We start from the raw sequence: 244050 nt of genomic DNA, 5'->3' as shown, positions 1-244050 counted from the left end.
ACTGAGCGCGTGTACTCCAAGCACAGTTCTTTCCCTTCACACCGCTTTGCCCGTGGATCCCCCCGTCCCCCTGTCCTCTGCCTACCGACCTCTTATATACTGCTCTCTTTAGAAAAAAAAACACCAATTTCCCAAATTCCCGAAGCGGGCCGCGTTCGCTCGCAGACCTAAGATGGCCGACGGCTTCCATTTTGATCGCAGATTACGAACCAAAGCCTGACCGAGGTCGCGTCCAGCCGACAACGAACGCTTCATAAACGTATCGCACACGTTTTTAGGCTAATTTTTCGCGTTCAATGCGACGGTGATATCATTTGGACGTTATAGGTTACAAGATGGCCGTTGTAACGCCGTCGGTTAGTCTTCGGATCCGGTTGTTGTATTGATTGAACCCCTCTCCGGGGTTGAAAGAAAGTCCGAGTCTAAATAGCGCGTGTTAAAATGTTGCGAGCGTTAAAGTCGATGGTTTTGTCTCTTTCGTGGCACCTACCTGTACAGTTCGCCGCTTAAGTAATGTTTATAGTTCGGTTCGTACACTCGAATCTTTTGTGCGAAATCTCTGTGAACGGGAAACAATAATGTTGAGATAAGAATTGCCAATTCAAACATTGTTGCGTTTCATGTTAATTGTTTTTTGTTTTTGTGGTAAAATTTTAAGATTTCGATTGTGAAGACCTAGTTCGTTACACTATTGCCATCCGAATAATTAAATCTTTGCTGATTCAGCCCAAACGAAATGCTATGTAATTGAAATTCTAAAAATTACCTAACTACTTAGTGTTAGTAAATCAGATACAAACAAAAAGAATGAAGTATTTACCCAGAAATTCTGGTTTTTTACATTTTTAAACGTTGGTCCGACACGGTCAATGGCCAAAGCACAAAGATAGAGTACCTTTACTTGACTGGTAGAGAATACCTTATGCATTATATTCGGCCTTTTTTTATTGCCCTTGTAGGCAGACGAGCATAGAGCCCACCTGATGGTGAGTGGTTACCGTCGCCCATGGACGACTGACTACCGAGCCAAGCCGCTGCCCACCGAGGACTTTAATGTTTTAATTAATCTCCTTTTCGTTATTATCTTCTTATTTCCAAATTCTTCCTGCTCCAGCTTAATTACTATCTCATTCTACTATGTGTTTTTAGTTAGTTTTTTTTATTTATTTTTTATTGCCCTGGTAGGCAGACGAGCCTACGGCCCACCTGATGCTGAATGGTTGCCGTCGCCCATAGACTTCAGCAATACCAGAGGCAGAGCCAAGCCGCTGCCTACCGCTTTATACTCTCCACTAGCCTCGTTTGACATAGCGCTCAGGAAACACCGTGGAGGGGAGCTCATTCCATAGCCGGATGGTACGTGGCAAAAAAGACCTCTGGAAACGCACTGTCGATGACCGCAGTGGCTCCAGATAGTATGGATGAACTCTACTCCGGTGGCGGGCGGTGCGATGGTAAAAACGAGATGACGGTATCATCTCGAACAATTCCTCAGAGCACTCCCCATGGAACATACGGGACATATATTTATATTTACTTACCTATGCTGATAGCCTTTGGTGGCTATATCAGCGTTACTTTAGCGTGTAGGTGAGCTCTCGGCGCTCAAACCGGAGGTGTTGCTAGCACTGGCCCTAGCAAGAGTAGTGCTTCGCAGAATCTAACACCGGATCGGAAACGCGACCCACTGAGAAGATCCGGCGAGAAACTCAGTGGGCTGACAGGCTTCGGTAGCAATTTAACACCCACCATATGGGCCGTAAGCTCGTTCACTTGTCGTGACAATAAATAAATAAATGTTACAGCTAACTGTTGTACATAGATACTGACTGATTTCATATATATAACAGATATTGATGTTGTTTAAACGGGTCTATACATTTTTGAAATGGTAATTAAAACAAAAACATAGTATTTTCTTCAGTTAGCCATATACGGAGGGAGAGAGTATAATTTATTGCACACGAAAACACTATTAACATTGAAAAACAAACACAGTATTTTTTTTTTTTATTGCCATTACCGTCGCCCATGGACTTCAGCAATGCCAGGGGCAGAGCCAAGCCGCTGCCTACCGCTTAATACCCTCCACAAGCCTCGTTTGAAGAAGGACATGTCATAGCGCTCGGGAAACACCGTGGAGGGGAGCTCATTCCATAGCCGGATGGTACGTGGCAAAAAAGATCTCTGGAAACACAATTTAACAATAATCAAGCTTCTCTGAAGAATCGAATGCAGAATGAGGTGATCCGACAAAGGAAGAAAGGAGATTAAGCCGTAAAATTTGCTTACATTTCTCACATTAATTTTCAAATGGCAGCCAGTTTGTCGATACTGGCCTACTTCAAATACAAACAGTATATATTTAGTCGAAAATGAAAGTCAGTGCGTGGTGATACATCAAATGACACACGTCAAGTGTTCTAACCCACAGACACAGCCCACTGAGTTTCTCGCCGGATCTTTTCAGTGGGTCGCGTTTCCGATCCGGTGGTAGATTCTGCGAAGCACTGCTCTTGCTAGGGCCATTGTTAGCAACACTCCCAGTTTGAGCGCCGTGAGCTCACCTACACGTCAAGGAGAAGCAGAAATAGCCTCTCAAGGCTATCAGCATAGATGGAAAAAAAAGTCAAGCGAACGATCAAAAAAACAATTGCAGACTTTCTACAATTAACGAGTCTTTTTTTTATTTTATTGCTTAGATGTGTGGACGAGCTTACAGCCCACCTGGTGTTAAGTGGTTACTGGAGCCCATAGACATCTACAACGTAAATGCGCCACACACCTTGAGATATAGTTCTAAGGTCTCAGTATAGTCACAACGGCTGCCCCACCCTTCAAACCGAAACGCATTACTGCTTCACGGCAGAAATAGGCGGGGCGGTGGTACCTACCCGTGCGGACTCACAAGAGGTCCTACCACCGATAATTACGCAAATTATAATTTTGCGGGTTTGATTTTGCGAGTCTTATTAAATACTAGCGGCCCGCTCCGGCCACACTCGGGTCAACAAAAATTTCATGGATATTTGTCGTTGTTTTATTTTTTTAAATCTAATATTATAAAGAGGAAAGATTTGTTTGTTTGTTTGTTTCGAATAGGCTCCGAAACTACTGGACCGATTTGAAAAATTCTTTTTCCATTAGAAGCCGACATTGTCCCTGATGAACATAGGCTACTTTTTTTTAATTTCTTTTTATTTTATTTTTTTGGTTTCATGTGTGTTTTAATGTTTCCGAAGCGAAGCGAGGGCGGGTTGCTAGTTTTAAATAAAAGAACACTTATTGCGGAATAACTATAATATGTAGTTAGAAATATGCTGTCGAGACACTTTTCGTAAATAATAATGTGTTCTACAAAGTCGTAGTAGGCACATTATTTTATTCTATCATCAATAGTTTTCGCAGGGCACGCGATGTAAAGAATATTTTAGGTATTTTTTTTACACCTCGGGTTACATTATTGGAGTTTTAGTAAGGATCTCTAATTTTTTTCAAAAAAGATTTTAGCCTATGTCACTCGGGAATAGTGTAGCTTCCAAACAGAGAATATATTTTTCAAATCGGTTCAGTAGTTTCGGAGCCTATTCGATACAAACAAACGAAACAAATCTTTCCTCTTTATAATCTAATATATAAAATTCTCGTGTCACAATGTTCGTTCCCATACTCCTCCGAAACCGCTTGACCGATTCTCATGAAATTTTTTATGCATATTTAGTAAGTCTGAGAATCGGCTATTATCTATTTTTTATACCCCTAAGTGATTAGGGTTGTCCACCCCTAGCATATTTTTTTTATTTGGACTTTTTTTTTGTTATAATGAGGTATTATGTGGTTGAATGAGGTTTTGTTATTTTTATTATATATTCCCTCATCGTTCACAGCACTACATACCTCTTTCACTCATTTACCACATCCATAAACAATTACAATAAGTTAGTTTTTTTTTCTACACTAGAAATTCCCTAGAAATCTTATATATGGCAAAACAATGTTTGCCGCGTCAGCTAGTATTAGTATAGAAGTTTTTTTTCTTTATGTTGTTGAGACCTGGACATTGAGAGAGAGTGAGAAAAAGGGGATAGATGCTCTCGAAATGTGGTGCTGGAGAAGAATGCTGCAAATATCGTGGACGGAGTTCCGAACGAATCAATTCTACAGGAACTCGGCATCAGCCGATAATTGATAAAGATAATCGCTGCTTGATAGCAGCGATTATCTTTCCTCCATCGTTCAGGTCGCATTCTCACTTTCTTCGGGCATGTGTCGCGGCGGGGTGACGACTCAGTTGAGCGCCTTGTGGTGCAGGGCATGATTGAGGGTACAAGACCGCGCGGCAGATCACCGTTACGATGGACCGACCAAATAAAGGCAACTCCAAACGGTCCCGTTAACGAGTGCACAAGAAGGGCCGCGGTACGCGAGGAATGGCGACGTCTGGTGCAACGCACCACCACCCGAAGTGATGACCACGACCACTCTGCCAAGTGTGTATACGACTGAGAAGAAGGAAGAATAGAAGTATAGATTAGTATAGACAACAATTGGCAGAACAAGCGTCTAGGCTGGTTCGGCAAGTATGTATAGTATGATGCGCGTCGGAAGGCACTCTTGAACTCTCAAACTGCCGGAAACTCAGATCGTTCACGCCTATACTATACAGCGCGTTGCAGAGAGATATGCTATATAATTACGACGGACATGTTATACGCGCTGGAGTTAAACGCACTATTTATAAGATAGGCAATTCTAATTTCTACATTGCGATTTTTCTAAAGGTTTATTTTGTACATAATAATATATTTCTCACAGTTCGGGTATTTATCAAGCTTACTGAGTTTCTCGTCGGATCTATTCAGTGGGGCGCGTTTCTGATCCGATGGTAGATTCTACGAAGCACTAACTAGCCGAGATTACCAGCATCGGTAGCCAAAAAAAAAAGGTATTTCAAACCTTACGTCATTATGAGTTTGGTTGAAGATTACGACAGCTTCAAGGCTGTCTAGTGTAGCATCTAATTGAAGCACTCATCTGTGTCGCGCTATATAAGGGCTTGACTAGAGAATGGGCATTCTTTGACTATTAAACCAGCATACTGCGATCCACAAGAGGCATTTACGAGCGTGTATTGTGAACCCGTGCTGGTGGGCTCAACCGTCTAGCCTATTTCTGCGGCGATTGAAATATACCAATACAGATAAGATTTTAATCGGTCTCAAGGAAGGCGCTTAAAATTACGCTGTGTCCTTCGCGACCTCAGGCCTTCAGTAACAATGTAAAACTTAATGTCTATAATTATGACTATTCTGCCCACTTAGTTCAAAAAAAGAGAGAATAAGAAGCACAAAAGAGTGAGCACTGGATATAATAATAAAAGCTGTAACTATACTGAGACCTTAGAACTTATATCTCAAGGTGGGTGGCGCATTTACGTTGTAGATGTCTATGGGCTCCAGTAACCACTTAACACCAGTTGGGCAGTGAGCTCGTCCACCCGTCTAAGCAATAAAAAAAATGCATGTGTTTTAAGGACGTATATCCTTAGAAAAAAACCTGGCGAGTTTTTAAGGAGGCTATGCTCCCATCGTGTGGTGCGATTCTCGTACACCGCGTAACCCATCTATTCGATTATATTATTATTATTTTTTGTGTGTTTTTTTTTGCTTAGTAGGGTGGACGAGCTCACAGCCCACCTGGTGTTAAGTGGTTCCTGGAGCCCATAGAAATCTACAACGTAAATGCGCCACCCAATTGAGATATAAGTTCTAAGGTCTCAAGTATAGTTACAACGGCTGCCCCACCCTTCAAACCGAAACGCATTACTGCTTCACGGCGGAAATAGGTAGGGTGGTGGTATCTACCTGCGCGGACTCACAAGTGGTCCTACCACCAGTAATACCAGTTAATCGAACGATTAATAATCGAATGTTATTAAAAAATATTTTTGATCATTACTACCGAAGGCAAAGGCAATCAAAATCGAGTAATCGTTTTGAGAGCCACAAAACAAGAATCGATATTATAATAAGCGTATAAGAGACAGTGTCCATTTTACCCGGTACAGAGGTGAAACACGACGTCCTCCATAAATATTGATTTTACGAGCCCCGCAGCGACCGCTCACAGGGCTGCCCTAAAACTATTTAAACAATTATGTATGAATAAATTACGCGTGCGCGTCTGTGTGCTTGTACAGTAATTATTGTTTAATTGGATTATTATGAATTACCATAAATATATAGGGTATTTTATAATAAATTTCAAAATATATTTACATGATTAATATTTAAAATTTATAGTAATTCGATTTTATATATATATATATATTTTTTTTTTTTAATTTACACTACTATCTGAGTCGACTATTATCAAAGCCGGCAATGTGACTTTTGGACAATAATTATTGGTAAATCAGAAAAACGAATTATTGACTTTGTATTCCATTGGCAGTCACAAAACTCTTCTGAACGAGATCTTAGATAAATAAAAGGTTAAGTATTAACCTTTATTTAATGCAGGTTTTGAACCGTATTCTTTGAAGGAGACGATTATATTCAAATCAATCTGTATTGACATATCAATAACATTTTTTTGTCCAAATGCACAGATTGCCACCTTTGATAATAGACGATTCATCTATCATAATCAGTTTAAATAGGTGTCCACTGCTGGAGATAATTACCGGAGCTGCCCGCGTCCGTCGAATTCGAATTCGTGGTTTAATGAAACCGAACTGATATAAATTCAGTACAGTGTGCTTAGTGCGGTTTTTTAACGTTCACGATAGCGTAAAAGTTATCCTAATTTCGTATGCAGTTGGAACAGCGCCCCTAACGACAAACGTACGCAAACGATCCCATTCCGTCTGGTGTAGTGGTAAGTGACATGGTCACTACACAAGGGGGTCGCGGGTTCGACATCCCGCCAAGGGAAGATATTTGTATGATAAATATAAATGTATTTTCCAGGGTTATGGATGTATCTTAAATATATGTATGTGTATAATAAAAATCATACATTTATTTCCGCTATTTGGTACCTGTAACACAGTTTCTTTACGAACTTACCACGGGACCAGTTAACGTGGCGTGATTGTTGCTAAACATTTATTTATTTATTATTTATTATTCCATAGAAGTATGATATAACTTTTACGCTATCGAGAGAACGTTAAAAAACTCGCACTAAGCACACTGATTGTGTCTGCGTATGTATGTTTTTTTTTTATTTATTGCCCTTGTAGGCAGACGAGCATACGGCCCACCTGATGGTAAGGGTTACCGTCGCTCATGGACTTCAGCAATGCCAGGGGCAGAGCCAAGCCGCTGCCTACCGCTTAATACTCTCCATAAGCCTCGTTTGAAGAAGGACATGTCATAGCGCTCGGGAAACACCGTGGAGGGGAGCTCATTCCATAGCCGGATGTATAAAAGCTAGCTTAGCCATCAGTTTTTTTCTATCATCAAACAAAGATTTAGAGTAAGTATTTTATGTTGTACATAGCCGAAAGAGAACATCAAAATTTAATAAATATGATATATTTATTGCAGTATAAACAAAAGTATAATTTACGAAAAATATAACTTTAAAAGAAAATAAAATAAAAATGAGCATCGCAACCCTAAACCGCAGAGTTAAGCCCACAGGGATGTCACACGTCTGAGGGGCAACGATATATGAGAAAGGGACGCCATCACTTTCACCGTAGTTGAGAAAGAGACGACCACAACTGTCTGACATCTGCTTAACATTTCATTTTTATTTACCGTTCGCTTTTCGTGTTTTATGATGAATGCCCATAGTTTTTTTAATTGCCCACTTGTAAACTGAAGTTAGTCATTACATTATAATATTTCGAACGGAAACTCTAAGCTATGGTTTAGCTAAAAATTATTGAATGTCTAAAAATATATTGTAGCTATCGTACTTTGAAACGAATTAAAAGTCTAATTGCCTCAGCAAGCAGACGCACTATGCCAAATTATTGTTTATTTGTAACGCGGGACGCCAGCAATGGCTGCTACGGCGCGGCGGTTGTCTCAAGTTTGGCTGTAAAAACGACGCTGTGATAGTTCAAACCTCAATATTACCTAAAACACCAACAAATGAAGTAATGATCCGGCCATTTTATCAGTCGCTACAAAAAGTATTGACACAATCTTAGGCCTACATAATAGTTATCACATTTAAAAGTCTCGTGATTATAAATGAAATTTTGGTACCAGCGAAATATAAGTCCGGGTCTGTTACAATGGTAGTCATTTATTTTGTTTAAAACTATCACGATATTTCAGATATCTTCATCATCCAGGTCATTTTAAATTTCACACATCAAATTAATTAATAAAAATTACCGCGAAAATCAGACAATACAATGTCACGAGAATGACAGGTTTCAAATTTAAAAGATTTTTTATTTATTTCTTAAAACTGTTTGGCCAGTTTGTGTTTTCATATTAATATTAGTGCACTCAGTTTCAGTTTGGAAGAGAAATACATTTTATTTATTTGCGATGAGAAGTTCAAGCAGTCAAGCAATTCCTTTGCAACTAACACTTTTTATGTGCAGACATAAATCATAATGCCTAGACAAGCGAAAATCAAAAACACAAGCTCTTTTCAGAAATAATAGGCATAAACCGTACAAACCTTGACATTACCTGATTAGTGTATTTAAATCGTTCGTATGTCTAACATAACTCAAACATTTGATCATGTTTTCTTCGGTTTTCGCGAGGTGGAGGCATCATACTAAAATTACTACATTTACGATTTAAACTCACATTTATGTATTTTATTTCACGATTTCCAACGTTTTCTATATAATTAACGCGGTCCTGGATGAGCAAAGTGATATTCTACAACGCGTGAAAGCTGTATTAACCGTCTAATTAATTAATTATCTATGAAAACAGTGAAAATAATTTTTTTTTTCTATTTTACAGTTATTTAATTTAATAACACGAAATCACATTTGAAGGAAACAGCCGCCATCTGTTGGTGATTTTAAATAAAACAAAAAAGTTTTAAACTTCCCTTAATAGAGGGCGCAATAGTTTAATACTTTGTCTTCTACGTGGATAGATGGCGCTTAACGTATTTTTTAAATGAGTTTCGAAAAAAGTTCTTTTAATTTGGACACGTACTAACAGATGTCACTAGTTTGCAAAAAATTCCCACAAAAATCAAACCAAAAAAGGTATCTATCGTGTCTTAAAAATTTTCATCATAACAAACACAACGTATGGGATTTTGAGCACCAATGAGTCTACGAATCGACTGGTAGTTGTTTGTGGACCCGAGAGTGACACAAGCAATTAAATTTATTTAATTATTACAATTTACCCCAAAAAAATGCACTGTGTTCCATTCTTTCCGAGATGAAAATTGTTACGAAACAATTCTAGTCAGAGTGGTCCAGTATAACGATGGCGTTCTGACAGCAAAGCACCCTAACAAGGACGATGAAATTAATTTTCTCTGGCTATGACATTTGCTGCATAGGTAGAAACGAGAACAAGGAGTTGGTCGATAGCAATTTCACATTCCCTGCGCCTTCCAAGAGTTTCATACGTTCTTGTATCCAAGCCTCGAGTCGTTTGATAAGCAAGCCGGACTCCAAACTCATATGTCAAGATTCTCCTAAACGGCATTGTCAATCTGATTAATCAATATGTTGCTTTACAACGTTGTAACGTCGCAATAGATTTAAACAAAAAAGTCATCATCTCTCTTTTTTTCTTTTTTTGTTATGAACATTTACTGGTGGCCCGGCGGCCTTTCCAGTTTCACCAGGACAGGTGGGCGAGCAAAGACTCAGCCAGAAGGAAGGAGGAATCTCTCCATGTTATGACTAACTTTTTTGCGTGGTGCTTCACCTCATAACTGCTTTCTAGCTAGAAAAAGTAGTGCTTCTAATGTTCAATAAGTTTATCAGGATTCAACCATTAGTTTTTGAGTTATCCTTAACCAATATTTATATAATTTAATTCGACTGCATCAATGATGTTCTCATTTTAATCTGTTGAAGTCGATTTCCATTTATCGAACAGAATCTCATCTTATAATCCAGAAAAAACCTTTTTTACTGTAGCAACATTTTACTTGGAAACCATTTAACACTGTACACACACGACGCATACTGTCTTTATAGGTACCGCATTCGTACGATTTGGCGGGAGACGTTGACAGAGTCACGTACTTACATTAGCCAATTCCGATCATCGTTCTCGTCGAACCCGTCGCTTGCGACGAAGGGCTCGACGAGTAAATCAACCCACAGTGGGTCGCGTTTCCGAGCCGGTGGTAGATTCTGCGAAGCACGGCTCTTGCTAGGGTTTGTGTTAGCAACGTCGTCCGGTTTGAGCCCCGTGAGCTCACCTACTAGTTAAGGTTACGCTGAAATAGCCTCTCAAGGCTATCAGTTTGGGTAGGATTAAAAAAAAGCCAGCATTAAATGAATTGAAACATAAAAAAAATCACGAAAATATCTGACGCTTATTTCTTGAAGTTATCCTCTTCGGAGTCACGGCTCGGTCTTAGTGTTACTTGGCACAGGTAGATACAGTATTTTAGTAGAGTATACACAATTAAAGCTACTTTTACGGTTTATTATAACGTTTTTTATTGCCATTTTATTGTTATCGAAGTCTCGAGTACCTGAATTACAGTTTCCGTGGCATGGACGGGTAAGGTGTGACTTCGGGCTTATGCTTAAGCTTGAAGACGAAGATAGCAAAAAAAAACGAATTGAGGATTCTAATTTAGATATATTTCATCGTAAGCGACCGGCAGGGATATCCGTGTTTAATAATGAATTTTTGGAGTGACTTTTACGTTGTTAGAATGGCCGCTCCAAGATTGCGACCTTACATATTGTATTTGTCATGGAATAGAATACACTTAAAATTTATGAGAATTTGTAGAAATCTTAATACGTGAAGGAAAAACCTTGTATCCCTTTTTACGAAAATTGCGCGAACGGAGTATGAAATTTCCCACACTTATAGAGAAGGAGTGCAGAATGTTAATATTTTTTTAAATTATGCCTAATAATACATTAAATCAATAAAAAAAAACATTACACACACTACCATATTTTTGACGCACACACGCATGCATACTATGTTTATTGTCAAACTTTTGTTCTTGACGTCTGTGGTCAAATTGAGAATAGATTAAATATTGTTTGTCTTTATTAATACTTTTCTATAGTGTAGTCTTGGCTTTAAAAATACAATCATAATAGTGTACAAACTTACAATTTCAATTAATTATAGTCGAATTTCGATTACTGCAGAACCTCTAGTGAACTTAAATGAAGCAAACCGCGACCACTGCCATCTGTCGTCAAGTAGCGTAAGTGCGATGACGTCACAGCGTTTAACATCCAACCGGCTCGGACAAGACTTGCAGTACCGTTGGGTTCAACGGCCGAACTCGCGTTTGTTTACGCGGGAACACGGACCTCAGATGATTTCGTAAATACCTGTGAGATTTTCGAAAAATTCACACACGTACATACCTCGTAAAAATGCAGTTTTTAAACGCAAATTTAAAGCTACGCCTTTCCGTATGAACAGTAGGTATAACTGTAGGTTTTTTTTTTAAATAACTTATTCTTATGTGTCTTTGAAGTTTTGAAGTTTATTCTAAAGGTCATGTAGTATTTTGATCATTTTAAGATATTGAAAGTTTTGATGTGACAGCGAGCTATAAAAACGTTAATGGCTTTTTTGACTTGACCACTGCGTTTATTGGTTTATAATTCAATCCTCTTGTGTTTTGGGGCGCGGTTTTTATTTTTAGGAACAAAAAACGCGACTGTAAAGTTATACTAACCCGGGAACACAGGGTTCTTTTTTATTGCTTAAATGGGTGGACGAGCTCACTACCTACCTGGTGTTAAGTGGTTACTGGAGCCCATACACTTCTACAACGTAAATGCGCCACCCTCCTTCCTCCTCCTCGCGTCGTTTCCTCACTGCTGAGGGTCGTGACCATTATGTTTCGACATGATTTTACTCCTTGTGATGTCCCGCCAGCGCCTTCGATCATTGGCCGCGCCACCCACCTTGAGATATAAGTTCTAAGGGTCTCAGTATAGTCTCTCAAATATATTAAGTGTTTAATCTATGGTATAGTCACAACGGCTGCCCCACCCTTCAAACCGAAACGCATTACTGCTTCACGGCAGAAATAGGCAGGGTGGTGGTACCTATCCGCGCGGACGCACAAGAGGTCCTGCCACCAGTAATTACGCAAATTATAATTTTGCAGGTTTTTCATTTTTATTACACGATGTTATTCCTTCACCGTGGAAGTTTTTTTTTATTGCCCTTGTAGGCAGACGAGCGTACGGCCCACCTGATGGTGAGTGGTTACCGTCGCCCATGGACTTCAGCAATGCTAGGGGCAGAGCCAAGCCGCTGCCTACCGCTGTCAATCGTGAACATTTGTTGAGTACGTATTTAGAAAAATTGGTACCCGCCTGAGATTCGAACACCGGTGCATCGCTCAACACGAATGCACCGGACGTCTTATCCTTTAGGCCACGACGACTTCAAATCAAATGTCAGCAAATCTTTCCCTCCCAGCAGAACTCCTGAATTTAGTCGGTCCTAAGTGGCAAGTTCTCTGGACAAGCTAGGTCATCCTGTCATTCCAATGAAAAGATAACAGTTGATCAGCTTCTGCAACTCGATTAGTTTAGTAAGACCAATTCACTCTTTGTTTTTCCAGATCCATTCTCAACTAGTACGATATTATTATATATCACATTGTATGGTCATCAAAGTTTGCTAAGTTTCATGACGACACGTCGATTAGAAGTTGCTAATACTAGCCCTAGCAAGAGCAGTGCTTTACACAATCTACCATTGGATCTGAATCGCGACCCAACTACCACACTGTTTTCTAAATTCCGCTAGACTGTTGTGGAGGTGAGCAGTCGGGAAATTTAAAAGATTATGAATAAATTGACATGTGTCACGACGGAGTGACGACTCAGTTGAGCACCTTGTGGTGCAGAGCATGATTGAGGGTACAAGATCACGCGGCAGATCACCGTCACGATGGACCGACCAGATAAAGGCTGCTCTAAAGGATCCCGTTGACGAGTGCACATGTCAGACCGCGGTACGCGAGGAATGGCGATGGCTTGTGAAGCGCATCACCACCCGAACTGATGACCATGACTACTCTGCCAAGAGTACGACTGAGAAGAAGAACGAATAAATTAAAGAACTGGTGGTAGATTTAGCTTTTTTCCCCTATCTAAGCTGAGAGCCTTGAGAGGCTATTTGAGCGTAACCTTAACTAGTAGGTGAGCTAACGGGACTCAAACCTGACGACGTTGCTAACACGAACCCTAGCAAGAGCCGTGCTTCGCAGAATCTACCACCGGATCGGAAACGCGACCCACTGAGAAGATCCGGTGAGAAACTCAGTGGACTGTGTCTGAGGGTTAATTTACTCGTCGAGTCCTTTGCCGCAAGCGACGGGTTCGACGAGAACGATGACCGGTGCTTGAGGTACCTATAAGCACCGTTAATGGATCGGGAGGATCCGAACTGACGTGTTCGGGGCGACGTCGACTGCTTTCCATTCTGTCCGCAGGATCGGGAATGAGATTCAGCGAAGCACTGCTCTTGATACTGGCAGTGTTAGTAATTCTTTCAGGTCGAGTCCGTAAGCTCACCTACAGGCCATAGCCTAGCTGATATCGTCTCTTAGACTACCAGCGAATAGATAGGGGGATTTTTTTTAATAGGTTTGCGAAGAGTACACAGTGATACACAGCAACATAGCTCTGCTCCAAGTACGATGGTAACCATTCACTGTCAGATATGCTTGTCTGTCTACAATGCCTATAAAGATGTAGCTAACACTGTCGATTGCGTAGGTCGGTTCTATGTGTCTGGATGGACAATAAAGTTGGACTTAGAATAGAATCGCAGAAGACTGCTTTAGCTAGTATCTGCTATATATATGTAGCTGCAATAGTTTCAGATAGATTTTAGATTCAGATAGATTTAGACATTTTAGATAGACGATGCTAACTTTAAGCTGAATAATAGAAAGTATTAATAAAAAAAGCGTCTTTTTCATACTAAAATGAGATGTTAAAGTCAATTCTTTGTTCTATAGGCTTTGTTAACTTAAAAACTTGATAAAATTCCACACGAGAAGCACTAGATTTTAATTAAATTTAGAAAAATAATTAATTCCAAATGAGAAGCACTAGCTTTTAATTATAAAAAATCATCAAAATCGGTTCACGTACGAAAAAGTTCTGTGGTAACACTCATAAGGTCTCAATTGAGAACCTCGTCCTTTTTTGAATTCGGTTAAAAACAATCATTTCAATTAGCAGCACGTCGATATTTAACTTTATTATGTCCCTGACTCGTCACCCAGCCGTACCAGGTCGTAAATCTTGGGACTGATCAAATTCGCCTATCGATGCCCAGCTGCGGAGCCAGCGTAACCGGCATCACCGTTACCGCGACTCGCATCACGATGGAAAAAAAAAACTACAGTTAACCGCCGCGCTTCTCAGCACCGAGCTGCCGCGAAAAAACCACATGCAATCAAAACACCCGCAGCCAAAGACGTGCGGCCGTCGCCATTACGGCCGAGCGCGGGAATTCTGACATTGACAGCTCACGTGGCGCCAAATTTCGAATAGTTGAATCGAAGCAGTGTTCCATTTTTGAATCGTGAAAATGTTGGAATGTGGATAGTATTGTCTGTGTTCTACGACTTAAAATTAAAGGATTGGTTTTGGTTTTTAATCGTTTTATCTGTGAATCAAGGATTTTGCCATCAAAATGCCGAGCACAATCAGAGGTGAGTTTTGTTATCAGTATCTTAGATTTATGTGAAACGTTCAATATTAACGTGATATGTTTATCGTGTTTGTTAATAAATAAATAAAAAGGTCCTGCGAAATTCAATATTTTTAGTTATTAACTATCCATAGGCCACAGATTGAATAGAGAATTCGTAGATTTGCAAAATTAAAAAAAAAATACAATACATTATGAAATTAAAAAAAAAAACAAGTTCGCCATCCATTTCACTACAACATTGAGGTGAATGCACTCTTGTTTTACTGTAATGTTGACGGAAACATCTCTCATTCGTGACTAAACGACATGTTAAATTTGAATTTCATACAATATACAATAACGGTCACTGGTGAATACGAAACGTCGGTCAGACGTTCACAATGTTTGACACATAAGACCTTTTCGTTATGTACAGGCAAAGGGTCAAAATTTGGACCGCAACGATAAATATAAATTCATTAATATTCCCGTTAAAAATATTTCGGTTTGTTTACTCCTTATCTTTATTATTGGTTTATTAAAAAAAAAAACTTTTACAGTTTAAAGGCACGATGTGTTTTTTTTAAATACCTAAATAAATATATTATCTATGACTCTCATGATTGTCTAACTTTTTTTTTTGGTTGTCGATTTAAACGTGCACTGAAAGTTTGATCTCTCCGAAAACGGGAAGGCGAAAGTGCTGACCCATATAGCCTGGACAATTGCAGGTTACCGTATAAAGTGTCCACAGTCTATTGGTGAGACGGTGTACCCTAATTTAGCAACTTTGTTATCAACAATACGACTCCTTAGGAAGTTGTTAACCATTTTTCTGAAGATCATAAGGCGCATAGCACGGATTTCACGCAATAGGTTTTTTGTTTTATTTTTTTATTTGTGTGTATCTCTTTTGCCTAATACACAACCTCAGTCAGGAAGACTAACACAAAGTCGGTACTGGCAACAATGCTATCGCAAGAATTTAATTGCCATACTCAAAAAAGAAAGAAGTCTATTAAACCTCACCGAAACTGTAAAAAGGAAGGAAAGCAAAAGCTTCGAATTTTTTAATGAAAATAATAAACACCAAATTAATCCTTTTAATATGTAGTCATAAATAATATATTGCAGATTTTAATAGTCTTTCCGGAGACCGACGTAAACGGCATTTTGTCCATCATTCAAAGAAGTTGTTGTAGCATTTTCAAAACGCCTTGGATGTATCAAGCCAGAACCGGATGATATGTCATAGTCATTTATTTTTACTGGTGGTAGGACCTCTTGTGAGTCCGCGAGGATGGGTACCACCACCCTGCCTATTTCTGCCGAGAAGCAGTAATGCGTTTCGGTTTGAAGGGTGGGGCAGCCGTTGTAACTATACTTCAGACCTTAGAACTTATATCTCAAGGTGGGTGGCGCATTTACGTTGTAGATTTCTTGGGCTCCAGTAACCACTTAACACCAGTTGGGCTGTGAGCTCGTCCACCCATCTAAGCAATAAAAAAAAAGTCAAATCACAGTTCTCTGGACAAATGTCAATTGAAGACGCGTATCGACTGTGTCCACGATTTTTTCTCGTCCGTCAATTTTCTCGTGTGTAGAAAAGCGATAGTTCCGCGTGTCGCGGCCGGCCCTCTAAGTACCGTTGCCACAATCCCTTTCTTCATGACGTAGCGTACGGTACTCTGCTAGTGAAGTCTGTCGTTCACGATAGTGACACAAGTTATCGATAAATAGAGTCGCGCGTTCGAATACTCACACGTAAGAACGATTTGGATTATGTAGCATTTTTGATTTAGTGTTGGTGGTCATTGAAGCGGACTGCTGCGCCGCGAGCAATGAGTTCGATTACCGGGCGGTTTTGAATGATATTTTCGGTATAAAAAAACTTTAGTTATCGATTATGGAACGAGAACTCTTTAACATTATTCGCGACAAACTGCTCACTAAGCTCAGGTCGTCTAAATGTATCTTTGAGATTTCGAATAGTTTAGTGTTCGCGCATCTCAATAAAGAATTATTATTTTTTTATTAATAATAAGTACATAAAAACATTGCAAGCTACACGTGCCGCGCGGTTTCAAACGTCTTAAATTTGTATTTCAGAAAGAATTTTATACACTTTGCATTGCAACGAAATAAAGACTGAGTATCGTTAAGTTACTAGTAGGTATAAATAAATGATTATTAAAATAGTAAATCCGATATTGAGAGGAAACCATATTTCATAGTAATTTGTTTTCTCAAAATTAAAATTCATTAGGTTTGTTTTAATTTAAGAGTTTCTGAAAGCTGTAGCGTGAATATTGGGTGTTAGGCCAATCCGATTGTAAATGTAGATATGATTCCATTACAATTACGAATAGGACTTGAACGTACTCAATCACGCCGCCAAAGCTATCGATATCGATAACTTTCGATTCCAATCACTACGAGTGACGTAGCTAACGGTGCTCGCAGTTAGCCTCACCCACATACAGTTTAACTGCGCTTACACCCGTTATGTGGACGCGTTCCTTCATGCGACGCCGTGGGACCGGCTGTACGTCTCTGATGCCTTTGCATGGGAAATGGGAAAAAAAAGCTTGTTTGTGTGTTCCTGAAAATGGCGCGCGAATCGAAAAGCGGGGGAAACGTACTTTTTTAAGATGGCCTTTTTTTTTTAAATCGTAAATGTATGTCATTGTTCTAATGAATATTTTGTCTAATTTTATTTTTGGAAAAATTGGGAAAATTTGTTTGCTTTTAAGATGAGTCTTTTTTAAAAATCTAAACCACATTCGTCCAACGCGAGATCATACACTGAGCTGCATACCTATCAAAATGGTAGGAAAGAATCCTTTACGGCAGAATTAGACAGGGTGGGTGTATTTTCAATATCAGCCGAACACAGGGCGGTAAGCCACTACCTTAGCTTATAGGCGCTGATGGTGCCAAGAACCTTGCGCTGCTAACTGTGACCGACTCCGCTTAAGCCTAACTTGTAGGTAACCTCATAGTGCATGTACAGACAGTACAAGACCCATATGGAACACGGTAGAATCATCTGGAAATTCTTGTAGATGAGCTTGGTACTAAAGAATTGTTGCATTGGCGAGGGATGCGAAAAAATGACGTGGTCATCTCGAGGAAATGTTTGTTTCTCGTGGAAAATGCGGTGGGAGCACACATAGAGAACCAAAGTCATTCTACATCCAGAGGCACCAAGCAATCAGTGAGCTCAGGATTGTCTACAAAACCGAACAGACTATTTTCTGTGGAGTCAAACAGTAGCAGATAGATACATCCCACTTAATTATAGATATATATTTAAATGTATATAAGTAACGTTTGTAAGTCGCGTCAACGTACGGGGGATCTGCCCTAAGCACGTCTTTTCGGATCCTCCCGATCCATTAACGGTGGTTTTTGGGTACCTCAAGCACCGGTCACCGTCCTCGCCGAACCCACTTGCGACGAAGGGCTCGACAAGTAAATTAACCCATAGACACAGCCCACTGGTGTCTCGCCGGATCTTCTCAGTGGGTCATGATTCCGATGCGGTGGTAGATTGAGCAAAGCACTACTCTTGCTAGAGCTAGTGTTCGCCAGTTGTCTCAGGTCGAGCCGGTGAGCTCACCTACCTGTCTGGGCGTAGCTCGAATAGCGCTTTAGGTTAACCAGCGAACAAATAGGGGAGGAGTAACTGCTACTTGGAAGTCCCGAAGAGATGACATCAATACCCCACCTTTGTTTCATTAAGCATTTATGTAGAGCTGCCAGTGTGACACCTTCAACACTAGGAGCAGGCTTAGGGACCCAGGTATACTCATCGAACTCGGCAAAGAGTTCGACGTACAACTCACGCATCAGATCGCTAAGTTTCTCGTCAGATGTTAACAGCGGGTCGCGATTCCGATCCGGTAATAGATTCATTCGCGAAGCAGCTGCTCTTGAGTTGTTAGGTCTCCTTTAAAGGCGCTGGGGCAGCTGTTAGCAAATTCCACCCCCCCCCCCGCTCTGGATGAGCCTCGGCTCTCTTATCTATCCTAGTGAAACTGGAAAGGTTTCCGGGTAAAGAGATAAATAGAAATTGGCAGCGCATAAAATACTCTCTCAGCGGTGGACAGTGGTTTGACTATGCCTCTGGATTTTTTGACGTCCACGAGGGATGGTAACCATCAGGCGACCCGTATGCTCGTTTTCCTACAGGGACAATAAAAAAGAAACAAAATAATTTTTGAACCTTAATTCTCCCTATTCGGAGGCGGAAAAGCCGTGGTCTAAAGGATAAGACGTCCGGTGCGTTCATATCGAACGATGCAAGTGTGCCGGTGTTTGAATCTCGCTAGCGGCTACCAATTTTTCTAGTCAAATACATATTTTTACAAATACATTCACGAATGATTTTCACGACCATATATAATAAATAAATAAATAAAAACTTTTTGACTAACTTAAATATATGACAGAATTAATGTTACCATCTCAAAAAAATAATTATAACAACAAAAAAAGAAATTCACTAACACACAATATCTCATTAAAACCCGACGTCTATGCGACTGAAAAACTCATAGCCGGTCAGCGTCGAGCGAGTGTTAATTAAAAACAATAATAAATTATAATAAAACAATAAAAAGTAAAATGGCGGGTCGTTGGTATCGCCGACACCTGAATGTGCATGCAGAACACTGACGTCTAGATTTTAGATATAAAAGTCTAGACCGAACCGAAATTTGTAGTTAAATAAACATAAGGATTCATTGACCATTTCACATGAGTCGCGATGAAGCGATGGTGTCACGTTACGAATGTCAGGGATAAATGAAGATTTTGAAGTCATCGTGGCCTAAAGGATAAGACGTCTGGTGCATTCGTATCTCGAGCGATGCACCGGTGTCCGAATCCCGCAGGCGGCTACCAATTTTTCTAATGAAATACGTACTTAACGAATGTTCACGATTGACTTCCACGGTGAAGGAATAACATCGTGTAATAAAACTCAAACCCGCAAAATTATAATTTACGTAATTACTGACGGTAGGACGGCTCGTGAGTCCACACTGGTAGGTACCGCCACCCTGCCTATTTCTGCCGTGAAGCAATAATGCATTTCGCTTCGTAGGGCGGGGTGCTGTTTTACTTTAATCTACTATAAAGTCAATGATTATCTAGAAGATTGCACAAAGTGGGAATGAGTTGCTCGCTCCGGGCATTTCAATATTGCAATAATTGTTACGTTATAATACTCCTTGTAAAAATGAATATTAAAAAAAACTAATATTAAAAAAAAACAGACATGCCCGCTGAGTTTCTTGCCAGTTCTTCTCAGGAAGGAGGCTAGTTTTTGTGAATTGGCGGTAATTATTTTTAACGTTCAAAAAGTACGTACTTTCATTTATGTTGAATAATATTTTTTTTATTTGATTTGATTAGATTTAAGAACTAAGATTTGGAACTCATGTCTCATGTCTTAGCGCTGTTGATATCTACGGACTCCGGTGCCCACTTAGACGTGAATTCTAGTCTCAGTTCCATAGAACAACTGCAACTGGTGGTAGGACCTCTTGTGGGTCCGCACGGGTAGGTATCACCACCCTGCCTACTTCTGCCGTGAAGCGGTAATGCGTTTCGGTTTGAAGGGTGGGGCAGCCGTTGTAACTATACTTGAGACCTTACAACTTATATCTCAAGGTGGGTGGCACATTTACTTTGTAGATGTCTATGGGCTCCAGTAACCAATGAACACCAGGTGGGCTGTGAGCTCGTCCACGCATCTAAGCAATAAATAAAAAAAAGAACAAGGGCTGACTCACAAGAGGTCCTACGATTCAAGTATAATATCATAGGTAATTATTTTTTATTTATGAAAAATATTATTTTGTATGGTACCTGACGATAGTTCGTTCACCCCGACCGGTCCACACACTGACCGAAAACTCTTAACGGATAGCGTAAATTTTAACAGTTACATCGTTACTTAATCATCAAAAATGTCCGAATACATAAATATGAAATATACATGGGAACATCGTAAAATGTTTAATTGCTGCGTATTCTTTTTTGCTTCGCCTATACTACTATAAAATTCGCGAGCGTTCGTTTTGAAGGTCAGTGATCTCGGCGTGACGCCATATCGCTGGATTCGGACGCCATTTTAAACGAATTTCGAATTAAGAATAAAGCGGATTCAATTTCGTTTTGCAATAAAATATTATGATTAATTATTTTTTTAAGGGATTTTATGACCTGGTAACTAAGACCTTTAGGTCAAGTCTTATTCTAATTTATATTCTTAATTTTATGAAAAATGATAATATGGAGTGAAATGAAATGAAGATGATTAATTTGAGACATTAATCAACTGAGATGAAATTAAATGAAATGAGATGAGATGATGTGGGATGAAATATAATCTCAGTAAAATGGTGGTCATTCACTGAGATTTTTTCAGTTGACTTTTTGGAGGATCTCGAGAAGTTACGTCCAGCGGCTTTGTTTCATTTTCCTACATTAGTGTACTTTCACAGATATTAAAAGTTAATAAACCACCGTTATTACACATTTAAGCCTGAAGAAATAGTAAATAGACAAAATAAAACAAATCACACAACTTCACTTCTCGCGTTCCCGCCAAAAAGTCTATTATGATTATAAGTTACTTATGTACATATTACATATCTATTCGTTGATTTTTTTTTTTGACAAGCATTGAAGTAAGCTGCATATCGGCCCTATTCTGTCAACGGACGCTGCGCTTTAATGAGCGACATGTTTTATGACTGTAGTGTTTCTTCGTTTATGACAAACCATAAATTTTCAGCGGTTTTTCAGTAAATGGTGAGATTTTCCTGATTTTAGCTTACATCAAATACAAAGACTCATCGAAGTTTGTTTAAACAATTCTTATTTCGAATAAAGTCAATATTATTGTTAGCTTCCTGTTTTGTATTCGGATTTAGCGTATTACAGAATCCCTTTGCGTTTCATTCGTCGTTCTTTCAACCCAAAATTTCAGTCACGTGATCTCTATTTATTTTCAGAAAATAAACAGTGACTGACATACGGACATGGTGTTGAAATTAAATCTCTACAACAATTAAAAGTATTCCCGTACAGAGTACTAACAAAAAAATGATCGTACAAAAAGAGAAAAAAAATCTTGCACACAAAGATTCCATTACTCTTGAACATAAAGTTAGCTACGAATTTAAGTAATCATAACATCTTGCATAGATCCACGTACATGCGGGCGCCAAAAAAATATTCTAACTACTTTATCGACCTTGGAATGTTACCCAGAAAGCCTAGGCCACTAAAAATGTCTAATGTCACAAAAAAGTTACCGTTAATGCCTTACCTCTTGGCTTATACAAATCACGACCCATTTAAAAACATAAGTACAGTTCCGAATTTAAAATTCGCGCCACGGACTTGTCGCTGCAACTTTACTAGTGCCGACGATTGCGATTATAATATTTTTATATCGGTCTTAAAAACGATATTAAATGCTAATTTCGGGTGACACATAATAAAAAAATAAGAAGTAATAAACATTTTATATATTTCCATTAAAATTTATGATGTTAAAGAATAGTTAAACCAATAAAAAAGGCCTTTTTTGTACGTAGTAAATTTCCGTTACCAGCAAAATTGTTAGCGTCGAACGTGACAATTCGGAGTTTAAATTTCGTGAGTTCGTTGCGCAATGAACGCGGCGTCAGGTTCAATGAACGCAGTCTGGCCGTCGTCCGTTAGGCGGCGCACGTGACCGAATGCTTTTACTTTTCAAAATTTGCAATTTAATACCGCTATCCGATAGCAGATGGCGCTGACCTCTGAACAAGTTTATTTTCGAATTCTTATAGCGTAAGTTCGAAATTTATTTTATTCGAATTAACATGCTTACGACTTAAGAAATACGAAACATGACTGACTGCTTTTGTATTTAGAATCCATTCTTAGACTATTTATTAAAACCACTAGATATAGAAGGAATATTCTAGCGTTTTCTATGGTTTTGCTAAATGTTCTTAGACTTAATTAAAACTAACAGTTTAATCTGGCGTTAATTGTTTTTAATTGTGCAATTTCTGTGGTCGCGGACGACTTAAGTGAGAGATGCATGACACATAGACAAAATTTGTTTTAATTATGTTACGTCAATGTCTCGGGTTTACTTCGTATTTCGCGTCTAGCAGACATTTTGCGGTTACAACTTCAATTCGTTGTTAATATATCTTAATCACTCTAGCGACTACAGACAGAGAGCTGTGTGCTTAGTGCGAGTTTCTTAACGTTCTCCATAGCGTAAAAGCTAAGCCAATTTTGTATGCAGTTGGAACAGCGCCCCTAATGGCAAACGTAGGCAAACATTGCAACTCCATACTTTGAGTTAATTTTTACGCTATCGAGTACGTTAAAAAACTCGCATAAAGCACAACGGCGCCCCTAACGGCAAACCTACGCTAAAGTTGCGCATGTTCCATGGGGAGTGCTCTGAGGAATTGTTCGAGATGATACCAACGTCTCGTTTTTACCATCGCACCGCCCGCCACCGGAGTAGAGTTCATCCATACTACCTGGAGCCACTGCGGTCATCCACAGTGCGTTTCCAGAGATCTTTTTTGCCACGTACCATCCGGCTATGGAATGAGCTCCCCTCCACGGTGTTTCCCGAGCGCTATGACATGTCCTTCTTCAAACGAGGCTTGTGGAGAGTATTAAGCGGTAGGCAGCGGCTTGGCTCTGCCCCTGGCATTGCTGAAGTCCATGGGCGACGGTAACCACTCACCATCAGGTGGGTCGTATGCTCGTCTGCTTACAAGGGCAATAATAAAAAATAATGAAAAGCGCATCTAAGCTTTACAGGCGGGTTAATGAACTCGTGTGGCGAATTCAAGTTTCACTTTAGTTTGCGGGTACGCGATAATTTTCGATACAAAGCAATAGTAGTACACTTTGAGGCAATATATTTCACAAACATATTGACCAGGGCTCTCAAACTGCGACACTTTAAAACAAACATTTTGTATAGAAACTAGCGACATCTTGTAGCGGATGCCCCTAAACTTATATGTTGTTAAAGTTCAGGCATTTAACTATTGTATACCTAACTAAGCACAGAAAATAAAAAAATCATACAAGTCTTTCTTTATTATAGACAAATTGATTAAATTTTATCAATTTGTGGTTTCTGAAAATTTACAAAATCCTTCATTACAAATAAAAATATAGGTAATATGTAAATATGGGATTGGTTACCGCCATCTACAGGAGCAATGAGAAACTAATCGAAGCGAAGCCATCTAGTGGCTGACGCCCGTAAATATTTTTGTTAATGACGATTTTTATTGCAAACGAGTAAGCTCCTTCCACAAAGTACGAGGATAAAAATGAAAAATGAAATTTAGTTTTCTAATAAATTCATTACTTTTAATAAAAAAACATATTCAACGAAAACCATAAAAATACTCTGCCTATTTCTGCCGTGAAGCAGTAATGCGTTTCGGTTTGAAGGTTGAGGCAGCCGTTGTAACTATACTGAGACCTTAGAACTTATATCTCAAGGTGGGTGGCGCATTTACGTTGTAGATGTCTATGGGCTCCAGTAACCACTTAATACCAGGTGGGCTGTGAGTTCGTCCACCCATCTAACAATAAAAAAATAGGTTTGTAGGTTAAAAAAATAGATATAGACAAACACACAGGATAGATAGTGAGGACTTACGCCAGTGGCCTTGAATAAAACCCGCAGTGGCGTACAAACAATGTATACACACCTACAAATACGTATATACAGAAGTATAACCTTTTGTCTATTTGTACCGGACATTTTTGTTACATTTAACGCAGTTTTCAGAAGATCACGAAAACTGAGCCGTTAATACAATAGCGAGTTCGACCTCATGTCTCAAGATGGGTCGTGGCGGTCACGTTCAGATGTCCACGGGCCGCGGTGACAAATTAATACTATATTTACCGCTAGTTCGTTTACAAAGAAAAACTGTTAAGTTAATTTTCTTGATAGCATTACAAGAATCAGATGTAACTTTGTATAATAGAGGTCCCGTAGTAATCGAAATTCGACTATAATTAACTAACTATAACTATAACTAACTATAACTATAATTAATTAACTACTTCTATAATCACAAATTTCGCCAAGACTACACTATAAAAATATTAACAAAGACAAACAATATTTAATCTATTCTCAATTTGACAGCAGACGTCAAGAACAAAAGTTTGACAATAAATAGTAGGCATGCGTGTGTGCGTCAAATACATGGTATGTAGTGTGTGTAATGTTTTCTTTATTGATTTAATGTATCTTTTATGCATTATTTAAAAAAAATATTAGCATTGTGCACTTCTTCTCTATATTCTGTATAAGAGTGGAAAATTTCATACTCCTCCGTCCGCGCAATTTTCGTAAAAAGGGATACAAAGTTTTTGCTTCACGTATTAATATATAGATTACATTAAAAAAAATATATATATATATATATCGAGATTAATGTTATATTCTTGGACTATATCTAGAATATCATATTATCACTCATCATTATTATCAGTCATCGGGCAAACTTTCGTATTAAACCTATGTAACGGAGCACGGGGAATCTGCCCTAAACACGTCATTACGGATCCTCCCGATCCACTAACGGTGCTTTTAGGTACCTCAAGCACCGGACATCGTTCTCGTCGAACCCGTCTGCTCCGCTTGCGACGAAGGGCTCGACGAGTAAATTAACCCACAGACACAGCCCACTGAGTTTCTCGCCGGATCTTCTCAGTGGGTCGCGTTTCCGATCCAGTGGTAGATTCTGCGAAGCACGGCTCTTGCTAGGGCCAGTGTTAGCAATACCCCGGTTTGAGCCCCGTGAGCTCATCTAGTAGCTCGGTGAATCTAGAATAACCCCTCGCGGTTAGGAGGTATAGGTAATAGGTAGGTAGTCAAATCATATGTGGTTTTTTACATATGATTTGACTTCAGTTGTCAATATTAACTCTGTCACTGATACGTAGGTCACCGGTGACCTACACGGCGCACTGAAGTAATTATATCGATTTCTGTTATTAAGGTTCAGGAATATATAGTAGACTCTGGGAAAGAATAATCCGAAGATATTAAGAATGAACCCATTTCTAAGAGCTGAAGAAGTTTACGTCGTGATGTCCATGGACTCCTCTGAGCGCTTGACGCCTGATGGGCCTGTAGCACGTCGAGCTCGCCCATTCAAGTTCTAGTTGCTCTGAATGAGTACCGAATTCACCTCCATCGATTATGTGATGTATACATAGACAGTAGTATCACTAGGGTTGTTAAACGCGTCTATGAAGTTATCGATAGACCGGCGACGACGATGCAATGTTTACTCCGCGTCTCCTCGTCGTTTCGTGTATCGACGTTACGTAATGACGGAAAGTAGCGTTTGCAGAAAAATCGAATATTATATTAAAATTTATTGTTTGTTTGTTGTACAAACTATCGGCGATCAATGGTTTGTGAATACAGTACTTTTAAGAGACACTGGGCCTGGAATTAGTTTTAATCAATTATAATAATAATAATATACCTCTTTATTTAACACCATATTATGTACAAAGTAAACTAATAAAACAAATAGAAGTCGGTGATATAAATTGGCGGCCTTATCGCTAAAAGCGATCTCTTCCAGGCAAGCTTGCAGGGAGAGGAATAAGTGAACTGGACGGTGCGATATCTTAATAAACTTACTCAATTATCTTATGACCTTAGACCTCTGGACCGCCAATTGTACTTTTTTTTGTATTTAATGCTTGTATTTAATTTTTTATTTACTACAATAAAGCATACTCTCTGTCTCTCTCTTTCTCTCTCTTAAATAATCCAATTTGAACATTCAAATAGTAATGCTTGCTTGACGCTCAAAAACAATACTAAGAGACGTTAATTTTAGTAACACAACCGAATTTTTTTTGTTATAAATTTGTAAACCTATATAATATGTTATATATGATGAGTCGGTGTGTGTTTCCAATAGAGGTTGTTTAGCAATTGGTTAGCGGATTTGACCAGTCAATCATAAATAGTCATAAATAAATAAATAAATAAATATGATAGAGTTCTTCTTTTGTGTTTACTAATTATTACATTTACACATGGAATCTCGCGTAAATTAGGGAAAAACCATTTCGAGGTGAGGCTATACTTTGGTTTAAGCGGCTTTTCTGTAACTTAACCACAGGAGAGTTATTTCACTTCACAAAAATTCTTCAGCTTTAGCGGTAGGCAGCGGCTTGGCTCTGCCCCTGGCATGCTGAAGCCCATGGGCGACGGTTATCACTCACCATCAGGTGGGCCGTATGCTCGTCTGCCTACAGGGGCAATAAAAAAAAAGATATTATATGGAGTATAAACTCAATTGAAGCTCAATTAAAAACATCGAACTGTTGATGTTAATACCAAATAAAAAGTACCTTTAATTACAAAGGTAAATGTTGCGTGTTAAGCGAAATGTCGCCTAAACCAAACAGCCTCGATTTGATTGTTAGTCACTGATCACTCAGTCAAAGAATGAACATTCAAAACCCACTTGAACTAAAAACGTGGTAACTTTTATCGATTTCATTCGAATTGTTCTAGAAAATACTATAGATCACTTATACTATGCACTAAATAATACCGGAAAAAAAGTGTGTGTGTCCGCTCCGACGCACGACTGGAGTTTACTGGATATAAAAAATTAAACGAAACAATACGAGAAATAGTTCTATATTACGACAACACGATACACTACAGATTATTAACAAATTAACGAGACACAAAACAAACGACTAACAAATATATGAAAATACAATAATGAGAGAAACGCGCGATCAGTACGAGGCTTTGTGGCGAACTGCCGGCGCAGCAGCCCGGCGTCACCTGCGATAACGCGGCCGCGCGTTGGCTCCTGATTGGCGCGCGCACGCATCACGCAATCAGGAGCCAATCAGGCGCATAACGCATTTCGTGTGACATGCTAGTACGATTTTGATTGGCGCGCGCACGCATCACGCAATCAGGAGCCAATCAGGCGCATAACGCATTTCGTGTGACATGCTAGTACGATTTTGATTGGCGCGCGCACGCATCACGCAATCAGGAGCCAATCAGGCGCATAACGCATTTCGTGTGACATGCTAGTACGATTTTGGTCCCCATAATTTTCATACCCCGGGCCTATATATGTAAATCGATTCTAAAGGAGTAAACTCCAACAAAGAACAGATTCAAAATACGCATCGATGAACACCGACCGCGCAGCGCACAGATACCAACATGCGAAAACAAAAAACAAAAATAGAGATAATGTTAGGGAAAAAAAAAGAAGAAAAAAAATAGTAATGTTCTATTTTCGAATTAGTTCAAGGCCAAATGTTTTATTTGCGGACCGTACGCAGACGGGAACACTGGGGTTCGGTACCGACATAAACTCGATTAACTATATATGCCTTTTTCGTCATTCTAGACGATCGAAGCGCGTAAACAGGGACGGAGCTATCGCACTAGAGCAGGACGCGAGCTGAGCGTGCACTGCGCATGCGTCAACACGTGTCAGCATAATAATCGGGGTACACACGGCATTGTATAGTGGAGATATTTACCATAGTCTCGTTTCCGGGTTATCTTCTGACCTGACGATTTTACGGTGTTTGGATATTTTATAAAAACAACAATCATTTTTAATGTGAACGTAAGCTTGAAGATTTGAATGAAACTGCAGCATAACACAAAAGTAATTTGAAAGAAAATTTAAATTGGTTCATATGTCATTTTTGTTAATAGAAAAGCGTGTATTATTCGGAGATTTAAATGAAAAATGAAATCAGAACGTAATTTATACATGTAAAAAAATCCGTAATGTTATATCTCGGGAGCGATCTCGGGATCGGCATCCGGAAGCGCGCGCGGGGCGAGGGGAGGGGCGCGTCGGCGTAGCGCTACGGTCTCGTAGCGGTAGGCCTCGCAGTGGCTACGACGGGCAGCCGCCTTAGCGGTCCGCGCGAATATAGGACACCGTGTCAACGTGTCTCCGGACGAAAACAAACAAGATGTGAGCAGTCGGCTACGCCCGCCACCGCCGACACAGCCAAGCGCCCATCAACGCACAACTAATCATTAGAAGCGCCGACATTTTTTTTTTAATTTTCGGTAGGACATTGACCCGTGACCCAGTTTTGATGCATCTGCGCGCTGCACCACCGCACCGGGTCACCCGACCATTACCAACATCCGAGTGTGTTCAACGAGCCAGTGTGATACAAGTGTTCACTAGTTTATAAAATACACTATTTAGTTTAATTAGCTTACGACTGAATAAAAAAAAGTCTGAATATTATCCTCGTTAGTGCTGTGCAAACACGCTATCGATAAGTTACGGGAAGATGGCGGGCCATCGGGAGGCCGGGCTCGAGAATCAGCTGACGCACGTAATACAGCACGTGTCGCAGGGCGCTGAGGCCTCGGTCAGCGTTCACCAGGTGCAGAGTCCGTCCGGAACGGGCAAGAGACACCAGATCATCATCGACATCAAGCAGGACATCGACATAGACGAGCTGTCCACTCGTTCGCTGGCCGAAAGCGTGATGGAGACACTGGGCGCGCGGTCCGCGGCCGTCTATATAGATAACACCCACGTCGCCGGCGAAAACAACGACTTAGAGTCCCTGACAACTGTGAACGTGATTGTGGCCAATGATTTGAGTCAAACAACGCCGAGTCCGCAGGTCGTGGAGACGGAAGATAGTGAGGAGGCCGCGGAGACCTCCGGGATACTGCCAGGAAACCGCATCGCTGTCGACCGGATCGTGGAGATGACGAACGCGTCGAATTCCGCCGAAGCCCCAGCCGGATCGGCGCCCACCACCGCCCCCACCACCACAGCGTCAGGTAATCGTGACGGTAATGACGGCTTTTGTTTCCGTGTCGCATATAACAAACATGGCGCGCACATAACAATAACAAACGGCAATAATTCGACAATTTAATCAGCTTAACTGATAAGAGTAATTATTTAAAACAAATTTTACGTTTTATTAATCTTAATTAAAAGTAATCTTAATTATTTATTTACGACCAAAAAAAAAACGATAAGTCAATTCTTAATTAAAACAATAGTTCAATATTATCTGTAAATTCGTACTGATTGAGGATATTTGATATTTTCAATATGGCAACACTGTTGCCTGCCGCGTCAACTTATTCGTACCTTGTGAAAAATATTATGGAGCCTTTTTTATTAATCAACTAGTACAGGGTTTGTCTATGACATCAGAATCTCATTTAAATTATTTAATTATTATTGTTTTGTTATACGCATTGGGAATCTGTTGGCAAACAAAATGGTATTTCTATGGTGCATTTTCATCAGTATAACTGGTGTTTGTGGAAAGCTTTGAAAGTTTTGAAACTGCCAATTCGATCGGAAGATATTAGAATTAAAACTACATTTTTCCTTCACAAACTTCCATAATATGAATTCTTTATTCGACTGTATAATTATTATGTGTTTTAAGAACTGTCTTCTATCGATTTTGATGTTTTTTTTATTATTATTATTTATTTCAAAGCCAATGCTTCTCATGACGATTTCAAATTTTATCAAGATTCTACCAGTGGTTTTTTTAGATTTTTGTTAAAATCACGTATTATCTTCTATCTTCTATATATATAAAAATGAATTGCTCTTCGTTAGTCTCGCTAAAACTCGAGAACGGCTGGAGCGATTTGGCTAATTTTGGTCTTGAATTATTCGTGGAAGTCCAGAGAAGAATTAAAAGGTAGATAAATATTAAAATGCTTGGAATGAAATAAAAATAATAATTTTGTTTTTCCTTTGATGTGTCCCCCGTCGGACAGATTCCTTTTGTTTGTTTTAAGTTTATTGTATACACAAGTTTAGGTCTTTTATTTATCGATTGAGGCACTACGAAGTCTGCCGGGTCAGCTAGTTAAGATTAAGAAACGAATTTATTATTTTTGATATATAGGTATAGAGGTATATATTTTTTTCGACGATAAAAAAAAACTATACTTTACCTGTTGAGAAATAGGTGATTTTATGAGGACAATACGTAAGTTCCTTTCCTTTGATTGCACTAATTGAATGGGCACGTGGCTACCTGGTGTGAAGCTATGACGCCTCTCACCTTAAGACAGGGCTAAGAGAAAAATAGTATTGATCGTATCGTAGTATTGATCATAGTATTCGTGGGACGTAGGTACAATTAGAGAGTGGGAGAGAGAGAGGGAGAGAGAGAGGGAGAGAGAGAGGGAGAAAGTGAGGGAGACAGAGAGGGAGAGAGTTAACATACTTGCACACTAACAATGAATACTGGGAAAACAGTCAACAACCAGAGGTATATTTCGACATCAGGCAATCTCATCGCATCTCTGAATAGGAAAAAAGATACAGCCGATATGCTGTGGTGCACAATTATTTACGGGTGATGTGTTGATGTCATTCCTATAACCGGGTGAGTAGGTGAGCTCACGGGGCTCTAACCTGAGAACATTGCTAATACTAGCCCTAGCAAGAGCCGTGCTTCGCAGAATCTACCACCGGATCGGAAACGCGACCCACTGAGAAGATCCGGCGAGAAACTCAGTGGGCTGTGTCTGAGGGAATTATTTACAATATTCAGCATGATCTATCGAAATGGACTAAAAGTTTACGTGTTATAATACTAAGTAATTAAAAATACTATGGTTTTTTTTATTGCTTAGATGGGTGGACGAGTTCACAGCCCACCTGGTGTTAAGTGGTTACTGGAGCCCATAGACATCCACAACGTAAATGCGCCACCCACCTTGAGATATAAGTTCTAAGGTCTCAAGTAAGTTACAACGGCTGCCCCACCCTTCAAACCGAAACGCATTACTGCTTCATCGCAAAAATAGGCGGGGTGGTGATATCTACCCGTGCGGACTCACAAGAGGTCCTACTACTAGTAAAAAAATATCACTATTTATAAAATTGTACAAAGATATCAACTGATTTTATTTTTATTACACGACTAGCTGATCCGGCAGACTTCGTACTGCCTCAATCGATAAATAAAAGACCTAAACTTTTGTATAAAATAACAGATCAAAGGAAAAACAAAATTTTTATTTTTATTTAATTCCGAGCATTTTCATATTTATTTACCTTTTAAACCTTCTCTGGACTTCCACAAATAATTCAAGACCAAAATTAGCCAAATCGGTCCAGCCGTTCTCGAGTTTTAGCGTGACTAATGAACAGCAATTCATTTTTATATATATAGATAGATTACCGACATTTCCAATACTTTTCATTTTCCGTTATCGTCGATAACCGAAATAATTTAATTACAATGAAAAACGTGAGATGGAACCAACCGTAAACTTAGTTTGAATTGTTAATTACATTTTAATAAGTCAACAAAATAAGCGAAAGACGAAAAAGTAATCAGCTTTTAGCCTGTATATATATCTCTGTCCACCTGTAAGCTCTAGAATTAGATCTAGCTTCTAGAATTTGAAGAACTATATGTAAGATACCAATTATTTGGGAGGAAAGTTGAAAAAGTCTAGCTTTGATAAGTAGCAAATCTCTAGCTCAAAATCCCACCATAATCGCCCAATTGAAGCAAATGCGATAGGAATGCCGCTGTGGTAAGCGAAGTGTGACTTGAAACTTACGGTAGGCAGCGGCTTGGCTCTGCCCTTGGCATTGCTGAAGTCCATAGGCGACGGTAACCACTCACCATCAGGTGGGCCGTATGCTCGTCTGCCTACAAAGGCAATAAAAAAATAATAATATAAAAACATTAATTTTTGGCGCTACCTTTGAAATCACACCCTTAGCTACAGTGGCGCCATCTAATTTCCCCTTTCGACGTATTCTTCATTCGCTTACAGCGTACGCCACATCCCTACACTCCAAACTCCCAAGAGATGTTACCATTGCTTCACACTATTTTCAACATTGTTGCAAACACAAAGATTATTAGGTACCCACTTTATTTACGACGCCTTTTCACTGTTATGTATTTTAATACTCACAGCATTGTGGTTAGCGTTGTATAGTGCCACCATATCTCTCCCTGCGATTGACATGGACGCAGAAATTAATTGGAGAAGTGTTATCCTAGTGCACTTTGAACGCCAATGGCGATTGTCTGGTGTATTGCGAGCGAGCACGGCGCAAGTTTTACCGTCTTGCCTATATATACCGCGAAGAAGTCGTGCAGTCTGGTTTGAAGGGCGGACAGCCGCTATTGAGACTTTGATCTTTATCCCTCAAGGCGGTATAGGTAGCAAAAATGGACAGGATGCTGGTAGCAATGCGTGCGTGACCACAATACATCCTACCAAGAAATCAGCTGGCGAGAACACCCGGTTAGCGACAGTCAGAGACGTATGGAACAACATCATAGAGCAATGTAAAAATCCACGCGTGGCAGGTACATCCGAAGCCTGTGGTTTGTTTTATATCCGGCCGTGTCAGGGCTGCTTTATTGATCCGGTTCGCAGTCGGTTACAACGCCGAGCCGGTACAAGTTATAACCGGTAATACGGGAACGCCGGTTTCGCGCGAGAATATCCCGTGGTTATTCATTGGGATGTCGTTTTGTTTTACGAGAGGCGGTTTTCTCTCTGGACTATACTATATAGTCGCCATTAGTGTATTTAAGGATAATAGATATAGTAAACATGTGACTAGGAGATGAATGGAAATGATAGTGCAAGGTAGAGGGGGAAGAGGTCGACCGAAGAAGACATGGGTGGAGTGTGTGAATGACGATATGAGAGAGAGAGGAGTGAGTGTTGAAATGACGGCTGATAGAAGAGAATGGAATGGAAAATTTGGCTGTGCCGACCCCACCTAGTGGGATAAGGTGGAGAAAAAGAAGAAGAAGAAGATATAGTAAACATGATTGTGTAAGATCAGCCTAGGATGGCTCCACCCCATTTACTTCTGTGGCTACCGCTAGAAATACATCCTTCCGATCCAGTAACACGCATGAGAGGCCTGTAACCTAGCATAAGTAGCAAGGAACTCTAATAACCGTGAAACCTAACCCACACATCAGCGCGCTGAGTTTTTGGCGGGATTTTCTCAGCTGATCGCGGTTTGAGTTGTTGTAGAAAGTCTTTCGAGCAATAAGCTGTCTTCCCACTCACCCAACTAACCAATAAAAAGTGTTTCAAAACCCTTATTACGTGTAAGTCATTGATGTAATTACAAATACTAGTGGGACCACTAGCAGTAGTCGAAATTCGACTATAATTAATTGGAATTGTAAGTTTGTACACTATTATGATTGTATTTTATACTTCTATAATCACAATTTTGCCAGGACTACACTATAAAAAATATTAACAAAGCTCGCCTTTGTACATAGTATTTAGACATTCTTTAAATCTGTTTTTTATTGTATTTTCTTTTTGGGTACAATAAGTATAAATAAATAAAACAAAGGCAAACAATACTCAATCTCAATTTGACCACAGACGTCAAAAACAAAAGTTTGACAATAAATAGTATGCATGCGTGTGTGCGTCAAATACATGGTATGTAGTGTGTGTAATGTTTTCTTTATTGATTTAATGTACCTTTTATGCATTATTTTAAAAAAATATTAGCATTGTGCACTTCTTCTCTATATTCTCTATAAGTGTGGAAAATTTCATACTCGTCCGTCCGCGCAATTTTCGTAAAAAGGGGTACAAAGTTTTTGCTTCACGAATTAATATTAAAATTAGAAGGCGATTTATCCTCGGTATGCTCTATCACTACTTTCTTGTGTTATCACGCCTTCTGTAATCTTTATTGTGTACATTGTTGCCTCCAATACAAGCAAGCGACTGGGAGCTTCTAAGTATTTCAATCAGTTACGTTACGTTTAGTTTTGAACATCGGTAATGCAAAGCTGAGCCACTGACAGTTAAAGTTTTCGATCTTCGTTTGAATGAGATTGGACTCAGACCTGAGGTAGCAGCGATGAAAGCCTTCATACTAGAGACAGTAGGGACAGTCGGAAGACAATTAATAAAGGTTTTGGATTCGCTGGAAATATATTAAGGAATTTCTAGTCTCGTAATCGAATGTTCTCGGTTTTCGCGGCTCGCGGACGAATTTAAAACCATTTTTACGGCTTGAAGAAATTTTGTCTGCAGTTAAATCTTTGAATGTCGTCGAAGAGCATCTTATTTTTCCGCGACCACGGTAACTGTAAATTATTCGAAATGTCACAAATAGTGTATTAAAAATCATAAACCCTAGATTAAACCGTAAAAATACTGTTGCTATTTTCAATAATAATACAATCAATTTTAAAATTTAATTATTATATATTACAGCAATAAATAATTTTAAGCATCTAAAACAAATTGAAGTGTGTCACGAGTTAAGATACCGTAATAATTGATTGGTGTTCATTCAAGTTTACAAGAGGTGCATTACGGTAAACATCCGCCATCTATTGTCGAGTAGCATTCCACTACGGCACAGTTTCTAAACCAGTCGCAACGGTAACTAAGCCCTTCACTACAATTCAGTAATGGAACGCCCGGAGATGTCTAATTATTCCAATTAAATGATACAGTATAATTACAGTGCCATTTGATGTCGTAAATCTGAGTTTCTTTTGCGTCGCAATGAATACCTAAATCAGTCTAGGAACTATTATCATATCACACAATAAAATACAAAACGTCTAAAATAGATAGGTTTTATCAGTGCGACCTACTTTCTAGAATGACTAATCAAACGTACTCAAAGTGGATCGAAACAATGATTTACGTTCGAAAATATGATTTTAAAGACGCAATACTGTTATTAAAAAGAAATAATATAAAAAAAACGACGGCGAGAAATAACGTTAGACTGAGGTAAAATGTCGCATAGCAGCGCCATCTATTATGGAATAGCGACAGTGTTTTTTTGCTATTTACCGTTGCTCACCGCTACTGACACACTTTCGACTCAGCTGATGCCGTGTCATATTTGTATGTGTGCGTGTGTGTTAGCAGAGGCAAGCGTTCCGTTAGCTTTTGGGCACTCCGAGACCAGTTCCTGAGTGACTTAACTTGTTTTTTATTTGTACTAGGTCTTTGACTCTTAGTTTTCTTGTAGGAAACGTTGTCTAGTGGATTTTGCTGCTAATGGATTATTATTGGTGGCTCTAACTACTCCGCTGATTATTTGAAACGGACTCGGGTTTTTGACATAATTTAAGTAGATTTTTAGTAAAATGAATATGGCGGCGCGATGTTGAAATAAAATAAATAATAGTTTAAAAAAAACTAGCAAAATACACAAAATACGCTTTTATAGAAAATCCAACTAAAAATAGTTTTTTTGTCTGAATTTCAAAAATTTACCAGACTTATGTTTACTGGCAACATTAAGCAAATAACTTTGCAACTGACTTTTTGGCGGGAACGCGAGGAGTGAATTTGTGTGATTTGTTTTATTTTGTCTATTTAGTGTTTCTTCAGGTTTAAATGTGTAATAACGGTGGTTTATTAACTGTTTAATATCTGTGAAAGTGCACAAATGTGGGAAAATGAAACAAAGCCGCTGGACGTCACTTCTTGGGATCCTCCAAAAAGTCCAATGAAAAAGTCTCAGTAGATGACTGATTTTCTTGAGATTATATTTCATCCCATATCATCTCATCTCATTTCATTTGATTTCATATCAGTTGATTAATGTCTCAAATTAATCATCTTCATTTCATTTCATCATTTTTCATATAAATAAGAAAATAAATTAAAATAAGACATGACTTAAAGGTCTAAGATACCAGGTCATAAAATCCCTTAAAAAAAAAAAAAACCTAAATTCAAAGCTAGACCAACAAAGATTAAGTATTGATTAAAATTGGTTATTGATATGAATGTAAAAAAACCACCATTTTTGATCATGGCATGGCAATGAACAGCAAATAATCAAGACAGCTTTTTAATATATAACCTTATTGACAGTTTAGACAACTTGCATAATGAAAATGACAATAGTTGCGTAATTTTGGTGAATATTATTATATCGACAGAGTCAGTCCGATTATGTAGGTACGATATTATAAGAAATTTATAAAAAAAAAAATATTGCCCTTGTTGGCGGACGAGCATACCTACAGCCCACCTGATGTTGAGTGGTTATCGTCCATGGACTTCAGCAATGCCAGGAGCAGAGCCAAGCCGCTGCCTACCGCTTAATACTCTCCACAAGCCTCGTTTGAAGAAGGACATGTGATAGCGCTCGGGAAACACTCTGGAGGGGAGCTCAATCCAAAGCCGGATGGTACGTGGCAAAAAAGACATCTGGAAACGCACTGTCGATGAACGCAGTGGTTCCAGATAATATGGATGAACTCTGCTCCGATGGCGGGAGGTGCGATGATAAAAAGGAGATGAGGGGATTATCTCAAACAATTCCTCAGAGCACTCCCCATGGAACATATGGTTTGAAATACAGAGGGAACCGAAGTCCTTCCGCAGACCCAGAGGTTCAATATATTTAGTGAACCTTTAATTCTTATATGATATCTATTAACTTATTACCTATTACTATTAACTTATATGATATATAAACTATAGTATTATCTTTGGTTTCCACGAGAATGTCTCTTGAAAGTATGTATAATACCGCTATCAATTCTATTTATCATTTTTTTTTTTTTTTTACGTTTTGAATTAATTCAACTACGTCGAAGAAGGGTTGATTTGTACGTACGTACATTGCGCATAACAAAAGTTTTTTTAGAGGCTCGCACGTGCAATATCTTTCCCTCCCATCCCCTTGACAATACATTTGAGAATTTGTCGGTATATTGGACAGGACACAAGATTGGCCGAGAGAGCATCGTCGGTTGAGATAAATTATTATTAGAAATCAAAATTATATTTGTTTAATCATTAAATTTCAGTCTGAAAAGCCAAGGTTTATAAATTCGGTTTTTCGATAAGCCCACTGAGTTTCTCGCCGGATCTTCTCAGTGGATCGTAATTCCGATTCAGTGGTAGATTCTGCGAAGCACTGCTCTTGCTAGGGTCTTTTTTTCTTTTTTTATTGCACAGATCGCTGGACGAGCTCACAGCCCACCTGATGTTAAGTGGTTACCGGAGCCCGTAGACATCGACAGCGTAAATTCCGCCACCCATATAGAGACATGAGTTCTAAGGTCTCAGTATAATTACAACGGCTGCCCCGCCCTTCAAGCCGAAACGCATTACTGCTTTACGGCAGAAGTAGGTGGGATGGTGGTACCTACCAGTGCGGTCTCACAAGACGTCCTACCACCAGTAGGCAGTGTTAGCAAATTCTCTCAGGTTGAGCCCGGAAGCTTCACAATGATGACTAATAGATGGCGCTGGACGTTCTCTAAGACAAAATTAAATTATAATTTACGGGTGTCAAAAACTATACGACAGTCATAAACATTGTTAAAGTAGAATTTTGTTGTTTGTAAATCCAGAGATGGAAATGCTAATTTTGCAAGCTCCGCATTTAAAGGATAATAATTCCCTTAAATTAAATTTATCTCTGTACATCGATTGAGGAAATGGTATCTAGACGAAAAATAGTGTTATTAAAAAAGCCAAATATATAATGTGAAGTTAAAAAAAAATGCTATGGGCGCTCTTATCCCTGAGAGCGGTGTCTTCTAGACCACCATCAGCTGGACAAATGCGCTGTATTTTGGAAAGAATCATAAGAAGTAGATATACGTAAGGATATATACAGGAAGTCGTCGTGGCCTAAAGGATAAGACGTCCGGTGCATTCGTTGTTGCGATGCCACGGTGTTCGAATCCCGAAGGCGGGTACCAATTTTTCGAATGAAATACGTACTTAACAAATGTTCACGATTGACTTCCACGGTGAAGGAATAACATCGTGTAATAAAAATCAAACCCGCAAAATTATAATTTGCGTAATCACTGGTGGTAGGAACTCTTGTGAGTCCGCACGGGTAGGCACCACCGCCGTGCCTATTTCTGCCGTGAAGCAGTAATGCGTTTCGGTTTGAAGGGTGGGGTAGCCGTTGTAACTATATTGAGACCTTAGAACTTATATCTCAAGGTGGGTGGCGCATTTACGTTGTAGATGTCTAGGGGCTCCAGTAACCACTTAACACCAGGTGGGCTGTGAGCTCGTCCACCCAACTAAGCAATAAAAAAAAATAAAAAAAGGTCGGTAACCCCGAGCGTCACTCGACTTTGTGTTGCATTGCGTGCATAACAAAAACGTTAGGTAGGCAGCGGCTTGGCTCTGCCCCTGGCATTGCTGAAGTCCATGGGCGACGGTAACCACTCACCATCAGGTGGGCCGTATGCTCGTCTGCCTACAAGGGCAATAAAAAAAACGTTGTCTTCGATAATTAACCCTTTATTCTTTTGTTTTCAGGTAAGCTGACGTTTCTATGAAGTCTTCACCAGAAGTACGTATGAAAGACCCGATGTAAATCAAATTTAGATGTTAGATGCTTGAGGTGAACCCGTCTCGTACTTAGCAGCACACCCTAAAGGAGCCGACTTCATTTCCACCACCTTGAACTCTTGCGTTCATCTTGGATGTCTACAGGGTTCTTTTAAGTATAGATATAGTGAGAAAAGATTTTCCTACGTAATTTTTCGGAAAAGTTCGTATTTATCGTGCTCTCTCAAATATCTTCAGTACCTATTTTAGAGCCGTAGTCGTAGTAGTAGGTTAAGTAGTAGTAGTAGTAGTAGTATATATATATATAGAGTGGATAATACGCAATTCAAATATTCGCTTTAGTTTTAATCATATTTTCAGATTACTTTCTCGAAAGCGGTTAAAAAATCCAGTCCAAGGAAATTATATTTAATATTTACTTCATATCGGAAAATAGCAAATTCAAAAATACAAACAACTCAATTAATATTTGTTATGGTTGTAACATCTCTATGTATTATACAATTGACATTATTTATTTTTACATTTGACACTAAACAATAAAGTTTCTTAATAATGGATATGTAAATATTACGCATTTAATACGATCATTTATTGACAGTCCCGAACTGTCATCTGTCACTGTCATCAAATTCCGATAAGAATCCGAGTTTTCCCGAAGGAAAATAATTTCTCATTACATCTATACCGTCTTGTTTGTGATGTCAACTACCCTCCAGCGTTTAGTGATCTTCACAACTTGTGCTTCTTGTAATATTTCAAGTGATTTTTGTAGTGCAACTTTTTTAGGCGCGTTGAGAGTGAAATTTAACTCGCGACAGATTCGTTACGGCTAGAGAGAATAGATACAATATAGGACGAGCGAGAGTGAGATAATAGACAGAGCGTCTCGCGAACCACTCGCTCATGGCGAGAGGGAGAAAGCTTTTTTTCCTACCTAAGCTGATAGCCTTGAGAGGCTATTTCAGCGTAACCTTAACTAGTAGGTGAACTCACGGGGCTCAAACCTGGCGTTGCTAACACGAACCCTAGCACGAGCCGTGCTTCGCAGAATCTACCACGCGGATCGGAAGCGCGACCCACTGAGAAGATCCGGCGAGAAACTCAGTGGGCTTTCGTTACTAAGATAGATGTCGCGTGTTAAGCGAAATCTCCTTAAACGAAATATCCTTACACCCCTCGCTATTGTTTCTAAAGTTTCGCGACACACATTGCGGTTTTTGTCACATTCGAAAATTCACTAACTACCGCCAATATTTTCTACAAAACATCTTTCTTAGACTTCGGGCCCCTAAAATGCGATACTCTAAGACAAACATTTTTTTTTGTATGGAAACTAGCGACATCTTGTAGCGGATGCCCCTAAATTTATATGTTGTTAAAGTTAAGGCATTCAATTATTGTATAACTAAAGACACAAAATAAATAAATAAATATATAAATCATACAAGTCTGTTTGTTATTAGACAAATTGATTAAATTTTATCAATTTGTGATTTCTGAAAATTTACAAAATAAAATATAGAATAGGTAATATATTACTGCCATCTACAGGAGCAATGAGAAACTAATCGAAGCGAAGCCATCTAGTGGCCGACGCCCGTAAACATTTTTGTCGAGTGCTTGAGATGCTTATCTATAACTAACTAGCTGACCTGGCAGACTTCGTAGTGCCTCAATCGATAAATAAAAGACGTAAACTTAAAACAAACAAAAGGAATCCGTCCGACGGGGTACATATCAAAGGGAAAACAAAATTGTTATTTTTATTTAATTCCGAGAATTTTCATATTTATCTACCTTTTAAACTTTCTCTGGACTTCCACAAATAGTTCAAGACCAAAATTAGCCAAATCGGTCTAGCCGTTCTCGAGTTTTAGCGAGACTAACGAACAGCAATTCATTTTTATATATGTATATATATAGATTTATGTGTATTATCTATGCTAAACTTAATGTCTATCGATGGACAAAAAGAACAAGAGTAGTTTCTAGAAATTAAAATTTTTGTAATGCTTTTTAGATTGATTAGGCGGAGTCCGTTTTAAAAAAACACAAAAAAGAAAAAGAAAAAAACCGTTCTCTATATCGGACATTGACCGAAATGCGAGTGATAAGACAGTTTAGTATCAGAGATAAAGACGATAGCGCGTAATTGGGTCAGCGTCTTCGGACAACTATTGTTTAAAGGGTTCGGTGGTGCGTGGGCCTGGTTGTAATGAGAGGATCGTAATTTACTGGTGGTAGGACCTCTTGTGAGTCCGCGCGGGTGAGTACAACCACCCTGCCTATTTCTGCCGTGAAGCAGTTATGCGTTTCGGTTTGAAGGGCGGGGCAGCCGTTGTAACTATACTTGAGACCTTAAAACTTATATCTCAAGGTACCCACCTTTACGTTGTAGATGTCCATAGGCTCTAGTAACCACTTAACACCGGATCTCGTCCGCCTATCTAAGCAATAAAAAAAGGAGCGCGGATTGAGGTTCCTCTAAGAAGATCCGGCTTTGGAATGACCTCTCCTCCACGGTGTTTCCGGAGCGCTATGACATGTCCTTCTTCAAACGAGGCTTGCGGAGAGTACTTAACGGTAGGCAGCGGCTTGGCTCTGCCCCTGGCATTGCTGAAGTCCATGGGCGACGGTAACCACTCACCAGCAGCTGGGCCGTATGATCGTCCGCCTACAAGGGCAAAAAAAAAACTTGGACCGAAGTTGCTGGACGATTGTATATGTAAGCTTATCTTGAAAATCTCATTAGCGAGATTCAGGTATCTGTCGAATATCTTGTGTTGTATGATGGCTCCCCGCTAAGCTATGGTGTCCTACTTCAAGGTCAGAGAGCACTCACTGTTAGAGTAATCACTGTGCGAACCGATAAGGGTTTCCAACACCAACTTATATATGAGGCCGTCAGCGCAAAAGTGGCCTAACCCACAATTCATATAATTATGTATTGCAATTTATTTAAGGCATAATAAATTTTGATGCAAAATCGGCCTATGCCTAGTTTCATCCATAAGTAATAGATGCCTTTGTAAACATCATTTTAGCGCGTATTTTTTTGCCTTTTTTTTTTTTGTCAGGAGGAAATCGCCGGACTTCCGCCCTCCACTGGGGATGGAGGGCGGGGCATGTCAGAGTCGAACTGACTAAAACCTCCTGTCGCTCAACAACCAACGTCCAAACCTCGCATGAGACAGAACTCATGAAGAGGCAGAGGGGGGAAAGTGAAGCGTTTAGTGCGGAGCACATCTCTCCCATCACCCTCCCCCTCGGGACGCCGGACCGGCGGTCGTCGGCGCCACGACCACCAGTCCTCTCGGTCGGCAGGCTATCCGAAGCCCGCCTAGATGGCGCCGGTTAAAGTGAGCTATCCTACGGAATACCCCGCTGGACCAGAACCAGCGTGAGTCGAGGATAGCCGGCCTTCCATCACCCGGATGCTCTTGCGTAAAACGCGTGCAGAGCAGCTTGCACGTCGTCTTCTTAGGCCCCCTTCGCCGGTCCCCAGACCGACATGTGAGGGGGACCCGAAACACTTAGAGGGCCAGGGCTTGGGCGAGATCCGCCTCCCTGGCCCCCGCTCGACGGCGGCGGGATTGTGCGTCTCTCACGCGCCCCGCCGCCTCCTTCTGCGAGATGGTGCACTCGCAGAAGTCGAGCATCGCCTTCCACGACTCGTCGTCGCCGAGCATCGATGCCACAACACTCGGCAAACGTATTTTTTTGCCTACAAAGTATTGTTATGGAAAATTCGAACCTCATTATCTCCATACTAACTGTGGTAAAGTTAGGCCACTTTTGCGCTGATTACCTCATATGTGTAAGATCCAAACAAAATTCTCTGTGATTCCATCAACTCACATCACGACAGAACTAAGCGCGCTAAGTTTTTTTTTCATTTTTCCCTACTTGTTATCTGGTAGCCTAAGAGGTTATTCCAGATACTTTCAGACGGGTTGGTCCCGCTGACCACGGGCTCAACCTGAGAGGATTTGCTATCACCAGCCCTAGCAAGAGCAGCGATTCGCAGAATCTACCACCGGATCAGATACCCTAACCCAAATAATTCTTCTCTTAATAATACTTTTTAATTATTGCATTGATTTTTCTTCGATGTGACTCGTGTCGCTGACGTCGCGGTCCGCGTCGTCCTCAATAATTTAAATGACGCATTAATTCAATCAAAATTAATTTTACGATTTAATATCGCGTTTTTAATTGTCATTTATGTTATTGTCGACATTTTGAACAGGTACCGCACCGGTCCCGTGGTAGCGGACGACTGACTGCCGTACGCGAAAATCGAACGAAATAAAAAAGAAAACTATAATTTAATTTTATTGTTCTCTCGATGTTTGAATTCGGAACGTTTCTAGAAAGATCTTCTTGCCGCCACAGAACACGTCAATGGGTGATTTAAAAAAAGAACTCCTAAAAGAAATTAGCGTGTTTGTGAAAAAAAAAAAAACAAGTTCTAACCCTCTTCGGTCCGGTTCTGTCCTGTTTCGCTGTTCAATGGATTTTGCTTGTACTGTCCGCTTCCCTAGCGTAGGGACGTAACGCGTAGTGGGTTTATTAGTAATTCATTTCGCGATTGACTTGTAGCGAACGGGTTGCGCAAAAATATATACATACTATTGAAAATTATTTCAAAAAAGGCGATGTTAATATTTTTTGTGCTCTGCGTGATTTTGAATTGTAGTCTCATGTTTAAGCGCTTTACGATGGGATCGTAGTAAAAGAGCCTATGAGGTCGCTGATCTAGCCACTCGATTAGCGACACAGTCTGTCTGTCTATAGGTACCAATTTTCATAATGATTTCTAAAGGCTGGAGTGCCCACATTGTATTAGGGTACGCGAGAAATTATGCAGATTTAAACACACCATGAAGATACTCGTAGTTGGAGAAATTTACTCATCACAAGAAAAAAGGTCACTAGAGCTCACAGAAGGCATATAATGCGAATGACGTGTGACTCATCTTGAGTATGAGGCTGAGTCTCGATTGTGTACAACTGTCCCCACCCTTTAAGCTGGAGCACATGAATGCCTTGTGGTAGAAAAAGGCAGGACGGTAGTACCTATTCGTGCGTACTTCCGTAGGGCGTATTGCGCATCGAGTCTGTCCTGAAGACAATTACTTTAGGTAAAAAAGACGAGGTCTTTTCTGCTGATGGGAGAGTGCTACTAAAGATTTATCGCACTCATTGTGTTTTATTTTCTGTCCTTTTTTTTCCTACCTATTCTAGTAACCTCGTAAGGTTATTCCTCGGTGTTTCCCGAGCGCTATGACATGTCCTTCTTCAAACGAGGCTTGTGGAGAGTATTAAGTGGTAGGCAGCGGCTTGGCTCTGCCCCTGGCATTGCTGAAGTCCATGGGTGACGGTAACCACTCACCATCAGGTGGACCGTATGCTCGTCTGCCTAAAAAGGCAATAAAAAAATAAAAAAAATATTCTAGATTCGCCGAGCTAGTAGGTGAGCTCACGGGGCTCAAACCTGACGACGTTGCTAACACGAACCCTAGCACGAGCCGTGCTTCACAGAATCTGCCACCGGATCGGAAACGCGACCCACTGAGAAGATCCTGCGAGAAACTCAGTGGGCTGTGTCTGTGGGTTAATTCACTCGCCGAGCCCTTCATCGCAAGCGACGGGTTTTGATGAGAACGATGCTTGAGGTACCTAAAAGCACCGTTAGTGGATCGGGAGGATCCGAAATGACGTGTATTTTTTGTGCCATGTTTTCTTATTTATTTATCAAAACCCGTTCGGAAACATTCCGAGTGCTGCTCGCGGACATCGTCAGATCACGATGCTGTATAACTGTCGCGCAACAAAAGTGAATGTATCTCATACAAAGGACTATCTACCGCGACTTTCCAAAATAATATGACTTATCGATACGGAGCTGAACTTTCACGTGTAACGCGCGTTCGGGCTTTTTTTTTGGCGAAGCGTTAATGTTATATCAAACAGAGACGAGAGTTTTTTTTAAATATTTTATTTTAATTAATTTTAGAGATAGAAATTTTAGAGATAGATAGAGATACTACGTTGTTAGTCTGTGTACATATACTAACATCCCTTCCTTAAATCCTTCACAATATTTATAGTAAAGGGACGACTGAAAATTAGGGCTATTTGATTCATGCAGCATCAGCGAGCTACCTCCGTTTATCCTTTATTAAAATAATTATTAACCTGTAATAACCTAAATTTAAAGGCAACAAATGATTGTTTCTTTATCTTCTTTCAACAAATGTTTCTTATTAGCTATTTATAGATATTTCTAAGATTTTCGGTAGGCAGCGGCATGGCTGTGCCCACAGCTGTGCCCCTGGCATTGGTGACGTCCATGGGCGACGGTAACCATTCACCGTTTGCCTTATGGTCGTATGCTCATTAGGTAATTTTTTTTTTCTTCTAAACATCGCATTTACGTTATGTGTATTTTTATTCTTACTACGCCTTCATTAGCTCGGTCTGTATCTATGTGTGTAACGTATCTCTGTACGCTATCTTCAGCGGCTTCAAGACACGTCCGGTTACTTGAAAGTTTGCACACGCATTAATGATTAACGAATTTACTTATAAGTTGGATTTATGTTTTGACTCGGTTATAAAAGATAAATCGAAATTACAATTTTAATTCGATTCGTTATAATTTTTAATTTTACGTTGCTTAGACTGGTGGATGAGCTCACGACCCATCTGGTGTTAAATGGTTATCGGAGCCAACAAGTTACATCAACAACGTAAAAGCCAGTTTTATCAGTTTTATAAAATATACATTCAAAATTAGCGAATGCATCTAAATTAATTTGAAAGTTAGCTTTTTTTTAGTATAAACCATTAATTATAAATGTAAATTTAAATTATTTGCCTCAACTTAATTCCGTTTTATACGTTCAGTTGATAACCACGTAGTCAGAATCAAGTGGATTGCAAAGTTAGCATTTTTTGTAACATTATTTTATGTTACAAAAAATGCTATTCTCGAATTTTAATGTTAATCTCATTTCTACCGGATACATAAAATACTAAGCGCACAACAAGTGAAAATCTATTGTTGTCATACTTACTACCACTGATATTATTAATGAGATAGATTATGAGTAACTTTCTAAGATGACTTTATCTCGAGCCGTTGTAGGTTAATCTGGCTACCGTGGGTCATGGACATCAACGATAATTGAGACACAGTAAAATTTCTTGAAATCACTTTAAGCGTATAGCTCTAAGTAAGTACTTATTGCTGTTTCGAAATTTTCATTAACTTCTAATCGACGTGTCTTCATGAAAGTTACGTTTGATTGACTTCCACGGTGAAGAAATAACATCGTCCAATAAATATCAAACCCGCAAAATTATAATTTGCGTAATTACTGGTGGTAGGACCGCTTGTGAGTCCGCACGGGTAGGTACCACCACCCTGCCTATTTCAACCGTGAAGCAGTAATGAGTTTCGGTTTGAAGGGTGGGGCAGCCGTTGTAACTATACTGAGACCTTAGATCTCAAAATGGGTGGCGCACTTACGTTGTAGATGTCTATGGGCTCCAGTACTCACTTAACACCAGGTGGGCTGTGAGCTCGTCCACTTATCTAAGCAATAAAAAAAGGTTTCCAAGCGTCTCTTTTGCGAGTGAGTCTACCATCGGAAACAGAAACTGAGCGGGCTGATGTTATAGGCTATGGTTAGAACGAGTGCTTTGCACGTGCGATCTATATATAATCTTCTGAACTTAATTAGATTTGGATTTAAGGTTTATACGACCTTAGCTCGTCCCATAACGCAATGTAAGAGATAAGCCTAAAGATAACTAGATTAGCATATTTTTACATGCTTCTAGAATTGTTTTATAACTTACGTGGAAAATAAGAAACTATTGACCAATTATTATGATTACTTTCAAGCTAAAGACGGTTATGATCTGTAGTGAATTTCATCATTCGGTGTGGGAACTGATAACGTAACACTGTTGAATATGAATGTTGGCACAGGTTCACGAATTGACTGAATTTGTTATTTCTTTACGAATGAAGTACTTAATTTAATTATTAGTTATATTTTAATATGCTGGTTACAATTCAGTCATCGTTTGTTTCGTTCTCGAATGTTCTAGTATGGTTATAAGTCAAATCTGTATTCATTCGCGAATGTTCCTTGAATATCCGAACGAACATTTCTGGTGATCGCGACAAGTCAATCGTCTATTCCGATCTCAAAATAAGTAGGTCAAACGAATCGATTAGAAAAAAAAATCAAATTTTGATTTTCGAATAACACGTAGTTCGTTCAGAATAAAAATTAAGTTTTGAATGTTTTTGAATGTATTTTTTTTTGTTTTTTTTTTTCGCGTCCTGATTTGTTGCACCTTGTTTTATGGTGTTAGAAAGGATGTTCAGAAAATGGCTATTCGAAAAATTAAAATGCCCGTGGCTGGCACCTTCACAGTCCTGCCTTGTATGTTGTACGCCAAACCATTCGCTTGCGCTTACAAAATTCAGTTCGTGTTGCAGAACGCACGCGCGCGGCCGCTCTACGCGCCGAAACTTTCAAATTTGGAAGCCGAGCTTAGGTTTCGCATTTTTTTTTTTAAACTCGCACACGTTCTGAAAACGGCTGTGTTCTTTTTTTTATTTATTAAAAAATCATAAGGAGGTTCATCGTCTTTTTGTGCTATCGGGACTTCGTTGGTGCACTTGTGACTTTTTGGATTGTAATGCATTGCGTTGGATGTGAGTAGCATTTTATGTACATTGAGATTGTTCGTGCGTCGTTTCGTCACACAATTTAGTCAAATTTTATTTTTATAGCAGTACTTTAACCTTTCATTCGTAATGTATGTATAAAAATCGTTAAAATCGCATACACGCGGCTTTATGTTTTTGTTCCTTTTTTATTATCAATACATAAAATTCAAAATTGTTCCTAAATTATTCTCAACAAAAAAAAAAAAAAATAAGGCCAAGTTTTTTTATTTATTTTCGTATTATCAAAGGATTCGTGTGTTATATTTTGTACTTGAAGTTACCCGTATGATCCGTGTAACAATTATCTATCACGAAATTTGCAATTTACAAGGTCCCTTGTTGCATGAGATGTATTGCATAGTGTGCGAGCGAGAGGGTGCGTTGCGACCTTGCGTCGGAAAAGGACGACGAACGGTTGGGAAATCATTTGGAAATTCTCATTCGGGGACTGAAGGGCGCTTTTTTAAGATAATTTTTTTTTTATCTGAATGTTTGCACGGAATCCAGGTCGATGTTAAAAGGATTTAAAATCTTTTTTGTTTTATTGTTTGTGCATACATTATTTAATGGGTTATCGCACGTGTTTGTCGATTAGAACAAACAAGATGACGCAGGTGGAGATTTTTATAACAAAAAAAATCCTTTAGGCCTATTATGAATAAAATTAAAACTGTCAAATATGTATTTTTTTTTTTTTATTTTTTTTATTTTTCACGTACATTCAAGAGTTCTAAATAACCAATGTGTTTTTATTTCAAAATAGATAAAAACCCGTTTACCTTAGCAACCTTCTGTGAGGTCGTTAACCTCATGTTTAGTTGAGACATAGTGTATATGTACCGTGCGTGATGCAAGGACGAACTGAAAAATGATTCGTTTTTGTTTATATATACACATTTATATAATATAAAGAAACGAAAAATATGATCGCGAGATAGACAGAGACTTCTGATTTTCTAAACTATTATTATATTAATCGATTATCGGACTGCGACTTGACCGTTGGTGTTACTGATGTCCAAGGACCGTGACAACTCACAATCAACTTAGCTATGTACTTGTCGCTCTGAAAACAATTTTGATTGCATTATGTACTAGCCTATCTGGTGTTGCTGCCATCTTGAGGTTTGAGGTCGGAGTCTCAATGCAGACTCTTCAAACAGGATATAGCTCACATCTTATTACCATTGATTACCCACATATTGTTTGTTCTTTCTTCAGCGTCAAGGTCGTCTGTGAGCACAATTTGCTTCTTTGATTGCTTTGATAGTAAACATTTACTACCATACTGACACTTTAGGCAATTTTAATATTTTCAATGAGCTTCAATGTGTACTTACGTGAAATACTCACGATCGCTCACCGATGCTCACGAGCGCTCACGCCTTAGAATGTTAACGTCGAATCGGGTTGCCTTTAAAAAAACATCCAACCAAGCCAATACCTAACTAATAGATGGTTCGCGTGACGCAAGGACGAACACGTCCAACGCATTTTATATATGCATATTGTTATTCAGACAATCGATGGGAACTGTATTTTTAATTATTTTTTATTTACAAAAAAAAAAAAAGTTTCTTCTTAAAATTCCTGTAATTGTTAATTGGCTGTAACATTTAAGATTGACTAACATAAGTCTTGTTCGCCAACGAAGCACTGGGTGTTATGATTCTTGAATACATTATATGTGACGTAAATATTTGTGCTTGTGTTTTTAATGGAAGATGATTAGAAAAAAAAAATAAAAAGACTCGGCCCCACCAAATACTAGAATATAATTAGCACACGAGAAAACTTATAAGAGACTAGCCGTAGACGCCATTTAAAATTAACATTATTATTTATTGTCATTATTATTAGGGAGTCCAACTAGGAAGATGAATGGAAATGGTAGTGCAAGGTAGAGGGGGAAGAGGTCGACCGAAGAAGACATGGATGGAGTGTGTGAATGACGATATGAGAGAGAGAGACAGGAGTGAGTGTTGAGATGACGGCTGATAGAAGAGAATGGAAGAGAAAAATTAGCTGTGCCGACCCCACCTAGTGGGATAAGGTGGAGAAAAAGAAGATTATTAGGGAGTCCAGCACTCATATAAATATTAGCCTATCCATTAAGTACATGTATATTCTACATGGATACCAAGTTTCAAGTCAATCGGATGCAAGGTTCAGTAGTTATAACGGAACATCCGTATAAACCACTGTAGATTTATATCTAATATATAAAATTCTCGTGTCACAGTTTTCGTTGCCATACTCCTCCGAAACGGCTCGACCGATTTTCGTGAATCTTAGCGTGCATATCGGTCAGGGTTGAGAATCGAACAACATCTATTTTTCATCCCCCTAAATGTTAAGGGTGGTCCACCCCTAAATTTTATTTGTTATTTTTTAGACGAAAATTTTTGTTTTTATTTTTTTATGATACAACATACAAAAATACATACAACCCTAAATTTTCACCCTTCTATGATCAACCCTTATTTTTTATTTGCTAATTAAAAACTTTAAATTTTTTTGCGAGAATTTTGTTTTCATTTTGTCATGACGTAGAATAAAAAAATTCATATTACTCTGAAATTTTCACCCCTCTACGATCAACCCCTATTTTTATTTGTTAATTATAAACTTTAACTTTTTTGGCAAGATTTTCATTTTTATTTTTATTTTGTCATGAATTAAAATAAAAAATCTGATGTTACTCCCAATTTTTCATCCCTCTATGATCAACCCCTATTTTTTATTTGTTAATTATAAACTTTAATTTTTTTGGCAAGTTTTTTACTTTGTTTTGTCATGACTTAAAATAAAAAAAATCATATTACTCTCAATTTTCACTCTTATACGATCAACCCCTATTTTTCCATCCCGATTAATATTTTTTTTATTCTATGCACAGATCCGCAATAAGGTTGCAAGATGGCAATCAAATATTATAATTGTAGTACGATAAATTCTTATTCAGAGTTTATAATTTCAAGTTCCTTTAATTATGATTTTTTTTAAATTAAATTTGGTCTCGCGCCCTCGCCGGTCGACTACTGATCAACTATCAATCGATCAGCTATCCCCGCCAGGTGTCACCACTCATCCAGCAAACATCACGTAGTAGGGATGAGAACGAAGCCGGTCTCCTGTCTTACTTACTCACTATACATCATAGATTATACACTTAATATATTTGAGAGCTATACAATACTATACATTTTTCAGCCCTGTTTTATTGGTTTTATTTGTGTATCAATAGTATGTTCAGTAGGTCTGAGAATCGGCTACTATCTATTTTTCATACCCCTAAGTGAAAAGGGTGGTCTACCCCAAACATCTATTTTTTATTTTAATTTTTTGGATATTTTTTTTGTTTATAATGAGGTATTATGTGGTTAAGTGAGGTTTTTTTTTTCTCAGTAGAATTTCCCTAGAAATCTTATTTAAGGCAACACAACGTTTGCCGGGTCAGCTAGTATTAGTATAGATATCCCCGAAATAAATAAAATCCTCGTAATAAATCCCCCCTCTACGGTGTTTCCCGAGCGCTATGACATGTCCTTCTTCAAACGAGGCTTGCGGAGAGTACTTAATGGTAGGCAGGGGCTTGGCTTTGCCCCTGGCATTGCTGACGTCCATGGGTGACGGTGACCACTTTCCATCAGGATGGCCGTACGCTTCTCAGCCTACAAAGGCAATAAAAAAATTTAAGCTTCTGTTTGTATTATTAAAATAGCAGTTCTTTTTACGTAGATATTAATGTAGATATGTACCCTATATCAGACCAAAATAAAGTATTATTTACAATTTTTCTCTGTCTGTTTGTTCCGGCTAATCTCTGGAAAGGCTGGACCGATTTTGGACGGGACTTTCACTGGCAGATAGCCGATGTAATAAGCAGTAACTTAGGCTATTTTGTTAAATTCCACGCGAACGAAGTCGCGGACACAGCTAGTTTGTAAATAAAACACAGATATGTGTCTTGAGAACTCACCCGCGCGTGCGGATTATCTTTAGCTATATAATAATCTGTGTGTTGTATTATGTAATGATTATAAAGAATATAATAATAATAAAGAGTAATTATAAAATAATTAAAAACGAAATTTAAAATGCGAATGAATGCGATAAAATTAACGATACAGATAAATTTTCGGAAAAAGAAGCAAAAATATAAAAACATAAATAAATCACTATTTTAATATTTTTGCGTATTCTCAAAATTGACAGCGAGCCGAACCTATAGAATAGTGTAAATATGTAGTAAATAGACATTCTTTAACAAAAGCCGACTTCAAATAGAAAAAAAAAGATATTCCAAAACAAATTAATATGCACTAAAAACAATAATCATCGAAATCGGTTGGCGTGATATTGAGTTATTGAGTTATTCATCTATTTGTCGCGCACGTACTTAATGCAAATTTAACACTTATATGGTTTTCTCGTGGATACCATTATCAGAACTGGACTAAATTGAAATGGGACCACACGGGAAGCATCAGCTTTCTAATAAAAAAAAGAATCACCAAAATCGATTCACCCAGTCAAAAGTTATGAGGTAACAAACATTTAAAAAAAACAAACACTCGAATTGAGAACCTCCTCCTTTTTTTGAAGTCGGTTAAAATATATACCGGATTTTAATTGTTACTCTATTTTCGGTCTAAATACTCAGCTCGCGAACCAAACTCGTAAATAAGCATTTTCCAATAAATTAGTACATTCAAATTCGTATTTATGTTACTAAAGTGAATGGACTGGTGTTTAAATTACCGATCTAATTAATAAAATAATAAAAAATGCTTAGAATATAAAATATAAAATGCATGTAAAATACTTGGAACGCGAGAATTCAATTCAAATACTGAAAAAAAAAGATGGTTGACATTTTAAGTTATAAGTGCTCGCCGAATGAAAACCTACCGTAATCTTTGCAAGTCAAGATTTATATTTATGTGTACCTAACATTTTCTCTTTTGTTTTGTTATTGAAATTTTGAAAAGAGAACTGTAATTTTCCCGCTCTTAGAAGAAATTATGGTATTTTTTGAAAGTGGTTTGCCAGAGAAAAAAAAAATAGATTGCCGAAGACGATACACTTATTAGCATCAGGAGTGGAAACAACATTTTTGAATTGTTACTTTATTTTATAACTTTAATGGGTGAACGCGCTCACGGCTCCTGGATTTAACATTAATAACGTAAATCCGCCAACTGTCTCGAAACATCAGTTCTATAGTCAATTTAGTATCACTAAAAACTAATGTTAGCAATAGACCCACATAAAGTTGAGGTCTTCGCATTGTATACAAATACGATTTCAGATTATCCGCCAATAAGTTTAAGCTCAATACCCAGCGTTTAATAAGCAAGCAAATGTTCACGAGTACTCAATCAATACACGTATAAAATATACATAGCAAAAGATCGGTATAGGCGTCTGAGTTGTTATAAAACTAGTAATCGAAATTCATTTAAAATAAATATCTTTATTTAAATATCGTTCGCGTCACATCCGGTTGGAGTTTTTAGCGGGTTTTTTTTTATTATTACAATGGTCAATAATAATTATGGCATCGATCGAGTCTCGGCAACTTTCACATAAGATTTTTTGGCAGTCGCCACTTTCACTCGCGTTCTGGTTTTGGTCGAAGTTGAGAGATGTAGCGTTTTTTTTTTAAATTAAATTCATTATTTTAATTATATAATTTAATACGAGCATTATTTTTTCAATATTTGCAATTAGCATCGCCTTTTTATCGTGGAATTTAGGATATGTCACACTTTTTAAACTGTATAACAAATTCTGCATGCAAATTACAAGATTTTTATTGTAGTCGAAGGTAGATGAGTTCACTTAGTTTTATTACAATGGGCTCTATAGATCTTAATATTTCCCAATTTCCATCAAGAGCGCCTAGTACTCATCTACCATCGATAGTAATAAAAAACATATTATGCACGAACTCAGTCATTCTCATTATTTCATTCACACTAACTATCATTGTGATAGTACTGCTATACCTTTCAATCGCTCATGATAGTTATAAATTTCTTTAAGCATGAAATCTGTTGTAATGAAAAAATATTATTAACACAAATGCCAGAATGACGTAACAGCTCACACGTTATGCCGTCCCCTTATCATTGGAGGTCGAAGCTCAATATTACTTCGATTTTCAAATCGGATCTTTATTGATCAACGCGCATGTTGATACACTCGCCTATCGCGGGCGGCAAGGTAATTGAAAATTTAAGTAACATTTTCGATCGCCTCAAACCGCTCTCGCTTACGCTAGTAACACAAACTGGAACCTCCAAAAGCGTGTAACAACTGCATGTGTGTGCGCGGGGCATTGCGCAACGTTGTCGCTGCTAGCCCCGCTAATGTTAACACGGCTGCAATCATTTTATTTCGTGCTTTGAAACTTGTATTACTTTCTGTTTTATCAAATGATCTTTTATTTGTGGAAAGGGAACGAAGACGAAGAAGAAATTGGTTGTGGTTTGAATGGTAATGTTTGCTATTTTAGATAAATTAAGCGAGAAACAAAAAAATAAGTTGTAAGAAAAATATAAATACATTTTGATTCGAAACAGGAAATTTAAAGTATGTTTGGAGTGGACTACTGTTTAGCAGCGGACAAGTTACGAATCCTAAAATATAGTGTTACTGACAATAATAATTTATGTATTATGAAAATAAAAAAGGTGCTATTACTGTCTGTATCAACAGAATGTTCTTTTCAAATAATCACTATAAAAAGCTAAGGACAAAGCAGCTTAATTATATGCGTTCCTTCGATTGAGTCCCGCATTATTTAGAAGCTTTCAAAGGACATCGGCTTACGCAGGTCAGCGCGCAGTGAAAGTACTGTACCGTTAGCTAATATTGCTGCACGCGTTCAACGATTATTTGTGTAAAAAAGCGGCCCTTTGAGAAGTCTGTAAGAACAAATCGAACATTTAAAGGCCTTGTGTATATAAATGAAAGATATCACGTGCTGCGTGATGAAATTATTACGCGTAACTCGTTGTAACACAGCACAAGCGTGTCGCTGTTCGTCTTAAAACCGGGGCCTTTATAATTTCTTTAGGCAATACTGATTGGATCGATTGACTTATGTCATGATACTCAAACCAATGTGTATATTATTTACGCATATATAGATATAATCCATGGTTATCGTTTATTTGCGTGTATCTTGTTACTAAATCACGGTTTTCTCTGCAATGGTTTCCATTTGAACTTGAGCCCTTGTCGTATACAAACAGTCATAGATGTGACCTAGATTTATCCGAGAGTCCCACACTAGCTTAGAACTCTGTGTTGTTGGCGAGTTCTTTTTGGTATTTGAATACGCTGTGACGTTTTTTTATTGCTTAGATACGTGGACGAGCTCATAGCCCACCTGGTGTTAAGTGGTTACTGGAGCCCCTATACATCTACAACGTAAATGTCGCTACCTTGAGATATAAGTTCTAAGGTCGCAGTATAGTTACAACGGCTGCCCCACCTTTCAAATCGAAACGCATTACTACTTCGCGGCAGAAATAGGCGGGGTGGTGGTACCTACCCGTGCGGACTGACAACAGGTCCTACCACCAGTAGAGTCTAGTAGAGTCTCTCGTGGCTAATGTAGACCGACTAAGCAGCGTTTTCTGAGTATTATACCAGAGTACTGCGATCGTCGGTATTTAATAGACAGTTTGAAGGATGCGATCACCCGTACAATTAACGTTTCGACCTCACGTCTCAAAGTGACGACATTCGGGTTGTGAGGTCTATAGGTCCAGTTACCACTACACATGGGCCGTGAGCTTGTTCATCTAAGCAGCGAAGAAAGCCACTTCTCATGGTTAATTTTTAATAATCAAATCGCTTCAGCTTATGACTAGTTCACGATGCTCTGCTAATGCTTCGGGGAATTTCGTGTTTGTTCGTTCACTTTCGGCATTTCATGATAAATGATCCGAAAGTCATTTTATTACTTTTAAATTTTACACGCGCATCCTGTCTTAATTTGGTTGTTAACCGACTTCAGAAAAAGGCAGTAATTTTTTTTTTCGTTAACCATTGCATCTTTTTGAACTAGCGTTTTCATTGTCAATGCTTAGTGTTGGGGATGCTTGACATGACAGCAAAAAAAATACATTTAAAAATATTAACGAAATTTTAACTAAAACCGACTTTAGCAAAATGAAATAAGAACATCATGGATGTAGTGAAAGTTCATAAATATGTATTATATTATTATTTAATGTATTACCCATAAACTACCGGTTGGATTTAGGCACAACGGGACCACATGAAAAGCACCAGCTTTAAAAAAAAAAACAATCAACAAAATCGGTTCATGAATTGATAACCTCCTCCTTTCATTGAAGTCGGTGAATTGTTACGTAACGTCTTCTGCCGGTTCATTGTTAAAACGACAAGTACATTTATGTAATTAAATTGAGTTTTCCATATGAATTGAGGTAAGCTTTTAGCACACGCGGGCCGGCAGCGTTATAGTTTCTGCCGCGAAACAGTCACCCTTGCGGTCTATAGGACGATACACCTGTAATTTAATACAATACAATTTCGACCTCAAATCTCAAGATGGGTCACGAAATTGACCGTATACTGTCAACCGACACACCCGTGAGCTCGTCTCAAAAAAACTTTTTTAACAACCCTGAAACTAGATTGTATTGTTTATAAACACGTCTGCCTATATAACGCCATTTCAAAAAATAATATTATAAATTAGATACATTTATTTCATACGACAAATCGTTTAGAACCGCACCGATATCGGATGGTTGATTGTTTGATTAGATATCGCAAAACGAATCGCAACGCGCGTCCCTATTACATTCGCCGAGCCGTCAAACGGCTCAGAGCAGCGCGCTTGTATAGAGACCGCGACAGAAGTACCCCGACGAACATCAAAGAGGATGACATAATACAACAGCTAACACACCTATATTTCCATCAGCGCATACCCACATAGAGGAAAATAGTTCTTTAGGAGCGCTCGGCGAGCGAACGGGATCGATTCCGAGCATGCGCACTGCGTAGCGCCGCTTCCGAACCGCCCCACCCTCCCGAAAGCCTCGATGCAACTGCACTTCAGTGAACGAAAGAACGCGACATGGTTCAATACTAAAACAAAAAAAAATCCGACTGTCGGTCATTATAAATAAAAAAAACCCTAACAATTCGAAATTTGATTTAAAAAATATTCGAAATTCGCAAACAAAAATGGCGGTCGCGTTCGTCTCGGCAATTTCGAATTTGGAACTGTGAGCATCGGCCGGCGGCGACGCGCACGCGACATCGCGCTACATACTATGAAGAGAAAAAAATATATAAATGGAACATTACAAGGAAATCGAAAGGGACTTAAGAAATGCGATAATCGTTTTGTATGAGAAACCGATAACCGAAGCACCGCGACAATATCACGATTGTTACACACACATATTAATGAATTTATACGCAAAAATTATATAATCACGTATAGTTTTTAAATCGTTAAAACATTTAATACACAATTTAAATTTAGTCATTTTCGAAAGTGCCCACATTTTTAAACTTCCCGAGAGCAAGTGCCCTGTAAACCTGAAAACGAAATTTTAGACTGATATTTAATCCGAATATTATAGTAGATTTAAATTAAATAAATAAATTACGTATTCAAAGAATTATAGAGTATTTACATTAGTTGAACGTTTGAGAAAGTTTATAATATATTAATATTAGAGGAAGAATATTTATTAAAAATATTATTAATCGCGATAGAAAAAAAAACAAATATTTAATAGCAATAATAATAATTAAAACTAAATAAAATAAAATAAAAAAATTACAAAGAACCCGGGATCAGTGACGTAGCCTTAAGACTTTTTTGTACGACGCACGAACAATCTTGAAACTTGATTTTAATTATATTGGTGCAGTTAAAAGATGATACACGGTACAATAAGCGCGCTGACGGATGAGTGTTGAGAGCAGCCTGTGACGGTCCGTTCGGGCCCAACATGTTGAACATGTTTGATATGTGGAACTCTGTGAGCAAGCTGGAGGCGCAGTCCAATGTGCAGCAAAGCCAACAGCCACACACTTCAGGTGGGAGCATTAAAGGTAATTTCCCATCAAATAACCAGTAAATCGCAGATTTGGGCGTTGATCTTACGTTGATCGTAACTATACGAAAGTCCTGAACTAACCCAGTTTTAAAATTCAAGTTAAACACATATTGTCAATTTGTAATTAGATGCTGTCGTGATTTACACTCGTCTGACATTCTCTTAGTCTACAGATTTTTTATCCTTTTTGCCTTAAACATTGTGTTGTATTTAGCTTAACTGTTGCGGTTCCAAAATAATAAAAAATAAACAAAGTTGCTTACTTAATTGAAAATTCAAAGAAATTATCGTTAAAAGAAAACAGGTCCAAATCTGCATCAGATGTAAATAGTTAGGTCGATCAAGGCTTTTTTACTAACAACACCTCAGCTATCTTTAATACCTCTTTGAGTTACTCCACCTAAAATTAGCCAAAGGTATATGGATGTACAAAGTTAATGAACAGACCCCTCTCTGTTCTAATTGCAGTAAATATGCATCGTAAAATATTTAATTAATCGCACAAAGTAAACTTTGAATTTTTACGATAATTCGCTCCGAATGTGTGTAACAACTCTTTCTTTTCTTTCATTTGAACGCTGTAATTATAACAAGTATTTCTAGTATTATCGTATCGGTCCCCAAATGTGCGAAGCTTAACATAACACTACCAACAGAACGGAAGGATAGTCGGTACCAACATACCAAAACTCGAACATAACAACTGGTAACATTTAGGAACGAATCTTAATCTAGAGAACGCGGAAAAGATATTGCGTGAGCGTACGCTATAAAATAATCAAAATAAAATGTACATAAATAACAGAAACAGAAATATACAAAAAAAAGAACCCGTAGAAAGCGAGAAGAGTCTTTTCCGGTATTAATACATGCATAATTGTCTCTCGCATTTTGTTACGCAAGCTCGCGTTGTTACGTGTCACGAAAGTGGCCAATTATAATTCGGCATTCGCTCTTTTTGAATCACTCGCGAGTTTCAGAGACTGCTGACTTTAAACTATCGCTTCGTACGACATAAAAGCTGTTTAGATTGTGTTTGAACATCACGGTTTAAAATAATTACTGAGACTATTTCGGGAGCGGTTTTGCCGTTAATAATTCATGCGGTAAGGTAAGGCCGACGGCCCGGTGTGCCATCCGAGTGGCGAAACGAGATGTGTAAATATTCTGATGCGCACCCTTCCTGAATTTGGACCAACGGGGTGTGGTTCAAAAGCAAAGGGGCTTAGGTTGTGTTCAAGTTCCACCCACCGCCCAATCATTCCGACGCGTGGGGCGATGATGAACCAATAAAAGCGTAATTCAACATATTTCAGCATTTATTTGACCATTTAGTTTTAGGTCATAGTTAATAATGGTTTTAACGCGAATCAAAAAGAAATGTGGATAGCGTCTTTTTTTGGTGTTTATTGTCATTGTCATGGTCAACAGTAATGTCATCTGAGGACTATTTATAATTAACAAGTATACCAACCACATTATGGTCTATGTCTACCGTTGCCTCTGTGACCCTTTCGTTTCGTTCTCATAAATTCAGTATTACGGTAACTAGGAACAATCTAAAGTTACGAAAAAGCAGATTTTTCTATGGTTTTCATAGATCCAACAACCATAGTTGCCTAGTTTAAACAAAATTAAAGCTATAAGATGTTCCCAACTTAAAGCTCGATGATAATAACAATTCTTTCGAAGCTGTATTTGAGTCTACTTTTATCAAAGCCGGCAATCTGACTTTTGGACAATGATTGGTAAATCAGAAAAACGAATTATTGACTTTGTATTCCATTGGCAGTCACAAAACTCTTCGGAACGACATCATAGATAAATAACAGGTTAACTATTAACCTTTATTTAATGCAGGTTTTGAACCGTATTCTTTGAAGGAGACGATTATATTCAAATAAATCTGTATTGACATTTCAATAAAAAATTTTTTGTCCAAATGTACAGATTGCCGCCTTTGATAATAGACGACTCATTTATCCCTTTCGTAAAACCAAAGTTTTATTTTATTCGATAATTTCATCCTATCATTTGAGTGTTGAAATTGCGAGCGACCGCAGGTCTGAGTCTTAGCACGTCCTTAACGTATGCTCACGTGTGTTCACGGTTTTCAGCGTGCTGTGAGCAATAACAGAAATCTTAATTTGACGTGCTCCAAAATAAATGTTGGCCCTAAAGTTGACAAGGTCATTGGACTCTTAGAAATACATTTTACCACTTACCACCACGCGAATGATCTTTTAATTGTATTAATTGTATTTTCACTCATTATTCCATTGCCGAATTTCGAAAGTGACCTTCTAAAGTGAGGTCGTAGTGTAATTGTGAAGTACAATAAATAAATAAAACGGAACAATTTAAAACGATCAAGACTGTTTGAAGAAAACTACAGGTTATATTCGAAATTCGAATTGACATTTCGGAAGCTTTCACATTGCGGGCGACGATTAGTGTTAACGCCCACCGAGACCGCTCGGAACGTACTCGCTCACTGAGATTATCTAATGCAATGATACAAAATTTTAAATTGTAATAAGTTGACAGAAAAGTAAAATTAATTTTAATTAAATATGATCTATGAAATTAGAGGTATTTCTTTCAGTTTACAAGCAATAGCGCCTCTAGTAAAATTGTCCAGTTTGTCCTTGTTTCTAATCGTGTTCACGCATTCGCGTGTCACAATTTTGGCTTAATTTAAAACTTTTTACAATTGTCGTTGACACTTTTTTTTTCTTACCTAAGCTAACCTCGAGAGGCTATTTCAGCGTAACTTTAACTAGTTGGTGAGCTCACGGGGCTCAAACCGGAGTGATGCTAACACTGACCCTAGCAAGAGCCGTGCTTCGCAGAATCTACCACCGGATCGGAAACGCGACCCACTGAGAAGATCCGGCGATAAACTAGTGGGCTGTGTCTATGTGGCACTTTAGGGAAGGTTCTTGGCCTTTATCCGAGAACACCACGACAAGTCTCTTTTTCGACTAGGTTTAACAGTGTACTACTTATAGACATTGCCTATGTCCATGTCATGTTCGTTTGTGGATTGAATTTTTTGAGCTTGGCCAGATTTCGTTTGGCGTCCACACATTCACGAATATAACACTATGTTTATTGTTTAGATGGGTGGACGAGCTCACGGCCCACCTGATTTTAAGTGGTTACCGGAATCCACAGACACTGCATCGTAAATACCGCCACCCACCTTGAGACAGGAGTTCTAAGTTCACAGTTTTTTTTATAGTAGTTATTACGGTCCGTTCGCTACTAGCCAAATAGCCGCGTAAGTTAATAATAAAGCAAAGGACAATTTTTGGCATTTCGCACACTCGGTAAAAGCGTGTTCGGATTTCTTTTTTTTTTATAGTAAACAAGTTACAGGCATTGCGTAACTCAAACCGCGTTGAGTGTGAACCGGCTTTTTTGTTAGCTTGTTTGTTATAAAAAGAGATCTTTTCGACTGGTTATAATTATATTTAATTTGCGGACCGCTCATTCGAAATGGAGCCTTAATTACGCGGGGGAAAGTAATAAATTAGTTTTGTTATCGCTATTACAGTCCGACATTTTTTAACGTGCGAATCTGTGTGCTTAGTTCGTGTTTTTTTTTTTTGCTGGATTTGGAACAGTTTCGCTGCGTTTGCCGCTAGGGGCGCTGTTCTAACTCCATACAAATTTGAGTTAACTTTTACGAGATAGAGACTTGACTGATGAGTCAAGCTTACAGTGAGTAACATCGGTGGAGTGTTTACGGGTTAAACGTGGTGCCTCATATTAAATACCTCCTATGTTTTGTTGAAGTCGGTTTTGCGTTAGTTCGAATTCGGCTTAAGGGTCAGGTATTTATTTAGTTGCACCAAAAAAGTGATCATCGATACAAAACATTGACAAATTGACAGTAAGTATACATGGCAGATGTCACCTTAATTGAGTCGACTATTATCAAAGCCGGCAATCTGACTTTTGGATAATTATTGGTAAATCAGAAAAACGAATTATTGACTTTGTATTCCATTGGCAGTCACAAAACTCTTCGGAACGACATCTTAGATAAATAACAGGTTAACTATTAACCTTTATTTAATGCAGGTTTTGAACCGTATTCTTTGAGGGAGACGATTATATTCAAATCAATCTGTATTGACATATCAATAACATTTTTTTGTCCAAATGCACAGATTGCCACCTTTGATAATAGACGACTCAATTATAGATGCAATTGACAGTGCAATAGTTGACAACATCATAAAATGAGAAAAGTAAAAATATAATGAGTAATTTCAAGAAATATGACATTCAGAATATCTACACTTACTAGAAACTAAAACTTGATTACAATTTTGTATTAGCTTGTATTGTCGTATTTTCGCCGTAAATTTTCCCTATCACTAAAATATAATATATCGAGAGTTGAAAGGTTATTTTAGTTTAAGCGACACTTTTGTAACTTTACTGGAGAGCCATTTAAAGTTGAAATTTGGAAAAATTATCATAACGAAGCAACTTCTTCGGCTATTTGAATGGAGTAAGCTTGATTGAAGTTCAATTAAAAACATCGAACTGTTGATGCTGATACCAATTAAAACGTGGATGGAGTGTGTGGACGTCCCAAAAAAGACATGGATGGTGTGTGTGAATGACGATATGAGAGAGAGAGGAGTGAGTGTTGAGATGACGGCTGATAGAAGAGAATGGAAAAGAAAAAATAGCTGTGCCGACCCCACCTAGTCAGATAAGGTGGAGACAAACAAGAAGAAGCTTCTGATGTGGTCCATTAACTCTGACTACATTAATGATATTTTCATTTTCATTTTGTTAAAGTGGGTTTTCTGATGATTGAATGAACTCACGGCCCGCAAGCGATCGCCGGAGCCCGTCCGCTTTGAGACATGAGGTCGAAGCCTCAAGATTGTATGACGGCGGTCTCGCCCTTCGCCACGAAAACCAATAAATACCCGTCACGAAATATCTTTACGTTACGTCTTTTATTATAAAACTAGCTGACCCGGCAGACTTCGTAGTGCCTCAATCGATAAATAAAAGACCTAAACTTTTGTATAAAATAACCTTAAAACAAACAAAAGGGATCCGTCCGACGGGGGACACATCAAAGGGAAAACAAAATTGTTATTTTTAATTAATTCCGAGCATTTTCATATTTATCTACCCATTGAACCGTCTCTGGACTTCCACGAATAATTCAAGACCAAAATTAGCCAAATCGATCCAGCCGTTCTCGAGTTTTAGCGAGACTAACGAACAGCAATTCATTTTTATATAGATGAAATTAACAAAAAAAATTATTACCAAACAATTTTCCTAGAGCTCCGCAAAAACGCTTAGTAACCGAACCAGCTGAAAAGCGCTGACGTAATTCATTATACGCACTGCACACGTTTCGTTCGCATGGACGTAATATATATACATAAAAAAAACTAAATCATCACAAAGAATTGCAATTACAACTACTTATGCGATTTTTATCTCACTATCTAAAGGATAGGAAGCATATCTAAAGGACGAGACGTCCGGTGCATTCGTATTTAGTGATGCAACGGTGTTCGAATCCCGCAGGCGAGTACCAATTTTTCTAATGAAATACGCACTTAACAAATGTTCACGATTGACTTCCACGGTGAAGGAATAACATCGTGTAATAAAAATCAAAACCCGCAAAATTATAATTTGAGTAATTACTGGTGGTAGGACCTCAAGTGAGTCTGCACATGTACGTACCACCGCCCCGCGTTTTCTGCCGTGAATCAGTAATGCGTTTCGGTTTGAAGGATGGGGCAGCCGTTGTAACATTACCTTAGAATTAGAACTCCTATCTCAAGGTGGGTGGCGGCGTTTTTTTGTTTTTTCCTACCTATGCAGATAGCCTTGAGAGGCTATTTCAGCTTCACCCTAACGTTTGTAGGTGAGCTCACGGGGCTCAACCGGAGAGTTGCTAACACTGACCCTAGCAAGAGCAGTGCTTCGCAGAATCTACCACCGGATCGAAAACGCGACCCACTGAGAAGATCCGGCGAGAAACTCAGTGGGCTGTGTCTATGGGGTTAATTCGCTCGTCGAGCCCTTCGTCGCAGGTGACGGGTTCGACGAGGACGGTGACCGGTGCTTGTGGTGCCTAAAAGCACCGTTAATGGATCAGGAGAATCCGTAATGACGTGCTTTGGGCGACGTCGACGGTTTACCATTCGTGGGTGGCGGTATTTACATGGTAGACGTCTATGGGCTCCAGTAACCACTTAACACCAGGTGGTATGTGCCCTCGTCCACGCATTTAAGCAATAAAAAAAATAAAAAAACATAATATCGTTTCTTTTTGAATACTTTACAATTTTCGTGGACACGAATGACTAACCACTCGAGATTCACTCACGGCCCGCCTTGTGTTAAGCGTTCATTGAAACCCATATACAGCTATTGCTTACTTTGAAACTTAAAACAGTTTTTTAATTGCGTTTAAAGAGTTGTAATAGCTTCACAACTGAAAAGCAAGGTTGCTAGGCAGCAAAAATATATGGTGGTTTTTACTTCCACCACTCACCGTGCGAGATTTTAAGCTGAACCTTTATCGGATCTTTTTATAATCGATCCAGTAGTAGATGAATTCGCCTAGCAGATGCCATTGAGCTTTCATGTCTCCTTCGGAGGCGCTCGGGCAGCTGATAGCAAATCCCAACTCTCCTGGCTGAACCAGAGCTCGCCCATATATCCCGGTGAAACTGAAAATGCATCCGGGCAAACAGAAATAGAGAAAGAGAGAGAGAGAGAGAGAGAATATACTTTATGCACACTAAAACACAATTTACATTCAAAAAGCAGATACATTTGTACAATAGGCGGTCTTATAGCTAAAAGCGATCTCTTCCAGACAACCGTTTAATTTACGGAAATTCTGGAAAATATAAAAATATAGCAAGTACGTTGCGGTGTACTATAGACAATACATTATTATATAATAGAAGTATATATACATACAATAAACAGATATATAGTTCCGTTACCATTTTTTGTCTACTTTTAATTATGTTACGTCAATGGTCATTTGAAATGTGATCTACTTAAAAAATACCTATAATAATTCAATAACCCGTTTTGGTAGTAATTAGAAATTTACATTACATATTTGTATATATATATATATGAAATATACATATATATTATGTATAAATAAAATGTTTTATGTCAGTAATAATTATTCGTCGTCGAAGCAAAATTCTTAATAATTTGGAACGCACTGCATATAAATATTTCGTTCGTAATCAAATAATAATTATTCTTAGAAATGTTATTTGTATGTTGTTAAGACTTCGGTGTTTTTAATTTGTGCTCTTAGACCGTCCACGGCCTGATAGGTGTGACGCACCTGTATTGAGTAATAAGCACGTGTTGAAAACACAAAACACGCATTTATTAAAAATTTTTTTTTTTTTTGCTTAGATGGATGGACGAGCTCACAGCCCACCTGGTGTTAAGCGGTTACTGGAGCCCATAGACATCTACAACGTAAATGCGCCACCCATCTCGAGATATAAGTTCTAAGGTCTCAGTAAAGTTACAACGGCTACCCCGCCCTTCGAACCGAAACGCATTACTGCTTCACGGCGGAAATAGGCGGGGTGGTGGTACCTACCCGTGCGGACTCACAAGAGGTCCTACCACCAGTGATTACGCAAATTACAATTTTGCGGGTTTGGTTTTTATTACACGATGTTATTCCTTCACCGTGGAAGTCAATCGTGAACCTTTGTTGAGTACGTATTTCATTAGAAAAATTGGTACCCGCCTGCGGAATTCGAACACCGGTGCATCGCTACATACGAATGCACCGGACGTCTTATCCTTTAGGCCACGACGACGATAAATATATATTTAATATCATATTTCACCTACCTCAAGACGATTTAACTTGAAAATCACATACGCGACAAAAACCGATGGTATATTTCTTTTATATATATTTTTTTCTCTAATCAGCTTATAAAAATATGTCATTTAAATTATTAGTTCTGTTTACTATGTATTGAAATAGATTTTTTTAATATTTTAAACCTTTTTTTTATTCTAATTATGTTGAATGCTATCTGGTGATCTAAGAACCAGCCGTTACAATTTAATTTGTTACTTAAAAAATATCCTAAAATTGCGCCATAACTTAATTAGTCTTTTAATTGTCTTGTTAAGCAAACTAGCATACGGCTTATCTGTTGGTGAGTGGTTACCGTCGCTTATGAGCGTGAGCAATGGGGACAGCCAGCCACTGCCGATATGTAAACAAATTTTATCATCTATCTAATCATCTAAGTGTCGGTGAAAAGCGGGTAAAATGCGCCATTTTTTTTTAATTTATGTACATATAAATAACGCTGACAAAAAACGCTATAAAGAAAAAGAAAAAAATCACCAAGTTTGGTTTAATCTTTGTTACTTTAACTAAATCAAACTCCGAAGAACAATTTTTATTTATTTATTTTATTTCATTTATTTCAGATTTTGCATCCATATTGTATTCATTAAAAATAAACACTTCACATAGATTATAAAAATAAATAAAAACAAACAATTTCGGAAAAAAAAAAATATAGGTGATTAATAATAAAAATAAAACCAAAAATAAAAATGAACGTGTCCCTATTAAATGTCCAATTAAACCTAAGCTCACTAAACCAACTAAGGAATTAATTATTTAAACTAAAAACGTATCCAGAACTATATGAATTACGGGAACGCTACTACTAGGAAATCAGAAATGTAAGCGGGTAAAATCTTTAAGATTTTTCGTCTCTCTCTTTTGTACCTGTAGTCGCAAGCTTTCCTTTTCTAATCCTAAGGCAATCCAATGTACCAGTTTTCCATCTCCAGGTCCCAATTCTAACACCTGCGCGACTTCAACCGACTCATCGTATGAAAATATCTACCTATTGCTTATCTAAAGCTTATTACGCAAAACGTATTTCCCAAGCACGAATTTAATTGATTCTTTTCTAAAAAATAAAAATCTAGAAATCATATTCACTCACAGCAAAGTACCAGGAGTTCATAAGTATATAGGAGATCGCTATAGGCGCAGTCCAAACGTTTTTTTTTGTTTATTAAAACTTAAAATCTTTATACATAAAATTGTGTTTATTTACAGAATAAATTTGTAATAAAATACAACGGACGACAAGACAACGTTAATTGGATTTAACTAAACTAATGAATTAAACAAAAAATAAATTTTATTAAATCTTTGAAATCAGTTTCGAACGAAATGTACCAGGATAACATAAGCGTGTGACAGGTCGTTAGTACTGCACTACGCAAGAAAAAGTAGCCTGGCCAAGACCCATATAGCGTGTACCGATGCGTGCCGACCGCACCGTCTTGATACTTACAACCTTCGTCGGTTTAATGACATCTGTTTAGGCGGCCATCTTGTTTTTTCGAACACCTGTTCACGGCTTGACGATAATTTAAGTTGTTAATGGTATTTTTTTGTCGTCTAAAACAAATACAATTACTTTTTCGGCTCCAATTCGTTATTTATTCAGTATTTAAATAATTATTGACACATTTTCCATTAGAAAACAGCTGTTCGCCTGATAGTACTTTCAAATTAATTCTTGGCAAATGTTTAGAAGTTTGTAATTTTACTTTACTTACTAATCATAAACACTGTCTTCTGGCGTTAAGTACTAATGCAGGAAAACATTAATACATTGTATTAAGTGCAATACACTATGCACAGTAAAAGTACACATAATTATGTACTATTATCAGTACGATTATCCAAGTAGATCTTCGTAGGTGCTTTAAATTAGTTCGTTCAGTTTCATCACTGAGAAGAATCGGAAACAAAATAAAGTTTGATTTTTAAGCTATTGCATAGCTTTTATCGCGGGCTTTGAGCGCGGCGACCGAATCCAAAAATTTCGTAACGAAAATAAAACCTAACACCACCCACTCCGCCTACGATGTAGCTCGCGTTCAACAAATTCACACGTTGCGCTTGTGTAGTGTTTGTGAATAAGTGCGCGGTGTGACGTCGCACTGCATCATGAAAAGTCTGCCCATCTCTCTCTCGCGTTGTCTAGCTTATGACTGTGAAGAGGACAATTAATGTTTTGCTTTTGTTAATCTTTATAAATATAGCATCTTACTTTATTATTGTTTAATACTACATTTTTGTCTAATTACAATTGCATGAGTTGATAAATAATGCTATGCAATAGCTTTACCGCGGCAGTCCCCGAGTGTCCCACGTGTTTTTTTTAAATAAATAAACAAAAGCACAAAGTAAAACCGTATTCTAAGGCTGAGTTGAACGATGAAGTACTAGCAAATTTATCGGATCTGTATTTCTCTCACCAGTACACGATGATGCCGCTGCTGAAAAGAAAATACGTACGCAAATTACCAAGCGATGGATTAAAATATAAAAAAAAAAGCTCTGCCAAAGTATCAAGACTCGTCCGGCGTCGTAAATACGTAATCATATGCGCGTGTCTCTGGTACATGCACCGCTGTCGGGCAGCCTATCGACTGACACGATAATATATTAGAATTTAAGCCTGTGTGCATTGCCTTGTGCAACGCTTACATTGTCACCTAGCCAGTGTTTAGTGCAGGGCTCAGTCGGCATGCGAGTCGTTATAGACGAAAATAATAAAGCTATATATCGTCTTCTGGCATTAAAACTGTATAATCTCAAAGCTTTTTTACATTTTTACTGGTGGTAAGAACTATTGTGAGTCCGCGCGGGTAGGTACCACCGCCCTGCCTATTTCTGCCGTGAAGCAGTAATGCGTTTCGGCTTGAAGGGTGGAGCAGCCGTTGTAACTATACTGAGATCTTAGAACTTATATCTCAAGGTGGGTGGCGCATTTACGTTGTAGATGTCCATGCAGCGGCTTGGCTCTGCCCCTGGCATTGCTGAAGTCCATGGGCGACGGTAACCACTCACCATCAGGTGGGCCGTATGCCCGTCTGCCTACAAAGGCAATAAAAAAAAAAAAAAAAAAAAAGGGCTCCAGTAACCAGTTAACACCAGGTGGGCTGTGAGCTCGTCCACCCATCTAAGAAATAAATAAAAAGCACTAATTTTACAGGAGAGCGTTTTAAAGGTTTAACACGTGATATTTTTAATATTAATCATCTTTGCAACTTTTTTTTTTTTTTTTTACCAGTTACATTATATTATTATGTCTTATAAAGTAAGATAAAATTATGTTTTAATTTTGTTAATAGTAGTCAAAACATAGGTAAACTAAACAAAAAAAAAACTAAAACTAAGCAACGCTCTTTTGACAGTATTTATGAGAAAAATACTGGTGAGATACCAAATGATTCCGCATATCAACTCAATTTCGAATATTTTTGGAAATTGTATGATACACTTTTAATGCGAAAAATATTATAATAATATGTATTCACGAAGTGTGTCAATTGCGTTCGACTATGTAACAAGCCAGCCTTAGTTTTGCGTTAAAGTTACCTCTTTAAACAGTTACATGATTTATCGAAATTGATTTTTGAAGTTATACTTCTTTAGGCGCGTTATGAAGAATTGATGAGAGTGAAATTTTACGATGCGCGCGCACCGTGACACAAAATTAACAGAAATGAAGTTGTCGTAGCTTGACGAGTCTGTATTGTTTAATCGATTTTTTTTCAAATTGATTAAAATTAAAAAAAGAAAAAAAGAAATTAATTTAATAAAAATAAAGTATAACTTCTTACGCGCGTACATAAGTACGCGCACCCTTTTTTTTTGTTAAAAGCGATCCTCAGTAATAAATCTTATGTTAATCGATCGACTAGACGCAGTTAGAAGATATTACGATATGGCGCTATTAAAATAAACTATAGATAAAATAGGAGGGGTGATCATTTTTTCTCGAAGATCACGACGCTATAAAACCAATAAAATAATGTTTCGTGTGACAGATAATTCTAGAAAATTCTCCGTTTCCTCATAAGAGCTCGCATATTAGCAGAATACACGTTCCTGATCTACAATAATGTATTCGTGAAAAAAGCTAACACATTTACAATAAATAAATAAAAAACATGACATAAATCTTGTCATATGTATATATTATTATATGTAATGTTTACTGTAAGCACTAGGTTTGTGTCCCTAATTCTTCTTTCCTTTTGCGGGCCTACTGGAAGAGATTTCAACATGAAATAAGCAGTGCCCTTGTACTCTGTATTCTTATTGTCGTGTTTTTTCTAACAGCTGTGTGTACAAAATATATTAAATAAATAAAATAAATAAATTGTCATTGTCAATGCCACGGTCAGTTTAATTGATGCGCCGAGAGCTAACAGGCACACGGCATAATTGCAAATAAATATTTAAAAAAACATAATATTGCTAAAGTATCAAAATTATTTGGTCGCGTTACACACATTACTGTATGCGAGTGCGTGGTACATGCACCGCCGTCGCTGGCCTAGCGACTGATATGATAATATGTACGTGTGTTGGTGTGCACTAGTTCAGTGCACCGTTTATCTTCATCTATTTAAGGGCTTAGTTCGAGAGCTTAGTGGCAATCGACTCGCTTGAAGCTCTTATAAAGCTACTTCTTAGTCATAATAATAGAGGAAAACTAGTAATGTCTTTAATTTGAAGGGTGGGGCAGCCGTTGTAACTATACTGAGACTTTAGAACTTGTATCTCAAGGTGGGTGGCGCGTCTTCGTTGTAGATGTCTATGGGCTCCAGTAACCACTTAACACCAGGTGGGCTGTGAGCTCGTCCACCCATATAAGCAATAAATAAAAAAAAACCTAGCTATCTTATTATTTGTTGTCATCATTGACAGACTAGTCTAAAGCTCACATGATGAAGTAGGTGCTTTAAAAGTAATATATGGTCGAATTATACATAGGCATAGTTTTTTGGTGTTACTATTCCTTTAAAGTTAATTCAAAATGTTTTAACCATTTATAGAGCACAGAAAAATTGATATTGGTAATACTAGTGGCACAGCTAAGCCGTCGCCAACCTTGAGACACTTTACGTCTCAAACATAAAGAAGTGACTATCGTCGCATAAATAAGGCGTGCCACAAAAAAAAATAGTGAGAATTTTCAAGTATCTTACCGATTATATTCGATCAATATCACACCATTAAAAAGAGTAGATTGAGTGTTTTCATTAAATAAATTAGATTTAAAAATCGAAACACCTAAACCAAATTTTTTTTTTTTTTATTCCTTCGATGAGTGGACAAGCTCACAGCCCACCCGGTGTTAAGTGGTTACTGGAGCCCATAGACATCTACGACGTAAATGCGCCACCCACCTTGAGATATAAGTTCTAAGGTCTCAGTATAGTTACAAAATCAAAAATATTTAAAAAAATGATAGATCAAGTAGCCGATTCCATGCAAACGCAGCACCGCGGTCCATACGCACACGTGCGTGTGTGCATACGCGTCTGTGACGTCATCGCTTATTTAACAGCGAAGGGACTTAGCCGTCGACTTCTGTGCCTCCGCTAACGGTAGTTTTATGACAAATCTAAATAGAAATACGAGAGTTCAAACAGTCAAAGCGAAGCGTTGCCTCCGTCGCAATTCAGACGCTGCATCGTTGATCAAAAATATCATAGAGAGTTCTAGAAAAATCTATAGAGAATAATCTTAGTGTTTACATCGGATTTTATACAATTTAACATATTAAGTGCAATATAGGTCACCGGTGCCCTACGCGGCGCACTGAAATAATTATGTCGATATCTGTTACTAAGCGCCTAGCTTTACCTTCTTTTGTTTGTAGGTCTCTTAGAGGTAGATTAACTCATAATATCTACGGATTCTTCTTTCCCACTCAACTAAATATCGCGGATACAACAGCGGTCTTGGTAACACAAATCAACACAGCTTAGCACTCGACTAAGTCGTATTAATAAATGACAGTAGAGACATGTTCCAAACGTTCTAGATTTATAACTAGTAGTGGTCCCGCAGTAGTCGAAGTTCGACTATAATTAAATTGTAAGTTTGTACACTATTTTCAAAGACTATTATACTTCTATAACTACAAATTTCGCCAAGGCTACAATATAGTAAAATATTAATAAACACAAACAATAATTAATCTATTCTCAATTTGACCACAGACGTCAAGATCAAAGGTTTGACAACTACTTTCACAATAAATAAATAGTATGCATACGTGTTGCGTCAAACACATGGTAATATGTGTGTTTTATGCATTATTTAAAAAAAATATTAACATTGTGCACTTCTTCTCTATATTCTCTATAAGTGTGGAAAATTTCATACTCCTCCGTCCGCGCAATTTTCGTAAAAAGGAATACAAAGTTTTTGCTTCACGTATTAATATATTTAATTAATATATTAGATAATGACAAATACGATTAACAAATTTGAATTCATATTCGAATCGAATTCGAAAAAAATTCAAATCGAGAACGCGCGACTACCAACATTACAAATACACAATTAGTTTTCCACCCGAACGAAGGACGCCGTTGACCCGGTTTCGGTTATAAGCGCGCGAAAAAAAAATAGCTAAACAAAATAGCGTTTATCACCTTGAAGGGATGTTGCGAAAACGTAAAAGCGTGCCCGGTTACGTTTTCGTCACAATTCGGAAGGCTGTTTTCACTTCGTTAATGTCGTATAAATTGACTTTGTCACAATAGACAAACAGATTTAAACGATATTATATATATATCAAAACTAGCTGACCCGGCAAACGCTGTTTTGCCATATATAAGATTTCTAGGGAATTTCTAGTGTAGAAAAAAAAAACGAACTTATTGTAAGTGTGTAAGGATTAACAAATAAAAAATAACGATTGATCGTAGAGGAGTTAAAACTTAGGGTTGTATCTATTTTTGTATGCTGTATCATAAAAAAACAAAAAACAAAAAATTTTGTCTAAAAAATAAAAAATAAAATTTAGGGATGGACCACTCTTAACATTTAGGGGGATGAAAAATAGATGTTGTCCGATTCTTCACCCTGGTCGATATGCACGCTAAGAGTCATTACTAAGTCTAGATGAACTACTGTTCACATGTAAACTCCAGCTACCCACATAATGAGGTCGCAGTGTCATTTACATTTTAGTAGACACATGCAACGCGATGTATACAACGAAAAAGGTTTATTTACTTATTTATTGCTTAGATGGGTGGACGAGCTCACAGCCCACCTGGTGTTAAGTGTTTACTGCAGCCCATAGACATCTACAACGTAAACGGGCCACCCACCTCGAGATATAAGTTCTAAAGTCTCAGTATAGTTAGAACGGCTACCCCACCCTTCGAACCGAAACGTGTTACTGCTTCACGGCGGAAATAGGCAGGGTTGTGGTACCTACCCGTGCGGACTCCCAAGAGGTCCTACCACCAGTGATAATACATCGTACGTACATCCAAATTGAATCTCCACGTACATAATATATATTCGACGGCACTATTGTTATTTATTAATAGTTAAAAACTATTATCGTGTCCCGTTTGTCTGTAACAACAAACAAATCAATGTTATCTCAAACGTATATGTGCAATATAATGAACTCGCATTTCCTACACAATGTCCCACTAACATTTGAAATTATCTAATACCTAGGACATTATCAGTCAGTGGGCCTAGGTCTGCGAGATATCTGTAATTTAGTACTGAAACGTGGACTATGTACTGTTTTGACGCTTTGTCATCGTTGGGACATGATTAGATTGGTTTAAGTTATTACTTTTGGAAGGTTGTTATAATTTAATAATAACCAGAGGTCCCGCAGTAGTCGAAATTCGACTATAATTAATTGGAATTGTAAGTTTGTACACTATTATGATTGTATTTTATACTTCTATAATCACAAATTTCGCCCAGACTACACTATAAAAAATATTAACGAAGACAAACAATATTTAGTCTCAATTTGACAACAGACGTCAAGAACAAAAGTTTGACAATAAATAGTATGCATGCGTGTGTGCATCAAATACATGGTATGTAGTGTGTGTAATGTTTTTTTTATTGATTTATTGGATCTTTTATGCATTATTTTAAAAAAATATTAGCATTGTGCACTTCTTCTCTATATTCTCTATAAGTGTGGAAAATTTCATACTCCTCCGTCCGCACAATTTTCGTAAAAAGGGATACAAAGTTTTTTCTTCACGTATTAATATATAGATTTCCGCGCTCTATATTCGAAAGAAAACCAATGCTTCGCGACATATCGCACATACGGTGCTATAAAGTGGCTTATGCAATTTTTTTGTTAATACTGAACTGGGTATGAGAAAATATATTTTTTTATAAGTTACTATCTGACCCGGCAGACTTCGTAGTGCCTCAATCGATAAATAAAAGACCTAAACTTTAATTAATTCTGAGTATTTTCATATTTATCTACCTTTTTAACCTTCTCTGGAGTTCCACAAATAATTCAAGACCAAAATTAGTCAAATCGGTCCAGCCATTCTCGAGTTTTAGCGAGACTTACGAACAGCAATTCATTTTTATATTTTAAATAGTTATTAGGGAAACGAGCGAGATGTTTGCTTTTACTGATGAAGTTTAAAGTTGTAGTTAAAATATTATCATTTTATTTCTATAGCCTAACGGAACTGTATAAGATGTTGAATTTTCCAACGTTCTCCTGAAAAATTACATAATTTGCATAAGTGACGTTATTGCACCGTATGTGCGATATATGCAAACAGTTAGGTGGTACCCATCCTTACGGGCTCATAAAACTGTATATAAAATTCATGAAGAATATTTTGTTTAAAAAATTTCCTTATATTATCTTGCAAGTTGAAGGACCTACAAAAATGTCCATCAAGATACCGTGTTACATTCTATAGAGCCAGTGCGATTAGCGGAAAAACAATCTGACTGGATTGCAGTAAAGTATGTTAAACTAATGCGAAAACCCTAAAATAATTAGCGTTCTATTATGTTTCATCATAATGTGTCATACAGACGCGCGATGCATTGTTCGTATTCTAAATTCAAATAATTATGATCGTGCTTAAAATTAAATCATATAGATGCTTATTTTCGAGAAAAAAAAAAACATTCCCTTCCCTATTCAAATTTATCGCATATTTTTTTTAATTTAGACATAGATTACTTTAAGACGAACAGATTAAACACGTTGGTGTTTTTTTTTTACCGCGAAAATTGTGAGGTAATTAAAAGAAATTTTGAAACTGTACAAATCGAAAGTTGAATTACGCATTTCTTAAACTGCTTTTAAAAAATCATACGTTCTTCTTCAAGCGAATAAGAGAAATCTTTGTTACTACATTAAGCTCATCACGGGGTGTAAGTATACGACGTGTACTTGTACGCGACACGTGTGCATTACACAAGGCGCTATTGTTGATTCATCACTTTCAAAAATTCACTCTCAATTTCTTCTCATTAACGCGCGCTGCAAAACAATAAAGCTATAAATAGGAGCTGCGGGCGAGAATGTCGTAAGCGACGCCTTATTTCGCGCCACCACGGCTCTTTACTTCCGACGACGACCGCACATACGTGTTTCTGTCGTAACATTACGCTTTCAAATTCACGAAATGCGTATAATTCAATATTCAAAATTTAAAAATCTTACGAGTTTTTCGATACAGATTATTAAAAAAAAAAAACTATATATTCTAGCGAACTGGTGGCAACAATGCGGTTTTAATTTCAAATTCCGAAGTATCTTGTGACCACGCGAGGGGTGCACATCGTCGGTTTTGCCGCGCATTCATAGATAGACCGGCCTTGCGTGGCTGTTCAACTCAGTGACACACTTTTGAGTTGGCTTGACGCCGTTACAACGTTCAACCTGATATACACCTTATGCGCTACACAATTAAGTTGAAAATCATATAAAAACGATGACGTATGTAGTTTTAATTGAGACAACGCACCGGTTGCCCTATCGCGAAATTTCGTAATTTAAATTTCGAATTTGCCAGTTTCTTTTTTTCTTTTTCTTTTTTGTTGCACGCGTCGTTATGGCCGTACGTACATCTCGTTTGCATCGCATTCATAAAACGTATTATAGATTAACAATAGAGTTGATATCTATTCGAATCTCTTTCCAGCGATACCAACTTAACAATGTTACTCATCTAGATTGTAAATTCATTGTACGTAATGCTTTTGCTCCTTCGGTTTTATGCAACTTTTTTCTGGTGTGCGTGTCTTTTAACGAGAATAAACCCGTTCATTACATACAATTACAAAATGGAACGTGTCAAATAACGTTACCTAATAAATTGTAGCAGGTTAGGCTGTACATGCCATGCTCGTTATAACGGCTATTTTTTATTAACTAGAGGTCCCGCAGTAGTCGAAATTCGACTATAATTGATTGGAATTGTAAGTTTGTACACTATTATGATTGTATTTTATACTTCTATAATCACAAATTTCACCAAGACTACACTATAAAAAATATTAACAAAGACAAACAATATTTAATCTATTCTCAATTTGACAACAGACGTCAAGAACAAAAGTTTGACAATAAATAGTATGCATGCGTGTGTGCGTCAAATACATGGTATGTAGTGTGTGTAATGTTTTCTTTATTGATTTAATGTATCTTTTATGCATTATTTAAAAAAAAAAATAGCATTGTGCACTTCTTCTCTATATTCTCTATAAGTGTGGAAAATTTCATACTCCTCCGTCCGCGCAATTTTCGTAAAAAGGGATACAAAGTTTTTGCTTCACGTATTAATATATAGATTGTTATAAACTCTAATACAGATTTTTAAGTGGTGACGAATGATACATGCCAGAAACCGCCCTGCCTATTTCTGCCGTGAAGCAGTAATGCGTTTCGGTTTGAAGGGTGGGGCAGCCGTTGTAACTATACTGAGATCTTAGAACTTATATCTCAAGATGGGTGGCGCATTTAAGTTGTAGATGTCTATGGGCTCCAGTGGGCTGTGAGCTCGTCCACCCACCTAAGCAATAAAAAAATAAAAATAATAATAATCAATAATAGTGTTATAGGGAATGGAGAAGATATCTTTAGCCGTGTGACTGATTTATTTTGGTAAGCCGACGAAGTGGTCCCTATGTTTGGAAAAGGTGATATGATAAAATTATAAATCCTTTATAATTTTGCATTCAAATACTCCCTTGTAGATCGTGCTATCCTCGCACAGACCGACACCAGTAGAGCTACCATGAAACTGTCACAACGATTATTATCGTTTCAATAAAACTTGAACCATATCTAAAGGCATCAACGCACACTTTCCCCTAACAATTTCGGTGTGGCGATCATCAATATATCTTCTTACTAAAGGGCGTTCTCTAAACGCGCTGTGACGTCATCCGCTTGATAGTAAGTGTATGGGCAAACAAAAAACTAACGCTGCCTTGCGCAACGCAGGGCTCACACGTAACGTACGTGTATGACTAGTTATATAATTATAGTTTTCATAGGCAATTTTAAACGTATAGTGAATTAGGGCCGCCCTAGATGCTTTTTACTGGTGGTAGGACGTCTTGTGAGTCCGCGCGGGTAGGTACCACCGCCCTGTCTATTTCTGCCGTGAAGCAGTAATGCGTTTGAAGGGTGGGGCAGCCGTTGTAACTATACTGAGACCTTAGAACTTATATCTCAAGGTGGGTGGCGCATTTACGTTGTAGATGTCTATGGGCTCCAGTAACCACTTAACACCGGTGGGCTGTGAGCTCGTCCCCCCATCTAAGCAATAAAGAAATACATATATATATATATATATAGCTGAAACAACGCATACAACGGGCACATATCTATTTAATGTTGCAACATGAATGGCCAAAGTATGAAGTGCCAGTGACTGCGATTTAAAAAAGACTATTACGAATATAGTGAATCGATAACAAAAATTATCGATATCCGAATATCGATACTTCTCGAATTTTCGTATGCGTAAGTAGGTAGTAGTGGTAAACAAGAAAATTATGTAAGACCATAATAAACTTTTCTAAGCTGTCCGTCCGTACGGGCCGTGCAAACATAACATTTTTCCTTATTGCAACATTAATGTTTGTAGTCAAGGGAAAGCGATGACTAATTTAAACACCGTTCAAAATATCTATTCGAATTGCGGAATCGATTTGAATAACGCTCCAACACTAAAATTATATCCGTTCGCTTAACTTCATTCATAACTTTTGAATGATTCGCGAAAATAAAACGTAATCCTAATTCGAATCTTCAAGTCATTCCTTAATACAAACATAAAAAAAAAAAAACAGATTCGCCAACATTACAAACATAACTTACGTAACCTCACGAACCGCTAAAATCAAGTAAAGGGCCGACAACATTAAAATACCTATTATTCATCTAGCTTATTCTAACATTCGAAATTCGAATTCAGTGGATGAGCGTGACGTCAGCGTTTGCGTGCGGCCAGCCTTGGAGGTCAGCATAAATAAGGCTGTATCAAACATGAGCCTGTGCTAACTGCCTTAAAAGGTTACGACTATTTGAAAAACCCTTCTCAGTTTAAACACAATGTTGTTTCTTAGTAACTCATATTTTATTATACTCGTATAGCTCATAAGTTTACTTTATCTGTGCGAATTTAGCTTTCTTTTTCATCTGTTAGACTTTTTGGCGGGAACGCGAGAAGTGAAGTTGTGTGATTTGTTTTATTTTGTCTATTTAGTGTTTCTTCAGGTTTAAATGTGCAATAACGGTGGTTTATTAACTGTTTAATATCTGTGAAAGTGCACAAATGCGAGAAAATGAAACAAAGCCGCTGAACGTAACTTCTCGGGATCCTTCAAAAAGTCCACTGAAAAAGTCTCAGTACATGAGCACCATTTTACTGAGAGTATACTTCATCCCATATCATCTCATTTCATTTCTTTTCGTTTTCATTTCGTTTCATGCCATGTTTCATAATAATCAACTTCATTTAATTTCATAATATCGTTTTTCATTTAAAAAAGTTATCATTAAAATTAAAATAAGACTTGACCTAAAGGTCTTAGTTACCAGGTCATAAAACCCCTTAAAAAAACTTTGTGACTTCATTTTTCATCTGTCAAATATCGTGTTATTATGTGACCAGTAAATTGAATTCAAAAATTTAGAAATAACTTCAACAAAAAAAAACGGATGTCTTTATCATCGCACCAAAAGCTAAAAGTTACTATTAAAAATTTGAAGCGTTTGAAGCTAATCACATGGTGTTTAATACCTTGAGACTTGAGGTCTACGTCTCAAAATTACGCAAATCACAATATTGCGTTTTTGATTTTTATTAGACGATATTGTTCCTTTATCGTAGTAGTCAATCGTAAACATGAAATATGTATGTATGTGTATTCAAACAAACTTCCGTAAATCGGAAGACGGTTGAAAAGAAAAATTAAGGAAAAAATATATAATTGAAAATCAGTTTGATTTCCACCGAACACACGAGAATGCATAGGTGTGCATACAATAAAAAACTTAGTGTACATAGTGATTAGTCATTTGATAAAAATATTTTTTACGCAATTAATATGAAATCAACACAAGAGATCAAATGAATACTCACAATAAAGCACAGTCGCCTCTGTGTTTTTTTTTTGTTTTTTTTTTATTACTCAGACGTGTGTCTGGGTAAGTGGTTACCGGAGCCCATAGACATCTACAACGGAAATGCTGCAACCTACCTTGAGATATGAATTCTAAGATCTCAGTATAGTTACAACGGCTGCCCCGCCCTTGAAACCGAAACGCATTACTGCTTCACGGCAGAAATAGTCAGGGTAGTGTTATCTACCCGCGCGGACTCACAGAGAGGTCCTACCACCAGTAAAACTCCATAAATACCATACATAAGTACCATAAATACTCTTGTAAACCTCAGCTGAAGAAAGAGTCGGTTCCGAAAACAAAACAATGTGGAGTGCATATTTTTCCTTTTAAATAGCAGTTTTTTTTCTTTTTTTTTGTAGTATGGCAATCGCTTTCTTGTTAAGCCCATTTTTGCCAGTGCCGATTTTTTTTGGAATAGGTATGGCATTTTTGTTCTACAATTTATAATATTAAAAATTATATGAATCGGAATGAGGTGGAAATAGATTTAACCGTATTTTTAATAAATTGGGATGTTATAAAATAAAACGAGATATTAAGCAATAAAATCCAGGGCTTGCTGAATTTTAGTGAAATTTTGCGAAGAACCTGATTAGCCACGTCTAATTTTATTTAATCTTTCCACATTCTGGCACTTTCACGGATGTTAGAGATGCACAAATACTAAATTAACAGATTAAAAAAAAAAACACAACATCGCGTTCCCGCCAAAAAGCGTACTACATAAACTAAACGATTGGTGTTTGCATCTCTCTGGGTTTCGAAGCAAAAAAAAAAATATCTACAGAGAAGCCCAAGCCGGCGGCATCTCCCAGTTGCGTGGCCTTGTCGAACTTAGAGCCAACAATAAAATTTAATTGACAAAATGCTAATGCAGCCCGGCGTGTGAATAAATGCATTCGTTGCCTCCTTATCCACCTGCTGTCAAACGTGACTAGTGACGTCCCATTAATAAAAACGTTTTAACATTATAAATTAAAATAGCGTTGTGTGTTTTTAATGTGTTTTATAACTGTCACTTAGTAGACTTATTAGTTTTGCATCTCGTTTGATAAACGATGCGTAAATAATTTAAACTTTTGAAAACGTCATTTAGAATTTGATTAAATCATTTTAACCGACCTCACATAAAGGAGGAGGTGCACAATAAGCATGCATTTTTTACGTGTTGCCTCAGAACTGATTTTAAATAATATTTTTTTTTATATGAAAGCCAGTGTTTGTCGTGTAATCTGTTTGATAAGATCCGATCAGTAATTTTTGAGTTAGCCTTAAAAAACTTACGATATTTTAATTATAATTTTAAGTCTGTTTCCTTTTTTTTTCGCACAGATCTCTTAAAATAAATAATAACTTTACTGGGCGCCTGAGATCATGCTACACTGTATACCTTTAAGCCAGATTCTTTGTTGATATCATTGCACAGAGAAGGATCAACAAGGGGTCCAGGTTTGCTTTTTTCCTATACATTTCTATACACAGAAAACATTTCACTTGGCAACTACTTATATACCCTCCTTGCGTCAATAATCCTCAATGCTGAGGGTCGTGAACTCATGAGGCTTTCTTGGGAAAATGATGGGATCCCGCGTCCCTCCACGGCTTTTGGAAGAGACTTAGTTCTTCGAGGCCGCTGAAGCCTTATATTCGACGTTGAGTGTTTTATGGTGGAAAGGTCGAACTCCAATTCAATCCTCCTCTTTTCTCATCTAGGCTTGGGACCGGCATTGGCAGAGTTACTTATGTACATTAATCACGAATTTGCTGTCGACTTTAACCCTCAAACACAGCCCACTGAGTTTCCGATCCGGTGGTAGATTCTGCGAAGCACGGCTCTTGCTAGGGTTCGTGTTAGCAACGTCATCAGGTTTGAGCCCCGTGAGCTCACCTACTAGTTAAGGCGACGCTGATATAGCCTCTCAAGGCTATCAGCTTAGGTAGGAAAAATGAACTTTAAATCACTCTTTCTCCGGCAATTCACTGCTCACACTTCAATATCACCACTTCGAGGCTAGGCTCTGGCTATCGATGTCCCAAGTAACAATACAACTTTGTACATAATTTTTTTTTAAACAAACCATTATATGTTAATAATCTTGTAATGATTGAGCACGATCAATTCGCTGCCACAAGAGAAGCCTTCACCGTGTTTCGTTAGCACGCGATACGGCTTTGTTACAAGCTAAGTAATGAAAACCGAATGTATCGGGTCGTTGCAATTTGAATTGGCTCTTTAGCAGACAAATGTCTAACCCTTTGAAAGAAATAAGAAGATTGTGTAGACCCATCAAATACATCACATTAGTGGGGCCACTCATAGTGATCGACTCGTAACGATCCACGTGCATAGTTTGCGGTGAAAATAGGTAGATTTTGTCCGCACGGGTAGGTACCACCACCCTGCCTATATCTGCCGTGAAGCAGTAATGCGTTTCGGTTTGAAGGGCGGGGCAGCCGTTGTAACTATACTGAGACCTTAGAACTTATATCTCAAGGCAGGTGGCGCGTTTACGTTGTAGACGTCTACGGGCTCCAGTAAACATTTAACACCAGGTGGGCTGGTGTTAAATGTTCTAACCCCATCTAAGCAATAAATAAAAAAAGGTAAGGTGTTGATATGCACGAATAGAGTTTAAAATGGTATAGTCACGCCTATTTCTACCGTGTCTGCTCCTATTCTATCTCCTCAAAAGTCGTAATCCTTGTTAAGAGTTTGCCGTTATGCCTCAAGGCAGATAGCGATATTCAAGCTACCATTTTCTGGACTCTGCACAACGCTTAACGTCATATAGGTCGTGTGCTTGTGTGTTAACTATTGGCTTACACTCTGATTTAGCATTTAATATTTATTCGATTAATACGCGTTCTTTGTAGGTGTGAAAAGGTCATGAAGAAGATTTTCACCTCAATTATGAGTATCGGAAAGATAGCTCGAACCGTACTGTGGTGAATGGCATCTGTTCAAATAAATCATTACAAATAATAATATTAAATAAAAGAATGAATAAATAAGTAATAAGTACATCAGCGTTCATTCTTAAAGCCGTCACTAGCCCGATTCAGTTCCCCACACGTTACAATAGATGGCGCTATAACAAAAAAAACAAGGCTGGAACTAAGTATCAGAAAACCGAAGTGTGTTTGTTAATTAGTGTGGTATTGACTGCAACTATTACGTAGCGATGATTAATTCTGTGATTATAACCATTACGCCAAAGATTTATAAGATAACTAACACTAGTGAGGCCGCTCGTAAAAATGCATCGTGTTTAATACAAACAAGTTTAAAAATAAAATTCGACAACACTTTATGTCAAAAATATTTTTATTACTTTTGAACTAATCGAGTCATTGACCTTTTAATTTGCAATAAATTGCTTAAAATTAACGCGTCTCGTACATTAATTTTTCAAACGAAAAAAATGGGAGATTTGAGCACATTTAAAATAAACACAATAAACCAACATGTATACATTAATTTAGCTTAATAACGTTAAACGAAGAATAGCAGTTCTCGTTAGCGTCTAGGTATTTCAAAACGCAATTTTCGCAAACTCCGCGGGCTCTCACAAAAAAAAAAAAAATTAAGCCCACACATACATACACCTAGTGCCGCCAACTTTCGAATAGGCAGTGAAAGTTTTCAAATATGGTTTTATGTGTGTTATGCGCGAGTTGAAAATTCAAATTTCGAATGCGGAAGTCGAGATCGGATATGAACGAGAAATGGCCATTTGATAATATCGTATTGAATTGTGACTGATGCTATTATTGAGTTACGTAAATTAGAAAATTGAGAGAGCTTTTATTGTGATGTGTGAAATAATTTAAACACTTCGCGTGAATAGTTTTTAATAGCTATACAGTTTCTACAGTAGTTTCATTGAACAAAGTTTGTACACTTCGGAAGTAAATCACCGTTATCTTACACGATGACAAAACACTGATAGTGCCGCGAAAACAACCACCATAGTAAACACTCGATATTTTTACGTAATTCTCGTCATCCAGAATTCATTGACCTCTATACGTTTATAGTGTAATCGTTAAATAGGTCAGGTTACATTGGATGTCGGTTACCAAGATGGCGGGGCGCATATGTTCGGGCGGCGGAAACGACCGAGGCTTGTCGAACGCGTTCGTAACTATTCGTAAGTAGGTCACACGGATGCACGCACACAGAGATAGGTCGGGACGCGTGCGGAGTCATCGCCTCAAGACTGCGTCTGTGTAGGCAAAAACTTTTTGTGTGCAATGTACTGGTGACACACTGAACGATATAATGTTGCAACTCTTTTTTTCTCATAGGATTTTAATACTTTTGTGATTTCACTTAAATTTTTCAAATAAACAGAGAAGCTTTGTTACGTGTTAGTATTATAGGACTTACCAAAATGACAATGTTTTTAATTCATCTTTTTTTTTTTCAAGTAGAGCCTTCAGTGGAATTCTTGTGATGCCAATATTATCACAGTTGACTGCTATATCCGCTTAACAGCGGGCAAGCCAATCATATGGTAATTGTAAAACAATAAAATATTTCAATTTTAAAACCAGCAAGAACTATTGATACACGCACAGGTCAAATGACAAATAGAGATTAGGTACTTCATAAAACGGCAAGGGAAAGGAAATGAATAATTTAGTACCTACATCATTATAAGAAGGTGTAGTTTATAACGTTCGAAAAAGACAATCCTCATTTCGGAAGATTGCAGTTTGAACAATGATGTTAGGTATGTCAAAATTGGAGGCCTTTGCCTTACAAAAAAAAATATTTACGATTTGTGTAATAAAGAATTTGTTTTAGGATAACTTTTCTTGACCTAAAGGTCTTAGTTACCAAATCATAAAAACCCCTTTTTTTTTAATGTTAAATTTAATGGTACTTTTTGGCGGGAAAGCGAGTAGTGAAGTTGTGTAATTGCTTTATTTTGTTAATTTAGTGTTTCTTCGGGTTTAAACGTGTAATAATAGTAATCTTTAGACATCTGTGAGGGTGCACAAGCTTGGGATAATGAAACGAAGTCGCTGAAAGTGGTTGGTCGGGCTCTTTCAAAAAGTCTACTGAAGTCACAGTAAATAATCACTATATTACTGAGATTCCCAATTGACTACAGCCTCAAGTAAATAAACTTCGTCTCATTTCGCTTCACATTATTTTTCGTAAAGAACATTTATATAGATCAGCGGGCGGGGAACCGAGGTAAATTACCCCAAATGGGGTAAAATGAAATTTTGGGGGGTAAAAATGAGACTTTTGTGAGTAAAAAGTATATATTGAAGTGAAACTTCTTTAGAATCGTAAAATTTTTACGTATTGTTTTCTTTTCAAAATTATCATGGGTGCTATAACATGAAAGATACTAAAAAGAAGCGATTTCGTTTTGTTCTTCGCCATGCGGTAATATCAACTTAAAGATGAATATTTTGGGGCAATAATTAAAAAAGTTCCCCGACTGCTGATATAGATCGTTACGAAAATGTTGCCATCACTCGGAATAACATTATACAAGATGGAAGTATAATCTGTATATTTTTTAATTGCCCTTGCCAATGTGCTTATGGCTTGATGGTAAGTGGTTACCGTCACTCATGAACGTCAGCGATGCCAGGTGCACAGCCAACTTATTGTCTACCATTACAAGTATTTTATAGTTTAATTGACTCTTATACTTTTTATTGAAACGTGTTCAAAATGAAGATAATCCAAAAACAATTTATTCACGTATAATTATTATTCATGTTTACATAATCGTTATTGAATTGAATTACAGAGATGCGATGTATTAGCATTTTCCTTATCTCAATTAATATTACAATTTGTATGACGTTTACATAATAGGTCGCCGTGTTGTTTTTGAAACTTACGAAGTTGCCGCGCGAATTTCGAATTTCAAAAAAAGCCGATGCAAATTTAATTCGGTCTGACGTCATTTGAGTTCAAAACAAACTCACCATATTTACACACTTTTTTCCTCTACCAATTCACTGGTAGCCTAAGGGGCTATTTCAGCTACGCCTGGACGGGTAGGTGAGCTCACGGGCTCAATCTTTTTTTAATTTTTTTATTGCTTAGTTGGATGGACGAGTTCACAGCCCACTTGGTGCTAAGTGGTTACTGGAGTCCATAGACATTTACAACGCAAATGCGCCACCCACCTTGAGATATAAGTTCTAAGGTCTCAGTATAGTTACAACGGCTGCCCCACCCTTCAAACCGAAATGCAGTACTGCTTCACGGCAGAAATAGGCGAATATCCCGCACATTGGTTTTGGGATGTGCCGCTCTCATACCGAATGGAAATTTCGACCTCACGCCTCAAGGTTTCTATCGCGCGAATTAATTTCGTAAAAACATTTTTAGTAAAACTATGCTAAGCAAAGGTACGTTTAGAAATTAACCGATTTTCACTATTTTCACGTAACATAGGTACGTAATTCACGAAAATAAATCGTAAGCCTTTTACTGGTTCCGATACGATTTCCGACATACGATTATTATTATAATTAAATTCATAAGTGAGTACCGAATCTCTTAGACATTAACGACGTAAATTCTGCCATCAAATTTTCGAACTTGAATTTCAAAGTCCCAGTTCTAAGAGTATGACACGGTATTTCCGCCATTAACACTAAACATACTATAACGGATCAAATGACCCATTTTGAACTTTTGCATTGAAAATGCACGTATCATCGTTATTGCTTTTGCACAATTGACTTTACGACTTTTTGTTACGAATTAATTTACAATTATTATACTTCTTTTTGTTTTGTTTTTATTTTGAGTAATACTTGTCTTATACCGTTATCTACACGCTATGGTAGAAATAGGTACCAGTAAGTGTTGGTATGATTAGTTTTAAAACGGAAAGGCCCTCGGGGTCGAAACAGGCAGGCCGGTGGTACCTACCCTCACGAGATGAAATTGCGCAAAACCTTCACAAACGAAGGAAATAGGTACCAGTAAGTGTTGTTGGTATGATTATTTTTAAAACGGAAAGGCCCCCGGGGTAGAAACAGCCACGCCAGGCCTTTGGTACCTACCCTCACGAGATGAAATTGCGCAAGACCTTCACAAACGAATCATTATATTCTGAGTCGAAATAATTTTATAGCAGTTTAATTATTTAGCGATCGCATGCTCGCACCGGCCTTGGAGCCGGTAGCTAAACGCGACCGACCAAACTGGTATATAACGTTTATACATTATCTATTTATTGACTTGGTTATGTATTATGAATGAATGAATGTTGGCGTTGGAAGAGATCGCTTTCAGCTATAAATCCGCCCATTGTTATTAAGTTTTGTTCCTTAGATGGGTGGACGAGCTCACAGCCCACCTGGTGTCAAATGGTTACTGGAGCCCATAAACATCTACAATGTAAATGCGCCACCCATCTTGACATATAAGTTCTAAGGTCTCAGTATAGTTACAACGGTTGTTCTTCATTAACTTTTTTTAGCATTATTTTTTCGGTGTGTCTAGCTGTTGTAGTAGTGTTTTTGTATGGTGTTGTAAATGTCAACTGTGATGTAAGTGTGGAACTGTAAGAATACTCGTGACGTGACGGGAAGAAATTGAAAAACGCGCCTTTTTTTTTAATTGCCCTTGTAGGCAGGCGAGCGCATGACCCACCTGATGGTGAGTGGTTACCGCCTATGGACCTCAGCTGCAGCAGCCATAACTCAGTGGGCTGTGTCTATGGGCTAGCTCGCGCGTCGAGCTGTTCGTTGTGATCGACTAGTTTGACGAGGAAACCCTGGGTAGGGCTGCCTCGGTAGCACGTTGTCAGTGTTGCTGCTATTCTGTTTTAATGAATGCGTTTTGTTTTTAACACGCTTTTATAGAGCACAGAATATGCGATTGTCATAACATGTACATAAACAAGTAGGCGCTGAATCGTTGTGACCTGGTAATGGCGTCCCGTGAGGCTGAGGAGCGTGAAAGGGAGTGGGATCCCTCTTCAGCACCTCAGCGCAGAAGGTAGGGTGGGCGGCGCGGGCGTGAAGCTCCCGCTCAGCCCCCGTAGGGACTATCAGGTGGCGGGTGCGGGGGCGCCCGGTACTCGACTGTCGGTACGGTGGTGGGGCGGTGCAAGGTGGCTCCTGTGCGCCGCCCACGGTGTATCTCCCGAAATGACGTCCTTCGGGATTTTCCCGGAGATGAAATCCCGTCTTATCATCAGGACGGATACCGGCGAAGGCCGACTTTCGGCGCGCACTGCGGTACCGTAGTTCTGGTGTAGCCGGTGTGGTGGATCTCGATGGGGTTTAGTCGGTAGTCGTTCTGCGGGGCAAGTGCTTCGCGCTCCTTTTTCAAGGCGTAGTCTCCTGCGAGGAATTCGGGGAGGTAGAGGACCTTGGCCCTCCTCGTCCCCCTCTTCCTCTCAGGAGGCGCCGGAGTCCGACATAACCCGGTTCGTTACCCCCCCCGGACCGGGGATCCGTAAACGGATTCCCCAGCGTTAAAAAAAAAGAGGCGCTGAATCGTTGATGTCCATGGACGACAGGTGGATTCAGGATGTAAATAAATTTTGTATGTGCTATATCATACTTGCAGTGTCCTACGAAACTAAAACCTTTAACATACACTGTTTTCAATGACAAGTAAACATAATTAGAAAGATTATTTATTTATTTCAAAAAGTACTGCCACATCACAAGCATCTAACATTGAAAAGAAACTAAAACTATTTAATTTATGGCCTGATGCATGTGACAATAATGGCGTACATTGGCAATACATCGGCTCGAAAATGGAATACAATAATAATAATAATAAAAAATAAAAAAACAGTACTATTTGTTGAAATATTAATAAAAAAATACATGTTATTATCAGCAACATGCGTCGTCAAAAATTAGAAAGATTATAATGTGACTATTTATTTTATAGCTCAGATGAAAGATTCATATTGAGTCATTTGTGACCGTGAAAATATATTACAAAAATAAAACTGACTTATTGCGTAACGATAAACGCTAAGGCAATCCGAGGTTTGACCGCATCCATGGTAAGAGTTGATTTTTTTTTATTGCCTTTGTAGGCATACGAGCATACGGCCCACCTGGTGATAAGTGGTCACCGTCGCTCGTGGACATCAACAATGCCAGGGGCGAAGCCAAGCCGCTGCCTACAATTGGCAATATTAAAGAGTCAATCTCTTTTAATTGCCTTACGGAGCCACGGTTTATTGAGATTTTTAATAGAGCCATCGCTGTTTCTGTTGCGTTGAGTAAAACCTCTACGGGTTCTTCGATCCGGAGACGAGCAGGACCGCGTGACCAACCCGTACGGGCTCACATCCGGCACACAACGGAAAGACAAGAAGTATGTTTAAGATTTAATAGACGAGCTCACGAAGCATCTGATGTTTTACTGGTGGTAGGACATCTTGTGTGTCCGCACGGGTAGGTACCACCACCCCGCCTATTTCTGCCGTGAAGCACCTATGCGTTTCGGTTTGAAGGGCGAGACAGCCGTTGTAACTATACTGAGACCTTAGAACTTATATCTCAAGGTGGGTGGCGGCATTTATGTTGTAGATGTCTATGGGCTCCGGTAACCACTTATCACCAGGTGGGCCGTGAGCTCGTCCACCCGTCTAAGCAATAAATAAATAAAAGTGGTAATAGTAGCTAGTAACCTCAATTCACAGACCAATCATATTCCTTAAGACAAAATTAAATGATTCTCCTACAATCGCGTTTCCTAGAAATAACAAGTGACGTAAACCGAACTCTAAGCCTCAAGGTTCAAGAACGAAACGATCGATTACTAGGCCATTAGAGCATACCGTTTAAAAAACCAGGAAAATTAAATGAAATATTGCTTAAAAAAAAAATAAGCAGTCTTAATTCAATCTTTAACATAAGCACGTCTCTATTTAAAATTAAAAAAAAAAAAAACCTTTCCCGCGCGATTTTCCTTTTCAGTTCAAAAAGAGAAAGAAAAAAAAAAAAACTCCTCATTAGTACCGAGCCCGCATTCCACAAAAGATTAGGCCGGACGCACACGAAGGCGCGCCGCTGAGCTCGCTACGTGTGTGCTCGGCGCGTGTAGCCGTGCCGTCGTAGCACACAGCCGCGCGTAGTGATGTAACGCGTTGACGGCTCGCAGACATTTTTTATATACTCTGACGCAACCGTTGTTTTTTTTACTGTTAGGCCGATTGTAGGATTGCGATATTAAGGAATCGTTCACGAATAATATTACTGGTTTTTTTTATTCATTGCCTTTTTAGACAGACTTGTAACTATACTTGAGACCTTAGAACTTATATCTCAAGGTGGTTGGCGCATTTACGTTGTAGATGTCTATGGGCTCCAGTTACCACTTTAAGCAATAAAAAAAAAAAGACCTGCATACGACCCGAATTGATGGTGAGTGGTTACCGTCGCCCATGGACGTCAGCAATGCTAATGGCAGAGCCGAGCCGCTGTCCACCGTTAAGTACTCCCGCAAGCCTCGTTTGGAGATGGATAGGTCATAGCGCTCGGGAAACACTGTAGAGAAGAGCTTATTCCAAAGCCGGATGGTACGTGGCAAAAAAGATGTCTGGAAACGCACTATGGATGAACGCAGTGGCTCCAGGTAGTGTGGATGAACTCTACTCCTGTGGCGGGCGGTGTGATGCTAAAAACGAGATGGCGGTTTCATCTCAAACAATTCCTCAGGGCACTCCCCACGGAACATGCGGTCAACGGTGTTTTAAGTATAATTTAGCGCATTAAGACTTCACGCCTCGAGTTTAGCGTTACCATTCATGTTCTGCCGTCTTTTTGATGACCATTTAACAGCAGTAGCGTCGTAAAGCATTCTCCAATTCAACAAAAAAAGTCAATTCAATATAGATACTACAATCATAGTTAAAGTATCTCTCGGCCTTCTTAAGTGCTTGAAAAAGATATAGTTTATTATCGACAGGTTTAAAATAATTAACTGCAATCGAATTATTAAATTGAAATAACAAAATTATAGCTTAATTTAGGTTCACCAAATCTCTAAATTCAATCAAATCACCAAATCTCTCACCAAATTCACCAACCTGACAATAGTACAAATTATCACCGAATCCGCAATCACTGCAACAGAGTGTGTAGGGATGCACAACGCCAGCATATCCATAGTGCTATCGAAAATGGTGATCCAGCTAGAGTCTGGAAATTTCTTAAATCACTGGGGATTGGAAAATTACAACATGACTCTCATCTATCACATTCGAGTATTGATTTATTAAATCAACATTTCTGTGCGTCATCCCTTTATGACGGGACAATTAAATCTAATACATTAAATCACATTTTATCTCTTCCGATCCCAAATTGTTCTCCATTTGTTTTTAATCACCTAACGGCTTGTGATGTTAAGCGGAGCATATTATCCATAACTTCCAATGCTGTTGGAAGTGACTGTGTGGCCCGTAATATGATCCTTCCTATCCTAGACCAAATCCTTCCCATTATTTGTCATATCCTGAATGAATCATTATCTAGCGGCATCTTTCCAAAGGCTTGGAAAGAAGCACAGATTACACCACTTCCAAAAAAGCCGAATCCTACATCCTTTTCAGAATACCGTCCAATTTCCATTCTACCGTTTCTTTCAAAGGTTTTAGAACGCCTGATTCACAACCAGCTCAGTGAGTTTCTTACGAGAAACGAGCTTTTAAACCCTTATCAGTCCGGCTTTCGTCCTGGCCATAGCACGGTCACAGCCCTGGTGCATATTACGGATGCCATCAGATTTGGCATGGAGAGTGGGAAACTGACGGTGTTGGCATTGCTGGATTTCAGTAATGCTTTTGGTACCGTCGATTTCGACATACTTCTAGCCATCCTTAGCTCCATTAACATATCTCCAACCGTGGTTGATTGGTTTCGCAGTTACCTGTCTGGTCGCCGACAGCGTATTCACTGTGAGAATGCTTATTCTTCATGGTGTGAAACGCACGTAGGTGTACCGCAGGGTGGCGTTTTATCTCCTTTACTCTTTTCAATTTTTATAAATTCTATTTCTTTACAACTTACTTCTTCCTACCACCTGTACGCAGATGATCTACAGATATATACGCAAACTTCTTTACCAGAGCTGACCAACGCGATAAAGATCCTGAACAATGACTTCTCGATATTGTCCCGTTGGAGTAAGTCTCATGGATTGAGGGTGAACCCGTCAAAGACACAGGTCATTGTTGTCGGTAGTTCAAGAATGTGTTCGAAAGTTACATGGTCGCAGCTTCCGGCTATTTTATTTGACGGCGCACAAATTCCTATCAGCGATACTGTGAAAAATTTGGGTATCTTAATTGATAAAAACCTTTCATGGAACGCACAAATAAAAGAGGTTAGCCGGAAGGTGTTTGCATCAGCTGGATCGTTGAGACGGTTACGAAATTTTCTTCCAACTGCCACTAAAACTGCGCTTGCACAGTCTTTACTTCTTCCAATTCTTGACTACGCTGATTCCAGTTATCCGGATCTAACCGAAACACAACTTGATAAACTTGAGCGGCTACAAAATTTCTGCATAAGATTCATATTTGGGTTACGGAAATATGATCATATATCTGAATTTCGCACTAAGCTCAAGTGGTTACCAATTCGCCTTCGCCGCAATACTCATGTCCTTTCATTACTATACTGTACTCTCTTTAACCCCCATACCCCTACATATCTCAAAGAACGTTTCGAGTTCCTAGGTGATACGCATAATTTTTCTCTGAGATCATCAGATAACCTGAGACTGAAAATGCCGGTGCATTCATCATCATTCTTTGACAATTCATTCACCGTCCAGGCGGTTCGATTGTGGAATGCTCTGCCGGATGCAGTGAGAAGTGCTCCAACTTTAAACTGTTTTAAAAGAATGTTGAAGGAACACTACTTATCTGCTTAGTGCTGTTTGTTGCATCATTATCATTTATAATTTCCATACTGTTGATTTATTATGTGTGTGTAAGTATATTAGTATGTATTGTATGTAAGTATGTATATTGGTATATATTATATTATGTAAACGGTATATATCTGTTTATTATATGTATATATTTTCTATAATAATGTATTGTATATGGTACACCGCAACATACCTGCTATATTTTTTATATTTTACAGAATTTCTGTAAATTAAACGGTTGTCTGGAAGAGATCGCTTTTAGCGATAAGACCGCCTATTGTACATATGTGCTTTTTGACTGTTTTTTTTTAATGTAAATTGTGTTAGTGTGCAATAAAGTGTATTCTCTCTCTCTCTCTCTCTCTCTATTTAGGATTACCGCCCATGTGATTTCGATAGGTGAATTCAAAATTCTCAAATCTCTCGTGTACACAGTGTCGTCTTTCAAACATCTCACATTTTATTGGTTAATACTAGAGGCAGTAGAGCATACGGCCTGCTCGACGGTAAGCAGTCACGGTTGCTCTCATGGACATCATCAATACTATGTACACAAATGGACTTGTTGTTGTTGTCTAAAATAAAATAAATCATTCATTCAATACCAGGGACACAGCTGAGCTGCTGCCTACGTAAAATTAAAAAGTTAAGTTGATTAAATATTAATTTGCTTTTCTCTGTTACAGGTAAGCATTCCTGATCTACTCCAACTTAAGGCGACTAACAAAATGGGTTTGTTTAAAAGCATTAAAGCATTGCATACAGTGTGAACCAAGCTTAACTATACACGCACACACGCTAAAATCACATATAACTGTAAAGCAAGGCTGCACACATTCGTAACAAGGACAGGTCAATGCACTCCGTTACCTTGCGCGAACGACACAGCGTTATACGATACCGTTAAAGAGTGACGGAGATAAGTGTATTTCACGCGCTTCCGCGTTTCAAGTGAGGAATACCCCGCGTGCGACAAAGATGACGCCTTACAGAGAGAAAGGGATGGCTATGTAAATATTATGACTGTTATTTCACTTCCTCCGCTGTGATGCAATACCCATTTAACTGTAAGCCATCTATTTTCAGATAAAGCATAGTTATTTTTAGTTCTATTCTACGTTATTGTGAAAATAAATGTTTACTAGTAGATTTTGAACGTGAAATATTGATAGTATACAAGGACTTTTCCTTTTTCGAAACAATTTTAGTTTTGTAATATAAAACTTATTTTTTTCCTTATTACAAAGCTTTTGTTTGGATGGATGGAAAGCATAAAAACAATTAAAAATATTATGTAAAATTATATGTATATGTATATTTAAGCGCCCTCTGTTATCGAGTAGATGAATTTATTAATAACGATTTAGTACCTATCATCGGTGTCCTCATTTTCGTCAATTCTCGCAATTATTGAATGCGCGTCGTAAAAATTCCATTTAAAGACTATGTGTTGTCCTTGTTACAAGGAAAATAAATTGAAAAAAAAAAAACTGCGCAATGGCGCCAACAAAGCGCGGCCTACTTTCAGTTCCTTTGAAAATGTGGCTTCTTCAATGCATTTTCCAAACGAAAAAAAAAAATTGTTAAACCCGAGAATCGTGCCAAACATTGTGTCAATGAACTCGGTCAAAAAGCTGCTCCAGCGTTGCTCCATTTTAGACCTAAGATCCATGACTGTAGTGCTCAAAAATAAACTCAAGTTGCAGGAGAGTGAGTTGGAATTCGAAAAAACTCATACTGCACATAATACTTTTCGTTGCGGATGCACTAATGTAAAGGCTCGCACACAGCGACGTTATTGTGAAGACACTAGTACTTTGTACATACGTACAAAGAAAGTACGTATGAGCTTTCTCTGTGTTCAGTTACACAACCTCAGCGCCTGTTTCTGTCTTCCTCCCACCCGTTTAATGTTTAAAACCTGTCTCTTTCTATCAAACTATTATGTAACAATGGCGTTCGGAATCTGTGTAACATTTTTAAAACTGACTCTAATGTCACAATTTGAAATGTTAATTTTATTAATTAATTTAGATTATAACAAGAATATTATTAGAAAGTTACAGTTTGTTATGTAAAAATTCTTGTAACATTGTGTCATAAGGCGCATAGGCCTATAAATAACCGAGCATATGCCTGTCAAAATGCATGCACGCACACATGCAAGTCCGTGTACACACCCCGTAGAGGTTGTCGTTTTGTTGTGTGCGGGTGCGCCTGTATTCATTTCCTAGTTGTTCCCTCGATGGCCCGCTTGCAACATCTCGGTGTGAGCGGGTCCTTACAAAATACGCGCGAATTTACGAACTGACCGAACGCGACTGTTCCACAGAAAAATATTAAAATTCAAATTTATTTTGTGCCAGTGCTGTGAAGTGAAGTGGAGTGTTATTTTTTTTTTTGTAATATTTTTTTTGTTCGAAACAGGAATGAGTTCTTATTTGGAATGCAAAGAGGTTTGAATTTTTCTGCATTTAATGGGTCTCGCGACGGGCAAGTCGGATGATGTAATGAATACATAATAATATTAAACTTTCTCGTAAAAATAGTTGTGAATTTCTTTTATAACGCAATTAGAGGCGCACCGTGCTGTTTCGCATGTGAAATGTTAATTCGTTAACATTACTTTACATTTTCAACGGTTGTTTGAGAGCGTTTTAATGAAGCTACGGTCCTATCGTTCCGAGTTTGGTGCAATTTTTTTTAAATTTATAATAAGTAAATACATTAATTGACACAAGACGGATACATACTATAAAAATCATAAATTCTAATATTAACCACAATTTTTTTTTTTTTTTAAAAACCTTTAATATCAAAATTATTCAAATTATTGCTTTTTTTTAGTTTTAGCGTTATATACAATACCTTTCGTAAATGTAATTCAAAATTACAGATACGTACATTTTAAACTCATTATTTTTCCTTCTAGAATATTCTTGACTCCGTTCTCGATTTGCTGGAAGACAGCTTACGTATTGATCAAGCTTAACAATATATCGCACCTTTAGAATTGTATTAACCCATTTCGAAATATTTGGATTTGGACTTTAATTCAAAAATGGACCTAGAACGGCTCTTTTCAGCGACTCTTAATACTCAGAAGACCAAAAGTAGCTTATAAAGGGATAGACTTATCCATCGATTTCTTTCACTCCGTCCCCTTCGTCTACGTCCGTGTCATTTTTACTGGTGGTAGGACCTCTTGTGAGTCGGTACGGGTAGGTACCACCACCCTGCCTATTTCTGCCGTGAAGCAGTAATGCGTTTCGGTTTGAAGGGTGGGGCGGCCGTTGTAACTTTACTGAGACCTTAGAACTCATATCTCAAGGTGGGTAGCGCATTTACGTTGTAGATGTCTATGGGCTCCAGTAATCACTTAACACCAGGTGGTCTGTGAGCTCGTCCGCCCATCTAAGCTATAAAAAAAAATTGAAAACTTGGGTCTCTAAAGATATGATACGTGCTATTTTACTACTACTGACTCACAAACGCGTATTCACTAGTGCTCAATCGGTCCTACCTATTGTCATACTTATTAACATAGACCACGTTTGTATAAATAAAATACAGTCTTGCGTTTATTCTTATTTTATTAATTTTAATTACAACTTGCCATGCACGAGGCTAAAAGGCTGGAACGGAAGAGAGGGTTGCCAAGCGCCAAATTTAAGATTAGCAACTTAGAGCTTAGGTGTTGCCATTACAATATTACAATATAATTCTAATGTTCATATTTTTATTGAACAACGCTTATATTAATACATCTTATACCTTTAAACGAGCAATTGTTTTATATCTTATACCTTGAAAAGAGGAATTCTTGTATATATATATATAATCTGAATCTCGGAAACGGCTCCAACGATTTTTATAAAATTTAGTATACAGGGGATTTCGGGGGCGATAAATCGATCTAGCTACGATTTATTTTCAGAAAATGTTGTTTTATTCGTGTTTTCAATAATCAACTGTTCCCGACATCTATTGGCGAATAATGATACTATTTTTCTTAATTGAGGGCAACTAACCGCTTTAAAGACACAACAAGATGGCGTCATCATCTAGTTTAACTTAAAAACTAATAAAACACGCTAGAATAGCAAAAGGAAATAATAATTAATTTCATCTCGTTTCCATCCTGTTGACTCCGATCAGGATATTATTAGCGAAGTTGTAAAATCATTGTACCATCATCGTTCCTTAATACGGGCGCAAATTTTCAAGGTAATCAGACGCTTTTAAAGTTGATGAAAATTACATTAAAAGTCTCCGTCACATACCGATTGTTCACACTTAGCTAGCTAATGTAATCGTGCCAAAAACAAAAGTCTCTCTACGCCTTTCCCAATAAAAAAAAAAGTCCGTTAGTTTGTTTAGAAAAAAAAAAAAATTATCTTCGTTCGACTGCTCTAAAAATTCTATAAACAGATACAGAATAACTTCTAGGATAAAGATTTTAGCTCACTGAGTTTCTCGCCGGATCTTCTCAGTGGTTCGCGTTTCCGATCCGGTGGTAGATTCAGCACTGCTCTTGCTAGGGCTAGTGTTAGCAAATTCTCTCAGGTTGAACCCCGTGAGCTCACCTACCCGCCCGGACGTATCTGGAATAACATCTTAGGCTACCAGCGTATAGGTAGGGAAAAAAAGAAATTAAACCCAAAATGACGTTTATGAACAATTTTACATTATCTATGCATTCCATCACTCAAAGTACTTGACTGGACTTTTTGGCGGGAACGCGAGGAGTGAAGTTGTGTGATTTGTTTTATTTTATCTATTTAATGTTTCTTCAGGTTTAAATGTGTAATAACGGTGGTTTATTAACTGTTTAGTATCTGTGAAAGTGCACAAATGTGGGAAAATGAAACAAAGACGTTGAACGTAACTTCTCGGGATCTGTCAAAAAGTCTCAATAAATGACCACCGTTTTACTGAGATTATACTTCATCTCATATCATCTCATCTCATTTCGTTTTCATTTCGTTTTCATTTCGTTTCATGCTATGCTTCATAATAATAAACTTCATTTTTATATAAAAAAGTTATCATCATTACATAGTATAAAACAAAGTCGCTTTCTCTGTCCCTATAGCCCTATGTATGCTTAAATCTTTAAAACGCAACGGATTTTGATGCGTTTTTTTTTAATAGATAGAGTGATTGAATAGGAAGGTTTATATGCATAATAACATCCATTAAATGGTGGAGAAATCAATAATAAATTACAGTTTCCGAAGCGAAACGAGGGCGGGTCGCTAATTAAAATTAAAACAAGACTTGACCTAATGGTCTTAGTTACCAGTGTTACGCGGTGAGCGGTTTTGTAGTTTTAAAAAAAACTTTATTTTAATATACACTGAATTTATTTATCCTTTACAAAAATCTGATGTTACACGGACAGAGTTACGATGTTATGAGCTTGAAGATTGATGACGAACTCCTCAGTTTCAAGGAGAAAGAGAATTTATACATGAATAGTATTTACTAAACAATTAGTAAATGAGTCATTTAGACTATGAACCGTATTGGTAAACATATTTAGAATCCGTAAGGACATAATTAGTAAATGACGGAATTTTACCAATGTGAAAGGAATACAATATTAACAAATGTTCTAATTCCAAATGAAGATCTGAAGTAAGGTAAACAATATACATATGATTTAGTAACATGAGGAAATAAGTATGTTATATAGTAACATGATTTAGAACTTAAGAACTAAGAGTTAGGGTACATTATGTGTTTATGAGAATTGATATATGACTTAGGTACTAGTGTGAGGGGCATAACATAACACCTCCCCCCTTAAAACAAAGGTTGAGCGTTGGTGCTCGAACTTTGAGAATTAGGATTTTCTGGATTTTCGATGTCATCTTCGTCTTCGGAGATGCATGATGTAGGATGACCCATGTTGGTCATTGGAATTGAAATTTGTGTATTTCTTCTTCTTGAAGAATTATCAAAGCAATTGTTAAAAATCTGGATACATCCGCTATTTGACCTTCTTCGGGTTGCAAATGAGCATGGAAAATTCTTGAAGATTTTGTATAAGATGTATGTTAGCATTGTGATTCCAATCGAGAAATAGATCCATGAAAAACTTGATTCATGTTTCTTCATGAAATTTTGTGTTTTGATTTTCTTAATTTCCTCTGAATATTTGTCAATATGGTGCTTGATTTGTTGTAATGAGTCCAACGGGATCTCATTGATTGGAATTGGAATTAGATGTGGTATTTCAACATTTTTTAATTCTTGGAAACAATCGTCAGTTGTTATATCCGGTGTGACGATTGGATATGTGATGTTTTCATTTGATGATTTAAATGCTGTGAGCGTGCTGTAGCCAGTATGGAGCTTGCAAGATGCTGGCAGCGTTATGATTCCTGATCCATAGAGTTTGTGGTTCGACACTTCACCATTACATTGAAGTACACATTGAGTTACTGTGCTTAATACGTAGAGCCATTTATCACTTTCTAACTGCTGAAACGTTGCTATTTCCGCAGGAAATGATGTGACAGTGCATGATTTAGGAATTGATTTTGATTTTGCTAGCAGGACTTCAAGTTCACATATTGGTCTTGAAGTAGATTCATAGACGACCATATTTTTGCATAACCGTTGTCTTGATGCGAAATTGTTGCAGTTTTCCAATGAACTTGTAGAAATATACTTTTCTTGATTTTGATTAGTGGCTAAGAATATATGCTCTGGTAGGATGGTGGAGTGATATGAGGAATTAGGATGTTGTACAGGGATTGAATAAATATGATATAATTTAAAATTATCGTTTGTAACTAAGGGAAATTCTAAGATGTATACGAGGCGATTTGAGTAAACATAAGCTGATAAGGTAGAAGAATCTAATAAGGTATGAATATTATCTAATGTTACGGATGTGACTAAGCGTTTATTTGTTCTAACATGATTTGACAATAGAAGCTCTTCGTAGAGACGCTTGAGAGAAATTATCGATGGGTGAACAGTATTTGATTTAGCAAAAAGAATACTAGTTAGACAATCGTTTATATCGTTTTCTAAGTTAGTTACTAATTCTAGAATTTGCAGGGAAATTGTGGAAATTTCTTCACTTATTTTAATATTGAATACAGTACTCTTTGTAGTGTTAATATACTCGTTTAGACGATTAATATTTTCATTGATAATTTGTTCGTCGTATGTGATTTTGAATATAGATTCATTAAAGTTTTTAATTGTAGAAGATGTAATTTGTAATTGTTTTTGCATTAGATTCATTACATCTAATTTTCGTTTTTCTAGGGAATTGATGCATTCATTATAATGTTCAGCATCCTGTGCATCAGGTGTACCGATTAACCATTTCAGAACAGAGCTAAGGCCATCAAACAATTCTCGTTTGATTCGTGAATTTTTGCCTAAGTAAAGGTTTAATTCCGAAAGTCGGTTTTCGATTATAACGATTTTGTATAGAATGTTGAATAAATTTGTAAATTTTGTAAATGTGTAGGTATATAAACATTTTAAAAATCGAACTAATAATAAAACTAATATAAGGATTTGGTAGGGATTGTATAAAATAATTTGTATTTTGGATGGCTGTAAATTGGCCTATCCTGTAAAGAAATATTTCTAACTTAAAAATAGAATATGAAATATAGTAGACTATAATTTTAACATAAATGAATGAATTTTGAAATATTAGAATTTAGGATGAATTATCGTTATTAGGATAAGGTCTAAGACGATTTGAGTGAACTAATTGGGTTTTTCCACCCTTTTTAATTAGGAAATTTTCATTGAAGCCAACACGAACTATTTCGTATGGGCCTTCCCATTTAGGATCTAGATTGTTAGGATTAGGAACTTTTAGCATAACTTTATAACCTATTTTATATTCTACAGAATTCTTAATTTGATTGTCATAGCGTTCTTTCGCTTTTTCTTTCATATTTTCTAGATTTTGTAAAGCAGTTTCTCTAGAGACCTTTAAACGTTCGTTTAAGTCTTTTAAATAATCGCAAGCTGTGTAATCAGAGATTGGTTTTAGCGAGTAGAACGGACGAGGCTTAAAACCAAATAAAAGTTCATGAGGAGTGTAACCCGTGGAAGAGTTAACTGAGGTATTATGACATAAAATAGCGAGAGGGATGATTTGGTCCCAATTTTTATGACGACGATTGCAATACATGCGTATATGATCTCGAAGAGTCGCATGGAATCGTTCGAGAGCGCCATTTGTTTGAGGATGATATGCTGTATTGAATGTATGATGACATCCGAGAAATTTTGTTAATTGCTTAAGAACGTTATTGGTAAATTCGGTACCTTGGTCCGAATGAAAACGCTTTGGAACACCGAAGTGTTGGCAAAAATGTAAGATTTGCTTAGCAATAGTGACTGCTTCTTTGTCAGGAATAGGATATGCTTGAACAAATCTTGAGAGATCGTCTTGCAACGTTATGACATATTTATTATTATTATCACTAATTTCTGAGTATGAGACTAAATCCATTGATATACGCTCAAATGGTTCAGTAGATTGAGAGGTTATGACCATAGGTGCTTTAAAAGACTTACGTTGAATTTTATTTCGTTGGCAAACGACGCATGATTCTATGTATTCTTTAATGTCGTTTGTCATTCCTTTCCAGAAATATTCATCACGAATTTTCCTGGTTGTTTCTAAGATTCCACGATGTCCTGATAGAGGTTCATCGTGATAGGTTTTGAGAATATTAGGAATTTCTTCAGGCATAGGATAAGATATTTTATTTTCACAAATTATAATTTTACAATTGTATGATTCAGCGATGTATGAAGATATATAAAGTTGTTCGTTGATTTCTAGTTTACACGTATTATCATTTTTAAGATCTGGAACGTACAATGTATCAATTTCATGTTTTTGAAGACATGAGAGAAGAGATTTAAAATAACTTTCAGAATCCCAAGGATCGAAGTGTCTGGGTCTAATGCATGTAAAGAATAAATTTTGATTATGATTTGAATTTAACAAATGTACTTCGTATAGAGATTTTTGATTTTCTAAAAATGATTCAGTTTGTGAACATAAACTGATAGCTTCATGAAATAGATTATTTTGTGAAGGAGGTTCACATGACATAGGAATAAATATATTTTTGTGCTTAACATCTAACAATTGATCTGGAGACATTTTAGTAAAAGAAGTATTTATATTGGTACGATCTAAGGATTTGTAATGTTCAAAATTTATTTGTAGATAATCGTCTTGATCATCTTGACTTAAATCTATTACGTTAGAGTTCATAATAGCTGGACGAGACAGAGCGTCCGCATTAGTATTCATTTTTCCTGCTTTATAAACTATCTCGTACTCGTATTCTTCGAGCTTGAGACGCCATCTTACGAGACGACTGCCTGGATCTTTGATTGAAAATAACCACGTCAGAGGTTTGTGGTCAGTAACGATTTTGAATCTTCTTCCGAAGAGATAAGGTCTGAAATGCTTAACTGCCCACACTATGGCAAGCAACTCTCTTTCGATAGTTGAATAATTAGACTCGGCTTTATTTAAAGTACGTGAGGCATACGCGATTGGCAAATCTTTGCCAATATCTCCCTGTGAGAGGATAGCACCAATAGCATGTAACGATGCATCGGTAGTTAATACGAAATCTTTGTTGAAATCGGGATATTGAAGCATTGGAGTCATGGTTAAAATTTCTTTACATTTATCGAATGCTGACTGCTGATCTTTACTCCATATAAATGGAACATCTTTCTTGAGTAAGCTCGTTAAAGGTTTAGTGATTTTGCTAAAGTTAGGTATAAATCTACGATAGTATCCTGCGAGACCTAAGAATGATTTTATATCTTTACACGATTTAGGAATAGGAAAGTTTTTAACTGCTGAAACCTTTTCAGGATTTGGTTTCACGCCTTGATTTGTGATGATATGACCTAGATAGGCAACTTCTTTGCGCATAAATTCACACTTGTCGGGTTGAATTTTGAGACCATATTTACGGAGTCGCTCTAAGACTTCAGTGAGTTTTTGTTCATGTTCCTGAAGACTAGAAGCAAAAACGACTATATCATCTAAGTACACAAAACAACGTTCTCCCTGCAATCCGTACAGAACGCTATCCATAGCGCGTTGGAAAGTAGCTGGAGCATTTTTGAGTCCAAAGGGCATTCTTAAAAATTCATAGTGACCATAAGGAGTACTGAATGCTGTCTTAGGAATATCCTTTTCATCAAGTTCAATTTGGTGAAAACCTGATGCTAAATCTAGGGTAGTAAAATAAATAGAATGACCTAACTTGTCTAGGATGTCGGTGATGTTTGGCAAAGGGTAACTATCTCCAATAGTGATTTCGTTTAATTTCCTGTAGTCTATAACTACACGCCATTTCTGTTTACCAGAAGCGTCAGACTTTTTAGGGACAACCCAAATGGGGCTGCTCCATGGAGATGAACTAGGTTGAATAATTTTTTGGTCTAGCATTTTTTCAACTTGAGATTTTACTTCTTTTTGATGAATGAAAGGAAACCTATACGTTTTGGTATTGATCGGAATATCAGAAGTAGTAGGAATTGAATGTTTTGTATTGTTACTAAAAGACAGAGGCTCGTCTTCTAAATAAAAGATATCTGGAAATTTTGAAATAATTTTGTCTAGAGATTTTAGTTCTTCGTTATTTAGATGGTCAGTTCTCACGAGTTGACGAACTTTATCTCGTTTATCGTGGACGCCATTATTTAATGAGTTTGTAAAGTTTATTTGTGAATTAGCATTATTTGAGTTATTAATTAATGATAACGATTTAGTTTCTACTAATGGTAATGATGTGATCGTCTTATCACGGTCGCTTGAGTTGACACAAGTTATGAGGAATCTTCCATTGGAAACTGAGATAAGTGCATTCGGTATGGTCAACTCTTTGTCTAAGGATTGTTTTTCGACGAACGCATTACCATTACAGATGTCTTTTGTAAAACAAGCGATGACAGTTTCAGATCGCTTTCCTAGAACTTGTTTACAATCGGACGGTAACTCATCTTTATCACCGAGAGTTGTTAATTTATAACTTTTGTCTTTAAGACGCATGGTCTTAGATTGAACATAAATTGTAGCATTGAATTTGTTCATAAAATCGTTACCTAAAATACCATCTACACTGATATTTAAGTTAGCAACGTGAAATTTGAATTTTGATAGATTATCGAGGGACAGTTGTGCTGTACCAAAACTACGAATGGTAGAGTTAGTTCCAGATATTCCCACAATAGACACGATGTTCGATTCATCTAGAGGGGCTGTACCTATTTTGTTTCTATTAATAACAGAAATAGCAGCGCCTGTGTCGATAAGAAGGGTTACTGGTTGTCCTTCGATGTGAAACTTACAATAAAGTAGATTTTCTGGTGGTACATTGAATGATGATATTTTGTAAGTTTCTATATTAGATTGTTTTTCAGAGCTAGAAGTCGATTTTGACTGTGAATTCAGATTAATGATTTCGTTAGATTTAGGATTCGATTTAGAATTAGATTTAGTTTTTGATTTAGAGTTAGATTTAGTTTTTGATTTAGAATTAGAATTTGATTTTGAATTTCGTTTAGAACTCGATTTAGAATTTGATTTTGTGATTTTGTCAAGAGGTTCTGATGATTTTTGAGTTGAAAAAGCTTTAGGGTCTACAAAGGTCTCGAAGTCACTGTCTTCAGTTTGAGTCGCAACGTCACTAAGTTGTCTCCGATAGACTGCTGAACTATGTGAGCTATTGTTCTCGAACTGAGGGGTGAAAATAGCTGTTTGTTCCCGATGAACTGAATTAACAACATTATTTTCTGTGACCTGAGTTTGATTTTTATAGTCTAAGGCTTTTTGCTCATTGTGTTTGTTAAATTGGTTTAGAACGTCGTTTGATTTAGTATTGGGCTTTAAATATTCGCGGTTTCCGAAGCATTGCCCGTGAGTTCGGCCGCCTGTGAGTTTAAATTATTTATTTTAATTGAATTGTTGGGATCTTGTTTGTTTCTTTGATTATATTGTCTCTTACGACATTCTTGAATTAAATGACCAGGCTTCTTGCAATAGTTACATGATTTTAAGGGAGTTGAAACATTATGGTTGCCAGAGTTTGGTTGTAGAGTTCGAATATGTCTGGATTGACCATGATTTTGATATCGAATAGTGCTAGGGTTTATATTAAAAAGTTTTTGTCTAGCACTGTTCATATTTCGAATTTTCTCTTCCTGTATAGCAAAATTTCCGGCGTCAGTTAGATTGTTGAAATCTCTGGTTCTAAGCATTACGCCTATGTCAGAGTTTAAGCCGTTAATAAAAACATTGAGAGCTGTTTCCTCAGCAGTAATTTTACGTCCTTCTAGGGTGTCATCGTTATATTCGATACACAGTTTTTCTATTATTTTACTTCGACAAAGATTCACGCGAAGAAAATAGTCAGTAACAGTTTCTTTTGATTGTTGGAACATGGATTGTAGTTCTAACATAAGATGTCCTAACGTTTTAGTTTGAGAAAACTTTTGTATTAGGAAGCATTTTAAGTCAGACCATGATGAAAATTGTTTGGCATGAACGTCTGATGAACTTGGCCCAGTGATTTTATTCAACGCGTATATTAAAAGAACCATCTGTTGTTGAACAGAAGCTAAACTAAACGCGGAGTCGCACGATCTGATGAATCGATACACTTGGCTAGGAGATGATGTATTGAATTCTGGTATTAATTGTAAGAGTGTAGAAATTGTAATTTCTAGAGCCATGTTTTTGTTTTCTGCGCTAAACATTTTGAATGGCTTGATTTAAGATAATATATGATTTAAGAAATAATGAAAAAAAAATCTACCAAAAGTCGCGAATTTGATTTGATTTATGATGATTTAAGATGATTAAAGATTTAAGATTTGATTTAAGATTTTGTTCAATATATATGATTTAGGAAAAAGATTTAGGATTGTGTAACAGATTAAGGATTAAGGATGAATTCAGAGCATATAAAAACCACTTACCACAGTACAATAAAAATTAGATTCTGCATGTGGGCTCTCGTCTGTTCGGCGAAGTTATTTCAAAAGCCTTCAGCTACCGTGCTTGATTCACGTCGTCTTGCGGTCGCTGGCTGCTGCTGGGCGATGTGTGTCCCGTAGTTGCTGCTGCTGCTGTTGCTTGGCGATGTGAGTTCCGTCGCGATGCGGTGATGCACGTTAAAACTTCGTCTTGGCGATATTTCTATGCGGAATCCTACCGACTGCGCCAAATTTGTTACGCGGTGAGCGGTTTTGTAGTTTTAAAAAAAACTTTATTTTAATATACACTGAATTTATTTATCCTTTACAAAAATCTGATGTTACACGGACAGAGTTACGATGTTATGAGCTTGAAGATTGATGACGAACTCCTCAGTTTCAAGGAGAAAGAGAATTTATACATGAATAGTATTTACTAAACAATTAGTAAATGAGTCATTTAGACTATGAACCGTATTGGTAAACATATTTAGAATCCGTAAGGACATAATTAGTAAATGACGGAATTTTACCAATGTGAAAGGAATACAATATTAACAAATGTTCTAATTCCAAATGAAGATCTGAAGTAAGGTAAACAATATACATATGATTTAGTAACATGAGGAAATAAGTATGTTATATAGTAACATGATTTAGAACTTAAGAACTAAGAGTTAGGGTACATTATGTGTTTATGAGAATTGATATATGACTTAGGTACTAGTGTGAGGGGCATAACATAACACCAGGTCATAAAATCACTTAAAAAAAAAGTAGTTGACTTTGGCGCCTTTTTTAATTAAAAAAAATTTAATTGTCGAACTATGTAAGAATAAAATAAAACATTACTTCCACAATTAACCTCCTTATTATTTGTTCCGAGCGCGAACAAAGACATTAAACGTCAAAGAAGTTTCGCTTTGCGCGGGAAAATTTTATTTGAAACCAAAACTTTGTACCCTTTTTTACGAAAATTGCGCGGACGGAGGAGTTGAAATTTCTCACACTTATAGAGAACATAGAGAAGGAGTGCACAATACTAATATTTATTTAAAATAATGCATAAAAGATACATTAAATCAATAAAGAAAACATTACACACACTACCATGTATTTGACATAACACATACATAAAAATATACGCTATGTTTACTGTCAATTGGGAAACTTTTGTTATTGCTTAAAGTCTGGAGTCGAATTGGAAATAGATTAATATTGTTTGTCTTTAACATTATTGATCTACAGTGCAGTTTTAGCAAATTCTTCGATTACATTATCGATATATAATAATAGTGTTTGACAATAGAACTATAATAATGTTTAAACTTATAATTTCAATTAATTATAGTCGAATCTCGACTACTGCGGGGCCACTAGTTTCAGTAAATACTTCTTAAGCAAGCAAACAAACTCAAACTATTTTACACACAAAACGACGCGGACAGTTTCTATCAGGGTTCACTTTAAAATAAAATTTATATAATTACACACACGATTTTGGACCTTATAATAAGCTTGCGTAGATAAAAAGTTGCATATACTTAATTAATGTCCAGCGTTGATATAGAACGACACAGCGGAAGAGCAACGGTCGAATACTATATTCAACCCGATATAGTACGAGACGCTGCACACAAAACATAGCTGTCTCGTGTACTCCCATTATGAAACAAACAAGTTAGAGCAAGATAGACTCATTTCAGAATACATGAACAATTAGAAAAGTCACTATCCCTATAATAGTTCAGTAATAAAGGTACTCTTTGAATTTAACGTTATAATGTTTTTAAAATTTGTTTAGTCTTTAAAACTTACTTTATAAATAACATGTAAATTATCTACTGGTGGTAGGACCTCTTGTGAGTCCGCGCGGGTAGGTACTTACCACCACCCTGCCTATTTCTGCCGCGAAGCAGTAATGCGTTTTGGTTTGAAGGGCGGGGCAGCCGTTGTAACTATATTTGAGACCTTAGAACTTATATCTCAAGGTGAGTGGCGCATTTACTTTGTAGATGTCAATGGGCTCCAGTCTCAAATATATTAAGTGTATAATCTATGGGCTCCAGTAACCACTTAACACCAGGTGGGCTGTGAGCTCGTCCACACATCTAAGCAATAAAAACATAAAATAAAAAAGAATTAGGCAAGTGATATGATGTCCTTGGACATTTGTTACTGTTTCTCAACCACCTCAAGATACGATGTCGAAGTCTTATTTGTACCAGGCTGGCAGAAATAGGTAGGAGGTGGTGATTTCGATCCTGCTTTACGCCCAAGAAGGTTAGGCAGGATTAGAACTCTTGCGAAACTTCGAGGGGCCGGAATAATAACACAGTGCATTCCACCACCCCGCCGGCTTCTTACCACGTAGAAACTCCTACCAGGATTTCAGTTCATCTGTGACCTAAAGATCTGATATCGGCGTACACAAAAGCGGTTTTTTTCTCTGCCTATGCTGATAGCCTTAAGACGCTATTTCAGCTTCTCCTTGACGTGAAGGTGAGCTCATGAGGCTCAAACCGTGAGTGTTGCTAACACTGGCCCTAAAAAGAGCAGTGCTGAATCTACCACCGGATCGGAAACACGATCCACTGAGAAGATCCGGCGAGAAACTCAGCGGGCTGTGTCTATGTTAATTCACTCGTCGGACCCAGTACAAAAGCGGAGTACCAAAGTTTTGACTGCAAAGTTTATCTTTGATTCAAACTAAGGACGCTATAGTTAAGGGAAATAAAGCAATTCATATAAACATTTTTATTACGGGACAAAAATGACATCCCTAATTTCCGCAATGATTGCTAAAAAAAAAAAAAAATGTACTTAACAATGAATATCTTTTGCCTTTGATTTGCGTACATTGCTTCATCTCTATATATAAAAATGAATTGCTGTTCGTTAGTCTCGCTAAAACTCGAGAACGGCTGAACCGATTTGGCTAATTTTGGTCTTGAATTATTTGTGGAAGTCCAGAGAAGGTTTAAAAGGTGAATAAATATGAAAATGCTCAGAATATAAATAAAAATAACAATTTTGTTATTCCTTTGATGTGTCCCCCGTCGGACGGATTCCTTTTGTTTATTTTAAGTTTATTTTATACAAAAGCTTAGGTCTTTTATTTATCGATTGAGGCACTACGAAGTCTACCGGGTCAGCTACTAAACAATATTGAGCTACGTTGAATTTTGAATAAAACCTGTAACGAATGCTTTTGAGAATATAGATTCTATTTAAACGTCTTTTTACGGTTCTCAATTCGACTGTATTTTTTTGTTTGTTTTATGTTTGTTACCTCATAACTTTTGACTGGGTGAATCGATTTTGATGATTCTTTTTTTATTGGAAAGCTGACGCTTACCGTGTTCTGATAATGGTATCCATGAGAAAACCATATAAGTGTTAAATTTGCATTAAGTACGTGCGCGACAAATAGATGAATAACTCAATAACTCAATATCACGCCAACCGATTTCGATGATTATTGTTTTTAGTGTATATTAATTTGTTTTGGAATATCTTTTTTTTTTTCTATTTGAAGTCGGTTTTGTTAAAGCATTCTATTTGCAATTGTTTTTTTCATTTAAAGAGCTATCCGAAAATATTCACAATTATTTCCGTTATAAACTAGACTAGGTTTCAGAAGGCACACTCTTGAAGCTTAAATACAGTGTTGCGGTATCCGGGGTACATCGTTTCGCGGTAGCTAAAGGCAATTTCAATTTTCGATAACCAGTTAATCTCAAACTGCCGCTTGCCCGGACGAAGCGAGCCGGTGTGACGCCGCGGCAAAATATCGCGAATCGCATTGACCTCAAACTTGATCCATATGTAGGTCGCCCAGGTCATACGCACGTTTCGGGCTAGCTCAGGCGCCGCGACCTTGATCCTCGACGCCCGCAAGGTCAGAGTTCAATAAAACACTGCCCTATATATTTCTCGTTCCACGGAAATCCGTTATCGCCAAAACGGATACTGGAAGGAAAAAAAAACTAGGACATTTATGTGCGACTAGAGGTTCCGTAGTAGTCGAAATTCGACTATAATTAATTGGAATCGTAAGTTTGTACACTATTATGATTGTATTTTATACTTCTATAAACACAAATTTCGCCAAGGCTACACTATAATTTTTTTTTAATAAAGACAAACAATATTTAATCTATTTCTCAATTTGACCACAGACGTCAAGAACAAAAGTTTGACAATAAATAGTATGCATGCGTGTGTGCGTCAAATACACGGTATGTAGTGTGTGTAATGTTTCCTTTATTGATTTAATGTATTTTTTATGCATTATTTAACAAAAATATTAGCATTGTGCACTTCTTCTCTATATTCTCTATAAGTGTGGAAAATTTCATACTCCTCCGTCCGCGCAATTTTCGTAAAAAGGGATACAAAGTTTTTGCTTCACGTATTAATATATAGATATTAATTTATTTCTAGCTGACCTGGCAGACTTCGTAGTGCCTCAAACGATAAATAAAAGACCTAAGCTTTTGTATAAAATAAATTTAAAACAAACAAAAGGAATCCGTCCGACAGGGGACACATCAAAGGAAAAACAAAATTGTTATTTTTATTTAATTCCGAGCATTTTCAAATTTATCTACCTTTTAAACCTCCTCTGGACTTCCACAAATAATTCAAGACTAAAATTAGCTAAATCGGTCCAGCCGTTCTTGAGTTTTAGCGAGACTAACGAACAGCAATTCATTTTTATATACTTAGTCTGGCCATAAATACTGTTACAATTAAAAATTAAAAAGAATCTATGGCAAATAACATTTATTACTGTTACAATGTGTTAGTTTAATACATAAATATAAAACAATTTAAACTTTTATTCGAAGTGGTCTCCATTGGCTGCAATACAGTCCTTTAAACGTTGAGGCCAGCTATCAATAGAAGCACGCACTCTTTCCATGGGAAAATTTTTCACTGTCAATCGTACAGATTGTTTTAGGGACTCCAAACTATCATGGCGTTTAGAGCAAGCCGTACTCTCTAAAACTGACCATAAATCATAATCCAGCGGATTAAGATCGGGACTAGACGACGGCCAGTCTTTAGCTTACGTGCAAAAATGTTTGATAGTCGAAATAAAGTTATGGGTAAATTTATTCAATTATACATCATTCATCTGTCATTAGTTTTATAGTTAAAATCTTTTGAAAAGTTGTGTATTTATCGCGTATACACTTCAGAGAAGCAATCCCCTCGGGTCACTTTAGATAAAAATATCGTATATATCAAACGTCGCGGTGGTTGAGAGCCGCTGGTCTAACCATCAATACAAGAAGCCTTTTTTTTCCTACTTAAGCTGATGGTCTAGAGAGACCGTGTCAGCGTCGCCGGGCTAGTAAGTGAGGTCACGGGGCTCAAACCTGACGGAGATGAGTGATAACAAGAAGCGACTGACAACATTCGCTACGGATCCGACCGTCTCTTTGTCCGCTTACTGACAACACATGCCCACCTTATAAATCCAACGCCGAGAATTTAGACCTCGCATAACAGTTACATGAAAGTTAAATAACAGCTTAAGCTATTCGTAAAAGTAGAAAATCGTGCATCCGCGCCGCCGCCGGTTGAATACAAATAACGCGAGACGTGCCGCGCGCACGGACCTTTCTAGAAGCGACCGATTGCGCATTACTCACTGCAACGCGTTTCGGATCCTTCTTAATTATTATGAAGGACTAGCTGACCCGGCAGACTGCGCAGTGCCTCAATCGATAAATAAAAGACCTAAACTTTTGTATAAAATAAACTTAAAACAGACAAAAGGAATCCGTCCGACGGGGGACACATCAAAGGAATAACAAAATTGTTATTTTTATTTATATTCTAAGCATTTTCATATTTATCTACCTTTTAAACCTTCTCTGGACTTCCACAAATAATTCAAGACCAAAATTAGCCAAATCGGTCCGATCCGAATCGGTCGAGTTTTAGCGAGACTAACGAACAGCAATTCATTTTTATATATAGAGATGAAGGATTACTGATGGCCTGGAGACCTTTTCAGTTGCACCAGGATAGGCGGGTAAGCAAGGGCTCAGTCAGTAGGGAATGCGATTTGCTGATGCCCGAGCGCATCCAAAATAGACCTAACAACTCAAGAGCAGCTGCTTCGCGAATGAATCTACCACCGGATCGGAATCGTGACCCGCTGAGAAGATCCGGCGAGAAACTCAGCGGGCTGATGCATGGGTTAGGTTGCACGTCGACCTCTTTGTCGAGTTCGGATGCATCGCTATTTAAGTTATAAAGGATTCGATAGATTCATGACGTCTTCGTAAAGGGCACGTATGAAAAAGCGTCCGTCGAAAACCGACTAATTGGGAAGACGAATTAAAAAAAATCCAACGCTGTAGTGAACATTCGTGAACAATTTTTCAAATTGACCCCGACATAAGTCAGTTCTCTTTACCTCTCTACCCGTCATAGTAAAGTTTGTACGAACTAAAGTATACTGAGACCTTAGAACTGTTATGTCAAGGTGGGTGGCGGCATTTACGTTGTAGATGTCTATGGGCTCCGGTAACCACTTAACACCATATGCGCCGTGAGCTCGTCCACCCATCTAAGCAATAAAAAAACAATAAAAAAATACAACGAAATTCAATGCGGCAGATACAGGCGCGATGGTCGACGCTATTGTGGAGACAGAACGTCCCATGTAAATGCCATAGAATTGTTTTCTTTAAAATCATATTCCGATTATACTGGTAAGCTTTGAAAATGTTCAATGAATATCTCATTGGCGTCTTTATTCATAATAAAAATGAAGGAAATTAAATTTTGTACAGTCAGTTTATGACTAGGATATTTTGTTATTATGCTAAATAACATGACCCGGACAACGCTATCACTGCTATAATGTTATACGACAATATGTTCCCTGGTACAAGTCGTATGATGATAGTTTATGGAACACAGAATGGCACGACCACTATTTGCGGCGGGAAAATAAAGCATGTAAAATCTTAGTAGTAACTTTCGACTAATTTAAGGATCAGTACCTACTACAACTACAAATTTCCTGTTGTCCATCACTCCCATACGTTAATATTCTTATTTAAAAACACCACACATAAAAGGTTACCGTGTAAGGAATACACACAACACTAGCAGATTTGTTAAAAATTCAATACATATTCCTTTAAATCAGAAGCAAGAATGATTAATACAAACTTCTTAATTAATAAACAGATCTGCAGAAACAGACTAAATCTTAATTAGAATAGTGAGTGTGAAATTAAAATCAACATACAATTGTTCTTAACAACGAACTTATTAAAGTAATAAAGCATTCATACAACCAAAAACAAGGCGTCGGGTCGGCCATATTGTTTTTGTTACGTAAAAAATGTGGTATTCAATTCCCACCGCGGTTACAGTCAATGATAATGTTTTATTGTATTCTGTATGCTTAAATAAAATAATTTAATCTTGTAATTAAGTAAAAAACAGTATTTTTGTGAAATATGTCGTTTTTCGATTTTATCAATCTAATGGAAGTGAATGCGTGAAAAACGATATGTGTGAGAGTGGAGTGAGCGAAGAAATGGTATATGATAGAGGAGTATGGAAGGAGAAAACATGTTGCGCCGACCCCAGATGACTGGGAGAAGGACAGGAGCATGATGATTAATCTAATGGAAGTAATGGAACCAAATATGGAATTGACTGGTACCATTTGATAAAACGTCAGAATTGAACAACTTTAATAATAATAACACAGACCCACAATATCAAAAAGGAAATGTTTATTACTATCTAATTCAATTTTCAAAGGAATACTTAGGTACATATCTTAAAACTTAGTTACATTACTACGTTCAACCATGTTACCCCAAGTTCAATAATTTAACTTAAAAACATCTGTAACAGCGCCATCTATTGTACAGTAGCCATAATCTTAAGCAATCATTTCCCACGGTTCATTTCTCCAATTAATTACCGTTTGAATTCTTATAAGACTATCTTTTGTGATGTATTGAAATATAACTGGATTACAGTTTAGTTTTTTAATGTTAAACAGAAGATATTTGTTTCTATGTAACTGTCTCGGCAATGTCCTCCTAACATAAAATATTCGATTTCCGAGAACTTTTTTTCTAAAAGAAACTCACTTTCCATCAACAGGTGGCACTGTGACCAAAATAAAACCGAGCCAACGACCTCTCCGTAATGATTATATCATTTCTTTTATCGTCATTAGTTGAGCTAATCGGTCATTGAACTTGCTTTAGCTATATGTTTTTTTCCGTACTATGTTGATATCGGTGCAACGGTGATCGGTAATGTATTGTTCAGGAAAATGTTTATTTTAAATACATATTTACCGGTGGTAGGACCTCTTGTGAGTCCGCGCGGGTAGGTACCACCAGCCCGCCTATTTCTGCCGTGAAGCAGCAATGCGTTTCGGTTTGAAAGGTGCGGCCGTTGTAACTATACTGAGGCCTTCGAACTCATATCTCAAGGTGTTTTTTTTTTTTTTGCCTATATGTGTGGACGAGCTCACAGCCCACCTGGTGTTAAGTGGTTACTGGAACCCATAGACATCTACAACGTAAAATGCGCCACACACCTTGAGATATAAGTTCTAAGGTCTCAGTATAGTTACAACGGCTGTCCCACCCTTCAAACCGAAACGCATTACTGCTTCACTTAAGAAATAGGCGGGGCGGTGGTACCTACCCGTGCGGACTCACAAGAGGTCCTACCACCAGTAAAAGGCGCATTTACTATGTCTAAACAAAATTATCCTGAACGCGAATTGTTGAGGCAATTAATAAGTATCTCTTATGTTTTTAAAGCCCCTTAAATGTCATTGCGTGGGTATCGTATTGAGGTGTACTTGTGTAAGTTACAATTGTGTTATTTAAAGGCGGTCCTATCCTGCTTCGTGCTAGAATTAGAATCTAAGTTAAATAGGCAGCGGCTTGGCTCTGCCCCTGGCATTGCTGAAGTCCATGGGCGACGGTAACCACTCACCATCAGGTGGGCCGTATGCTAGTCTGCCTACAAGGACAATAAAAAAAAATCAGAATCTAATAAGAAGCAAACTAGAAAAATGGGCTAAATTAGTAACTGAATTTTACTCTCGAGGGGGAAAAATATTATAAGGACGACCGTTTCAAAGTTGGGGAAGCGACATAAAGGCCATTGCAGGCTCTACAAGGATGAGGATATGCCACGATTGGAACTCATAGCAGGATTTGGGGGAGACCTTTGCGAAAGCAGAACAATCTTTGCAAATGTTTAGAAAAATTATATTATGCATACCTAAATATAAGCTTAGATGTTTGGATAAACTCACGGCCCACCTGGTGTTAAGTGGTTACCAGAGTCCATAGACATCTACAACGTAAATGCCACCACCCACCTTGAGATATAAGTTCTAAGTTCTCAGTATAGTTACAACGACTGCTCCACCGTTCAAACCGAAACGCATTACTGCTTCACGGCAGAAATAGGCAGGGTGGTGATACCTACCTGCGCGGACTCACAAGACGTCTTACCACTAGTTTATAAACGCTTCTTTATCCTTATCTTATCCATTGCGGTAGAAATAGGCAGGGTGGTGGAACCTGATCAGTGACTAGTAAATCCTGTATGCCAGTATACTGGTCCCAGAACCCTGCTCTGTATTCTTCCTTAAATCCCTTAGTATTTTTACGGCAGCCACGGCAGGGGGACACGTCATTTCGGATCCTCCCGATCCACCCACGGTGCTTTTAGTTACCTCGAACCCGTCGCTAGCGACGAAGGGCTCGGCGAGTAAATTAACCTACAGACACAGCCCACTGAGTTTCTCGCCGGATCTTCTCAGTGGGTCGCGTTTCCGATCCGGTGGTAGATTCTGCGAAGCACTGCTCTTGCCAGGGTTCGTGTTAGCAACGTCGTCCGGTTTGAGCCCCGTGAGCTCACCTACTAGTTAAGGTTACGCTGAAATAGCCTCTCAAGGCTCTCAGCTGGGTAGGATAAAATAAAAATGCAGGGTACACGGTGACGTCATCCCGGGCCAACATCTAGAATCTACTTAGGTTCGTTAACTCAGCATACCGCATTTCCCGACGTTAACAATGAAAGTTCAATTCAAAAAACGACACTTGAACCTCACAATACAACAATGGTCACAATTAAAACACAATAAGTATTAATTTTCCTTGTCAATGTACATTATTGAAAAAAAAAACCGAGATATATATATGTATGAATATAGATAGTTAGTATTTATGCGTCATACCGTTGCTTACAAGATAAACCGGTGCCAGGGGTCGTTCAACTTAGTTTGGCAGTCGTTTGAACTTTAGTTCCGCTTTTCGATAACAGATGGCATCGCTTAATGTTTAGCGGTTTAATATGGCGTGTTTCATTTGTAATTCGGAAAAATATTCTCCCGTTATCATGATTTGATTTGAATTAAGTTACAACTCTAAAACCTGTCAAAGTCAAGTTTTCGCTTCATTAAAACGATATATTCTTTCACGTATGTACTTCTATTGAATAATTGTCAGAAAGTTATGACTCGCACACTAAAATACTAACCAAGCTTCGCACTTAAAGCAATCCACGCATTTAGAATTCCACATTATCTATCTAAGCTTTTATACCAGTGGATCGACATAGGCTAGTTGTGTCTTGATAAATGACGTGACCCGGGGCAGCAGCAGACGTATATTCTTTAGTAAATACGGTTCGGTCTGTGTCGGAGTTTCTACAAAGACACTTGCAGCTTATGGAGACCAGAGAGTGAAACAAGCAATTCGTTATCACCTCAAAACGCATCGTGTTTCATTCATATTGAATTAAAAAAAAATCACAAAAAAAAACAACTTAAATTACAATAATCTTAATGACAGGTGTCACGTTCAAGTCACTTTCGACTCTAATTATAACAGTATAAAGTGACATTTACCTGTACGACCGACGGGCTCTCAATAAAGAAACACTTGTAAAAACAAAACTCTCGAACAATATAATAAATATGTACAATGAGTAAACAAAACCCGAAAATAGCACAATCATCTATTGCTAAGCCTAATTCATGGTTCGTTAACCCACGCTTTGACCTTTGGTACCGCTATCCGACGACAGATGGCGCCGACGAATTATTTCTAAGCCGCAGAGTACGTTGCTCCTACCGGGCGGTTGTTGTACTCATTTCAAATGGTTATTGAGAAAAAAATAAATAAATAATACGCTTACAGAAAAATGGCTTTTGTAACAATAACGCAACTCGATATCGTTCAGTTAATATATACGGACGTTAAAAATAACTATTACCGACGAACCAAACCAGACCAGATAGTTCGATGAATTAAACGGGTAAAACCGCGCGGGTAGGTACCACCACCCTGCTTGTTTCTGCCGTGAAGCAGTAATGCGTTTCGGTTTGAAGGATGGGGCAGACGTTGTAACTATACTTGAGACCTTAGAACTTCTATCTCAAGGTGGGTAGCGCATTTACATTGTAGATGTCTATAGGCTCCAGTAACCACTTCACATCAGGTGGGCTGTGAGCTCGTCCACCCATCTAAGCAATATAAAAAAAACCAGCTTACAACGTGGATCGCTTAGAAATGAAAAAAATGGCTTCTTCTTCAAGCACCGGTCACCGTCAACAAAATCTACTGAGTATCTCGCCGGATCTTCTCAGTGGGTCGCGATTCCGATCCGGTGGTAGATTCTGCGAAGCACGGCTCTTGCTAGGGCTAGTGTTAGAAAATTTTAATTCTCTCAGGTATAGCCCGTGAGCTCACCTACCAGTCCCGGAGTATAATACCCCTTTAGGCTACAAGATTATAAAAAAAAAAGATGACGGTTACCGTTATCATCGAGTGAGCCGTGAGCTTGATTACTCACCCACGTCAGATACTGAATTAATAAAACTTTATTCACTTATGTAGGTTTGTTTCTCCATTCCTTGCGATATCCCTGATACATTAATTACTATGTTTTTTAACCGACTTCTAATAAAGCTTTTTTTTATTTTTTATTGCTTAGATGGGTGGACGAGCTCTCAGCCCACCTGGTGTTAAGTTGTTACTGGAGCCCATAGACATGCACAACGTAAATGCGCCACCCACCTTGAGATACAAGTTCTAAGGTCTCATGTGTAGTTACAACGGCTGCCCCGCCCTTCAAACCGAAACGCATTACTGCTTCACGGCAGAAATAGGCAGGGTGGTGGTACACACCCGCGCGGACTCACAAGAGGTCCTACCACCAGTAAAGCTGTCCGAGAGATGTCGTATTATGGTTCGTATGGGTCCCATACGTGATCGTATGCACGTGCGCAATGCGTGACTCCACCTTCCATCGGGGAAGTGGCTTACTAGCACGTATCAAATTTTTATTTTTATTTTTCATTGCTTAGATGTGTGGACGAGCTCACAGCCCACCTGGTGTTAAGTGGTTACTGGAGCCCATAGACATCTACAACGTAAATGCGCCACCCACCTTGAGACATAAGTTCTAAGGTCTCAAGTATAGTTACAACGGCTGCCCCGCCCTTCAAACCGAAACGCATTACTGCTTCACGGCAGAAATAGGTAGGGTGGTGGTACCTACCCGCGCGGACTCACAAGAGGTCCTGGCACCAGTAAATCCCTTCACCTCTCGATAGTATATGTGTAGTCATTGGTTCTGTAATAGAGACAATATCAAAGTTATAGCAGAAGTTTGTCGTAAGCAAATATTTGTGATTTGTTTTCGATAATGTATCGCCCCGGTTCGAGACAGATTCGTTCGTCGTATTCACGTGTGGGCGATGTCTGTGTTTGTGCTTTTATCTATATATTAAATACGTGAAGCAAAAACTTTGTATCCCTTTTTACGAAAATTGCGCGGACGGAGGAGTATGAAATCTTCCACACTTATAGAGAATATAGAGAAGAAGTGCACAATGCTAATATTTTTTTTAAAATAATGCGTAAAAGATACATTAAATCGATAAAGAACACACTACACACACTACGTACCATGTATTTGACGCACACACGCAAGCATACTATTTATTTATTGTCAAACTTTTGTTCTTGACGTCTGTTGTCAAATTGAGAATAGATTAAATATTGTTTGTCTTTGTTAATATTTTTATAGTGTAGTCTTGGCGAAATTTGTGATTATAGAAGTATAAAATACAATCATAATAGTGTACAAACTTACAATTCCAATTAATTATAGTCGAATTTCGACTACTGCGGGACCTCTAGTAATTCTAAATTACAAGTAAAATTATAATTCATTGTTGGACTAATTGATGTTACAGAGTAGGTATTTGGGGAGTAACTTATAGCTTAGTGTCAAACGGTGTTTCCCGAGCGCTATGACATGTCCTTCTTTAACAGAGGCTCGTGGAGAGTATTAAGCGGTAGGCAGCGGTTTGGCTCTGCCCCTGGCATTGCTGAAGGCAATGGGCGACGGTAACCACTCTTCATCAGGTGGGCCGTATGCTCGTCTGCCTACAAGGGCAACAAAAAAAAAAAAAAAAAAAATGCCTTGGGGCAGCGCCTGCGTTTTTCTATTGCTTTTATTGCTTAGATTTGTGGACGAGCTCACGGCCCAACTGGTGTTAAGTGGTTAACGGAGCCCATAGACATCAACAAAGTAAATGCTGCCACCTACCTTCAGATATGAATTCGAAGGTCTCAGTATAGTTACAACGGCCGCCCCACCCTTCAAACCGAAACGCGTTACTGCTTCACGGCAGAAATAGGCGGGGCGGTGGTACCGGCAATGTGCGAGAGAGACAGCGCTCTACGAAGCCGAACTTATCCGTCTCTTTCGGACAATCGAGGTGCTGTATTTATTGTCGGGTACTGTAAATAAATTATTTTAAAACAATAGTATTCGTAAACAGTGACCCAAATAAACATGAGTTCTGATCCGTATTACAGCGAATCGTTTGTCGAGTTTTTAGAGGATATTATTTGGATTACGTGACGAAAACAGGAAAAAGGATCGTTTTGTTAATAACAGTTGTCGGTTGATTGACAATGACAGCGGCTTCGTGTTAAGTAAACGCGCCGATGGGTGTCTCAATGTGTTAACTAGAGCTGTGTTTTTTATTGCTTAGATGGGTGGACGAGCTCACAGCCCACCTGGTGTTAAGTGGTTACTGGTGTGGCGGGTAGCCATCATACAACGCAAGATAATTGACAGATGCCTGAATCTCGCTTACGACATTTTCAAGATAAAGCGCATATATACAAGTTCCGAACAACAACATTCGGACCGTCGGTCTACCGAGCAATGTCACCGCTCGGTGGAAGATCTTCCCTTTGTCGTATATATTCCCAAACTGGTGACCCCGACGTGATCTGAACACGCAACCTTCTGATTCATCATCAGCGCATCAAGAATTTCGGCTACCACAATCCCCGCATTCTCGCAAATAAAACGTCATTGACAGTCGTCCCACAGCAAGCCAGCATCGCAGCCTCAACAGGACCATCGCAGCCGACTCACCGCGCTTCCTGGTCCTACGGCACGCAACTTCACTGCCTCATCACGCCGCTACAGTTCATCGCAGCCCACGACCGGATCATCAACGCTTGGGGTCACACATCTCCGGCGTGGCAGCTCTGCATCACATGGACTACGCACGACACGCACGCAACATTCAAGCTCAGTCTCGACTCACCGCAGACTTCGAGCAGCACTGGCGACAATCACGCAGCATTCAGCTCAGTTTCGACTCACTGCAAACTTCGAGCAGCACTGGCGACACGCACGCAGCATTCAAGCTCAGCCTCGACTCACCGCAGGCTTCGAGCAGCACTGGCCCTTGCAAGCTAATCTCAGCACGGACAACGCTAATTAAAAAAATGACACGACCTCCAGTCTCGGAGGGGAGTGATGTGGCGGGTAGCCATCATACAACGCAAGATAATTGACAGATGCCTGAATCTCGCTTACGACATTTTCAAGATAAAGCGCATATATACAAGTTCCGAACAACAACATTCGGACCGTCGGTCTACCGAGCAATGTCACCGCTCGGTGGAAGATCTTCCCTTTGTCGTATATATTCCCAAACTGGAGCCCATAGACATTTACAACGCAAATGCGCCACCCACCTTGAGATATAAGTTCTAAGGTCTCAGTATAGTTACAACGGCTGCCCCGCCTTTCAAACCGAAACGCATTACTGCTTCGTGGCAGAAATAGGCGGGGCTATGGTACCCATCCGTGAGGGCTTAGACGACGCTCTAACATCGAGGTTAAAGCAAATATTTTACAATTTTGATTTTTATTACACAATGTTATCATACTTTTATCCATGGCTTTTACTTATTTACAGTAGTATTGGAACATTCGCATTTGTCGATACCGACATTCAATATACCTACCGTGCGTCTTACCCAACAGGCCACGGACGAGTCGAAAGCTGCGTCGAAGTCCAACTAGCAGTTAAAATTCTTTGAGGCTCAGACCTCATGTTTCAAAATAAGCGGCGGTTACTAAAGGCCGGACTTTCGTTTCTTCAAATTACATTTTTTCTAAGTAACAACTAGCAATTAAAATTCCTTGAGGTTTGGACCTCATGTCTCAAAATAAGCGGCGGTTACTAAAGGCCGGACTTTCGTTTCTTCAAATTACATTTTTTCTAAGTAACAACTAGCAATTAAAATTCCTTGAGGTTTGGACCTCATGTCTCAAAATAAGCGGCGGTTACTAAATGCCGGACTTTCGTATTCTTCAAATTTCATTTTTTCTAAGTAACAACTAGCAGTTAAAATTCCTTGAGGCTCAGACCTCATGTTTCAAAATAAGCGGCGGTTACTAAAGGCCGGACTTTCGTTTCTTCAAATTACATTTTTTCTAAGTAACAACTAGCAATTAAAATTCCTTGAGGTTTGGACCTCATGTCTCAAAATAAGCAGCGGTTACTAAAGGCCGGACTTTCGTTTCTTCAAATTACATTTTTTCTAAGTAACAATTAGCAATTAAAATTCCTTGAGGCTCAGACCTCATCTCTCAAAATAAGCGGCGGTTACTAAATGCCGGACTTTCGTATTCTTCAAATTTCATTTTTTCTAAGTAACAACTAGCAGTTAAAATTCCTTGAGGCTCAGACCTCATGTTTCAAAATAAGCGGCGGTTACTAAAGGCCGGACTTTCGTTTCTTCAAATTACATTTTTTCTAAGTAACAACTAGCAATTAAAATTCCTTGAGGTTTGGACCTCATGTCTCAAAATAAGCAGCGGTTACTAAAGGCCGGACTTTCGTTTCTTCAAATTACATTTTTTCTAAGTAACAATTAGCAATTAAAATTCCTTGAGGCTCAGACCTCATCTCTCAAAATAAGCGGCGGTTACTAAAGGCCGGACTTTCGTATTCTTCAAATTACATTTTGATTACACTATCACCGGGTGCAAATTGTCACGTGTCTACATTTGTTGTCTCGCTCTAGCGTCTTCCGTCTCACCCGCGGTCGCCGACCGGGTCGTTGACCCGCCGAAATTCGTCGAGGTCAACGCACGACCAAGTTGAATGCACTAACAAACGAACCGATTTAGATTGAGCTGTTTTAGCTTGTAGTGGTGTATCGAATCAGGTGTCCGGTTGATCGGTTGCTCCTATTAAATGAAAATGTAGGCTTCGCCATTTTTTTTTGTTTTTTTTTTTTTATCGTCATTCGCATTTCGAACTTCCTTTTTATCTGTGATTGATGATGTAAGGTATAATCTATGAAAATTTAAATTTGTTCTTAAAAGAAAAAAAAACAGGCAATGGGAATCAAATCGCAATTAATATATATATCCATTTTAATGTTATAAATGTGAAAATGCGTTTGTTTGTTTGTTTGATCTACTTTCACGCGAAAACGAAGCAATGGACTTATATGATTTTTTTTAAGGCGAAAGCAATGTATGTGTGACGTAGGCTACCTTTTATTGTAAAGCATCTCATTCTCGCGAGAGACTCCATTAATACCTCTTGTTAATGTCAGTGTTAGTAAATTCTCTCAATTTGAGCCCGTGAGTTCACCTAACGGTATGTGTGTAGTTGGAACAGCGCCTTAAGCTGACCTTCGAATCCTAAGGTCAACTGGAGACTGCCTTTTTTATTGCTTACATGGGTGGACGACCTCACAGCCCACCTGGTGTTAAGTGGTTACTGGAGCCCATAGACATCTACAACGTAAATGCGCCACCCACCTTGAGATATCAGTTCTAAGGTCGTAGTATAGTTACAACGGCTGCTCCGCCCCTTCAAACCGAAACGCATTACTGCTTCACGGCAGAAATAGGCAGGATGTTGGTACCTGCCCGCGCGGACTCACAAGAGGTCCTACCCATCAGTAAAATGTCTATGGTACGCTAAGAGCTTACAAATCTATCTACCCTGTGTATTTCGTGGTGATACTACTGCAACCCGATTATCTACCCCAAAAATGCATTCACCGTCAGTTCTTCTAAGCTTTGGCAGGGTGGGGGTTTCAAGCCTTCAGTATTCCAAGCCTTACTCACGTATGTAAATAGTTATGTGAATATAATCTTCACTTACCATCCGATGACACAGTGCGCGGAAAATCCAACCCGCAAAATAAACTATACGATCTAGATTTTATGTGTTGGTTGCAGCGTTGTTGATGTCCATGGGCACTATCCAACGCTAGACGGACCGCTAACTAGTCGACACAACAAGATCTAAAAAAAAGCGTCACTTACAGCGGTGGGGGATGACCGCATTTCATCACTTACGGCCGACAGGGTCGTGGGTCCGTTCCAAAAAAACAAAGTAATTGTGGCAAAGTTCAGGGTACAAGTAAAGCTCCACGTTCTGATTTAAGGGTGTTCAACCCCTCAGAACGACCCCTTCAGAGCAGTTTTAATGTGTTCTTAAAGAAGAACACGTTAAAACAGTTTTACGGGCAACCAAGCTTAGTGCTCGTTTGGCGTTAAGTGTCACTTTTGAGAGGCCGGAGTCTCGGTACAGGAACAATGCGGCAGAAATAGGCAAGATTGCGGCACTTTATTACATAGATTATTAGAATTTTACAAGATTTATTAAATTCTATGGTTCGCATTGTAATCGAATTTTATTTACCACGATTTTAAGGAGAAACTCACTTCGTCATATAATTTTTAATTGAGACCTTAAAGCTCCTATAAAGCTCCTAAACAAATAGAAAATCGTTTGAATAACGTAAATAATGGTACATAATTTATTTGACTTTTATTTTTCAATACACATATAAAAATATTATAATAACGATTAAGAAACTGTGATTGATACTTACACTTACGACTTAGTTATTCAAGTGATGTCGACAACTTTTTTTTATTGCTTAGTAGGTGGACGAGCTCACAGCCCACCTGGTGTTAAGTGGTTACTGGAGCCCATAGAGATCTACAATGTAAATGCGCCACCCACCTTGAGATATAAGTTCTAAGATCTCAGTATAGTTACAACGGCTGCCCCGCCCTTCAAACCGAAACGTATCACTGCTTCACGGCAGAAATAGGCAGAGCGGTGGTACCTACCCGCGCGGACTCACAAGAGGTCCTACCTCCAACACTTAGCATCGGGTAAGCTGTATTCTAGCTTCGGAAGGAAAAATCTAGAATGCGTCGAGCTATAGGTCATAGTCCAGGTTTCAATCGGCTCTTTCAATTTTGTGTACACCATCATCGTGCTACACAGTGGAAAGTTATTTCAGTAGGCTTAGTTTCGATGTTTCACGTTATTTAGCGTTCCTTCGCGAATAATACCTCTGAAAGTTGGCTGAGCTGTTCATTCTAACGGTAGGCACGGTAGACATTGCTGATGTCCACGGGCGACGGTAACCACTCACCATCAAGTGGACCGTATGTTCCTCTGCCTAGAAGGCCAATAAAAAAATAATTAAAAAACAAAAATTGTAAATTTTAGTCAATATTACATAATATTTAGTCATCTCCATTACAATATACCTACTCTTTATACCAATAGATATTAGTTTAATATTAATTGTAGTGTTTTATCTGATATCAACACTTGACTATATAGCATAGAATAAAAACTTGTCACATCAGTCTCTGACAATTCTGCAACCTACTGCCGAATGGAGGACGTATTTTGTAGTGTCAATCAATGCTGTGACAGAAATAGTGTAGTACTCTGTTTGTGGGTCACGTGAAATGTATTAGATAGGAAGATGTTAAAAATTAGCAACGAACCAAATTACGATCCATTAGTTGAAATGTTGAATGAGTGGGTTCGTGTTTTATAACTTTAATTAATGGGGTCACGAGCGGACATTCGAATGCGTTATCCGCTTTGAGACATGAGGTCAAGCCTCAAATGTTTTGAATAACGGCTGGCTTATTCTTTACTGCTTCGCGGCCGAAATGAGCGAGATTTTAGTATGTATCCGTGTAAGCTCACTATAGGCTATGCGATCAGAAATTTAGATGGTGCTTTCTTACTGATGACCCCAGGTGAGAGAGAGAATATATTTTACTACTCACCAAAACATAAAAAAAGAACAGTCAACAAGTAGACACATTTATACAATAATCGGTATTATCTCTAAAAGCGATCTCTTTCAGACAACCGTTTAATATACGGAAATTCTGGAAAATATTAAGATGTAGCAGGTTTTTTTTTAATGCTTAGATAGGTGGACGAGCTCACAGCCCACCTGGTGTTAAGTGGTTACTGGAGCCCATAGACATCCACAACAACATAAATGCGCCAACCACCTTGAGATATAAGTTCTAAGGTCTCGAGTATAGTTAAACCAGGTATGTTGCGGTGTAATATTATTAACCCATAATACAAGTTAAGATGATGGTATAAGCACGTTCGGATTCCCAACTTGTGAGTCCGCACGGGTAGGTACCACCACCCCCCCTATTTCTGCCGTGAAGCAGCTATGCGTTTCGGTTTGAAGGGGCAGAGTAGCCGTTGGAACTATACTGAGACCTTTGAACTCATATCTCAAACTGGGTGGCGGCATTTACGTTGTAGATGTCTATAGGCTCCAGTACCCACTTAACACCAGGTGGCTGTGATCTCGTCCACACACCTAAGCAATAAAAAAAATCTACAACAAGTAACTGGAAAATCGGTCTTACTGCTATTAATTTGCACTATGTCACGGGTCAACGCACGGCCGCGGGTTGAATGTGCCAAAATATTTTTACGCCAATTTATCTTGAGCCGCCCGTCGGTTCCCGATAGCGAGGCAACCGCGTGTTGTCTTAGGTTATTGTGTATTTTGTGTTTAAAATATTAAATAATTTTACGGCCCCGTACACGAAGATTGAAAAACAAAAAACTTAATTAAACTGTTTATTGAGGTAACTAGCGATGTCGTAAACAAAGCTTCAAACTATTTTAGAGCTTTTCTTTATGTCATCGTCGAGAGTTGCCCACGGACTCCTGTTAAGCGGAACCCAAAGCCCTTACAAACTGGAGGCCTTATCAATATCTCCCCGGAAGAAGTCGTTTTTTTTATTTGCTTAGATGTGTGGACGAGCTCACAGCCCACCTGGTGTTAAGTGGTTACTGGAGCCCATAGACATCTACGACGTAAATGCGCCACCCACCTTGAGATATAAGTTCTAAGGTCTCAATTATAGTTACAGTACTATCTTGTTTTAAACGGTCACTGGAAACATGAAAACAGTCTTTCTTCCGTCTACTTTAGTCCACTAAAAGTTCCTCATTGTTTTTAATTACGCTACATATTATAAGCCTGGATGAGAAAAGATAAGGGTTGAAACACCAGGTGGGCTGTGAGCTCGTCCACCCATCTAAGCAATAAATAAAAAAACCTCCTCTTCCCTGAAGGTTTCAGGGCGGGAGCTAGGAACTAAACCGAGTTAAGAACTCGAGAGAAAACTTAGTATAGATAAATTGTTTAAATCACATCGCCAATGACCTCGCGCGTCACAAACGTCAAATTCGCGTTCCACCTGAGCCGGTTCGGCGTACCCCTCTTTTGCGGCGGGTCGGTTCCGCTGACACATTTCCAGTTAGTGAGGGCGATCACCCGGCACAGACATCGAACTCGCGACGCCGACCCGTATATGACCTACACAACCAAATCGACTAATGATACAACAGATTGAAAGATTTGAATTGATCTCCGAAAGGGAGGGATGGGAGAGTCAGTCGCGTGAGGCTTATTATCTAAAGGGCCATTTGCCAATACAACTGAGATTCCGACTTATAACACGGTGGCATCACCGTAATATAATAAAAAAAACGTGTGGCACTCGGGAACTGCCGCGGTAAAGCTATTGCATAGCATTTTTATCAACTTATACAATTATAATTAGACAATGATAATTTAATATTAAAACAATAATAAAACAAGACCACGCTATATTAAACATTAATAAAAGCAAAACATTAACTGTCCCCTTCACACTCATAAGCTAGACCGCGCGCGAGAGAGATGGGTAGACTTTTCATGATGCGCATGCAGTGTGACGTCACGCCACGCGCTTATTCACAAACACTACACAAGCGCAACGTGTGAATGTGTTGAACGCGAGCTACATAGTAGGCGTAATGGGGTGTCAGGTTATTTTCGTTACGGAATTTCTAGATTCAGTCGCCGCGCTCAAAGCCCGCGATAAAATCTATGCAATAGCTTAAAAATACACAGTATAAATTTAACGTCTAATTAATAATAACTAGGAACAAATCATGCACGGTCATTCGTCAATTTAGGATTGCCTGTGTTATGGGTATCAGAGACTGATAAACTTATATATTTATTTATTTATTCAACTTCATGCACAAAGGTACAATGGCGTACTTAACGCCTGAGGCATTCTCTACCAGTCAACCAAGGGTGGTGTCGAGAATCCTGTGGTAGGTGTATTGCGAAAATAACAAAATTAATAATAATATTACATACATATACAAACACATACACGGTATACCTTCTTTCTATTTTTTATTTCTTAGATGGGTGGACGAGCTCACAGCCCACCTGGTGTTAAGTGGTTACTGAAGCCCATAGACATCCACAACGTAAATGCGCCACCCACCTTGGGATATAAGTTCTAAGGTCTCAGGTATAGTTACAACGGCTGCCCCACCCTTCAAACCGAAACGCATTACTGCTTCACGGCAGAAATAGGCAAGGTGGTGGTACCCACCCGCGCGGACTCACAAGAGGTCCTACCACCAGTAATTACGCAAATTATAATTTTAAGAACACCGATCTATGGATGATGACAACCGTTTTCCGGGAGGAAACTTCTATATTCGCACAGCAATTATTGTATGCGTCGCTCTATGACCAGTCAAATATAAATTATGATTAGCTGATGTCCGCGACTCCGTCCGCGTGGAATAGTTACTTTGGCATAACGCTAAATTTTACCCCCCACTTCATTTACTCAGAAATTGAAGATATTTTTTAATTATAGAATGCTAAGGAGCTATTTAAGCCCCCTATTTTGAAACATTCTTTATTGCTGCTCCACTTGTATTGGCCTTACCGTGATGTTATATAGCCTATAGCCTTCGTCAATATATGGTTTATCTAACATTGAAAGAATTTTTCAAATCGGACCATTAGTTCCTGAGATTAGCGCGTTCAAACAAACAAACTCTTCAGCTTTACAATATTAGTATAGAGATATCATTTTTGAAGAAGCTTATAACTTTAAAGAAGCAGGAACTATACTGAGACCTTAGAACTCATATCTCAAGGAGGGTTTTTTTTAATGCCCGTGCAGGCAGACGAGCATACGGCCCACCTGATGGTAAGTGGTTACCGTCGCTCATGGACGTCAGTAAAGCCAGGGGCAAAGCCAAGCCGCCGCCTACCGCTGCTGGTGGCGGCATTGTAGATGTCTATGGGCTCCGGTAACCACTTAACACCAGGTGGGCTGTGAGCTCGTCCACAAATCGAAGTAATAAAAAAAAATAAAAAACTTGCTCTATATAGTTTAGGAGTCGCATCCGTTGATTAGAATAGGAACTTCAATACGCCTAGTTACTGGCGGTGGTGGGTCTGTTGAGTCCGGGTAGGTACCGCCGCCCTGCCTGTTTTTGCCGCGAAGATGCTTTGCTATTGAGATGTGGACCTCATGTCTCAAGGAGGCACGTTATGATGTCACTTTAGAGGACGAGGGAGACCTGAGAAAAAATGGATGAATTGTGTGAAAGACTGTATGTGTAAGAGGGGAGTGAGCGAAGAAATGGTATATGATAGAGGAGTATGGAAGGAGAAAACATGTTGCGCCGACCCCAGGTGACTGGGAGCAGGACAGGAGAATGATGAGGTAGTGTTGTAAGGAATGGAATGACCCCGTCATTTCTTTCTATCATCTCACCACCGGCAAACAGATTGGAATCGATACATAGGTACTGTTCGACTTTCCGAGGGATGATTATTAAAATAAACTTGGATTAGAAAAACTTGTATATTAAAGTAAAAAATCAATAATCTAGGATACAGTGTCACTTATGACAAGGGTATCATGACAACGGATTTGCGTATTACAGCGCTCTCTAGTGACGGTTTTAGGAGTTGGAAAAAACAGGGTGAACATTCCGCCCACCATGAACTACAAAAGTTCATAGCCAACAATGAGGCCATCAAATTTTACATGTACAATTAACATCTCCATGAAACCGTAACATCTTAACCTAATATTAATCAATAAAGAACTGCTCAACATGAACTAAATATAAATTACACATTAAAGAAACCATAATAACGACAAAGTTCAGTCAAGGGTTGCTTTTAAACAGTTCGTACTTACTTACAACTAAACAATAACAAAATACTTAATAGCTGATGCATCCAAAGATACATTTAAGTTACATACATTGCATGAAATATCTACAGTTATTCAGGTAAGTAATGTTAAAAAGCGATAGGCAAAATGCAAAGTTTGGAGACTGGTCTTACAATTTTAGATTTCTTACATTTGATAGTACCCTTGTGACATTATCTGGAAGTCAGTATGCTCTGGTACGACCTTGACCATTCGATACATCTTAACTATGTCCGCTGCGAAACATATAGGATAAGTACGCCATTTCATAATTATGTGTCGTAACTCTGGTTGAAGCCTTGGACCTACCAATAAATCATTGTTCAATGACTTGCCGCTGGTACCCTTACACGAAGCGTCGAAAACAACGCCGACCTTCGTTGTACTTTTGTCCTCGCGAACAACCAACTGCATGATGAGGTAGATAAACGCATCCTGGCTTAGCAGCTTCTTGTTTGTCATTAATTACTTCTATATGATTCATAGCCAGGTGGCTACATTTATTACCTTGGATTATTCTTGCTTCAAGAATGGATTATTTTCAAGTTTCTTCTTGAGCAAGTGGATTGTTGTCGCGAAAAGGAAGACCTACAACATAACGACCCAAACTGTCCCTAGTTGTAGTGGATTCAAAGTATCTTTCACAGGATTCTTCTTCCTTGGATAAAAGTGGATGATGCTAGTCAGTTTCAATCTCCCAGAACTGACGCAGCAAATCATTGATTGAGTTGTCATGGGTATGTGCGCTAATAATGTAAGGAGTATCCCCACTAACTTAAACTCGTCCCGACAGGATCCATCCCAGCTGTGTATTTTGAGCTGTCAAGGTTCCAGGTGGATTTCTCAATATGCCTTCTGACAAAACCTGACCATACACATCAGCGCCCAGTAGAAGATCTATATTGCTTGGTGTACCATATCCTGGATCAGCCATCTGCAATTGCAACAATACCGGCCAATCCTGAAATTGAATTTGCTGTGAAGGAAGAGTGGATGTTAGGCAGTTTAAAACATAGGCTTGAACGGGATAGCTAAAAGAGTTATATGTGGACTGTACTTTAAATTGAACCATATGTTTTACTGAAATACTAGATTTTTCTCCTCCTAAACCAGATATGGTACTTAGAACTGGCAACCTTCAAAGCTGCAAAAGTTGAACTGCGTGTTCACTAATAAACGAGGCTTGAGAGCCCTGATCCAACAATGCCCTAAGTGTGTGATACATACCCTTGTTGGATACATAAACTAATGCGCTAGCTAACATTACTTGACTACTTGATCTCATTTCACTGTTAGAAAAATGGCTGACAACACGCTCCACGTGATCCGCTGCCTGCGGTTCTTGTGCTGGCTCCCGCTGTTGATTAGTGGGCTGACTAGGACCCGCCAGGGTCGGATTGTGAGTGCCGCCTTCCTGGTGCAGCAGCGAGTGATGACGTTGGCCACAGCACCGACAAGCCGTGCGTCGTTTGCACTGTGTTACCGAATGGTTAGCTCCGAAGCAATTGAAACACAGTTTTCTCTTCTGGATGAAGTCCCGGCGATTCCCGATGGCTTCTTGTACAAATTTCTTGCATTGATAAAGCAAGTGATGTCCCGAACAGAATGGGCAGGATACAGACGTCGTCACGCTGAACACCTTCGGTTTATCCGCTGCATCTTTGCCTCTAAACTCTCTTCTTTGGTTTGGTTCTAAAAACTCGAGTGCTCGATATCTTGATTCCAGGAATGATTGGAACTCGCTTAGTGTAGGCAATCGATCAGCCTGTTCGCTTAGTTTTTGTTCCCATTGTTTCTGGGATTCATTATCCAATTTTATTGTGATGAGATATATAATCAGGATGTCCCATGTCGATACAGGTATACCAAGGTTAGATAAAGCGTGCAAGCAATCATTTGTCGTATCGAGTATTTGTTTAACACCGTTGGATGACTCTGAAGATAAAGCCCTTTGGCCCACCAGCCTGGCCAGAATGCTGTTCGCGATGTAACGTTTGTTATTGTACCTTTTGTTTAATAGCTATATTCGTTATTTTCGCATCCCAATATAACATTCTGGTGATTTTCTTCAAACTAACCAGTGTTGTTCCAATAATTGCAATCTCGTTTCGATATATTCCCTTGTTATTCTAGACGCAGGTGACTTTTTGAAATTAATCTTTGCCTTAAATATCTTATTTTGAATATCGGTTTTTTAATATAACTGTCCGGGCCCATTCTTCACATTCACTAGTACTTAGCAACGAAATAGTTTTGTGTTAATTACGGTTTGTAACATTCTTTGCACTTAAAATTGTTGTTTATCATTAGTTGTTTTCTTATCCGGCTCGTATTGGACCATGTTCGACTTTCCGAGGGATGATTATTAAAATAAACTTGGATTAGAAAAACTTGTATATTAAAGTAAAAAATCAATAATCTAGGATACAGTGTCACTTATGACAAGGGTATCATGACAACGGATTTGCGTATTACAGCGCTCTCTAGTGACGGTTTTAGGAGTTGGAAAAAACAGGGTGAACAGGTACTAGTTATTATTGTGTTCTATTTAATCGATTCTAGAATATTCTACGAAGTTATTAGTGATACCCGTGAATATGAAATATTTGGAAGTCCCCTATATTCTTTATGTAGGGTAGATTAGATTGTTCTAAGCGCACAGTATCACTTAATTGGAACTCTATCATAAAGTTCATAAAAATAGCCAAGGAAAACTATCTAGTTTCGGTACGTATAAAAGGTTCACAGCTCCTAAACTACAAATCGGATTTTGCCAAAGGAGGAGACGTCAGATCAGTTTTAGTATTTAAAAAAAAAAAAATCCCCGACTTCAAGCCTACTCGATTTCGTTGAGAAGGTTAATGTTATAACGGTAAACGAGATATTTATTCAAATTAAGAATAATGAGATTCGTTTTTCGTTGATAATAAAAATAATTACCGCCAGTTCGTTTATAAATAGAACGGCGCCAGCGGAAATTGGCTCTAAAAATAACTTTGTACGTACACAACAAAAGAGTTTTAAAAAAGGAATGTCATATTATTATATGCCTTACAAACATTATGGAACGTATGAAAACAAAACAAAAAAAAGAATTCATTTTTAAATTTGGCAACATTGTAATAATAATACTTAAATAAATTTGAAATACGATAAAATTCGTAAATGGAATGCGTAAGCGCATCGCGAACGCGAGACGAAGTGCATGCGCATGAAAAACGTTTTGAAAAAGGAACGTTAGTCACCTGTAGTATACAGTGTTTCGCACAGCGCGGCCGTGTGCGTGGCTCGACGTGCGCAAGTTCAGCGACCTCGGCTGCGCAGTGGGGCAGACGTTGACCCACCACGTGGGCCGCGGTAGGAACAGGCCGCGTCTTATCGTGAACGCAGCTTCCCGGTTCGTGGCGTGTTTTTTTTGAATTGCGAACTTGGATCGTGTTTTTTTTTCTTTTAGAACAAATTTAAAACATTGCGAATTTTTTTCGAATTCTAAACTTTGAGCGGGAATTTGTTTCTGTTTTTAAATTTCGAATTGCAATCAATCTTTATTTGGACTTAACTGGTAGATGACCGAGCTTTGTTCGTTTTTCTTTTTTTGATAACGCCATCTTGTTGTGTTTTTAAACCTTTAGTTGCCCTCAATTAAGAAAAATAGTATTATTATTCGACAATAGATGTCGGGAAGAGTTGATTATTGAAAACACGAATAAAACGCAATTTTTTGAAAATAAATCGTAGCTAGATCGATTTATCGCCCCCGAAATCCCCTGTGTACTAAATTTTATGAAAATCGTTGGAGCCGTTTCCGAGATTCAGATTATATATATATTATTATATTAATATACAAGAATTTCTCGTTTAAAGGTATAAGAAAGATAGGTTCTTTTTTTTTTTTAAATATTGTTTTTATTAAATGCTCGTAGTCGTTGCAAGGTGTTCAAATACTGGACGCGGGTTCCGCCATTTTGTCGCTATTAATCAAATGATAAATCATTACTAAAAATGTGTGTTCGGGCAGGTGACGTTTGCACCTGTGTCGTTTTGAATGAATATTTTTTTGTAATCGATTTTATGTATTTTGAATACAAAATTCCCTAACTATAACTATAGTATTTTTTTTTACCAAATTAGTTGGTTGAACAATTTGCGAGTTCGACGAGCTGGTAACATCATATCATTCACCGCGAATTACTTATGCTTTTCTTTAACTGCCCGTTTGAATTGCCTAGCTTTGTCATCATTTGTTTGTTAATGTAATTTTTTAGCCTTATTAGAAATAGATTCATTCACAGTATCTTCGAATTCGTCTTTCCCATGGTTTATTAGATATTCCAGCGCCTTCATTCCCGATCTTGCGGAAAGAATGGAAAGCAGTCGACGTCGCCCCAAACACGTCATTTCGAATCCTCCCGATCCACTAACGGTGCTTTTAGGTACCTAAAGCACCGGTCATCGTTCAAGGGCTCGACGAATAAATTAACCCTCAGACACAGCCCACTGAGTTTCTCGCGGGATCTTCTCAGTGGGTCGCGTTTCCGATCCGGTGGTAGATTCTGCGAAGCACGGCTCTTGATAGGGTTCGTGTTAGCAACGTCGTCAGGTTTGAGCCCCGTGAGCTCACCTACTAGTTAAGGTTACGCTGGAATAGCCTCTCAAGGCTACCAGCTTAGGTAGGAAAAAATAAATAAATAAATAAAACCAGCGCCTTAATAAATATAGAAGAAAAAGTTTTAAAAAGAAAAATCGACATAATTACTTCAGTGCGCTCAGTCAAAGGATTAAGATCGAGTGACCCGTGAGCTCATCTAGGTACTCATAATAGCAAATAGAAAAAAAAATCCTTTAAATATTAATTTGTACTTAAGCGTATTTACTCTTTATACATGTCAACTTTTTTTTCTTTTTCTTAAATGTGTGGACCAGCTCACGTTCCCAGCGTGACGTGAAGCTGTTGCCCATGGACATCGACACTAAGCTCAGTCCAGTCCTGGAGATGGTACCAGGGCAGACATGCTGATAACCCTATGATGGGTAGACTCAGCTTTTTTTATATACGGCACTTGGTTTCTTGAGGAAGCAATTGTTATTAGTTGCGAGTTTATAAAAATCTTCAGTTTCATAAATATATTATGTTATTATGAGAAGTGATATGGAGAGAAAAGACATGAAGTTGATTTAATTGAGCCTTTTTTTATTTATTTTTTATTGCTTAGATGGGTGGACGAGCTCACAGCCCACCTGGTGTTAAGTGGTTACTGGGGCCCATAGACATCTACAACGTAAATGCGCCACCCACCTTAAGACATCAGTTCTAAGGTCTCAGTATAGTTACAACGGCTGACGCGCCCCCGCCTTATTTACTGAGACTCCAGTGGACTCTGGAAAAACCTGACTGGCCACGTTCGGTTACATCGCTTCATATATACTGGTGGTAAGACCTCTTGTGAGTCCGCACGGGTAGGTACCACCGCCCCTCCTGTTTCTGCCGTGAAGCAGTAATGCGTTTCCGTTTGAAGGGCTTGTCAGCCGTTGTAACTATACTGAGACCTTAGAACTTATATCTCAAGGTGTGTGGCGCATTTGCGTTGTAGATGTCTATGGGCTCCAGTAATCACTTCACACCAGGTGGGCTGTGAGCACGTCCACACATCTAAGCAATAAAAAAAAAACCCCACACTAGTGCGCTCTCACAGACGTTCAACGGTTAATAAGAGTTATTACATATATTTAACGCGCGACCCGGTCGGAGGAATTAACTAGGTATGTTAAAAAGTCAGACGAGAAGAACCGGGTCGCTTTATTTGTTAACTCGCACCTTCATTGAAGCTTATGTAATTCAGGACTAGCTTGGTTCTTATACGTCAAGACCAAAATACAATATGGATAATGATCGTGTTATAAAGCTTAAAAGCGCTGAAAGAAAGCAACTGATGGAAATTGTCGTCTTGTCGGTTCCAACGGATCCACTCTCGATGCTTTTGGGACCCTCAAGCAGCGGTCACCGTCCTCAGCGAGCTCCTTGACGAGCGAATTGACCCATAGAAACAGCCCACTGAGTTTATCGTCGGATCTTCTCGGTGGATCGCGATTCTGATTTGATAGTAGACTCAGCGAAGCACTGCTCTTGCTAGGGCTAGTGTTAGCAAATTGTCTCAGGTTGAGCCGGTGAGCTCACCTATCCGTCCGCGCTTAGCTGGAATAGCCCCTTAGACCAGTGTTTCCCAACCTTTTTTGTGTCATGCCCCACTGTAACATTTCTAAAATTTGTATGCCACCCGTACATAATTTTTAACATTAAAGAACTGATTTGTTCACTTAGCAAACATATTAAATAGGTTTTAGGAAGAAATCATAATGATTTTTTTATCAAAACACAGTAATATTTCAGAACATATAATAAAAAACTGAAATTGAAATTTAAAATAATTTTAATACAGATTTTCTATATTAATTTAGTGCGATTGCCTCCCTTAATTATCAGATTGGCCCCTTGTGGCGCATGGGCCCCAGTTTGGGAAACACCGCCTTAGACTATCAACGAATAGGTAGGGAAAATTCATACGTTCGAAAAACAAAACTAAAAATGTTGTTCGCATCACTAAAAACGCCACTAAATACGACACTAATAATTCCTTCACGGTCGTATGTATTATGAAAACGTTCGAATTTCAAATGAGGCGGAAGGCGGGAAAAAAAAACAACAACAATTTTCTAGAATAATCTCGAATCGCTCGGAAGTGCGCGTGGTTGGATACGAAAATTTTCGAATGTTTTTTTTTTTTTCGTTTTTTTTTTTTGTTTAAAATTCGAATGCAATTCGCGAACGGCGCCCCGGTGGATAGATGAGTGCCGTTGAACCGTTTCGGGGGTCATCGTCCGAACGTCGAACCTTCGGCAATGTGAGCCGAGATAACACCGGGCCGTATCGATCGGCGATTTATTAGTCGCCGTGACGTTTCCAACCGGATTCGTCGCCTAAGAAGGTACCGTCACGGGATATTCGATCAGTGAAAATGCCCATAACAGTACCCGCTTACCGTCACACGGGCCGTATGCTCGTCTGCCTACAAGGACAATAAATGGAAAATCGTGAAGACGTTTCTCATTGCAATAGCGTCACGATCACCGTTTTCCATCGACACTGTTATTAACAGTAATAATACAAAACGTATGAAACTTAATAATTAGTTTTGTAGTTGCTAGGCAGCGGCTTGAATCTGGCCGTGGCATTGCTGACGTCCATGGGCGACGGTGACCACTCATCACCAGGCGGGCCGTATGCTCGTCTGCCTACACGGGCAATAAAAAAAATTACTGACGTCTTTATATACCACGCCACTGATTTTTAACACAATACCCAATACATTGCCCCCGCTTCGAGCTTCCATTCTTAAACTTCCTCTCTTTTTAATGGTCATTGACTTCCACCCCGTGTTCACCCCGGAATCTGACCCTGAATGAACTTCAACGAAATCGACGCAGTTATGTAAGATCCTCCCGGTGACCTCGTGAAAGGGTCACTTTAGTTCACGCACATCGTTCCATAGTTCGTTGGACGCGGTCGCGAACTGCGCTGTCAAAATTTGAAATTCGAACACACCTATTATCCTCCTCCTACTGTGTAGGTAGGTACGTTAATTTGAATATTTGAATTTCGTATTCATTCCTGGAATCGGTTCTCGAAACGGGATTCGATATTCGAATGCTTTCGTTCGTTATGTTGTCAGCAAGCGAAACAGCAAATTATTTTTTGTTGTCTTTTTATTAAGCGCTTATATTGTAACTACACACACACACACACACACACACACACACACACACACACACACACACACACACACACACACACACACACACACACACACACACACACACACACACACACACACACACACACACACTTTATTGCTTAGTTGGGTGGATGAGCTCACAGCCCACCTGGTGTTAAGTGGTTACTGGAGCCCATAGACATCTAGAACGTAAATGCGCCACCCACCTTTGAGATATAAGTTCTAAAGTCTCAGTATAGTTACAACGGCTGGTCCGCCCTTCAAACCGAAACGCATTACTGCTTCACGGCAGAAATAAGCAGGGCGGTGATACCTACCCGTGCGGACTCACAAGAGGTCCTACCACCAGTGAAGTTAACTGTTTATTTTATATGTATAATAGGTAAAAGAATACATATAGGCATAGTTAAGATGTTCCATTCAGAAAAAATACTTTCCTTTTTGTTACTTACTGGCTTCTAGTCGCATATAACACGGTTTGGTACAACGCGGGACGCTGTAGGAACTTATCCACCGCGTTATAGGGAGGTTACTTGTACATCTAATAAATAAATCGGACCTTCGAATACGCACCGGCATTGTTAGCCGGTTTGATTAGCCTCTGGTCATGTCTAATACAATTCGACCTTCGAGGGAGCCTAGCCAAATGGAAATTTTCATCGTCACTCTCTTTCTCTCTCTCTCTTGGTCTGGCCTTAGGGTCAATATAAAAATTTTCTGAATTTTTTAGCGAAATCTGTCCAGCCGTTTCAGAGTCTATAGGGAATAAAGAAACATCGACTATTATCAGAATCTATACTAATATATAAATCTACAGTGGTTTTTACGGATGTTCCGTTATAACTACTGAACCGTGCATCCGATTGACTTGAAACTTGGTATCCACGTAGAAAATACATGTACTTAATTGATAGACTAATATTTATATGAGTGTTGGACTCCCTACACCAGTTGCGGGGGCGTTAATGATGAGAATATTTGTGGGGGTGAGAAATAATAATGTTAATTTTAAATGCCCAGCGAAGCGGACGGGTACAGCTAGTTATATATAAAGATATGTGTTTAATATACATACATTTTTTTACTAAAAGCATTAAGCTCCCAACTCTCAAAGATGCGGGCGGCACTAAAGCTGTCCATGCGCCGCTCGACGCTGAGCGAAACGTGAGGTCTTTTGGCTCTCTATCACAAAAAAAATGTATACTTAATTTTAATAAACTTTTCTTGTATTTTCTCACCGCAATGTGTACAGTATTATATTAGGATTTACGCCTAGTCATTACAAAATATAACTAGATTCGTAAGCTTACGTTTTTGAGTCGTTCTCTTGAATTATGCTGCAATTGAAATTCAAATATGGACTTCTTCGGAAAATCCCTGTATAAAAAAAATGTGTACATTTTTCTTTTATTTTTTTATTGCTTAGATGGGTGGACGAGCTCACAGCCCACCTCGTGTTAAGTGGTTACTGGAGCCCATAGACATCTACAACGTAAATGCGCCACCCACCTTGAGATATAAGTTCTAAGGTCTCAAGTATAGTTGCAACGGCTGCCCCACCCATTAAACCGAAACGCATTACTGCTTCACGGCAGAAATAGGCAGGGTGGTGGTACCTACCCGTGCGGACTCTCAAGAGGTCCTACCACCAGCTATCAAACAAAACGCGTATGGAAGTTAGCCGCGTGGCCCTTTAGCCGAACCAAACGCCTTAGTTTTCAAATCCAATATAAACTTGTAATTTTTATCAAGATTGTATGTAGCCTCTTAATCTTCGGTGTAAAATTACGCATTTTATAAATTTTAGTAATGAAAATCTCATGTTGGTTACTGATTCCTTTGGCTTGGCCCACCGGCGGACCGCATTGCAACGTATTAATTAATTACAAAAAAGATTATTATCTGAATATTCGAATTCCGTGCTTCGACTGCAGCCTACAACATAACATGTCCAAGCGCGCGGCTCTAGATCTCATTATGCAATCTCACGAATGCAACACCGCCGGTTCAATGACACGCGACATGCCATTGTCAAAAGTGACACCTCATAATCTTTCAAACACGCGACATCCATTGTTAGGCATCAAGTGATTTAACATTATTTTTTTAAATTTTATTATTGCCCTTGTAGGCAGACGAGCATACGGCCCACCTGATGGTGAGTGGTTACCGTCGCCCATGGACTTCAGCAATGCCAGGGGCAGAGCCAAGCCGCTGCCTACCGCTTAATACTCTCCCTAACCTCGTTTGAAGAAGGACATGTGATAGCGCTCGGGAAACACCGTGGAGGGGAGCTCTTTCCATAGCCGGATGGTACGTGGCAAAAAATACCTCTGGAAATGCGCTGTCGATGAACGCAGCGGTTCCAGATAATATGGATGAACTCTGCTCCGATGGCGGAAGGTGAAGGGGATCATCTCAAACAATTCCTCAATGTTTGGCCACTACACGTTTTAATCGATGAAGGTTCTGTGTGTTTAATGCGAGTTTTTTAACGTTCTCGATCGCGTAAAAGTTAACTCAAATTTGTATGGAGTTGGAACGTTTACCTGCGTTTGCCGCTAGGGGCGCTGTTCCAAACTCCATTAAAATTTGAGTTAACTTTTACGCTATCGAGAACGTTAAAAAACTCGCACTAAGCACACTGTTATAGCCTTTGTGGGTACCTGGTTATTGTCGCTGTTGGACATCAGCAGTGCAAGTGTAACGGTTGCCTGACCCGTCACCGCGCACCGTGCAGTCATCGGAACAATAGATATATATATAATAATAGATATATATAGAACCCTCAATTGTCTGGTCTAAGCTTTGCCACTGCTTAAACACATTCGTAGCAGTTAGACGCATAAAGACAACGCCGAATCACCCAACCACCCAATCATCCAATCACCCAGCCCTAATATCTATAACTATACTTGAGACCTTAGAACTTATATCTCAAGGTGGGTGGCGCATTTACGTTGTAGATGTCTATGGACTCCAGTAACCACTTAGCACCAGGTGGGCTGTGATCTCGTCAACTCATCTGTACGAAAACAATGGGTCATTACAAAAAAGAATCGATATTCATCATAAATTAATAATAATAATAATAATTAGTGAGATGACGTTTTTGGACGTGTCTTTTATTAATGCAATAATCATTATTAAGGCGATGATACACCGAGCGCAGAACGTAAGTGTATGAAGGGAACGGTTTCAGAAGGAGATTTAAATCTTAAAGCCCATATAAACATGGTTTTAGTTGTCTAAAATTTCATAATAATTTCATTAAAACAAAAAGACTAATCACAAATCGTCGTAGCCATAAAAGCTCACCAATTTTAATGAAATACGTACTCAACAATGTGATAGCTGTTGGCAAATCCCGCCCTTTCTGGCTGAGCCCTTGCTCGCCCGCCTGTCCTTGTGAAACTGGAAAGGCCTCCGGGCCACCAGTAAACCCTAAATCATAAAAAAAAAACTTAACATGTTGACTGCGTTTTGCGGCTTAAAAAGCGCCATACGCGACAGTCTTCTGATGCAGCATTCATACCTGTGGCCTTACGCACGATGCTTGAAGCGACTATGTCCAGATTTCTATCGGCGGATCCTTTGCTAGGCTCATCAGGTCTCATATCTATACTATAATCTATACTAATAATATTATAAAGAGGAAAGATTTGTTTGTTTGTTTGTTTCGAATAGGCTCCGAAACTACTGGACCGATTTGAAAAATTCTTTTTCCATTAGAAGCCGACATTGTCCCTGATGAACATAGGCTACTTTTTTATTTATTTGGTTATATGGTTTCATGTGTATTTTAATGTTTCCAAAGCGAAGCGAGGGCGGGTCGCTAGTGCACTATAAAGAAGTCCAATCTCACCTCGAAAAGGCCTCATACGCACTGGCTGAGTCTTTCAACAATGGTCCCGTAGTCAACGTGATAACAAATGTTCACGATTGAGTTCCACGGTGAAGGAATAACATCTTGCAATCAAAAATCCAACCCGCAAAATTATAATTTGCGTAATTACTAGGGCGTTCTGTTAACCCGCACGGGTAGGTACCACCGCCCTGCCTATTTCTGCCGTGAAGCAGTAACGCCTTCTGGCTTTTAGGGTCGGGCAGCTGTTGTAAATCTGAGACCATAGAACTCATATTTCGGCATTTACATTGTAGTTTTCTATGGGTTCTGGTAATCACTTAACACCAGGTGGGCCGTGAGCTCGTCCACCGATCTAAGCATAAAAGAAAAAAATTAGAACTAGCGTTTCAAGGTGAGTGGCGGCATCAACATTGTTGATGTCCATTGCCTCTCGTAATCACTTAACATTAAGTGGATTAATTATATTGAAGTTCAAAAAATATTTTTAGCACCAATAAAACGTAATTTAAATTTTAAAATCATTTATTTATTTATTGTAACTGAAAAGAAAATTGCATAATATTAAACCTCAAAATATTGGGCAGAATCAAAACTTACTTCCCGCTAAGCAACTTAACGTAGGTGTCACCATATTTGATTAAATCTAAATTTCCGTTAGAAATAAACTCATCACCTTGAACCCATAACATTCCGTATCTCGAAAAAAAAAAAAAAAAAGAAACTAGTTTTTACACAAACACACCGAATCCCTAGTTTACAGATAACACAGCACGTGGTCTCGAATCGATAGGTCATTAGCCCACAAGTGGGAGAGAGACTGGAGATCGTGACGTCACGAGGTGCCTCTCACTCGGTCGCAAGGTCGACTCCCTTCGCTTTTAGGATTCATCACGCTACGCCTCTTCCGGGGTAAACGGTGCCACGTTAAATTCGCGAATTCGATTTTAGAATCGTACCAATTGATTACGTGATGAGCTGATGTGAACAATAAGAAGTTTTTTTATTATGACTAAATGTAATTAAAAACGCAATATGACACAACTGCATGCGGTGAGCTGCGCGAGTTCAAACTTCGAACACACAAATGTGTGTAAAGTTTATTTGTTGTGAGGTTGTCAACATTTTTCCGGGGTCAACGAACTGTTAACGTAAATCGTATTACCACATTAACGAACAAAATAAAACACTTAGATTTCGAATTTCGAATTTGTTAAAACAGTAGGTACTAATATAATAATTTGAACGTGGAATTACGGGAATTCCATTAGTGTTGTCGATAACCGAAGATTATTGTAATTTTTTTAAATAGGATTATCAAAAAAGTTTGAAGAAATATTTAAAAAAAAAAAAACGCTGGTGTTTAGCATCGATTGCCAAAAATTTCGCTAGTCTGGTAAAGCGGCAGAATAATATCGCTCCGCGATTCTACATTCGAAACTAGAGTTCAACAGCATTTCACCGAAATCTACTTTGTTTGGGTCCTCGGGTCAACGAACCGGTGTGACGCCTGTGAGTCTGTGTGCGCGCGCCGCTGTGTCCGCACACGCCGACGCACGCACACACAGCCGGCACGCCTTGCGTACAACGCGCCTAATGGGCAACTTTGTCTCTTAATTACACGGTAACCGTACGCATTTTTCGACTAATAATTATTTATTTCGGACGTGTGCGTCAGCCGTCGGTGGGTCGCGAAGGAATTCTCCCTTAACGATGAAAACTGAAAGGTTTTCGTCCGAACTCCGCGCGGGGCGACTGAACTATCACTATGAGCTAAGTTGATTATTCGGCTCGAGTGAAAAAAAAATATATAATTTTTTCGTGAGCCTGGCCGAAGATTCGTCAATGCGTCAGTAACGTTCGGGCCGCAGTGCCGTCAACATCCTCCGACTTGCCAGTTGTCGTCGCGAGTCAGACTTGTGCACAACCTTATAGTACAAAAATTACAACGTACAAATTTTTTCTCTTTGCAGCCAGTGAGGTGATCGCAACTTGTTTTTTTTTTGTTTTTTTTTTTTTTTAACTGAAGTGGACAGTGCCTCGAGTGCTACAGTGAACGGGATCGGTTTTCCATTTACGTAAACGGAACGTGGTGGCGTCTAAACGTGTTCCAAATTTAAAATTTCAAATATCTAGTGACCGACGTAAAATTCGATATATTAAGATTTTGGTACTGATCGAACGGCTCCGTTCGGTCGGCTAAAATCGTTCTCATTTCAAACTTCGAATTGGCACTCTAACAGCTCTATTTTTTTTTATTTTGATTCGTTTAAATTCTTTTTTTAAATCAAAATAAATCCTTCCCTCTGCTTTGGTTTTCTCTTTACAGATTTTGTGTAACTTTCGAGTTATATTCAAAGCAAAAGCTGTAGTGGAAACAAGTGAACACAGTAAACAAATAAAACACAGTGCCTTATGATATATAATGTTTTGAGACGAGAGCGAAACATAAAAAACAGAATCACGGAGACAAAATGCCAAAAAACTTGCTACTCTTCAAAAAGATAATACCAGAAATAAATTTCGCTAAAAGGAATCTCACATCGCCGCTCGGCCGGAATATATTTATCAGTTAAACGACCGGCGCTGGTGAAACGCAAGTCAACAAAGTTGAAGAAACAATCCGGGCAGTGCCATAAAGTTTTCTCCAAGATAAACCTTATGGTTACATAAACAAAAACAAAAAAAAATACAACCGCAAAACAGTTGCCTTAACGACATAGTCGATATTAAAAAAAAAACAAACACAAACACAAAATCAAAAAAGGAACACCGAATAGTGATACTAGTGCATAGCCGCGATGCGAATTCGATTCGCGAAAAACAACCACTGGCCGAAAATAACCTAAAAAGGTTTCTTTACTGACTTAGACAATTGAATTTCGTACGATGAATAACAACCAGTTTCCGGAGCTGTTTGGATCCCAATGGCCTCCGGACCAGCACGGGGGCCACTCCTCGGCCTCGACGATGCTGCATCAGCAGTCGCTTCCTCAAGGAATGCAGCTGAAAAGGGAACCTCACACCGACATCGGTGTCGGGATGCACAATCAAATGGGAATGGACATCACTTCCGGTTCCGTAGCGGACAGCACCTCGCCGCCGCCGGGCAGCAGCGACGGCCTCTTCGGCTCATCGATATCTGGCATGTTCATGGATAAAAAAGCCGCTAATTCTATAAGAGGTATTCCTTTTTTTTTTGTTCTGTTTAAGCTCCGGCCACACTGACATATTTCGTACAAATATAAAGGACATTGACCTAGAGATTGAGGAAAACGCTTTGTATATAGTTCAAACGTTACCCTATCTTTGTGGTATCTAAATTCATTCATCAAATAGAAATTATCGGTCCGGCTCGGTGTGTCGTTGACCTGTGCTACTGAAAATCGGACGTCTTGTAATATGCCCTAAGACGGTTCGTGCGGGCCGCTGGTGTGAACTATCCTCTGGTTCATATTCTACGTTACGTGGCATCGCCGCAGCGTGTCCCCATATCGTACCACATAAGGACCTGGCATGAGTTTCAACCCTCCTTGGGGGTGCTATTGTTGGCACAAGACGGAAGATAACTGAACCATTACTTTAATAGGTAAGGCAGTCCAACAGTAACCGTCTACAGACAACCGGTCATGATGATTGTATATTAGGATCTAGATTTTTTGTTTATTTTTTTTGGTTTTACCCGAATTGCACAAAACTGTGTGCGTTTACAACAATTCTAGACAGTAACTATTACAACGGACCACTAATTAAGATTGTTGTCTATTTATTGGTGGGAGATTTTCCGGTCTGAATCTAGTAAAGTCGTAAGTCGCTTCCATTAGTCAAAATATTATGTCGACTCTTTTAAGCTCCACAGTCTAGATGGCGTCTTCTTCGTTGCTTAGCGTTCGTCTGATTGGCTAACGAACTTTATGTTGATTTTGAATATGGAAAGAGCTAAGAACGTCATTTAAAAATCGATTAAATTTTTTCTTATATTTCTCTGTTTTAAATGAATCGGTTATATGCGCAACCCTTGACAAATAAGATACATTTGTTTACACGCTTATCGGATGCACGGTTAATAAAAAATATTGACTCACAAAGTCCGTTCTTTTTCAATAGATAAGCTCGTTAATTTATTTTATTATTTTGTCGCGGTGACAAGCTTGAGAACTAACTAGTTTTTTTCTGACAATACTAAATGTAGCGCGTAATGGTGTACGTACCCACTGGATTTCCCGCCGGATCTTCACAGTGGTCCGGTGATAGATTCAGCGAAGTACTGCTCTTGCTAGGGCTAGTGTTAGCAAATTCTCTCAGGTTGAGCCGCTGAGCTCACCTGCCCGTCCGGGTGTAACTGGAATAGCCTCTTAGGTCACCAGTGAATAGGCAGAGGAAAACGAGTATGAACTTAACGCGCTCGTCATAGAATAGCGTATTAACAGTTGACATTGCTTGTAACTCGTTCAAAGCTAAATGTAGTTTTAGTCTGTACCGTAAATCAATCATTAAGTTAATGTAATTGTAATGCAAACGGAACAATGGAGTGTCGATGACCTAGTATAGTAGGTTTGGCGGTAGTCAGTATTTATGAACTACACAATGCAATTAAGGATTTGACCTAATGTCGCAAGGTGGTATTGGCGTTTGTCGTTTCTATGGACTCTGGTCATCGTCTGATTCGGGTCCTGAATTCGGCTGCTGGTGTACAGGATTACACATACGTGTCGTTATATCAGAATTGTTATCGAACATAAGATACCAATCGTGAAAAAACTTGTAGCTACATTAATGTCGTGTAGATTGGAGTCTGCAAATGAATTGCTTGCGGACTTTTCGAACAATTTTCGCGCATATAAATGCAAGTGGGGACGGAATATCTTATTTCTTATGAGTCATATCTTCACGGAGCTTGGCGTTTTTGAAAATTTAACATAAAATACCCGATAATATTGGACACTGAATTATCGCAACGCCGTATTAAAAAGGCTGACTTTTCATTTTTCTTTAACGTTTGTTTCATGCCTTCAGTGAGCTAACGGTTGACAGCGTTCTCGTAATACGCGTGTAATATTGAAGTTGTTATTGGCACGGACGACGTATGTACATGAAACCGAGCGCTGGTTCATCTCACAGCGTTACATAATTAGTTATTGTCTGAGAGTTTTGCGACAGAAGAGGCTATTTTAGAAGCTAGTATATGTTCCGTAGCTTTAAAATGCCATCACATCTAATATGTCAAAGGTTTCCCGTTATAATATATCTGGGTGGTGTTGCTGTAATTTGCCCGAAGCATCAAAAGGGCTGTGTGACGCTTAGTTAAGTAACGCCCATAATAAGCTAATAGCTTAACCATCGATATAGCGAAAAAGACTTAAAGTCGCGTCAAACCAAAGTGCGCTCATTGCCCAAGAGCATTGAGTATCTTTTTAAAAAGATAAATAATTATCGTGTCCCGAATACATTTCGAATGTTTGTGCCCCAAATTCAATAATGATACTTCGCAATTAACCTAAGCCTTTGTTCTATTCGTGTTAATTGCACAAAAATTTGGGTTACTGCAGCGCTTAGATCGGCTAGTGACACGTTTTGTGCTGTGCTGGGTTTTTCCGGTGGTTTTTTCTAAAGATCAACGTGAAGAGTCGTCTGGAAAATTCCAGAAAATATATATCGAGAGGTAAAAGGCTATTTTTGGACATTTCGCTCGATATGCGACATTTATCTTTGTTATTAAAGGTGCGTTTTATTTGGTATTAGCATCAATAGCTCGATGTTTTTAATTGAACTTCAATTAAGTTTACCCCTTCAAATAGCTGAAGAAGTTTGTTATTTTTTTTAAATTTTAATCTTCAAATGGCTCTTCTGTAAAGTTGCAAAAATGTCGCTTAAACCAATAACCCAATAACCCTCGTAAGGTTTTTTTGTTGTTACTGTATTGGACTTGTGTGTGTTGGTTCGGTGTTCTTTGAACAATCCTGTTTTCTGGATTGTCTAATCAGAACTGGCGGACTGTTATTGGAATCAGACGTCCTTGCCTTCATTGTGATGTCAATGTACGAGGGAGCTAAACGCATTGAGCATTTACTTTCAAATGAATATAAACCTAAATACAATGTTGCGTAAATTCTATTTTCATCGGAATTTTCACCCGAGCAAGAAGATATTATCCGTTATTCTACCAATCAAACATTACCGGTAATGACACGAATTTTGTACGGAAAGGTCATAAACGACACTAGTGAATTTGTCAACTACGTAAACTACGTACAAACGAAATTGATTCCAATTTCCAATAAGTTAAAAGCGATAATCTCCTGTATTTTTTTTCGTAGTAGACTCTTGACTGAAATTAAGCAGGGAAGTAGCAATATCACGTGTATTTCTTATGCAATAAGCATTATTATTGTGTGCACGTAACTGAAGCACAGAATGTTAGCACGTGTAGGTTTGGGACGAGGTTAATGCACTCGCGGCTCGCCTTTGCACTTTGACTTGTCACTTGTACTCATAGGTGTCACTAGACAGTTAGCGCACTGGCAGCTTGTTTAATCAATACTAATTAATGTATTTGAAAAACGAAGTGGGGCTATTTTGTATTTTAAGACTTATATATTGTTAGATAGGGTCTCATATCCAAACTAGCTGTGGTTGATGATCGCAGCCTCTGAGGTCACCTCTTGAGAATATTATAACCAAAGATTTGCAATAGTTACGGGGAAACCACTGAATATTCGGAATCGCGAACTGTGACGTCACTGCAGTCGGAGTAGCCTTGAAATAAAAAAATCAGATGATTGAACTCGCCGATGCCAATGCTCTTTTTACTAAATAAATTTGGCCCAAGCAGTACTTTTTTTGGGTGACGAGCTAACAGCCCACCTGGTGTTAAGTGGTTACTGGAGCCTATAGACATCTACGACGTAAATGCGCCACCCACCTTGAGATATAAGTTCTAGGGTCTCAAGTATAGTTACCACAGCTGCCTCGCCATTCAAACCGAAACGCATTACTGCTTCACGGTAGAAATAGGCGGGGTGGTGATACTTACCCGCGCGGACTCATAAGAGGGCCAGTAAAACATTTTAATTTCATCATTGTAAGTTAAGTGGGCGTTGGCGATCACATTGTTGCAAGACTTCGATAAACCGTTAACACTAAGTCGCGAATATACACTAATTCTTGACAGACAGTAACGCGATTTAAAATCGTACTATATTTGCAGTTTAGAATATTACAAATAAGACTCGATGAGAATAAATTTCTTGTAAATTTCGGCCTCGTCCCGAAAGGAGGCCGAAAGTGTTCGCGCACATCACTATAGTTCAAGGTCGGAGTTGATTCAACTGACACGGTGCGGCGCATCGGAAGAACGACCGAACATTTTTAATTTTAAATTAAGAACAAAACTATTCTTATCTCCTTTTTAACTTTAGAACGTCTCGATGAGATATTTGTTAGCGCCATTGAAATTGTTTTTTTTTGTACTAGAAGCCCTAAAACTTCGAACCCGTTTTGTTTACATTTTTAATTATTTTTTTCATTAAACTTTACCTATTTTAACGTAATAGGGCTTAAAAATAGAAAACGCGTGAGAAATTGTTTGAAAAAACAGTTTCAACAGTTTTACAGTTGGTACGTAAATAAAACTAAAATCTAACGGAAATAAGGGTCAGCATCTCGTTCTAAAGACAAATGACCTTGACATAATTAAAAACGGAGAACGGGGTTAATCTTACGTTTTCGAGGTCAACGAACCGTGCCACGTTCAACATTCACAATACTAAGACTGACCCAGTATATTAGTAGTACTGTCTGAACAATATCTATAGGTGCATACATAGTGGTCAATACGAAAACACCAGAAATTTATATGAAAACCTCAGATGTTCTAGCAAATAATATTTTCTATGTCTTCTAAAAAGTATGAATTCCGTTAATAAAAAAAAAACAAAAAAAAGTATATATTTTGTATTTAGAATGTAATTTGAAGTGTGGGTAGGTAATGGAAACGGTTTTTTCAAATTAGGAATCGTGTAGTACATCGCCCCGGCGGCATCGGGTCGTCGACCCGTGACATCACGGTGACGTCACGCATAGCTGTCACTTTTATTTTAGGGCGCGTTCTAAAACTAATGAGCGCGCTTGTGAGCGGCATTTAAAGCAGGACACTCGCGGGCGAACAAGTGCCGTCGAGCGAACATGGACGGAGGTTACGCGAAACACGCAACTGGGAAATGTATTATTTTTTCAATTTTTTTCTTCTTTTTCTTAAATTAGTTTTTTTTTGCTTCAATAGGCGGACGAGCTCACGGGGCGCTCCGTGTTAACTGGTTACCGGAGCCAATTAATATCAACAAAGTAAATGCCGCTTGAGACATGAGTTCTAAGCGTCTGCTCCATTCTTCAAACCGAAACGCATCGCTAATAAATTTAATACAATATGGCGGATTATTCATTAAATCATATTCCTCAACAAAAAAAAAAACAATCACTAAAAGCCCTTACATATTTAAAAAATTATAATACGTTGAATTTCTTTCTCAAAAGCAATTTGTTACAAAAATATAAATAAAAAAAATTCGTCGTAAACAGTCCGCTTTATTTTCTCTTATAAACATTATATTGTTTTTAATTAATTGTTCATTAGCTAGCTATAATTCGTCGGAACAAATATTTGTCGGTCCCTTTCTCTCGGTGCTTTTCTCATCAATCCCACAATTCATTCGAAACCAAAGGGCAATTGAGATGAAATTTGTATTTGTATTGTCGCAGCTAACTATGGATCGGGCGTGACGGGTAATATGAGTACATTATTTTCTTACTGGTGGTAGGACCTCTTGTGAGTCCGCGCGGGTAGGTACCACCGCCCTGCCTATTTCTGCCGTGAAGCAGTAATGCGTTTCGGCTTGAAGGATGGGGTGGCCGTTGTAATTATACTGAGACCTTAGAACTTAAATCTCAAGGTGAGTGGCGCATTTACGTTGTAGATGTCTATGGGCTCCAGCAACCACTTAATACCAGGTGGGCTATGAGCTCGTCCACCCAACTAAGCAATAAAAAAAAAAATTATAATGGTTTACCTGGAATATTCCTGGAGGTTCGGTAGCAAGGTACGCACCTGCGTAAGACAAAGTTTGTACGTCACGACATCAGTGTCAAGAAACTTCAAGAATTCAATGAGTAATCGATAATTCTGAAAAGAAAATTATGAATCACAATACATTGAACTCAATGGAAACATTTGGACGCAACTACCTCGCTGTTGTGAAACTATTAACTAGTTATTAACAAAGTCGGTCTTCCTAGTCGATTTTGGTATATAGAGGAATTTTTTTTTCGCAATGAAACTCGGTACGAAATTTTCCGGCACCTCTTTTTTTCAAGTCGGTCAAGTTCTATAAGCGATGTACATCGCAACGGGGTTAACGCTCCCGATACGTCACGCGACACGTATGCGATAATATTACGATAACCAATGCGTTACGTTTCGCAATGTTAATAATACCGTTGTTACTGTGCTTTTGATGCAATTTTTTATTTGTAAAACAAGAATCCGTGGTTATTATTTAAAAAAAAAAAAAACATTTTAATGTAAACGCGTATTTTAGAGGGATCGCAATTATGCAATAGCTTTCCATTTTCGAACGAAATTAAGATTCTATTTTAAAATAAATTCTTATGCAACATAACTCGAATTTCGTTTCTTCGAAATTCGAAATTTAAAATATAATTCCATTTCTAATTAATTCGAAGAAAAAAAAAAAAGAATAGTAGTAAAATTTAAATAAATTATATGTTAGCATAAACAACTCGCTACGTTGCGAAATCATCAAAACAAAATGCTATAAATCGTTTTAAAATTAAACTCGATTTTGAAATTCGAATCGAGTTGTATAAGAATATTACGCGATCAAATTCAGTTTTTGGCTTCAGCTGTTACATTCACGGTCATTGAACCCGCGTTTTATTTTATGAACTACGTTCAAAACAAATTCGTTAAGAGACGTCGTACATAATCAAATAACAGTTCCAATACAATAGACTAGTTTTTTTTTAATTGTGTCACAGTATTAGGCAAAGGCTTCAAAGTCTATAGGGTCTAAGATGGTTGTGGCTGATTTGATAAAAACTGAAAGGCAATATTGGTATCCTCATTCGCCCACGTAACTATGAAAATAGCAATATTATCGTTACACTTAAATTTATATGCGCATAAATACATTTTTTTTTCTTTAAACTGTCACTATGTGAAAATCATTAAATGACGATAAATTCGTATTCTCGTATTCATTGGTATGTATCTATCTCGCACTTAGTAAAACTTGCGGTCTTGAGGTAAAAATACTAAAAACTTCGATACGGGGTCGGTATCAGACACTGTCCAACTTAAACAATTAAATTCTCTACTAAAATTACATTCTTCAATTCGAATTCAAAATTCGAACCGCCGACATCGATGCGAACAGACTAGAACGACCGTTTCTGTGATTCAAATTTCGAACATCACAAAAAATAGCCACGCCGCTCTCAGAAACCTGTTTGCAGCGCGAAATTAATCTTTATGTCTTCAAGGATAAGCGTAGCTATCGCGTCGCGTGACCGCATCGATAATTTCGTGTTGCTAGTTCGGACAGACGAGGGCGTTGGCCGCTAGATTAAAATTTGGTGCCTTCAGCCTTGTTTTGGGCTTTTTTCACGGAGTCCATCGACCTCTGACGTAAGTGGGTGTGTTATACCTAAGATTTTTTTTTTTGCTTTCGTTCCGAATTCAAGTTTTGCGCGCTTCGGATCTTGAGGTAGGATCTTTATTTCAAATAAATTCCTTTAATTAAAAAAAAAAAAAAACTATTTCAGCATTTTTCATTTTGGTCGATTCTATTTTCAAATTTATAAAACGAATTTAAATTTTAATGTCCAACAATTTTGACTTCAACTTTTGAATTTTCGCGCGTTCGCACATTTCTATAGGACAACCCCTCTCGGTGACGTCACGCGGGCGTGATACAATTTTCGAAGTTCGAACAGTGCGGGTCGGTGACCTGTGACGTCACGATCAGCTGGCAGAGTGCACCGGGGCAAGTACAGTCAGTATGCAATCGATTGTGGAATACTGTTACAGGAATACAGACTTTATGACGAACTAGGCAAAGTTCATATTAGTAGGTTTCGGGTTATGTCTTTTAATAATAACCTCATTTTGATGCTATTATCGACCTTGAGGCTTAAGCTGGATGTATTTATTCTAACAAGCAAGTTTTATATCGCTTTTTCAGCTTTGTAAGAAAATATTTTGTGTTTGTGGGCCCACGCGGAATGACACAATCAACATACACAATCCTGCCGCTAAGCAGGCTTTGAGGTTCGAAGGGGCATACAACCCAATAGAGACTCCACCTTCGATTCTTAAAGTGGACGGTGGCTGTCACGCTGATGTCAATGGACTCTGATTGCCACTTAAATTCTGTAGCGTGTATATTTTTATGAATATAGGATATAAACGTTTTGAAATTTATTCCGTCATTCAATAACATCCATAAAGGCACAGTTTTATAGTAGACTAGCTGTACCCGTCCGCTTCGCTGGGCATTTAAAATTAACATTATTATTTCTCACCCCCACAAAGATTCTCATCATTAACGCCCCCGTAACTGGTGTACGGAGTCCAACACTCATATAAATATTAGCCTATCCATTAAGTACATGTATTTTCTACATGGATACCAAGTTTCAAGTCAATCGGATGCATGGTTCAGTAGTTGTAACGGAACATCCGTAAAAACCACTGTAGATTTATATATTAGTATAGATTAGTATAAATTCAAAAATTTTCGAAAAAAAAATAATTTTTTGATTCGAATCTTTTAAATATTTGAAATCCACGTTCGATTTTCAAAATACACGTTACAATAATAAACAGACACGAAGCCCAAATTCGAATATGAGTTTTATAAAAAAAAAAAACTCAGAACCGTGTTTAATTTTATATTTAAAAAAATAAAATAGAATGCTAGCTCCCGTAAAATTGAATGTTTTGGATTTCGAATATAGAACAGCGATTAGGACGACAATACTGTCACAGAGGATGTTACCAAATACTGACAGCTGTCATTTCGCAACTGGACGTCGGTCGGAGCCGCGTTGCGTGAAACGAAACGTGTTAACTATTGTTCTAATACGTTCCGTTACACGTTAACAAATTACGAATGACTTTTATTGTTTCAAATTTGGCAACTGCATTGTTTTTTATTGGCATTGTATAGATGAAGTCGTTGAACCGACGTGCGCTTCATGAGAACTACAAGTTAATTGGTTTTTGGCACAAAATGTACTTACAGTTCGAGTTACTGGTGGTAGAAGCTCTTGTGAGTCCGCACGGGTAGGTAACACCGCCCCGTCTATTTCTGCCGTGAAGCAGTAATGCGTTTCGGTTTGAAGGGCGGGGCAGCCGTTGTAACTATACTGAGACCTTAGAACCTATATCTCAAGGTGTGTGGCGCATTTGCGTTGTAGATGTCTATGGGTTGCAGTAACCACTTAACACCAGGTGTGCTGTGAGCTCGTCGACACATATAGGCAATAAATAAAAAGTTTCTTATTAAAACATTCGTCTTCACTTCAAAATATTCTGTGTTGGGTTTTTTTTTAATTCCGCGAACAATCAGTTATTAGTGGGTTTAGGTAAATTGAGTTCCTCTTAGTTTCCAAATGATTTCCACAAAACAACAATTTAGAACATTTGAATACATTTTACACGTGGCGCTTTTAATGAACATAATCGTCGAGTTGATTACTTATTAATTGCTATTTAATTAAATCTTAATTACTGGACGTGTCATGGTTTGTTTGATTTGGATTTTACTCTTCTAATTTTCATATTAAATATTTGATTTTTTTTTTTAACATAAAAACCTAATTATAATTACAATTATTAGAATGTGCTGACAAATGTGCAGTCGACCTTATAAACAATCTTCTTCAAACAGCGTTCTTCCAAATTCAAATAAATAAAAAAAAAAACAATACAGCAATAATCTCCTTACTATTGAATTATTATTGGAATGATTTCAAAAAAAGAACAGTTCTCGATACGAAAAGAGGCGCGTCAACTTGTACTACAAAAAAAAAAAACCCAACTAATCTACAGAGCGTGTCCAATCGATCCCGTTGCCACCCTCACAGCGACAACGCACGCACACAGGCGCTCGCAGTCATCGGCCGCGCTCCGACCTTGCCTCGGGGTCGACGAACTTGACGGACCAAAAACGGAGCTTTACAATTATTTAAATTTCGAAAAAATTCCCGATCGAATTCCACAGATTCGTAAATGGAAATAGCAGGAAATCCGTAGTCTTCGAAAAATTTAGTTCAAATTTCGAATTAATAATAGTGCGTTCTTCGTCTTGTCCCACTCGAATGAGGGCACAGTTTATACAATTTTGTATTAAATTAGTTTTATGGGTTGCCAGACGTCACCAGCGATTTCCCTGTGGAATCAAAGGCAATCGTAAATGGAATCGGTAAATAGGGAAGTTTATTAGGAGGATATTGTAGCCTATGCGTATCTGGTAACAGTCGCACCTACATATGTGTGTTAAAATGAGATTAAAAATAAAGGTTTTTAGAACAAAACATTTAAAAAAAAATCGAATAAGGAACGATAACAATTTCCATAATTCAACATTAACGCTGGAACGGTCCATTGAAATGCTCACGAGTGCTCACAACCGCCAACAAATTCCAAGACGAATCTTCTTCCTCTACGCATACTTGACGTCCTCTTAACTTACCAGGGATTAACCGGACCCTGCTTGAGTCATCTTATATCTGGTGTATTTAGTATTTAATTGCCGGGCATTTCAACGCGGGCATAATTTCTGTCACATCGCTCTTCATCTCCAATAAATAACAGTTTAAAAAAACTAACAAAATACGCTTTTATAGAAAATCCAACTTTTTTAAAACTATTATTTATTTTTCATTTCAAATTTACATTTTTCAAATATTTTTTTTCAATTATTTTTTTAATATATTGAATTGTCATCGGTCCTTAATAAGTATACCAAATTTCGAGTTAATCCGACGTTTTGAAGGGGGTCGATATCATGTTCAAAGATTCCGTTACATACGAACATATATACGTCTGAAGCTAATAAAAGCGTATTAAAAATACATACATCTCAGTCCGGATAGCACCCTGGAGCACTCAATTGTATATTGATATTTTGGTGGCCTAAATTAAAACTACCTTTATAGACAAAAATTGACGGTACAATATTAAAATATCGACGAATCACAAATTATAAAACGCCTTAGTTGTTCGTCGCGACAGAGGAAACTGTGGAGTAGGTACCCATTTTAAAAATCTAAAATTATTACAATGAACATTTTTCTGTTTCTTTTTTTTAAATGATATACTTTAATTACGTTTATGTACTACTATGTACTGCTAAAGGATATAAATAAAGTGTCGCTTCGAAGCTTTATAAACGATTTTTACGAATTAAAAAAAAGTCTCTTGTTATATATAAATCGGCGCGGAAACACGCTGAAAATACACTCTGATATGTTTTCTTTATGTAGGGTAGACGTAAGGAGCAACATCTTGTATAGGAGACATGTTGAAAAGCGTCGACCTGCAAACCACAAGTTTTAGTGCCCACTGAGTTTCTCGCGGGATCTGCTCAGTGGGTCGCGTTTCCGATCCGGTGGTAGATTCTGCGAAGCACGGCTCTTGCTAGGGTTAGTGTAAGCAACATTTCGGTTGGAGCCCCGTGAACTTACCTACATGTTAAGGCGAAGCTGAAATAGCCTCTCAAGGCTATCAGCACAGATACGAAAAAAAAGTTTTAGTTCGAAATCTGGCCGATGTGGCGCTAGTGTAGAAAGTGGAAATTATAATAATATAATAAATACCTAATAATAAATATTTTTACTAACAATCACGCCACGTTAACTGGTCCCGTGGTAAGTTCGTAAAGAACTTGTGTTACAGGTACCAGATAACGGATATGTAAGATTTTTATTATACACATACATATATTTAATATACATCCATAACCCTGGAAAATACATTTATATTTATCATACAAATATCTTCCCTTGGCGGGATTCGAACCCGCGAATTATATGAATATAATAGTTTTAAACAGAGTAAAATGTTGTAGTTTAGGGCGCTGTTTTTTAAATCTTTCCACTTGCTACTATGACGCCAACTTAATCAGCTTCTTTTCAGCAGACACTTTTTAATACACTTAGGTGGCGCTCCTTACTTCTACACTCCATAGTTTTTTCGAACGCGCCAAAAAAATGTCAAAATTTACGATTTTTTTGCAATCATTTCAAATCCCGACGCAACGGCATCAGTGACCAAAGAGCCATTCGGTAAATTGTGTTCATGATGTGACACTTAATTAATGACGTTCTATTATTTGTTACAGCCCAAATCGAGATAATACCGTGCAAGGTATGCGGAGATAAATCGTCGGGGGTGCACTATGGCGTGATCACCTGCGAGGGATGCAAAGGATTCTTCAGACGATCCCAGAGCACAGGTCGGCGTCTTTGACTTTGATAAAAAATTAAGTTATGGGTATATATGACCCACCTAATTAAGTTACTGCTTTGTACTTGTGGTAAGGTGTTTTGTGAGCTCGCACGGTCGTTTAGTGGTTGGGCCCTAAAATCCTTGGGCCCGCGGTCTGCTCACAGCACCATGCAGATCGTTGAGTCTCACATACCCCGCGCACCCCTTTTGCGCGGGGACCTCGTAGGAGGTTCGGCCCCTACCCGAAAAAAAAAAAAAGGGTACCACCGCCCTGCCTATTTCTGCCGTGAAGCAGTTTGAAGGGTAAACTACCGTCAAATCAATTTAAGAGTGGCTATCATTCTTATGAGACTCATATTTTGTTACTGTTATCTATCTAATTTACATGTAACCCTCCTTAGATAACACGGTATTTTACAACACGATTCCGGTCTAACACGAAAAGAAAATTTTCCCAAACCTACGTATAACACGGTACTCTACAACGCGATAAAGAGAGTTTTGTTTAAAAACCATTTAGTAAATTACATTATGGAATACGAACACACAATATATATGGGACACACAGACCGAAATTTCGCTGCTTATTTTTTATCTATAACTAGCTGACCCGGCAGACTTCATAGTGCCTCAATCTATACTAATATTATAAAGAGGAAAGATTTGTTTGTTTGTTTCGAATAGGCTCCGAAACTACTGGACCGATTTGAAAAATTATTTTTCCATTAGAAGCCGACATTGTCCCTGATGAACATAGGCTACTTTTTTTTATTATTTTTTATTTTATTTTTTTGGTTTCATGTGTGTTTTAATGTTTCCGAAGCGAAGCGAGGGCGGGTCGCTAGTCGACAAATAAAAGACCTAAACTTTTGTATAAAATAAACTTAAAACAAACAAAAGGAATCCGTCCGACGGGGACACATCAAAAGAAAAACAAAATTGTTATTTTTATTTAATTCCGAGCATTTTCATATTCATCTGCCTTTTAAACCTTCTCTGGACTTCCACAAATAATTCAAGACCAAAATTAGCAAAATCGGTCCAGCCGTTCTCGAGTTTTAGCGAGACTAACGAACAGAAATTAATTTGTATATACATATATATAGATAGAAGATAGATAAGTAAAACAATACATACAGGCATAGTTGAGATGTTTCATTCAGAAAAAATACCCTCCTTTTTGTATTAGCTTCTAGTCGCATATAACGCGGTTTCGTACAACGCGGGACTTAATAGGAACGTGTCTACCGTGTTATAGGAAGGTTAACTATACTGGTTATATATCTAAAACCTGTCAAATCGGACCATCTCGTTTCACTTCTATACCGCGCTCCGACGAAACCAGTTCACTGGGGAGTGCTCTGAGGAATTGTTCGAGATGATACCGACATCTCGCTTTTACCATCGCACCGCCCGCCACCGGAGTAGAGTTCATCCATACTACCTGGAGCCATTGCGGTCATCCACAGTGCGTTTCCAGACATATTTTTTGCCACGTACCATCCGGCTACGGAATGAGCTCCCCTCCACGGTGTTTCCCGAGCGCTATGACATGTTCTTCTTCAAACGAGGCTTGCGGAGAGTATTAAGCGGTAGGCAGCGGCTTGGCTCTGCCCCTGGCATTGCTGACGTCCATGAACGACGGTAACCACTCACCATCGGGTGGGCCGTGTGCTCGTCTGCCTACAAGGGCAATAAAAAAAAAACCTTGGACTTCATCCTTGAAATGTCCTTATTAACTCAGCGGCGTGTTTCAGTGGTGAACTACCAGTGTCCTCGCAACAAGGCCTGCGTCGTGGACAGGGTCAACCGCAACCGATGCCAGTACTGCAGACTACAGAAGTGCCTCAAACTCGGCATGAGTCGTGATGGTGAGTGATAGATCAATCATAAAAAGCTTTGAATTCCTTTATAGTTTGTAACGTGTCTTTTTTATTTGTATTGCTTAGATGGGTGTACGAGCTCACAGCCCACCTGGTGTTAAGTGGTTATCAGCCCATATACATCTACAACGTACTAAAGCAAGCAGCCGCCAGTATCATTCCCGATCCTGCGGACAGAATGGAAAGCAGTCGACGTCGCCCAAAACACGTCATTTCGGATCCTCCCGATCCACTAACGATGCTTTTAGGTAGCTCAAGCGAACCCGTCACTTACGACGAAGGGCTCGACGAGTAAATTAACCCACAGACACAACCCACTGAGTTTCTCGCCGGATCTTCTCAGTGGGTCGCATTTCCGATCCGGTGGTAGATCTGCGAAGCACGGCTCTTGCTAGGGTTCGTGTTAGCAACGTCCAGTTTGAGCCCCGCGAGCTTACCTACTGGTTAAGTCTCAAGGCTTCAAGGCTCTCAGCTTAGGTAGGAAAAAAAAATCGCCAGTACGATTCTAAGCGACACCTAGTGGTGATTGTGTCGAAGCAAACTTCTTCCCGAGACAACAGTTTCCGCATTCTAGATGACTAATGTATTATACATTACACAGTCTGATTGTTTAACGTAACGAATTTATCAGCGACCGATAAGGGGTCATTCACCCCGGGCCTGTTTCCTACCGCGTTTCGAGAAAACGTTTTGTATTTTCACTTCTTAATTGAGGCCGTCAGTGCAAAAGAGGTCTAAGCTTACCATAGTTGTTATGGAGCAATAAGGTTTAAGTTTGCATGTAGGCAAAAAAAAACAATACGCGCAAAAATAATGTTTACAAAGCCATCTGTTATCTATGGGCGAAACTATGGATAGGCCGGTTTTGCATCAAAAATTATTATATTTTAAACTAGCGACCCGCTCCGGCTCCGCTCGGGTCTTTAACAAAAATTTCAACGTCGTTGTTTTATTTTTTAAATAAAAGAGCAATTATTGCGGCATAATTATAATAGTTAGACATATGCTGTCGCGACGCTTTTTGTAAGTAATAATGTGTTCTACAAAGTCCTAGTAGATTATTTTATTCTATCATCAATAGCTTTCGAAGGGCACGCGATGTAAAGAATATTTTAGGTATTTTTTTCACACCTTGGGTTACATTATTGGAGTTTTAGTAAGGATCCCAATTTTTTTTTAAAAAGATTAAAGCCTATGTCACTCAGGAATAGTGTAGCTTCCAAATAGTGAAAGAATTTTTCAAATCGGTTCTGTAGTTTCGGAGCCTATTCAATACATACGAACAAACAAATCTTTCCTCTTTATAATATTAGTATAGAAGTATAGATAAATTGCAATATATATAATTATAAGCATTATAAGGCCGCTTTTACGCTGAGGGTCTCAATTGTAACAATTGATTTTCGATTGTAATTTAAAAGACGAAGAAAGATAATGAAAACAGTCTTAGGCGTAATAGCCGCGATGTCAGGGCCGTACATAAAGATACTCCCTTGAATTAGGAATGTAGATAAATGTATTGGTTTGGTACAGATTAGACCACTGTCAACGGGTAGGTCATCATGTATGACATCGTATTAAAAATATGTCAGAACGATTAGTGATTTATATAGTGAATAGCAGCTTAGTGTTCCTCTTTGAAAAGCGGGAAGGTGTTTAACAATAAAATTGAGAATTCGACTTCATTGTTAGGACGTTGATGATGTCCATAGACTCTGTATTTTTTTTTATTGCTTATATGGGTGGACGAGCTCACAGTCCACCTGGTGTTGCGTGGTTACCGGAGCCCATAGACGTCTACGACGTAAATGCGTCACCAACCTTGAGATATAAGTTCTAAGGTCTTAGTATAGTTACAACGGCTGCCCCACCCTTCAAACCGAAACGCATTACTGCTTCACGGCAGAAATAGACGGGGTGGTGGTACCTACCCGCGAGGACTCACAAGAGGTCCTACCACCAGTAATGACACTTAGAGAACACTTAGTTAACACTTAGAGAGCTTGTACGTGGTACAATAAAAAAATGCGGGAAAAATAATACATCCAAACATTCCATATTCGAATTTCAATTTCATAACTCAACTTGAGCCGCGAAGAAACAAGCACCGTCAATTCAAAATCAAATTTGGAATTTGTTTTTAATTTTTATTTAGGTACCAAGTGTTTAAAAATTATAATATTTTCAATGATGTTGTCGTTCTGGAACATCTTTTTTTGTACAAACGTACACAAAAAAAAATTGTTCGATTTTTGAATTTAAAAAATTAATCTTAATATAAATGTAACTCATTAAAAGTGTTTAATTGTATTATGTAGTAGGGCGCGTGCAGCGCATAGCGAGAAGCCGTTCGGGCGTAATATTGCGCAATAGAACGCAAGCAAAATAGTGATGGGACACAGCGATTTTTTTTTTTATTAAAATAATTTCGTATTCACACTCAGTGCTATTAAAAATGAACAATATCAACATCCGATCCTGGTTTATATTTGACTGCCAGAACGCGAATATTAATGTCATATCTTCCAGCATGAGGTCGATATCACAGAAACAATTTAACTGAAGCGAATCCCAGTTTCTTGAACCGGAACTCATGATAGGCTTACGGCAGAAATAAGTAAGGCTTTGATATCATTGGTACGACATCAGACACGTACAGACTTTGGATAGATTTTTTTTTGGATAGACCCAAAGAAAATTATGTGCGAAGTACATTAACAAATGAATAAAAGTATCGACGGTATCGATATATTTCCCGGCACTATGATTACACAACACACAGACGACGTAACGCTTATGCATATACCAGTTTTTATATACATAGCATATATAACATAACTCGATATTATGTTTGTGTAAGAGAACTTGATTGCAACTAGATTTTTTTTTAAGCACCCATTACGATGATAATTATTTTATAAACACATTTTTTTATGCATCTCTGTCATAAAAAATATTAATTTCAAACATGGAAACCATGGAAAAACCGTATCTACTAAATAAATAAATAAAACTATTTTAAATTTTAAATAAAGAACAATGAGTTCTTATTTTATTTAAAATTTAGTACATAGTTGACACGTAACAAAACATAAATATAAATTTCATAAACGTTACTTATTGTAACAATAAAAAAAAAACGTAAATCATATTTGAAAAAGGAATCGTTTATTTCGAACACAGAAAAACTGTTGTTCTTTCAGAATAGTTCATAAATTAAAAAAAAAACAGAACGCTTTGTTGTAGTTACAGGTCCAATCGAACAGATCCATTGTGTAATTAAAACACTACCATAACAGAGGTCAAATTACATTGGATAGGCATCCACATAAAAAGACCTCTCGACACAAACACAGTCATAGGAAATAGAGACCAACGCTAATCGGAGCGGTTGAGTGAACCTTTTAAATAAAGAATTACATGGACGAAAAATTTAAGCGCACACAACCGATTTTAGTGGTCGTATTCGCGGGCGAGACGTCTCGGAGCGTGAGTTTGTTTTGATTTTGCCGCGTTAACGGGACCGGCGGGTTACGTATCGATACGTCATGTACATGTACGTCAGAGTCGAGTTCGAGAGTTCGTTGTTCCACTAGGCAGTATGCCAACGGCCGAGGCGCGATGTTTCCCGAACGCACACGAGCGCGCGCAGCCAATCAGCGAGCGTCACGCACACAACCACGCTTTGCACAGACGCGTCTCAGCTTAGTGTGCGTCGCCGATTGACTTATCATTGAGAGTTGCAATGATTATGTATTTATTATTGTATTAAAAAAAAAAAAAGAGTGATTACTTGTATGGGAATGCGAAAATCACGCTCATTATGTCACGTGCCGTTTTGCGAACGCAGCGCTCCGTGCGTCGGGTAGTGTAACTAATCGGTGTAAATCGGCAAAGTTTTTGAGTTTAATTTTGCCTGACTGTCCCATAAAGAAGTTTACGTTATGAGGGGTTAAATTTGTCTCAGATATTCAATTATTAAAAAAAAAATCAGGTCGTAACCTAATGGATAAGCTAAATATACCAATGTTCAAATCCCGCACACAGATTAAAAAAAAAAATTGTTCAGCTTATCGCCGGATCTTCTCAGTGGGTCGCGTTTCCGATCTGGTGGTAGATTCTGCGAAGCACTGCTCTTGCTAGGGTTCGTGTTAGCAACGTCGTCAGGTTTGAGCCCCGTGAGCTCACCTACTAGTTAGGTTACGCTGAAATAGCCTTGAAAGGCTCTCAGCTAGGTAGGAAAAAAAAGTTGCATTATAAAAGTCAAAGGTAGATAATGGCAGAGAGGGGGGAGGAGGGAGGCGCCTATTAAAATGTGATATCTTCTACGCAGGCTCTTGTTCTATAACTGACGCACTGCTTTTGTTAGGGCTGGTGTTAGCAAATTCTCTCAGGTTGAGTCCGTGAGCTCACCTACCCGCCCGTCCGCGCGTACCTTAGAATAGTCCCTTTAGTCTACCAGTGTATAGGCAGATAAAACATGTCTTTTCTGTTGCAGCCGTGAAATTCGGTCGCATGTCGAAGAAGCAGCGGGAGAAGGTCGAGGACGAGGTCAGATACCACAAGGCGCAGATGCGGGTGCAGGCTGATGCGGCGCCGGACTCCGTGTACGACGCCCAGCAGCAGACGCCCAGCTCGAGCGACCAGTTCCACGGGCATTATAACAGGTGAGGCCTTCGAACTTATGTCTCAAGGTGGGTGGCGCATTTACGTTGTAGATGTCTATGGGCTCCAGTAACCACTCAACACCAGGTGGGCTGTGAGCTAGACCACCTATTTAAGCAATAAAAAAAAACGTCGTGCCTAGGGTCGCGGGTTCGATTCCCGCATCGGGCAAACATTAAGAGTTTTTTAACGTTCTCGATAGCGTAAAAGTTAACGCGTTGCCTACGTTTGCCGCTAGGGGCGCTGTTCCAGCTGCATACAAATTTAAGTTAACTTTAACGCTATCGAGATCGTTAAGAACTCGCACTAAGTACACAGGTTTGTTTACTCTTTACGCATATTAGTATGTATCTCAGTCCCAGGTACCCGTGATGACGATGCGTGATTTGTTTTCAGTTATTTATTTATTTAAATTTACATTTTAATTAGGCCTGAATTATTTGCGAGTGAAGCATTCCGGAAATTGATCTACAACGCCAGCTTTATTAATTTGCTTTTACTTATTTTTTTATTTTAATCATTAGCTTAATACAACAACACAGAAAAAGGTTATAGCAAAAAGTATTCTTTTCCAATCGGATGTCCGAAAGACGCCACTCATTTTTTTTTTAAATGTTTTTTCTCCGAATTTCAAATGGCAAAGGTGAAAGAAGTTTTTATTTACAAAAAAAAAACAACCAGTAAACCAATCGTAAATAATGTTTATAAAAGGCAATAATAGTTTAATTTTCGAAGCCACGTCGAGCACCGTGCATAACCGAACAAAAGAATTGCAAACACGTTTTCCCATTACGGCATTAACATTAAAATGCTGCTATGAACAGTTAATACTTCATTACGATGCTTAGTCGCGGTACACTATTATTTTCCCAGCGAACGGTTATCCGACACGGTTCGGCGAATAACAGCAAGTAACGCCATTTAGTAACCGCTTGCGGTACTAAAAGTTTTTTTAAAACGATAACAGATGTCACTGGTAACTCACCTCGTTACGATACGTGGGTGAATTAATTTGGTACCTATTAACCTTTAAGATTCCTTTTACTTTCTGAGAATGAGGATATAGGTTAGTAGTTTACAAATATTTTTCGCCTGTTCTATTTTTAGTTGAAATTTAGCAATTGTCCACTCGAAAATTTTTAATATGAATTTTGTGGTTCGTTCACTATTTTTTAACCGCAACCCTATCGCACTGATTGAAAAACGATTGCATTCGCCCGCAAATTAATGATGGTTTAATTAAATTATCATTCAATTTAATAACGATACGTGGTAGGCGATTGTTATCATGTCAAAATTGTATTGACGAACACTCATTGATTACTTAATATACATTTTTAAATATAGAATTAATTAGAATTATTTATAAACTCTCGGTTTTTTTTTTTAAAACCCATATCCCAAAAACTTGTCAAAAGCGTAACGCGTTATAATACATTTTATTTTAAGGGATTTTATGACGTGGTAACTAAGACCTTTAGATCATGTCTTATTTCAATTTATATTCCCATCCCCATGAAAAATGATAATATGGAGTGAAATGAAATAAAATGAAGGTAAAACTGCGTACCGCTCTTTAAAGCGGAACGTATTTACACATCACAAAATCTAAACTTTCGCTGACCTGTAAGTGAAATGTCTGGATGATTCTCTTACAGCTACCCAGGATACGGGTCGCCGTTGTCTTCGTATGGCTACAACAACGCCGGGCCAGCGCTACCCTCGAACATGAGCGGGATGCAGCCGCAGCCCCCAGCCCAGCCCCCGTACGAGGTCTCAGGCGACTACGTGGACTCCACAACGACATACGAGCCCAAACAGACAGGGTTCTTGGACGCAGACTTCATAAGTCACGGTCAGTTCATTTCTATAATAAGCGTAGAGGAGCCTTTAAAAATAATGGTGAAAGAAAAAAGTACTAGCAATGTTTTTGAACGCAATTTAAGACAAATATAACACGCATAGTCGACAATGTCCGACATTGCGTGACCTTTAGATGCGGCTTTAGAACATAACCCTAAGCGTGTTTTTCGGTTAAAATTGAGGCATTACTTATAACATTGTCGTCTTCGGAAACGGTAATCTGATACTCATAAATTGACTGTAATGAAATGAAATATTAAAATAATGTGTAAAAATAATTCATAGCTAAATCAGTAAGTTAAACAAATTGCGACATTTAACTTTAATGTCATAAGAATAGAGTATAAATTTACTTGTGAAATTATATGCTAAACACATCAATATTTCTAAATAGCGTGCATTGGAACGTCGGATATTAAGCGCCAAAAATAAAGATAAACCTAAAGAAAGTAACAAAATGTTTTGTCTCTTTCAATCGTTCTTGAACTTTACTATCGGTGCAAAAGACAAAAAATCGATGTACCTTTTCAAACAAACAATATTTTTTTGTATTAAAACGTGTTGCCGTTTTCAGTACCTATGTAATTCAAACGTGGTTTTCAAAACAATGGGAATGTAATCGCGATAAGTTACATCAAATGAATTATTCATGGTGAATTTTCACGGAAAAATTAAATAAAAACTATTTCAGTGTACATTAAATATGACGGTAATGTCTTGTGAAGCGTTTTAAAGCAACTTGTTTGTAACGCAAGCTTGGGCGGCTCATTTTTGCCGCGAATTTCGCCGAAAATTCACGTCATTCAAATAGCTTGCCGTCGTCCATTTTGAAGTATCTGTTTGTTTGGAATTATCCAGACGTTTCAAAGGCATTATACTAGTACAAGCCGTAAACACTTATCTCGCGTTGTTTCAAATTCTATTCCCGCATTTTTCGAAAGCCACGTGACCACTAACAAAATCCGGTACAATAACGGCATTGTCAATAGAGGAGCGCCAGAAATCGACCATCGTCCGACCGTCGACCGCGACCACGACCGCCACCACGACCACGATCCGACCATCGGCCATAAACGAGCTGCCCAGATCACGACTGCAGGAGTACGACCGGTACGACGACCGGATCCAGTCGCCATCAGGGGTCATCAGCATTAAGCAGGAGATCAAGCCTGAGACTTCAATGGGCGTCGATAACTTGGTGGCGAGCTACGTCGACTCGACAACGTTCCTACACAGTCCTTCTAACATGCAAAACAGCCCGATGGACATACAGAACACGGTGCTCGTCAGCGGTCAGAGTTCCGTCTCCTTGACCAGCGAGGACTTGAGTCCTGATGATTTGACTTCGAGCAGCGGCCACGAGAGGCTAATGGACCCCATGAACATGAACATGTCCGCCATGGGAATGGTGAACCCCAATATTGTGTCAACGAGAAGACACCACGGCGCTAATAATTCTAATGACGATTTGCCTCGTAAGTTTGACAAAAACATGTAGCTGATAATTTTTTTGTTGTATCAAATTTCGTTTATTGATTTTATGATATTTTATTGCTTGAATGTATTGTAGTCATAGTCTTAATTACGGTTTTAGTGTAGATTGTAGAGAATTTATAATTTGTTTTTTTTATAAATCAACCTTAAATATTTAGAAGTCTTAGAGAAGGCGCAAATTAAAATCAAAATGGCGTCACGGCTACAAAATGTTTATATTTGTTTTTTTTTGTTCACTGACTATTCTTCTTTTTCTTCACTACAAATCCACTTTTCGACCAAAATAAATTGTATGTATTACTTGTCGTCTGAAAATTAAACTTTTTTTTTTAAATCTAAATTTAAATAAATATTTGTTTATATCACAATTTATGGGGCAAATTACAGTCTATTTTTGGCGCGAAGCAATCCTAATTTCAATTCAGTTCAAATCTGGACTTTGTGTCCTAATGTTAAATTTAAAACTACTAAGAACAGTTGCTGATTTGATTTTCCTTAGAGGATTCGGTGAAAAATGCTTAAAACGGATGGAGTATAACGTGAATTCGGGAATTTTGCATTTTATTTTTCAAATAAGTCACGAATTGATCTAGAACTCACTTCTTGTCCGTCATTTGGCTGTGATTCACGTACGATTATCAAAGGAAAGGACAGTAACGGTAGCGTGAAGCAACACGGTAGTAAGCATGCTGTTAAAATAAAAATAACCTTTTTAATACTTCACAAACCCGTATTTGTAATATTTGTAACATGCCAGCTTCAGCAAATAAAATATATTCTACTTTATACTTCAAACGTAGCGATACTGACTGCAGTATTTAAAAAAAAAAACACTTACGCCAACAGCCCATAATGCAACTCCCTAACAAAAGTGCTGAGATGGGATCTAAAGCCATTTTCAAAAGCAACATCCACCATATAAATAACGAAAATAAAGTCTCAATAATTTATTTGAAATGTTTACAATGTCATTTTGATTTGCAAACATAAGGTTCGTTTGTCAGAACGTTTCTAAAATAAAAGCTAGATAGCGCCATCTATTATTATATTTGTGTAAATTTTATTTTTATTTAAGTCGATTCTCTATGGCCAGTTTTTATTGTTTTATATTTTAAGTTTTGTTACATAAGTTTATGTTTTAGTTTTTAGACGCTATTATACTGTTTATTTTATTGTTTTAGAAGTAGTTTGTATGAAGATTGTGTTTCGGTTGTTCTTGCTATTCCCAATGATACTAGTTTTTTTTTTGTTGTTTTTGTTTTTTTTATTGTCTTAAAATCGATTTTGTCGCGACGATTGTTTTTTTTTTAAAGCACACTAATTTTTTTTTACAGTGGAGGGTGACATTAGCAAGGTGCTAGTGAAAAGTTTGACAGAGGCGCATGCGAACACAAATCCGAAGCTGGATTACATACATGAGATGTTCGGCAAGCCCCAGGATGTTTCTAAGTAAGGTTCCTAAGGTTTGATTGTCCTATTTAGAATTACATTGCGCGTTCCAAGACAAACAATTGTTAGTTAAACGTTGTTGGTTGCCGCCCCATACTAGTGATGCGTTCCACTTTGAGACAGTCGCCTATAACTGACATACCTCATGTCTCAAGCTGAGCGGCGGTATTAAGGCTGGTAATGTTTGTGAGCCGTGAGCTCGTGCTACATGAACCTACCTCATCGTTCTTTGCATGAGGTCGTCGCTGTGATTTTTTTTTTCCTAGCTACGCTATTGCTCTGTCATTGTTGAATTATCCGGTCATCGTTCTCGTCGAACCCGTCGCTTGCGACGAAGGGCTCGACGAGTAAATTAACCCTCAGACACAGCCCACTGAGTTTCTCGCCGGATCTTCTCAGTGGGTCGCGTTTCCGATCCGGTGGTAGATTCTGAGAAGCACTGCTCTTGCTAGGGTTCGTGTTAGCAACGTCGTCAGGTTTGAGCCCCGTGAGCTCACCTACTAGTTAAGGTTACGCTGAAATAGCCCTTCAAGGCTCTTAGCAAGGTAGGAAAAAAAAAGTTGCATTATAAACGTCAAAGGTACATAATGGCGGAGAGGGGGAGAGGTAGTGGGGAGGCGCCTATTAAAATGTGATATCTTCTACGCAGGCTCTTGTTCTATAACTCCATGACCTACGAGGAGATGTGGTTGGACTGCGCCGACAAGCTCACCGCGATGATCCAGAACATCATTGAGTTCGCGAAACTCATACCTGGTTTCATGAAGCTCACCCAGGACGATCAAATACTGCTGCTTAAATCAGGTGAGAAACGATACGAAAGATTTTACAAAAATCACAATGCTCACGAGCAATCACGAGTGCTCAGCAGAGCTCACAGGTGCTCACGAGAGCTCAACCGTAAGGAAATCTATTGGCGAAACCTTAGAACGCTTTCGAGACTATCAGATAGCCTCGAGCGATTACAACTACTGTTATCGACGATGGGTAGCTTCGGACCCAACGTTCGTGTCGTTAATGTATCAATTTAATGTATCGATTTAATATATCGATTTAATGTATCGATTTCATTCCAAGGTTCGTTCGAGTTGGCGATCGTCCGTCTGTCGCGGCTAATCGACGTGAACCGCGACCAGGTGCTCTACGGAGACGTGGTGCTACCCGTGCGGGAGTGCGTGCACGCGCGGTGAGTACATACAGGGTGGTTTATTTCGATATCAACAACCGTATACAGGATGATTCGTTTTTAGTCAATTTTTATTTCGTGGCGAATGAACGTCGCCTTATCGTCACACGATTACTGATGATAGAAATTAATAGATGTGACATATATAAAACGAATCCGAATCTTAGGGGTCAGTGACTTATGGTCAAATTTCGATCGTCGATAGTACCATAATTTAGAACATTAAATAGCACGAAAGGTGCGTCAAAAACGTTACCTAACACGATGACTATGAATACAGCGTGTGTTAAAATAATATTAGTTTATTGTGTGCTCACGGCCTAAAATAGAACCACCCTATCGCTTCTTTAAGCTCGAACTGTGAGACAATGTTTGTATAATACCATTGACACTACCACCTCATGTCTCATCGTGTCTCACGTGGTAACGTAGTACCAAGTTGCGTATCGATAAAACCAGTAAGATTATTAATAGTCATATCGAGGGTAGGCTAGTAATGTAATGTACTTGGTCCGCAGCGATCCCAGAGACGTAGCACTGGTCCAAGGAATCTTTGAGGCTGCCAAGAGCATCGCTCGACTCAAGCTGACCGAGACTGAACTGGCTCTATACCAGAGCCTTGTGCTCCTGTGGCCAGGTAAGTACAAAATCGTTGTAACTATACTGAGACCTTATACCTCTAGGTGGGTAGCGGCATTTACGTTGTAGATGTCTATGGGCTCCGGTAACCACTTAACACCAGGTGGGCTGTGAGCTCGTCCACCTATCTAAGCAATAAAAAAAAAAGTAGGTCACCAGTGCCCCACGCGGCCCAGTGATGTAACTATGTCGATTTCTCTCTTCGATTTTCTAACTAATGTACCGGAATATCTAATAGGCTCCGGGAAAGATGAATCCGCAGATACAGAGAATTAATCTATTTCTAAAAAACCGAAAAAGATTAAAACATACATTGGCAAAAAAAAGAAAACAAAGTCAGGCAATCCAGGCGCTTAGCAACAATAAAGAATAGTTTAAAAAAACTAAAAAACACGTTTTTTATAAAATTCAACTAATAAATAGAAAATAAATTTTAATAAATTTAAATTGAACATAGTGTAAAAAAAAAATCTATATTTTATTGTAAATAAAGCGTGGTACATAGACATCTACAGCGTAAATGCCGCCACCCACCTTGAGATAAAAGTTCTATGGTCTCAGTTTTTACAGTAAAACGACTGTCCTACCCTTCAAACCGAAACGCATTACTGCTTCACGGCAGAAATAGGGGGGGCGGTGGTATCTTTCTTGTATCATAACTGTAACCGTTGGTTCCAGAGCGCCACGGCGTGATGGGCAACTCGGAGATCAGGTGTCTCTTCAACATGTCCATGTCGGCGATGCGGCATGAGATCGAGGTCAACCACGCGCCGCTCAAGGGTGACGTCACCGTGCTGGATACACTCCTGGCCAAGATACCCACTTTCAGGTAACTAATAAATAATAATAACAATAATGCCATGCCATGTGGCACGTTTTTCGGATCCTCCCGATCCACTAACGGTGCTTTTAGGTACCTCAAGCACCAGTCACCGTCCTCGCCGAACCCGTCGCTTGCGACGAAGGGCTCGACGAGTAAATTAACCCACAGACACAGCCCACTGTGTTTCTCGGCGGATCTTCTCAGTGGGTCGCGTTTCCGATCCGGTGGTAGATTCTGCGAAGCACTGCTCTTGCTAGGGTTCGTGTTAGCAACGTCATCAGGTTTGAGCCCCGTGAGCTCACCTACTAGTTAAGGCGACGCTGATATAGCCTCTCAAGGCTATCAGCTTAGGTAGGGAAAAAAAGTGGCACGTTGAAGTCATCCTGGCCTAAAGGTTAAGACATCCGGTGCATTCGTATGTAGCGATGTAACGGTGTTCGAATCCCGCAGGCGGGTACCAATTTTTCTAATGGAATACGTACTCAACAAATGTTCACGATTGGCTTCCACGGTGAAGGAATAACATCGTGTAATAAAAATGAAATTCGCAAAATTATAATTTGCGTAATTACTGACGGTAGGACCTCTTTTGAGTCCGCACGGATAGGTACCATCACATGTAACTGTAAAGCCTTCAAACTTATGTCTCAAGGTCGATAGTATTTACGTTGTTAGTGTCTATGGGCTCCGGCGACCACTTAACATAAGTTGAGTCGTGAGCCTACCACCTAAGCAGTTTCGATTCTCGCTCACATTTTATTGTTCGTTAAAGACTCTAATTGTACTAAGTCTGTTAACCCACAGACACAGCCCACTGAGTTTCTCGCCGGATCTTCTCAGTGGGTCGCGTTTCCGATCCGGTGGTAGATTCTGCGAAGCACGGCTCTTGCTAGGGTCAGTGTTAGCAACGAAATAGCCTCTCAAGTCTATCAGCTTAGGTAGAAAAAAAAAAACTAAGTTTGAGGGCTTTTAATTGTCTGTTTTGGTTTTAATTCCCGTCATTTATCATTGCAGAGATCTCTCCCTGATGCACCTCGGAGCGCTGAGCCGTTTCAAAGCGACGCATCCGCATCACGTTTTCCCAGCTTTATACAAAGAATTGTTCTCTTTAGACAGTGTTTTAGATTACACGCACGGATAATTGCATCTTCGGCACATCGACGATGACGGCTTTCACGGTATTCACGTCCGCCGATAATAGATGGCGTTAGTGAGCCGCATTTTTTTCTTTTTCTAATTTATATACTTGACAGCTACTCCCGACTTCCCGGCAAAACTGAACGGGTACCGGAAACAAAAAAAAAAAAGAAGTTGCATGCTAGTCTATGGAGCGCGGGAGAGATTGCATGCGACATGTTTAATGTTTTTTTTTTTTTTTTTTCGAATTTAAATTCGCGATAAGGCTGCAAGTACGCGTTCAGTTTTGTTTGAATAATTTCTTATTTTTTTTTCGTGTATGTCTGCGCGCGTGCGGACGCAATATGAATAATGTTAAATGTATCTAACTTTGAATGAAGAAATAATAATAATTATTATTATATAAAGGTATAAAATAGGAATAGAGTTTTTATTAAGAGATAAAAAGTTTATTATGTAGTGAGTTTTAATATCACACGTATTTCATGGAAATAAATCGTAAAGTTTTTTTTTTTAAATAGGTCTTTTTTAATTATTTTTAACAGTTTTTTTTTAAAGAATGTAACTTGTTATTTATTTCAAATGATTATATTATTGATGTTTCTCTTTGTAGATTTCTCGGTTAAGTTGTATTATAAGTTATAATTGATACTGCCCAATTTATACTTCTTTTTTTTTGTAAATTTTCTATTCTTGTTTTTAATAATCTGCTTAAGAATACAAAACAATCAGTTCGCATTGTCTGATATAATTTAAAATCCAATTAAAATTCAATTCAGTCCGCGATATGAGAACTTCTACTGATTCGCGTTGGTCTACAACTGACAATAATCAGACAGCGGTCAGTCGAGTTTGACAATAAGACTGCATTATAGGGGCTGCCTTTTTTTTTGTTGAATCGTTAATCGATGTTACCAAAAGCGTTACACTGAACAAAATTTCAAACAATTAAAGTAACTTACACAAGTACACTGTTTAAGAGCAGGCAATTAAAACCTTAATTTGATCTCATTAATTTTTTTTTTTGCACGCAACATTTTCGGGTGCCATCTGCCAAATTAAAACAAAGCATAATACATCTTCAAGTACACTTACACCACAAAAAAATGCATAATATTATTTTAAAACGTATTTTTTTTTTTGTTTTTAACTTTATTTCTTTTTTTACGTAAATGCTCGGTTTTCTTATTAAATTTTGATACGAATATTTCGTAATTGCCTGCTACGTAATGAAAAAAAAACCTAGTAATAAAATAACCAATCAAATTTCTCTAACACTCAAGGTCGGACGGCGTTCACTTTGACAGCTGTCAAATCTGTCATCTGTCAAAGTGTCTCCCCTCCGCCTTTATAATAAGTTTGTCGAATAGCCTTACTATAGACTGGTTTATATTAATGTTAAAAAAAGTATATTATTATTATAATTATTATTAAAAAAATAATTAAATCTTAACTTGTATTTTGTAAATAGCTATAAAAAAAAGAAATATGTATTTTATATTTAATACTGTAAGGTTCGATGGGTTAATATTAATTTTTACATTATATGTATAGAAGCGAGATACGACAAAGGATCAAAACAAAATTTTACACTATCAGCGTTCGTGAGCTATATTTAAAAAAAAAAAACGTTAAAAAGTTGTATCGTGTGGAAAATGTTGTTTTTTTTCCTTATATTATATTTATATATATATATTTTTTGTTAAATAAAGCAATCTGTTATTGTCCAGTTTTTTGTTTCATTTTTTTTTTACAATTATCCTTTTGTTTTTCGTGTATTATAATATTTATTATACTTATAAGAGAGTTATATCGTATCGTTTTTTTTAATTTATTTTATTTTCATATTTTAACAAAACAAAAAAAAATTCTGTATATATAAACTGTTCTTTATTTTTTTTTAGTTAGTCACTACAAATACAGATGGCGTTGTTTAATGTTTTTTTTTTACATTTTAAAATGAAAACATCCAAATTTATCTTTCATATATATATTTTAATGGTAGTTGAGCAAAGGACCCACTTGGCGGTTAGTGCTCACCGTATCATTGTTAATGACGTCAGAAGCCACTGCAAACAGTGAATATTAATTGTAACTAGTATTCGTCCAATGGTTCGAGCTCTTTTGTTTTTAATATTTTCCTATAACAGTGGCAAAAAAGAGTAATGGCAACACCGGCTTGTCAACAAACAGCCTCAAGCTTCTAGAACTTGCCACATAATTGTTACGTCTTTGCCTATTGGTAGACAGATACTGATTTAAATGATTTTTTTAAATAAGCAGATCCTACGATTAACGTCACGTCATCTGATTTGTACATTTTTTTAGTTACTTTAAATACAAATACATACATATTTATATATACATAAATCTAGCGCACAGTTAGAGACAGAATTAACGTTAGCGTTCCACCACGGGTCGTGTCCGATTGCGATGAAAACTGATAATCGTTTGAGGAAAATATAATACGCGCCATAGCAACTGTACGTACGATACTAGATGCGGCTTGAGACTAAAGCTTTAGCAGGCGTTCTTATGACAGATCTAGTATGATCGTAGGTTTTAAATCCGATGTCTATTGTACTGTGAATTTAAATAGGCGAAAGTTTATTTGGTTTAAGCAATATTTTTGCAACTCTACAGTACAGCCATTTGAAGTTTAAAATTTGGAAAAAAAAAAAACATAACGAAAAGAAACTTCTTCAGATATTTGAATTGATCGAAGTTCATTTAAAAATATCGAACTGTTATTGTTAATATCAAATAAAACATAACTATAATTGAATATGCAATTTCGAAAAGGGCACATCTCTGAAAATGTACAATATGCTCAGGAAATGAAAAAAAAACTGATCTTATTTTCTAAAGCAGTGTAAAATTTATAATATTAACTTTTGAGATATATTTTAGTGTTAATTAGCAATTCAAAATTACTGAAATTATTATAAAATGGGTGTAGGTAGGTAAGCCTCAAAACTACAGTATGTATATGAAAAAAACGTATTTGACAAAATATGCGACATGTGCCCTTTTCGAAATTGCATATTCAATTATTACAAAGAAAAATGTCGCGTATTAAACGAATATCGATTAAACCAAATAGCCTTTCATCTCTCGATATGTTAGTCGTCTATTATCAATGGTGGCAATATGTGCATTTGGACAAAAAAATGTTATTGATATGTCAATACAGATTGATTTGAATATAATCGTCTCCTTCAAAGAATACGGTTCAAAACCTGCATTAAATAAAGGTTAATAGTTAACCTGTTATTTATCTAAGATGTCGTTCAGAAGAGTTTTGTGACTGCCAATGGAATACAAAGTCAATAATTCGTTTTTCTGATTTACCAATAATTGTCCAAAAGTCACATTGCCGGCTTTGATAATAGTCGACTCATATATCCTTGCGAGCTTAAAATAAACCCTACCACTATTTAGTATCTGCATCTATAAAGTATTTTTATAGAAAAAAAAAATTAACTTGCCTGCGGGATTCGAACGTGGGCACAGCCGCATCGATACGAGAACACCGAACGCCTTATCCGTTAGGCCAATGATTCATTTAATTAAATTATTTTTTTTTTTTGAAAAAAATAAGCATGGGGAGGTAAACAGTAAACCTCAGATCACATGTAATTGTTTTCCGACGCGAAGCCTTTTCTTATTTTCCTTCTTAAAGGGTGTAATATACTAATAAGCATTTTCCTTAGATCATTATCGGGCAGTGAGATTTCATTGCCAATTATTTGATCATGACGATTAACTTAATTGCAAATCATTCAAAATGGCGGTCACCCGATCAACACGTTGATCAGTTAGGACTGTAATGATAGCGTCACGTTGACATGACCGGACAGGACACGATCCGTCGTTGTTATTAAATAAATAAAATATAAAAGAAAATGAAAAAGAAAAAAAAAAAACGAAAAAAAATAAGCGAAATAATTATCTCTAGAGCACTAAGACTGAATTCGGCTGAATATTTCCCTTCGCCTATCCGATGAATTTAATAAAAAGCAATACTTAATTATTTCCGGCGTTTTATCGAAATCTACGCGTTTTACTTAAGAAAACGATAAATTATAACTAGGTTTTAAATGATTACATATTCGCAATATATATTTTCATTCGTATTCGGAAATAGGTGTTTTTTTTATTATTGCTTATGGGTGTGGACGAGCTCACAGCCCACCTGATGTTAAGTGGTTACTGGAGCCCATAGACATCTACAATGTAAATGCGCCACACACCTTGAGATGTAAGTTCTAAGGTCTCACTCAGAATAGTTAAAACAATAGTCAATGAATTAGGGTTGCGCTTTCCCGGGATACCTAAAAGCCTAAATCAATTTCGACTTACAAATATATCTATACGAACGTCGGTCTGTTAGTCACGCTAATTTTATAACAAAATCAATTTAATTTAAAACAATATTGTTACAATTTCACGCATCGGCGATTTCAATGGCCAGTTAGTAAATTTTGATTTTTCTCTAAAACGAATAATCCGTTAAGATTCCATACACGCTACGTCAATAGTAGACGTTGAGACATCGCAATGGTCGCCTTTGACCTCAAGGTTGCAGATCAGTCTCAATGCAATCAGTAATAGCTTTACATCATCAGCTTAGTTGGGTGGACGAGCTCACAGCCTGCCTGGTGTTAAGTGGTTACTGGAGCCCATAGACATATACAACGTAAATGCGCCACCCACCTTGAGATGTAAGTTCTAAGGTCTCAGTATAGTTACAACGGCTGCCCCACCCTTCAAACCGAAACGCATTACTGCTTCACGGTAGAAATAGGCAGGGCGGTGGTACCCACCCGCGCGGACTCACAAGAGGTCCTACCACCAGTAATATATATATATATTATGATATATTATCTTCTCAGTGGGTCGCGATTCCGATCCGGTGGTAGATTCTGTGAAGCACTGCTCTTGCTAGGGCCAGTGTTAGCAACACTCCGGTATGAGCCCCGCGAGCTCACCTACATGTTAGGGCGAAGCTGAAATAGCCTCTCAAGGCTATCGGCACAGGTAGGGAAAAATAAACTACTAATTAAAATCTTCCATTCCGAACGCAAGCGTATAATTATCCTCGCACGATAATGCTAGGTACTTCAATTATGTTTTTGCAATTAGCAAATTGTTCGTGTCTCTTTGTTAATTATCTATATATTAATACGTGAAGCAAAAACTTTGTATCCCTGTTTACGAAAATTACGCGGACAGAGGAGTATGAAATTTTCCACACTCATAGAGAATATAGAGAAGAAGTGCACAATGCTAATTTTTTTTTTAAATAATGCATAAAATATACATTAAATCAATAAAGAAAAAATTACACACACTACGTACCATGTATTTGACGCACACACGCATGCATACTATTTATTGTCAAACTTTTGTTCTTGACGTCTGCTGTCAAATTGAGAATAGATTAAATATGGTTTGTCTTTTTTAATATTTTTTATAGTGTAGTCTTGGCGAAATTTGTGATTATAGAAGTATAAAATGCAATCATAATAGTGTACAAACTTACAATTCCAATTAATTAGACAACTAGTCGTAATTAACAAGTAAATGAGAAACATATAATTCTGTGGCCCGTAACTGAAAGATTTGACATTAAATATAAAGTAAGTTTTTGTATGAAACGATATAGTGTCGGTTTATAGAAAATGTTTTTTAGCGGTAGGCAGCGGCTTGGCTCTGCCCTTGGCATTGCTGAAGTCCATGGGCGACGGTAACAGCTCACCATCAGGTGGGCCGTATGCTCGTCTGCCTACAAAGGCAATAAAAAAAAAAGTATCATGATATTTTTTTTGAGCCAAAACGGCGGTAGTTTCTCAAAAATCTTTCAAATTACTATGTATCAAACACCAATTTAGTTTTCATACTGTTTAGTTATTGATAGCTCATTTTTGTAATCCTTAATAATTAACAATAAAAAGAAAGATTATTATTCTTAGTATTAAGTAGACCTTGTATAGGTATATAGGCCTTATTAGCATCAGACCACAGAATTTAAGTACTATAAATATCAGTTTTTTTTTTGTGTGCTAACAATTCGCCATGTTCAATTAGATTTTATTATGATATTAACATTTTTAAGTTTTGTAGAATATTTACTATAAAAAGTGCATCACTAAAATTGAAGTGTATTTAATTTATTTATTAATTATTAATCTGTTAAAAAAATATGTTTTTGAATTAAATCTTTTTTTAAGGTAAATTATGTTAAATATATTAAATTTTGTAAAATTTTTGGGTGCAGTAGTACAATCATGAATTTTCTATAATATGTATTCATTTTTGAATGCTCTAAAACCAGGGTTGTCAGACTGATGATTGGCAAAAATCTTTTCGGAATTTCCGTAAGGGCGGTTACACAACCTACCCTAAAATCAATTTCGCGAATACCTCGGAGCTAAGATATAAGAAAGTGGGTTTGAGTTCAGATAGTTCTGGGTAGGCTGTCAACTCAGCTCAACACAAAAAAGAATCTTCTCTCCAGGACCAAAATACCTTGTGAGAGGCCACAAGGTATTTCGGTACTGGGGAGCATGTTTAGGAAGAATCTTGCTGATGACGCAATCCGTCAGTTTGACAGGGAGGGTTCTAGCAGGTCTGAAACTCCAGTCAATGGTTAGTCAGATCAAGAATCGCGTTGGCACTTATCACCAAACCCTATGGTTATATTCACGAGGGCCGTGTTTGGAGATTCAGAGCAGAGGACGAGGCAATGATAAAGATCCCAAGGGGTCCTGTCTGGTTGTGTCCACCGATTGATGTCCAGCCTTAAAAATACCAAAGTTAACATAACAAAGACTGGCCAAAAATCATTCCGCATACCCTCCCAGAGCAGAACTCAATCAAAAAGTTATGTCTCGAAAAAAGACTGATTTTTTATTTTTACATTTAATAATAAATAAATTATCCGGGAAAAATTACACACGACGATCTGGATAACCCAAACTGGTATTCCCTATACTCCAGGAAACAGAGATTGACACACACACGTATATACATTAAAATAAATATATAGATGCGAAATATTCAAACTAAGAGCAAAACAATCTTGTTCATCGCATGAATGTTCGTCACATGGAGGAACCGAACTTAAGACGTCCGGTGCATTCGTGTTGAGCGATGCACCGGTGTTCGAATCTCGGGCGGGAACCAATTTTTCCAATGAAATACGTGCTCAACAAATGTTCGCGATTGACTTCCACGGTGAAGGAATAACATCGTGTAATAAAAATCAAGCCCGTAAAAGTATAATTTGCGTAATTACTGGTGGTAAGAGTAGGACCTCTTGTGAGTCCGCGTGGGTAGGTACCACCACCCTACTTATTTCTGCCGTGAAGCAGTAATGCGTTTCGGCTTGAAGGGTGGGGCAGCCGTTGTAACTATACTGAGACCTTACAACTTACATCTCAAGATGGGTGGCGCGCTTACGTTGTAGATGTCTATGGGCTCCAGTAACCACTTAACACCAGGTGGGCTGTGAGCTCGTCCCCCCATCTAAGCAATAAAAAAAAACAAAGAACTTCCAGACTCTCAGTCGAGGAGTCGCTAACCACTGCGCCCCCAAGTCAGGCTTAGTTGCCATTTAATTGAGGCCGTCAGCGCAAAAGTGGCCTAAGCTTATCACAGTTAGTATGGAGATAATTAAGATTGAATTTACTTTTACACTGCTTTGTAGGCAAAAACAATACGCACAAAAATAATGTTTACAAAGCCATAATTAGGGATTTATTATGTTTAAAATAAATCGCAATATATATAAGTACGAATATGAAAAATTGTGGGTTAAGCCACTTTTTCGCTCACCGCCTCAATTAATTTCCTAATTTTGGCCCGTAAACATCTCTAGCCTAGACAACCCTGCTCTAAACACATCGAGGGGTGAAAAGTTATTTGGTATAAGCGAGATTTCTCTGTAATTAATTAAATGTCCGTTTTCTTTAATACAAGCGGCCCGCTCCGGCTCCGCTCGGGTCTTCAACAAAAATTTCAAAGATATTTGACGTTGTTTTATTTTTTTAAATAAAAGAACACTTATTGCGGCATAGCTATAATAGTGAGACATATGCTGTCGCAACACTTTTTGTAATTAATAATGTGTTCTACAAAGTCGTGGTACATTATTTTATTCTATCATCAATAGTTTTCGCAGGGCACGCGATGTAAAGAATATGCTAGGTAATTTTTTTACACCTTGGGTTACATTATTGGGGTTTTAGTAAAGATCCCTAATTTTTTTCAAAATAGGAAAATAGGCTATGTCACTCGGGAATAGTGTAGCTTCCAAACAGTGAATGAATTTTTCAAATCGGTTCAGTAGTTTCGGAGCCTATTCAATACAAACAAACAAATATTTCCTCTTTATAATATTAGTATAGAAGTATAGATCAGCATCAACAGTTAGATGGTCTTAATTGAACTTCGATTAAGTTTACTCCATTCAAATAGCTGAAGAAGTTTTTTTGTCAAGTTATTCTCACTCTGTAAAGTTGCAAAAATGCCGTTTAAACCAAATTAGACTTTAACACCTTGATACTACAATGAAATTTCTAGTAATTTCGGTTTTCGCGACACGTACACACAATTAAAATTCGTTTTACGGTTTAAATACGCGTTTAATAGTCATAGTCCGTGACTTGGAAAAGTCGGAAATAATGTAAAGACTAGCGCGAGAATAATCCGTAAAACTTGCTTAAATAATTTTATTTCTTTTATTTGATAACTTTAATTATATATATTTATATGTATACATGGTACTAGCAAACCGTACGCAATACCGAAAGAGCAATTACAATTTGATAACAACGAAATGTGTTTCTTTACTAACTAAAATGTTTTTTTGAGTGTTTTTCGTCAACCCGTAATGTAAGGCGAATGTCAGACGCAACGCGTGTATTTCATTGCGTGCAATTCATATGGAATAGAATTTTTAGGGCGTTAGGGAATAGTCCTAACGGAGATTGCAATAAGTTACAAAGACGCAAAGCATTATCTGAGATGTGAATGTCGACTCTGTTACAATTATATAAAATTATATATTATTATATAAAAATGAATTGCTGTTCGTTAGTCTCGCTAAAACTCGAGAACGGCTGGACCGATTTGGCTAATTTTGGTCTTGAATTATTTGTGGAAGTCCAGAGAAGGTTTAAAAGGTAGATAAATATGAAAATGTTCGGAATTAAATAAATAAAAATATTTTTCCCTTGGATGTGTCGGACGGACGGATTCTTTTTGTTTGTTTTAAGTTTATTTTATACAGAAGTTTAGATCTTTTATTTATCGATTGAGGCCCTACAAAGTCTGCCGGGTCCGCTGGTCACAAATGTCAGTTTTAGTAAGTTAGGCTACTGCACACGCAGCATCTGTGTGCTTAGTGCGAGCTTTTAAACGTTTTCGATAGCGCAAAAGTTAATTCGAATTTGCATGCAGTTGGAACAGCGCCCCTAGCGGCCGACGTAGGTAAACTTTCCAACTCCATACAAATTTGAGTTAACTTTTACGCTATCGAGAACGGTAAAAAACTCGCACTAAAGACACCGGAGTGTCCCTTGTTTTTAATTTGTCTTCCATTGCGCGCTTATCTATATACAAAGCCGAAATGTATTTTTTGTTGTATTTCGCTTATCTGGTTTTTCGGGATGCATAAGTAAATTGTAACTACAATACTGGCTTAAATAATTGACGCCATATCATGAACACAAATTGGGAATCAACTTCATTGTTTATATTTTTATCTACCTATATATTTATTTGACTCTTTAATACCATTGTAAAAGATGCGTAGGGTGATATGTAATGTACAAATTTAGATGTTTAATGAGACAAGAATGTATTTCGCGTGTAACGATATGTTGTTGTATTAGAATGAGTGGTCCCTTTTATAATTTGACACTTCAGAAAAACTTTGGCGGTTTGGTTCAATTTCGAGGGTAGGATGGGGGTTGTCAAACGAGAGGAGTGTCACTGCGTTCGACTCCCACCCCGCTTTCCGCCCCCAAAACAGGTCCGAAAAAATCCACCCGGAAAATATAAAGGTCACTAAGCCATCGAAAATGATAAAATAATCAAATATTGTTAGCTTTAATATCGCCACGAACTCTGGCGGACACGAGTAGTTTGTTTTTTTCCGGCAACTGGCTGTAATTTCCATTTCAGCCGTACAAAACTTCTCCGCTGTTTATTGTTAAGCTGTGTTTATTGCATATAAAACTTGGAGGACGTATAGTCAAATTCCTTTGTCCTTATCAGATACAAAAATACAAAGAATTTACGACATCGCTGTCTTGAGTAGCCGGCAAGAGACAGCCGTGTTTCTTCTCATTCAGCTTGTCCATTGTATTGTAATGTTTTTAATTTAATCATTACAAGGTCTAAAACAATCGCAGTATTTGAATCAGACCGTAAACGTTTCGTATAATTCATGAAGTTTGACATTGACAGCTGACATTAATGACGTTTATACGTACGTAAACCAACTTTTTTTTTACTTGAAACTGGCATAAAGTTAAAACTATTGCCATAAAGAAAAAAGAAAAAAAAAAAAACTTTTTTTCTACCTATTCTCTGGTAGCTTAAGGGGCTATTCTAGCTACTCACGGACTGGATAAAAAACAAGCAATAAAGGCTTTTTTTTTATAAAATGTATGTTGTTTTTGAGATCAAGCGAAAAGATTTCGATAAAGATGCTCCTAAAATTATTTGAAATAAAATTGAATGTTTGTATTACTGTTCGAGAATTATCGTGTGAGCGATCGAGCAATGTAGGTCTTAAGACGAATTTATATTTAAAAAAAAAAAAACAAAGAGATACGCACACTTGAAGTGACAATATTAAAACATTTTTGACTATAATTTATATGTTTGTGAACTATATGAGTTTTTAATATCAACAACAAGTACATTTGACATAGGAAGTTCTGGCAATCAATTCCATTATTAATTAATTTTATACTAAATTAAGATGCCCTCTCGAAATATGCGTTCATAAAAATATCTCTGAATCAAGTATGTGGGGAATATGGTTTGGACTAAAATTCTTCCTTTTGGGGTCGAAGAGTTATCAAACCAAGATATTTAGAATGTCTTTTTCTATTACTTCTAATTCTAATTCTAAATGACTAAGACACATTGATAGTATGGCTCATCTTGAGAGACTTTGACAGCTGCTGTTAGATTTAGGTTTTTTAAACCATTTTAGTGTTTCCACTAAAGGAATCACTCAAAGCTCGGGAGTAGCCGCCATATTTTCTAATTTTTGTTTCGAGAAAATGTTTTGTCGTTTTTTTTTTTCTTAATTGATAGGCAAATGAATTCGTTTGCTCCTAAGTTATGTTCTCACGATAAAAAACTTGTAATATTTCAGAAATTAAGAAAATTACAAGAGTTAATTTCTTTCCAGATATAGAGCGTTCTATGATGATCTTGTGAGGAAATAATCATTTGTTTTAGACTTTTTATTTCAGCCGTCACATGGAAATATTCATAGGGTACAGACCTAAACAATAAGAATAAATAAAAAGTACATTTGTCACAACAAAGATTTTCATTGAAATTTTACAGTTTAAAATTTTAATGAATAACCGCCTTTATTTTTTCTTGTGTGCGTATCTCGGTATCATTGTCCCAAGTTCGACAAAATCGTGTCCATTTTGAGGCTGCCACGTTTTTACGAACTACGAATTTCACTCACAAAACACAAAAAATATGTTTTGGTCCGATTTCGTTATTGGCAACCACCTTACAATCAAACGCTCTTTATAATTATGCAAAGAGACACCAGCGGAAATGGAAAGCGTTTTTTATTTGTCAGACGAAGCGTTTTGGCGAGTTCATAGAAATGAAAACTAAAGGTGGGTAGTAATCGCCCATTTTTTATTTCTGAAACATCCAGTGCAGTTTCAAAACTTGATTTAAACATTGACTGATACGTGTCATTATCATTTGTCTAGGTTTTATGCAATTTATTATAGATATTTATACCTAATGCTGGACCCAAAAATACTGGCTTCATCTATGTCGCGCGCGGTAAATTTTTATTTAATCTGTGGTTTGTTTGTTTCCGTAAAATCTACACTAAATTAAACCTTTCTTAAATTTGATTACAGTTCTTTATATTAGAAAATTTGTTTTGTGAGTGAAATCATTAAAATAGTATAATATAAATTTCGATATTAGACTTCTAATTGGTGCAAATAGAGCGAGGCGTGTCGTTCGTCCCCCTCGCACTCGCACACGACGTGTTTAATGCGAGAGTGATAGCAATAGGGTAACTTCGCTGCGTAGTATTTTTAGGGGTATTTCTAAAATTTTTGTACTATGTTTTGCTAAATTTTTTTCACTTGAAAAAATTAAAAACTAATTCATAAATTAATTATAATTATAGATACGGACACACGCATTATTAAAATAGATGTATTTTTAACGGCAATTTTTTTGTTATTTGTAAACACGAAAAAAAAATTTTTTTTTTTGTGTGTCGTTGCGTTTTTGTAGAATGTCGGGTTTAATGAACACATAGAGAAATGTATATTAACCATTGTTTTATATAAAGTTGTGTCTGAAACAAGAGAAAATATTCTTCTCGATTCGATAAATATTTTTACACATACCCAGAACATATTCAAGAAAAAAATCTATGAAAGTATGCAAAATATATAGAACTTATAATGTAAAAAAAAAAAAAACAGATTATATTACATATTTCTTATGGACGGGTCGATTGAAAACGAGTTATAATAAAAACAAAAACAAAAACAAAACCAGTCGACGCTTCTCAATCGACCCGTACATAGCTTTGTTGATTTATAAATAAAATATATTTAAATAAAATATAATTTAATATATAAACAAAACATTGTACCTTAACTAGTTGACGGGTGAATTATGAACCAAACAGTAAAATAAATGTTGTTTGTTTTTATTCTTGAATCACTTACAATGCGGTTTTATTTTATTTCATATTTTTTTTTTCCTACCTAAGCTGATAGCCTTGAGAGGCTATTTCAGCGTAACCGTGGCTAGTAGGTGAGCTCACGGGGCTCAAACCTGACGACGATGCTAACACGAACCCTATCAAGAGCCGTGCTTCGCAGAATCTACCACCGGATCGGAAACGCGACCCACTCAGAAGATCCGGCGAGAAACTCAGTGGGCTGTGTCTGAGAGTTAATTTACTCGTCGAGCCCTTCGTCGCAAGCGACGGGTTCGACGAGAACGGTGACCGGTGCTTGAAGTACCCAAAAGCACCGTTAGTGGATCGGGAGGATCCGAGATGACGTGAAATTTCATCACCTTACAGATCCGGCACTTGTATGCTGTTACACCGATTTGTCTCCAGAATTTCTTTAACACTAAACATACCATAAAGAGTCAAATGACCCATTTTGAACTTTTGCATTGAAAATGCACGTATAATAGCCGGCAAACTTCTTGAGCATTTGTCGACGTAGTGGGGGTAAGTTCGCGCATGGTACACTCACGTGCAAAAACAATATTTACTCTGCGTCATAATGCTATTAAATTATTAAAATCAACATATTATGTATTTAATATAGGTTAATAATTGTAATAATTTAATCTTGGTGTAAAATAGATATTCCTTCTATTTAGTCAAAACTAGAGCTGTTGCCAGGTCTTGGTTCAATTGAAGCGAAGCTGGTATTTGTAATTTTTTTTTCGTTATCATAATCATGACCATCATCGTCATCACTGTTTTCATCACCCGAGTCGCTATCATCGTGATGAGCCGACATAGGGCTCATCGGTGTAGTTTACAACTCGGTCGGTTCGGTCTTCTTTTTTGTCTATAATTAATTATTTTTTGAAGATATTCGATTCGTAGTAATCGAATGTTACTTTTTTCAATTACCAGCTTCCGATTACTTTCTGTTTTTTTTTCCATCATTCTTCATTCCGAGCCATTAAAATTTATATCTTCTTTAAATTTTTCGAAGCCTTTCTCTACGATACGGAGTTTCGCTGCTTGTTATTATGATTACATCTTTTTATTACAGATTGAACGAAACTATCCATTCCGGTAAGTTTCTTCTTCCCTGATCTTTTCTTACCCGGAGTCCGAAACACGGCGAGCAAGCCAGAGTCTTTAGCTTCGTTAATAATGCACCTAGCAGTACTCACTGATGTTTTTCTTGCTTCCGAAGTCTGTTTTACTTTTTCCATATCATTCTTCTCCTGTTTTATAATGAAGCAATATACGTCGTACACAATTTTTCTACCCTTTCTTTTGAATACTACGCCATAGTGTATTTTTTATAAAAAATCAACAAACACTCAACATATAGCAATGGCAACAAAGTCAACAAGCAATTATAACAAATAACTTAACGATTAATAACGATAGACTTTTTACTGTACGCAAGCGTACTTTTGGGAGCAAGCGGAACGAAGGCGCGGTGCGGGGCGCAAGGTTCGACTGATCTACCAATAACGCGCTCGATACGATTTCCCCTGCCGTCACGCCTCACCCTCACCACCAAAGTGATCTAAAATTCGGTTCTGCGCAGTCAAGGTCATTTGCTCACGAAGTTTGCCGGTTACTATACCGTCTTATTGCTTTTGTACATTTCATGACTTTTTCTTATCAATTAATCTACAGTTATTAAACTATTTTTTATTTATTTGTTATTTTGCGTAATACTTGCCCTGTACAGTTATCTACCCGCTACCTATGATAGTATGATAGAAATAGATATTATAAGTAAGTTATAGTATTACAATTGTTGATCGAAGGTTGGTATGATGTGTTAAAAAGGCGCGAAGAAATTCACAGCCGAGATAACGTTCCGCCTAAGCGCGCCAAAAGTTCTCGTTTGTGATTGGTTGATTTATGCGCGCCATGTTTGCGCACTGCGGCCGAGCGAGATAGCCCTAGTCTCTGTTTTTGTTGTTTTAAAACCTTATTTCTATCAGGTGAAAGTCTATATTCCAAAAGTGTCAGCATTTGGCTTAAGCTCTCTTTTCTATGAACGAATGTTACATGCAGATCATAATTAAGAAAATGGTAGTACTCACGTATTTAATTACTAAGAAGCCGACCCTGTACTTATCCGAAATTACATTTAAAAACCAAAAGAAAACGTATATATAAAAATCTATACATACCTGTACAGGCAGTTTTGGAAACAGTTTTTAGTTAACTTTACACGACTTACAAAACGATTAACAAAATAGAACATGTAACATTACAAAACCAATGGATCTACATCTTAAAATATCAGTGATTATAGTCCAATTTGCATTGCGGGACAAGCGCTAGTAAACAAATAGGTTGTTCGTAGTCATTTCAATGAAGTTTATTTTTATTTCTTAGAATGGGTGGACGAGCTCACAGTCAACCTGGTGTTAAGTGTTTACTGGAGCCCATAGACATCTACAACGTAAATGCGGCACCCACCTTGAGATATAAGTTCTAAGGTCTCAGTATAGTTACAACGGCTGCCCCGCCCTTCAAACCGAAACGCATTGCTGCTTCAGGGCAGAAATAGGCAGGGCGGTGGGGTGGTGAACTTGTCTAATCATGATCACGTAATGTATCATAATGGTTCCAGTTCCACTATAAAAAACAATCTGTTTCAAGGCCATGACCACGACCCTCAGTAATGAGGAAACCGACGCAAGGAGGAGGAGGAGAGGTTCCAGTCGTCTTTTAATAATACTTTGCATTACATTGATTGCAATGAAATAATAATTGTAAAAAAATATTATATAATAAAATTTTCGTACATTTTCAGTGATTCCGTGTTTTCCGCCGTAAATTATTCTTTTAATTAACAATTTATATTGATATTTCCACCATTACCACAGGCACCACATTTAATTCACCAGTTTTAATTGAATATGCAATTTTGAAAAGGGCATATGTCGCATATTTTGTCACATACGTTTTTTCATATACATGTAGTTTTGAGGCTTACCTACCTACCCATTTTATAATAATTTCAGTAATTTTCAATTGCTAATTAACACTAAAATATATCTCAAAAGTTAATATTTTAAATTTTATACTGCTTTAGAAAATAAGTTCAGTTTTTTTTTCATTTCCTGAACATTTTACATTTTCAGAGATGTGCCCTTTTCGAAATTGCATATTCAATTAATTTCATAACAATAATAATAAAAAAACGTATCTAGGCTAGCAGCTGGGTCTTCGGGTCCAAAAGGTTTCAAAGTCCATGTTCGTTTTCATTCGCGAAAGAGGGCGTCCATTTTTTTAACCGACTTCAAAAAAGAAGGAGGTTCTCAATTCGACTGTATGTTTTTTTTTATGTTTGTTACCTCATAACTTTTGACTGGGTGAATCGATTTTGATGATTCTTATTTTTTATTAGAAAACTGACGCTTCCCGTGTGGTCCCATTTCAATTTAGTCCAGTTCTGATAGTTGTATCCATGAGAAAACCATATAAGTCTTAAATTTGCATTAAGTACGTGCGCGACAAATAGATGAATAACTCAATAACTCAATATCACGCCAACCGATTTCGATGATTATTGTTTTTTTAGTGTATATTAATTTGTTTTGGAATATCTTTTTTTCTATTTGAAGTCGGTTTTTGTTACAGCATGTCTATTTACAATTATTCACATTCCGTACCAATAAGGCTATTTGTTAGCCCACAATCCACCGTCTTTAAAAGTTGTTTCATTATAACTATAAATATCATGTCGGCTGAACTGTTTCGACATAATATCCGCAATTCAATTGTTTTTCTGAGTCACTTTCAAGGGACGCCAGATCCACGCGTGAATTTCCCATTGTACGTAGTAGCTTAAGACGATCAGAGCTAACATTAACGTTGCCAGTATAGGATACAGTACCGTCCCAAATACTTGATAGATTAACGGATACGGCCATAAATTCCTTTGGAAGTAAGTGTATAATATCCTGAAACAATATATCCGTTGGTTTAATTAGATAGAACGCTAGAGTTAGCCTAACTTTAATAGAGAATATGATTCGCTCTTAACGACTGATATACTCTAACGTGAAATAAGTAAACCAAGTAAAAATACGAGACCTCAAGAAATTATTAGGAATGTTCTCTGCGAAGCACTGCTCTCGCTAGGGCCAGTGTTAGCAACACTCCCGATTTGAGCCCCGTGAGCTCACCTACTAGTTCGGTGAATCTAGAATAACTTCTCGAGGTTACTAGGATAGGTAGGGAAAAAAAAGTTGAAACTTGAAGGATTACTGGGGGCCCTGAACCCTTTCCAGTTTCACCAGGACAGGTGGGCGAGCAAAGGCTCAGCCAGGAGGGGTGGGATTTGCTAACAGCTGCCCGAGCGCTTCCGAAGGGGACCTAACAATTCAAGAGCAGCTGCTTCGCGAATGAATCTACTACCGGATCGGAATCGCGACCCGCTGAGAAGATCCGGCGAGAAACTCAGCGGGCTGATGCATGGGTTAGGTTGCACGTCGACTTCTTTGCCGCATTCGACGAGCATGGCTACCGGGGTCCCTAAGCCGGTTCCTAGTGTTAGCTGAAGGCGTCTAATGCAATGGATCCGTAAGGACGTGTAAACCTAGCCTTATTCCAGTATACTTACACGAGATTGTATACGATATACAGGGCCGTTATGACCTGAAGGCTCAGTTTATCGGATTTCGGGCGGGTCCTCTCCTGGAAGCTCAACTCCCAGAGCACGACCGGTAGTATCGCTAAGTGTATGACCAAATTACTATTAAACGACACAACTTTATCTATGTACTCTGGGTACAACCAATCCCTGTTGTAATTGTATAAGGACCAGAATGTAGCTACAATGAACTGAAACAGAATTAATGATCATTAGAATGTTATTGGTTCCTTTGAATTAGTGACAGTTTAATGACTAATATAATAATTAGGGAGGCGTTTGACACTTTGTGTTGCATTGCGTGTTTTTTTTCCCGTTTGTAGGCTGATGCGTCGACGATGTTAATGGCATTGCCAAGCCGCAAGTCCTAAGCGCCTCCTAGACCTTGAAGAGGTCATATTAATGCTATCGTGTACCTTGCGCTATTGGATTGTCGTCATAATTGCATGAGACCGTTCAACTCTTCGAATTTTGTAGAAACAGGCAGGATTGAGGTGATGTATGTGGAGTCAGAGTATGAGGTGCTTCTGTATACAGGTTAAGCTTGATTGTTGATGACGCCGTATTTATTGTTGACGACGTATTTATTGACGCTGCATTTATTAATTGACGCATTAGTTATTGACGTGCCGATTTGTTTTTTTTCTTCAGGATCTTTCATACTTACCAATGAGTAAGGACAGACAATCGATTCGAATATCGCATTCCTGAGCTTTCTGACCGTCTTCGGCGTGACGTCATCTCTCCCTAGCAGAGTAAGGCCGTCGCAAACTAAGCCCAGGGTTGCGTACATCAATTGGAAGATCTGGAAATAAAACACAGGTTACGGGGCGGTCTGCTTCCAACATCTGCAGACCGTCAAGTCCAAATGACCCCACGCGCCCCCTAAGCGCGGAAACCTCGTATAAAGCTCGGCTCCCTGACCGAAAAATAGGTTTGAAAAGTCCTCAGAGTTAGGCAGCGGCTATGGCATTGTCAGTTTACAAAATCAGTGACACGGCAGCTTGATTCAACGCTATTAAAAAAGCGGAGTTGCAAGATTTTGAGGATCTCCCTCTTCCTCGACTCCTGATTGCGGACCAATAATGTGATCAATGTTGCTGCGATCGCTTTCATCTTAGACCAGATTAGTCTTCCTCATAAAAAAAACCTATATCAGGTATTCAACTAACCATATTCCATGTCGTCAAAAATTTAAACTGCATGAAATGAAGGTTTCTGATGTCAGGATCTGTCTTCAGGAGCTCTTCGCTGAAGTTACCCAGTATTACGGCTGTATTGGTGAGGTGCAGACCGAGGGCAACAACGTGGCCACCCACACGGTAGGCAGCTGGTGACGGCATTGTGATCTGGAAAGAAATACATGCGTTGGCTTCGGTGGGTGGACGAGCTCACAGCCCACCTGATGTTAAGTGGTTACTGGAGCCCATAGACATCTACAACGAAAATGCGCCACCCACCTTAAATTGAAGTTCTAAGGTCTCAGTATATGTAGTTACATCGGCTGCCCACCCTTCAAACCGAAACGCATTACTGCTTCAGGGCAGAAATAGGCAGGGTGGTGGTACCTGCCGGTGCGGACTCACAAGAGGTCCTACCACCAGTAATCTTGGTTAATAGTTTGGGAGGATCCGAAATGACGTGTTCATTGGCACACCAGGGAAGGTATCTGTGACATTACCACGAACGTGCGACAGATCGAGACCAATAAAAGCTGGATGGATAAAATGATGATAGATCTTGGGAATAATTTTAGCTAACGAGTTAGTTTTAGGAGCTGTCGTAGTGTTCGGCTACTGAAGCAATGGATGGAAAAAGAACTAATACAGAAGAATTGCGAGCATTAAGATGAACGTGGGGAGTAACAAGCTTCATTAAAATGAGAAATGGGTATCAACAGAAAATCTGAGAATAGCGCCAGTGACAAACAAAATAAAGGATGGAAGGTGGTATTGGCGTGCTATGCATAGAAAACATGATCATGTTCGACGAGTAAACTAACCCACAGAAACAGCCCACTGAGTTTCTCGCCGGATCTTCTCAATGGGTCGCGTTTCCGATCCGTTGGTAGATTCTGCGAAGCACGGCTTTTACTAGGGTTCGTGCTAGCAACGTCGTCAGGTTTAAGCCCCGTGAGCTCATCTACTAGCTAAGGTTACGCTGAAATAGCCTCTCAAGGCTATCAGCATAGGCAGGAAAAAAAGGAGAGATACGAGTTTCTAAGGTCTCAGTTTTAGTAGTACAACGGCTGCCCCACCCCAGACGCAGTGAAACACTGCTTTTGGCAGAGCAAGGGCTAGCAAAGTTTCCCAGGCTGTCCCGTGAGCTCACCTACACGTTCGGTGAAAAGAAACTAAAGAACCCATATAAGACAAACGTACAAACAAACAGTCAAACACATTATTCGCAGAGATTTGTTAATACATTTTATTAATATTGTTGTTAAATATATGTATTAATAGAACAGGTTTTGTTTTTAATTTACTTTGTTACGTATTTTATTATTAGGGCCAGTGTTGGGTGAGAAATAAAATTTTGACTGAAGCTGACGTGGAAAATCGTTTTTTAAGTATTTAAAACTATTTAATCTATTTTTTTTAAGTGCCTAGTGTGGAGAGTTTTTAGCAAACTGTTATGTGTAAATGTTTTCAAGGTTAATAAATAAATTATTATTATTTATTATTATAGGTTTCCCCTTTCTCAGCCCAGTCTGTCGACAGAGCCGGCAGAACTGTATATACGGGCTTTCGGCCAAGTAACATACAGTGGCTATGAGTTATTAGGCTAGTTTTTTTTACGTGTAGTATTCTTCAAGCTGCAGGAACTTTCTCACTATTCTGCATGTACTTTTATTATTATTATTATTATTAAATCTTGATGCTTTTTTTATAGCTTAAACGTGTGATCGAGCTCACGGCCCACCTGGTGTTAAGTGGCTAGCAGAGCACACAGTTTTGAAGTCGTCGTGGCCTAAAGGATAAGACGACCGGTGCATTCGTGTTGAAGCGATGCACCGGTGTTCGAATCTGAGGCGGGTACTAATTTTTCTAATGATATACGTACTCATCAAATGTTCACGATTGACTTCCACGGTGAAGGAATAACATCGTGTAATAAAGCTCAATTCCGCAAAATTATAATTTGCGTAATTATTGGTGGTAGGATCTCTTGTGAGTCCGTCCGGGTAGATACCACCACCTTGAATATTTCTGCCGTGAAGCAGTAGTGCGTTTCGGTTTGAAGGTTAAGGCTGCCGTTGTAACTATACTTGAGACCTTAGAACTTATATCTCAAGATGGGTGGCGCATTCACGTTGTAGATGTCTATGGGCTCCAGTAATCACTTAACACCAGGTGTGCTGTGAGCTCGTCCACCGATCTAAGGAATAAAAAAATAATAATTAATCAAGTAAAAAAAAAGAAATTTATCTAGTAAAACCCAAATGCCGTCACCTACCAACCAGGTCCAACCAGGGTCAAGAGTCACAGAAGCCCATACACATGTGTGTGTTTAAATTATAGTCTAATTGAAGTTAGTGTGACGACAACGTTGTATGCGAACGGTTGGAAAATTAACGAAGCAAACATAAGACAATAATTAACAAATATACGTATATAATATTATACATATAAGGAAAATGAGGTTACAAGAGCTGCGAACGTCGGTTCTGTAACAATTAACTTTTTATTTTATTTTATTGCTTAGATGGATGGACGAGCTCACAGCCCACTGGTGTTAAATGGTTACTGGAGCCCATAGACATCCACAACGTAAATGCGCCACCCATTTGAGATATAAGTTCTAAAGTCTCAGTATAGTTACAACGGCTGCCCCGCCCTTCAAGCCGAAACGCATTACTGCTTCTCGGCAGAAATAGGCAGGGCGGTGGCACCTACCCGCGCGGACTCACAAGAGGTCCTACCACCAGTAATTAACTTCGTAACCTCGTATTTAATATATTCATTTTACAACTTTGCAACGAAGTTTCTTATTATAGTTTGTGGTTTTCTTCAGCCTTACTAATTAATGTGTGTGTGTGTTTTGACGAAATCTGAGTATTTAATTATTATTTTTATGTGTTGACAATAACTGCTTTACGAACCAATTTAAAAAGAGGAGGGCGTTTCCAATTCGACTGTATTGAACTTACTTATTGGTAGGGGATAATGTTATGGGTTCGCGTCACCGACATGCGTAATAGCAGTATATCTGTAGCTATACAGATGACGCCGGTCACCGTGCACGTCGAACCCGTCGCCTGCGACGAAGGGCTCGACGAGCGAATTAACCCGTAGACACAGCCCACTGAGCCCACTGAGCACACTCGCTGGATCTTCTCAGTAGGTCGTTTTTCCGATCCGGTGGTAGATTCTGCAAAGCACTGCTCTTACTAGGGTCAGTGTTAGCAACACTCCGGTTTGAGCCCCGTGAGCTCACCTACACACGTTAGGGTGAAGCTGAAATAGCCTCTCAAGGCTATCAGCATAGGTAGGAAAAAAAATACCGGTGACGTATTGTGCAACATTAATGTTGTGTATAATGTAACGCGCCTTGAGTGTTCCACCAAAGTAATATTAAAAACTGTATAACATCCCTAGAATTATCGAGAATATTTCACAAAAGTCTAGTATTGTTTGTTTCCGCTATCTGACAATAGAGGGCGTTGTACTTCTCGAAGGTTCTAGATGCTACTAGATCCTTCGATATTTGTTCGACTATTCGGCGATAGATGGCGTTACTCTTACCGACGTAACAATATCTTTACGAGTAAAATTGAATGGATTTACTAAAAAGTGATTTTATATTAATTGTTATTTCAATTAAATTGTACTAGCGACCCGGCCCGCGACTCGAGCAGCCGACTGAAGCGGAGCGCTCTGTTATTATCGCTGTACACTTGGAATGCAATAAATGGAATTCATTGGAAAAGTGAGTTTTAATTACCATCACTATGGAAGGCAATGATGAAGGGAATGGCGTCACCGACGCTGACGTCATCGTTTTGAAAATACCATGGAACCAGCTACTCCGTCATCTATACTATATCAATCATCAATAATCAATAATCTATACTAATATTATAAAGAGGAAAGATTTGTTTGTTTGTTTGTTTCGAATAGGCTCCGAAACTACTGGACCGATTTGAAAAATTCTTTTTAAATTAGAAGACGACATTGTCCCTGATGAACATAAGCTACTTTTTAAAAAAAAAAAAAATTTTTTTTTTTGGTTTCATGTGTGTTTTAATGTTTCCGAAGCGAAGCGAGGGCGGGTCGCTAGTCAATAATAATATTATAAAGAGGAAAGATTTGTTTGTTTGTTTGTATTGAATAGGCTCTGAAGCTATTGAACCGATTTGAAAAATTCTTTCACTGTTTGGAAGCTACCCTATTCCCGAGTGACATAGGGTATAATATTTTTTGAAAAAAAATAGGCATCCTTACTAAAACACCAGTAATGGAACCCAAGGTGTAAAAAAATACTCTTTACATCGCGAGCCCTGCGAAAACTATTGATGATAGAATAAAATAATGTACTACGACTTTTTCGAACGCATTATTCACAAAAAGTGTCGCGACAGCTTACGTCTAACTATTATACCTATAGTTATGCAGCAATAAGTGTTCATAACAACGTCAAATATCGTTGAAATTTTTGTTAAAGACCCGAGCGGAGCCGGAGCGGAGCCGGAGCGGGTCTCTAGTATATATTAAACCTACACGGTATACGTATGTATGGACTTACAATCTGGTACAGTAGAACGTGCGACATATGACAAGTTTCAAATAAGAAACGCATTATGTGGCATGCGCCATATTGTGACGTCATAGCTGTCAAATCGAAAATAATAGATAAAGTCAGTAAAAAGGTAGGAATTTTTAAATATTATTTTATTTTGTATTCCAAATCTTCGAGTTTGCTGATTCCACTAATCCCACTGGGTGAGTGACGCCCGATAGTGTTACAGACTTGATTTTTAAACAGGTGTTTTTTTTTGTTTTTAATATAATCTAAACTCATGTTTAACTTACCTCGACCAGTACTCAACATAACAAGAAATTTATATAAGCGTGTCGGGTTCATTAAAACAAACATATTAATTAATAGTCTTCATAATTAGGGTACGAATAAATCTTATACCTTTAAATGAGCAATTCTTGTATATTAATATATATATATATATATAATCTGAATCTCGGAAACGGCTCCAACGATTCTCATAAAATTTAGTATACAGGGGATTTCGGGGGCGATAAATCGATCTAGCTACGATTTATTTTCAGAAAATGTTGTTTTATTCGTGTTTTCAATAATCAACTCTTCCCGACATCTATTGGCGAATAATAATACTATTTTTCTTAATTGAGGGCAACTAACCGCTTTAAAGACACAACAAAATGGCGTTATTAAAAAAAAAAAACGAGTAAAGCTCGGTCATCATCTAGTAATTATTTATTCGTAGTAATTAGGTAAAAAAATCACTAAAACAAGAATATAAAATATATATATTTTTTTTTCTGTCCATACTTTTTTATCGAGCTTTGACAGATCAAGATAATTGACATACACATTTTTAATTGAAAAGCGCTATAAAGACCTGAAGTTATGTTCGAGTTTAGACATCATTAATAGCCCAGACTATTTATTTGTTTATTATTCATTGTTTTTTTTTTATTGCCCTTGTAGGCAGACGAGCATACGGCCCACCCGATGGTGAGTGGTTACCGTCGCCCATGGACTTCAGCAATGCCAGGGGCAGAACCAAGCCGCTGCCTACCGCAAACTGTTTTTTGTATTTTCTTTTCATTCATGGATCATTATTATCTGATAAATAAATGATTTATTATTATTATAGTCTACGTTAATTTATGGAAAAGGTAGTGCAAGGTAGAGGGGGAAGAGGTCGACCGAAGAAGACATGGATGAAATGTGAGGATGACGATATGAGAGACAGAGGAGTGAGTGTTGAGCTGACGGCTGATAGAAGAGAATGGAAGAGAAAAATTAGCTGTGCCGACCCTACCTAGTGGGATAAGGTGGAGAAAAAATAATAATAATTTAGAATCTTATTAATTATCTATCTATAAAAAACTTCCCAACAATCCGGCACATATTAAAAAATATAGTTATAATATTTTTTGGTAAATCTTATAGCTTAAAGGAGTGGTGAAGGTACTTTGGTATGACTCCAGTGCTGGAAAGCACCAATGGCACAATATATACTATATTCATTTTCCAAACTGTTAGTATTATTTATTTATATTTATTTAAAATCTTATTAATTACACAAAAAATTTTATAAATATATATTAAAAATTCAATTTAAAAAAAAAACACTATATAAAAATAGATTGCCGCTGATGGCGGTGTCTACGACACAAGCCACCAGTGGTTCGGACTCCAGAGTGAGAAGCCTCCTCACAATAGGCGCCGTGTCAAGGATATCTGCCTTCTGTATCCGGCCCCTAACCCAACTGGATAACGAAACGTGTACCGATCAAACTATTGGAACAATGATGGTCGGATCAACATGCCACTTTTTTTTATTTATTGCTTAGATGGGTGGACGAGCTCACAGTCCACCTGGTGTTAAGTGGTTACTGGAGCCCATAGACATCCACAACGTATATGCGCCGCCCACCTTGAGATATAAGTTCTAAGGTCTCAAGTGTAGTTACTGCATGGCAGTAGTCGTGGGCCAGGTCTAAATATTTTATTAGTTTATCATTTTCTACCTTCACGAGGTTCACGTCATGAGGAATGGTGATACAAACCAACGCTGCTCGAAGCATAGACAGATCTATTATTATTATTATTTACTAGCGACCCGCTTCGGAAACTGTAATTTATTATTGATTTCTCCACGATTTAATGGATGTTATTATACATGTAAACCTTCCCCTTCAATCACTCTATCTATTAAAAAACCGCATCAAAATCCGTTGCGTAGATTTAAAGATTTAAGCATACATAGGGACAGACAGATATAGGGACAGAGAAAGCGACTTTGTTTTGTATTGAGTGATTTATAAAGTTTTTATTCTCGAATCTTTATGAATTTCGGTAAATACTGAAAACCACGGGCCTAAGCCAAGTAGAGTTCATTTTCAGTTTTAATTTCGTCTGATGTTTCGTCCTGCTAAAACTTCCGAACAATCCGGCACGTATTTTAAAATTGTGGCTTTTTGCATGGTAAAAAATATATATATTATTATTATTGTTATGTTCATAGGTTTGCCCTTTCTCAGTTCAGTCTGTCGACAGAGCCGGTAGAACTGTACATACGGGCTTTTGGCCAAGTAATATACAGCAGCTATGAGTTAATATGCTAGTTTTTATTACGTGTAGTAAGTTTGGTTTTCTACAAGTTGCAGGAACTTTCTCACTATTCTGCATGTATTTAGTATAGCTGCCGTTTTTTAATATTATCTATTACTAGCTGACCCGGCAGACTTCGTAGTGCCTAAATCGATAAATAAAAGACCTAAACTTTTGTATAAAAAAAACTTAAAAAAAAAAACAAAAGGAATCCGTCCGACGGGGGACACATCAAAGGAAAAACAAAATTGTTTGTTTTTATATAATTCCGAGCATTTTCATATTTTTTAAACCTTCTCTGGACTTCTACGAATAATTCAAGACCAAAATTAGCCAAATCGGTCCAGCCGTTCTCGAGTTTTGGCGAGACTAACGAACAGCAATTCATTTATATATATTATATAGAAATATGCAATCTTGAAATTGTCGTTAGCGAGTTTCAGGCATCTGTCAAATAACTTGTATTCTATTATGGCTACAACCACACATGCAATATGCTATATGGTATACTGCGCAGAAACTGTTCATTTTTATTAATACGCTTCTATTAGCTTCAGACGTATGTATTTTTGTAACGGAATCTATGAACATGATTTTGACCCCCTTCAAAACGTCGGATTAAATCGAAATTTGGTATACGTGAATTGATGAAATTTAATTGAAATACAACCAAAAAAAATTAAAAATAAATAATAGTTTGAAAAAAACTAACAAATTACGCTTTTATAGAAAATCCAACTAAAAATATAGAAAATAAATTTTAATAAATTTGAATTAAAAATAGTGTATGACACTATATATATTTTTATATATCGACGCTTGAAAGGCAAACGTGACTAAGCGACAATAACTGCTTTTTATATAAATGATAGGCAATAGCCATATTCGATGCGCAAAATAAAATATATTTCTATGTCCATTAAAATCATTTCAATCCTACAGCTACTAGCTAGATTCTACTATAGCTAGATTCGTTAAAATAAATTTTGTTTTCAGGTATTTCAACTTTAAATTAGTCTACTGTAAAGTTCACGCATTGTCGCTTAGTCACGTTTGCCTTTCAAGCGTCGATATATAGATTATAAAAAGCCTCTTCTAATCCACACTAAAATCCCAATTAACGTTTATTCGCAGATATTCAAATTGAAAATTTCAAAGTGAATATGCACGCGTTCCATCGATAGTTCAAGGTCAGTAGTACCTTGATTCTGTAACGTATGCTTCACGAGATTATTTTTTTTTTTTTTTTTTTTCCTACCTAAGCTGATAGCCTTGAGAGGCTATATCAGCGTAACCCTAACTTTTGTAGGTGAGCTCACGGGGCTCAAACCTGATGACGTTGCTAACACGAACCCTAGCAAGAGTCGTGCTTCGCAGAATCTACCACCGGATCGGAAACGCGACCCACTGAGAAGATCCGGCGAGAAACTCAGTGGGCTGTGTCTGAGAGTTAATTTACTCGTCGAGCCCTTCGTCGCAAGCGACGGGTTCGACGAGAACGGATGACGTGTTTTGGGCGACGTCGACTGCTTTCCATTCTGTCCGCAGGATCGGGAATGTAGTTACCGGCGGCCACGATGAGAGGGTTCTCGTGTCGTGCCGCTTTATCGAAGTGGCGCATCGACGCCGACTGCATATACTTACTGGTGGACTCTAAGTCCAGGTCGTCATGGAGGTCGACGTTCCTGACGAACCACGGGGCTCCGACGGCTATCCTGCAAAAACGGGATTGAATAATTTGGAATGACTTTAAGTGAGTGCGGGCCGCGTGAGCGAACACTACACTTGCATAGGTCATGACGGGGCGTATGCAAGTTTTGTAGGGTGTCACCTTATTTCTAAGGGACATTTTACTTCGCCTACATATCATCGGGTAGAGACGTCCTAGAATGAAGGCGGCACGATCGCGTACCGTCTTGATGTGGGGGCGGAATGTCGTCCTACTGTCGAGGATGACGCCTAAATGTTTGACCTTCGGGGCCCACGGTATGGGCTGGTCGAACATCGTGATTGGGCGAACGGCGGGGGCGGAGGTGTTGACGCGCCTAGTCGGGAGGGGGATGCTCAGCGTGGTGTTCGGAGGGCGACCCCTTTTGAAGAGCACCGCTGTGCTTTTCGTGGGGTTGATGTCGATGCGCCACTTCCGGAACCACTGTCCCATGGTGGTAGCTGCGGTCTGAAGTCGTCGATGAAGCAACGCCTTCTTCCTACACGAGTAGTAGATGGCGGTGTCATCGGCGAAGAGCGCCAGATGGGTCTCCGGAGACCGGGGTATATCGTTGATATACAAACTAAATAGTAACGGGGAGAGGGCGGAGCCTTGCGGGACTCCGGCTGTGACGTGACGGGGCCGGGAACGCGTTCCCTCGACTCGATATCGGAACGAACGGTTCGACAAGTAGTCTCGTATGATGAGCACGAGTCTGTCTGGCACTCCCATGTTATACAGTTTGTATATCAACCCGTTGTGCCAGACTTTGTCGAACGCCTTCGCTATATCGAAGAAGAGGGCTCCTGTCGGAATGGGGAGAAACTCAGTGGGCTGTGTCTGTGGGTATATAGTAGCGTGTGTAATGTTTTTTTATTGATTTAATGTATTTTTTGTCCATAATTTAAAAAAAATATTAACATTCTGCATTCTTTCTCTATATTCTCGATAAGTGTGGGAAATTTAATACTCCTCCGTCCGCGCAATTTTCGTAAAAAGGGCTACAAAGTTTTTGCTTCACGTATTAAATTATTTGCGTAATTACTGGTGGTAGGACCACTTGTCAGTCCGCGCGGGTAGGTACCACGACCCTGCCTATTTCTGCCGTGAAGCAGTAATGCGTTTCGGTTTGAAGGGTGGGGCAGCCGTTGTAACTATACTTGAGACTTTAGAACTTATATCTCAAGGTGGGTGGCGCATTTACGCTGTGGATGTGTATGGGCTCCAGTAACCACTTAACTCCAGGTGGGCTGTGAGCTCGTCCACCCATCTAAGCAATAAAAAATAAATAATAATAATTAATTTTATTTCATAAAACGAACTCACATGCAATTCTCACGTGTACAGTAAGTAATAAGCTGCTAATTGTATCTAAATCATTTTATTGAATTTTAATTGTACGCCTTACCCTGGCGATCGTAGACAGGGTTGTAGCTACCCGCCTGGGAGAGTACATGGTACATACAATGATATTTGTTGGACATATATACATCTATATATTAATACGTGAAGCAAAAACTTTGTACCCCTTTTTACGAAAATTGCGCGGACGGAGGAGTATGAAATCTCCCACACTTATAGAGAATATAGAGAAGGACTGCACAATGCTAATATTTATTTAAATAATGCATAAAAGATACATTAAATCAATAAAAAAACATTACACGCAATACCGTGTATTTGACACACACACACGCATGCATACTATTTGTTTAATGTCAAACTTTTCTTATTGCCTAAAGTATGTGGTCAAATTGAGAATAGATTGATTATGGTTTGTCTTTATCAATATTTTTGTCTGAAGTGTAATCTTGGCGAAATCTGTGATTATAGAAGTATAATAGTATTTGACAGTAAAATCATAATATTGTACAAACTTATAATTTTAATTAATTACTAGCGACCCGCCCTCGCTTCGCTTCGGAAACATTAAAACACACATGAAACCAAAAAAAAAAAATAAAAAAATAAAATAAAAAAAGTAGCCTATGTTCATCAGGGACAGTGTCGGCTTCTAAAGGAAAAAGAATTTTTCAAATCGGTCCAGTAGTTTCGGAGCCTATTCGAAACAAACAAACAAACAAATCTTTCCTCTTTATAATATTAGTATAGATAGTCGGATTACGCCTACCGGGGGATCACTAGTATCTATATATAAAATGACTTACCGATCTATGTGGTCTTAGATTTCTTTATTCAAGTATCTTATACGACTTAGCACGCTGAGTTGCGCGTTGTGACTGAGTTAAGCGAATTTGCATTTCGAAAAACGTAAAATACGGAAGTATATAAAAATATATATGTGTATTATATACAATAATAATAATAGAACCAGTTTGAAGGATGTCTTTAAAAGAATTTCCAGTTCCTTTTCGTTCTATATATGCTAAAGAACTCGTTCGAAGGATGTCATTAAATTAATTTAAACTAGAGGTCCCGTAGTAGTCGAAATTCGACTATAATTAATTGGAATTGTAAGTTTGTGCACTATTATGATTGTATTTTACACTTCTATAATCACAAATTTCGCCAAGACTACACTATAAAAAATATTAACAAAGACAAATAATGTTTAATCTATTCTCAATTTGACAACAGACGTCAAGAACAAAAGTTTGACAATAAATAGTATGCATGCGTGTGTGCGTCAAATACATGGTACGTAGTGTGTGTAATGTTTTCTTTATCGATTTAATGTATCTTTTATGAATTATTTTAAAAAATATTTGCATTGTGCACTCCCTCTCTATATTCTGTATAAGTGTGGAAAATTTCATGCTCCTCCGTCAGCGCAATTTTCGTAAAAAGGGATACAAAGTTTTTGCTTCACGTATTAATATATAGATTTAATTTTCGTTATAGTATTTATGCTAAATACTGGAAACGGTAGTATCGCAATGTTAAATACGCAGGTTTGACAGAAGAGTTCGATTGTAGATTGCATGTATTGCAGAGCTATCTATGTGCTTAGTGTGAGTTGTTAACGTTCTCCATAGCGTAAAAGTTAGCTCATATTTGTATCGAATGGGATCGTTTGACTTCATCCGGTCACCGTCGTCGACGAACCCGTCGCTTGCGACGAAGGGCTCGACGAGCGAATTAACCCTCAGACACAGCCCACTGAGTTTCTCGCCGGATCTTCTCAGTGGGTCGCGTTTCCGATCCGGTGGTAGATTCTGCGAAGCACTGCTCTTGCTTGGGTCAGTGTTAGCAACACTCCGGCTTGAGCCCCGTGAGCTCACCTACACGTTAGGGTGAAGCTGAAATAGCCTCTCAAGGCTATCAGCATAGGTAGGAAAAAAATGCCTTCCTTTGCCGTTAGTGGCGCTGTTCCAACTTCATACAAAATTGAGTTGACTTTTACGCTATCGAGAATGTTAAAAAACTCGCACTAAGCACACTATTGTCGTTCTGTTCCATTCCCGATCCTGCGGACCGAATGATAAATAGTCGACGTCGCCCCAAACACGTCATTTCGGATCCTCCCGATCCACTAACGGTGCTTTTAGGTACCTCAAGCACCGGTCATCGTTCTCGTCGAAACCGTCGCTTGCGACGAAGGGCTCGGCGAATAAATTAACCCACAGACACAGCCCGCTGAGTTTCTCGTCGGATCTTCTCAGTGGGTCGCGTTTCCGATCCGGTGGTAGATTCTGCGAAGCACTGCTCTTGCTAGGGCCAATGTTAGCAACGTCCTCATGTTAGAGCCCCGTGAGCCCACCTACATGTCAAGGAGAAGCTGAAATAGCCCGTCAAGAGTATCAGCATAGGTAAAAAAAAAAGTGGGTTGGATCCCCATTTAAGCCAAGCATTCTTTTGTTTTACAATTGTTTTTTTTTTAAATCTATATATGTATTTATTTAAACGTATTTAAGTAAGTACCTCATTCTGCGGTTCTTAGACTACATGGAATCTTAGTTTAAGGGGCCCGATGTGTATGTGATATGTGCAGGGACGTCTTAAGCTAGGATGGGGCCCTTGGGCACATAAGAATTTGAGGCCCTTTTGGATAGTAAAAAAAGCGAATTATAATAACATTTTTTACTGAGTATGACCATTTACTGAGTATGACCTTAACGGCCGTCTGGTGTAGTGGTAAGTGACATGGTCACTACACAAGGGGGTCGCGGGTTCGAATCCCGCCAAGGGAAGATATTTGTATGATAAATATAAATGTCTTTGCCAGGGTTATGGATGTATATTAAATATATGTATGTGTATAATAAAAATATTACATTTATATCCGTTATCTGGTACCTGTAACACAAGTTCTTTACGAACTTATCACGGGACCAGTTAACGTGGCGTGATTGTTAGTAAATATTTATATTATATTTATATTTTATATTTATTATAGGTAATCAAATACGGTATTATTATTTTTTTTTTTTTTTTTTTTTCCTACCTAAACTGATAGCCCTAGCGGCTATGTCAGCGTAACCCTAACTTTAGTAGGTGAGCTCACGGGGCTCAAACCTGACGATGTTGCTAACACGAACCCTAGCAAGAGTCGTGCTTCGCAGAATCTACCACCGGATCGGAAACGCGACCCACTGAGAAGATCCGGCGAGAAACTCAGTGGGCTGTGTCTGAGAGTTAATTTACTCGTCGAGCCCTTCGTCGCAAGCGACGGGTTCGACGAGAACGGTGACCGGTGCTTGAAGTACCTAAAAGCACCGTTAGTGGATCGGGAGGATCCGAGATGACGTGTTTTGGGCGACGTCGACTGCTTTCCATTCTGTCCGCAGGATCGGGAATGTAGTTACCGGCGGCCCCGATGAGAGGGTTCTCGTGTCGTGCCGCTTTATCGAAGTGGACGGTATTATATAATATGTCATTAATTATATTAGAATGCTGCTGGTTTTTTGGTTACGATATCGATAACGGTTTCTTTCGGGATTTCTGTTGAGCGAAATCTTCTATTATAGTCATAGTATATGCCTTGTAAATACCTCCTGATTACTGATTTGTGAAAAAAGTGTAATGTGCCCGACAAAAATGTTTTGAGAATAAACGTGTGAGACAAATTGTCGGTCTTTCGGGGCCCCTTGAGAATGGGGGCCCTGGGCCCGGGCCCCGTGTGCCCTTATTGTAAAGACGGTATTGGATATGTGTTGATTTTTAATTTATTATCAAAAACTGCAGCCTCGCGGAAATATGCTTATACAAAATAAAATATACTGTATAAAATATGTTAAAACACATAATACTTATGTAAATGTTACCCGATTAGATTTGAATTTAAAATGCATTTTTTTTTGCACGAATTCCTGTATCGTTTATATACAAAAACAATGATGTAACTTATCTAAGATACAAGTGTCTGCACTACAGATACAAGATACGTATTTTTTCATCTTGTATATTTATTTATTTTTATTTTTTTTCCTACCTAAGCTGATAGCCTTAGGGGCTATTTCAGCGTAACCGTGGCTAGTAGGTGAGCTCACGGGGCTTAAACCTGATGACGTTGCTAACACGAACCCTAGCAAGAGCCGTGCTTCGCAGAATCTACCACCGGATCGGAAACGCGACCCACTGAGAAGATCCGGCGAGAAACTCAGTGGGCTGTGTCTGAGAGTTAATTTACTCGTCGAGCCCTTCGTCGCAAGCGACGGGTTCGACGAGAACGGTGACCGGTGCTTGAAGTACCTAAAAGCACCGTTAGTGGATCGGGAGGATCCGAGATGACGTGTTTTGGGCGACGTCGACTGCTTTCCATTCTGTCCGCAGGATCGGGAATGTAGTTACCGGCGGCCACGATGAGAGGGATCTCGTGTCGTGCCGCTTTATCGAAGTGGTAGATCTTGTATTTAAATACGTTTTGTATGATATTTTAGTATTTTGCAGAAACTAGGTTTGCTAAAACACTTTTAAGCGCTTTATTCACGTTCCATCTTGCTGTACGTCCCGCCAAGGCCATGCACGATGCACGATGCAAAAGTACCATGAATAGGCTTGACGTACGTCGATAATTATTATTAATTGTTTACTGGTAATAATAGACACTGAAGTAGGAAACCTATGGAAATGAAACGTCAATAAAAAATTCGTGCCACTGTGACGTCATCTGGCCACAAAACATGGCGGTTTTAGTGCTGCCCAGAAGATTTTAATGTTAGTAGGTTTTATCGATAAACGTTCTTGGCTTATTTTATTTTAAATATTGTTGAGTATGAATGTATTTGTAGAATTTATACTTTAATAGGAAGTAAGTATATTGTTATGTGCAAAGATGATGTGATTTAGGTATTATGTGAAATCTAAGACGAGTTCGTGCTTCAAATTTTCCAAGTAAATGATATGACGATTTTTTTAATTTGCTACACTGATTTTATAAAGTTGTCGTTTGCCGCAAAACATAAAGATATGGCATAGTACAGTGCCATCAGCCCATTTCTAGCATGTTGAATGTTATCGTATTTTGAGTACGTGTTTTTCTTAGACTATTACAATCTATTTTAATTGTTTTGCTGACTCTAAAGTCCGTAACAGACTACCGCAGTGCACCTCAAGGAAGGTGCACCGCACCATTTGAATCACTCTCACTTGAGAGTGATTCAAATTTTAAACTTATCAAGGGACCGCCTGATAAAAAAAAACACCTACAGAACATTTATTCGTTAATGAAATTACAAACGTCATTCCTTGTGACTTCCTCTCTAAAATCACTTAATTATTAAATATTTAACGAATTTACAATAGTGTTTTACTCACTGCGGAATAAAACTATTTTATTTAAATAGTTCCGAAGAGATTTTGTCTGTAGTCTTTTTCCCGAAATATCTAAACAGAATGTCTAAATATGTTTTGATGACATATTTTAAAGAGGTATTTATGATTAGTGTCATGATCAATAGATTCCGACCGAAAAATGGTGTCAGATTTTTCGGATGAGGGCTCCATAATGAATTTAAATATATATAGATAATAGTTTTGGGGCATCGACTTTCTTGAGATTCTATAAAATACGTTTTAATTATTATTTTTGTATGTTCTAAGCATGATAAATTATGAAATTTTATATAAGCAATCATATTAAATCGATATCAAAGTCAATAATTAATGTACAACCCAAAACAGACGGCCGAACTGACGTGACAATGACATTTGGTGCGCACAACATGGCGGATTTTCGGCCTCACTAGACGGAGACGGAGATATTTACGTATATTCATGTTTCATTTTATGTACGCACTGAAATACTGTTATATTGTTTTCCTGCGAGTTAAAGTGCTGAGTAAGAACGAGATAGATATATGTTTATGTGTGTGTCTTCAAAATGGGTGCTATTTATATAAGCAATTGTACGTATAGAACAATATGTCGTGTCCCTACTATATAGGTCTATGATAATAGATAACTGATTCTATGATGACATCTAAGGTGACAACACTTTTAAATGTCAATTTCGTTGTAAATAATACTGAGTGCGCCATTGAATCTTTAGTCTGGTCCCAAATTGATAGATGGCATGGCAGTTCTTTCTTTCTACAAAATGTCGGTTTTTTTTTTTTTCTAGCCTACCTATGCTGATAGCCTTGAGAGGCTATTTCAGCTTCACCCTAACGTGTGTATGTGAGCTCGCGGGGCTCAAACCGAAATGTTGCTAACACTGACCCTAGAAAGAGCAGTGCTTCGCAGAATCTACCACCGGATCGGAAACGCGACCTGCTGAGAAGATCCGGCGAGAAACTCAGTGGGCTGTGTCTAAGGGTTAAATGTCGGCTATTCATTGGATTCCTTTTTATCAATGTGTATGTACCTATGTACCGATTTTTTTTATTGATTAGATGGGTGGACGAGCTCATAGCCCACCTGGTGTTAAGTGGTTACTGGAGCCCATAGACATCTACGACGTAAATGCGCCACCCACCTTGAGGTATAAGTTCTAAGGTCTCAGTATAGTTACAACGGTTGCCCCACCCTTCAAACCGAAACGCATTACTGCTTCACGGCAGAAGTAGGCAGTTTGGTGGTACCTACCCGTGCGGATTTACACGATGTCCTACCACCAGTAACGATTAGATGTAGACACAGGGAATCCTAAATTAATTATTTAATCACCAATGTCAAATATTATATCAAACTGAGTTGCCGAGAGCAGTTTTGAGCATGAATTGCAAATTTTTATTTTATTTTATTTGTATTTACTTTAACTAGAGGTCCCGTAGTAGTCGAAATTCGACTATAATTAATTGGAATTGTAAGTTTGTACACTATTATGATTGTATTTTATACTTCTATAATCACAAATTTCGTTAAGGCTACACTATAAAAAATGTTAATAAAGACCAACAATATTTAATCTCAATTTGACAACAGACGCCAAGAACAAAAGTTTGACAATAAATAGTATGCATGCGTGTGTGCGTCAAATACATGGTATGTAGTGTGTGTAATGTTTTCATTATTGATTTATTGTATCTTTTATGCATTATTTAAAAAAAATATTAGCATTGTGCACTTCTTCTCTATATTCTCTATAAGTGTGGAAAATTTCATACTCCTCCATCCGCGCAATTTTCGTAAAAAGGGATACAAAGTTTTTGTTTTACGTATTAATATTACTTTAATAAATGAATATTTATTGTAATTGTACTGCCCAGCGCGTCGCTGTAATCCGATTCACTTTTTTCCCAAATAATCTATTGTCTTTAAGAAATAACAATTAAATTTAATTAATTATGGAATAGTAAATTCTCATTATGAATCTATCTAATATATAAAATTCTCGTGTCACAGTTTTCGTTGCCATACTCCTCCGAAACGGCTTGACCGATTTTGATGAAATTTTATGTGCTTGTCCGGTATTTATGAGAATCGGCCAACATCTATTTTTCATCCCCCTAAATGTTAGGGGTAGTCCACCCTTAAATTTTTTTTTTATTTTTTTGACAAAATTTTTAATTTCTATTTTTTTATGATACAACATACAAAAATACATACAATCCTCAATTTTCACTCTTCTACGATCAACCCTTATTTTTTATTTGCTAATTAAAAACTTTAAATTTTTTTGCGAGAATTTTGTTTTTATTTTGTCATGACGTAGAATAAAAAAAAACATATTACTCTGAAATTTTCACCCCTCTACGATCAACCCCTATTTTTTATTTGTTAATTATAAACTTTAATTTTTTTGGCAAGATTTTCATTTTTATTTTTATTTTGTCATGAATTAAAATAAAAAATCTGATGTTACTCTCAATTTATCATCCCTCTATGATCAACCCCTATTTTTTGTTAATTATAAACTTTAATTTTTTTGGCAAGTTTTTTATTTAGTTTTATCATGACTTAAAATAAAAAAAATCATATTACTCTCAATTTTCACTCTTATACGATCAACCCCTATTTTTCCATCCGCAATAAGGTTGCAAGATGGCAACCAAATATTATAATTGTAGTACGATAAATTCTTATTCAGAGTTTATAATTTCAAGTTCCTTTAATTATGATTTTTTTTAAATTGAATTTGATCTCCCGCGCTCGCTGGTCGACTACTGATCAACTATTAATCGATCAGCTATCCCCACCAGGTGTCACCACTGATCCAGCAAACATCACGTAGTAGGGATGGGGACGAAGCCGGTCTCCTGTCTTACTTACTCACTATACATCATAGATTATACACTTAATATATTTGAGAGCTATACAATACTATACATTTTTCAGCCATGTTTTGTTGGTTTTATTTTTGTATCAATAGTATGTTCAGTAGGTCTGAGAATCGGCTACTATCTATTTTTCATACCCCTAAGTGAAAAGGGTTGTCCACCCCAAACATTTATTTTTTATTTTAATTTTTTGGAAATATTTTTTTGTTTATAATGAGGTATTATGTGGTTAAATGAGGTTTTTATTTCTACAGTAGAATTTCCCTAGAAATCTTTTTTAAGGCAACACAACGTTTGCCGGGTCAGCTAGTATATATATAAAAATGAAACCCGTTTTCCGTTGTCACGACATAACATGAAAACGGCTTGACCGATTTGGCTTATTTTTTTTTGTAGTTTTCTAATACTCTGTACAAGGTTCTTACGGAAACAAATATTAAGAAAATCTCTCAGAAATATTGAAAAACATACATTTAATTTTGCATATTTATTTGTGAACTATTCCACGCGAACGGAGTCGTGGGCAAAAGCTAGTATTTAATATAAACGTAGCCAATTAGCGTTATCCGCGTCTTCGGTTCTTTGTTTAAGTAATGTATCGAAATAATTCTATATGTTACAGATATAATTTTGTTTTTTAAGTTACATTATATCGATTGGTGAAAGGATATTTGATTTAAAGGACATTTTTTTAAATTTTCCGGTCTCTGTCTCTGGCCGATATCCGTGTTTGCGTTTTTATAATTCTAAATTACACGTAAAATTATAATTCACTAGCGACCCGCCCTCGCTTCGCTTCGGAAACATTAAAACACACATGAAACAAAAAAAAAAAAATTTTTTTTTTAAAAAGTAGCCTATGTTCATCAGGGACAATGTCGGCTTCTAATGGAAAAAGAATTTTTCAAATTGGTCCAGTAGTTTCGGAGCCTATTCGAAACAAACAAATCTTTCCTCTTTATAATATTAGTATAGATATAGATTGTTGGACTAATTGATGTTACAGAGTAGGTATTCGGGGAGTAGCCTAGTGTCAGGTGCCTTGGGGCATCGCTCGCGTATTTCTATTTATTTTTTTGCTTAGGTTTGTGGACGTGCTCACGGCCCACCTGGTGTTAAGTTGATCCCATAGACACCTACGACCATAGACGACCTACCGCGAGAAATAAGTTCTAAGTCTCAGTTTTAACAGTACAACGGCTGCCCCACCCTTCAAACCAAAATTACTGCTTCACGGCAGGAATAGGGGGGGGGGGTGGTACATACCCGTGCGGACTCAAGACGTCCTACCACCAGTATACCGCGTAGTATATTTACAATAAAAGAGCTTTATTCGCGGGATATGTGTTCCTTTTTTTCTATACCTAAGCTGATGGTTTTGAAAGACCATTTCAGCGTAGCCTTAACTAGTAGGTAAGCTCACGGGGCTCTAACCTGAGGACGTTGCTAACACTGGCCCTAGCAAGAGCAGTGCTTTGCAGAATCTACCACCGGATCGGAAACGATACCCACTGAGAAGATCCGGCGAGAAACTGTGGGCTGTGTCTGTGGGTTAATTTACTCGCTCGATGACCGGTGCTTGAGGTACCTAAAAGCACCGTTAGTGGATCGGGAGGATCCGAGATGACGTGCTTAGGGCGACGTCGACTGTTTACCATTTGGTCCGCAGGATCGGCTGTATAGTTACCGGCGGTCACGATGAGAGGGTTCTCGTGTCGTGCCGCTTTATCGAAATGGCGCACTGATACCAACTGTCGATACTTACTGACGGGCTCTAGATCCAGGTCGTCGTGAAGATCGATGTTCCTGATGAACCACGGGGTTCCGATGACTATCCTGCAAAAACGGGATTGAATGGTTTGAAGGGATTTAAAGTTAGTGCGGACCGCGTGAGCGAACACTACACTTGCATAGGTCATGACGGGACGTATGCAAGTTTTGTAGAGTGTCACCTTATTTCTATGGGACAATTTACTTCGCCTGCATATCATCGGGTAGAGACGTCCTAGTACGAAGGCGGCACGGTCGCGTACCGTCTTTATGTGGGGGCGGAATGTCATCCCTTTGTCGAGGGTGACGCCTAAGTATTTGAACTTAGGGGCACACGGTATGGGTTGGTCACGGTATGGGGCGAACGGCGTAGGTGTTTGTGCGCCTATTAGGGACTGGGATGCTCGAAGTGGTATTCGGAGGGCGACCACTTTGAAGAGCACCGCTGTGCTTCGCGTGGGGTTGATGTTGATCTGTGTGTGATGCGACGCTCACTCTCTCACTGTCTCTCCCGGTCTTTCACACAACGCTAGATCCTAGCGGCTATGGTAACGCTGGTATAGCCTCTCAAGGCTATCAGCAAGGCTATCAGCCCTTTCTAAGTAATTCTCTCTCAATCGGTTTCGATCGCTCTCTCCCTCTTTTTGAACAATAATGTCCCATGTTATTATATTCCTGTCCTAACATTATTATATTTGCATTTCATTCGTAAAAAAATTCGTGCGCCCGAAGAAGTTTCACTTCAAAACTCGCACACTGTATTTTTATTGTACGTTTTTTTTTTAAATAAAGTTTTTTTTTTTTTTATTGCTTAGATGGGTGGACGAGCTCACAGCCCACCTGGTGTTAAGTGGTTACTGGAGCCCATAGACATCTACGACGTAAATGCGCCACCCACCTTGAGATACATTATTTAAAAAAAAAAAAAAATATATGCCCGCTGAGTTTCTTGCCAATTCTTCTCAGGACGGAGGCTAGTTCTTGTGAATTGGCGGTAGTTCTTTTGACGTTCAACAAGTATCTATTATAATTAACGTCTTTAGTTTTAATTTTGTTAATTACTGAATATACTGTCACGTCTGTAGGCTTCAAATAAAAGACAATTTTTTTTTCGTAATACATTTATTAATATATTGAGTTTTGCTAAGTTACGATGCTCTTAATAGTTAATACTTAATTTTATACACTAAGTATATTAGAATAATATAGCACAAAAGCGTGCTTAACTCGTTATTTTAGTTATAATACTAGCTGACCCGGCAGACTTCGTAGTGCCTTAATCGATAAATAAAAGACACAAACAAAAGGAATCCGTCTGACGGGGGGATATCAATGGGAAAACAAAATTGTTATTTTTATTTAATTTCGAGAATTTTCATATTTATCTACCTTTTAAACCTTCTCTGGACTTCCGCAAATTATTCAAGACCGAAATTAGCCAAATCGGTTCAGCCGTTCTAGAGTTTTAGCGAGACTAACGAACAGCAATTCATTTTTATATAAGAGATTATTTACATTATTGAGATTTTTCTAGAAAACTACAACTAAACATGCTACTTTTATGGATGTTATTAAAATAAATTGCATCTGGGAAACGACTAGAATACATACAGTTTATAGTAGGACAAGTTTTTTCTTTAAGTCGTACCTATCTATGTAACAGGTTTTTAATAAAAACACGATTTTACGCAAAAATATTATAAAATGCTTGGTACACAAAGTTTAGAATAATGCCATCTAGTACCTAAATATTTTAGATACTTGCATTGTTACAGGGACATATTTTTGTTTTGTAGTACCAACAAACTTCACGAGATGGCGTTACAAGAAATCTCTTCCCAAAACTATAAGACCATTGTGATTGTTGAAGATGTTATGAATATTTCAGTTTTGATTTCATCAAAATAACTAGAATTTTACTACTGAATTCTGAGGAAAATACTAATTAAGGCTTAGTTAAGTTCGGCTTTTTATTCAAGCCTGTTCCTGTAGTTTTTAAATTACATTTATGCGGATTGATATTGCTAAGCTTTCAGATTTCAATTTTAAGATCTGAAATAATTAATGACAGCGCCATCTATCGTTCACGTTTGAAACGAAACTAATCTCGGTTTAAATTAGTAAAAGTTGATTTTATTATTGACTAGATGTCGCTTTCAGGACACAATCTAAAGTGTATTTTTTTCTTTTTCTAAGCAATCCTCCCGCCAAATTATCTTCGTGATACACCATTGCATGTAATACCACGCTGGTAGCGATAGTAATGTTCCGATAACGAAAATTTTAAAATAAATTGTTCCTTGGAGGTAGGTTAATATTGGATAAGGCCATTTTCCGCCTTCGTAATATGAGTATAGTAATCTGAAATTAAAATAACACAGGTTGTACATTAACACGTTAACTGCCAGTGCCATGTAAGGTCACCGGTGTTTTTTTTTTATGATTGAAAGATTACTCGTGGCCCGGAGGCCTTTCCAGCTTCACCAGGACAGGTGGGCGAGCAAAGGCTCAGCCAGGAGGGGTGGGATTTGCTAACAACTGCCCGAGCGCCTCCGAAGGAGACCTAACAACTCAAGACCAATTGCTTCGCGAATGAATCTACTACCGGATCGGAATCGCGACCCACTGAGAAGATCCGGCGAGAAACTCAGTGGGCTGATGCATGGGTTAGGGTCACCGGTGTCCTAAGGGGCGCACTGAAATAATTATGTCGATATACCCATATCAAACAATAATTTTCGAAGTTTTCATTTTTATTAGGTAGTAGCTGTACCCGTCGGCTTCGCTGGGCATTTAAAAATAGCATTATTATTTCTCACCCCCACAAAGATTCTCATCATTAACGCCCCCGCAACTGGTGTAGGGAGTCCAACATTCATTTATATATAAGCCTATCCATTAAGTACGTGTATTTTCTACATGGATACCAAGTTTCAAGTCAATCGGATGCACGGCTCAGTAGTTATAACGGAACATCCGTAAAAACCACTGAAGATTTATATATTAGTATAGATTGTTATTCATAAATAGTGGAATGCATTACTGAACATTTGTTAAGTACGGTAGATCGGGGGGAATAGAGACTAGAGTTAGAACAGGGACAAATCTGGGATGTCACAATACTTTTGTTGAGTTGTATTAGATTTAACTTTGTTGAACTGAAAATTACTTTTATTATTATTGTTTAAGAATATTAAATAGTTTAATTTAGTCATCAAGGTTTTGTAACATATTAAAGATATTAAAAAGTTGAATTATCTAAAGTCACGTACCTAGTACCTACCTAACAACTAAATAGTGCCAGCCCTATCGAAATTGTCTAAAGTGTGAACGAGACACAGCTATACTATTCGCCACTCACTGCAGCCGAATACGCTGTGAAAATCCGTTCGATTTACTTGACAAGTGACTGACAAGTAAGTCCGTTGAGTATTTGTTTAAACGGCTATCAGCGCAGTGTGTTTAGTGTGAGTTTTTTAACGTTTTCGATAGCGTAAAAGTTAACTCAAATTTGTATGGAGTTAGAACAGCGCCCCTAGCGGCAAACGTACGCAAACGTGCTAGCTCCATGTGTACTTAGCTTAAATTCCTTGTCTATGCCCAACCTTAGACAGTAAATTTAGTTCCATCTTTAGCCGCCAGATGCTATCAGCAAGTATATAGGATTTTTTTTTTTTTTTCCTACCTGTGCTGATAGCCTTGAGAGGCTATTTCAGCTTCGGCCCCCGGTCTCCGGAGACCCATCTGGCGCTCTTCGCCGATGACACCGCCATCTACTACTCGTGTAGGAAGAAGGCGTTGCTTTATCGACGACTTCAGACCGCAGCTACCACCATGGGACAGTGGTTCCGGAAGTGGCGCATCGACATCAACCCCACGAAAAGCACAGCGGTGCTCTTCAAAAGGGGTCGCCCTCCGAACACCACGCTGAGCATCCCCCTCCCGACTAGGCGCGTCAACACCTCCGCCCCCGCCATTCGCCCAATCACGATGTTCGACCAGCCCATACCGTGGGCCCCGAAGGTCAAATATTTAGGCGTCACCCTCGACAGTAGGATGACATTCCGCCCTCACATTAAGACGGTACGCGACCGTGCCGCCTTCATTCTAGGACGTCTCTACCCGATGATATGTAGGCGAAGTAAAATGTCCCTTAGAAATAAGGTGACACTCTACAAAACTTGCATACGCCCCGTCATGACCTATGCAAGTGTAGTGTTCGCTCACGCGGCCCGCACTCACTTAAAGTCATTCCAAATTATTCAATCCCGTTTTTGCAGGATAGCCGTCGGAGACCCGTGGTTCGTCAGGAACGTCGACCTCCATGACGACCTGGACTTAGAGTCCATCAGTAAGTATCTACAGTCGGCGTCGATGCGCCACTTCGATAAAGCGGCACGACACGAGAACCCTCTCATCGGGGCCGCCGGTAACTACATTCCCGATCCTGCGGACAGAATGGAAAGCAGTCGACGTCGCCCAAAACACGTCATCTCGGATCCTCCCGATCCACTAACGGTGCTTTTAGGTACTTCAAGCACCGGTCACCGTTTACTCGTCGAGCCCTTCGTCGCAAGCGACGGGTTCGACGAGTAAATTAACTCTCAGACACAGCTCACTGAGTTTCTCGCCGGATCTTCTAAGTGGGTCGCGTTTCCGATCCGGTGGTAGGTTCTGCGAAGCACGGCTCTTGCTAGGGTTCGTGGTAGCAACGTCATCAGGTTTGAGCCCCGTGAGCTCACCTACTAAAGTTAGGGTTACGCTGAAATAGCCACTAGGGCTATCAGCTTAGATAGGAAAAAAAAAAAAAAAACAGCTTCGGCCTAACGTTTGTAGGTGAGCTCGTAGGGCTCAACCGGAGAGTTGCTAACACTGACCTTAGCAAGAGCAGTGCTTCGCAGAATCTACCACCGGATCGGAAACGCGACCCACTGAGAAGATCCGGCGAGAAACTCAGTGGGCTGTGTCTATGGGTTAGTTCGCTCGTCGAGCCCTTCGTCGCAAGCGACGGGTTCGACGAGGACGCTGACCGGTATATAGGAAGCGCAGCCATCTTTGATCTTCGTAGTCTTCACCAGGAAGAACTTCCTGCAATGCTGTATGTTTTCCTTCTCGGCACATAATATCGCGCTTACGCTATCGAGAACATTAAAAAACTCGCACTAAGCACACGGGTAGGGAAAAAATTGGTGACGTCACAGACCTTAACTACGAAAAATCATACTCACACACACAAATAGACGAGCGTGACGACCGCCAATACAGAGAGGTTCCACTTGTGGGACTTCGGGGTCTTTCGAGGTCTCAGCGCCATCTCGAAGAGCACGGTCGGCACCACGCACGTGTGAACGATGTGGTTCGACAACGGACTGATGATTTTATTCATGAAACTGGGCAATATCAAATTCCGATCGTACAGGTATATCGCCCAGAATTCGGTTGAGACGACCTACGAGCAGAGGGTGAGGAATCGAATTTTTACTAGCGGTAGGACGTCTTGTGAGTCCGCACGGGTAGGTACCACCACCCCGCCTATTTCTGCCGTGAAGCAGTAATGCGTTAGAAGGGTGTGGCAGCCGCTGTAACTATACTTGAGACCTTAGAACTTGTATCTCAAGGTGGGTGGCGCATTTACGTTGTAGATGTTTATGGGCTCCAGTAACCACTTAACACAAGGTAGGCTGGGAGCTCGTCCTCCCATCTAAGCAATAAAAAAAAATCGAGAACCTGTGTGCTTAGTGTGAGCTTTTTAACGTTCTCGATAGCGTTAAAGTTAACTTATATTTGTATGGAATGGGATCGTTTGCCTGCGTTTGCCGCTAGGGGCGCTGTTCCAACTGCATACAAAATTGAGTTAACTTTTACGCTATCGAGCACGTTAAAAAACTCGCACTAAGCACAGAGCTTCACCGAACATATAGAGAGTACATCTTCGGAGAACAGATACTACAAGACTAACTACATAAATAAAAGACTCACCAATGAATACGGTACGATGATACTGCTGAAGAATACATCTCGGATCGTCACTAATCTTTGCAAATGTTCGATGTGTTTTTTATCTTTCTTAAATGTAACGACATCGGAGGCTAGTGCAATAGCCGCGTATACAATCTGAAACACCTGAAAACGACATATATATATATGTATATAAGTTATAAAAATGAATTTCATTACTACGACAATCACAATTGACTTCTTCGCTTGCTTGAAGTAAAAGTTGTCTTATTTATTACTAGCTTTTGCCCGCGACTTCGTCCGCTTGGAATAGTTCACAAATAATTTTAGAACAAATTTGGTTAGCATAAAAAACGTTATAGTGAGCTAACTTTAACATATGGACATATGCTGTCACGGACTTTTTTTTAGATCTTTTAAAGGGGAACAATTCTGTCATACATTCTTTTAGCGAAACTTTAACCGTTTCTACAGCGCACGCAGCGGAAGCTCTCAAAAGGTAAAAATAATCCCGATTTTGAAACATTCTTTATTGGTGCTCCGCTTGTATTGGTCTTAACGTGACGTTATATAGCCTATAGCCTTCCTCGATAAATGGGCTATCTAACACTGAAAGAATTTTTCAAACCGGACCAGTAGTAAGTAGTTCCTGAGATTAGCGCTTTCAAACAAACAAACTCTTCAGCTTTATAATATTAGTATAGATAAAATTAAATTATTTAAAAATAAATTACTGTATCTACGGTCACGGATGACAGACAAACCCAAAATGTAAAGTTTTTGAATCTTTGAACGTAATAAAAGCTAGATTGAACTTCTTTTAATTGTATCTAGAGGTAGTTCACGCGATAACCGAATAAGATGTATAGGTTAGGTAGTCGTCGTGGCCTAAAGGATAAGACGTCCGATGCATTCGTATCGAGCGATGCAACAGTGTTCGAATCCCGCAGGCGGGTACCAATTTTTCTAATGAAATACGTACTTGACAAAAGTTCACGATTGACTTCCACGGTGAAGGAATAACATCGTTTAATAAAAATCAACCCGCAAAATTATAATTTGCGTAATTACTGGTCGTAGGACGTCTTGTGAGTCTGCACGGGTAGATACCATCACCCTTCCTATTTCTGCCGTGAAGCAGTAATGCGTTTCGGTTTAAAGGGTGGGGCTTAGCTGCTGTAACTATACTGAGACTTTAGAACTCACAACTCACGGTCGGTGGTTAAAAACAGATGGGCTGTGAGCTCGTCCACCAATCTAAGCAATAAAAAAAATTGGGTTGCATTTTTTTAATCCGCGACGCGAATGGAGGAATCGCGAATCAGGAGGTTTTAAGCCTTGTTCGGACTAGGCGAGTATTTCAGTCGTGTACCGAGTAATTTAGTAGCTAAATGTGTCTGAGCACCAAAAATTTAGTCGAGTAGGTTAGTAATAAATAATTTAGTCAAGGCAATTCATTTTTGTCAATACCGTCATTACCATAAGGGCCACACGGAGCCCGTGCCCAGGGCCCCCATTCTCAGGGGGCCCCGAAGGACCGATAATTTGATTACCAATTGTAGTCGAGAGCGGTCATTTTCGCAGCTTAAGAGAATAAAAAATGAATTGCGAACAACAATGTTACAAGAACGGCTGAGTAATTTGTCAATTATGGGCATAGAAAGTGATATCCTTCAAAAAATTTACTTTAAAGATATAATGGAATATTTTGCTCAACAGAAATCCCGAAAGAAACCGTTATCGTAATCGTAACCAAAAAACCAGCAGCATTCTAATATAATTAATATTATTATATCATACTGTATTTGATTACCTATAATAAATGGTCATACTCAGTAAAAAAAATGTTTAAGGTGGGTGGCGCATTTACGTTCTAGATGTCCATGGGCTCCAGCAACCACTTAACACCAGGTGGGCTGTGAGCTCGTTCACCCAACTAAGCAATAAAAAAAAATTTAATTCGCTTTTTTTACTTTCCAAAAGGGCCTCAAATTCTTGTGTGCCCAAGGGCCCCAGCCTAGTTAAAGACGTCCCTGATTTTTGTTCTATTTTTTCGGGCGAGTAGCGAGTAGTTTAGTCACTAAATTATTCGGTACTTGACTAAAATACTCGCCCAGTCCGAACAAGGCTGTTACTGTATACTTAATAATCGGCGCCGCGGAACGCGAGCTCGAACTTTGAACTTACAAAGGTCCAGCAGCTTATGAACCTGGTCTGGTTGTTGTAGTAGAGTAGTACTTTCGTGTCTCTCATCGCGTCTCCACGGAAGCTGCTCAGCATGATGAGCCCGTTCACGCCTTGCACCGTCATCGTCGCCAAGTACCCGAACATTCGCATCAGCACGTGACTCGGTATACTGGAACAGTGGTAGCACAGTGACGTAATTGTTCAATAGCGCAATTCATGTCCTATACTAGCTGACCCGGCAGACTTCGTTGTGCCTCAATCGATAAATAAAGGTCTTAAGCTTTTGTATAAAATAAACTTAAAACAAACAAAAGGAATCCGTCCGATGGGGGACACGTCAAAGAAAAAACAAAATTGTTATTTTTATTTAATTCCGAGCATTTTCATATTTATCTACCTTTTAAACCTTCTCTGGACTTCCACAAATAATTCAAGACAAAAATTAGCCAAATTGGTCCAGCCGTTCTCGAGTTATATCGTGACTAACGAACAGCAATTCATTTTTATATATAGAGATAGATTATGTATTCGAATATGAATTAATTCGGAATTCATAAAAAAAATACCATATTACCTGCAAGATCTGAAACAAGGCGCTAAAATTAGCTTTAATTATAACTCCATAAAATAGTTAAATACTTTTAAATAAATAAATAAAAAGAGACATAAAAAAACATTCCGTAGCACGCTAAAATTGTAAACGCGAATTACAAAAAAAAAAAAAAAACAAGCAATATTACTTCGTCGCTTTTTCTACTTTTGGCGCCAATCGTTCTTAATTTAAAGAGGTTAGACTGATAGTATTGTGTCATATCATCTATATATTAATACGTGAAGCAAAAACTTTGTATCATCCCTTTTTACGAAAATCGCGCGGACGGAGGAGTATGAAATTTTCCACACTTATAGAGAATATAGAGAAGAAGTGCACAATGCTAATATTTTTTTAAAATAATGCACAAAAGATACATTAAATCAATAAAGAAAACACTACACACACTACGTACCATGTATTTGACGCACACACGCATGCATACTATTTATTGTCAAACTTTTGTTCTTGACGTCTGTTGTCAAATTGAGAATAGAATATGGTTTGTCTTTGTTAATATTTTTTATAGTGTAGTCTTGGTGAAATTTGTGATTATAGAAGTATATAATACAATCATAATAGTGTACAAACTTACAATTCCAATTAATTATATTCGAATTTCGACTACTTCAGACCTCGGACCTCTTGTTGTGTAAATTTCACAAAATGCAATTATTAATAGTGGACAGATAAATATATTATTAATTTCAACTATAATAAATAGTTTAAAGATTTCAATACCATGTGTGTTATTTTATTTAAAACACATTTTCTACTTTTGGCGCCAATCGTTGTTAAGAATTCGACAATAGTTTGAAAATAGACCTTGCTAATTTAGAGAGGTCAGTTTGACTATAGCATTGTATCTACATATCGTTATGTAAATTTCACAAAATGCAATTATTAATAGTGGACAGATAAATATGTTATTAATTTTACCATAATAAATAGCTCAAAGATTTCAATACCGTGTTTGTTAAAGCACATTTTCTAGTTTTGGCGCCAATTGTTGTTAAGAATTCGACATTAATTTTAAAATGGAGCTTATTATTTAAAGAGGTCAGTCTGATAGTATTGTGTCTATAGTCATATCATTGTGTAAATTTGACAAAATGCAATTATTAATAGTCGACAGATAAAATATATATTATTAATCTCACCTATAATGGCTCAAAGATTTAAATTCCATGTTTGTTAATTAGTTCAAAACACACGTTAGCACGACTCGACAAACAAAATATATATTGTATTTTTTTAATGCAAATGATTTATCAATTTAACTTGTGGCTGACATAGATTAAAAACATAGGTGTGCAATTTTAATGACAACTTATTAAGAATTCATTTAATTGAATACATTCAATGTAGCAAAAACGTAAATTGGTTATTTATTTTGATATAATATCGTCTTCTCGCATTAAAACTGTGTAATCTCAAAACTGTTCGAGATGATACCGGCATCTCATTTTTACCATCGCACCGCCCGCCACCGGAGTAGAGTTCATCCATACTACCTGGAGCCACTGCGGTCATCCACAGTGCGTTTCCAGAGATCTTTTTTGGCACGTACCATCCGGCTATGGAATGAGCTCCCTTCCACGGTGTTTCCCGAGCGCTATGACATGTCCTTCTTCAAACGAGGCTTGTGGAGAGTATTAAGCGGTAGGCAGCGGCTTGGCTCTGCCCCTGGCATTGCTGAAGTCCATGGGCGGCGGTAACCACTCACCATCAGGTGGGCCGTATGCTCTTCTGCCTACAAGGGCAATAAAAAAAAAATTCTTACTAATTTTACAGGAGAGTGTTTTAAAGGTTTAGCATGTGATATTTTTTGTATTGATTATATTTGCAACTTATATCTTTTAGTTTTGAACAGTAACATTATCTGTCTTTTAATGTAAGATACGATTATTTATTAATTTTGTTAATAGTAGTCAAACATAGGTAAACTAAAAAAAAAAAAAAAACTAAACTACGCTCTTTTGACAGTTTTTCTGAGAAAAATACTGGTGATACCAAATGTTTACGCATATTAATTCAATTTCGAATATTTTTGGAAATTGTACACTTTTAATGCGATATCTTGATTAGGAGTCAAATAAATTGGTGATATACTATTTGTATGGGCGTTATTAAATTAAATATTTTTTTTTTCTAACTCAACGCGTATTTCCTTCCGCATTAGGAGGAGATATATCACAACCCCGATCACCCTCTTCGGCCAAACCCATGTCTCAGCTCTGGGCCAGGAAGGTCAAGTACTTTAGAGTCACCCTGGATGCAACCGTCCGCGAGCGTGCCGCGTTTATTCTCGGCAGATAACCCCATAATCTGTAAGCTGTCTTGTTTACAAAACTTGCATAAGGCCCGTCATGACTTACGCGAATGTGGTGTTCGCTCACACGGGCTACACACACATAGACACTCTCCAATCCCTACAATCCAGATTTTGCAGGTTAGCCGCCGGAGCTCCGTGCTTCATGAGGAACGTTGACCTGCACGACGACCTGGGCCTCGAATTAATCCGGAAACACATGAAGTCAGCGTCGGAACGGTACGTCGATAAGGCCATGCGTATCGTTGTCGCCGCTGAGTACTCCCCGAATCCTGATTACGTAGGAGCCTTACGACACGTCCTTACGGGTTCATCAGACCCAATATATAATCCATCAGACCCATCAGATAATAACGCTTGAATTAGACGCCATTAGCTCTAGCACTAGGAGCAGGCTTAGGGACCCCGGTAACCGTACTCGTCAAACTCGGCAAAGAGTTCGACGTGCAATCTAACCTAAACATCAGCCCGCTGAGTTTCTCGCCGGATCTTCTCAGCGGGTTGCGATTCCGATCCGGTAGTAGATTCAATCGCGAAGCAGCTGCTCTTGAGTTGTTAGGTCTATTTTAGAGGCGCTCGGAGAGCTGTTAGCAAATCCCACCCCTCCTGGCTCAGCCTTCGCACGCCAACCGGCCCTGATGAAACAGAAAAGGCCTCTCGGCAACCAGTAATTTCAAATTCACAAAAAAAAAAAAAATTCATTACTTCGCTCTAACGTCCTATTTAAAGGAATAAAAAAAAATAGAAGAACTTCATTGTTATTTTGGTTTGCGATTTAATCGTTTTTTTTTTGTTTGTGTTTTGTTATTTGTTAGTTACGAGGTCCGACAACCACCCTGTTTAATTCTATCGCGAAGCAGTCGTACGACCCGCTTTGAAGGGTCGGAACAGTCGTTTGTACATTTGAGACCCAGACCTCATGTCTCAAGACGGCAAGCGGAAGTCGCATTGTGAAGGGTTTTTTCATAGCCGCTAGTAACCTTGTAAAAAAGATACGCAAAAAACGATTTAGTCCATTCTATAATAAGAATTGCGTTTTATTTATATTCTATGACGGAAATTTTTCTTTATGTAACGTTGGTAAGTTCAAATCTTTTTTTTTTGTTTTTGCTTAGATGGCTGGACGAGCTCACAGCCCACCTGGTGTTAAGTAGTTACTGGAGCCATAGACATCTACGACGTAAATGCGCCATCCACCTTGAGATATCAGTTCTAAGGTCTCAGTATAGTTACAACGGCTGCCCCACCCTTCAAACCGAAACGCATTACTTCTTCACGGCAGAAATAGGCGGAGTGGTGGTACCTACCCGTGCGGACTCACAAGAGGTCCTACGTCCAGTATCAGCCTTCATTCTGTTTTAAATAATTACTGGATTGCAGGTATACTGAAACAGTCTATATTTTGTTGTTGTCTACCTATCCTGGTAGCCTTGAGGGGTTATACCAGGTTCCCCGAAGGTGAAGGCGAAGCTCACGGGACTCAGCCTGGCGAATTTTCTTATACTAGCCCTAGCATGACCAGTGCTTCGCTGAATCTATCACCGGATGGGAATCGCAACCCACCGAGAAGATCCGGCGAGAAACTCATTGGCCCTATTGTAACAGAGATAATGATATTGTAAGCGTGCTATTAGGTACATTCAAATTCCTTGCAGCCAATTAGAAGAAAACAGAAATGAATATTTTAAAAATAATTTATAACCAATTCATAAAGTCATTATGAGGTAAGATAGGTGCTTACTACTAGATGGTGTTTAGTTTCAAGCTTCAGTGTCCAGTAAGAATACCTTTTTTTTACACGCGGGACCAAGGATGTTTTCAGGACTCTACCCACTAAACGACTCCCCTACACTCTTCGCCCAAGCGTCCGATCCCCTCCGAGGTCAGAACCCGGATTAGGTAAGGGGGTAACCGTGGTCAACACTATAACCAGACGGCGCAGCTCACCCCTAGGACGCCCGGCCGACAGAGCCTTCTCGCTGCCCAGACGGTGCTGCTGGTGTCCCGGAATGCGGGGTTGCGCTTTTTTATCTCGATGATATTAATCCTTGGCAGAGGGCTAGAGTACTGGTAGCGCGCCGCGCGGCCTCGACCCCCTCAGGTCGCCCCGTGGCCTTCACCGAGGGGAAGCCGTCATCTACAGGGGCGGGACGTACGGGCGTATTCCCTCCTCCGGCCTTTGGCTCGACGGCGCCGGATCGGTGCGGAAAGGGAAGAGCTCTCCCTCTCTCGTTCCGCCACCTTCTTCTGCGATATGGTGGACTCGTAGAAGTCAAGCATAACCTTCCAGGACGCTTCGGACAAGTCCTCTCCTATGACCAGTAAGATCATCTACCGCTTTATTTATTTATTTTTTTCTTACATGTAATGGTCTTGATTTAATTAAATTTAATTATTCTTTGTCGGAATGTAAATGTATCTGGAGAAGACCAATCTCCTGTCAATTTGAATAAAAAGATTTTTGTTTTTGTAATCGCCCCAGCGGTGTGTAATTTTTTTGTGTGGGCAAATAGATTCGCGTTTGTTTTTGGTCCTAAAACAATTTGGCCAGTCAGTTTTGTTTCTATATTAATCGAGAGATTCGGAAAATAAAACGAAACGCTAATGGCAAATGACCTTAGCGATCTCCCATTTTCGTTCATGGAAGAGGTCAATTTAAAACGGCCTTGCCCTTATTTGTTTAGTTTTACTAATTAACATTTCTGTTTATTACAAACTAGTTTAAGACTCAAGGTGTTTTTTGTTGTCTTTGTGGGCAGACGAGCATACATTTTTTTCGGGTAGAGGGTCGAACCTCCTACGAGGTCCCCGCGCAAAAGGGGTGCGCGGGGTATGTGAGACTCAACGATCTGCATGGTGTTGTGAGCAGACCGCGGGCCCAAGGATTTTAGGGCCCACCCACTAAACGACTCCCCTGCACTCTTACACCCGACGTCCGATCCCCTCCGAGGTCAGAAACCGGATCCCACCTGACAGCAAGTTTTTTTAATCCTACCTAGCTGAGAGCCTTGAGAGGCTATTTCAGCGTAACCTTTACTAGTAGGTGAGCTCGCGGCGCTCAAACCTGATGACGTTGCTAACACGAATTCTAGCAAGAGCCGTGCTTCTTAGAATCTACCACCGAATCGGAAACGCGACCCACTGAGACGATCCGGCAAGAAACTCAGCAGCAAGAAACCCGGCATGTCTGAGGGTTAATTTACTCGTCAAGCCCTTCGTCACAAGCGACGGGTTCGACGAGAACGATGACCGGTGCTTGAGGTACCTAAAAGCACCGTTAGTGGATCGGGAGGATCCGAAATGACGTGTTTGGGGCGACGTCGACTGCTTACCATTCTGTCCGCAGGATCGGTAATGTGACAGAAAGCGGTCGCCGACGCTCATAACGTCAGCAACAGTAGGGGCATGCTTTTTTACAATGAAATCATTTTGTCATACACTATTTTTAATTCAAATTTATTAAAATTTATTTTCTATATTTTTAGTTGGATTTTCTATAAAAGCGTAATTTGTTAGTTTTTTTCAAACTATTATTTATTTTTAATTTTTTTTGGTTGTATTTCAATTTAATATCATCAATTCAAGTATACCAAATTTCGATTTAATCCGACGTTTTGAAGGGGGTCAAAATCATGTTCATAGATTCCGTTACAAAAATACATACGTCTGAAGCTAATAAAAGCGTATTAATAAAAATGAACAGTTTCTGCGCAGTATACCATATAGCATATTGCAAGTGTGGTTGTAGCCATAATAGAATACAAGTTATTTGACAGATGCCTGAATCTCGCTAACGACAATTTCAAGATTGCATACCTAGGCGGCACTGAAAATTTCGGGAATTAACGAAGTGACACAACATTACTATTTAAAAATGTATTTATTGCTTTTCGAAGTATTCTCCGCGAAATTTGACACATTTTTCCATACGATGGAACCAATCATTGAAGCAACCATTCCATTCGGAAGTTGGGGTCTCCAAAATGGCCGTTTTGTAGGCGTCCACAGCTTCTTCAGGTGATGAAAATCTCTGTCCACGCAATTTATTCTTTATTTTAGGGAAAGTATAGAAATCATTAGGGCTTAGGTCGGGGCTGTACGGTGGATGGTCTAATAATTCTATGTTTTCTTGCTCTAAAAACTCTTTTGTTCTGTGCGCGGTGTGAGAACTCGCATTGTCGTGATGGAGGATGATGCGGCGGTTGCAGTTCTCTTTACGGAGTTCAGAAACGACCTGTGGCAAACAAATGCTAGCATACCATTCAGCATTAACCGTTCTTTGTCCCTCAAGAGGAATAGTCGTAACATGGCCGGTTTTGGAGACAAACGTGGCCACCATTTATTTTGCAACACTCCGTGAACGAACAATTTTTGTTGGCTTCAACTCATTTTCGAACACCCAAACTCGTGACTGGTTTTTTGTTTCGGGTTCGTACGCGTATATCCAGGATTCGTCACCTGATACAATGTTGTATACAGCATTTGAGGATCCTGCGTGGAATCTTTCGAGAGTTCTGACGCACCAAGTAACGCGAGCCGCTTTTTGCTCTTCACAGAGCGAATGCGGTATCCATCGGGAAAACAATTTTTTTACACCTAATTGTTCATGCAAGATTATTTGTATTTGACTCATGCCGATGTCTAAAGTTGCCTGAATTTCGCGGTATGTGACATGTCGATCTTCCTCAATCAGCTTACGCACAGCATCAACGTTTTCTTGGGTGACTGCAGTTTTTGGACGACCTTGACGGGGATCATCACTGAGCTTGACACGTGCATGTTGAAACTCAGCAAACTAGCGATAAATTGTGGTTTTGGATGGGGCTTCATCACCAAATGCAGAAATCATCCGGTCAACACACTGTTTTTGTGTTAAACCACTTCGAAAGTCATAATAAATCATCGCTCTTGAATTTTCTCGAGTCAATTCCATTTTCTCAACGACTAAACAAGTTTGACAAAACCTCGTGACAAGACCGAGGATCTTTTTTTAAATAAATAAATGGTATTCGATTTTTAAAACCAAGGAGTTTTCAATTAAAAAAATTTTAATATGACAGGAACAGTGGAAATATTCCATTCCCGATACTTTTAGTGCAGCCCTCATATTTCTATATAATATATATAAATGAATTGCTGTTCGTTAGTCTCGCTAAAACTCAAGAACGGCTGGACCGATTTAGTTAATTTTGGTCTTGAATTATTTGTAGAAGTCCAGAGAAGGTTAAAAAGGTAGATAAATATGAAAATGCTAGGAATAAAATAAAAATAACAATTTTGTTTTTCCTTTGATGTGTCCCCCGTCGGACGGATTCCTTTTATTACTCTAATAGGTTGTTCGGATATTGTCTTCAGATCAGTATTTTTTTATTCAAGTAATTTCGTTTTTTCCTGACAGAGGATTTAATTGTATTTTTTTGCACCCAACTTCACATTTAAGCCGTATAGTTTTTATATGCTTTGAGAGCTTATATAGTAAGGCTTGTGTGTGACAAATGCCAGTTAATTCTACGCTGTAGTTTTTGATTGGTGCCCTTTTAAATATGGAGAGCGAGCGATAACCAGCATTTTCGACATATCTTACTGTTTTACTACAGAAAGGGTAAAAATACTGTTCAAGCCAGAAAGAAGTTGACCGATGTGAATAAAGAAGGTGTGTTGAGAGTACACTAGTGCCAGAACTGGTTCGCTAAATTTCGATCCGGCAATATTAATGTCGAAGATGCACCACGTTCGGGAAGGCCGGTTGAAGCTGATAAAGACGCGATAAAAGCATTAGTTGATTCGAACCGGCGAATAACAACACGTGAGGTCGGATTGAGGTTAAATTTATCAAATTTAATACTTTATGACCACTTGAAAGGCCTGGGATTATTCTCAAAGCTCGATATATGTGTTCATTTCCAGAAAAAAACGAAATTACTTTCCGAACATCCCAATAGTTTCAAACAACAGCATTCGGACCGCTGGTTTACCCAGTAATATCAGCACTCTCAAACCGCTCGGTGGAAGATCTTCCCTTTATCGTTATATCCCCAAACATGAGAATGTCATTTCCTATTAAACAGTCAATAGGATGTTTAGGAAGGAAATGTGTGAAAGACATGAAACAAGTTTCTATTCTAAGGGAAGAACGACTGACGGGTTTTTCGTTGCCTTGCTCATAATCTTGTAATTCTGTAAGGAAGGCGGGCGTAATGTGTACGTCCACCAAATTATGTTTTATGGAATCCTTTTAAGGGCTCAGGAGTCCAAAGTTTTTTATAGAACATGCTATTTCAACTATCCGCGTTCGAATTGGTTGAGAATGTATCTTAGATATAAATCTTCTTGTTGTTTACTGGTGGTAGGACCTCTTGTGAGACCGCGCGGGTGGGTACCTACCACCCTGCCTATTTTTGCCGTGAAGTAGTAATGCGTTTCGCTTTGAAGGGTGGAGCAGCCGTTGTAACTATACTGAGACCTTAAAACTTATATCTCAAGGTGGGTGGCGCATTTACGTTGTGAATGTCTATGGGCTCCAGTAACCACTTAACACCAGGTGGGCTGTGAGCTCGTCCACTCATCTAAGCAATAAAAAAAAAACTGAATAAAATGCACTGTCATAATTTAACACACAAATGTCACAAATTTACCATCGCACCGCCCGCCATCGGAAGAGAGTTCATCCATACTACCTGGAGCCACTGCGGTCATCCACAGTGCGTTTCCAGAGATCTTTATTACCACGTACCATCCGGCTTTGGAATGAGCTCCCCTCCACGGTGTTTCCCGAGCGCTATGACATGTCCTTCTTCAAACGAGGCTTGTGGAGAGTATTAAGCGGTTGGAAGCGGCTTGGCTCTGCTTCTGGCATTGCTGAAGTCCATGGGCGATGGTAATCACCATCAGGTGGGCAGTAGCTCGTCTGCTTACAAGGGAAATAAAAAAAAAACTCGAAAAAACAGTAAGTTTATCCCGACTAACTCTAAAAGGTTTTATGAATTTTAAAATTGTATTTTAATACGATATGTTCATAGCGTCTCATTTATATATTAATACGTGAAGCAAAAACTCTGTATCCCTTTTTACGAAAATTGCGCGGACGGAGGAGTATGAAATTTTCCACACTTATACAGAATATAGAGAAGAAGTGCACAATGCTAATATTTTTTTAAAATAATGCATAAAAGATACAATAAATCAATAAAGAAAACATTACACACACTACATACCATATATTTGACGCACACACGCATGCACACTATTTATTGTCAAATTTTTGTTCTTGACGTCTGTTGTCAAATTGAGAATAGAATATGGTTTGTCTTTGTTAATATTTTTTATAGTGTACTCTTGGCGAAATTTGTGATTATAGAAGTATAAAATACAATCATAATAGTGTACAAACTTACAATTCCAATTAATTATAGTCGAATTTCGACTACTGCGGGACCTCTAGTTCTGTGATAACGAGAGACGGGGTAACAAAGAGGATATCTGGGTAATGTTTGTACTAAATATTACCGATTAGAACAACTTGGTACAATTAACTTTCAATATAATAATTAAAGTTTACGAATTGAATAATTGAATATTTTAATACTGCTGGTAGGACGTCTTGTGAGTCCGCACGGGTAGGTACCACCGCCCTGCCTATTTCTGCCGTGAAGCAGTGATGCGTTTCGGTTTGAAGGGCGGGGCAGCCGTTGTAACTATACTGAGACCTTAGAACTTATGTCTCAAGGTGGGTGGCGCATTTGCGTTGTAGATGTCTGTGGGCTCCAGTAACCACTTAACATCAGGTGGGCTGTGAGCTCGTCCACCCATCTAAGCAATAAAATAAATTCATCATAGGCAAATGTTTTAATATTAACCCATTCCGACAGGAGCCCTCTTCTTCGATATAGCGAAGGCGTTCGACAAAGTCTGGCACAACGGTTTGATATACAAACTGTATAACATGGGAGTTCCAGACAGACTCGTGCTCATCATACGAGACTACTTGTCGAACCGTTCGTTCCGATATCGAGTCGAGGGATCGCGTTCCCGACCCCGTCACGTCACAGCCGGAGTCCCGCAAGGCTCCGCCCTCTCCCCGTTACTATTTAGTTTGTATATCAATGATATACCCCGGTCTCCGGAGACCCATCTGGCGCTCTTCGCCGATGACACCGCCATCTACTACTCGTGTAGGAAGAAGGCGTTGCTTCATCGACGACTTCAGACCGCAGCTACCACCATGGGACAGTGGTTCCGGAAGTGGCGCATCGACATCAACTCCACGAAAAGCACAGCGGTGCTCTTCAAAAGGGGTCGCCCTCCGAACACCACGCTGAGCATCCCCCTCCCGACTAGGCGCGTCAATACCCCCGCCCCCGCCGTTCGCCCGATCACGATGTTCGACCAGCCCATACCGTGGGCCCCGAAGGTCAAATATTTAGGCGTCACCCTCGACAATAGGATGACATTCCGCCCCCACATCAAGACGGTACGCGATCGTGCCGCCTTCATTCTAGGACGTCTCTACCCGATGATATGTAGGCGAAGTAAAATGTCCCTTAGAAATAAGGTGACACTCTACAAAACTTGCATACGCCCCGTCATGACCTATGCAAGTGTAGTGTTCGCTCACGCGGCCCGCATACACTTGAAATCATTCCAAGTCATTCAATCCCGTTTTTGCAGGATAGCCGTCGGAGCCCCGTGGTTCGTCAGGAACGTCGACCTCCATGACGACCTGGACTTAGAGTCCATCAGTAAGTATCTGCAGTCGGCGTCCATGCGCCACTTCGATAAAGCGGCACGACACGAGAACCCTCTCATCGTGGCCGCCGGTAACTACATTCCCGATCCTGCGGACAGAATGGAAAGCAGTCGACGTCGCCCAAAACACGTCATCTCGGATACTCCCGATCCACTAACGGTGCTTTTAGGTACTTCAAGCACCGGTCACCGTTCTCGTCGAACCCGTCGCTTGCGACGAAGGGCTCGACGAGTAAATTAACTCTCAGACACAGCCCACTGAGTTTCTCGCCGGATCTTCTCAGTGGGTCGCGTTTCCGATCCGGTGGTAGATTCTGCGAAGCACGGCTCTTGCTAGGGTTCGTGTTAGCAACATCGTCAGGTTGAGCCCCGTGAGCTCACCTACTAAAGTTAGGGTTACGCTGACATAGCCTCTCAAGGCTCTCAGTTTAGGTAGGAAAAAAAAAAAAAAAGTTTTAATATTACGAATAAAATATAAAATTTCTATTACAATGGATATCTTCTTCACGATACTCGTAACTATACTGAGACCTTAGAACTTATATCTCAAAGTGGGTGCCGCATTTACGTTGTAGATTTCTATGGGATTCAGTAACCACTTAACAACAGGTGGGCTGTGAGCTCGTCCACCCATCTAATCAATAATAATAAAAAAAAGTAAAATCAAATAGATTCACTCACAGGAATAGTTCCACACGCTTCATACTTGATTTCGCTGGAATCCGGATATGACAGCTGGATTCGGTGTAAGTATGACCCGGGTGATATCACCGTTAGGTCGGTGCTGGATATGAGGTTGCGTTGGACGTGTAAGCTCGCGAGAGCTTTACACCGTTTGCTCTCACCAAACTTTTCGAACTTCTGTTTAGTTCAGGCCCGGAAGGGTCTGCACGTGGATAATGGACGACCGCACAGACACTCACTGTCAGTTTATAATATCGGGATCTTGTTGATTCACTTAAGCATCGCTGTCGTCATTATCGTTATCAGAACAAAAACTAATGGTCCTCTAAAAATAATTTTAATCGGTGCTGTAATCAATTTAACAATTATTAAGAATTTAGCGAGTGTTCTACTTCGCGGTCTGACCCGGACTGAATCTTGAGAGCTCCACAATATATGTGTCATATATTTAAAGGGGCCCTTTCATTAGTTATCCTAACAAATAAGGTATATAATATAGATATATTATTATTATTTTTTTAGACTTGTTTTTTCTTTTATTGTGAATATTTCTATTTATTTAAAAAAAAGAATATATTTGAGAAAAAACAAAAAGAAAAAAAAGCCCGCTGAGTTTGTTTCGCCGGTTCTTCTCAGGACTGTGGCTTTTTTTGGAACCGGTGGTAGAGTTAACATTGTTATTTGTATTTTGACATTCAACAAGTGTGTCATACTGACATCTAAGTTGAAATAAATGATTTTGAATTTGAATTTGAATTTGAACAGACCGCACCTCTCAAGAATGATTTCAGCATTCATTATTTTGTGATATTTATGGACTACGGTTTAAGCGGTAGGCAGCGGCTTGTCTCTGCCCCTGGCATTGCTGACGTCCTTGAGCGACGGTGACCACTTACCATCAGGTGGGCCGTATGCTCATCTGCCTGCTCGGGCAATAAGAAAAAATCGTTTTGCATCAGTTCGTGAGCTTGTTAACCTGTCTATCAATCTGTCTATCTTTAAGCCCACTGCTGGACTTAGGGCTTCTCCAAGACTCGCCACAATGAATGGCCAAACGCTGTCTGCGCTTAGCTGATTCCCGCGCCCTTCGACAGATCGTTGTCCAGCTTGTGAGAGGCCCACCCACGCTACTCAATCATCTATGCAATAAATAAATAAATAAATACAACCTGTATTGGAAGCTAAAAGCGATGGTAGGTTTTTAATTTGAGACACATGTATGCGAGTTTAGTGAAATGTCAACATATTAGAAAGGAACAGAAACATTATGAGAAATCGCGTCTAGAAAATTATAATTTGCGTAATTAGTGGTGGTAGGACCTCTTGTGAGTCCGCGCGGGTAGGTACCACCAACCTACCTATTTCTGCCGTGAAGCAGTAATGCGTTTAGGTTCGAAGGGTGGAGTAGCCGTTGTAACTATACTTGAGACCTTAGAACTTATATCTCGAGGTGGGTGGCGCATTTAGGTTGTAGATGTCTATGGGCTCCAGGAACCACTTAACACCAGGTGGCCTGTGAGATCGTTCAGCCATCTAAGCAATAAAAAAAAAAAAAAAAAAAACAAAAAAAAAAATACCTTCACATAAATATACTGTAAATATAATATACTGTATAAACTATTATATATATGTATGTATGTATATATGTATGTATGTATGTATGTATGTATATTTATATTTATATGTGATTTTGTATATATGTAGATATACTTTTTTTGTATGTATTCGTAGCCTAATATAAATTTCATTGCACCTACCACTATTTACTCTGCACTACCTTTGGTTGACTGGTAGAGAATGCCTTAGGCATTAAGTCCGCCAATGTAAATTTTACATGAAGTGTAATAAATAAATAAATAAAATAAATAAATGGGAATAATGGTTGAGCAATTCGATAATTTACCACCATTGAGGGTGTCGGTTTTCTTTTTTATTATTTTCACGTAGAGTTAGATTGTTTTCCCGGCGCATTTGAGAGGCATCTCAAAGCGGCACCGCCTGGCGTAGAACATTCTAGTAGGACTTAATTTGAATCGATTTTACACGAGACCCTAAAGATTATTCAAATTATTCAAAACATGCTATATAATATATTGCTTTGTTTGCCACGAAGATTTTTCTCATGGGCGATTACGCGGTGTGTAATATATGTACAGTGGTGGTCGTGTAATTAGAAACCAAACCAACTGTCCTTGACATTATGTAAGATACTTCACCGCAATCGTTTTAATTTTGAAACTAGCGACCAGCCCTCGCGTCGCTTCGGAAACTGTAATTTATTATTGATTTCTCCACTATTTAATGGATGTTATTATAAATGTAAAACTTCCCCTTCAATCACTCTATCTATTAAAAAAAACCGCATCAAAATCCGTTGCGTAGTTTTAAAGATTTAAGCATACATACATAGGGACAGACAGATAATAGGGACAGAGAAAGCGACTTTGTTTTATACTATGTAGTGATTGGCATTAACAGTTCAGTTTTTTTAATTGAACTTTAATTAAGTTTACTCCATTCAAACAGATGAAAAAGTTTTTTGTTAATATGAATGATATTTTTCCAAAGTTTCAGCATAAAATGGCTCTCCTGTAAAGTTGCAAAAATGTCGCTTAAGCCTTTCACCCCTCGATATTATGTATTCCTCTCACATTAGTGATTTCCTGTTTACTAATGGTGTTGTTTTAAGATCTATACTAATATTATAAAGAGGAAAGATTTGTTGGTTTGTTTGTTTCGAATAGGCTCCGAAACTACTGAACCGATTTGAAAAATTATTTTTCCATTAGAAGCCGACATTGTCCCTGATGAACATAGGCTACTTTTTTTATTTTTATTTTATTTTATTTTTTTTGGTTTCATGTGTGTTTTAATGTTTCCGAAGCGAAGCGAGGGCGGGTCGCTAGTTTTTAATAAAACTCTTTGTGAATTAGCTTAATTATAAAAGTAAAGAGTAAAACGATTTAAATTTGAATATAAGAATAGTAAAGCATGAACATTTAACTGTCGATTCTCTGTTTTAGGTTAGTACATAGTTATTTCAATAGTTGACATTTGTCAAGTAAAAGTTTAACTGTATTTAATAAATAAAACTCTGTTCTAGATGAATCACATAGTGTTTTGTTTTAAGAAGAAAGATAATATATAAATCTTATACGCATGTTTACCAATAAAGTTCATAGTCTGAATGACGAATTTACTAATTGCTTAGTAAATACTATTGGTGTATATATTCTCTTTTTCCTTGAAACTCAAGGAGTTGAACATAAATCTTCAAGCATAAAAAATCCTAACACTGGTCGTGCAACTTCAAATTCTTGTTAAGGATAAATAAATTCAGTGTGTATTAAAATAGTTTTTTTTAAACTACAAAACTGCTCATCGCTTAAGTGGTAGGTTTACTGTTTTTATTTTTATTTTTTTATTGCCCTTGTAGGCAGACGAGCATACGGCCCACCTGACAGTGAGTGGTTACCGTCGCCAATGGACTTCGGCAATGCCAGGGGCAGAGCCAAGTCGCTGCCTACCGGATGTTTGATTCCGTGCGTCAAAAAGTTTCGTGACCGGTACAGCAGTGAAGAAGTGAAGTCGAAACAAACAGACAAACTTTGCGGAATCATGTTAGTAGGGATTCCAGATCCAAACAATTACTGTGCATTAATCGAGTGACAATGCAAAAAACTTAGTTCTTATCGTAAAAGCAACTATTTCATTGTTGTAATAATTACTAGTTTTTGATGGTGAAATTAAGAGCATTCAATTAATTATTATTTTTGTTTTTATTATTATTGCTAAGTTTGATAGACGAGTTCATGGCCCACCTGGTGTTAAGTGGTTACTGGAGCCCATAGACAAAATACCGCCACCCACCATATGAGTTCAAGGGTCTCAGTATAGTTACAACGGCTGCCCCACCCATCAAACTTATAACTTATAACTGATAACTGCTTTACGGCGGAAATAGGTAGGGCGGTGGTACTTACCCGTGCTGACTCACAAGAGATCCTACCACCAGTAAATAGGCAAATTATAATTTTGCGAGTTTGATTTTTATTACATGATGTTATTCCTTCACTGTGAAAGTCAATCGAGGGCATTTGCTAAGTACGTATTCCATTAGAAAAATTGATGCCCGCCTGCGGGATTCGAACACCGTTGCATCGCTAGATACGAATGCACCGGACGTCTTATCCTTTAGGCCACGACGACTTCATGACATTGAACCTCAATTAAGTTTACATTTAAGTTACTAGAAAGCGAATAAGCTTTGACAGAAAAAACAACGAACGGGACAGTACAACAAATATGGAATAAATACTGGAGTTTGAAGGAAAATTTTAAAAGTAGCCTCCCTGTAATTATTAAAACAAAAGTTATGAACTCCAGCCTTTTACGACATACAAAAATACGGTCAATAACTAAAGCTACCAACGCGTTAAATTATGCATAAAAGCTCAAGTGCAAACGGGCTGGTCACACGATATTATTATTATGTATAGCTGACCGGGCAGACTTCGTAGTGCCTCAATCGATAAATAAAATACCGAAATTTTTGTATAATAAAATAAATTTAAAACAAACAAAAGGAATCCGTCCGACGGAGAACACATCAAAAGAAAAATAAAATTGTTTATTTTTATTTAATTCCGAGCATTTTCATATTTATCTACCTTTTAAACCTTCTCTGGACTTCCGCAAATAATTCAAGATCAAAATTAACCAAATCGGTCCAGCCGTTCTCGAGTTTAGCGAGACTAACGAACAGCAATTCATTTTTATATACCTATATAGAGATAAAAGGCTTATTATTATTATTATGTACTTTTGTGTGCCTTTATTTGTGCCTTTAGTTTATTTATCAATGGATCCACAATTATTTGCAATGCATCACCTCTGGTTGACCGGTAGAAAATGCCTTAGATTACATTACCATACATACATTATCCAAAATCCATACAGTGGAATTAATAAAAAAATAAAAAAATGTATCTTTTTTTCTTCCAGAATACAATCATGAGCTATCAAATTTACTTTCGCTTGCTCAGCTATGTGTTATCAATGCACATGAGTAATCTTCTTTACATACAGTACGCCATATTATCAGCTAATGTCAGCGAGGAGTCCATGGAGAATTTCGGAACAGGCACCTTCAAAAATATGGAGTATCGATATTTTACTACTTGGACCGCGGTGAGTTCAGAAATTTTGTTACTCTTTTTTTGCCTATCTGTATACCAGTAGCCTCAGGGGGCTAATCTAGGTTCACCGTGATTGGTGTCGAGCTCACGGGATTCAGCCTGAGAGCACTTGGTATCCTAGCTTGAGCACTGCTTTGCTGAACTATCGGATCGAAATCGCGACCCACTGAGAAGATCCGGCGAGAAACTTAGCGGATTTATGGTGCTAGGAAAGAGTCTCTCAAAATTCGGAGCGGGCTTTTCTGGGGAACGCAAGTACAAGCCTCCTTCGGATTGAGGATCTGATTAAATATTTACCAGAAGCGTCCGCTCCTCCCGCCATCGGAGCAGAGTTCATCCATATTATCTGGAACCGCTGCGTTCATCGACAGTGCGTTTCCAAAGATCTTTTTAGCCACGTACCATCCGGCTTTGGAATGAACTCCCCTCCACGGTGTTTTCCGAGCGCTATGACATGTCCTTCTTCAAACGAGGCTTGCGGAGAATACTTTATGGTAGGCAGCGGCTTGGCTCTGCCCCTGACATTGCTGACGTCCATGAGCGACGGTGACCACTTACCATCAGTTGGGCCATATGCTCGTCTGCCTAAAAAGGCAATAAAAAAAAAAACAAAAAATGGATACAGCGAAATATATCCCAAAATAATAACAATAAGAATAAATCCAAATTGAACGAGGTTAATTTAATTATAAAAAAATATATTAAATACGTGAGTGAACCATTTATTTTGACCCTATGTGTACGATGCGCAGACGGCCCCCCACTCTTTTGTCGAGAGCTCAAGACTCGTGCTGATTACTATAATACTATATTTTTGTAAACTACAACAAATAAAAAGCCCGTTTCCATCTCGGATATCTTCTGCGTGCGTCACCCAGGGTCCGACCCTGGTCATTGAGCGACGAGGTGTTTCAAGAGCCAAAACCTCAATCTTGTGCTTTAAACCTTATTTATCTATGTCGTAAGCTCTATATTTTCTTTATCAAAAAAATATTCAAAGGTTTCTGATATATTACACAATATTGTTACGCCAGTAAGAGAGTAACGGCATCTATCGCCGAATAGTCGAACGAATATAGAAGGATCTACTAGCAACTAGAATGCTCGAGAATACAATGCCATCTATTGTCAGATAGCGGAAACTACTACTTGAGATAGGTGGAATATTCTCGATAATTCTAGGGATGAGGTATCGGCTATAAAACCGTTGTAGAGATGGCACGCAGTCAGGGATACAAATAAAGGTCGCAACGTCGGGCGACCATAGGGCCCTCACTTCTTACCTCCGAAAGGAGAGCATAGGTTACCACACCTATGCACTCCAGGAGGACCGCGAGCTCCGCGTAGTAATACGCGGAGTACCAAAAGAGCTCGACGTCGAGCTAATCAAGGAAGACCTAATCAGGCAAGCGTACCCGATCGTAAGTGTGCACCGTATGCACAGCGGGCGCGACAAATTCGAGTATAACATGGTTCTCGTCGCGTTGGAACCAACCGCCGAAGGCAAACGAATTGCCTCAAGCCTCCGCACCGTTTGCGGTTTATCAGGGGTCGCCGTCGAGGCCCCACACAAAAAAGGCACTCCCGGACAGTGCCATAGGTGCCAACTTTATGGCCACTCCGCGCGCAACTGCCACGCGCGTCCGCGGTGCGTAAAATGCCTCGGTGACCACGTGACAGCCGACTGTTCGCGGGTCAAAGAGACCGCGACCGAACCGCCGAGCTGTGTGCTCTGCCAGAAGCAGGGCCACACAGCCAACTACCGCGGATGCCCCAAGGCCCCGCGGAAGCGTCTGGCCAACGCGCCATCGAAAACCGTCGGCCCAAAGACTTCGGCGCCCCGCGCGCCGAAACCTGCCTTCGTGCCGGCACCGGTGCCCACCGTCTCCGCGTGGGCAAAACCGCTGCCGCTCACGTTGGCAGGAAAACCACCGGCACCCCAGCCCCTGCTCGCGCCGCGCCCCGCCCTCGCGCCCGGTCCCGCGCCTCGCCCCGGCCCCGCGCGGCCTGCCGTAAACGACTTCTCAATCGTGCGTGATTATATCGCCGCGATTAACATCGATCGCATGCGCTCGTTCGCCGACGCCATGCGCAGGGCGGTCACGGCCGATGACCGCCTATACGCGACGTTCGACCATATGGACGTCATCGAGTCCGTCCAGCGTACGCTGGCTTGATTACCGGTAATCAATGGCCAACAACGGTAGGGAAAAACCGCGTTCCTTAAAGTTAGCATTCTATAATGCTAACGGACTCGCGCGTCAGCGCGACCAAGTATATGAGTTTCTCCGCGATAATCTCATCGACATCCTTCTGGTGCAGGAGACCTTCCTAAAGCCCTCGCGTCGCGACCCCAAAGTCGCGAATTACGTCATGGTTAGGAATGACAGACTCTCCACCCGCAAGGGCGGGACTGTCATTTACTATAGGAGGGCCCTGCACTGCGTCCCTCTCGATACTCCCTCGCTCTTACATATCGAGGCGTCAGTGTGCCGCATCGCGCTGACGGGACACCAGCCGATCGTCATCGCATCCGTTTATCTCCCCCCTGACAAACCCCTCCTGAGCAGTGACCTCGAGACACTGCTCGGTATGGGGGACGCGGTCATCCTGGCAGGCGATTTAAATTGCCACCACACTAGGTGGAACTGCCATCGCACGAATGTGAACGGTAGGCGTCTCGACGCGTTCATAGACGACCTCACATTCGAAATATTCAACCCCCCGACCCCCACGTGCTATCCGTACAACGCCGCGCGTCGTCCGAGCACAATAGATCTGGCACTGCCGAGGAACGTAACTCTGCGCTTACGCTCCATCGAGGCAATGTCAGAACTCGACTCAGACCACCGACCTGTCGTCATGCAGCTCGGTCGCCCAGTCAACCGCGAACCAGATACGAGGACCATGGTGGATTGGAAGAAGCTGGGCACGTGCTTAGCTGACACCGCTCCACCAATCCTCCCTTGCGGCCCGGATTCAACTCCATCCCCCGAGGATACCATCGAATCCATAAACATCTTCACTGATCACGTCTCGACGGCGATCATAAGATCTTCTAAGCAAGTCGATGTGGAGGACTGCTTCCACCGCATCAGACTTTCCCCCGATCTTAGGGACCTCGTAAGAGTTAGAAACGCGGCAATCCGGGCCTACGATCGATATCCCACGAACTCAAACCGGACTCGGATGCGTCGCTTACAGCGGGAGGTCAAATCCCGCTTAAGCGACGCCCGAAACGAAAACTGGGATAGTTATTTAGAAGAGCTCGCGCCCACTCACCAAGCATACTGGCAACTAGCTAGGACCCTCAAGTCCGAAACTATAGCCACTATGCCGCCTCTCGTACGCCCCTCAGGCCAATCACCGGCTTACGATGACGATGACAAGGCAGAGTTGCTGGCCGATGCACTGCAAGAGCAGTGCACCACCAGCACTCAACACGCGGACCCCGAACACACCGAGATCGTCGACAGGGAGGTCGAGCGCAGAGCTTCCCTGCCGCCCTCGGACGCGTTACCCCCATTACCACTTCCGAGGTCAAGGAGGCGATCGATAGCCTACAACCACGGAAAGCTCCCGGCTCCGACGGCATCCGCAACTGCGCGCTTAAACTGTTACCAGCCCAACTGATAACGATGTTGGCCACCATATTAAATACTGCTATGACGAACTGCATCTTTCCCGCGGCGTGGAAAGAAGCGGACGTTATCGGCATACACAAGCCGGGCAAACCGAAGAACGAAACCGCGAGTTACCGCCCCATCAGTCTCCTCCCGGCGATAGGCAAACTGTACGAACGGCTCCTTCGTAAACGCCTCTGGGACTTCGTATCCGCGAATAAAATTCTTATAGACGAGCAGTTTGGATTCCGCGCCAGACACTCGTGCGTCCATCAAGTGCACCGCCTCACGGAGCACATATTACTAGGGCTGAACAGGCGGAAACCCATTCCGACAGGAGCCCTCTTCTTCGATATAGCGAAGGCGTTCGACAAAGTCTGGCACAACGGTTTAATATACAAACTGTATAACATGGGAGTGCCAGACAGACTCGTGCTCATCATACGAGACTACTTGTCGAACCGTTCGTTCCGATATCGAGTCGAGGGAACGCGTTCCCGACCCCGTCACGTCACAGCCGGAGTCCCGCAAGGCTCCGCCCTCTCCCCGTTACTATTTAGTTTGTACATCAATGATATACCCCGGTCTCCGGAGACCCATCTGGCGCTCTTCGCCGATGACACCGCCATCTACTACTCGTGTAGGAAGAAGGCGTTGCTTCATCGACGACTACAGACCGCAGCTACCACCATGGGACAGTGGTTCCGGAAGTGGCGCATCGACATCAACCCCACGAAAAGCACAGCGGTGCTCTTCAAAAGGGGTCGCCCTCCGAACACCACGCTGAGCATCCCCCTCCCGACTAGGCGCGTCAATACCCCCGCCCCCGCCGTTCGCCCGATCACGATGTTCGACCAGCCCATACCGTGGGCCCCGAAGGTCAAATATTTAGGCGTCACCCTCGACAGTAGGATGACATTCCGCCCCCACATCAAGACGGTACGCGATCGTGCCGCCTTCATTCTAGGACGTCTCTACCCGATGATATGTAGGCGAAGTAAAATGTCCCTTAGAAATAAGGTGACACTCTACAAAACTTGCATACGCCCCGTCATGATCTATGCAAGTGTAGTGTTCGCTCACGCGGCCCGCATACACTTGAAATCATTCCAAGTCATTCAATCCCGTTTTTGCAGGATAGCCGTCGGAGCCCCGTGGTTCGTCAGGAACGTCGACCTCCATGACGACCTGGACTTAGAGTCCACCAGTAAGTATCTGCAGTCGGCGTCCATGCGCCACTTCGATAAAGCGGCACGACACGAGAACCCTCTCATCGTGGCCGCCGGTAACTACATTCCCGATCCTGCGGACAGAATGGAAAGCAGTCGACGTCGCCCAAAACACGTCATCTCGGATCCTCCCGATCCACTAACGGTGCTTTTAGGTAATTCAAGCACCGGTCACCGTTCTCGTCGAACCCGTCGCTTGCGACGAAGGGCTCGACGAGTAAACTAACTCTCAGACACAGCCTACTGAGTTTCTCGCCGGATCTTCTCAGTGGGTCGCGTTTCCGATCCGGTGGTAGATTCTGCGAAGCACGGCTCTTGCTAGGGTTCGTGTTAGCAACATCGTCAGGTTGAGCCCCGTGAGCTCACCTACTAAAGTTAGGGTTACGCTGACATAGCCTCTCAAGGCTATCAGCTTAGGTAGGAAAAAAAAAAAGAAAAAAACACGCAGTCAGTCAGTAATAGGAACTAGTCGAAGCGAAACAGCGAACGGGTCACCTGAAGCGAAGCGGAACAAGCGAATTGAGAGTTTTAAAGTGTATGTTGATTGTTTTAAAGTGTTTGTGAAGTGTTTAAGTGTTCTAAGTGTTGAATACAGTTTTTAGTTGTACTTTGGTTGAATATTTTATTTATCCCGAATCCCAGCGCTTAACAATATTCAGTGATTCCGATTTCATATGTGTCCGATTCTGTTTCAGGGTCTCCAGATAGGATATGCGGCGCTGGGTACACTCTGCGATCTTCTGGTGCTGCTAAATAGACACAAAGAGAACTACAGATTACCTAAATATTTGGGTTCGTCGCGGGAAATTATGTTCGCTGGTCTGGTCTGGCCGTCTAGTTGGGTAGGTCGCTTCATATTGTTTTTCCTTCAAAAAGGTTCGGTACCGCCACAATCAGATTCAAAGAAGTCAGTATAATTAGCGTTGAGGTTACTAGCAGTAGATATAAAAAAAGATTTAGTACCATCAAGCGCATTTCTAAAAGACAACGTGACCTGATTTTAAGTCCTACGTTCATTGTTATGTGTAGGGTTGGAAGACAGAGTAGTAAAACCAGTGACTGCTCAGAATATACCATACTAGCTATATTAACACGTTTTCATTAGCTTCACAGTTCTTTAGCTATTGAATGGAGTAAACTTAATTGAAGTTGAATTATAAGTTACAATGCCTTTTTCAGGTAGTCTTCACTGTATTTTGGACTTTAATACACTACGATAGAAGCCTCATGTTCCCGGCTTACTTGGACAAGATCATGACGCGTCTATCTAACCACGTCATACATACAATGATCGTTCCGGTCGTGGTCTGGGAGGTGATGTTTTGGCCCAGGAAACCGAAAAGTCACCACAGGAACATCGCGCAACTGGCGATACACATGTTGGCGTACATCTTCGTGTAAGTATTATGGCCAAATAATAGGGGTCAGAGTATGAAATTGCCGTTTTATTGTAATAGGTAGTTCGGATTGACATAGAACCTTCAAGGTTTGAGGTTTTTGTGTGAAACTTTTTTCAAATGGTGCCTGTGAGGTTTTTCTTTTAAAAAATGTGCAACATTCGATTATCGACTTTCAGTTGTTTCTTTTTATTCAGCTTAGACAAGAAAGAAGGATACTTTGAAAATTCGAGTCATTTTTGGATACGAGTTCCGACGCGGATGTAACGCTGCAGAAACAGCTCGTAATATCAATGTTGCGTTTGGAGAGGGGACTGCTAATGAACGCACCATGCGATTTTGGTTTCAACGCTTTCCACCACCCTACCTATTTCTGCGTGAAGCAGTAATGCGTTTCGGTTTGAAGGGTGGAGCAGCTGTTGTAACTATACTGAAACCTTAGAACTTATATCTCAAGAGTGGTGGTGGCATTTATGATGTAGATATTTATAGGCTCCAGTAACCACTTAAAACCAGGTGGGCTGTGAGCTCGTCCATCCATCTAAGCCATAAAAAAAAGAGTACACCGGGTGTCTTATCCTTTAGGCCAAGGCGATCTTAGAATATCTGATCTTATCTTTTTAAGAGCTGATTGACACTTCGACTGTCGGGAAGGTACCTCGATAAGGCGTTGCAGCCATGATATCCGAAATTACCACTGTGAGCGAATTAATGAATAAATAAAATTGTTTTAGGTTACATTTCACTTATCACGAGCACGGCGTCTGGCTGTACCCGATCTTCAAAGCAGTTCAAGGAACGATACATTTCTATCTGCTCCACTTTTATGTCGCAGCTATGTGCTTGATGTTCTTCAGGCTTCAGTGGTGGTTGAACTCTGTGATCCACGGCGTCGAAGACGTTGAGAAGATTCACTTCATAGATTCAGCTATAGGAAGATTCAACTATAGGAAGTGGTTTACTTGGACAATGTTACACGAGAGAGCACAAAGTCGCATATAATAATCCCCGATTTTCTGATAGCCGTATTTGCGTTAATGATTTATTATATTTAGATGCATGCAGCAGAGATGCGAATGTTGCGATGGATGTGTAGAGTAAAGAGAATGGATAGAATACGGAATGAATATGTTGGAGGGAGTCTGAAAGTGGCACCTGTGACAGAGAAGCTGAGAAGGGCGCGTTTGGGACGGTATGGACATGTGATGAGACGAAATGAAAATCAGGTTGGTAAGACAATGTTAACTATGAATGTGGAAGGATATAGAGGAAGGGGTAGACCTAAGAATAAATGGATGGATGGCGTGAAAGACGATATGGGTAAGAGGGGAGT

The 244050-nt window shown here is 38.7% G+C and overlaps 7 protein-coding genes across 22 annotated transcripts; 2 read left to right on the top strand and 5 right to left on the bottom strand.

Moving 5' to 3' along the window:
* Positions 1–28828: 28828 nt before the first annotated feature.
* Hr3 (nuclear hormone receptor 3 ROR-beta) lies at positions 28829–173454 on the top strand. Of its 11 annotated transcripts, none has more exons than XM_089735385.1 (13): positions 94859–95093; positions 143387–144241; positions 156480–156593; positions 158344–158457; positions 162968–163136; positions 164793–164989; positions 165987–166472; positions 167826–167940; positions 168590–168744; positions 169018–169126; positions 169645–169763; positions 170444–170594; positions 171603–172793. In XM_089735385.1, the coding sequence occupies exons 2-13, from the start codon at positions 143947–143949 to the stop codon at positions 171727–171729; spliced, it is 2151 nt and encodes a 716-aa protein (XP_089591511.1). In that variant the 5' UTR covers positions 94859–95093; positions 143387–143946; the 3' UTR covers positions 171730–172793. The 11 variants fall into 11 exon arrangements, with proteins under 11 accessions (XP_089591498.1, XP_089591528.1, XP_089591520.1 ...); XM_089735378.1 differs by having other exon boundaries at positions 143031–144241; XM_089735389.1 differs by lacking the exon at positions 94859–95093 and adding an exon at positions 142736–143038 and having other exon boundaries at positions 143418–144241.
* On the bottom strand, positions 97981–103001 carry LOC149503399 (uncharacterized). Its single transcript, XM_089735418.1, has one exon. The coding sequence runs from the start codon at positions 99898–99900 to the stop codon at positions 98446–98448; it is 1455 nt and encodes a 484-aa protein (XP_089591544.1). The 5' UTR covers positions 99901–103001; the 3' UTR covers positions 97981–98445.
* Positions 104167–105423, bottom strand: LOC149503398 (uncharacterized). The gene has a single exon (XM_089735421.1). The coding sequence runs from the start codon at positions 105421–105423 to the stop codon at positions 104554–104556; it is 870 nt and encodes a 289-aa protein (XP_089591547.1). The 3' UTR covers positions 104167–104553.
* Positions 173455–183211: 9757 nt separating the features above from the next.
* Positions 183212–201682, bottom strand: LOC114241937 (androgen-dependent TFPI-regulating protein). Of its 6 annotated transcripts, XM_089735320.1 has the most exons (7): positions 201551–201619; positions 193506–193726; positions 191358–191429; positions 190528–190704; positions 190023–190160; positions 189326–189546; positions 183212–188663 (listed from the first exon to the last, which is right to left on the bottom strand). In XM_089735320.1, exons 4-7 carry the CDS (start codon positions 190696–190698, stop codon positions 188477–188479), a joined length of 717 nt encoding a protein of 238 aa, XP_089591446.1. In that variant the 5' UTR covers positions 190699–190704; positions 191358–191429; positions 193506–193726; positions 201551–201619; the 3' UTR covers positions 183212–188476. The 6 variants fall into 6 exon arrangements, with proteins under 6 accessions (XP_089591446.1, XP_089591460.1, XP_089591474.1 ...); XM_089735334.1 differs by lacking the exon at positions 191358–191429; XM_089735348.1 differs by lacking the exons at positions 191358–191429; positions 193506–193726 and adding an exon at positions 199319–199389 and having other exon boundaries at positions 201551–201596.
* Positions 201683–212433: 10751 nt separating this feature from the next.
* Positions 212434–219219, bottom strand: LOC114242032 (androgen-dependent TFPI-regulating protein). The gene is made up of 4 exons (XM_028173052.2): positions 218918–219219; positions 216752–216895; positions 216001–216221; positions 212434–213133 (listed from the first exon to the last, which is right to left on the bottom strand). The coding sequence occupies exons 1-4, from the start codon at positions 219065–219067 to the stop codon at positions 212941–212943; spliced, it is 708 nt and encodes a 235-aa protein (XP_028028853.2). The 5' UTR covers positions 219068–219219; the 3' UTR covers positions 212434–212940.
* Positions 219220–225656: 6437 nt separating this feature from the next.
* Positions 225657–226941, bottom strand: LOC149503397 (histone-lysine N-methyltransferase SETMAR-like). Its single transcript, XM_089735306.1, has 2 exons — positions 226900–226941; positions 225657–226825 (listed from the first exon to the last, which is right to left on the bottom strand). The coding sequence occupies exon 2, from the start codon at positions 226178–226180 to the stop codon at positions 225722–225724; it is 459 nt and encodes a 152-aa protein (XP_089591432.1). The 5' UTR covers positions 226181–226825; positions 226900–226941; the 3' UTR covers positions 225657–225721.
* A 9342-nt stretch (positions 226942–236283) lies between these two features.
* LOC114252279 (androgen-dependent TFPI-regulating protein) lies at positions 236284–243725 on the top strand. Its single transcript, XM_089735271.1, has 4 exons — positions 236284–236460; positions 242016–242166; positions 242504–242717; positions 243452–243725. The coding sequence occupies exons 1-4, from the start codon at positions 236284–236286 to the stop codon at positions 243717–243719; spliced, it is 810 nt and encodes a 269-aa protein (XP_089591397.1). The 3' UTR covers positions 243720–243725.
* The last annotated feature ends 325 nt before the right edge of the window (positions 243726–244050 follow it).

Source organism: Bombyx mandarina, chromosome 02 (assembly GCF_030267445.1).
Source record: "Bombyx mandarina strain Sakado chromosome 02, ASM3026744v2".
Taxonomy (NCBI): domain Eukaryota; kingdom Metazoa; phylum Arthropoda; class Insecta; order Lepidoptera; family Bombycidae; genus Bombyx; species Bombyx mandarina.
Note: the sequence above shows the minus strand (reverse complement) of the source record. Positions and strands in the feature narration are given on the sequence as shown.

Coding starts and splice junctions, on each gene's coding strand:
- Hr3 (XM_089735372.1), top strand. CDS start 29,235: ATGGCGGGCCATCGGGAGGCCGGGCTCGAGAATCAGCTGACGCACGTA. Junction 163,137..164,792: donor TTCCACGGGCATTATAACAG/GTGAGGCCTTCG, acceptor ATTCTCTTACAG/CTACCCAGGATACGGGTCGC. Junction 167,941..168,589: donor AAGCCCCAGGATGTTTCTAA/GTAAGGTTCCTA, acceptor TCTTCTACGCAG/GCTCTTGTTCTATAACTCCA.
- LOC149503399 (XM_089735418.1), bottom strand. CDS start 99,900: ATGAATCTAATGCAAAAACAATTACAAATTACATCTTCTACAATTAAA.
- LOC149503398 (XM_089735421.1), bottom strand. CDS start 105,423: ATGTTTAGCGCAGAAAACAAAAACATGGCTCTAGAAATTACAATTTCT.
- LOC114241937 (XM_028172936.2), bottom strand. CDS start 190,698: ATGCCGTCACCAGCTGCCTACCGTGTGGGTGGCCACGTTGTTGCCCTC. Junction 190,161..190,527: donor TTTTGACGACATGGAATATG/GTTAGTTGAATA, acceptor TTTTATTTCCAG/ATCTTCCAATTGATGTACGC. Junction 189,547..190,022: donor TTGTCTGTCCTTACTCATTG/GTAAGTATGAAA, acceptor ATTCTGTTTCAG/TTCATTGTAGCTACATTCTG.
- LOC114242032 (XM_028173052.2), bottom strand. CDS start 219,067: ATGCGAATGTTCGGGTACTTGGCGACGATGACGGTGCAAGGCGTGAAC. Junction 216,896..218,917: donor TCATAAGCTGCTGGACCTTT/GTAAGTTCAAAG, acceptor TGTCGTTTTCAG/GTGTTTCAGATTGTATACGC. Junction 216,222..216,751: donor TCATCGTACCGTATTCATTG/GTGAGTCTTTTA, acceptor CTCTGCTCGTAG/GTCGTCTCAACCGAATTCTG.
- LOC149503397 (XM_089735306.1), bottom strand. CDS start 226,180: ATGGTGGCCACGTTTGTCTCCAAAACCGGCCATGTTACGACTATTCCT.
- LOC114252279 (XM_089735271.1), top strand. CDS start 236,284: ATGAGCTATCAAATTTACTTTCGCTTGCTCAGCTATGTGTTATCAATG. Junction 242,167..242,503: donor CTGGCCGTCTAGTTGGGTAG/GTCGCTTCATAT, acceptor TTTTTCAGGTAG/TCTTCACTGTATTTTGGACT. Junction 242,718..243,451: donor ATGTTGGCGTACATCTTCGT/GTAAGTATTATG, acceptor AAATTGTTTTAG/GTTACATTTCACTTATCACG.